Source organism: Diorhabda sublineata, chromosome 1 (genome assembly GCF_026230105.1).
Source record: "Diorhabda sublineata isolate icDioSubl1.1 chromosome 1, icDioSubl1.1, whole genome shotgun sequence".
NCBI classification, from domain to species: Eukaryota; Metazoa; Arthropoda; class Insecta; order Coleoptera; family Chrysomelidae; genus Diorhabda; species Diorhabda sublineata.
Genome location: NC_079474.1, coordinates 2,922,589 through 3,210,946, shown reverse-complemented (window position 1 = coordinate 3,210,946; position 288,358 = coordinate 2,922,589). Strand labels below are relative to the sequence as shown.

At 32.9% G+C, this 288,358-nt stretch overlaps 8 protein-coding genes across 12 annotated transcripts in view; 5 read left to right on the top strand and 3 right to left on the bottom strand.

Annotated features, from left to right (window-relative positions):
• LOC130452358 (uncharacterized) overlaps window positions 1-4,225 on the top strand; it is a 13,226-nt gene extending 9,001 nt beyond the window's left edge. Inside the window, exons 4-5 of one of the 2 annotated variants that reach the window (XM_056791567.1) lie at window positions 200-256; window positions 1,062-4,225. In XM_056791567.1, coding sequence (XP_056647545.1) covers window positions 200-256; window positions 1,062-2,017 — 1,013 coding nt within the window. In that variant the 3' untranslated portion in view covers window positions 2,018-4,225. The remainder of the gene's footprint in view (window positions 1-199; window positions 257-1,061) is intronic. The other variant, XM_056791568.1, reaches the window with a different exon arrangement.
• Window positions 4,226-5,571: 1,346 nt separating this feature from the next.
• On the bottom strand, window positions 5,572-10,039 carry LOC130452360 (protein PFC0760c-like). The gene is made up of 2 exons (XM_056791569.1): window positions 9,921-10,039; window positions 5,572-8,901 (listed from the first exon to the last, which is right to left on the bottom strand). Exon 2 carries the CDS (start codon window positions 6,498-6,500, stop codon window positions 5,601-5,603), a length of 900 nt encoding a protein of 299 aa, XP_056647547.1. The 5' UTR covers window positions 6,501-8,901; window positions 9,921-10,039; the 3' UTR covers window positions 5,572-5,600.
• A 21,423-nt stretch (window positions 10,040-31,462) lies between these two features.
• LOC130452357 (sphingomyelin phosphodiesterase 1-like) lies at window positions 31,463-43,609 on the top strand. Of its 3 annotated transcripts, none has more exons than XM_056791565.1 (10): window positions 31,463-31,840; window positions 31,937-32,205; window positions 32,268-32,417; window positions 32,475-32,705; window positions 38,724-38,893; window positions 39,735-39,929; window positions 40,243-40,413; window positions 40,472-40,652; window positions 40,909-41,099; window positions 43,385-43,609. In XM_056791565.1, exons 1-10 carry the CDS (start codon window positions 31,765-31,767, stop codon window positions 43,548-43,550), a joined length of 1,800 nt encoding a protein of 599 aa, XP_056647543.1. In that variant the 5' UTR covers window positions 31,463-31,764; the 3' UTR covers window positions 43,551-43,609. The 3 variants fall into 3 exon arrangements, with proteins under 3 accessions (XP_056647543.1, XP_056647542.1, XP_056647544.1); XM_056791564.1 differs by having other exon boundaries at window positions 31,626-31,840; window positions 31,922-32,205; XM_056791566.1 differs by having other exon boundaries at window positions 31,668-31,840; window positions 31,946-32,205.
• A 13,724-nt stretch (window positions 43,610-57,333) lies between these two features.
• LOC130452496 (sphingomyelin phosphodiesterase-like) lies at window positions 57,334-68,901 on the bottom strand. Its single transcript, XM_056791807.1, has 10 exons — window positions 68,670-68,901; window positions 66,672-66,934; window positions 62,571-62,711; window positions 60,669-60,893; window positions 60,445-60,617; window positions 60,180-60,374; window positions 58,795-58,959; window positions 58,566-58,737; window positions 57,548-57,738; window positions 57,334-57,493 (listed from the first exon to the last, which is right to left on the bottom strand). Exons 1-10 carry the CDS (start codon window positions 68,740-68,742, stop codon window positions 57,370-57,372), a joined length of 1,722 nt encoding a protein of 573 aa, XP_056647785.1. The 5' UTR covers window positions 68,743-68,901; the 3' UTR covers window positions 57,334-57,369.
• A 501-nt stretch (window positions 68,902-69,402) lies between these two features.
• On the top strand, window positions 69,403-72,184 carry LOC130444347 (galactosylgalactosylxylosylprotein 3-beta-glucuronosyltransferase I). The gene is made up of 6 exons (XM_056779437.1): window positions 69,403-69,848; window positions 70,019-70,178; window positions 70,720-70,906; window positions 70,965-71,111; window positions 71,162-71,249; window positions 71,303-72,184. The coding sequence occupies exons 1-6, from the start codon at window positions 69,749-69,751 to the stop codon at window positions 71,578-71,580; spliced, it is 960 nt and encodes a 319-aa protein (XP_056635415.1). The 5' UTR covers window positions 69,403-69,748; the 3' UTR covers window positions 71,581-72,184.
• Window positions 72,185-72,801: 617 nt separating this feature from the next.
• Window positions 72,802-82,326, bottom strand: LOC130444329 (tuftelin-interacting protein 11). Of its 2 annotated transcripts, XM_056779427.1 has the most exons (12): window positions 82,112-82,326; window positions 81,724-81,969; window positions 81,362-81,669; window positions 81,139-81,311; window positions 79,655-79,850; window positions 77,246-77,455; window positions 76,921-77,183; window positions 74,927-75,123; window positions 74,615-74,836; window positions 73,358-73,564; window positions 73,167-73,306; window positions 72,802-73,115 (listed from the first exon to the last, which is right to left on the bottom strand). In XM_056779427.1, exons 1-12 carry the CDS (start codon window positions 82,218-82,220, stop codon window positions 72,867-72,869), a joined length of 2,520 nt encoding a protein of 839 aa, XP_056635405.1. In that variant the 5' UTR covers window positions 82,221-82,326; the 3' UTR covers window positions 72,802-72,866. The 2 variants fall into 2 exon arrangements, with proteins under 2 accessions (XP_056635405.1, XP_056635397.1); XM_056779419.1 differs by having other exon boundaries at window positions 81,362-81,969; window positions 82,112-82,306.
• A 353-nt stretch (window positions 82,327-82,679) lies between these two features.
• On the top strand, window positions 82,680-83,547 carry LOC130442458 (eukaryotic translation initiation factor 3 subunit K). The gene is made up of 2 exons (XM_056776583.1): window positions 82,680-82,868; window positions 82,924-83,547. The coding sequence occupies exons 1-2, from the start codon at window positions 82,816-82,818 to the stop codon at window positions 83,519-83,521; spliced, it is 651 nt and encodes a 216-aa protein (XP_056632561.1). The 5' UTR covers window positions 82,680-82,815; the 3' UTR covers window positions 83,522-83,547.
• A 7,041-nt stretch (window positions 83,548-90,588) lies between these two features.
• Window positions 90,589-187,325, top strand: LOC130450695 (protein dachsous-like). The gene is made up of 3 exons (XM_056789251.1): window positions 90,589-90,701; window positions 95,872-97,623; window positions 187,308-187,325. Exons 2-3 carry the CDS (start codon window positions 95,893-95,895, stop codon window positions 187,314-187,316), a joined length of 1,740 nt encoding a protein of 579 aa, XP_056645229.1. The 5' UTR covers window positions 90,589-90,701; window positions 95,872-95,892; the 3' UTR covers window positions 187,317-187,325.
• The last annotated feature ends 101,033 nt before the right edge of the window (window positions 187,326-288,358 follow it).

The window sequence follows — 288,358 nt, the reverse complement described above, 5'->3', positions numbered from 1 at the left end:
CAAGTATCTGTTAACAACTCAAATAGCACTCGTATGATACCACGCTCATTTAAAATGTCAAACTTCTGACAGATTTGACGTATTCACATCAGTGTTGCCACATCTCAAAACTTAAGTAGCGGTCCTCGTATAACTTATCTCAAAATAGAAATTTTATGTAAATTTGTGTGCTTGTTAATATTTTTTGTTTATATTTTAGGTACAGGGGCGGTTGGACCTCCAAAAACAGTTGCTGGCGTTGGAAATACACCTTCAGGTAATACTTAACCTCAATCTTTTATTTCGTTATTGAATTATGTTGAAGATAATTTTTTTCTTCGAGTAACGAACCGACTATTTTCTATTCAGCATTATTTTAATATTTGCTTTATGAATTGAATGGTTGTTAACCAATATTATACAATTGATATCCGCGACAAATATTTTTCCAGAAACGTATCATCAATTAGTTTAATAAGCAATAAGGCCAATTAAACCAATTAACGTTATCAACGACGATGTCGTCTCTGGACGGAGACACTGAAACAATTAAATAAATTGGTCAATGACGTCGCCGTTTATTTTCGCGTGGGTTTCCTTCTGAAACGAACAAATATTTATTTGCCACGTATATAATCTTATCATAACGTCTGAGTGACATTCTCCTAAATCGCAATAGATTTTTAATCAACAAAAACATTAATTTCTTCATTTGAGTCCATTGATGTCTATCGTCGGTTAGTCGGGCCCAAGTTGTGTCTGTTGGTTTTTCATATCATGGTCCCATCTTAGGTTAGGAATTGAGGAAATCTGATTATTAACTATTAAAACTTGTAAACTCCTCCACCACTAAGTGATGTACATTTTTTTTCTTTTCATATTCTTTTAACCAATCGTTATTCCTTCAATCGTTCTAAGTGCTACGGCTATACTGGTTTGTCTACAGAAGCGGTAGGCTTCAGGCTGAACAGTTGACAGTCGCTTACTCTTGTTAAACGCGTGCCAGACTCGTTACTTGATATTCACACCTGGTATATCAATTTTCTTACTGATTTATTTAGTTTAACGATTTTTTTTTTCAGGCGGGCATTACGGAGAACGACCACCAGCCTACAATCCCCACTACAATCCAGCAGGTTACGGTTCACCTTCGACAGGTTACAACTTTCCACCTCCAGCTTACAGCCCGGCCGGACATCCCGCTTATAGTCCAGGAAGTTATCACGCTCCTCCAGCTTATAGTCCAGGAAGTTATCACGCCCCTCCAGCTTATACCCCGCACGCGTCACCGGGAGTTACCGTTATTAATAATAACTATCATCCACCAGCTTACGTACCTACTTATCATTATAGTACTACAGATACAGGTAGCGGGAATTTAGGATTCTTCCTCGGTTATTCCTTAGGTAGACTTACATCTCCGAGTTTCCATTATCATTCTAGCAGTTATTACGATCCAATACCGAGGTACGACCATTACACTGTTCATCATTATTACCACAACAGTAATGCGGTACCAAAAGAAGCTACCATACAACCAAACGCGGTAGTTACTTGCGTCGGGGATACAGGATCTTTCTGTCCATCTAATACCACCTCTTTATGTACCAATAACGGAGCCGTGATGTGCGTAGCTAGCGCTTCGACTACAGTACCATGTACCGATGTACAAAACACGAATTGCGTCAAAAGTATGGTACCTTGTTTGAATAATACGTCTCCAGAATGTGCTGGAACTTTGAAAAAAACAACTGACGTTACTATACCATGTATTTCCACTGCTAAAATATTCGCTAACGTCAGTTACGTTAATAATAGTGTTGTTATAGTCGATACTAATTCGACTAGTATCGATATTAATAGTACTACTACTGTTTCAACTGTAACTACTACTCCACAACCGACTACACCTCAAACTTTTTGCGTTACTATTTTAGCCCTACCTGCAGAAAGAAAAATTCCTGAAAATGAGAAAGTTATCGAAAAGGCTGATCAGATTTTCGGTAGTTTTGCTACGAAAGTGCTGGGTTTAGCGTGAAGTGCTAGATTTCTTGTAACAAAATTTCTTCAGCTCAACCCTTTCCAAGCTATCACGGTGTAGCGACTACAATGGAGGTTTTATTTTTTTTTTCCTAAAATTTAAGTGGAATAACAGTAAATAAGGGGTGGTAATTTAACCCCGCCATCACAGGAAGACTGAAAAATAAAGACTCAACTCAAGTCACCAAGTTTTTAGGGTGCAGGGGTGGGCTTAGGAAATTTTGTTATAAGAAAGACCAAATTTTGTCGCATGAATTTAGAAACATACTGTATTCACTCAATTATTGCTTATAAATAGTCAAACAATCGAAATAATAAGAATGTTGACTTATTTTCTCAACTTGTTTTTTTTTATGAACACGAAAATAATAATTGTATATAAAGAGAATAAATTTTTATTAAGAATAATTTTGCGTTTTATCAAAATTACTGAGTTGTCACGATGGAATTTAATAAAAATCGTATTTTTTGCAATTTTGAAAAGTATCGACTCACCCTGTAAGATTTTTCAGACATCAAATAACTTGATTTCTTCTTTGAAGTAAATTACAAGTAAAAATCATTCAACATTCAATGAAAAAATATTAATTACATTCACATATGATGAAATTCAATTAAAATCGTATTTTCAATAATTTTGAAAAGTATCGACTCACCCTGTAAGATTTTTCAGACATTAAATAACTTGATTTCTTGTTTCAAGTAAATTACAAATAAAAATCATTCAACATTCAAAGAAAAAATATTAATTACTTTCACATATGATGAAATTCAATAAAAATCGTATTTTCAGTAATTTTGGAAATTGTCGACTCACCCTGTAAGTTTTTACAGACATTAGGTAACTTGATTTCTTCTTTGAAGTAAATTACAAGTAAAAATCATTCAACATTCAATGAAAAAATATTAATTACATTCACATATGATGAAATTCAATTAAAATCGTATTTTGTATTTTCAGTAATTTTGAAAAGTATCGACTCACCCTGTAAGATTTTTCAGACATTAAATAACTTGATTTCTTGTTTCAAGTAAATTACAAATAAAAATCATTCAACATTCAAAGAAAAAATATTAATTACATTCACATATGATGAAATTCAATAAAAAACGTATTTTCAGTAATTTTGGAAATTGTCGACTCACCCTGTAAGTTTTTACAGACATTAGGTAACTTGATTTCTTCTTTGAAGTAAATTACAAGTAAAAATCATTCAACATTCAATGAAAAAATATTAATTACATTCACATATGATGAAATTCAATAAAAATCGTATTTTCAGTAATTTTGGAAATTGTCGACTCACCCTGTAAGTTTTTACAGACATTAGGTAACTTGATTTCTTCTTTGAAGTAAATTACAAGTAAAAATCATTCAACATTCAATGAAAAAATATTAATTACATTCACATATGATGAAATTCAATAAAAATCGTATTTTCAGTAATTTTGGAAATTGTCGACTCACCCTGTAAGTTTTTACAGACATTAGGTAACTTGATTTCTTCTTTGAAGTAAATTACAAGTAAAAATCATTCAACATTCAATGAAAAAATATTAATTACATTCACATATGATGAAATTCAATAAAAATCGTATTTTCAGTAATTTTGGAAATTGTCGACTCACCCTGTAAGTTTTTACAGACATTAGGTAACTTGATTTCTTCTTTGAAGTAAATTACAAGTAAAAATCATTCAACATTCAAAGAAAAAATATTAATTACATTCACATATGATGAAATTCAATAAAAATCGTATTTTCAGTAATTTTGGAAATTGTCGACTCACCCTGTAAGTTTTTACAGACATTAGGTAACTTGATTTCTTCTTTGAAGTAAATTACAAGTAAAAATCATTCAACATTCAAAGAAAAAATATTAATTACATTCACATATGATGAAATTCAATAAAAATCGTATTTTCAGTAATTTTGGAAATTGTCGACTCACCCTGTAAGTTTTTACAGACATTAGGTAACTTGATTTCTTCTTTGAAGTAAATTACAAGTAAAAATCATTCAACATTCAATGAAAAAATATTAATTACATTCACATATGATGAAATTCAATTAAAATCGTATTTTGTATTTTCAGTAATTTTGAAAAGTATCGACTCACCCTGTAAGATTTTTCAGACATTAAATAACTTGATTTCTTGTTTCAAGTAAATTACAAATAAAAATCATTCAACATTCAAAGAAAAAATATTAATTACATTCACATATGATGAAATTCAATAAAAAACGTATTTTCAGTAATTTTGGAAATTGTCGACTCACCCTGTAAGTTTTTACAGACATTAGGTAACTTGATTTCTTCTTTGAAGTAAATTACAAGTAAAAATCATTCAACATTCAATGAAAAAATATTAATTACATTCACATATGATGAAATTCAATAAAAATCGTATTTTCAGTAATTTTGGAAATTGTCGACTCACCCTGTAAGTTTTTACAGACATTAGGTAACTTGATTTCTTCTTTGAAGTAAATTACAAGTAAAAATCATTCAACATTCAAAGAAAAAATATTAATTACATTCACATATGATGAAATTCAATAAAAATCGTATTTTCAGTAATTTTGGAAATTGTCGACTCACCCTGTAAGTTTTTACAGACATTAGGTAACTTGATTTCTTCTTTGAAGTAAATTACAAGTAAAAATCATTCAACATTCAAAGAAAAAATATTAATTACATTCACATATGATGAAATTCAATAAAAATCGTATTTTCAGTAATTTTGGAAATTGTCGACTCACCCTGTAAGTTTTTACAGACATTAGGTAACTTGATTTCTTCTTTGAAGTAAATTACAAGTAAAAATCATTCAACATTCAATGAAAAAATATTAATTACATTCACATATGATGAAATTCAATTAAAATCGTATTTTGTATTTTCAGTAATTTTGAAAAGTATCGACTCACCCTGTAAGATTTTTCACCCTGTAAGTCTTTACATACATTAGATAACTTGATTGATTGAATTGATTGAACTATAAAATTGTTATAGTTACGTCACATCCTGATAAACGAACCTGTCAATATCAATAAATCGTGAGAGAGTTTTTATTAATACTGACTTACCCTGTAGGTTTTGAAAGACAATAATTAACCTAAATTCATTCTATTTGTAATGGAATTAAGAGATAGTCTGTTACAGTATAAAAAAATGAGACTAACAAGATATAAACTTTATTAATTCGATCTTTTATATCCCTTGGATGTTTTTCAAACAAATCTTCCAAAAAAATATCAATCATAAACCTGTCCATGAATATTTCGCAGTTATCTTATCCATATTTTTGGTCTACCGAAAATATTCAACATAGAACGTCTTCTATCCGAACTAATTAGAGTACCAAGTCGTCTAGATCTACCTTATAAAAACGATGACAGAACCTTTTAACCTTTTGGATAACCCTTGTATATAATGGAACTCTTTTTGCATACAAAAACTTGAATTGTGTCTTCTGTTATCTGATTAGAAGAAACTGATCTTCTGTTGTCTTTCCTTGGCGGTATTCTAAATCCAAATCTTCAATCGAAAAATAAACTTAGTCTTCGACTTCACTAATTTAAAGCTTGTAGTTAATAGGATCATCTACTTCAACATTGTTCTCATCAACTACTTCAACAGTTTTCTCATCGTTTACTTCAACATTGTTATCATCAACTACTTCAACAGTTTTCTCATCGTTTACTTCAACATTGTTATCATCAACTACTTCAACAGTTTTCTCATCGTCTACTTCAATATTGTTGTCATTAACTACTTCAATAGTTTTTTCATTATCTACTTCCACAGTTTTCTCATCGTCTACTTCCACAGTTTTCTCATCGTCTACTTCGACAGTTTTTTCATCATCTACTTCAACATTGTTATCATCAACTACTTCAACAGTTTTCTCATCGTCTACTTCAACAGTCTTCTCATCGTCTACTTCCCCAGTTTTCTCATCGTCTACTTCGACAGTTTTTTCATCATCTACTTCAACATTGTTATCATCAACTACTTCAACAGTTTTCTCATCGTCTACTTCAATATTGTTGTCATTAACTACTTCAATAGTTTTTTCATTATCTACTTCCACAGTTTTCTCATCGTCTACTTCCACAGTTTTCTCATCGTCTACTTCGACAGTTTTTTCATCATCTACTTCAACATTGTTATCATCAACTACTTCAACAGTTTTCTCATCGTCTACTTCAATATTGTTGTCATTAACTACTTCAATAGTTTTTTCATTATCTACTTCCACAGTTTTCTCATCGTCTACTTCCACAGTTTTCTCATCGTCTACTTCGACAGTTTTTTCATCATCTACTTCAACATTGTTATCATCAACTACTTCCACAGTTTTCTCATCGTCTGCTTCAACATTTTTTTCGTCATTTACTTCAACATTGTTTTCTTCTGTTATTTTGCAACAGCCACACTTCTTCTGTTGAAATGTGATAGTCTGGATCTGGCTCATCTACAACTCAGTATACACCTAGTGTAACAGCATCGCCACACAATGAGTCAGAATGTTACGTTTCAAATGGGTAGCGTCTAGTTTGTCTTTTAGAATCAATAGAAAGAACTTGAAAGTACTTATTTCTTTTGCTATAATAATGTTTAATGAAAAAAGTCTTTGTAGTAGATCTCTTATCTTATTTATATATATAATAACATTTTTTAAATTAATATTAACGAAAATACTATAAATACAAATGTATGAAATCATACAGTGTTCGTAGGAAAAATAACGTAGACAATTCGATAAGAAAATAAAAATTATCTCTAATTATATTGTTCAACTTTCTGTGATCTTAACGAGAAAAAACGTTTTTGCCAAAAGTTTCTGTGTTAATAAATATTATCACATTTAATTATTATGTAAGAAATGAAAATAAAGTTTTTATGGTACGTTTTTGTATGATTTTTACCCAAACCAACAAATCATTTGATTAAATTACCGTACATCAAATTTCGGTAAAATATTCGGAGCTGGAACCACTGGAAAATAACTGGATGGACCCGAAGATGGCCTACGTAATTGCCCGCCAAAATACCCTATTTAATCCCATTGGACTTTGTACCGTTGTTTGAAATATATCATATCCTCTCCATAACTTCTTCAATAAGTAGTGTGACACATTTTTTGCCAAAATTTATCAATATAATCACCTTCAATATAATAATTTATCTTTTGCGTCAAAATAGATTCAGTTTCAGTAATTGCTTCTTCATCTGAGCTGAATTTCTGAATTTGAGATCAGCGAATAGCCAGTAGTCACTGTGGACCAGATCTGAACTATACGGTGGATGAGAAAACAATTCGCTCAATTCAAACATCGTTGCCATCGATTTGTGAATAGGTACATTGTCTTGGTGAAATAACGGTTTGTCTTTCGGCATATTAGACCGTTTTTCCTTGATTTTTGCATTTGATTGATCCCACAAATCTACGTAATATTCGCTTTTGATTGTCTCCCAAAATACTGAAGCCATAACCTTCCCTATTGTGCCTTTGGACGTTTAGGACCTGGTTCACCGTTGCAGTCCACTCAGATGATAATCATTTTGATCCAGGACGCAAAAAATCTGATTTATTACGTGTAAACATAACACTGCTTTGAATCATCAACAAGTTATTGTTTTTGATCGATTTACTTAAACGCTGCATCCACTTTGAAGAAAGCTTTCTCATAGTCGAATGTTCATACATAATTGTAAACATACTGATATCTTTACGGCCTTAGCTATCTCACGCTATTTCAATTTACGATTAGATATAACGAACTTAACCTAACCTAACCTAAACATCAATTGGACAACCAGAACGTTCACCATCATCGGTGTCTGTACGACCACGTTTAAATTCAGTAAAAGAATAACAAAATGTTCTTTTCGATGGAGCAGAGTCCGGATAACACTTTTGAGCTTGTAGAATATTTTTTTTCTTCAAGAAGCTATGATAAATTAACACACTGTCACTTCTTTCTGACCAATTAAAATGTTCCGATATTTTTGACATAGTTGGTACTCCATTAACGTCATATGTCATATGGCAGCGCCATCTGTGTGTCGGTGATGTAATATTTGAGAAAATGATTGAGTAGGGGTTGTTCTGATTTTTAATATGAGGCAATTAAGTGGTAGTTGTCAGGATATTGTTCCGTTTAAAAACGATAGATTGGGTTTTAGAGATTAGGGACTAGATAATCCTCATTGACGCTTCTTGTATAGGAAAATATCTTGAGTCTAATCCGATTTATTACAACAAAATATAATTTATATTAATTTAACAGCGAATTCTCCTAATATATCATTAATATCGTTAAAAAGTTCTTCGCCTTCTGTCAATTTGGCAGGTAAAGCTAAAACTGTAACACAAAATATATCCGGCGGATAAATTTTGATCAAATCTTGAGCTATGACAGTACCGTTGACATAAACCAAATTAACGTACATTTTTAACATCGATATACAAGGAATATCTATCTCGAAATATTTTTTCGTTCCATTTCTACATTCCGGTAAATAAGGAAAACAAGGAAGCTGAGCTTGAGCGCAATGTTGGTATGGTCCTTCGTCGCATCCTAGTGTATCCCATAAGCTACTGATACATCTGATTGCTCCGTTTTTGGTACAAAGCGCCCAAGTACCATTGGGACAGAAAGATCCTGGATTCCCTTCGCATATGGTTATATCACGTGGCAAAACGTGTATTTCTTTCAATACTTTATCTCGGTTGTGATAATGATGATGGATTCGATAATGATAATTTCGTCTTGGAACCGGTAGGTGTTTTACGGAATTGCTCAGAAATAAACCAAGTGATCCTATTCCAGTATCTAACACTGATGTATCCGATGATATATCTTTTTGATCTAAAATATGAAAAGATACGTGAATAGCAATACGGATTTATAGGTAATTCATTATAAAAATGTATGTACGAGACTGGCCCAGACATGCGTAGTTCACGTCTTCATATGATACAATTGATCTGTTATTCAAAATTTGACATTGAAAGCTGTTGTACGTTTTGCACCATTTTACATTCTGAAACGACATATTTGCGTCCTTGGCTCCCTTCATAACGCACATCATTACGGCCATCTTTAAACTTTCCACACCATCACTCATGAAGTTTTCCCCATACACACGACTCATTCTCCCATGGATTTCTGCAACAATATTCCCTTCACACTTCGGAATTCACATTAGGTAGGAGCACCAATACTTGCGGACATGTTAACGTGTCTGGAGCACAACGCCGACTGACCCTTGAATGTCAACAATGGCGGATTGTGTAGCGCGAGAGCTTCGCAGCGCATCGGAGATTGAAAAACCAAAGGGCCTTCGTACAAAGCAGCATTGGTAGGTAAATTTGAGTTAATTAGTTTATTAAACAATCAATCAACATCTATACATCAACTAAAATCAGGTAAAAGATCACGAACAATTAAAAAAATCAAATGAATTGCGTGTCTGGACTCGAATTTCGAACATTTCCAAAAAGATATTGATGTAGATGTTAGGCTAGTTGCATCATGCTTGAATAACCAGTGCTATAGATCGATATTAACCAACTTTTCATGACCAGAATTAGATTATATGGACATCAAACACGTGGTTTCAACACGTGTACAACCAGATATTCTTCATGAACGATTTGAAGGTCCTTTCAAGTGCACTAGCCATAGAGGTTGTGGGATTTGACTCGCCTAGTTTTTTCTGGTGGGTCTATGCGAATAACTTACAAATTCCTGCGGTCTTCATCTATATCATCGATAAAATTTAGTCTGATCATAGAAAAATAACATTCTAAAGTTGTAATACTTCAAGTATTAAAACTATTAATGTTTAAATAAAGTTTATAAAAGGAAATATTCGACGTACTTACATAGTTTTTTGGATTTGTGGCAGCACGAACAGCTCGAAATTGTTAAAATTAAATATAGGAACAAAAATTTAATATTAACAGACATAATTTAATCGTATTGGTTTCAATTTATCTCTGTTAATATGACTTTCTTGAAAGGTTAATAAAATGATAAACGCAATTTTTTTTCGGCATGATTAAATTTAAATAAAATGCGATACAAGAAAATCGTTGCAAAAATTTAATTAACCAGTTGTAAATCGGTAGGATGATTATATTTTATTACATAGATATTAAAAGCTGTCAAATTCCAGAAAATATTTTATTCAATCAATAATAAAAATAAGATGAGAGCTCCGAAAGACCAAGGGATAGGAACGAAACTAAGAAGGCTTTCTGCAATGACCATGCAGGAATCAAAAACAAGTGTACTGACCAGTAAAGCTCAAAAAGTAGTAAGATAATGTGGGAGAAGAAATGGGAATAAAAATAAACGAGATTTATGAGTTATGGCAAAGAAAAATACAACAAAAGAAATATATAAGTAGACGATATGAAATAGAAGAAAAAAAATTTGAATCTGATGAAATTTATCTTGGAAATGAGAAGACGAAGATTTGCAAACAACTGCACAATTTATTTCATTCAGTACTTTGGAAAATTTAGAATCCATAGAATGGCTTTCGTAAAATACGTATAAAGCCAGTGAAGATATATCAGGGTATAATTTGCTGTCACTTTTGCGAAAATAATTCGATTCTTGAGTGGTATTCTAGATTCCATCTTACATTTTACTATTTAAACAATGAATTTAATGAGAGGTTCAAAGTTTCTACAAAAAATGAAACAGAAGTTCGAAACAAAATGTTTCAGTGCTTTTTGAAATATTCGTCCTTAAGGTTTAAACATTTTGAAAGTCTTCCACAGTTTCTTGAGGTGATGAAGATTGCTGTCCACCCATTAGGTGATAAATTTAGTAAGAAATTAATTTGATGATTTTCTTCTAGTATACGGAATCCCTCCGGATAGTCATACTTCATGGAAAATCGATTTTATTGCTGTATGCGATATCCTAAGAGAATCCTCCATCTATCTGAAAGTCACAAGCCGAAATTCTTTAACCCGTTGTGCACAACATCGATTTTTTCGTCATTAATCACTGACGGAGGCATGGCCGTGACGAAACTCTGCAAACCAAAAAGTTGGACGAACCGATTGAATGCGTTGTTATTGAGTCTTTCTTAAAATTTTTGCACAAATTTACTTGTTCAAAAAGTTCACTAATACCCAGTCAATTTCTTGATTGTCACTAGATTCGCAGTATCAAACGTCAATGTTCAGAGTAGTACCAGAACCTATTAACGCCATCTATTGTGCGATAGTAAAAACTTAAAAGGCATCATTCTATGTTTTATTAAAGCGTAAATAAAAAAAAAGTAAATAATATATTTTCATAAATGAAAAGTTGAAAAATGTAATAGAAATAATTACATTCAATATAAAAATACGAAAAATTTCCTTCTTCCAATATTCATCTAACAAAAGACCTTCATACAAAAAGCGTCGCTCGTCCTCGTATCATGAGATTAAGGGATATATCTACAAAAATATCCAGATAAATTTCCAACCAGTTTCAATCGAAAGACATTTAGTTCAATAAATAAAGATTTTCTCGTGTATTTTTTTTATATTTCCGATCATTTATTTTATCCTTTATTTGAAATGCAATGAGAATATATAAAGTACTTACCGACATCGGCTGGCCCTGTGTCATGATCCGTCCATTCCGAAAACTGAAAAATAAAAAAACACTTTTACAAATATGGATGAGTTTGAAACAAAAACGTCACAATTGTGAAACGGAACCGTCGTTGATGATACAGATTGATATAAATACGACAGCAGCTGATAAAGTTTCGAGATATGGCAACACTGATGATAAGTATGTCAAATATGACATAAAGTTTGACATTTATAGTAGTGAACGTACTCAGAACGTGGATTAAATCAACAGCGGTGTGCCGATTCACTCGCTTCGACTTTTGGTAATAAAGTACCATCTCAAACAACCGTTTTTGATTGGTTTTCCGGATTAAACCGTTGTCGCACTTCGCTACAGGATGGATTTCGTCAAGGCCGTTCAAAATCAGCTGTTGTGTCAGAAAACATCGATGGTAAACTCATTTTTTTATTTTACAAACAACTACCGCCATCTCTACGTCAAGTCAGGTACTTCTGAGACCTTCTTGGTATCACCCTCTAAAATCTAATCTCTATTGTCCTGGATGAGCTAATGATGCAAAATTAATAGCACAGTCCCTTATTAATGGTTAATAACATTGATATAATCAACGAAGATAATTCAAAATCATGCCGGGAGTGAGTAATCAACCGATGCCACTATCATTATTATTGTCGTTCAAAACAAAAGTTCGACGTTATGGAATTCCAGTAAATTGACGGTTTTAAATTATGAATATTAATCCGAGAATCCCCTCAACGAATAAATTACGAAGATTAATTAGAAGAAAATAATTAAACCCATTATTAGAGTGAATTTCGATAAGTGGTTTAATAAAAATTAATTTAAACGCTTTTAATATTCAAAATGATGATCTCTCAATCACGCATCTTTACACGTCGATGAAAAAGATTGAATTTAAATTGTTTGGATATTAGAATCCTTATTATTGTTCCTTATTATCCTTTATTATCCTATATAACCAACTCGAACGAAAACAAGCGACACGATTGTGTTGGACCCCCCTGTAACTTCGGTGTGGATAATATCAGAAACCTGAATTTGAAGTAACTGAATAAACATTTTATAATCATAATATATTCCAAATTTCATTCAATTTGAACTAGTAATTTGAAAATTATAACTAGTCAAAGTTTTTTCACTCATTCAATGACATACTGATCGATCATCGAAAGTTAGAGGCACTTCGAATGTATATAGAAGCTTAAAATTCATAATACAATTAGTGTTTGGAGTGTTAATCAAGAAAATACTAAAATATTTTAAAATTCTAGTTCATTTTTTTTGTTAAGTGCTAAGTACGCTGCAACCGCTGATCTGATATATTCTACAACAACCTACGTAAGGGAAAAGTCTTTTTATAAATCTATCGACTGCTGTAACTAGTTTAGATTTCATATAGTACGTGAACTTGAAGGCTAGTAGCATTTTTCAATGTTAAACTCCCTAACCTAACCTAACCTAACCAAACAACAGAATTTTTATGTTGATTATTGCCGTCAGAACAGTGGTTGAGTTTTGACAGCTGTCAACTATACACACGTGTCTTTTGGAGGTTAGGATTAACTGAAAATCATACGTCAACTCACGAACTTCTTACCGAAGACTAAAAAGCATTTACCATCAACGATAAAAAGTGATGAAAACAGAAAAAGGGTTTTGAGGAAACCTGTAGGTCTACGTTCAAGAAGTTATACCAGAAAAGTAAAAAAGAAGACGACTACATGTCTTTTTATAAATCTATCGACTGCTGTAACTAGTTTAGATTTCATATAGTACGTGAACTTGAAGGCTAGTAGCATTTTTCAATGTTAAACTCCCTAACCTAACCTAACCTAACCAAACAACAGAATTTTTATGTTGATTATTGCCGTCAGAACAGTGGTTGAGTTTTGACAGCTGTCAACTATACACACGTGTCTTTTGGAGGTTAGGATTAACTGAAAATCATACGTCAACTCACGAACTTCTTACCGAAGACTAAAAAGCATTTACCATCAACGATAAAAAGTGATGAAAACAGAAAAAGGGTTTTGAGGAAACCTGTAGGTCTACGTTCAAGAAGTTATACCAGAAAAGTAAAAAAGAAGACGACTACATGTCTTTTTATAAATCTATCGACTGCTGTAACTAGTTTAGATTTCATATAGTACGTGAACTTGAAGGCTAGTAGCATTTTTCAATGTTAAACTCCCTAACCTAACCTAACCTAACCAAACAACAGAATTTTTATGTTGATTATTGCCGTCAGAACAGTGGTTGAGTTTTGACAGCTGTCAACTATACACACGTGTCTTTTGGAGGTTAGGATTAACTGAAAATCATACGTCAACTCACGAACTTCTTACCGAAGACTAAAAAGCATTTACCATCAACGATAAAAAGTGATGAAAACAGAAAAAGGGTTTTGAGGAAACCTGTAGGTCTACGTTCAAGAAGTTGTACCAGAAAAGTAAAAAAGAAGACGACTACATGTCTTTTTATAAATCTATCGACTGCTGAAACTAGTTTAGATTTCATATAGTACATGAACTTGAAGGCTAGTACCATTTTTCAATGTTAAACTCCCTAACCTAACCTAACCTAATCAAACAACAGAATTTTTATGTTGATTATTGCCGTCAGAACAGTGGTTGAGTTTTGACAGCTGTCAACTTTACACACGTGTCTTTTGGAGGTTAGGATTAACTGAAAATCATACGTCAACTCACGATCTTCTTACCGAAGACTAAAAAGCATTTACCATCCACGAGAAAAAGTGATAAAAACATAAAAAGGGTTTTGAGGAAACCTGTAGGTCTACGTTCAAGAAGTTGTACCAGAAAAGTAAAAAAGAAGACGACTACATGTCTTTTTATAAATCTATCGGCTGCTGAAACTAGTTTAGATTTCATATAGTACGTGAACTTGAAGGCTAGTACCATTTTTCAATGTTAAACTCCCTAACCTAACCTAACCTAACCAAACAACAGAATTTTTATGTTGATTATTGCCGTCAGAACAGTGGTTGAGTTTTGACAGCTGTCAACTATACACACGTGTCTTTTGGAGGCTAGGATTAACTGAAAATCATACGTCAACTCTTTTAAGTAGCTGTCCAACAACCGTCGCGATTCAGAACTAGTTCAGAACTAATCTTATAATCATGGAGAACTAGATTTTATCGACAACGCAAGTCGCTTCTAAATCGCCTACTTTGGTCATTAAAAATCTGTTCACATCCGCTTAATTCACCAGATTCACAGCCATGGGAATTCTAGCTCTTATCGAAATAAAAAAAGTAAAAATAGGAACACGAGTGACGGAAGCAATTTCTATGAAAGTCTTCTAGAAATAGATTCAAACGTTTTTTTCGAATTTCGTCATATATTTTTTCAAATATTCTTCGTGTATCGGAATGTCTGTTTTCATTTTGTAGAAATTGATGTATACAAACTGTTAATGTCACTATAAACAAATTTTAAAATGTTAATAGAACTGATCAATAATTCCTAACCCTTACAAATCGTTCAACAACCTCATATCGATCCATTTTCGTTCTTAATACCTTAGACGCTCAAAGAAAACGAAGTTTCGATGATAAATTATGACACAGGAAAAAATATTATTAACGAGTTTCACACAAAAAAATCTACGATCCAAAGAAAACAGAAGTTTCTAGACTTAATTACAACATTGTTTTAATAGAAAATAAATGAAAATTTGGTAGATATATCACCTTTTTTAACACCTTTCAATCCAATCACGAAAAACTGGAATTTCACTGTTCGCAATTATTATAGAAAACTATGATGTAATAAAACAACTTTTGAAGCGTTTAATTAAAGCTAAGTACCACCCTGTAAATGTGAAAAATAGTATAAAGTAAAAAGCAACTCATTTCATTAAATTCTGTGTCACTGATCGGCTGTCAAATTGATTTGTATCTCGAAACGAATCCAAGCCGATTATCGAACTCTCTTTGACTTTTTACTCGCCAATCAAAATTATTAAACGAATTCTCGAAAAATCGGTATATGTCCAACAACTCTCATAAGTCTGGCAACGCTGTCGAAAAGGTTGTTCGCGTTTCGGTTAAGTGTGTGTCGTGATAAGACATTGTCATCGAGTAGACGCGTTTTCGGAATGAATAATCGTTTTTCAACAGTAAAGAAGACGTACCAGAAATTCTTATAAGCGGGCTCTGTTACCGACGCGCCGCGATCTGGACGAACGGTACCTGTAACAACTAACGAAAATATGGAAACAGTTGAGATGGCGTTATTTGAGCAATCGAATCGGTCTTTACGTCCGCGTCTCCTTCAAACACTCCAAAAATTTCGCAAGTGGTATCTTGGAAGCAATCAGGATAACCCAGTATTCCAAATTTGTGGTCTGATGAAGTTGAATGGTCTCGTCGATCCGTATATTAAGTGAGGGGCCAAAGTTCGAAGATATTTGTGGACAAATGGACTCACCATTGTAGCTTCGCCGCACTAGGCATTATGTTCATTTTGGAGAAAGGATAAATTCGTTGAGTGGCCCGCACGATTATGGGACCTGATACCCTGTGATTTCTTCTTGTGGGACCGCGTTTCTCCAAGAGGACTACGCACTTTTCCCGATCTCCAGACTGCAATTGAAGAAGAATTTCAAACTCTTTATATGCTTTGCCGGACCTGCAATGATGTTCTCGGATCCATACAGTATCAAGTCCGGATATTGCAACAATTTAGTTGGTTCTACCAAGGTCTCAAAGTTAATTTTGTGGGATAATTTTATAAACAAAGCGAATATTGGAAACCGTCTAATAATTATGAATAGGAAGACCTGGTTTGTCTGGGTTACATCCTCGCAGTTGTTTTGATTGCTCTAGCCTCTGATAGTACTCCAAAATTGGAATTTCCTCCACAAAGATAAACCAATAAATCAAATTCTGTATGTTGATAAGCGATTCATACATTCTGGGTTTCTGTATCAATTTTTTTTTTAGGAAAAATGCGTTTTTATATTATTATATGAAAAAATTATAATTTCCAAATATCATATACAGCGAAAATAATACCCATAATTTTCCCTTACCATAAATGAGTCCCTTTTCCATTCAATCGAAATCTTTACGAACGGGGTAAGTCATCGACCGGCACCGGGTCTTTGACACCATGACCTGGTGATTATTGCACCGTCACGGTTACCCATAAACCCAGAGTATCGATATGGGGGACGAACGAAGTCACGACTATACCAAATACGTCGCGTGTGAGGGAAAACTATTTAGGGTTGAAACGTAATGATTTCTGAATATTTTTACCGTGATAAATAATTCAAAAATCAATTTTTATTTTTTTCTAATGATATTTATTATTGCCCCTCGTGAATACACGATGCGGATTATGAAAAAAATTGAAATTTTGCTCGATTTATATCCTTAAAATTCCATGTGTGCATAAAAACGTAAATTCAAAACAAACCAAAACCGAATCACAGTATTCCTCAGGTTACAATTGAGGTTAATGACGCCCTACACAAATCGGTGTATTTTAGACATCAACGAAACACGCAAATCGTGGTTTTCCCACAGAAAGGGTTAAAACATAAATACATTGTAAAGGGTTGTTTATTTACAATACATAATTCTATAATAATATTTGATAGAAATTCCGTTTCGATTTCCGTTTTAGAAATTAAGCACTTCGATAACCTTACCAACTACACCGTCACGGCTCTATACAAGTTAAGAGGAGATGTAAGTATATGAGTAGCGAGTGTGGTATTAATTTAAAAAAAACACGCTTAGCCACATCAAACAATTTTCAAAATAAATTTAAGACAATGATAAATGAAAAATACTGCTGGATGTACTAGAAATATGGAAATAAATTATCTACAAAAAATGTATCGATACTTTTTTTTCTACGAGCCACCGTTTCTGAGATATAATGATTCGAATAGTTGTGAAAGTTCTAAGACATTATAACTTTTACAACTTTTTGAATCGTTATATCTCAGAAACGATGACTCCTATGAAAAAAATTAATGACTTTCTTTGTGGATAATTTTATGATCTACAATTTTTGTCCACAGTTTTTTTTTTGATAAAGCTACTGTTTTGCCGAAAATCGCGAAAAACTCAATATTTAACCTTTGGCCTTCAATAACATTTTTTCCACTGAAAGGAATGATGGGGAATATTATTTTGAATTATAGTTTAAACAAATTTACTGATTTTCAGCTTGATGGGATTTATGTAACTTCGAATAAATTTTCAAGGTCAAAGGTAAAATAGTGAGTTTTTCGTGATTTTCAGTAAAACGGTGAGTTTTATCATGGAAATACCTCAGACAAAAAGTGTAGATCATAAAATTATCTATAAAAAACGTATCGATACTTTTTTTCTACGAGCCACGGTTTCTGAGATATAATGATTCGAATAGTTGTGAAAGTTCTAAGACATTATAACTTTTACAACTTTTTGAATCGTTATATCTCAGAAACGACGACTCGTATGAAAAAAATTATTGACTTTCTTTGTGGATAATTTTATGATCTACAATTTTTGTCCACAGTTTTTTTTTTTGATAAAGCTACTGTTTTGCCGAAAATCGCGAAAAACTCAATATTTAACCTTTGGCCTTCAATAACATTTTTTCCACTGAAGGGAATGATGGGGAATATTATTTTGAATTATAGTTTAAACAAATTTACTGATTTTCAGCTTGATGGGATTTATGTAACTTCGAATAAATTTTCAAGGTCAAAGGTAAAATAGTGAGTTTTTCGTGATTTTCAGTAAAACGGTGAGTTTTATCATGGAAATACCTCAGACGAAAATTGTAGATCATAAAATTATCTATAAAAAACGTATTGATACTTTTTTTTCTACGAGCCACCGTTTCTGAGATATAATGATTCGAATAGTTGTGAAAGTTCTAAGACATTATAACTTTTACAACTTTTTGAATCGTTATATCTCGGAAACGACGACTCGTATGAAAAAAATTATTGACTCTCTTTGTGGATAATTTTATGATCTACAATTTTTGTCTACAGTTTTTTTTTGATAAAGCTACTGTTTTGCCGAAAATCGCGAAAAACTCAATATTTAACCTTTGGCCTTCAATAACATTTTTTCCACTGAATGGAATGATGGGGAATATTATTTTGAATTATATTTCAAACAAATTTACTGATTTTCAGCTTGAAGGGAATTTATGTAACTTCGAATGTCTAGATTTTAAATTTTCAAGGTCAAAGGTAAAATAGTGAGTTTTTCGTGATTTTCAGTAAAACGGTGAGTTTTATCATGAAAATACTTTAGACAAAAATTGTAGATCATAAAATTATCTATAAAAAACGTATCGATACTTTTTTTTCTACGAGCCAACGTTTCTGAGATATAATGATTCGATTAGTTGTGAAAGTTCTAAGACATTATAACTTTTACAACTTTTTGAATCGTTATATCTCAGAAACGACGACTCGTATGAAAAAAATTATTGACTTTCTTTGTGGATAATTTTATGATCTACAATTTTTGTCCACAGTTTTTTTTTTTGATAAAGCTACTGTTTTGCCGAAAATCGCGAAAAACTCAATATTTAACCTTTGGCCTTCAATAACATTTTTTCCACTGAAGGGAATGATGGGGAATATTATTTTGAATTATAGTTTAAACAAATTTACTGATTTTCAGCTTGATGGGATTTATGTAACTTCGAATAAATTTTCAAGGTCAAAGGTAAAATAGTGAGTTTTTCGTGATTTTCAGTAAAACGGTGAGTTTTATCATGGAAATACCTCAGACGAAAATTGTAGATCATAAAATTATCTATAAAAAACGTATTGATACTTTTTTTTCTACGAGCCACCGTTTCTGAGATATAATGATTCGAATAGTTGTGAAAGTTCTAAGACATTATAACTTTTACAACTTTTTGAATCGTTATATCTCAGAAACGACGACTCGTATGAAAAAAATTATTGACTTTCTTTGTGGATAATTTTATGATCTACAATTTTTGTCTACAGTTTTTTTTTGATAAAGCTACTGTTTTGCCGAAAATCGCGAAAAACTCAATATTTAACCTTTGGCCTTCAATAACATTTTTTCCACTGAATGGAATGATGGGGAATATTATTTTGAATTATATTTCAAACAAATTTACTGATTTTCAGCTTGAAGGGAATTTATGTAACTTCGAATGTCTAGATTTTAAATTTTCAAGGTCAAAGGTAAAATAGTGAGTTTTTCGTGATTTTCAGTAAAACGGTGAGTTTTATCATGAAAATACTTTAGACAAAAATTGTAGATCATAAAATTATCTATAAAAAACGTATCGATACTTTTTTTTCTACGAGCCAACGTTTCTGAGATATAATGATTCGATTAGTTGTGAAAGTTCTAAGACATTATAACTTTTACAACTTTTTGAATCGTTATATCTCAGAAACGACGACTCGTATGAAAAAAATTATTGACTTTCTTTGTGGATAATTTTATGATCTACAATTTTTGTCCACAGTTTTTTTTTTTGATAAAGCTACTGTTTTGCCGAAAATCGCGAAAAACTCAATATTTAACCTTTGGCCTTCAATAACATTTTTTCCACTGAAGGGAATGATGGGGAATATTATTTTGAATTATAGTTTAAACAAATTTACTGATTTTCAGCTTGATGGGATTTATGTAACTTCGAATAAATTTTCAAGGTCAAAGGTAAAATAGTGAGTTTTTCGTGATTTTCAGTAAAACGGTGAGTTTTATCATGGAAATACCTCAGACGAAAATTGTAGATCATAAAATTATCTATAAAAAACGTATTGATACTTTTTTTTCTACGAGCCACCGTTTCTGAGATATAATGATTCGAATAGTTGTGAAAGTTCTAAGACATTATAACTTTTACAACTTTTTGAATCGTTATATCTCAGAAACGACGACTCGTATGAAAAAAATTATTGACTTTCTTTGTGGATAATTTTATGATCTACAATTTTTGTCTACAGTTTTTTTTTGATAAAGCTACTGTTTTGCCGAAAATCGCGAAAAACTCAATATTTAACCTTTGGCCTTCAATAACATTTTTTCCACTGAATGGAATGATGGGGAATATTATTTTGAATTATATTTCAAACAAATTTACTGAATTTCAGCTTGAAGGGAATTTATGTAACTTCGAATGTCTAGATTTTAAATTTTCAAGGTCAAAGGTAAAATAGTGAGTTTTTCGTGATTTTCAGTAAAACGGTGAGTTTTATCATGAAAATACTTTAGACAAAAATTGTAGATCATAAAATTATCTATAAAAAACGTATCGATACTTTTTTTTCTACGAGCCAACGTTTCTGAGATATAATGATTCGATTAGTTGTGAAAGTTCTAAGACATTATAACTTTTACAACTTTTTGAATCGTTATATCTCAGAAACGATGACTCCTATGAAAAAAATTATTGACTTTCTTTGTAGATAATTTTATGATCTACAATTTTTGTCCACAGTTTTTTTTTTGATAAAGCTACTGTTTTGCCGAAAATCGCGAAAAACTCAATATTTAACCTTTGGCCTTCAATAACATTTTTTCCACTGAAGGGAATGATGGGGAATATTATTTTGAATTATAGTTTAAACAAATTTACTGATTTTCAGCTTGATGGGATTTATGTAACTTCGAATAAATTTTCAAGGTCAAAGGTAAAATAGTGAGTTTTTCGTGATTTTCAGTAAAACGGTGAGTTTTATCATAGAAATACCTCAGACAAAAATTGTAGATCATAAAATTATCTATAAAAAACGTATCGATACTTTTTTTTCTACGAGCCAACGTTTCTGAGATATAATGATTCGATTAGTTGTGAAAGTTCTAAGACATTATAACTTTTACAACTTTTTGAATCGTTATATCTCAGAAACGATGACTCCTATGAAAAAAATTATTGACTTTCTTTGTAGATAATTTTATGATCTACAATTTTTGTCCACAGTTTTTTTTTGATAAAGCTACTGTTTTGCCGAAAATCGCGAAAAACTCAATATTTAACCTTTGGCCTTCAATAACATTTTTTCCACTGAAGGGAATGATGGGGAATATTATTTTGAATTATATTTTAAACAAATTTACTGATTTTCAGCTTGAAGGGAATTTATGTAACTTCGAATGTCTAGATTTTAAATTTTCAAGGTCAAAGGTAAAATAGTGAGTTTTTCGTGATTTTCAGTAATACGGTGAGTTTTATCATGAAAATACTTCAGACAAAAATTGTAGATCATAAAATTATCTATAAAAAACGTATCGATACTTTTTTTTCTACGAGCCACCGTTTCTGAGATATAATGATTGGAATAGTTGTGAAAGTTCTAAGACATTATAACTTTTACAACTTTTTGAATCGTTATATCTCAGAAACGATGACTCCTATGAAAAAAATTATTGACTTTCTTTGTAGATAATTTTATGATCTACAATTTTTGTCCACAGTTTTTTTTTTGATAAAGCTACTGTTTTGCCGAAAATCGCGAAAAACTCAATATTTAACCTTTGGCCTTCAATAACATTTTTTCCACTGAAGGGAATGATGGGGAATATTATTTTGAATTATATTTTAAACAAATTTACTGATTTTCAGCTTGAAGGGAATTTATGTAACTTCGAATGTCTAGATTTTAAATTTTCAAGGTCAAAGGTAAAATAGTGAGTTTTTCGTGATTTTCAGTAATACGGTGAGTTTTATCATGAAAATACTTCAGACAAAAATTGTAGATCATAAAATTATCTATAAAAAACGTATCGATACTTTTTTTTCTACGAGCCACCGTTTCTGAGATATAATGATTCGAATAGTTGTGAAAGTTCTAAGACATTATAACTTTTACAACTTTTTGAATCGTTATATCTCAGAAACGATGACTCCTATGAAAAAAATTATTGACTTTCTTTGTAGATGATTTTATGATCTACAATTTTTGTCCACAGTTTTTTTTTTGATAAAGCTACTGTTTTGCCGAAAATCGCGAAAAACTCAATATTTAACCTTTGGCCTTCAATAACATTTTTTCCACTGAAAGGAATGATGGGGAATATTATTTTGAATTATAGTTTAAACAAATTTACTGATTTTCAGCTTGATGGGATTTATGTAACTTCGAATAAATTTTCAAGGTCAAAGGTAAAATAGTGAGTTTTTCGTGATTTTCAGTAAAACGGTGAGTTTTATCATGAAAATACTTTAGACAAAAATTGTAGATCATAAAATTATCTATAAAAAACGTATCGATACTTTTTTTTCTACGAGCCAACGTTTCTGAGATATAATGATTCGAATAGTTGTGAAAGTTCTAAGACATTATAACTTTTACAACTTTTTGAATCGTTATATCTCAGAAACGATGACTCCTATGAAAAAGTTATTGACTTTCTTTGTAGATAATTTTATGATCTACAATTTTTGTCCGCAGTTTTTTTTTTTTTTTTGATAAAGCTACTGTTTTGCCGAAAATCGCGAAAAACTCAATCTTTGACCTTTGGCCTTCAATAACATTTTTTCCACTGAAGGGAATGATGGGGAATATTATTTTGAATTATAGTTTAAACAAATTTACTGATTTTCAGCTTGATGGGAATTTATGTAACTTCGAATAAATTTTCAAGGTCAAAGGTAAAATAGTGAGTTTTTCGTGATTTTCAGTAAAACGGTGAGTTTTATCATGAAAATACTTCAGACAAAAATTGTAGATCATGACATTATCTATAAAAAACGTATCGATACTTTTTTTTCTACGAGCCACCGTTTCTGAGATATAATGATTCGAATAGTTGTGAAAGTTCTAAGACATTATAACTTTTACAACTTTTTGAATCGTTATATCTCAGAAACGACGACTCGTATGAAAAAAATTATTGACTTTCTTTGTGGATAATTTTATGATCTACAATTTTTGTCCACAGTTTTTTTTTTGATAAAGCTACTGTTTTGCCGAAAATCGCGAAAAACTCAATATTTAACCTTTGGCCTTCAATAACATTTTTTCCACTGAATGGAATGATGGGGAATATTGTTTTGAATTATATTTTAAACAAATTTACTGATTTTCAGCTTGAAGGGAATTTATGTAACTTCGAATGTCTAGATTTTAAATTTTCAAGGTCAAAGGTAAAATAGTGAGTTTTTCGTGATTTTCAGTAAAACGGTGAGTTTTATCATGAAAATACTTCAGACAAAAATTGTATATCATAAAATTATCTATAAAAAACGTATCGATACTTTTTTTTCTACGAGCCAACGTTTCTGAGATATAATGATTCGAATAGTTGTGAAAGTTCTAAGACATTATAACTTTTACAACTTTTCGAATCGTTATATCTCAGAAACGATGACTCCTATGAAAAAAATTATCGACTTTCTTTGTAGATAATTTTATAATCTACAATTTTTGTCCATAGTTTTTTTTTTGATAAAGCTACTGTTTTGCCGAAAATCGCGAAAAACTCAATATTTAACCTTTGGCCTTCAATAACATTTTTTCCACTGAAGGGAATGATGGGGAATATTATTTTGAATTATAGTTTAAACAAATTTACTGATTTTCAGCTTGATGGGATTTATGTAACTTCGAATAAATTTTCAAAGTCAAAGGTAAAATAGTGAGTTTTTCGTGATTTTCAGTAAAACGGTGAGTTTTATCATGAAAATACTTCAGACAAAAATTGTAGATCATAAAATTATCTATAAAAAACGTATCGATACTTTTTTTTCTACGAGCCAACGTTTCTGAGATATAATGATTCGAATAGTTGTGAAAGTTCTAAGACATTATAACTTTTACAACTTTTCGAATCGTTATATCTCAGAAACGATGACTCCTATGAAAAAAATTATCGACTTTCTTTGTAGATAATTTTATAATCTACAATTTTTGTCCACAGTTTTTTTTTTGATAAAGCTACTGTTTTGCCGAAAATCGCGAAAAACTCAATCTTTGACCTTTGGCCTTCAATAACATTTTTTCCACTGAAGGGAATGATGGGGAATATTATTTTGAATTATAGTTCAAACAAATTTACTGATTTTCAGCTTGATGGGAATTTATGTAACTTCGAATAAATTTTCAAGGTCAAAGGTAAAATAGTGAGTATTTCGTGATTTTCAGTAAAACGGTGAGTTTTATCATGGAAATACCTCAGACAAAAAGTGTAGACCATAAAATTATCTATAAAAAACGTATTGATACTTTTTTTTCTACGAGCCACCGTTTCTGAGATATAATGATTCAAAAAGTTGTGAAAGTTCCAAGACATTATAAGTTTTACAACTTTTTGAATCGTTATATCTCAGAAACGATGACTCGTAGGAAAAAAAATTCATACGTTTTTTGTAGATAATTTTATGATCTACAATTGTTGTCTAGGGTATTTTCATGAAAAAACTTACCGTTTTGTTGATTAATCGCGAAAAACTAATTTTTTTGACAAATAAATTTATTAAGAAAATAATAAATTCGCATTAACCGCGTATCCAAAAGGGCACAACCAACAAAAACAGTTATAAATTTAAAAAACTCAGACTGGGATTCATCTATGGAAATCTGGGATGGTTGTAGCCCTCAACTGGATTCCCAGATGTTAGAATTGAGGTTGAGTTTGTAGTCTGTTGATTGATGTAGAAACTCCCAAGAATTCGAATCAATTTCGAGGTTTTATTGAATTTCTCGAGTGGAGTGCGAGGTCGATAACAAATTAATTTCTTCACAAACTCGAAAATTAGAATAAACAAATCAGAAGTGACTACTGCGCCACAATACGTGAACAGAATATTCAAAATGTAACTAGTCGAATGGCAGGTTACAACTTTTTAAACATTTTTTCCTTGTTTTAAGTCGAAATAACCCTGTTACCACTTGCGAAGAGTCTTCAAAGTTAGATTTTAATAATTCGTGGAGCTGTTGAAATAACATTCAACGAAACAAAAGCCTCATATATGAGTTTTTTCCGACATTCATGGAGAGCCCGTCCATTATTTTTCAAATGATTTATTGTATTTTATGTTTGTTGGTAACGATATATGGCGTCATTTGTCTGCAGAAGATTCGAATATTAAATTGTTTTATAGGGTTGTAAAACGTGCTCCGAAAAAAATTCATTACATTTATGGAAAATCTCTTTATTCGCTATTTATATTTTTTTATTTTCTCGTTTTATAATATACGTACTTAATCTGAAATAAACAGGTAATTTAAGCAAAATTTTCGAATTATTAAACTGCGGAGTAGACATCATAGAAAAAAGAGCGTTAAATCTAAAATTAATAACATTGTTTACACGGTTTATAATCCAGTGATTGCTATTAAAATAATTTTATGGGAGAACCCCAGCCCCCGACTAGCTCTAGAAGTAGATGCCAATTAATTTCCACTAACAACTCCACCGAAATTAATTCAGAAACATTCTTTTGTAAATTTATTCACAGACAACTTCTGCGCGTTTCCGCTTTTGTTGTATACAGATTTCCGGTTTTTACAGCCCCTAAATTAAAATGATCTTCGAATTTCAATACAGATATTTCACCCAATTTCGAATTGGTCTTAAAAGAATGATTGAATACGGAAAAATGGACAACGAAATTGAATAAAACAGCTGATGAAATCAACAAAAGATAAAAACGGTGGGGACGATATTATCGAATTTGGTAAACCGACAAATGGTGATAAATATAGAAGAAAGAGGGCAGGAATTGAAACAAATTGTCCAATGAAAGTCTAAACTAACATTACAGAAATTTGCATGAATAATTAATCTAAAAAGAAAAGTTTACGATGAAGATACAAGCAACAAATCTAGCAAGGATATCAGAAACATTATTTGCTTGTCAACGTTGATAAACTGCGAAAAGTTCGCGCTTTGAACGCCCAACGTCCTTATATAAAGGTCTTGAATGAGAATGACGTTTAATTATCACATTATGTGGCCCCAAATGTGATCGATCGATCACATAAGGAAAGTAATTTAAAGGTGACGATCGCGATCAAATGTCTCTACCAAAAAATCTGTAGTACCCATTCTTATTTTGATATTACCTTTACTGTCTCACCGCCAGTCTTAATGAAAACCAACTCCATTGAAATGCCCGCCCAAACCGTTCAGGAAATCCCTCCAAAAATCACGTTTTCATCTTTCTCCAGACTTTATCTACCACTACTATTTAGGTATAAACACAATCATAGACTTGGTGGGTTGGAGTCAATTAGGGGCCAGTAGATGACCTTTTCGACTCAAAATTAGCGGTCCAAAGTCCTCTTCTGACTGTCCAACCACTCTTTATGTTTCTCTGACCTCTTGGTTGAACTTGGATGATGATAATGACTCTCGAATGCAGTTGGTGGAACCACGTTTCCGATTAAAGTTACCAGTCTCATGGTAAAGACAGTAAACAATAGATTGACCCATGAATGCCGTACGGAACCTGCAGTATGTGCATTGTCCTGCATTAGAATGAAGTTTTCACCTATGGAATCGGCGTAGTGAACGAAATTATCCCCTAGCATTTCTTCTACGTATCAGTTCGCCTTTAATAGCCCTAAACAAGTTTAAACACAAACCAAATCCATTGAAATGCCCGCTCAAACCAATCAGGAAATTCATCAAAAAGCAACAATTCTTGTCTTCTGTAGATTCGTTCTTATCTACCACGTAGGCACACACACATTCCTAGCTCGGTGGGTTGGGGTTAATTTGACGCCAGTAACTGACTCAAGGTTAGCGGTCTGAAGTCCTTTTCTGACTGTCCAGCCACTCAGAACCACACTTTATGTTTCTGAGACCTCTTGGCTAGACTTGGATACCAGTAAGTTACCAGTTTCATGGTAAAGACAGTAAACATTGGAAACAGTAGATGTTTAGCGTGCTGGCTAGTTCTCTGGCCTCTGGTTTTATTACTTGTTGTGTCCGTTTTCAAGGTAGGATTCTTGTTTGGTGTTCAACTTTTATAAGGGTCAGTTACCCCTAATTAGCACTATTGTAAATATGTATGAAAAGGGTGGTCAATGACTAGCGATTGCAGTCGATTTTTTTTGTCCGCGAGTGTATTCTTTATCTTGAGTTGTTATCAGAAGTGTGTTTCGAAAATTGATAGACTGTCTATGTGCATCAATGTTTCTAATTTGAATATTAGACGACTTATACTGAGTATTAAATTAATTAGATCATGATATAATGCTTTTAAATAAATGGGAAAATGAAGTAAATCACTGTTTTATTTCTTTTAATAAATAGGCCTATAAAATCAAATTCTCCGATGTAATAAACTCCACGAAAACGTAAATAAATTATGTAAGTTTTTAGGTTGAATAATCGAAAATACATTAAATATATTGGAGGCAAATTGAATTTATACAGAGTATAGTGAAAATTTAGTACAACTGTCTCACAATTGAATTTTATTAATATCAGAAACGGATATGAAAAAGATCTTCCTTAAATCGTCTATAAGGGTTCAGTTTTAAGAAGAAAAATTACTGAACACTCATCTTCCATCTCAACTTAAGAAGTAAAACAATACGGGGGGAGACTTAATATTTCAAAAATTCAAGTTGTGTTCAGAAAAATTGTGTATTTCAATTTCTTAGCCAAGTAGCTAATATTTTAGAGAAAGATTCGGATCCTGCAATGATAGGGAACTATAAAACCGCCCCCAATTACATCAGTTGATGTGAAAAGAGGTTTTTCCATTTATGAATCTTTATATTCACACAGGAGACAAAATTTTCCAAATTTGCTTTGTGTAATAAATAAATTTTTACATTTAGGTTTAGTTTGGTACCTATACAAAAAAAAATTGAACTCAACATATTTTCAACATGTTTGTGCATATTTTGACAAAATGATTTGCATATTTATTCGCATATTTTGGGGTTTCCAATTGCATATCTGGGATTCTTTATTCATACGACCCCTCGTTTCTTAGTTTAGGGCATTTAAATCAGGACTAAACTGCATAAAAACCGCCCCCAATTACATCAGTTGATCTGGAAAGAAGCTTTTCCATTTATGAATCTTTATATTCACACAGGAGACAAAATTTTCCAAATTTGCTTTATGTAATAAATAAATTTTTACATTTAGATTTAGTTTGGTACCTATACAAAAAAAAATTAAACTCAACATGTTTGTGCATATTTTGACAAAATGATTTGCATATTTATTCGCATATTTTGGGGTTTCCAATTGCATATCTGGGCTTCTTTATTCATACGACCCCTCGTTTCTTAGTTTAGGGCATTTAAATCAGGACTGAACTGCATAAAAACCGCCCCCAATTACATCAGTTGATCTGGAAAGAAGTTTTTCCATTTATGAATCTTTATATTCACACAGGAGACAAAATTTTCCAAATTTGCTTTGTGTAATAAATAACTATTTACATTTAGGTTTAGTTTGGTACCTATATAAAAAAAAATTAAACTCAACATGTTTGTGCATATTTTGACAAAATGATTTGCATATTTATTCGCATATTTTGGGGTTTCCAATTGCATATCTGGGCTTCTTTATTCATACGACCCCTCGTTTCTTAGTTTAGGGCATTTAAATCAGGACTGAACTGCATAAAAACCGCCCCCAATTACATCAGTTGATCTGGAAAGAAGTTTTTCCATTTATGAATCTTTATATTCACACAGGAGACAAAATTTTTCAAATTTGCTTTGTGTAATAAATAACTATTTACATTTAGGTTTAGTTTGGTACCTATATAAAAAAAAATTAAACTCAACATGTTTGTGCATATTTTGACAAAATGATTTGCATATTTATTCGCATATTTTGGGGTTTCCAATTGCATATCTGGGCTTCTTTATTCATACGACCCCTCGTTTCTTAGTTTAGGGCATTTAAATCAGGACTGAACTGCATAAAAACCGCCCCCAATTACATCAGTTGATGTGGAAAGAAGTTTTTCCATTTATGAATCTTTATATTCACACAGGAGACAAAATTTTCCAAATTTGCTTTGTGTAATAAATAAATTTTTACATTTAGGTTTAGTTTGGTACCTATATAAAAAAAAATTAAACTCAACATGTTTGTGCATATTTTGACAAAATGATTTGCATATTTATTCGCATATTTTGGGGTTTCCAATTGCATATCTGGGCTTCTTTATTCATACGACCCCTCGTTTCTTAGTTTAGGGCATTTAAATCAGGACTGAACTGCATAAAAACCGCCCCCAATTACATCAGTTGATCTGGAAAGAAGTTTTTCCATTTATGAATCTTTATATTCACACAGGAGACAAAATTTTCCAAATTTGCTTTATGTAATAAATAAATTTTTACATTTAGGTTTAGTTTGGTACCTATATAAAAAAAAATTAAACTCAACATGTTTGTGCATATTTTGACAAAATGATTTGCATATTTATTCGCATATTTTGGGGTTTCCAATTGCATATCTGGGCTTCTTTATTCATACGACCCCTCGTTTCTTAGTTTAGGGCATTTAAATCAGGACTGAACTGTATAAAAACCGCCCCCAATTACATCAGTTGATGTGGAAAGAAGTTCTTCCATTTATGAATCTTTATATTCACACAGGAGACAAAATTTTCCAAATTTGCTTTATGTAATAAATAACTATTTACATTTAGGTTTAGTTTGGTACCTATATAAAAAAAAATTAAACTCAACATGTTTGTGCATATTTTGACAAAATGATTTGCATATTTATGCGCATATTTTGGGGTTTCCAATTGCATATCTGGGCTTCTTTATTCATACGACCCCTCGTTTCTTAGTTTAGGGCATTTAAATCAGGACTGAACTGCATAAAAACCGCCCCCAATTACATCAGTTGATGTGGAAAGAAGTTTTTCCATTTATGAATCTTTATATTCACACAGGAGACAAAATTTTCCAAATTTGCTTTATGTAATAAATAAATTTTTACATTTAGATTTAGTTTGGTACCTATACAAAAAAAAATTAAACTCAACATGTTTGTGCATATTTTGACAAAATGATTTGCATATTTATGCGCATATTTTGGGGTTTCCAATTGCATATCTGGGCTTCTTTATTCATACGACCCCTCGTTTCTTAGTTTAGGGCATTTAAATCAGGACTGAACTGCATACTGTCGAACATAGTGTTACTTACAATGGAAAAAATTGAAATATAGAAAAATTTGGTTAATTAGCCTACAACTAATCAAATAAAAATAAAAAATAACTATAATAAATGTTCAAAGTGGGACTTTTACACACTTCTAGAATATTCGGAGGATATTTCTTCGAACTTGAGAAAGATTCTTCCCTGTCTTTCGGATAATAAGCATTTAAAAGATTCTCAAAAAAATGAATCCGTTGCATTCAATTCAGGGGAACGTGGTGGCCATGCAAATGTACCTCCTCAACCGATCCACCTATTAGAAAAAATGTTATTGGCATGATTTTTTACGTCATTTAGATAGTGAACCACGAATGTTTAAAGGAATATCACATAAAATGGATGGGAAATCATTTTGGGGAAATTCTAAGTATCGCTGACCATTTAGGTTATTATCAAAAACAAATTTGAACCTACTGAATCGATGTTGATCCCTTGTTTGAATTATACCGTCTCGTATGAAACCAGCTTTACTAGTAAACAGTTTTTTCCCAATAAATAGAACAATTCATTATATATCTAGAGATGTTTGATGATAATTTTCTTCGGAATGTTTCTTTATGGCGAACGATCTAAGTCTATGAACTGAAATTTCAAAATTAATCAATCATTGGGCACGAACCGCCCGTTGTCTTATTTATTCCGTCGTACACACTACAAAAACGTCGTAAGAGAAAAATTTTTTCTATGCCACAGTATTATTTTCACCACGCCGAATTTTTTCGCATCAAGTTCCGGAACGCTCTGTATAACCAATCAGGCTGGTTCGGTCGTGTTCAGAATTTCATTTTATAAACATATAATTAATTATTTATTCTAATTAACTTATTTTTACATACAATTACTTCGTGATCAGTTAAAATATTCAGTCGGCGAACTTACAGATAAAAACGAGATATGTAAATCAAAATCTATATTAATTTGGTTGTAACAATTTTTGTAGCAACTTTTTCGTTCCTTACCTTTAAAATGAGGACGATTTCTTCAATTTTAATCATAGTTTTAGTTATTACTAGTTCGGATTGTGTTATTATTAAAAATTCAGGTAAACATAAAAGTTTTACTTTACTTTAGACACTTCAAAACCACAAAACGTGGCACTTAGCGATTTTTAATTGATATTAAGGTACAATTATCAAAGTTTTGGAAGGTTTTGAAGAATACAGAAGAACCGGAACCCCTCCATCTTCTTTAATCGCAGCGGTTAAGCAGTACACACAAAATTTCTCATCTGGACAGTTTGGAAGCGACCCAGCATGTGCGACTTGTTCCATTATAGCCGATAACATGATAAAACAAAGAAGAAGTGGCATGAACGACACAGAAATCCAAAGAGAATTAATATTTTTCTGTAACCTTTATGAAGTATATGATGAAAAAGTTTGTGAGGGAATGGTTAATATAAGTTTAGTAAGTTGGGTATACGTAGATATTTTCCACACCCAAAACAACTCTCGTTTTCCATTTTTCAGTCCACTTTTTTATATATACTGGATAATACTCCGGATCTTGAGGGTAGCGATGTGTGTGGTATTACTCTTCAGTACCGAAATTGTGTTCAAAGTGAAAGATTCAACTGGAGCATCGAAATTCCTCCGGAACGAAACTTTATTAAATTATTAGTAAGTTTCACATATAAATCACTCGGTTTGGGTACTATCAAATCTTATATTTTTCAGTCGACATCAATATCTGAAAAACCTATTAGAATTCTTCATATATCTGATATTCATTACGATCCTAGATACACTAAAGGTAAAACTAATAATTGCAAAGAGCCAATTTGTTGCCAAGACGATCAAGCTGATGGTAAAACAGAAGAAGAAAGTTGCGGTTACTGGTCTGATTATTTAAAAGCGGATTTACCTTGGAGAACCGTCGTAGATGCTTTAGAACAAACTACGAATCATGTAAGTAGTTTACAGACATGTAAATGGGCCTTAAAGTCTCTTTGTCTACTGCTCTAGTCTAGCTCTACATAAGTTGATTTTGGTACAGTTATTCCATATCAAAATGTTGTTGTTGAGGTTATGTTTAAGTATGTAATATTAACTTCTAAAATGTTCGGTTGATGACTGTAGTTTAGTTTGCAGAGGATTGTTTGTAAAATTTGGCCAGCTTTAGAATGAATTGCATGCTTCAAAAGCTTTCAATTGACCATTTGGTACTCAAAAATTTCACTTATAAAAAGTATTAGCACGATGTTAGTTCCGGTAAGCACGCAGGCAATAGAAATGACTATTAGTATCCACTAAAGTATCTTCCTACTAAAATCCGACTAGCTAAGTTCTTCTGTTGGAATTTTGATTCAAGAACTTGCTTAAATACCACCACAGACATGTGAAAATAGGACTTATCTCTTGACAAAATGGTTCGCTCTTTTTATAAATAGTTACGTGAAAAACTGTTACTTTGAAAGAAATACATCTCAATTGCAAAAGCAGGTTACTCATTCAACCAAGTTAGAACCAGCTGACTATGAACTTTTTTAATGAATCTTCTCAGTTGTGAGAAAAAAACTGGTACAGCTTTTTCCTTGTTTTGTTTGAATTCAATGGTTTTAACGAGGTCTTAAAGGGTTTGGTTAAAGCCTAGTATATGATGGGCTATACTTCAAATTTCAAGACTTTTTTGTATTATTACCTAATAAGCAAAGGAATTTACGAGACATTCTCTATACTTCAGAAGACTTCCAATAGACCTTAAAATTGAATTACGACTCGTCATATGTCTTTTCTAGGCATTGGAAAATCTTTCTACCATTCAAATCTCTGGTTTGGTTCCTAAAATTTTATTGAACACGAGCTAGGTCACTTCAAAGTTGAATTATTAGTCTTCAAAAGGTTTTCCTAACTCTTAGCAAACCTCTTGTCAATCCAAATATCAAGATTAGATTATTAAATTTTCTACAACTTGAACTGTGCCTTCTTAAAGTTGAATTATCATAAGTCAAACGTTTTTTTCCGAGCCTTTTTCTTCTAAACTTTACTCAACAGGATTTATATATTTTAAAATTGAATTATGACCCTTCAAAAGTCTTTTTGAGGTGTTGGAAAACCTTTTTCCCATCCGGATCTTAGGCGTTGTTTCTTAATTTTATTTAACACGAGTTAGGTCAATTCAAAGTTGAATTATTAGTCTTCAAAAGTTTTTTCCAACGCTTTTTATCATCCATATTTCAGGTTTTAGTTCAAAATCTTACTCAACACGATTTATATATCTAAAAATTGAATTATGACTTTTCAAAAGTCTTTTCCATGTCTTGGAAAACCTTTTACTCATTCAAATCTCTGGATTTGTTTCTAAAATTCTATTGAACACGAGTTAGGCCACTTCAAAGTTGAATTATTAATCTTCAAAAGTTTTTTCCAAAACTTTTTATCATCCAGATTTCAGGTTTTGGTTGAAAACCTTACTCAACACGATTTATATATCTAAAAATTGAATTATGACTTTCCCAAAGTCTTTTCCAGGTCTTGGAAAACCTTTTTCCCATTCAAATCTCTGGTTTTGTTACTAAAATTCTATTGAACACGAGTTAGGCCACTTCAAAGTTGAATTATTAATCTTCAAAAGTTTTTTTCAAAACTTTTTATCATCCAAATTTCAGGTTTTGGTTGAAAACCTTACTCAACACGATTTATATATCTAAAAATTGAATTATGACTTTCCCAAAGTCTTTTCCAGGTCTTGGAAAACCTTTTTCCCATTCAAATCTCTGGATTTGTTTCTAAAATTCTATTGAACACGAGTTAGGCCACTTCAAAGTTGAATTATTAGTCTTCAAAAGTTTTTTCCAACGCTTTTTATCATCCAGATTTCAGGTTTTGGTTTACAAACTTACTCAACACGATTTATAAATCTAAAAATTGCATTATGACTTTCCCAAAGTCTTTTCCAGGTCTTGGAAAACCTTTTTCCCATTCAAATCTCTGGTTTTGTTACTAAAATTCTATTGAATACAAGTTAGGTCACTTCAAAGTTGAATTATTAGTCTTCAAAAGTTTTTTCCAACGCTTTTTATCATCCAGATTTCAGGTTTTGGTTTACAAACTTACTCAACACGATTTATATATCTAAAAATTGAATTATGACTTTCCCAAAGTCTTTTCCAGGTCTTGGAAAACCTTTTTCCCATTCAAATCTCTGGTTTTGTTACTAAAATTCTATTGAACACGAGTTAAGCCACTTCAAAGTTGAATTATTAATCTTCAAAAGTTTTTTCCAACGCTTTTTATCATCCAGATTTCAGGTTTTGGTTTACAAACTTACTCAACACGATTTATATATCTAAAAATTGCATTATGACTTTCCCAAAGTCTTTTCCAGGTCTTGGAAAACCTTTTTCCCATTCAAATCTCTGGTTTTGTTACTAAAATTCTATTGAATACAAGTTAGGCCACTTCAAAGTTGAATTATTAGTCTTCAAAAGTTTTTTCCAACGCTTTTTATCATCCAGATTTCAGGTTTTGGTTGAAAACCTTACTCAACACGATTTATATATCTAAAAATTGAATTATGACTTTCCCAAAGTCTTTTCCAGGTCTTGGAAAACCTTTTTCCCATTCAAATCTCTGGTTTTGTTACTAAAATTCTATTGAACACGAGTTAGGCCACTTCAAAGTTGAATTATTAATCTTCAAAAGTTTTTTCCAAAACTTTTTATCATCCAGATTTCAGGTTTTGGTTGAAAACCTTACTCAACACGATTTATATATCTAAAAATTGAATTATGACTTTCCCAAAGTCTTTTCCAGGTCTTGGAAAACCTTTTTCCCATTCAAATCTCTGGTTTTGTTACTAAAATTCTATTGAATACAAGTTAGGCCACTTCAAAGTTGAATTATTAATCTCCAAAAGTTTTTTCCAAAACTTTTTATCATCCAGATTTCAGGTTTTGGTTGAAAACCTTACTCAACACGATTTATATATCTAAAAATTGAATTATGACTTTCCCAAAGTCTTTTCCAGGTCTTGGAAAACCTTTTTCCCATTCAAATCTCTGGTTTTGTTACTAAAATTCTATTGAACACGAGTTAGGCCACTTCAAAGTTGAATTATTAATCTTCAAAAGTTTTTTCCAAAACTTTTTATCATCCAGATTTCAGGTTTTGGTTGAAAACCTTACTCAACACGATTTATATATCTAAAAATTGAATTATGACTTTCCCAAAGTCTTTTCCAGGTCTTGGAAAACCTTTTTCCCATTCAAATCTCTGGTTTTGTTACTAAAATTCTATTGAATACAAGTTAGGCCACTTCAAAGTTGAATTATTAATCTTCAAAAGTTTTTTCCAAAACTTTTTATCATCCAGATTTCAGGTTTTGGTTGAAAACCTTACTCAACACGATTTATATATCTAAAAATTGAATTATGACTTTCCCAAAGTCTTTTCCAGGTCTTGGAAAACCTTTTTCCCATTCAAATCTCTGGTTTTGTTACTAAAATTCTATTGAATACAAGTTAGGCCACTTCAAAGTTGAATTATTAGTCTTCAAAAGTTTTTTCCAACGCTTTTTATCATCCAGATTTCAGGTTTTGGTTGAAAACCTTACTCAACACGATTTATATATCTAAAAATTGAATTATGACTTTCCCAAAGTCTTTTCCAGGTCTTGGAAAACCTTTTTCCCATTCAAATCTCTGGTTTTGTTACTAAAATTCTATTGAACACGAGTTAGGCCACTTCAAAGTTGAATTATTAATCTTCAAAAGTTTTTTCCAAAACTTTTTATCATCCAGATTTCAGGTTTTGGTTGAAAACCTTACTCAACACGATTTATATATCTAAAAATTGAATTATGACTTTCCCAAAGTCTTTTCCAGGTCTTGGAAAACCTTTTTCCCATTCAAATCTCTGGTTTTGTTACTAAAATTCTATTGAACACGAGTTAGGCCACTTCAAAGTTGAATTATTAATCTTCAAAAGTTTTTTTCAAAACTTTTTATCATCCAGATTTCAGGTTTTGGTTGAAAACCTTACTCAACACGATTTATATATCTAAAAATTGAATTATGACTTTCCCAAAGTCTTTTCCAGGTCTTGGAAAACCTTTTTCCCATTCAAATCTCTGGTTTTGTTACTAAAATTCTATTGAATACAAGTTAGGCCACTTCAAAGTTGAATTATTAATCTTCAAAAGTTTTTTCCAAAACTTTTTATCATCCAGATTTCAGGTTTTGGTTGAAAACCTTACTCAACACGATTTATATATCTAAAAATTGAATTATGACTTTCCCAAAGTCTTTTCCAGGTCTTGGAAAACCTTTTTCCCATTCAAATCTCTGGTTTTGTTACTAAAATTCTATTGAACACGAGTTAGGCCACTTCAAAGTTGAATTATTAATCTTCAAAAGTTTTTTCCAAAACTTTTTATCATCCAGATTTCAGGTTTTGGTTGAAAACCTTACTCAACACGATTTATATATCTAAAAATTGAATTATGACTTTCCCAAAGTCTTTTCCAGGTCTTGGAAAACCTTTTTCCCATTCAAATCTCTGGTTTTGTTACTAAAATTCTATTGAATACAAGTTAGGCCACTTCAAAGTTGAATTATTAATCTTCAAAAGTTTTTTCCAAAACTTTTTATCATCCAGATTTCAGGTTTTGGTTGAAAACCTTACTCAACACGATTTATATATCTAAAAATTGAATTATGACTTTCCCAAAGTCTTTTCCAGGTCTTGGAAAACCTTTTTCCCATTCAAATCTCTGGTTTTGTTACTAAAATTCTATTGAATACAAGTTAGGCCACTTCAAAGTTGAATTATTAGTCTTCAAAAGTTTTTTCCAACGCTTTTTATCATCCAGATTTCAGGTTTTGGTTGAAAACCTTACTCAACACGATTTATATATCTAAAAATTGAATTATGACTTTCCCAAAGTCTTTTCCAGGTCTTGGAAAACCTTTTTCCCATTCAAATCTCTGGTTTTGTTACTAAAATTCTATTGAACACGAGTTAGGCCACTTCAAAGTTGAATTATTAATCTTCAAAAGTTTTTTCCAAAACTTTTTATCATCCAGATTTCAGGTTTTGGTTGAAAACCTTACTCAACACGATTTATATATCTAAAAATTGAATTATGACTTTCCCAAAGTCTTTTCCAGGTCTTGGAAAACCTTTTTCCCATTCAAATCTCTGGTTTTGTTACTAAAATTCTATTGAACACGAGTTAGGCCACTTCAAAGTTGAATTATTAATCTTCAAAAGTTTTTTTCAAAACTTTTTATCATCCAGATTTCAGGTTTTGGTTGAAAACCTTACTCAACACGATTTATATATCTAAAAATTGAATTATGACTTTCCCAAAGTCTTTTCCAGGTCTTGGAAAACCTTTTTCCCATTCAAATCTCTGGTTTTGTTACTAAAATTCTATTGAATACAAGTTAGGCCACTTCAAAGTTGAATTATTAATCTTCAAAAGTTTTTTCCAAAACTTTTTATCATCCAGATTTCAGGTTTTGGTTGAAAACCTTACTCAACACGATTTATATATCTAAAAATTGAATTATGACTTTCCCAAAGTCTTTTCCAGGTCTTGGAAAACCTTTTTCCCATTCAAATCTCTGGTTTTGTTACTAAAATTCTATTGAACACGAGTTAGGCCACTTCAAAGTTGAATTATTAATCTTCAAAAGTTTTTTTCAAAACTTTTTATCATCCAGATTTCAGGTTTTGGTTGAAAACCTTACTCAACACGATTTATATATCTAAAAATTGAATTATGACTTTTCAAAAGTTTTTTCCATGTCTTGGAAAACCTTTTACTCATTCAAATCTCTGGTTTTGTTTCTAAAATTTTATTGAATACAAGTTAGGCCACTTCAACGTTGAATTATAAATCTTCAGTAGGTTTTTCAAAAGTAAAAATATTTTAGATTATAAACACATAAACTTATTATATTTTAAATATTTTGTTTTTAGGAATACGATTACGTTTATTTCACTGGAGATATAGTGAGTCACAGGATATGGAATACCAGTGTTCAAGAAAATGGTAGAATCATTTCTAAAATTTTAGATGCTCTTTCCCAGTACTATAAAGTGCCGGTTTTTCTTTCCATAGGAAACCATGAAACTCATCCATCGAATTTGTAAATATGATTTCAGTTTAGTTTATCAGTTTTGTAAGGTACCTCAAACTGTACCTACTTTTCTTCGACTTGGAAATGTTAATCATATACGAGGGTTACTATTTAAGTTTAAAACCAACCAATTGTCGAAGCATTCCTTCCATTCCGATTGGGGTACCTCCAAAAGAATTGATTTGAACGCCTTAACCGCTTCTTCAGGTGTAGAAAAACGTTGATCTCGCAACTGATTTTGTATCTACGGGATTAAGAAGGAATCCTTGGGTTCCAAACAAGGACTGTACGGCGGTTGAACCATCAGTTCGATGTTTTGACTGTTCAAAAACGTTTTTGTTTGAACTGATGTATAAAAGCTTACTTGGTAGTGGTTAAGAACGATCGTCTTCTGCGATTGGTTCCCCTGATTTTTTCACACTTTTGTCAAACAAATTCTGGTGAACCATTCAGCATTGACAAATATTTTTGCCCGTCAAATATTTATGCAAAAATTGCTGCCACAACAGTCAAAAGTCGAAGTGAATTGTTGGATTAATCCACGTCGCAGCAAGTCATCGAAAAATGTTCGCGATTTTATTCCTTTTTCGACCAAAATACATATACTGAGTACGTCCAACATTAAAAATGTCAAAATTCACGATAGAACTGTCAGATTTGACATATTCACATCACTATTTCAATATCTCAAAACTTGAATAGCAACCCCCGTACAAAATGAATATTCTGAGTACGTTCACCATTAAAAATGTCAAAATTTACGATAGAACTGTCAGATTTGACATATTCACATCAGTATTGCTCAAAACTTGATTAGCATCCCCCGTATTGTAATTTCTTATGTTTCCAGATACTCTGAAATAACCTCTCCAGAGAATTTATCATCGAAATGGTTATTTGATCTAATATTTCAAAAGCTTTCAAAATGGCTACCGGTTGACGATATAAAAGACACTATATTAAAGGGAGGTTACTATACAGTTAGTCCTAAAAAAGGATTCAGGGTAATTGTATTAAACAGCAACGTTTGTAATATAAACAATTGGTAAGAATTATTTCCATTATCACCGAATACTGTTTCTGGTCATTATAACATCTCATTAAAATGGAAAGAGAGGTCTAGACAAAGGAGAACACCCAGACAAAAGCTTTTGAAGGAGATTCGTATAGAAATAGATGGCGTATCCATAACCCACAAAGATATAAATGCGATCGACCTCAACTCAAACCATTAATCTTCTATTTTGATAAATCTTTCGTTAATAGAAAAAAATATTGTATACAACTCGTGTGTAAAGGCCTTTTTTCTACTCGTTTCTCCTCGCCGCATCAACTTTTTACGTAAATAACTGTTTTAGGTGGTTGTTGTATGATCCCGTGGACCCTTACGGCCAATTAAAGTGGTTGACGGAAGTTCTCAAAGAATCTGAGCAAAACAACGAAAGGGTTCATATTTTGTACCACATGCCTTCAGGAGGGGGTGTATGTTATTCAGTATGGGCTAGAGAATTTCGAAGAATTGTTGCTAGGTTATTTACCGATAAAAAAAAATTCGTATGAAAATGATATGTGAAGAATTATTTGTAGGTTTGCTCATACTATTGCCGCTCAATTCAACGGTCATACACATAGAGACGAATTTTACGTGTTTTATAATATTTCGAATCCAGAACAACCGATTAATATGGCGTGGAATGGAGCTTCTGTAACTACATTTGATTTAGCAAATCCAAGTTTTAAAATTATATCTATCGACGAAAAAACATTTGTAAGTATTTTATTTGTCTTTTATTAACTATTTCCCACTATTTTTCGTTGGTTTTACTTCAGTTATTCCATTGTAACTGAATATCAAAATGTTGTTTTTGAGGTTATGTCAAGATTGTAGTATTTAATCGAGAAATGTTTGGTTTATGGCCTCATTCATACATACAAACCTTCTATTTAAAGATATCTATATTTCTCTACGATTTTTGACTCAATTCGATATAGTTTTTTCCGTTTTTGACGTTTATAGTTTGTAGAATGTTCTAGATTTCGAAGAATGGACCTACAATCTTACTTTGGCTAATCTAACGCCCGAAAAAAATCCTTCTTGGTATAAATTATACGCATTCAAAGAAGCCTTCGATGTTGAAAATTTAGAAGCAGACCAGATTCACAATCTAGTGATGAAAATGACGCAACGTCATGCACTACTCGATCTTTATCACAGGTAAACTCTTTTTTAATAATAAAAAATTGAATTCTTTCATTGTAGTACATAAAAAATACTCCACGTCTACAATTTTAAATATTAAATACATGTCTTGTTGAGAGAGTTTGAAATATTTTAGGTTATAAACACATAAACTTATTTGAGGTTATGTAAGAGAAGAATGTTGTTTGGGATTACTACAAACTGTACTTACTCAAGCCAATGTACTTAAATTGATCAGGATAATGTTTTCTGATTCTTGTAAAACACTTTTATAGAATTATGATTCAATTTAATTCCAATATTTCTTCAAGTTTTGCTTTGAGTATGTACAGTTTGTAGGATTTGTTGTAATTGCAAACAACATTGTGCTCTAACATAACCTCAAAAAAGTTTATGTGTTTATAACCTGAAATATTTTTACTTTTAAAGGTTAATAAGTCAACTTTGAATCGGTATAACTCTTAATCAACAAAATTTAAGAAACGAAAGCCAAGATTTGGGTGGAAAAGAGGTTTTCTATGCCTGGAAAAGACTTTTGAAGAATCAAAATTCAATTTTGAAATATATAGATCGTGTTGAGTAAGGTTTTGAAGCAAAACCTGAAATCTGGATAAGAAAAAGGATTGGATGAAACGTTTGACGATTGTTAATTCAACTTTGAGAAGCCACAACTCGAGTTCTAGAAAATTTGAGAACTTAAACTCGATATTTCGATAAGAAAAGAGTTTTTCTAAGAGTTATAAATAGCTTTTGATGACTAACAATTCAACTTTGAAGTGGCCTAACTCGTGTTTAAAAGAATGTAAGAAACAAAACCCGAGATTCGCATGGGAAAAAGGTTTTCCAAAACCTCGAAAAGACTTTTGAAGAGTTATAATGCAATTTTGATATATTTAAATCGTATTGAGTGAAGTTTTGAAGAAAGAGGCTTGGAAAAAAGGTTTAACTTATGATAATTCAACTTTAAGAAGGCACAGTTCAAATTATAGAAAATTTAGTAATCTAATCTTGACATTTAGATAAAAAAGAGGTTTTCTAAGAGTTAGAAAAACCTTATCAAGACTGATAATTCAACGTTGAAGTGGCCTAACTTGTATTCAATAAAATTTTAGAAACAAAACCCGAGATTTGAATGGGTAAAAGGTTTTCCAAGACCTGGAAAAGACTTTTGAAGAGTCATAATTCAATTTTGAAATATATAAATCGTGTTGAGTGAAGTTTTGAAGGAAAAGGCTTGGAAAAAACGTTTGACGAATGATAATTCAACTTTAAGAAGACACAATTCAAGTTGTAAAAAATTTAATAGTCAAATCTTGATATTTGGATGGAAAAGAGGTTTTCTAAGAGCTTTTGGAAAGTCATAATTCAATTTTTAGATATATAAATCGTGTTGAAAAAGTTTTTGAACCAAAACCTGAAATCTGGATGATAAAAAAGTTTGGAAAAAACTTTGGAAGATTAAATATTCAACTTTGAAGTGGCCTAACTAGTGTTGAAAAAAATTTGAGAAACAAAACCCGAGATTCGCATGGGAAAAAGGTTTTCCAAAACCTCGAAAAGACTTTTCAAGAGTTATTATTCAATTTCGAAATATATAAATCGTGTTGAGTGAAGTTTTGAAGGAAAAGGCTTGGAAAAAACGTTTAACTTACGATAATTCAACTTTAAGAAGTTAATCTTGACATTTAGATGAAAAAGAGGTTTTCCAAGAGTTAGAAAAACCTTTTGAAGACTGATAATTCAGCTTTGACGTGGCCTAACTTGTATTCAATAAAATTTTAGAAACAAAACCCGAGATTTGAATGGGTAAAAGGTTTTCCAAGACCTGGAAAAGACTTTTGAAAAGTCATAATTAAATTTTGAGATATATAAATCGTGTTGAGAAAGTTTTTGAACTAAAACCTGAAATATGGATGATTAAAAGGTTTGGAAAAAACTTTTGAAGAGTTAGAGAAACCTTTTGAAGTTGATAATTCAACTTTAAAGTGGCCTAACTTGTACTCAATAAAGTTTTAGAAACAAAACCTGAAATCTGGATGAGGAAAAGGCTTGAAAGAAACGTTTTACGATTGATAATTCAACTTTGAGAAAGCACAACTCGAGTTCTAGAATATTTAAGAACCGAAACTAGATATTTGAATGGAAAAAAGGTTTTCTAAAGAAATGACTTTTGAAGATTATTAACTCAACTTTGAGATGGCAAAACTCTAGTTCTAGATAAAGTATGAATCAAAACCCGATATCTGGATAAAAAGAAGTTTTTGTATTTAACTATTTTGATGAATTGGTTATTTTTTCAGATACAAATTCAGAGAAGGAGATACTGAGTTGGCGAAAGGATGTGACGATGACTGTAAAAAAGATTTGTTATGTTCAATGGTCAAAACTCAATACGGAGACGATTATATGTGTAACAAAGTCAAAAAATTATTTGACAGTATTCCTGACGCAAAACTAACTTCATAATTTCTATAATCTAAGTAAATTAACATGATATTTAAATAAAATAGTAAAATCGAAGAGAACTTAGTCTTTTATTATACATATTCTTTAAATCTACTAGTGCTGATCAAAAAATAAATATAACAGACATACCAGAGCGCAGAACTCACTCGTTTAAATCGTCTTGGTAGAAATCAGGTCCATAGGTTTCCATATCACTGTTTTAAGAGATATAAAATAAGAAATATTCAAAAAACTGGATTATTTATGGAGATTTTCCAATTAGATCGTCGCCATAATGTCTAGACCTGGTATCAGAAATCCAGGAGGACAAAAACACTCATTGAACCTCTAAACAAAATCGCCACTGGTATAACGTAAATTTATTCATCATCGATATTCCAGGGTGTCCAATATTTATTGTTTTCCCCTTTCTTGATGTGATATTGGGGATCCCAGTGAACCCAGGAAAATATACTGTACTTAGTCGTAGATCTCACAAAATTACGCACAGATTTTTACCTTTAGAATTTATCTACAAGTTTTCAGCTTATATTTTATTCATTATAAACTTCCACGATTTGATTCGGTATGTTAAATTGACACTAGATAATTTTTTTTTGTATTAACAGATTCATCGATTCTGTTATTCATTCTGGTACCAAAAATATCGATTTTACGTAAGTATTTCATCGAGTTTTAAAAGCTTTATTATAAAAAAGTCTAACGATTCATTTTTTTCATGATATTCTTTCCAGAATTTAAGGCGTCATTAATATTTAATAATACAAGGGTAGTTAGATAAATCTCACAATCTATTGAACAGAACTTCGACTGAAAAGAAATGATTCTAACCGAGCTTCAAAATTCCATTGTAAAAAAAATACAATTGATTCAAATTTTTTTTAAACTCGTCTTTGATATTTGAAGCGTTTTCAGTATTAAAAACGATCAAAAAATACGAGGGGAGTAAAATAAATGTCTGATATCACTTATTGAGAATTGAGGATGGTCCCAGAAGTATCTGGTCTGATCTAGAGATGGCGGTAGTTGCTTGAAAAATACCACTGTAGTAGAAAGTATGTTTGTAAGTTTGAAGACGCCACGTTGTTTAGTATTTGTTTAACAGCCATCATTCATTACTAGATTTAGTACCACGCGACTTATTGAACCTATAAAATGTGTTAAAAGGGATGATGCCTTTCCTGGCATTGCTAAAAATAAATTGTTATTCAAGTAAAAATCAAATTTTCTTCATATTTCGGTCGAAAATACGTTTTTTCTACACTAATAGTGAATCAGGAGGAAGCAGGCATCAAAAACATGCTTATCAATATTAAAACTTAAAAAAGTTTTTCGATCGAAGTATCGAAGATACACCACACGGTCCGAAATTTTAAATCCCGGTCCTGCCAGGATTTCCGAGACGAAGCTTATTTATTACATTAAGTAATTAAAATGCTAATTTCAATCCACATCCTGTAAGTACGATTATTTTTGCGCCGACTAAATAATAAACATCCGGCAGCAATTTCAAAGACATTCCCTAAGGAAAATAATCACCTGTCACATTTGAGGATATGTGATGTTGTTTGATAAAATCGTCTCTAGTTGACTCGGAATCCATTATTTTTGTTTTCTCAACTGTCCCCAATTCCTTTATCGTGTAATCGATTAGATTTGTTCTAAAAAAATCTTCATTTTTCTTTTGACATAAGGGAAATTAGCAAAATCTTAATAAAAAAATGGAAAAGCAGTTATATGGCCTGCTACTTCTTCTATTCTATCCAATAAAGGAAAATGGCAGAATATTACAAGCAGCCAGGGCCGCAATTTCTAATGTCAATATAGCTAACCTAACCTAACTTTCGAAATGAGGATAGTACGTACAAGAACAAGAAGAAAAAAAGAAGAAGAACAATCAAAGGAATGTATAATCATGCGTAGTCGTGCAAGATCATTTAAGTTCTCTTTTTAGACCTTACTTTTTGTATGTTCTAGTTCAGAACAAGATAGAATAACTAAAATGTCTTCAAATTTAACATATTTGTCGGTGGAACTTTCTTCTGCCTTATCACTTGCTATCGATGAGTCATGCGATGTAAAAGACAAACTGTTCTTTTTGTTAGATATATGTCTTCCCAAGGTCCAAAATACGAACTCTAGAGACAAACTAGAGGAGAAGATATAGCGAATGGCGTGCAAAAATGCCTTGAAAACAATGAGATTAATTTGAATGAATTTTAATAGCAATTGATGGAGCCAGATGTATGCAGTGCAAAATGAACCACGAAATTTTGAAGTTTCACTGCATAATACACCAAAAAGCGCTTCGTCGAGGTTATGAATTTGGTAATCAAATTTGTTAATGTCAAAAACACTCTACCATCGCCAGTTTAAATAAATGAAGACTCAGTATGCCGAATTTCTTCTTCATAATAAAGCGGAAAGGCTTTCCATTCAACCTCTTAAATTCGACGCATGGAATAGTCTTCCATATTGCTCCAGTTAGGTGAAGAAGCTAGCAGTTGGAGTGCTGACTACGAGGTCTGGTTGGCACGCACCTTTCCAAACGTTGTTTCCATTGATCGAAGCAGTGCTGGAAGTCTTCTTTGGTGAGTGCCTTTAGGAGCTCTGCCGTTTTTTTGCTTTACCACTTCCCTCGACTCAAATTGGATCCCTTTCAAAGCAGATCTTTTTCTAACCATTCAAGGAAATCTGACAAACTTTTGTCTTGTGTAATTCCTCGTGTAAAGTTTTTAAAACCGGTTCTTTATCGGCGTTTACAGCCTCAGCAATTTTCCGAATGGTCATTCGACGATTTGTTTGATTTTGGTCACTGCTATGTGAGTTGAAACAGTCAAGGGGCGACCTATTTCCCATCCCTTGATTGGAAAAAATTAGTTTTTTACAATTTTCAACAAAACGGTGAGTTTTATCATGAAAATACCTCAGACAAAAATTCTAGATCCTAAAATTATCTACAAAAAACGTATTCACACTTTTTTTCCCACGAGCCACCGTTTCTGAGATATAACGATTCAAAAAGTTGTGTATGTTATAATGTTCTAGAACTTTCCCAACTTTTTGAATTATTATCTCTCAGAAACAGTGACTTTTAGGAAAAAAAGTATTTATACATTTTTTGTAGATAATTTTATGTTCTACAATTCCTGTCTAAGGTATTTTTTTGATAAAACTTACCGTTTTACTGAAAATCGCGAAAAACTCATTTTTTTGAACTTTGACGTTGAATAAAATTTTTTCTATACACGGAAATGATGGGGAACATTTAAATTTTATTTTCAATTGTATTTTAAACAATTTTACTCATTTTTAGCTTGATGGGAATTTATGTAACTTTGAATGTCTACATTTTAAAGTTCCCCATCATTCCCTTCATTGGAAAAAATTTTATTCAAGGTCAAAGGTCAAAAAAATGAGTTATTCGTGATTATCAGCAAAACGGTGAGATTTATCATGAAAATACTCTAGGCAACAATTGTAGATCATAAAATTATCTACAAAAACGTATCTACACTTTTTTCCCCAAAAGCCACCGTTTCTGAGATATAATGATTCAAAAAGTTGTAAAAGTTATAATATTTTAGAACTTTTACCACTTTTTGAATCCTTATATCTCAGAAACAGTGGCTTGTGGGGAAAAAAGTATAGATACGTTTTTTGTAGATAATTTTATGTTTTACAATTCCGTGCTGAGGTATTTTTTTGATAAAACTTACCGTTTTACTGAAAATCGCGAAAAACTCATTTTTTTGAACTTTGACGTTGAATAAAATTTTTTCTATACACGGAAATGATGGGGAACATTTAAATTTTATTTTCAATTGTATTTTAAACAATTTTACTCATTTTTAGATTGATGGGGATTTATGTAACTTTGAATGTCTACATTTTAAAGTTCCCCATCATTCCCTTCATTGGAAAAAATTTTATTCAAGGTCAAAGGTCAAAAAAATGAGTTATTCGTGATTATCAGCAAAACGGTGAGATTTATCATGAAAATACTCTAGGCAACAATTGTAGATCATAAAATTATCTACAAAAACGTATCTACACTTTTTTCCCCAAAAGCCACCGTTTCTGAGATATAATGATTCAAAAAGTTGTAAAAGTTATAATATTTTAGAACTTTTACCACTTTTTGAATCCTTATATCTCAGAAACAGTGGCTTGTGGGGAAAAAAGTATAGATACGTTTTTTGTAGATAATTTTATGTTTTACAATTCCGTGCTGAGGTATTTTTTTGATAAAACTTACCGTTTTACTGAAAATCGCGAAAAACTCATTTTTTTGAACTTTGACGTTGAATAAAATTTTTTCTATACACGGAAATGATGGGGAACATTTAAATTTTATTTTCATTTGTATTTTAAACAATTTTACTCATTTTTAGATTGATGGGAATTTATGTAACTTTGAATGTCTACATTTTAAAGTTCCCCATCATTCCCTTCATTGGAAAAAATTTTATTCAAGGTCAAAGGTCAAAAAAATGAGTTATTCGTGATTATCAGCAAAACGGTGAGATTTATCATGAAAATACTCATGGCAACAATTGTAGAACATGAAATTATCTACAAAAAACGTATCTATACTTTTTTCCCCAAAAGCCACCGTTTCTGAGATATAATGATTCAAAAAGTTGTAAAAGTTATATTTTAGAACTTTTACAATTTTTTGAATCATTATATCTCAAAAACAGTGGATTGTAGGAAAAAAAGTATTGATACGTTTTTTGTAGATAATTTTATGTTCTACAATTCCGTGCTGAGGTATTTTTTTGATAAAACTTACCGTTTTACTGAAAATCGCGAAAAACTCATTTTTTTGAACTTTGACGTTGAATAAAATTTTTTCTATACACGGAAATGATGGGGAACATTTAAATTTTATTTTCAATTGTATTTTAAACAATTTTACTCATTTTTAGCTTGATGGGAATTTATGTAACTTTGAATGTCTACATTTTAAAGTTCCCCATCATTCCCTTCATTGGAAAAAATTTTATTCAAGGTCAAAGGTCAAAAAAATGAGTTATTCGTGATTATCAGCAAAACGGTGAGATTTATCATGAAAATACTCTAGGCAACAATTGTAGATCATAAAATTATCTACAAAAACGTATCTACACTTTTTTCCCCAAAAGCCACCGTTTCTGAGATATAATGATTCAAAAAGTTGTAAAAGTTATAATATTTTAGAACTTTTACCACTTTTTGAATCCTTATATCTCAGAAACAGTGGCTTGTGGGGAAAAAAGTATAGATACGTTTTTTGTAGATAATTTTATGTTTTACAATTCCGTGCTGAGGTATTTTTTTGATAAAACTTACCGTTTTACTGAAAATCGCGAAAAACTCATTTTTTTGAACTTTGACGTTGAATAAAATTTTTTCTATACACGGAAATGATGGGGAACATTTAAATTTTATTTTCAATTGTATTTTAAACAATTTTACTCATTTTTAGATTGATGGGGATTTATGTAACTTTGAATGTCTACATTTTAAAGTTCCCCATCATTCCCTTCATTGGAAAAAATTTTATTCAAGGTCAAAGGTCAAAAAAATGAGTTATTCGTGATTATCAGCAAAACGGTGAGATTTATCATGAAAATACTCTAGGCAACAATTGTAGATCATAAAATTATCTACAAAAACGTATCTACACTTTTTTCCCCAAAAGCCACCGTTTCTGAGATATAATGATTCAAAAAGTTGTAAAAGTTATAATATTTTAGAACTTTTACCACTTTTTGAATCCTTATATCTCAGAAACAGTGGCTTGTGGGGAAAAAAGTATAGATACGTTTTTTGTAGATAATTTTATGTTTTACAATTCCGTGCTGAGGTATTTTTTTGATAAAACTTACCGTTTTACTGAAAATCGCGAAAAACTCATTTTTTTGAACTTTGACGTTGAATAAAATTTTTTCTATACACGGAAATGATGGGGAACATTTAAATTTTATTTTCAATTGTATTTTAAACAATTTTACTCATTTTTAGATTGATGGGGATTTATGTAACTTTGAATGTCTACATTTTAAAGTTCCCCATCATTCCCTTCATTGGAAAAAATTTTATTCAAGGTCAAAGGTCAAAAAAATGAGTTATTCGTGATTATCAGCAAAACGGTGAGATTTATCATGAAAATACTCATGGCAACAATTGTAGAACATGAAATTATCTACAAAAAACGTATCTATACTTTTTTCCCCAAAAGCCACCGTTTCTGAGATATAATGATTCAAAAAGTTGTAAAAGTTATATTTTAGAACTTTTACAATTTTTTGAATCATTATATCTCAAAAACAGTGGATTGTAGGAAAAAAAGTATTGATACGTTTTTTGTAGATAATTTTATGTTCTACAATTCCGTGCTGAGGTATTTTTTTGATAAAACTTACCGTTTTACTGAAAATCGCGAAAAACTCATTTTTTTGAACTTGACGTTGAATAAAATTTTTTCCATACATAGAAATGATGGGAACATTCAAATTTTATATTGTGTTTTAAACAATTATATCGATTTTCAACTTTATGGGGATTTGGGGGTCTAATTTGACCGGACTAATAGCAGAGCCAGAAACCAACATTATTATGTTAAAGATAGGCTTATAATAAATTTTATTAAAGTCTTAGATGGACAATGAAATGCGTTTCTTAATTTGAGACAGAAATTTCCTCGTATAAGTGAAGCAAAACTTGATAATATGTCTTAAGCCGTATTGCGTCTACTACCATTTAGAATTATTTCCCTACAATCTGGATGTTGTTTCAGACGGGCACTGGGGGATATTTCAGCAACAAATTGCTCAGATAGGAAAGCGCGAAAATGAAAAACGTGCTCCAAAAATTACAATTGCAAACTAAAACTACAAATTAAAAAACTGATACTGCTATAAAAAAAATGATCTTACCTTTACTTTCTTGCCGCGCTTGGCGGCAATAGACCGCGACTTTCTCCGTATCCGATCCAGAGATAACAATTAAAAAAACTCACTATTTAAAACGAATCTGCAGTTCTCTTTAGTTCAAGTTAAACTTCGATAAACTCCCTTGGGGCATTAACTTTTCCACTACCAAAGTTCCGTCGATTTTCGTTACTCTCGTGTTGTTGGAAACGTCAATATTCGCCTGAAATATGGAAATGCCATGTTTTTACAATTCCATACTTCTACGTTTCATTCATATTCGTATTCTGGAGAACTTTGTTTATGCTAATGAAGTTATTCATGTTACCTTCGAAGTTTTTCGTAACCCGACTGAATTTATTATGATTTGTTTCACACAAAAACTGATAGTTTCCGAGATATAATAGTTTAACATTCTTAAAATATTCTAGAGAAATCTACGATTCAACAACAACAAGTACATCAACACAGGACTTACATCAAGATGAGGAACGGATTGAGAGATGTATCCCATCTTTGTGGATTGGTGACTGAACTGAAAATCTGTAAAGCTCAAGGTATTGACGAAATATCAAATGAGACAATCAAGAATGAAGGTAACACGTTACACAAAGAACTACGGACCATTTTCAATACAATACTTGACACCAAGAGTATACCACGCTCTTCATCATCCCTGCTGCTACCATTGAGGTAAACACAGGACTAAATCCTTTCTTTCACACACAGACACAACTACTTGACTTGTCTTCATATCCTTCAGCCGCCAGGTCTCTTCAAATTTTCGATATTTACACCATCATCAGCAAATAACGTCCCAAATTTGCAATACCAACAATCTGAATCGAACATGGGGTACCTGGCCAGACGGGAGGGAACAAGCCGATCATATGGGACAACCCCTTTCATAGGATCACAACCTTTCCCAAAAAATCTTAGTGATAAAGAAGTGGGAAAACGAGAAGAAATCAAAAATATAGAATAAGACTCAGGTCTGAAGCAATCGAAAAGATTTTTTCACTATTCCATGAGCTGGTCTCTGGAGAGTTAGTGGTATGGTTACTGCATACTGTACGATGAAGTACCACTCGGAGAAACTCTCGACAGCTCTTGTCGCTTCTATAAAGAACTGAAGGTCCATAGACAAAGACTTACGGGACTTATATTCGAGCTTTTAAAGCACCTTCTTGGTGAACAGTCCGGGATACACAATAGATCAACTAGAAACTAAAAAACATAGCGGTCGAGCTTCTAAAACGAAATACTTTTTTATTTTCCAACGAAATCCCCTTTCAAGTCTAAATACTTGGTCTAGTGATGCTTCAACCTTCAGACAAAAATTTTCCCAAGTCTATAATTCCGTAGAATGAATATCATTCAATTTTCTTGCATTATTAACTCAAATTTCGAACTAATTTGATACCAGACACTACCGCAGCTTCCTCTAGATTCGTCTGGTGACAGAAGCAGTGAAGCAGACTTTTTGACCTTCGTGAAAGCACACTACAGGTCAAAAGTTTTTGCCCGCAATGATCCCAAGCATTCCTCGAAGTTGTGCAATTTGGAAAGTAATGATTTGGCCGTCTTAGTCGCCCGACTTCAACCCAACTGATTTATTGTGGGACAAATTGGACAGAGAAATCAAAAATCAATGTTCTACTGTCACTTTACATCTTTGGAATATCCTGAAAAAGGAATTGTCCCTAATTGATTATCATTTGTCAGTTTATTCCGTACTAGAAATCGTGTCAAAAATACTTTGAAGTTTTTGTGAGACTTTTTTGTAATTTATCGTGAAAATACCATGAGGGTATACCCAATGTTGTTATTGCTACCAAAAAAATTTGCTCTAGGTATTTGTGAATGCCCCTCTAAGTATAGATCCACTAAATATTAGACAACGAAATGGCAAAGACAGAAATGGTAGCCAATCCATATCAGACACCTTCAACCGACTTTGATCGATCGTTCAAGGACATTTGTGGCAGATTGACTCAAAAAATAGAGCTAGAACTAATGTATACCCAGAGAATGAATCCAACTAATGCTGAACCCTGAAGGTAAACAGTCAGCTGCAGTTTCTGAAGACGATAACTTGGTAATCGAAACGCGCGTCAAATAGTGGGTGTTGGTGTAGTGTTAAGTGTAGTGTTAGTGTGAACAGTGTGTTCAGTATGAATACCACCAACGGTTCCAGAAATTCTAACTTTCTAAAGCCAACTAATACATAATACAGTGTGTTCTTACGCAAACTATAGGGTGGGCAAAAAAACATTTGACCGTTAATGTATAAACAGTAAATTTTAAAAATGAAATTGATTTGTATTTCTTTTAATATTTGAAAAAAGCCTTAATGGAATTTAAATCGTTGTGGTACGTACTATAATCGATAAATTTCGATGTTTATGTGTATTTTTATTAATTTGTACAGTAAACTTTATTATCGACATTCGAAAACTAGCGATGTTAAACACCGTATCTTATCTAGACAATATTCATAATCATTAGTGAGAATAAACACGATATTAGATTAGCGATACGGATAAACTGAAACATACATATATTAAAATGTTTTCTAGTATAACATTTAAATTATACAGGATGTCTTGCGTACTATTCGAGCCGGTGCACTTTCAATTAACATTTACTCGATATCCCGAAGCTTACGTTCTAAAAGTCAACTTGGTGTTCAACAAAAAGCATTTTTGAGTTGGGCGTAATTTAATCAAATAACTACAGAAAGATTATTTCAGTATACTACGAAGAATGTAACATTCTTCTTCTTTTTCTTCATCGTACGTTAGGACTTTTTCTAGATATTGTAAACTACGGTATCCAGAGAAGAATGTAACATAACCTATTTATTTTCCTAGTTTTTGCTGCCGTAACATTGATAAAACATACAGGGGGCTGCAACTTAAGTTTTGGGATAGACAAATGGTTTAATTCACGTCAAACGTCGTAGGAAATCCTCGGACGAAAATGTTTGCGATTTAATTCAATTTTTTAACCAAAATAAATGTTTCAAATATCAGAAAGATCAAGTATGACAAAACGTTTCTAATACGTTCACCGTTAAAAATGTCAAACTTTATTATGACACATCCACGTCAGTGTTGCCGTATCTTAAAACCTAAGTAGCAACCCTCGTATAAGATGCACGTGAAATATAGTATGTCCTAAAAAAACTTTTCGTTAACTAAAAGTAAATAACGACGAATAGACTCGAAAACTATGTAAAATTAGTCGTCAAAAAGATTTTAAAAAATCATGATTTGCTATTTCAAATCAATTATGTAATTTACGATCAAATGTACCGATAAAAACTACGTTAAACGCTTGCTGACGTGTTTTTAATCACTTCGGGTTTTCGATAGGTGTTTTGGATTCTCACAAAAAGTCAAAAAAGCCTTTAAAAGGCTACTAAATAGCTTCAAGCTTAGAAATAATAATCCTAAGAGTCCCGAAAAATGCTGGAAATACGCAAATGTGTTTAGAATACCAAACGAGCGAAATTAATCGATTATAATTTCACATTAGTAATTCGAAATGACTTATACGAGCGCCGTTTTTTTTTCAACCTCCGATCGATCCGTGCAGACGCTACGTGGGCACTATGGATTCCGTCATTGTTAACATTCAGGCGTCAGTCGGCGTTATACTATAGCTACGTAAACATGCCCGCCATTATTGATGCTTCCACCAAGTGTGAATTTCGAAGTGTGATTCGTTTTTTACAGGCTGAAGGCCGTAGTGCTGCAGAAATCCATCGGAGAATGAGTTGGGTGTGTATGAGGAAAAATTCATGAGTTATGGTATCGAAAGTTTAAAGATGGCCGTAATGTTGTGCATGATGAAGGGGGAAAGGAGGCAAATCTGTCGTTCCAGATGACCTGGTTCAACGAGTTGACAGAAAGGTTAAAGAAAACCACAGATTCACCATTACTGCTTTGTCTACGAAATTTCCAGAAATTTCAAGGTCTGTTTTGTAATCTTTGTCCGCAGATGAGATAAATGACTCAATATCCCCGTGATTATGTCGAAAAGTAAGCGTACCAATGTTTTGGTAATAAACTATCGGAGGTTGAAAAAAAAAACGCCCTCGTAAATGTGGCATAGACGTAAAAGATGGTAAAAAAAATCGAAAACTTCGTACTTGTTTGAAAGAAAATGATTACAAATTATAAATTAATGTAAAGTTGTAAACCAGTCGAGTAAATAAACACGCTATTGCAAGTAACTTACTTTATATCGAGTTATGTATGCAATTTTTTATACGAAAAATAATGAATTGTATTTATTTTCGTGAATTTTGAGGTAGAACTTAGTACTCAGTGAGTTTTTTTCATAACTATGAAAATATATTTGCGACAGATGTGAGGAAAAGTACGTTGACAGTTACAGACATCTAAAAAGCATAACTTAGTTTTGGAATTGGATTATATTGAATAGAACTTCCAAGGATATTTGTTTTCCTTATACTGTGATTCATCGCATTTTTTTATTGAATTAAACTTCTCATTTTCCCACTTTATGACGGAAGAAATTTTGAAAAACAATATAAATATCTTCCATTATCAATAATTCACACAGCTCTGCATTTTTTTAGAAAGTAGTGTTTTATAACGATGTAAATCAAGTTAAATCTTTGAGTTGGCAACATTGTTTTATTTAACAGCCCATTTAACAGCTGATGATTGCTTTTTGTTTAGTTTGCTTTGACATTTCATTACATATAGACCTGCACCAGAACAACTCTCGCAAATTATTTAAATTGTTTATGAAAATAAAGTTTCTATTCGTCCCTTTTTTATAACGTCCTTAATCAGTTTATCTTCAGACGATAGCTTGGTTATAGATAACCAAGTTGTCGTCTTCACAAACTGAAGATAAATAGCTTACCTTTGGTAAACAGTCTAATGCAGTCTCTGAAGACGATAACTTATGTATTGAAACCCACGTCAGACAGTGTAATTGTGAGTGTTGGGGTATTGTAAACAGTGTGTGCAGCTGCTGTACAAAGAAGATCCAAATCAACCATTTATACGTCGACAATTTGATATTTTTTGAAGGGATCTTGGTCTGTTTTTCAAGACACCATTTGGGCAGGAATTGAAGCCAAAAAACCATCATATGCGCAGGTATGGGTTAGAGCACAACTTTATATTCAATTTCCATGCAAAATTTGGTTCTTCATGGATAGGTAAATAAGCAAAATTGTTAAGTGGATAGTCCACAAGCTTTCCTCGAAAGACCATTACATCCACAGACTATTCATTGCGCTTTAAAGTACTAATTTTTCCGTTCTTTGGACATGTAGTTGGAACAGGACGGTGTCAAATGCTACAAGACGTCTATTGGAATAAATTTACTCGAAAAAAGTATTTAAAAAAGAATCAATTTATGTAATAGTTCGATTAATATGAGGGTTGCTACTTAAGTTTCAAGATATGGCAACACTGATGTGAATACGTCAAATCTGACATTGTCATCATAAAGTTTGACATTTATAATGGTGAACGTACTCAGGACGTTTCGACTGTGAATTTGACTTTTTGATTGGTTCGCATTGGATTTGACAATCGCTCAAACAAAAACCTGGTGTTTGATGATGAAGAAATTCGAGTGTATGGGCCTTTCCCTGGTAATGTGGAGCGCGGTATGGGTTCGCTTTGGTGGTGGTTTCGCTGGAGAATTGATAGTTTTGTCGAAAGGTAGGAGGGCTTTTGTCCACGAGGCCGGATACTCGCGTCCCTAGATAATGTGACACCTTGATGAAGATGAAACGCTTTCAAAATCAATCCAATTATAAATATTTGTCTCAAAACTTGAGTACCAGCAACAAATATCGTGTTATTTAACAACAATTGATTATTTTGTTTGAGGTTATGTTATGAAAATGTGAAAATTGTAGAATATTTCTTTGTTGTAAACTTATTAATTACTGATTCTTAGTTTGATGTACCGTTTCATTGTCTAGTTGGGACAATACTAGTTGTTAGTTTGAGCTTTGTTTCGCTTCTATATGTAGAAGTTTATAATTTACTGAAGCCTGCGGGTAGCACCATGAATTTTGACTAAATCTCTGTATCCAGACATTTCGATGTTATATTATCTAAACTCACAACTTTACCAGATTCCCGAGGACGATTCCTAGCAAATATATTAAAGCTGAAGATCTAAATATTGAAGTTATAAATAATTCTCCACATACGAATATTTCCGCTACTAGTATTGATGGAAAAACATTTACATGACATTCCATTATTCATTATTAATAATCAAAATATAAAAAACAACTTTACCAATCAAAAACCACTAAATCTTATCGAGAAAATCACAGCAAAAATTTTCCTGTCCTCGACACGTGATATATCCACGGCTCCGTTTTATAAATGACGAAACCCCACCGCACGAGTTGATGCGAGAAAGAAGGAGCGCCGGTTACTGACGCCTGGCGTCGAATTTGTACGTCCGACGTCGTGATTATCTCCAGACGCCGCGCCGAACGTGAAACTCTCCGCGAATATTGATAAAAAAATAATAGAAAAGAGAAATTGTAAGAAATTAAGTTTTGCTAAACAATTTTAGGTATTCAAACCGTTAATTTATACAATTAATTAACTCAATGCTTGTTTTTTGCACTTCAAAGTCATATTATCATTATTTTTTAATAATTTTGATTAATAGATGAAATGGGGTAAAATTTTGTATTCACTTCACGTCAAATGTCTTGTACGTCACGTCAAACGTCATACGTCACGTCAAATGTCTTGTCGTACATCACGTCAAACGTCATACGTCAACCATAACTTTGTTAGGTTATCTCACGATATTCAGGGAGGTTTTTAATAAATTAAAAATGATTTTAGATTAAATTTGTATTACAATTTCAAATATTTTTATAATTTTTTACAAATATTGGTGTCATTATGCACAGTGGTAACTATTTCGCATAACAAATTTTTTTGACATTCTTTATCACATTCCTTTTGAGCCTCACCTGGTCCGTCTTTGTAATAATACCTGGATAATATAAAAATGATGGAAAAAAGTTTTGAGAGCAACAAAAAATCTCACCTGTGGTACAAACTAGCTAAAGTTGAGTTTTTATTTAAACTATTGAAGACTAAAGCATCCAATTCGGTCGGAGTTAGAGCGTTTTGAGTACCAAAAGCTTCTCTAAATGAATACAGTTTTTTCCAATCGATACTTTTTTTTTCATTGGCAGTTTTCAAATCAAAAGTATATGTTTCGGTGTCCCAAACGTCCTTAAAATATTAAAACCAATAAATTTTGAAAAAATATCGAATATTCTTCCTATTTTATTTGTTTTTTTTTTGTTCCCAATTGTATTAGTTCTAATGAAATTGGACTATTTTTTCGCTATCGAAAAATCGGCATAATCCGACAGAATTTCAACAATTTCCGAACTCGTCACTACCAAATAATTCAAAAGTGTACCAGAAATTCTAAAAAACGGGCTCTGTTGCCGACGCGCCGACCGATAACTAACTAAAATATGTATGGCTGGCGTTAGTTGACTTGATTACTGTACTGGAACAACCAGAATCCTCATATTGTCATTGAAGAAGAATTAAACCTGCCTGGGATGTGTGTATGGGCAGGTATTTCAGTGAATCACAACGAAAACTTCATCTTAATGCAGAACAATGCGAGTCCATATTTGTACGGCAGGTATTTAGAGGATGTTTGTCGCTATGGATTAACCAGCGCGTGGCCCGGATTTCAATCCTATCGAGCATCCATGGGTTGAACTTAAGAGAAAAGTTCAGGCTAAAAATCCTGTACAAGGAAATCAAAACTGAAGAATGGGATAGCATCGAACAAGATCGAGTAAAGACCACTAAATATTGATGGGTTAATTCAAAATAAATCATTATTTTGTCGAAATAAAGTTTATTTTTTGTTTACAGTTTTCTTTCCTTTTCGTTTGATATTTTTTCTTCGCCAAAAAGGTAACACCGTTGAAGGTGTTTTAACTCAACTCTCTTTGGACAGATCAACTATTTTGAGAAGGAAATTAATCAAAATTTGACAATTATCGTTTGGAGGATACCGTGATTTGTATACTTACAAAACCAGTACTATCTACCAAATGTACTTTATAATTAGGAGCGCCGCTATCTGCTATTAAAGAACCCCCATTGAAACTGACTCCGATAGGTTTATTATCGCTGTTATAGTGAACGAAGAACTGATCCCTGTGCGTGTGTCCGTTGAATTGTGCCGCAACTGTATTCGAAAATCTTCAAACAAAAATTTCTCAAACTTATCGTCATTTTTGGATTTAATAAACTACCTACCTGTTAAGAATTTTTCTAAACGCCTTACCCCAACTACCAAGACAAGAAGAAGTTTGTATATGATACAAGATGTGTACGATTTCTTTGTCTTTTTCTGCTTGTTCCAGAACTTCTACCAACCATTTTAACTGACCGTAAGGATCGTTGTTATCATAAAGATTCCACCTGGGTATTGAAAATAGAAACTGGTATCAAAAATTTGTACTTAACGTGTTTTTCTTTTGGTCCGAATTAGCTGGATTCCAAACATGATATTTTTTGCGCTATTGCGTCTTCAGATCCATTACTACATCTGTTATTCTGTCCAGGTCAACTTCCAGAGTTTTCGGGAATAAGAAAATCTAATCAAATTCCTACTAGGGATTCAAGTATGTTCAAAAAAATCGCCTCTTTCTGTCCTATTCGATTCGCAACGATTCTTTGTACACCATTCAGAGCAACCACAGACGCTGATTGAGTAAAACAACAACTGGAATTTTTAGTATAACCCCTAGATTTGTAAACCGATAAGAAACGTCCAAAAAAAGCTACTAAAGGTAATACTGTTGATTTTTTTACGAAATCCACTGTATCTATGTACTCCTCCTAGTCAAACAGTGACTAGACAGATCGCCTAAAGCAGCAGTACGACTAGGCATCTTCAAGATTATTACGACAACGTACCAGTCCATTTCTCTTGAATTGCGCATGAGTTTTTAGCAAAAAAGGATTCAAAATGCGTTTATTTCACGAGGTTTTCATTTTGGGGAAAGATCCAACGAATAGGGTGCCTTTCGTATCAATCTGGAAGCGTCACATTCCAAAAACAATGACTGGATGCTTTGTCGGAATGCAGCACCCATTTCGTGATTTCTAGGTACACACTATCCTGGTACGAACTCTTTTCGGACCATCACTAAGGTATCAAAGATGGGTTATTCACAATAACCGCAAAAGAGAAAGCGGGGTAGCATGTTTGCTACTAAATTAGCTTTCCTGCAGTTGGTACATCGATGCCAGACATAGAATATTGTCAACGAGATGTGGCAAACTTCTCAAAGGTTTGGACATCAATAAAGATTACGCGCAGACAGTTCCCAGCATTTACTATCCTAAGAAATCTTGAGATATCTTGAGCCTGCTAGGCTGATTGATCAATCGTGGATCTACTGGCTTATGTCACTAAAATATGGACTGGAGCTATGGAGAATCAGCCATCGAGGCACGTCTTTACCGTTCATTACAATCCATAGAAGTTTAAGCTCAATATCTACAGGCAATTCCACACGGCAGACTCCAACTGGCGAGCTTTTTTTATCTTTAATTTGATCGTGTTTGCAGGGGATGGACAAGTTAAAAAACTAGCTAAAGAAGTAGTATTATTATTAGATTAGCTCCGTACTTACCAGTTTTCTATAGAGCAAACGTTGTTGTTCAAAACTACGACTCTAAAACCTTCTCTTACAAGAACGGTATAGAAACCTCCTCTTCTAATAGTTTCTTTAATCGAATCGGTATTCAACCACGCAGACCATTCATCCAGAATCAAATCGTACAACCACTGCGTGTTCAAATCATCACCGATAGATAATGGAGCGAATCTGTAAGAAACGTCCTCTTCGTATCAAAGATACAGATGAAGAATAAGAAAAATTTTCGTTTTATACTCACACGTTCACTGGATGGGCTTCGTGGTTCCCGAGAACGGGATACACGGGAATATCGTTAAAAGTAGATTTAAATAATTGCACGATTTTTTTAATAGTAGCGGTATTGGATTCTCTGCTCGTTTCCCAAACTCTATGAGACACTAAATCGCCAGTGAAATAAACGTAATCCAAGTCCTAGGATACGTAAAATAAATAATGATTTCAAAAATCTATCGTTTACTTCACCTTCTTAACCATTTCTTTGAAAACTTCTTCGACCAATTGTAGCGGGGCGTCGGAATTCGATGAAGCGCCCCAGTAACCACAAGCTTCTTCGCCCGATTTGGCGTCATTTTGATCAGATTGACAGCACAGAGGCTCTCCGCAATCTACAGCTTTACCTTCAGTGTAATTAGGATCGTAATGTATGTCTGTTATGTGTCCGATTCTGAAAGTTTTAGCACCGGTCGACTGAAAAAGAATTTCCTTGAATACCTCGAAGAAATCGTGCTTTTAGCGCACCATTCTTGACGATTCCTATGTAAAATGATCTCAATGATATCCCCTACTTATTTTTCTCGGCAACCTCACCAGCTTAGTCAATCGGAATTAGAGATTTTGTCAAAGTCAGACATCGTCCTTGGAAGACCTCCGACACCAGATGACTTCTTAGTTAGAAAGGAGGTAAGAGCAAGTGGCCTTGTTCATCATCCTAAAAGGTTTATACCCATTTTGGCACGAAGAAGAGGGTCAATTCCTATTGTCCAGGCCCTCCTGAAGACGACGACGACATGGCGCCCAACTAATGGGATATCAACCAACTTCCGAAGGAGAAGGCGAACACCACGCCCAGACCACTGCGCTTGCCTGAGGGTTCCAACCAAGAAGATTCTTCCGACAGGAGGGATGTCGTGCCATTGATCGGTTCGGTTAGGAAGCCAGAGAGGCGGAATAACATAAATACGTGACCGAATCGATCCTACGACAGTCTGGTGCACTTGGTCGAACAAGAACCTTCTGGAATTGAGCTCGTTAAAGTCAGACATCGTCCTTGGAAGACCTCCGATACCAGATGATTTCTTAGTTAGAAATTAGGTAAGAGCAAGTGGCCTTCTTCATCACCCCAAGAGGTTCGCATCCATTTTGGCACGAAGAAGAGGACGAGGCCCTCCTAAAGATGACCTGAAGTCACCTGAAGAAGACCTGGTGTTGTGCCTTAAGACCAATTCATTCATAACAGAGCTAAAGATGTTATATGGCCCAGGCAAATGGAGACTGTTTATAGATTCGTCAAAAACGAAATTAAAAGTCCTTTTGGCAAATGGGAATGACTTACCATCAATTCCAGTTGCATATTATGTTGACAAGAAGGAGACGTACTTTACACTGACTTAAAAGTAGTTACAGGCCTGCAGTCAGGATTCACAAAATATTGCTGCTTCCTGTAGTCCCGAAGGAAAATATTTAATTACCATTTTTGCACATCCAGCTTGGATTGATCAAGCAGTTTGTGAAAGCAATGCGCAAGACATGTGAGGCGTTTCAATGTTTGAAAGCGAAGCTAAAATCAAGAAAGGAATTTTTGTGGGTCCCCAAATTAGAGAACTAAGTTGGAATTTCCGGAACCGTTGGTGATATTTGTACTGAACACACTGTTTACACCAACATTCGCAATTATACTGTCTGGCAAGCAATTTACCTTCAGTATCTGAAGACGATAACTTGGTTATCGAAACGCGCTTCAGACGGTGTAATTGCGAGTGTTGGTGTAGTGGTGGTGTAAACAGTGTGTTCGGTATATTTTTTCTAAGATTCAACGTTTATGAAACGCCTAAATCAAAAAGGAAATCTGAACTGAAAATTTAGGAGCAGTCTCCGATGAATATCCATCAAGACACCTCTAAGATGGAAAAGTGGAATGCAAACATGCTGTCGCAGTACTGCTGGGTTTTGGGAAGAGACAGCTTTACCTCAGGGTATAAAAGGATTCCCCCGAAAATGGGGGGCGATGGAAAAGATTCAGGACGTCATTTTACATGAGAATCGCCAAGCTTCATTAATTTTTTTTGCAGCAGTGTTATTGGTAAAATTTCATTTTGGTGTGATATACGAGGGGAATACGTAAGATCGATATAATTGATACATTACTTCTACTTTTTCTACAGTTTCGCCTTCGGGTATATCCAAGTCCCAATCGAAATAATCTTGACCTTGTTCGCAGTCCAAAAGCATGGCGCATATATTCAGATTATTTATAGTAGCTTCTTCAACAATGTAACTCAAAACGTCCTGAAATGTTGAAAGTGAAAAAAAATATTGCTCTAAAATTGAGACAGAAATAAATGAGGGGAATGCTGCAAGAAGGTTTCTTAATAGTTTTGGTACAATGGAACATCGATTTTTTTCACTTTTTTTTCATTGTTCATTAAACTATTTATTGTTTTTCATATAGGAGAACAAAGAGGAGTGGAAGTCACCAAAACATTCAATGCAGATGCAGCAAGAATATTTCTTTTTGGTTTCGGTTCAGCTGAACGTTGATTTTTTCACTTATATCAGTCAGATTGTATCAGATTGTTAGTTTTTTTATTTAGGAGAAGAGGAAGAAGGCGAGGTCTACAAAAAATTCAACTATCAGCAGCCTAGAGCTAAAAAGGTGCAAAAAACTCTCTAAGAAGATCTCAATCTTGTTTTGGTGGAACTGAAAAGTGGTTTTCACACTTTTTTCTGTCATTTTCTATCTAATTTGGCGCTTTTTCATTTATAAGAAGAGGAAGAAGGAAAAATCATCAAAAAACTCAATCTAGAACTGTGAAAATAAGTAAGATGCAGCAAGAAGATTTCTTTTTAGTTTCGGTTCAGCTGAACGTTGATTTTTTCACTTATATCAGTCAGATTGTATCAGTTTGTTAGTTTTTTTTATTTAGGAGAAGAGGAAGAAGGCGAGGTCCACAAAAAATTCAACTATCAACAACCTAGAGCTAAAAAGGTGCAGAAAACTCTCTAAGAAGATCTCAATCTTGTTTTGGTGGAACTGAAAAGTGGTTTTCACACTTTTTTCTGTCATTTTCTATCTAATTTGGCGCTTTTTTATTTATAAGAAGAGGAAGAAGGAAAAATCATCAAAAAACTCAATCTAGAACTGTGAAAATAAGTAAGATGCAGCAAGAAGATTTCTTTTTAGTTTCGGTTCAGCTGAACGTTGATTTTTTCACTTATATCAGTCAGATTGTATCAGTTTGTTAGTTTTTTTTATTTAGGAGGAGAGGAAGAAGGCGAGGTCCACAAAAAATTCAACTATCAACAACCTAGAGCTAAAAAGGTGCAGAAAACTCTCTAAGAAGATCTCAATCTTGTTTTGGTGGAACTGAAAAGTGGTTTTCACACTTTTTTCTGTCATTTTCTATCTAATTTGGCGCTTTTTTATTTATAAGAAGAGGAAGAAGGAAAAATCATCAAAAAACTCAATCTAGAACTGTGAAAATAAGTAAGATGCAGCAAGAAGATTTCTTTTTAGTTTCGGTTCAGCTGAACGTTGATTTTTTCACTTATATCAGTCAGATTGTATCAGTTTGTTAGTTTTTTTTATTTAGGAGGAGAGGAAGAAGGCGAGGTCCACAAAAAATTCAACTATCAACAGCCTAGAGCTAAAAAGGTGCAGAAAACTCTCTAAGAAGATCTCAATCTTGTTTTGGTGGAACTGAAAAGTGGTTTTCACACTTTTTTCTGTCATTTTCTATCTAATTTGGCGCTTTTTCATTTATAAGAAGAGGAAGAAGGAAAAATCATCAAAAAACTCAATCTAGAACTGTGAAAATAAGTAAGATGCAGCAAGAAGATTTCTTTTTAGTTTCGGTTCAGCTGAACGTTGATTTTTTCACTTATATCAGTCAGATTGTATCAGTTTGTTAGTTTTTTTTATTTAGGAGGAGAGGAAGAAGGCGAGGTCCACAAAAAATTCAACTATCAACAACCTAGAGCTAAAAAGGTGCAGAAAACTCTCTAAGAAGATCTCAATCTTGTTTTGGTGGAACTGAAAAGTGGTTTTCACACTTTTTTCTGTCATTTTCTATCTAATTTGGCGCTTTTTCATTTATAAGAAGAGGAAGAAGGAAAAATCATCAAAAAACTCAATCTAGAACTGTGAATATAAGGAAGATGCAGCAGAAGATTTCTTTTTGGTTTCGGTTCAGCTGAACGTTGATTTATTCACTTATTTTTGTCACATATCATCAGATTTTCCATTGTTTCATTTAGGAGAAAAGGACGAAGGCGAGGTCCACAAAAAATTCAACTATCAACAGCCTAGAGCTAAAAAGGTGCAGAAAACTCTCTAAGAAGATCTCAATCTTGTTTTGGTGGAACTGAAAAGTGGTTTTCACACTTTTTTCTGTCATTTTCTATCTAATTTGGCGCTTTTTCATTTATAAGAAGAGGAAGAAGGAAAAATCATCAAAAAACTCAATCTAGAACTGTGAATATAAGGAAGATGCAGCAGAAGATTTCTTTTTGGTTTCGGTTCAGCTGAACGTTGATTTATTCACTTATTTCTGTCACATATCATCAGATTTTCCATTGTTTCATTTAGGAGAAAAGGACGAAGGCGAGGTCCACAAAAAATTCAACTATCAACAGCCTAGAGCTAAAAAGGTGCAGAAAACTCTCTAAGAAGATCTCAATCTTGTTTTGGTGGAACTGAAAAGTGGTTTTCACACTTTTTTCTGTCATTTTCTATCTAATTTGGCGCTTTTTCATTTATAAGAAGAGGAAGAAGGAAAAATCATCAAAAAACTCAATCTAGAACTGTGAATATAAGGAAGATGCAGCAGAAGATTTCTTTTTGGTTTCGGTTCAGCTGAACGTTGATTTATTCACTTATTTCTGTCACATATCATCAGATTTTCCGTTGTTTCATTTAGGAGAAGAGGACGAAGGCGAGGTCCACAAAAAATTCAACTATCAACAACCTAGAGCTAAAAAGGTGCAAAAAACTCTCTAAGAAGATCTCAATCTTGTTTTGGTGGAACTGAAAACTGGTTTTCTCACTTTTTTCTGTCATTTTTTATCTAAATTTGTGCTTTTTCATTTATAAGAAGAGGAAGAAGGGAAAGTCATCAAAAAACTCAATCTAGAACTGTGAATATAAGGAAGATGCAGCAAGAAGGTGACTTTTAGATTTTGGTTCAGCTGAACGTTGATTTTTTTTATTAACAGCCTAGAGCTAAAAAGGTGTAGAAGATTCTCCAAGAAGATCTCAATTTAATTTGGAGCTAAAAGTTAATTTCAACACTTTCGTTCCTCTTTTTCCATCAAACTTGTCTCTGTTCCATTTACAAAAGGAAAAAGAGGACATAAAAAACTCAATTTAGAGTTGGGAAAATGCAGTTTTGTTCTGGTTCATCTGAATACAGATCTTGACTTTTTTGTGTCACTTTCCATCAAACTTTCCATTTTTTTTATTTAGAATGGAAGGAGGAAGTTTGATCTAGAGCTATAAAAGTAAAGATCAACATAATAAGAATACCTCTTTCTTGTTTTGATTCAAATGAGCTTTAATTTGATTTATTCCTGTAACTTCTAGTAGAACTCTAATTTTTTTCATTTAAATGCAGTTTGAACTTCCGAAAAACTAATGTAGTAATTCTTGAGAAGCTAGAGGTCAATTTCGAAGTAGTTCTTCGTGCAGAATCGCTCAATAACCTCAAAATTTTGTGTAAATCTGGCCTACAATTTTAGGCCATAAATTCCTAACAATTAATATCATCTAGGTACTAGTCATATTACATATCAACGTAACTTACTTGATGATGATAAAAACAGTATCATCAAATATTATTAACCTCTTTTTCATCGAGATATCGTAACTTATAACTTAATATTCAGTTCAAGTTGGAACTTATGTAATTTTTCTGCAATTTCAGGATGTAATTTTGATCTTTATGGACTCAAAAGTAGCCAAAACGCTACATAACCTCAAAAGTTACGCCGCTATTCTAGGAGCAAGAAAGAATCAAAATCATACGTTTCCTAATTCAATTCAATATCATTATATAAAAATATTTCAAGTCTTTTCTGTTTTAAAAGTTAATTTTTCATCGATCTCTAAAAAATCATTAAAAAAACTAATTTTAAATCAGAAGAGACCTAAAATCAAGACCATTTAGATGCATAAAGATGTCAAAAGGTTCGAGAAATAAGAAATTAAAGGAATTTATTTAAAAATATATAAAAAAAATGACAAAAACTTACTACGTGCGGACCTATAACCCCTTCGCAAACTTTAGCGTCTTCAAAATTTAAAACTTCACAGAAATATTCGCCTTCAGAAGATAATTGAACGTTAGTCATGCCGAGAGATTTCTCTTCAAGTAAAAGACCTATCAAAACATCACACAAAACACAAATATTTTGATCAGCTTCTATACTTTTTCCTAGTAAAAGTGAGGCGTAAAGTCGATTGCCTTGGATCTTTTGCATCACACGTTCAGGCCATCGTAACGAAGAAACGATATCTATATTAAATATAAATAGACAAAGTTATTGAAAACAAATATCTAAACCTTCAAAAGATCGTTTCAGAAGAAATGTTTTTATAAAATATTAACAAAAGTGAATCAATAACAAACATATTTATGGTCAAAATAACAACATAACCTCAATCTACGAGTTGCGACAAAAAAGTTTAAGTTTTTTTTAATTGGACTGCTACAACAGAATACACTAAGAAAAGTTTTCTATTCCTACATTATAATTAATTGTATACATGTGTCCATTAAATATCTAAATTTTAATTACGAAAATTCCATTCGGTATTCCTCCTAAGAGAATCTCTTTGTTTGGTGAAAATTTTTGTTAGCCGATAATCAACCATCAATTCAATGATCTCTTCTTCTAACTCCGATTTATTTGATATCTTCCACTTTGCGAATATATTGAGCAGTCTAACGAATTGTCAAAATCAGCATTTAAAAATGGCCGCCGTGGGGTAAACAAATGCTTATTCCTAAAGTTTTTATGTGGTTTGTTAAATTTTAGACCTTATAATTTGCAGTTCTATTGCAAAATGGCTCATTAAAGAGCTGCTACTTGAAAAAGTACGAATTTTCCTCCCGAAAACATGGCTTTGTTATTTTATTTTTTTCGACTATGCAGTATTGTTCTTAGTTAAGGTAAACGGTAAATATAGTTTGAAAGCCATGTACATTGGAAACTAATGAGCAGGATTCTGAGTTATCATTTTGCAATATCAAAAAGTACTCAATCGTGTTCGATAAACTCAAATGCAACAGTGGAAAGCTTACTTGCTGACTAACTAAAAAACCTTTGAAAATTCCAGCCTCCGCTGTATTAATTTCAATAAAAGAGACCTAAAAAAAGTATCTATGGTTTCCTCTTAACATCATAAAACCAAAAAATAATACAAAACAACTTCCACTATCGAGAAAAAACCAAAAAACACGGATACATTCAAGAAAATCGATTGTTTACCCCACGGCAGCCATTTTGACGTGGATTAGCTGTTTTCTTATATCACCTAAATTTTATATTATTGTTTCTGAACTATCCTAATATTCTCATCCTAGCTTTTTGGAGGATATCATTTTTATTAGTTTTTATAAATTTTCCTTTAAAAATCTCGGTATGTTAGTTGCCGTTGTCACCTGTCACTTCACTTTTGATTCTAGTGCTATATTTATTTTTCTCAGTGTAGTTATTTCAGCTTCATTTCTCAGTGTATTCTGCTACACTTTACATCATATGTCGTTGGCGATTTTATAATTCATGTGTGTGGTTTTTCCTACTTACTTACTTAAACTTACTTTTAACTCAAGTTTTTAGTTTCATGTTGAATTAGAGGATTTCAAAGTATTTTTAAAATGAAGAACTACGCGTTTTAGTCTGGATACTTAGATTAGATAAATATTATGTGTCCCAATATCTGATCAATATTTTTATCTATACATTGTTTGTTAATAAGAGTTAAAAATCATAAAAAATGACATAGTAATCAATCAAGTATCATTATCGATGTTGTTTAGTTAATTTAAAACAATTTCTCAATTTGCATTAACATTTTCCAAAAGTTTTATGCCATAAAAGTACTATACATGAGTAAACAAATAGAAAAAAAAATAACTATTAATAGATTTTTCCAAATGTATCTTATAGAATGACCAAAATAAAACCAAGCAATAAATAAAGAAGAATTTAATTTCTTATACATATATTTGATTATAAAACACTCACCAGTTTTATTAGCATGTGAGTATACGATACATATTAATAGACACACCCCTGAAAAATACGTAAAACTTTTCATTGTCTATTACACGTTTTCACTCAATGACCACCAAAACCTTAGTGAAATCAAAAAATTTAATTCGAAAAGTATATCTATAAGTACTTATATTTAGATTAGATTATGTTTATATTCAAATAGGTTTAAATTATTCGATTCGGCGTGATTTTTTTTATATCTAAAACACTATTTTCATTGTGTTTTCCATAAACGTCATGATTTACATATAATTATTACTTGTATGTAATTTGCAATCAAGTTACATTTTCATTTAAATAAAGTTCCAATGTTTTCAAATTAAAACACTGTATTCATATATGTAAAATCAAAATAAAAGCATTTAAGTTGACCTAAAGGGTAGAGATATGTGTATATACAAGATGAATAAAAAAATAAAAATCATGATTATCAAATTATCAAATTTTGACTTATATTTCAAAACGAATACTGAAGTGCGCATGCTGGTACGTTGACAACTACCAGAAACTAAAAAAATTGAAAAAACTAAGCATCCAAAAGACTCAAATCGTTTTTGATTAAACAAGAAATTGAGCTAACAACTCAAAGCAACGCTGAAAAGTTTCTAATGACAAGTGACGTTTCCTAATTATCTTGATATGCTACAAAAATTTCAATCATTGCTGATTTGTATACTACTAGGTATACAATTCACATTACAACAATATAAAAATTGGTGAATACCCAATAAATAACTCGTAATTATAGGTTATAATTAAATTTTTGAAATTTGAAACTAATTTTGACTTTTTACTTTTATATATATTCCCAAATTTTAATTTAATTTAATGAGTTTTTACTTGTACATGCTAGTGAAATTTAGTATTCATAAAAGCAGAAGTACTTAACCTTGTTTAAAAATCTCGTAATTTCAAAAAATGAGTATTTAAATAAATATGTGTATTTAATTATTAAATAAACATATGTTTTGTTGCTTTGTTATCAAATAATATGTTATTATTACGGATACAAGACGTTGTAGATAGGTATATTTGTTAGAACAATAAAAATGGACCATTACGAAAACAGGAAATTCAAAAGATATTTAGGATATTTCTTAATTTTATCTTCTATACTCATATTCTGGAAAATAATGACAATAGAAAAAGGTAAGATAGTTGATTTTTATAGTTTTCAAATCTATTCAGTTTATAATTGGAATTGCATTGAATGTTACAAAAGTAATCATCTTCAGATGGGTAATTGTGAGTAGTAGGAATAAATAGTATGCTTTTCTAATTGTTAGGGAAAAAGTTACATTTGAAATTATTCATTGCAGACAATGGGTTATTAATAGGAGATCTTAAGGATAGATTGCGTATATACCAATATAAATTGCATCTTACACCCCAACAGATGATTTTATTGAATATGCTCGAGAATGATAAACATTTAGACGATATGCCTTTTATTTATGCCATAACTCCTACATATTATAGGTATTCACTATATTAACAATAATATTAGTTTATCTTTGTTTCTATTTGTTTATTTTTATTGTTAATACGAGGGTTGTCCATAAAATAGAGTTTCTAAGGAGCTACGAACGTTAGAAACGTCGTTAGACGGGATTAAACGAGGCTGGACTGTAGCTTGGCTCTTTTTCTTCCAGTTTCCGCCCTGTAGAGCTGTTTACAACTTTCATTCTTGTCTTGGTAGCTGTGAAATGTGGAACTTCCATTTAATTCTCACTGTAGGTGTGAATTATGCTCATTGATTTGTTTTTTGTGTGTAAAGAACGTTCCTCCAACTATGTGAAGTGTAGAAAAGTGGTCAACATGGTGCATAGAATTCAAAGACAGATATAGACAGAAAACCCCACACAACAGGCATTATTCAAGTTTAATATGGTGCTTTCCAAACATTCAATATAAACATGTTTTTCATTGTGAAAGTTCATTGGGTACCTTATTTTATGGACTAACCTCGTAAATATTTTCCTCCTGTATTTAATACATAGTGTATGAAATAATTTCACAGGTATGTTCAAAAAGCTGAACTCACTAAAATATCTCAAACTTTAATGCTTGTACCAAATATCCATTGGATAGTTGTTGAAGATTCCGAAGAAAAAACTGCTTTGGTGACTAATTTAATAGCAGAATCGGGGTTGAAAGTAACACATCTCACCGCTAAAACACCCCCGTTTGAAAAACTTAAAGCAAAGGTAGTTTAAGATCCTCAATAATTCGAAAATTTCTTATAATTTTTAAAAATTTTCCAAGGATCCAAGATGGAAACGACATAGAGGTGTAGAACAAAGGAATAAAGGACTCAGTTGGTTGAGATCCAATATGCAACTGGGGAAAGATAAAGGATACGTTTATTTCATGGATGACGATAACACTTATAGTATTAAACTTTTTTCAGAGGTAAGTGGATAATTTTTAGACATACACTCGTTTTATTGAATTTTATTTAGATAATGAAAATTAAAAAAGTGGGTGTTTGGCCAGTTGGACTTGTCGGAGGGTTTTCAGTTGAAACTCCTGTTTTAAATCGGGAAACTGGTAAGGATAAAGTGTATTAGTCCTGATGTGGTTCAATAAAAAAATTTCCATAGGGAAAGTGGAAAGTTATAAAAGCGGTTGGAAACCTCAGCGACCTTTCGCTATAGACATGGCTGGATTTGCTCTGAGTTTAGATCTAATACTAGCGAAACCGTATGCGAATTTTTCTTATAAAATGGATAAGGGCTTCCAGGAGAGTCAATTTTTGAGTTATTTTACAACTAAAGAAGAATTAGAACCTCTAGCGGATAATTGTACAAAAGTTTACGTGTGGCATACTCGTACAGAAAATCCAGTAGTTAGGGCTGAAGTTAAAGGTTATGAAGTATAACTTTTATCCATAAAAAATTTAATTTTAAGAAAATTTTCTGATTTTCAACAATTTTATTTTGTTTAAATCGAAGATTTTCTCACAAATTCGTATTTACAGGGTGATGTGAAATATTTGAGATTACAGATTTGATTATTAATTTTTTTTTCTATAATGCATATCTATATAATAAAAATATATTTTATACAAGGGGTATATAAAAAGTTTTAACTCATTTTATATAAAAATCATGAAAAATTCAATTTACAATAACAAAATCTGTTAAATATAAAATTTTATAGTTCGATTTTGTTATATTTGGTAAATTTAATATAGGGTGGGTCAAGATATATAATTTTTTCTACTAAATCGCCCTGTATTCTATATTATGATCCAATTTTTTAATAAAATTCATCATTCCTTGTACTTGTCAATTTTTTATGATCATATTTTTAAATTAGTACTTAATGAGTTTTTTTTAGAAAAAATTTTATAGCTTCTATAAATTTATTTCTTATTTACCTTTTCTGCAGCTGAGGTATGCTAATCTAACTTAAAATTGTGATAGTTTTGCTCATTGTATTTTTTTATATTTTTAAAAATAAATTATTTGTTTATATTTAAATTGTTTTATTATTTCTCAGGTCTGCCGTTGATTTATTGTAGCAAATATTGAGGATATCGATTCAAAACCATATCTAACGAACTGGTTCGTGAAAAATCGAGATCGATTTTGATAGAATCGATATTTTTTCGATTTAATATAAATAACGATTTCTATAAAAATCGTTGTATGGAAAGTTGTTCATAGACAAATCGAAATCTCGTAAAATCGATTATTACTACAAATGAAATCTGATTAAAGTTATCAAAAACTCAAAATTTTACAAAATCGATTTACTACCTCAAATGTAGTGGTTTAAATAATATATCGATTCAAATCGAAAACTGAAAACATCGATTTTATAAGAAACGAAACTATTTCGATTCACTCCACTAGTTTTTATTTTCAATATTAAAATCCAACAAATTGAGCTTATTATAGGTTATGTAAATAAACGTCAATGTATTTCTATTAAAAATGGGGAAAATCGAACGGCTTTTATCGAATAATAACAAATTGAAAACTCCGACATTATCGGGGGAAAATCGATTCTAGTAGTATCGATTATCATTCTGCAAAAATCGATTCTATATCACTTTTTTAATAAAAACAACGAGGACAAAGAGAAAAAATACTCATACTATAAAAAAATGTAATTTCACAATTATTTACAACAAAATGAAAAATAAATACCTAACAATATTTACGCGGAATCTAACAATTTATTTAACGAAGTTGGTACCCAAGCTGAAAAATTTTGTGAATAAAAAATAACGTTTCTATCGATATAACACTGCATCCCGTTGGAACCGATTTTATACACCTGTTTGGCTTCGTGGTACTTATTCGGAATTGGTACAAAGAGCATTCCCCTCTCCTCGCATTTCTTCATCACAAGATCCTTAAATCCTTGAGGAATCTTTGATGCCGTTTTAACAGCTTCCGCTATCGTCTACAAAATTAACAAAAAATAAAAAACATCACATAACCTCAAAATACTCACCTCTACTCTAGGTTGTGTTACCGGTGGTGCTTTAATACCGTTTTCTTCCATATTTTTCAAATATAAAATGGATTCCTTAGCACCCGGTTGGTCTACGTTCACAGCCCTGTTCATCATCTCCAAAGCGTTATGAAAATGTTCTAAAATAATCGAACAATAAAAAATTTATAATAACAAAAATGGAATCTAACCTTTTATTGTTGGTTGATTGATTAATTCGTCCGAAAGCATCCTCTTCCAACCAGAATACCATTCCGTAACTTGAGTATAGTTCGGATTATGATTTAACCACATAGCCAACGTTTGTAACCATCTCGGAAAGAAGAATTTATCCAATATCAATGTCATATTACCGACGGAAATCATATCGCTCCAATCCATCACCCAATTCCAAGGATCTGTAACAAACAACGTACTAGAATCTTTAGACAGGTTTCGAAACGTTTGGATCGCATCAGAACAACCGACGGCTTTTAATTGCTGTTTAAATCTAGCGAAACCATTGAAATTTCAATGTTTTGAGTTAGAAAATTGATCGGAGAAGTTAAACACACATCCCGGAAATAATTTAGAAAACAAAATGGAGAAGTAAAATTTGAGGCGTTGAGTCAGAAATGAGTGAGACGTCACGACAGACGACAGGAAAAAACTACAGTTGACTGATTATAAATTACAATTGAGATCAAAGATAACGGAAACGACAGTCGACTGATGATAGATGACAGAAAATAAACGACAGTTGACTAATGATAGTTTATGTCAAAGATGACGGAAACGACGTATAACACAGAACAAATGACATTTGACATCAATGAAGGTGGAAATTGCGGATGACGTCGCTTCCTTTGACATTCGCATCCAAAATGGCGGAACAACTCACTCCTTATGACGTACTTCTCGTCCAGAACGTACATAGCTTATCTACTGACGTCAATAATCGACTAGAAATTTCAAATTCTACTCCAATCGACAGATTTAGATCTATTAGAGTCTCTTTAGTATATAACAATGCTGTTGGCTTAATTTAACTGGTTTTATACGGGGTTATGTCAAACATTTATATTAGATTTTACGGAACAGCTGACGGAAAAGATAAATGACAGAGAACAAACGACAGATGATTGATAATAGATGACAGTTGACGTCAAAGATGGAGGTAGATGACGTCGCTTCCTTAGACATGACTTATTTCCTTTCCACAACATACATGGCTTATCAACTGACGCCATTAATTGTCTAAAAATTTGAAATGCTCTTGTGGTCGACATGTTTCGATCTATTGGGGTCTAGTCAGTACATGGCAACGCCTATAATCTCCGTTGGGTTCGTTTAACTGGTGCAGTCTTCATGTTAAACATTTTACATATTTCGGTGGGTGTTTCCATTCCGGTTACGGTAGAGAAAAAAAATTAAATCAAATGTCTTCTCGGATATAAAATTCGTCCTACCTAAGTGCTGTTGATGGGGATTAATGACTAAAGACTGCATACATATTTGCAATTTGGGTACGATGTGTTTTAGCAAAAAAGCCACGAAAGATCCTTGAGATAGAACTCTCTGCCAAGGTTGGAGCATCAATTTTGCCGATCTATCCGAAGGATGCCAATTCGTTAAAGCGTTGCCTAATTTTTCTTGGATCACTGGGTAGACGGAAGTTTGAAGTTTTTCATCTGTAAAAAAGATTAATTTCTCTATAAATTAATAAAACACTATTTCACTAGATAAAAATTGATATATTTGTGGGATTTATAAGGACTCACCTAATAATGGTATCCAAGGATGTATCCAGACGTGTATGGGAATAGTATCGGTGACAGGATTCCAATTATTGACTTCTTTAAGTATTCGAGGCATTATTAAATGAGTGAAAACGTTTTCCAAAATCCACTGAGGTAATAACGGTCTCCATATATCGATGAGGGTAATCAGAGAATCGCAATCTCTTGGATTCCAAGAACTACAATAAAAAAAATATACAATTAATGATTTATTCGAGGCTATCAACACATAAAATCCAGAAGACGATGAAACACCAATCATTCGGATATCCACAAAGAAATAAGTAAGCAGAATATCTCGATACTATTGGCGTCAAGAATTGGATGGAGGATACAAGAGATTGAAATTAATTGAGACATGTGGTATAACATATGATTAGAAAGATAGGAAATTTTATGGTCTATATTTTAGAAATGATGATTGGAATGATATTTCGAATGTCATTTATAACCTCAAATTAACACATAAATCGACAGATTCATAACCAAAATATTAAAATAACGATAAAGTCACGTTCAAAACCCGCTGCAATCAATTGCTTAGTTGTATAAGGACTCTAAGGAAAAAAATGGTTTTATCAACTAATAAAGACAGGCACCAAAGATTTGATGGAGAATGCAAGGGATGGAGACATCTTATCTGAATACATGAGAGATATGAAGATATTGTTATATGATCAGAAAGAAGGTGATAGGAACTATATTTTAGAACTAATGGTGGAAATGGTATTATAAATATTACTTATAGGAGCCAAAGTTGAAGGATTCTTAACAAAAATGAAATTAAATATCATTTGAGGACAGCTGCAACTAATTGTGGTGCTAAATAGACTTTTCGATTCACTTTTACCCACTGCCAATAAAAATTTCAAATCTTATCTTTTGATAAAGACAAAAATTGGTTAACAAATTCACCTGAAATGTTTCCTGGTGACTTTTTACTACGTCCTAACCTAAAAATTGCATATTTTTCTTAACCGTTGATTACAAGCAAAAATAAAATCACTAAGACTCTCTAACAATGAAACATCAAGTCAATGGTAGTGTGTAGAAGCTCCAACAAAGAAGAAACCATTTGATACCTTAAAGAACCACAATAGTAAAATATTTCAAAATTAGCTGGATGTAAAAATAGTCTTATCAGCAGGAATTGGTTAATAAATTAACCTGAAATGTTTCCTGGTGACTTTTTACTACATCCTAACCTAAAAATTGCAGATTTTCTTCTAACTGTTGATAATAAGCAAAAATAAAATTCAGAAGACTTTGTAAGAATGAAATACCAAGTCATTCGTAAGAAGCTGCAACAAGGAAGAAACCATTTGATTCCTTAAAGAAACAATACAGAAAAAGATCTCAAAAAGTTTTGCATCAAGGATTGAATTTATGATGGAAGAAATTAGAATAGATAGCAACATCTGGTGTCCTAAGAGCTCAAGTTGACAAATTCATAACTAAAATGAAATTAAATAACATTCGAAGACATCTGCAATCAACCATGGAACTGAATAAAGATTCACTTTTACCCACTGCCAATAAAAGTTTAATAATGGTCTTATCAGCTGATAAAGAGATAAAATGGTTACCAAATTGACCTGAAATGTTTTCCAAGTGACTTTTTACTACATCCTAACCTAAAAACCGCAGATTTTCATCTAACTTTTGATGACAAACACCTGATTTGTAAATAACCATTATTGGGAAAAGTTAAGACACAATGTATAAACAAAAAAGACTAAATTAAAAAACGAAATTGGAATTTAAGAAAAACATAACCTAAATTTTACTCGGATATCCTTTTAGAACTACTAGGATTCCCATTTTCTTTCATAGAATTAAAAAGATATATATATAAAATATAAAAAAAGGATAAATATATATGTTACCGCTAAGTTTTCGAAAATAAAAACACAAATTAAAATATTTCTCATCTCCGTCCCATACACATAAACAAAAAGGTACAAAGCTTAACTTACCTAACACAAGTTCTCATAACAGGCATCCAAGTATGCCAAATTAGATTATCATACGGCTGTATTCCCATTTTATTACCTTCTAGATTCCCACGTTGATGAAACCGCCTTTCCAGGATCTCCTTCCATTGTCCGTATACATCGGTGTACTGATGAGGATGAGCCAAAGGATTCCAATTAGCCAGAGCGGATGTTAACAAAGGACCTATCAATCCTGGAGCCAATTCGCCCAATTCGTACAACTCGTATTCTTCCCGATGATCTTCCTAAAAGGATCATCAATTAAAAAAGGATTAAAAAATTTGAAAAAAAAATTTAATTGAATCACCTGTAATTGTTTGAATATATCGGCGATTTGGCCTAAAGAATAAGTCTGTGAGGTATCCATTAATTTGTCAACTATATTTCGAACGTCTTTTAAATTATTCAACAGAACGTCCTCTTTCCTTAACGCTTCCTTCAGGGATTTTTCCTCTTGTTCCAAAGCTATGATCCTGTCTTCGTTGAATCTTGTATTTCTGTCTATTCTGATGATATCCTTTAAAAAAACAATTATTAAGTAAAAAATTATTCAACAATTATTTTTGTATCCTATTTGAACTACTGAAATCGATTTTGTAATCGTTTGTCGGTTTTGGGGGCTGTTTTGACTTCACAAGTAGATCACTACCCTAAAAGGTCTTATATGTGACATTTACAATGTAGCAGACCTGGTGTTTAGTATATTTGACTCTCCAACAAATAAAAAGGGTAGGAAACATTGATGCACCCCTTTTGTATCTTTCATAGTAGTTTTGGGGATTTTGTTTCATTCCACTAACTTCAGTTGACGCGAAGCATTTCTGGACACTTTTTGTACTCCCCTACTTTTTCTTTTAGCCTGATGAGAAAAAATCCATTTAAAGTTGTGCAAAAGTGATTTCTTGATAATTTTTCTTCACAAGCAGACCAACTCCCTAAAATGGTCTGTAGCAGATCTGGTGTTTGGTATATTTGACTCCCCAACAAATAAAAATATTTTGTGTCTTAGTCCAGGGGATTTTCTGTCACTCCACTACTAACTTTAGTTCATACAAAGCATTTTTAGACTCTTCTTGTACTCCCAGTAAATTTTCTTTGGTGCAAAGGTGGTTTCTTGACCATTTTTGAAAAATTTTATATATTCACTACTACCCTTCAGTAGTAGAAAAACAATTTTTAAATATTTTTTAGAGGAAATTCTTGAATCTGTAAGCTCTTACGGAAAAATCATTGGTAAGTCCTAGACTAATCATTCCAATACCCTCATTATCCTTAAGGTATCCTGTATCTTTAATACCTACTTCTTTATTTAAATATTTTGGAGTCGCATACTTGAAATTTGCAATTGAAAATAATTGCATTTTAAGTTAGAGGGTGTAATTAAAAAATGATTTTTGTTATAATAATAAACCTAATCTAATAACTTGTATTAAAATTATTATTAACCCTAATATTAGTTACATTATTTTTTTATAAATGTTCTCTAATATCTTTGATGTGAAGGGCTTGATAAAAATCTAATTTTTGGTATGTTATACTGAGTTTTAACATAAAACTGCTGTGAAAATTTCAATCTGTATATTTGAGTAGTTTGGTAGCTAGGAATTTTTGGAAATTAGGTAAAAATGAAGTAACGGAAATAAATATATAACTATATATATATTAACAAAGACAAATAAAAGAAAATATATCATGGAAAAAAGATAGAAAATGAAAGAAATAGCAACATGAAACATTAGAGAACTAGCAGGAAAGAAAAATGAACTAAGTGAGAATTTGAAAAAAAAATACTGAAAGAATAACTAAAGCATAATAATAATTATTATAGTGTATGGTCCAAATGAATATGCAAGTTTGAAAGAGAGAAAATATTTTTGGGACATATTGAGTGAGACAATAGAAGTTGCTGGAGATGAGTAAACCATTTTTAAGCCATTCTCTTCACTCCACTACTAATTTTGGTTGATGTGGAGTCTTTTTAGACATTTTTTGTGCTTCTCGCAAACTATGTCACTGTTTTTATTTGTTTTAGCTTCTTGAATAGTATTTCTTGTAAATCCATATCCGTATATGTATCATTTCCAACATTGTATACCTGGAGTTTAGTACAAAGCTTTCTACAGTTCTATTTTTGCTCTCTAGCATATAAAATGTGCAAAACATACATATGCACCCCTTATTTTGCACCTATCAACTTTTTTAAAGTAATCCTGATGATTGGGAGTTATTCTCATCACTTCACTACTAATTTTGGTTGATTTGAAGCCTTTTTAGACACTTTTTCTACTTCCCACAGACTATTTTACTGCTTTTTTTTTGCTTCTTGAGTAGTAATTCTTATAAATCCATTCCTCAAAATGGTGTTATATGTATCATTTTCAACATTGTATACTTGGGATTCCATACAGAGTATTCTACAGCTCTATTTTTGCTCTCTAATAAACAGAAATCGAAGGAAAATCCCTTATTACGCATTTATTAAATCTTCATAGTATTCCTAAGGATTTTGAATAATATTTTTCATTTCATTATTAGCTTCAGTTCCAATGTCATTTCTAAATGCATGAATATACTTCCGGAAGACCATTTCCTTTTAACATCCTACAAAATACCATAAAATCCAGCTAGGTGAGATTTGGACAACTTCCTATTTCATATTAAATTTAAACGGTAACCTGAAATAATACAAATTTCATTAACTTTAAAATCTACTTACTTGTTCACACATATCGACTAATAAATCTAAATTATGTTGAATTTCAGGCAAAGCAAAATTCGAACATTTTTTATGGATGACATCTTCAAAATGTTCAACTCCAGGAGGTGCTTTTAGTCCGCTTAGAGCATGATACCCACTAAGAACTCTCTGTTGAGGTCCTGTCATATCTATTACCTTAACCTTGCTGAGTTCACTAAAATAAAAAGGATATACATTAAAAAATAATTGTTAGGAAACAATTAGTTATAAATTTAATTTGCTGGTTTTTAATTATAGATTGAAAATAGAATTATTGCTTAATGGTAATATTTGGCATTTCAGATAGTTTTGTATCCGAACCCTTGCTTCTATCATTGAAAAAGTTAGAATAAGACAAAAATGACTACGGATTAGACACAGAATGATACAACAAAGAGAAATGGAAAAGTTTCTTGTACAAACATATTCCAAGAGAACAAATTGAACTTTAAATATATTTTACAACACAGTTTTTGACTAATAACTTTCTTGTCCTCTATTTTATGAACGAAATTGCCTATACAGTTCCAAATTTCAAATAATTTCAAGGGAAAATAATGTTTTTTTGAAAAAAAATAAGGGTGTAGAAATTTATAAAATAATAGTTATACCCATACTAACATAAAGTTTGCAAATGTTTGCAAATTGGGAACAAGACTAGATTATGACCATGAAAATACAATCAAATATTAGATATAAAACTTGCAGAACAATACATAGAAGAAAATCAACTGAGATGGTTCAGATATGTGAAAAAGATGAGTGAGGAAGTTACTGTAATGTATCTTGGAGCTAACCAATGATGGTTGACCATATTCTATGTATTAAAACATTCACACTATTTATTATGCAAGAAAATAATTATTTAAACTTGGTTTCAATAATCCGAATACCACACTATCAAGAATCGGTTTAAATACCAGTATCCTATTATACATAAAAGCTATAAATAATGATAACTATGGTCGTTTGATTCATATCAATATAAAACAGAAGTAATTTGATCAGTTAATGGAACTTCAAGTGTCTAAGGGACACTTGGAATCCCTTAACTATGACGTTGGTTCCCATTAGAACCAGTAAGTGTACAATAAATCTCAACGAATACAATAATCAATTTGAATTAGGTAGATAAATTAATCACATTAATATAAGACAAAAATTGTGTAATTCCAGAGATGATACATTAATAGTAGGTAAAACAAGAGACCCTTTGTATCATTTAACTAGATGATTAACAGATCCTAATTGGTGCAATATTGCCTAATTTTGAAAAGGAAATTATTGTCTTGAACAATTACTTCCATTCTGAAGGAGGGGGGCAGGTTACGAAGTCCAACAGATTGTTTTTTAATTAAAAATCTCCAAATCGTACACCCATAAGGGTGGATAAACTAAAGTATACAATATCTCCAAAAAAATTCACAATAATCACATTTAGACCTCAACTATATATTTTTTACCTTGCATTTCCCAAATTTCTATAAGCTCCTGGTCGTTTACCTTTTTCGATAACATCATCAACACTTCTGTAATAATATCTGCTCTTCTTGCTTAAAGATTCAGTTTTCTTCCACTTTGATTCGCCTTTCGTTTCATCAGTTTCGTTTTCTATTTCCATCTTCAATGTATTATCCTAAAATAGAACTATTATCCCATAATTTTTAAATTGAATAACAGTTTTACCTTCATTTTAGGAATGCTGGCGGATTTTTCAGGTCCGTAAGCCCCAATAGCTCCTCTTCCTTTTCTTAAATGAGCTTCAACTGGAGCTGAAATACCTTGTAGGTCTTTTCCGAGACCTTTCCCAGGTTGAAAACCCATTTGAAGTAACAGTTTAGCTCCGATTCCTTTTGTATGTTTTTCCCAATGACCTACACCTTTATTAATCAATGATTGATTTACAGTACTCTTTGTTCTCATTCCAGCTATATCAGCATTTATTTCAGTGACAGTCGATTGGATGGATTTTTTATTATTACTGATACCGAAACCTGAAAAAACAATAAAATTCGGAAAATAAATTTTAAAAAATAAAAATATACAACCTGCTCTCGTTGGAACTTCATCCTCTGATTCATCTGAACTATCGCGTAATTTGAAAGATTGTTTTGTTTCCACTTCCTCAGAATCCTCATCCATTTTAGTCGTTTTTTTCTCATCATCCTTTTTCTTACCAGCTTGATGAACTCCACCAGCTACAAATCCTATAGGTGCTGAATAATTTTTCGGTTGTTTTTTGTATTTAAAAGACTTCTTATCATCTTCTCCGTCACTGTCGTCTGCCCATATGCCTATTACACAATATAAATACGAATATCTAATATATTGACTTGATTAAAAATGTTAAAAATGATAACTCCACAATTGGGAACACAAAATTGAAAAACTTATATACAATATATGAAAGAAAAGTGTTTTAAATGATTTTGTTACCATAAATTTGGTGGTGTTTACTCTGTTTTTTTCTAGTTCTATTAATATTAAACTCATTTTCCAGATCATAGTCTGTGATCTCGAATTTTTCCATTTCGTCGTCAGACATTTTAATAAATTTTATCCCAATTTTATAATAAACAGAATTAGTTTAGTAAAGCATAATCATTTACGTTTTTGTACAACTGACCAATTGACAGTTGAGTGACAGGTGTGATACGTTTTACCAACTTTCGATTTCTTCTTTATTTTTATATTTATTATTAAAAATTATTTAATTCCCTTAAATAGATATTCTCAAAAAATTAACGCACAAAAAAAGTAATAAAAATTAAAAGTTCTAGTATGATCTAAATATTATGGGTTAGAATCCGCAATCAGTTAATAAGTGATCTACCTGAACCTGGGTTATAGTTTCCGAAGTATAATTAGATGAAATTATTCGATAAATTTAGATAAAATACATTAATTTATCAATAAATTTATGTTTAGGATAAATTTTTATGAATTCAAATCATTTTTACCTTTTATTAAGTAATATTAGTTATTAATGTTGGTATAACTGATTGACTGAGGGCTAATTATTAGTAAAATGTAATATAAAAAGAATAAGAGGAAAAGGTTAACTTGTCTTTCTTATTTTTGGCTTGTTGAGTATTTACAATCTTAATAATTTTGTAAATAGTACTAATTACGACGAAAAAATGGCAGAAGCTATGAAGCAAACTGTAGCTTTTATGTTAAAAGGCATAGAAAGGTAACAATTTTATGATTGTTCAAAAACACATGTATATAACCTAATTTGTTTGCAGATATAATCCAGATAATTTACCAACTTTGGAACGTTACGTAGAAGTTCAATCGCGAGAAAATTCGTACGATTTGGAAGCGAATTTAGCTGTACTCAAATTATATCAATTTAATCCTCTAAGCTTCAATATTGATATAACTTGCCAGATTTTGTTGAAAGCATTGACGAATTTGCCACATACAGATTTTATTCTTTGCAAATGTCTTCTCTATGATAAACAATTGTCTCAAGAACCAATCAATCAAATTGTATATCTAGCAGATATATTGGAACAGTGTGATTTCCAACGTTTTTGGACAAGAATCCATACATTACCTGATTTATTCCAAAATATCACTGGTTTTGTGGATTCTATTAGAAAATTTGTTTGCCACGTAGTTGGAATTACCTACCAAACGATTGAGAGAACTCATTTGGCACAGCTCCTTGGTGACGTTGATGACAGTACCCTCAAGTTATGGGTAAAGAAATATGGATGGAAAGAGATGTCTGGGAACTTGATTTTCATTGCTAACCAAGACGAAAATATTAAAACCAAAAATATAAATGAAAAAATTGATTTTGAGAATGTGGGAGCTATTATGGCGTCATGTCGTTAAAATATAATAAAAAATTTTGTAATGAACTTTGGTTTTTTATTTCAATATATTTAAACAAGTAATTATTGATTTGAAAAAATTACAAAAATTTTAATTTGTCATTAAAAACTGGAATTACATAACGAAATAATTACAAAACATTATGACAAAAAGTTAAGGACTCAAAATAATATTTTTTTCTTACAACCCCCAAACAATAACATTTTGGTAAAACATTGAAGGTCTCAAAAAAATATTTTTTCCTATAACCCCCATGTTATTTGATTACAAAATACTTTGAATAAATACGTGATTTCCATTGCTAAAAAACAAAATTCTTGCAGCTTTATTATACAAGACATATTAAAATTATCTATAGATAAAGACAGGCCTAATTTTAATAATCAAAATAAAAGATTTAAATTAAAATAGTTGCTACGTTCTTGTCTTTATTAAAATTAATACATTTTTATATATGTTTAAATCCTTATAAGATATAATAAAGGGGTCCATGGAGAGGCAGGACGCATACGCAATATTTCCAAAAGTTAACGTGAAAATTTGCTGTATTTCTTTCTTAGTGACTTAAATACCAGGAATATTATATCTGTGATTGATTGATTTTTATTGCATTTAGTTGGTACTAAAGTATGTCTTAGGTAGGCAACCAACTTCACTTCAATGTGATATATGTGTTGACTATAATAGGGTAATAATTAGATCAATCAAGTTAATATACCAAATATTGAAGCATCAACATTTTTTTTAACTGCTTGCAAGCTTAGATAGTCGCAAAACAGAATATGGCTTGTTATATTGTGGAAATTATAAATATTTCCTTATTCATGAATCGTTATTTGTATAGGAAATTAATGAGTTGTTTTATAGATCTTAGCGGATGGTTTATTTTCGAAAATTCAAATATTCTTATATGACTATTCGAATACGATTTGTCCTTAGTCATTATCATTGTTGTTTATCGTTTACAGTACGATAACAATTATTATAAAATAGATACTCCTTCAAAGCAGGCAACCAGCATAACATCGAAGTAATGTGTGTGGACTATACTTGTTCAATAAATATCTCTATAAATCAACTGTACCAATTAATCGACACTTATAGTAAATATATAGACTAAACGTTTCCGTGGTTAATGTTCGCATTCCTACTTCAAACTGTTTATAATAAATCATCAAACATCGATAAATCTAGTCTGTCTCTAAAGCAATACTACGTTTATTGAACTGTTTATTTCTCTGTATCTGAAGTTGCGTGATTTCAGTCTAAGTAAAAATTATAGTTGGTAATTACTAAAAATAACTGGAAAGTTACAAGTTGCATGAATGCGCCATGTTAATCCTCGTGTTCGTCTGGTTTTATCCTGTTTTTTTTTGCTTTATGCGCCTTGTAGTTTTATATATAAAATGGCGTTTTCCAAACGTGCGTGATACGAACTAAGTATAAATAAACGTTAAGTGCACGTCATATCCTCGTTGAGATTATACTAAGTTTATATCACCTCTTCCACTAAAGATATTTTGACTATTAGTTCAATAAATCAGTGGATTGATATATTTCTTTCTAAAAAAATCGAAAAAGTAGTCTACAATATTTTTTGTTGTACTTAAAAGCTTGTTACATAATCGATTCTATACTAAAAGTCAAAAAATTGATTGTATGAACTGCATTTATGGACTTTAGAGCTACTCATCCTTTGACATCCTTTTGAAATACTACCCTTTAGAAGAGGGAAAGTTAAGAGTTTAGTACAGAAGTTTCCAACCTTTTTTTTGATAGACCATTTTCAAAATTGACATATACTGCTGTTGGAAAGCCTCCCGTTGATCCCTGGGGATTCATCCCGTGGACATTTGGGTTCACCTAGACCACTGAGACATTTTTTTAGACAGACTTGCACGAACAGTGTCGTACTGATTAAAATTTGTGATAATGCCATATGTCTTTAATAAGAAATACTACGTCCAGTTCTTACTGAACACACTATTTACACTACCACTACACCAACACTCACAATTACACTATTTGACGTGCGTTTCGATAACCAAGTTATCGTCTTCAGAGACTGTAGGTTCACCAATATGAATATGACCAACGGTTAGGAAAATTACCAGTTCTAGCCACAAAATGGTGGGGTATTATGGAATAAGTGTGTACTGTTCGTGGACCCGAAGACCCAAACTTATCTTTGGCATCTTCGGATGCTTGCTTAGACATTACTTCCTGTGCCATCGGAAGTAACTGATCTGGTTTTTACAATTTTAGATATCTTAGGATTGAACTTTATTCCACTAGGATTAGATATTGCTGCAAAAATACTATTTTTTTTCTTCGTAAATCTTCCTTTTTACATGATTTTTAGATGCAGGTGTTTCCGACCTATAGTTCCATAGTCAATATGGAAGTGATTGAATTTTATTGGCCAAAATTAAGTGAGGGGTAAGGATTCTTCACTGCATATCAAGAAATTGTTCGAAATCTTCTGTTTGCTGCTGTTTACCATCTCTTGCAGTTGGAATTTCTGTGATTCTACGATGAAATCTTCGTCGCCCGTCTTTCTAAAACCCCTTATAGTTTCGGACTTTCAAATAGCATTTTACAAAAAGGTCATTAAAGTCAAAATGATTTGGACTGTTGTTTATTTTCAAAAACTAATTCCTTCGCTACAAAAAGTTCTTAATGAGCCCATTATTGTTTTATCTATTGTGACGTTTGAGGGTCGTAAGCAAATCATGGAGACAAAATACTGAATTACGTCTTCAGAGACTGTTTACCTTCTCCAATTCCAACTTAATGGTGACAAAATCTTTTTTTTTTGCCGAATCTTTCAGTAATTGGGCTAACGTGTTCAAGAAAGCAAGAGCCCCATTTGCTTTTTCCCTCTCATCGAACAGCCTTCGGCGATATTGAAAACTCTGTTTGGGTGGTGTTGAATCCCTTCATAAAATATCAAAAAAAAAACCCAAAGCTCGAGAAAAGGAAATTCCAGTGGGCCTTTCTTTCTCTTTGCAAGTTGGAAAGCTTTTCCTGTCAATCCACAAAAAGTCCGGTCCATTGCAAAGCATGTTGCATTCCGAAGATTTCTATCGGTCAGTCTCTTACCTTCATGTTAAAGTAAAATATTTGTACAGAAGATGGTGCCACCAGATTTTCACAATTTAGATCTAAAAGTCGTGAAACTTGTTTGGGATCGCTTAAGGTCTGATAGTCTTCTTCTTGACCTGAAATCTTCTGCAAACTTATTCGGTTTATGAAGTTGGAGGTACACTCTGACAACGATATTAATTCCTTCGGCCAAACTACAGAAAAGGATTACACAAACAGTTGGTATTAATTAGGGCACAATGAAAAGTGTCATCAAGCAAAGTTTACTGTAAAGAATGCAATAACATCTTTTAATATCGATCACAACGAATGTGAAACGTTAAAATAATCATGATTATAAATTATGTTGGACAAACTAAGAGATCTGTTGATGTTTGGCGTAAAGAGCACCTGATTGATTTGAGAACGTCACCAATTTTTCTTTGTACATATCAATGTAATGTGGAAATTTTATTTATATTGGTACGAATATTCTTTTTTGGTTATTGGGACTGGCCTAACGCAAGTGTGAATTCACATAGCGACAATAAGAAAGTCGACAAAAAAATATTTAATCTCAGCACCGACGACGCAGTTTAAAATATGCATAAATAATGTAAAAGAAGGCATGCTACATTTTAGTCTGCCATATTTATTGCAAAAGCGTTCATATAAGTCGAGGATTTATTGTAATCATATGTGAAGTCCTTGCACTGAGCCTGCATCAAAAATCTTCGTACGCGGATTTTAGCGATTTATATAGGCCAGGTGAAAAAAATCGATTATCAATAGGATTAAACATATTAGAATTATCCTTGATATGAAATTATTTGTGATTAAAAAACACGAAATCCATTATTTTTTTTTGTAAATATAATCGTAAATGGAAATATGTGACAAAACTAAGCACATTTTTTATTATTTATAAAATCCTGCTGGACGCAGCTAATTTTCCCGAACAGTTGTTTGGTGCTGAAGAATTTAATAACAGAACGAAACGTCATGGTTTAAGTGAACATTTTGTATCTACACATAGAACAGCAATGAATCCTTGCAGGAATTTGGATTGATAAACATCAAGAAACATTAATGCTGGCTCAACAACAAAACCCCAGTTGCCAATTACTGGAATTTACGAAAAGAATATTATTTTTTAGCAAAATTGGCCAATTTTTTTCAAATTTCCTGTGTTTTTAAGTCTCAACAATTCCTCTAGTGATGAATGGCGGGCTTAGAAACGAAAACCAGGGTGCTATATCGGAAATTTGCGATAAAGATTTGTATAGAAATATAGAGACATCAATACTAGCTCAGAAACGAAACCCAGTTTCCTTGCAGGAATTTGCGATACGTATATTTATTGATAAACGTTTAAAGACATGATCCCTGGCTTAAAAACGAAATCCAGGCTTGCCACTGCAGGAATTTGCGATATGAATACGTATCGACATACAGAGACATCAATAGTAGCTCAGAAACGAAACCCAGTTTCCTTGCAGGAATTTCCGATACGTATATTTACTGATAAACGTTTAAAAACATGATCCCTGGCTTGAAAACGAAATCCAGGCTTGCCACTGCAGGAATTTGCGATATGAATACGTATCGACATACAGAGACATGAATAGTAGCTCAGAAACGAAACCCAGTTCCCTTGCAGGAATTTCCGATACGTATATTTACTGATAAACGTTTAAAAACATGATCCCTGGCTTGAAAACGAAATCCAGGCTTGCCACTGCAGGAATTTGCGATATGAGTACGTATCAACATACAGAGACATCAATAGTAGCTCAGAAACGAAACCCAGTTTCCTTGCAGGAATTTCCGATACGTATATTTACTGATAAACGTTTAAAGACATGATCCCTGGCTTAAAAACGAAATCCAGGCTTGCCACTGCAGGAATTTGCGATATGAATTCGTATCGACATACAGAGACATCAATAGTAGCTCAGAAACGAAACCCAGTTTCCTTGCAGGAATTTCCGATACGTATATTTACTGATAAACGTTTAAAGACATGATCCCTGGCTTAAAAACGAAATCCAGGCTTGCCACTGCAGGAATTTGCGATATGAATTCGTATCGACATACAGAGACATCAATAGTAGCTCAGAAACGAAACCCAGTTTCCTTGCAGGAATTTCCGATACGTATATTTACTGATAAACGTTTAAAGACATGATCCCTGGCTCAAAAACGAAATCCAGGCTTGCCACTGCAGGAATTTGCGATATGAATACGTATCGACATACAGAGACATGAATAGTAGCTCAGAAACGAAACCCAGTTCCCTTGCAGGAATTTCCGATACGTATATTTACTGATAAACGTTTAAAAACATGATCCCTGGCTTGAAAACGAAATCCAGGCTTGCCACTGCAGGAATTTGCGATATGAGTACGTATCAACATACAGAGACATCAATAGTAGCTCAGAAACGAAACCCAATTTCCTTGCAGGAATTTCCGATACGTATATTTACTGATAAACGTTTAAAGACATGATCCCTGGCTTAAAAACGAAATCCAGGCTTGCCACTGCAGGAATTTGCGATATGAATTCGTATCGACATACAGAGACATCAATAGTAGCTCAGAAACGAAACCCAGTTTCCTTGCAGGAATTTCCGATACGTATATTTACTGATAAACGTTTAAAGACATGATCCCTGGCTTAAAAACGAAATCCAGGCTTGCCACTGCAGGAATTTGCGATATGAATTCGTATCGACATACAGAGACATCAATAGTAGCTCAGAAACGAAACCCAGTTTCCTTGCAGGAATTTCCGATACGTATATTTACTGATAAACGTTTAAAAACATGATCCCTGGCTTGAAAACGAAATCCAGGCTTGCCACTGCAGGAATTTGCGATATGAGTACGTATCAACATACAGAGACATCAATAGTAGCTCAGAAACGAAACCCAATTTCCTTGCAGGAATTTCCGATACGTATATTTACTGATAAACGTTTAAAGACATGATCCCTGGCTTAAAAACGAAATCCAGGCTTGCCACTGCAGAAATTTTCAATTTTTTTATGACAACCTTTTATTAATAATCAGAATATTTACATTCTTTCAGTTAATTTGCTCGCGATTGCTATTTAATTAGACATTTATTAAGTTTTGATGAGATTTATATCCAGCAATGTAGCCTCAGTTGCCTCATAATAGGTCTAGTGGCCAAGTTTTTCTGTGTTTTTTGATATTAACAATTTCTCTAGTAGTGAATGACGGGCTTAGAAACGAAAACCAGGGTGGCACTACAGAAATTTGCGATAGAGATTTTTATCGACATATAGAAACCCAGCTGCTTTACAGGATTTTGCGATAGGAATATTCATTTATAAACATCAACGGTGGTTCTAAAACCAAACCCAGGCTGCCACTACAGGAATTTGGGATAAGAATATATATCGACATACAGAGACATCAATGCCAGTTCAGAAACGAAACCCAGTTGCTTTGCAGGATTTTGGATTAAGGATATTTATTAATAAACATATTAAAAAACATCAACGCTGGGTCAAAAAGAAAACCCGTGTTGCCACTGCAAGAATTTGTTGCAATAATATTTGTCGACGTACGTTAGGGCTTGAAATCAAAACTCGAGTTGCCGCTGATGTAGTGGGAATAAATTTATAGCGACTCCTTATTATGAAAATATTATTGCGTATTTTTGTGTGCGCTCATCAACAAATGAGCCGCGAATAGACAAGACAATAGAGTGTTTCTGTTACCCAGACAATGAGCGACTAGAACAGTCCCTGTTTTAAACTTGCCGCCGTACCTGTATACTCTTTCGGTCCATCGAGACAGGTAGAGGGGCACGGAGAGGTGTCTTGGAATGCAGTGGGGGCCGTGGCACTCACCACCAGCTCAGTTCATCTCGAATATCGAGACCGAGAATAGCCCGCGAGGTTTTTTCGTCCGCGACAGTTCTACTTGTTTTTATTTTGCACCGAAAGTATCAAAAATAGTCTGGATTACATTTAATTCGTGATAAATTGTGTGTGTTGCTATTAAATTGTGCTCCTATGTTCTTTTTGGATTACTTTTAAGTGAGAAAATATAATTAATTACAGGTACATACATTCATTTATTTCAATTGATCCGAAAGGTAACCGAATTACAGTTTGAAAATAATTTTTTTAAACAATAATGTCTCAATTGATCGTTATTTTGAGCTACAAATGAGTATTTTAAATCATATATTTATAAACATAACCTTAAAAACTTTAGAAATTTTTCTCGGACGGTGTACAAGTACAAGTAATGCTTGAAAATTAATGGAAATGCACGTTTGAAGAATTTGGGAAACTATTATAAACAAACCTAAAGATCGACAACACATCTTCGGAAGTTGCGGAGCATGTTTTTACAGAAGATAGTAGCGCTTTTGTTCTGGTTATTATGGCAAGTGTGTATATGTGTCTTTTTTGGGGGGTGTTCTTCTTCTTAATACTCTCTTAATTTGGGGAAGGTAGCGGAACTATCTAAGTGAATTTTTGTTGACGAATGGTTGTTTTTCCAGTCCAGTTTCCACCATTTCAAATCCAAAATCATCTACCCCATTGATATTTTATTAAATACGATCATTTATATGGTAATAAATTGGCTGTTGTTGTTGACAAACTTTTTCTATAACCATCACATTTTCTTTTTATTTAATTTCAAGAATACTCTGAGAGTTGGACTGGTTTTGGGTTTATCTATTTGCTTACTTCATTTTCGATTCATCTTAATTCACTTGATGGAGTTCAGATGATGGAGTTGATGGGTATTTCCGTGTTCTTTGAACTTCTAATATTGTAACGATGTGTTCAGAACCACTCAAAGATTCTTCTTCTTAACTGAGACTTTATTTTTCTTTCCTGCAGTCCGTGTTGTCTCCTTCACGTCCTAAGTCTTTCTATGATTTCTATAATTAAAACTTCTCGTTAATTAGAGAATTTTATACGGGAGATCTATGAATAGAAGCGAAATAACGTCTCTTTAAAGACCACAACTTAGTTTTAGAAATTCCATCTTCTTCAGAATGAATTTCTTCAATTCTAATGATACGTTTATGTGGGTAAATGTTTTTTGAGGTTATGAAACGATTTGAAAGATAATAGAAGAATTAAATCAGTGACAAAATAATCAAAGATGTTATCGAGAGTGAATCGTTGTTAATGTTGATATAAACCCTCGTAAGTTTGTTTATCTTAATGCTGATTTAATATTATTACATTTTAAGTAAATTGATTTATTTACTTAAGATTTTTTATCAGTATTATATAGGTAAAAAATTCTCGAAAACCAGCATAATCTAATTATCACAGTTGACTTAAGCATAATACCCAAGAAGGCCAGGTAGATGTCGACCTTAGTCCTTTTATTATTTTGAAAAGGCGCTCTGTTTGTATAGCGAGAAAATTAGGCGCCAAAAATAACAATAGATGAAATGAAGCGTGAAAAAAATTATCTACTCCATTTTGTGAAACTTTCGAGATGTAATTGATGCCTGGTATCAAAATCTGTGAAATATTTTACCTGGTATTGTTTCGCAATACCAAAATTTTGAAGCAGCTCCTCCCTAATGGTCAATTTTATAATTTTAAGAAAGACGTCCTGTATAATATCTAAGAGACATTTTTCAAACCGTTAATTAATGAAACAGCTGCTTAATTAAGATGTAAAAAATAATAATAATATTTGAAAGATTCAATAAACTTATAGAGCTAGATACAGAGGAATCAAAGCTAGTACAAGAAGTTAGATTTTGTTTGATTCTATAATTTCATTAATATCATCGTCGGTATTACAACCAAATCGTGAAATTTTGAAATTTCAAATGTAAAATTTCTTACTTCCATGGTATTTAGTCATAGAGTTTTGTTGGTGTTGAAGTTAAGGTAAAGCAAAAGTCATTGAATTAACTCTAAAGAAAAAACTGTCATTAATAACCTATTCAATGACAGTATTAATTCATTTTTTAAATTTTTTGGGTAATATCATAGTCGTGCATTGTAGAATAATGAAAATAATCAAAACCTCATCAATGTTTATCACTTTAATTACAAAATCATCATCTTTTAATTACAAAAATATAGATCTTCCTGGTATCATAATGATCTAACCTTTTTTGGCAACAGCTATCCACTATACGCGTTGAAATTCATAGCTCGGACCATCTGGAATGTTTCCGAAATACATAATTCTACCAGAACAAGATTTTACTCCTTAATCGACTTTCATTTGCTCTGGTTATTGCTCTTCATCCAATCATTTCCATTTTTCAAGTAACAAAACTTCTATTGAAATGATCATCTTTCAGCAGAGCGTTTCGCTAGAATCTGTGTGATTGAACACCCACCATATAGTCCCCATTTGGCCCCGTTAGACTAGTTTTTGTTGGCAAATATGAAAGCCTGTTTCTTCTTCGATATCTTTTCTTATCCTGGCTCTAGATTATCACTCCAACTCTTTCATGGTCGACCTCTACTCCGTGTTCCAATTGGAGATTTATCTTTGCCAAATTTCTCAGTCTATTGTCGTACCTTTGTTTCTTGTCTTCTTTATTTCGTCATACTACTTTCTGAAGACATCCCGCGATCTTATTTGCTCCAACTACTTGTCTTCATACCTCGTCTTCTACGTCTCCATAACCGGTTATGTCAGGTCAAGTTTTTTTTTTAAATTTTCCTTTGAATTTGAAGATATTGAATAATCTTTGATCATCTTCACGTTAAAAAACATGATCGCTGGCTTGTAAACGAAATCTAGTCTTACCACTGCAGGAATTTGCGATATGAATACGTATCGACATACAGAGACTTCAAATAGTAGCTCAGAAACGAAACCAAGTTCCCTCACAGGAATTTGCGATACGTATATTTACTGATAAACGTTTAAAAACATGATCCCTGGCTTAAAAACGAAATCTACGCTTGCCACTGCAGGAATTTGCGATATGAATACGTATCGACATACAGAGACTTCAAATAGTAGCTCAGAAACGAAACCAAGTTCCCTCACAGGAATTTGCGATACGTATATTTACTGATAAACGTTTAAAAACATGATCCCTGGCTTAAAAACGAAATCTACGCTTGCCACTGCAGGAATTTGCGATATGAATATGTATCGACGTACAGAGACTTCAAATAGTAGCTCAGAAACGAAACCAAGTTCCCTCACAGGAATTTGCGATACGTATATTTACTGATAAACGTTTAAAAACATGATCCCTGGCTTAAAAACGAAATCTACGCTTGCCACTGCAGGAATTTGCGATATGAATACGTATCGACGTACAGAGACTTCAAATAGTAGCTCAGAAACGAAACCCAGTTCCCTCACAGGAATTTGCGATACGTATATTTACTGATAAACGTTTAAAAACATGATCCCTGGCTTAAAAACGAAATCTACGCTTGCCACTGCAGGAATTTGCGATATGAATACGTATCGACATACAGAGACTTCAAATAGTAGCTCAGAAACGAAACCCAGTTCCCTCACAGGAATTTGCGATACGTATATTTACTGATAAACGTTTAAAAACTTGATCCCTGGCTTAAAAACGAAATCTACGCTTGCCACTGCAGGAATTTGCGATATGAATACGTATCGACATACAGAGACATCAATAGTTGCTCAGAAACGAAACCCAGTTTCCTTGCGGGAATTTCCGATACGTATATTTACTGATAAACGTTTAAAAACATGATCCCTGGCTTAAAAACGAAATCTACGCTTGCCACTTCAGGAATTTGCGATATGAATACGTATCGACATACAGAGACTTCAAATAGTAGCTCAGAAACGAAACCCAGTTTCCTTGCAGGAATTTGCGATACGTATATTTACTGATAAACGTTTAAAAACATGATCCCTGGCTTAAAAACGAAATCTACGCTTGCCATTGCAGGAATTTGCGATATGAATACGTATCGACATACAGAGACTTCAATAGTTGCTCAGAAACGAAACCCAGTTTCCTTGCGGGAATTTCCGATACGTATATTTACTGATAAACGTTTAAAAACATGATCCCTGGCTTAAAAACGAAATCTACGCTTGCCACTGCAGGAATTTGCGATATGAATACGTATCGACGTACAGAGACTTCAAATAGTAGCTCAGAAACGAAACCCAGTTCTCTCACAGGAATTTGCGATACGTATATTTGTTGATAAACGTTTAAAAACATGATCCCTGGCTTAAAAACGAAATCTACGCTTGCCATTGCAGGAATTTGCGATATGAATACGTATCGACATACAGAGACTTCAAATAGTAGCTCAGAAACGAAACCCAGTTCCCTCACAGGAATTTGCGATACGTATATTTGCTGATAAACGTTTAAAAACATGATCCCTGGCTTAAAAACGAAATCTACGCTTGCCACTGCAGGAATTTGCGATATGAATACGTATCGACGTACAGAGACTTCAAATAGTAGCTCAGAAACGAAACCCAGTTCTCTCACAGGAATTTGCGATACGTATATTTGTTGATAAACGTTTAAAAACATGAAAGCTGGCTTAAAACCAAAATCCAAGTTGCCAGTGCAGAAATTTTCAGTTTTTTATGACAAACTTTTATTAATAATCAGAATATTTACATTCTTTTAGTCAATTTGCTCACGATTGCTATTTTATTAGACATTTATTAAGTGTTAATGAAATTTATATCCAGTTATATAGCCTCTGATGACTTATAATACATCTATTGGCCAATTTTGTGAGTCGTTCTGTGTTATTTGATCTCAACAATTCCTCTAGTAATGAATGGCGGGTTTAGAAACGAAAACCAGGGTGCTACTTCGGAAATTTGCGTTAAAGATTTGTATGGAAATATAGAGACATCAATACTAGCTCAGAAACGAAACCCAGTTCCAGGTTTGCACTGCAGGAATTTGCGATATGAATATGTATCGACATACAGAGATATCAATGCTAGTTCAGAAAGGAAACCTAGTTGCTTTGCAGGAATTTGCGATGAGGATATTTATTAATAAAAATATCAAAAAACATCAACGCTGGATCAGAAATAAAACCCGAGTAGCCGCTACGTCTTCATAACTGGTCATGTCAGTTCCAAGTTTTTTATTTTTCCTTTGAAGTTGAAGGTATTAAATAATCTTTGAAGATCATCTTCATTATCGACACATCTTCCTCAAAGTCGTATCTTCTTATTAAAAACATTTTCCACAAAACATTCCATCTACTTCTTATTACGTATATTAAATTTATTTTACTTTCGCAGAATGTGTGAACGTTGACGAAGATGATCCCGATAAAAGCGGTAGTGTGGTTGGCAAACCTGTTAATCCTAGCGGCAACAGGAGCCGAACACGTCCGCCAGCTCGAAATATCCGAAGGAGTACCAGTAGGAACAAGAATCGATTTCATAGGCGACGGTGCGTCACCCGACAGCGGTCCTCCTTATTTAATAGTACCCGTGACAAGCACCGTAGAAACAGATCTATCCATCGATCATAATACGGGAGAAATACGAACTAAAGTACCTTTGGATCGAGAAACGAGAGCTAGTTATTCCTTGGTAGCGATATCGATAGTGAGCGGTAACAACGTCGAAGTTATTGTTAAGGTTTTAGACGAAAACGATAATGCTCCTACGTTTCCAGTGGCTGTGATGGATATAGAATTTCCGGAAAATACTCCTAGAGATGTTAAAAGAACGTTACATCCAGCACGCGATCTAGATCTCGATATTTACAACACGCAAAAGTATAATATAGTTTCGGGAAATATAAATAACGCTTTTAGACTATCGTCTCATAGAGAACGCGATGGTGTTCTTTATTTAGATCTACAAATCAACGGCGTATTAGATAGAGAAACAACAGATTCTTATACTTTAATAATTGAAGCGTTAGATGGAGGTACGCCGCCTCTAAGAGGCGAGATGACAGTTAATATAACCATACAAGACGTCAACGATAATCCGCCGGTGTTTAATCAGAGCAGATACTTCGCTAGTATACAAGAAAACGCTACGATCGGTACTAGCGTGTTAAAAGTAACAGCTACCGATGCCGATGCCGATGAAAACGCACAAATTGAATATTTCATCAATAGAAGACAAAGCGATAAAGATAATATGTTTCGAATCGATTCTTCTACCGGTTTAATTCACGTTAATAAACCTCTGGATTTCGAATTGAAGGAATTGCACGAATTGGTAATAGTTGCTAAGGATCACGGTTTACAACCGCAAGAAACGACGGCTTTCGTTTCGATAAAAGTGACTGACGTTAACGATAACCAACCGACTATAAATGTTATATTTTTGAGCGACGACGCTACTCCGAAAATAAGCGAATCGGCTCAACCTGGCGAATTCGTAGCGAGGATAAGCGTCCACGATCCCGATTCGAAAACCGATTATTCCGACGTTAACGTTACACTTTCAGGAGGCGACGGTCACTTTGGTCTAACCACCAGAGACAATATAATATATTTGGTTATAGTATCTCTACCTTTAGATAGAGAATTGAAACCTAATTATACTTTGAATGTCGAAGCCACCGATAACGGTAATCCTCCTCTTCGAGCTACAAGAACCATCGATCTACAAGTAACGGATATAAATGATAACGCTCCAGAATTCGATCAGGATGTTTATAAGGCGAACGTTATGGAAGTTTCGGATCCGGGTACGTCGGTTTTACAAGTTATCGCCGTCGATAAAGATGAAGGTAATAATAGTGCTATTAGTTATTCTCTTCTCGATACTCCGGATACGCATTCGGGATGGTTCCGTATCGATGCTAGAAGTGGTTTAGTGACTACGCGCACTCATGTCGATTGTGAAACTGATCCAGTGCCTAAATTGATAGTAGTGGCTACGGATAACGGTTTTCCGCCGTTGTCTTCATCGGCGACAGTGTTAGTGACTATTCATGATGTTAATGACAACGAGCCTATCTTCGATCAAAGCTTTTATAACGTGTCCGTGGCGGAGAACGAACCCAAAGGGCGATGCATTTTAAAGGTATGTTTTTGTTTACACATTCTTTTATTCTAAATCTCTCGTATCTTTCATATCATGTTGATTATTAGATTTTTTACAGGACATTTGTACAGGGTCCTTCACGACGAGTTGAATCGATATGCATACGAGAAAGTACTAAGACTAGTATTCTGAAAATTTGCTTTCATGAGTTTTTCAAAATGCCCGTTTCAACAAAGATAATTTCAGTCTTCTGAAACTACCGGAAGTTGACCCAAACTTCGTTATTTTAAACGGAATTCTGTGGTTTTTATTAAATTTTTGGAATCTACGCAAAATTTCAATACAACTTTATAAACAGCAGAATATGTCTAAAGCTCACCATTTTTTAATTATTTCACTTTTTGGAAATTTTTGGACAAATGCAGCCCTCCAATAAAAAAAATATATTTTAAGTTAAGTTTAAGTGAGTTAGGTCTTATATTTTTAGGACTTGGACAAAAAACACTTACAGGTTTCGAAATCTGTGAAAACCTTAACAAAAATTTATATAGGGTGTTCAGAAAAAGGTACTGCTATTTAAAAATTTCGAAAACTAAATTTTTTCAAATGGCAGCTCCCATTTTTCTCTTTACCATCGGATTCTACGCTTTAACTTAAGAATACTGCGTTATTAAATTCAAAATAACAGTGTAACTGGAAGTTTCAGAAAATGGAAATTTAGTTTTGAAAGTTTTTAGATAGCAAAATTCGGCACCTTTTTCTTCTACACCCTATATAAATTTTTGTTAAGGTTTTCACAGATTTCGAAAGCTGTAAGTGTTATTTGTCCAAATCCTAAAAATATTACACCTGACACACTTAAACTTAGAAATATAAGTTTTTTAGTGGATGGCTGCATGTGTCCAAAAATTTCGAAAATGTGAAATAATTAAAAAACAGTGAACTTTAGGCATACTATGCCTTATATAAAGTTATATTGAAATTTCGCTTAGATTCCAAAAATTTGATAAAAACTATAGCAATCCGTTGAAAATGACAGTTTAACCGGAGGTTTCAGAAAACTGAAATTTAGTTTTGGCAGTTTTTAGATAGCAAAATTCGGCACCTTTTTCTTCTACACCCTATATAAATTTTTGTTAAGGTTTTCACAGATTTCGAAAGCTGTAAGTGTTATTTGTCCAAATCCTAAAAATATTACACCTGACACACTTAAACTTAGAAATATAAGTTTTTTAGTGGACGGCTGCATGTGTCCAAAAATTTCGAAAATGTGAAATAATAAAAAAATGATGAACTTTAGGCATACTATGCCTTATATAAAGTTATATTGAAATTTCGCTTAGATTCCAAAAATTTGATAAAAACTATAGCAATCCGTTGAAAATAACAGTTTAACCGGAAGTTTCATAAAACTGAAATTTAGTTTTGGAAGTTTTTAGATAGCAAAATTCGGCACCATTTTTTGAGCACCTTATATAAATTTTTGACAAGGTTTTCACAGATTTCGAAAGCTGTAAGTGTTATTTGAAATTATTTTAGCTGAAACGAGCATTTCGGAAAACCCATGCAAGCAAATTTTCAGAACATTAGTCGCAGTACTTTCCCGTATGCATATCAATCTAGCTCGTCGTGAAGGACCCTGTATAGTAGGGCTGCCTAATTAGTATAACTTTCTCAATAAAACAATAATCCTTTGGTCACGAGAATTCCAATTTACCTCCTTTTACGAAACTTCTTATTATCCTAAAACCATGAAATTAACTTAATTCTCTACGATATACCTGGTACACGATTTAGGAAAAACCAACACACTGCCACTCACCCAGATGATACTTTTTGAATCGAAGTACTCGCACGCTTACATATAAGCGGAGCTACGCTGCTTTCATAGATTTCGCACGCGCGAATTAGTTTAGTTTATCGGCTTGTTTATAATTCTGTGTATATTGTTTTGTTTGGTATTTATGTATGTATAGAAAGTCTAAGTAGTTATCGAACTTTGATGCAATGTTTCCGAACGAACTAAATACACAAATTTTCACACACTATTATAGAACATTCGTTAGAAAAAAATCGAGGCAATTTCGACATCCTGTACGAAATCTAAAATTTCTCCTATGTATCGGTTAGCCATTAATCTCCTTATCACCGACAGTTTCAATAAAAACCAAACATGGTTTTTGCATCCGTTGAAATCCCCGCCTAAACCATCCAGGAACCACCTCCAAAATTCACGGTGCAACACTGCCGAATCTTCTTTAGGTCTCCTTGAGACTCGTCCTCGTCCAATTAATTTGTTTTCTGGCAAATCGTAGAGGGGCTGGGCTGCTCGGTGAGCTGGGATTGAGCTTAGCTGCCTTAAGTCTTCTTCTGACTGTCCACTCACTGCTCGGTGGGTTGGGGTTCAGATTAGCTGCCTTAAGTCTTCTTCTGACTGTCCACTCACTGCTCGGTGGGCTGGGGTTGAGGCTAGCTGCCTTAAGTCTTCTTCTGACTGTCCACTTACTGCTCGGTGGGCTGGGGTTGAGGTTAGCTGCCTTAAGTCTTCTTCTGACTGTCCACTCACTGCTCGGTGGGCTGGGGTTGAGGTTAGCTGCCTTAAGTCTTCTTCTGACTGTTTATTTTCACGTAGAATTCTTCTTTTTTTGTTAAATATTGTACACCGTTGGTCAAAATGCTTAATAACAGTGTTGTACACTCTTTAGTTTCTGAATTTTCCACAGAGACCATTATAAGTAACTTCTGTCTTATCTGTATTGGACACAACAAGCCAGAGATCCACATGTCTGTCTTTTGTTCACTTTTTCAAATTGCTTGAGTGTTCATTCTGCTGATAGAAGTTTAGTATATGAATTAACTCGCTTCATCATTAGCTATTCTTTCACCAACTCTTTTTCTAGGTTGAGAAGTTCTTTTTTTCTATTTACTTCAGCGTAGATTATCAAATATGACGCATCAAAAAATTGGTGGCGAAATGTTTTGATATTAATTACATTTTGAATGCTTCAATGAATCTAAAACGCCTCGATTACATTTGAATATAATAAAAATTGGACAAACTTCTATGTTCTTCATTTCTAACCTCAACATTGTTAATTTCGTGTGGATTTTTAGTACTCCTTGTATATCATATGTTTAGTTTTGCGTAATCTTCACCCCGGGGACGTATGAATACCAAAAATCATCGGCTTGGTGAAATGTCAAATTTACTTTCCAAATTATACATCGTCGGTTGTGATGAGATGAAAAACTGTCTTAAATATATTTGTTCAATCCTAATTGAACATGCTGAATTTTTTAATTGTTTTTAAATTGAATTTCTTCAAGAGAATCAAGGTCCTGTCGCTCCTAGCATATTTGTAACGTTACAAGTTTCATATTTGGTACCAGTGGGTGTCTTTTTTACTGCAGCCAGATAATTTACCTTTATACGTTGTAGACAGTGTTTTGTTTTACTTTTACGATCATATTAGTTCAATTTTTTATTCCTTAGATCTTTTTACATGTTTTTAACACTCTTTTGTTGAAAAAAATCGACCTCTCGACCTATTAGTTCATCTTATCTACGATATTCGTCGTTATCGTCTTTTATTTTTTTAATTTTATTTTATTATAGATTTATCGTTACAAGTAATTGACTACCACTCGTATAGTGAAAGCAATTACGTTATAAACCTGTTTTGAATTTAGTATTGTCGAGTTCAGCAATAACGAAACGTTTCACTCTTATTATCATGCCTCGCCTCGAAAAAATTCTATTGAAATTTTCGATAAACGAAATAATTTGTAGCTTCCTTATTAGATTTTGAAAAATTCATCAATGAGATATCAAAGTCTCTTAAGAATAACTCCATAACTGTTTACTTCGCTTCCATAAGCGTTATTTTTAGTGGGATCACGTCTAAATCAAATCATATTTAGAGAGTGTGAAGATGAATTTGTTTCTGCCAGCATTAAATACGGAATTTTATTCATTTTTATCTGGGTATGTTCTTGAAACTTGAAGAATCTCAACTGTACATAAACACCGACAACAATCGATCGTAGTTGCTGAATATTACAACGACGACATCATAAATAACAAGTTGAAATGATTATGAAAGTGATTGAATATGATAACTGTACATATTTGTGTTGGTTATTTTTTTATTTTATTCCTTTATCCACATTAGTTGAAAGATATGCTGGAGATGAAATAGTCCTTGGAATGGTTATAGCTTGAGGTACATATGAATCCAAGAATACGAAGGAACCAGATGGAGAAGAAGTTTGTTGTTTGGTCATATTAATAGAAATCTATCTTTTGAAGGTTCTTTCAAAAACTTCTGCTGTTTTGTCTACCAATCTACCATAGAAATCTTATATAAAATGAAGATGCCGGCCACGAAGAAACATTTTGCGGTTCGAGAACAAAAAGAAGTCGCAACGGACTGAATCGGGTGCATAAGGCAGGTGATCTGTCACGGTGATTGAGCTTCGGGTCAAAAACTCACACTCACAACAAGTGACGTGTGAGAGAGCGCATAATGAAGGATCCACCTGCCTCCTTACGCCAAATCCGATCTAAATCGAACCACACGAGCTCTAAGATTTCAATGTCAAAATTTCCGTTCAATCTCTGGCCGGAATGGACAAATTTCTTGTGAATAATGCTACTAGATCAAAGAAAACAATCAACATATTGGAACTTGAGCTCCAAATTCGCGAAACCAGGAATCATCTCCAGTTTGCTTTTAGGACAACAGGCGCTTCGGGTGTGAGTATCCTTTCACTTGTCACGGTTGGTTCCTTCAGAGAATTGTCTCCACAAACTTGACACAAACACTCAAAGGCCACTTTTGCCTAGTTTTGCAAAAAACTTGATGTTGATGCGGTGTTTCTCAATTAGAAAGAGCTTCATGGCGACGGCAGGTGTTAAAAGGTAACTTTCAACAAGCTCGTACTTACACGAAGAGCGCTCTGACTCGAACTGAGTGCTGCTACAGCAACAGTGCCTGAAACCTATAAAATAAAGTTGTAATTCAACTTTTATACGTATTTTCCGGATAAACCTCGTATACAAACAATTGGGTGGTTTTATTTTCAGATACTCGAAATTTATACTATATATTGTTATTGTTTGTAGGAAGTCTTCGGTTTGTCCTTATTAAATACATAATTAATGTTTGTTAAATTCTGATTTCGAAACTTGTTTTAGTCATACCACCTGCTATTTACTTTTTAATGCAAATCATGTTTGGTGGCCTACATTTCGTGTTGTTTCGCTAGCGATACTGATGCAGTTGAAAATAGTTTCTATAATTTTAACATTGTTGTTACAACTTTTAATCGTTTATTTATTTTTTACGCTCCGGTGCTATTTAACGCTTTCAGAAGTGTTGGATATACAGATTTTCATGTAATGCTTTTAATTGTGCTCTGAAGCACGTAATTCATACAAATTTGTATCACTTTAACGCACTATTGACTGTATAATGTTATGGTAAAATACTCTTCCTAACTAAAATATGCTAAATTTGTAGTTTGGTTTTTGATATTTAGTTGCTGAAGCCGCGATTTTGTTGCTTAAGTCGTTAGCGAAAAATATCCAGTCAACTAGAGAACCAGCAGTAATTTTTTTGACACATGCTAGTTTGAACTCCACTTGTTAGACAGAAAATAGGGAGAAGATTTAGTTGCTACATTGAACAATGCTCAAATGAGCTTGAAGAATAAGCAACAAAATCGATTTTTAAATGTGGTCCTTTTGAAATAATTTTTAAACGGCTCTACTGATCGATTTCAAAAATTTATTAGCTGTTAACCTCAAAAAACCACGTCGATCGCCGCCAGTCTCGTCGAAATTAGTTGATTTGTTTTGTGAGTTATCGTTGAGGAAAAAAAAAACGAAAATAAGAATTTTTTCAACATTCCTCAAAGAGAATTGAAAATTTTTAAAAATCAGGAAGTTTTGTTTTTACCCCGTTTTTCGAAAATCGAGTTTCCCTCAGATCTCGACGTTTTGAGGTCCTAATAAGCTTTCCTGAATATTTTTGCGATGATTTTCATCATATTTTTGCGATGAAACTCAAATTTTGAGTACAATTCAGACCAGCAAATTTTAAGGAATCTAAAAAATTTTTTTCCATGTGGTTTAACGGCTGATAGATATATCGAGGCATGACAATGCAAGGTCAAATCAAATTCCATTGCAAAAGTTGGTTAGGACTGTCCAGCATACATTGCTGATCTAAATCCGATAGAACATTAATGGGATGAGCTAAAAAGAAGAATTCGAGCTAGACTTTCTACCATAAACAAAAGAATAGTGTCTTATCATTGAGATGTTATTAGGGCAAGAGGAGGTCATACCCATTATTAAGAAATTAAGTTTTGAATTGTCGATTCCTTGTGCCATCAAAGCTTTTCTGTATTGTAATTTCGTTTTCTAGCTACGTTTTCCAAATATTGCAACATTTTCTTCATGCATAATGATGATAGTCTCCCAGTATCACCATTACTTCCTTGGTAAAGGTTATTTTTCTTCTAAACTCCATAGTCGGGCTGCTCGGTGGGCTGGGGTTAAGGTTAGCTGCTTTAAGTCTTCTTCTGACTGTCCACTAACTGCTCGGTGCGCTGTGGTTGAGCTTAGTTGCCTTAAGTCTTCTTCTGACTGTCCACTCACTGCTCGGTGGGCTGGGGTTGATGTTAGCTGCCTCAAGTCTTCTTCTGACTGTCCACTAACTGCTCGGTGCGCTGTGGTTGAGCTTAGTTGCCTTAAGTCTTCTTCTGACTGTCCACTCACTGCTCGGTGGGCTGGGGTTGATGTTAGCTGCCTCAAGTCTTCTTCTGACTGTCCACTAACTGCTCGGTGCGCTGTGGTTGAGCTTAGTTGCCTTAAGTCTTCTTCTGACTGTCCACTCACTGCTCGGTGGGCTGGGGTTGATGTTAGCTGCCTCAAGTCTTCTTCTGACTGTCCAATCACTGCTAGGTGAGCTGGGGTTGAGGTTAGATGCTTTAAGTCTTCTTCTGACTGTCCATTCACTGTTCGGTGGGCTGGGGTTGATGTTAGCTGCTTTAAGTCTTCTTCTGACTGTCCACTCACTGCTCGGTGATCTGGGGTTAAGGTTAGCTGCTTTAAGTCTTCTTCTGACTGTCCACTAACTGCTCGGTGGGCTGGGGTTGATGTTAGCTGCCTTAAGTCTTCTTCTGACTGTCCACTCACTGCTCGGTGATCTGGGGTTAAGGTTAGCTGCTTTAAGTCTTCTTCTGACTGTCCACTCACTGTTCGGTGGGCTGGGGTTGATGTTAGCTGCCTCAAGTCTTCTTCTGACTGTCCACTCACTGCTCGGTGGGCTGGGGTTGATGTTAGCTGCATTAAGTCTTCTTCTGACTGTCCAATAACTGCTAGGTGGTCTGGGGTTAAGGTTAGCTGCTTTAAGTCTTCTTCTGACTGTCCATTCACTGCTCGGTGGGCTGGGGTTGAGATTAGCCGCCGTAAGTCTTCTTCTGACTGTCCACTCACTGCTCATGAGTGGAATAATGAATCGGTCATATCTCTCGGATGTGCGCTTTTGAATTTAATGAAAGTTACCAATCTTTTGGTAACTTTGAAAACAGCGAACTGACCAATGTTCATTGCAGGTTATTAACTCTCATATTGAAACTGGTTTCCACGGTTGTGTTTATCAGCATAATCAATTATCATTTCTTCAAAAACTTCATCAATTTTTTTAGAATATTCACCATCTAAAAACTTCACTTTCACATTTAAACATTTAACTAAGGCATTGCTGCTTTTTTACGAGGTTAAATAATAAACTAAAATCGGTTGCCGTTTTTAATATACCGTTATACGAGATATGTTTGTCGGAATGTATCTTTCGATCTTTTGATAGCGAGAACACCGTTGTTGTATGTATCTCTTTCAGTTGTCTGTACAGATAACGCAAACATGAGAATGCAATGATACTTTTTTTAATTTCTTTGTAAACAAATTTATTGCGATAAATGTTATTGTAAATATTTACGAATAGAAAGTTCCGATTCAAATTTAGAATAAGAAATATACGTATTTAAATATGCTAGAATGAATTATGAATCATTTTCAAAATGAATTAAAGTGGTTACAGAAGAAGTTAAATTCTAATCAATTGGTAATTGTTCAAAGTAAAAACCTTCGGTTGTCTGGAAGTATCCGATCTGATAGTTTGGATATTATAAACTATAGATTTCAAATAGCCCTAAAGACATACACTAAAAACTTCTGGATAAATCAACTGAGGGATAGTCCACCAGCCCATGTCACAGTCTTCTTTTCCTTATAGTATCGTGGAAGATTCCAGCAGGTCTTCACGTCTTGTTAACAGTTAGTTCCGGTCGATATGCATGCATATTGCGATCACAAATTCGCGTGTTTTGCTTCCTGGAATTTCAAAAATTATTTCTTCATCAAATACTTTCCTCGTATGAACATCAGTTCAGCCTTAGTTGCTGCTTAGTTCAGATCGTAACATTGAAGATTTAGTCGCATGTGCGATGGTCGGAATGTCTCTGTGTAGTTGGCTGCCTCGGATAAACCCTTTGCAACAAAAAAGATCCTCGAGGTATAACTCGGAGCTTTGCCGATGTTTGGACTTTAAGAATGAATCAAATAATAGATACTGATGATGACAAAAATGAAATTTATATCGCGATTATACTTAGTAAGTAAAAATTGAATACGATTTGTGTTTCAGCTTCCCTTCAGCTATCTTTTTATGAATTAATCGAGTCCTAGGAGTTTTTTTGGGAGATTTCCTTTTTGATTTTGTGTTCCAAACAAATAAACTAACAAAGTTAGTTAAGTAAAGTATGAAAATGATATATATCTTTTCAATCTATTTTTATTTTTTATTTTCGGTTTATTTATAGCCCGAAAGCATATCAAAACACATACAGTTTCACCATTCCAAATAGTAAGTAGCCTCCATTGTTCTGTACGGAAATTTATGCGTTTCAAGGATATCTTTCAACAGGTATATGGCCCCCTGGTGGGAGCCAGGATTTTGACCCATGAAGGTGGCATATGACGGTTATATTTTCGTTTATGTAACAACATATGTACGATGATATGAAAAAGAAATAAATTACGTATAACTTGTGTAATAAATGAGAAACAGATAATTATTTATAATTTTTTCATGTATTTTGAGCTGCAGGAGTTCACATTCTGGGCCTCTTTGGCAGAAACTTTGTGAGTAAGTAGCATTACCTAATTTGGGGAAGATATTATAGAAAAACGAGGATTTAATTCGACATTTAAGGTACAAAATGATTCATTTGGATGTGCCTGGTTTACCAGTACAAAATTTCAGACTATAGTTTGGTTTCGAAGGTTCCCAGGATCCAGATGGTCTCAACAGATTTGCTGTTTGAGTTTAAGCGACTTCCGATCCGTCTCGCATATCACAAAGGCCAATATTTGGAAGTTTGTGATCTGAATATGGAAAATCCACGTTTTTCTCATGATTAATTATATGTGGTTTGTGTACGGGTCGGAAAATCAACCGAAATATATGTTTTTGCGTCCGATAAGAATAAAAACAAAAATGTTTTCCATCAAAGGTGTTTTAGTGCAACCTATGTACCAAAATACCTGTTGAAATATTGAAAAATTTAGTTTGTTATCCTACAACTCATTAATTTTTAATGTCACAGTATACAAACACATAATATTCATAATTATTTCACAAGAAATAATATAAAACTGAATAACTGGCAATCTTGCAGTCGCAAAATAAAAAGAAACACTCTTAAGTTGTCGAACTAAGTATACCATAGTAACTCAACTGTTGGTACGGTCAATTTAGACATTCGAAGCTACATAAATTCCCACCAAACTGAAAATCGTTTGAAATATAAATAAGAATTAAAATTAGAAAGTTTCCCATCATTTTCTTCTAAGGAAAAAATTTTATTCAAGGGAAAAGGTGAATGAAAAGGATTTTACGGGATTTTCAGCAAAACGGTAAGTTTTATCATGAAAATACCTCAAACAAAAATTGTAAAACATGAAATTGTCTATAAAAAACGTATCAATACTTTTTTCCTCGCGAGCCACTATATGTGAGATATAATGATTCATGTTTAATTTGAAACTATTGCAATTAACGAAAACTGGCATAGATTGAAAATTTTATCGTCCGAGTGGTAACTTTCAAATTGTTCTTCTTCTTATCGCCTTAAAAAAAGTCTGACTTTTTTGCAACCACTTTTAGCACTTGCAAAAAATGGTACTCAGCAGTTTTACCGACGCAAGTGGATGTAAAGTTTGAACGGGTTCTAATATATTGTTGACCAACTTCCAAGCTCAGTCTGTAGGGTCTAAATGATAACCAAACCGCATTTTAACTTGGTAATGTACCCGAAAAATATGCGGATGAATAACAACTGAGGTTGGACGAAGACAAACCAATTAAACTCGTTTTTTACTTCTTTATTTTTAACAAAACATGCGTATCGATAGTTATTTGAGCAGATAGGAACTCCGTATTGTTGAGTCGAATTATTGTTTTTAAAAACTGTTATTTCACCCTTCCTGTAAAATAGAGATGTCGTGGCGTATAAATTAAGGGAGTCAGTTTCATTTTACTTGATATTCTTATAGTTATAACTTATTTACATTTTACATAACGAACAATAACTTAGTAGAAGTGTCAGTGTAAAGTTTGACGTCAAAAAAGTAAACCAGAGTTGGAGTATCGAGCCATCATCCAGTACCTGTATTTAAAAGGGTTTAAGAGGTAAGCAGATTCACGAAGATATGCTTAATAACCTTGGTGATCAATGTCCTTCGTATGCGACCGTGAAAAATTGGACTGCAAGCTTCAAAAGAGGTAAATTTTCCATTGAAGAGGATGACCGCTCGATGCAGTTCATGGCATGATTTTATCAGACCGTCGAATTGGACTAAAACGGATCTGATCTGAAGCACTGAATATAAGAACGCGTTCATCATATAGTTCACGTCAATTTGGACAAACTGCTGCAAACTGAATCCCAAAAGTTTGAATGTTGACCAAAAGCGTGCAAGGGTAGAAACGTCGCGTTCGATTTGAAATCGATGTAGACTTTTTAAGCCGAATTGTTACTATGGATGAGACTTGGGTACATTTCTACGATCCAGAAACAAAGCAACAATCGATGGAATGGCGACACTCTGGTTCTCCGAGACCTAAGAAGTTTCGTGTCCAAAAATCTTCTGGAAAAGTTCTTGCTTCAGTTTTTCTGGTATTTCCATGGAGTAATCATGATTGATTTTTTCAAAATGGGTAGGAAAATAACTGGAGATCACTATTCGACATTACTACGAGTAAAATTAAAGAGAAAAGACGCGGAAAGCTACCCAAAGGTGTTTTGTTTTTGCAGGACAACGCCCTTGTACACCAATTCGTGATTTAGAGTTTGAATGACTAGAATACCCCCTTATTCACCAGATTTGGCTCCGTCCGATTATGATCTTTTTCCTCAACTAAAAAAAAGTTTAAAAGGTCGTACATTTTTTTCCAACGAGGAGGTAATAAAAGCTGTGGAGGTCTGGTTTGCACAGCAAGAAGAAACATTTTTTTAAAGGTCTAGAGACGTTGCAGGTTCACTGTAATAAATGTACCCAATTAAGAGGAGTAATAAAATATTTTGACATAGAAATTTTGTTTGGTTCTATAGTAGGCTAAGAATTTTTCAATTTATCGTCGTATTACATCTCTAGAGATGTATAATTGACGATTTCAACTTTTACAACTTATATATCAAAAACGGTAGCTCGTAGGAAAAAAGTTATTGATACGTTTTTTGTAGATAATTTTATGATCTACAATTTTTGTCTCGAGTATGTTTTTGATTAAACTTATCGTTTTGCTAAAAATAGCGTAAAATTCATTTTTTTCTTTTCGATCTTTGACTCTTTGAATAAATTTTTTTCTATACACGGAAATGATGAGGAAGTTTCACATTATTTTGTTTTTAATTATATTTCAAACAATTTTATTGATTTTCAGCTTGGTAATATATTATTATCACTCGTATTTTTTGGTCTAATTTGACCAGACTAGGTATATATAGTAAAAAAAACCAAACAGACTAGTATAGAAAATACAGACGATGAAAAGTAGTAGAACATGATCGTCAGTCCATTGGGTCTATTAATGTCCTTATTACGTGTGTCAACTCGATGAGTGAAGCACTTGAAATATGTCACATATCTGGTCTGTTCGTGGTAATCCGCCGTGTGATACGGACTATACAATTAACAGTCATTTTCTACAACTGCGCAACTCTTACTTTTCATTCTGTAACCGTTTTGTTAATTGTTAGCGATGTGATGATGAAGTTACTCGCACTTGTTTTTATCTTATCGGTTTTTAGAATTGTCGTGGACTCCAATTTCCGAGAATGGCGCATGCGATCATATATTTATAATATCTCTACCACGGGGCATTATAACTCGATATTACAATTTTTAATTACGTTTTTGAAACTGAATTGCTTGAATTTGATCATTTAGTACGATTTATTTCAATATCTAGTCCTATTTTTGACGATATATCATTTTTGATATAGAACCTTTTGCAATTTTACGATTTTTTATGAAACTACCATCAATTGGCGGCTCGTGGTAACGATAACTTCCCTCCCCTCGACACACACCTTTCCATAAGTTTTTTCCATTGATCGAGACAGTGCTGGAAGTCTTCTTTGGTGAGTGTCTTTAGGAGCTCTGTTTTACCGCTTCCATCGACTCAAATCGGATCATTTTCAAACCAGATCTTTCCTAACCTTTCAAAGAAATCAGAGCAGACCCGTTGACGCCAGAACTTTTGGTCAGGAATCAGATTTTTTGGTACCTACATCGCACAGACATTTGTCATGTGTAATTCCTCGTGTAAAATTTTTCTAACCGTTTCCTTATCGGAGTTTACAGCATCAGTAATCATCCGGATGCCCATTCGACTATCTGCTCGTACAATTTGGTTGATTATGGTCGCTATTTCCGGAGTTGAAACAGTCACAGGGTAATCTGGGAGTTCTCTCGGCCCTCACTTACACCACTCAAAAACACGAGATAGAGAATTTCAAACCGCTACTGCAAAAATACTATAATAATGACGGAAACTTGTTGTGGGACGTGCATAGACAAGATATCTAGATATCCAACGCATCTAGGGCGCCCTCTACGCGCGCCGTCTCGTTTATTTAATAGACAGACCTCGTATACTTAATAAATAAGCAAAATTTAATCCAATCGGGTTCTTAGTTGAACCCGAAGCTGTTTGGATCTACCACATAATCCGGGAAGAAAATCTCATGGCAGTAAGATTCTCGTCGATTCCCTGCTTTCTTCACTTATCTCTTTTTTATTTTCATGATATGGTTGACGAATCTTGTCCATTCACATGTACCTGTTAAGAATTCTACCATCTAATGATTCTATAATCTGTATAAAACGCATTTTGTTTTCCCCGAGCTGTTATAAGTACTTTACCTTACCGTTTTCTCTTATTATTAACGTTTACTAAAGAAAGAAGGTGTTTCAGCGAGTGTTCTTAAGCCAAAACAAACTCTGCAGTTTTATTAGAACCTGAGATATAGATCTTTGAATGTAGAAATTTTACCTAAAACCTACAAAAATCCATAACTCCATATTGAATATCCGCGCCTAGCTCCTCTCCAACTCAACCGATTTAAGTGTTCAAAAACTCAAAAGAAAGAAGGTGTTTCAGCGAGTGTTCTTAAGCCAAAACAAACTCTGCAGTTTTATTAGAACCTGAGATATAGATCTTTGAATGTAGAAAATTTACCTAAAACCTACAAAAATCCATAACTCCATATTGAATATCCGCGCCTAGCTCCTCTCCAACTCAACCGATTTAAGTGTTCAAAAACTCAAAAGAAAGAAGGTGTTTCAGCGAGTATTCTTAAATCAAAACGAAGTCTCTATCTTGAATAGAACCTGAGATATTGAGGATAGAACGTGTGTATGTGAAAAACTCCCATAAGTAATGTAGAACGGTTGGGTAGAACGCCTGAACGGACTCGGAATGGAAATCATCAATTTTTTTAATATATAAGATTAGAACATCTCCGTCGTTGGTTAAGACAGTTTTGTATACCTTCGCCATCCGATCTTTTATAGGTCTCGGGTCTGGCTTGAATCCATTCTTCTAGATTCAAGAATCTTATGAATTCACGGACTTTAATATTGTTTTCAAGGTGGCTATTTCGCTAAATGTCCATTTGTACATTGATGCTTGTCATCTATCTTGATTTCTAGATGCTTCAAACTGATAATTGGAACTATTACTGCGTCATTCATTATTATAACCCAATCTAAGTTGATTAGATTAAATTAATATTTTTAGAATCGTATCGTATATGTAAACTTCTTCTTCTTTCCTTCGAGTTACTTAACCTTATTGTTTAAATGGGAAGGATATTCACAGAGTAGATACTACGCTTGCTCATAGATTCTGCAGTTATAGTCCTCAACCAAGGTGGTACTTGATGCGACAGCGACCTTCCAGAATACTAGTTAATATGGTGGAGCTTTTCGATTGTCTTAAGCCCGAAATGCTTCTGAACTGATACAAAATATGGTCTCTTTTTGGATGATTGCTTTCGTATTGCCTAGTTACTACATTTGGGTTACTTTGTTTTTGTTTTAAGGTTTTTCGTACTTCTACACAACCTTTGATGTACACTAAATACCCTTCTGTACACACACATTTTTAGAAGACGCCATCTGAAAGTTATTCGTTCTGTATTCATTTACATACCGAAAGTCGCGTTTTGAGTGTTCCATGTAGTGAAAGTGACAGTTCCGTACTGCAAAACACTTTCGGGGCGCTCTAGAGTGACTCTAGCCACTTGACAGTTGACAGTTTTACTTCGATGATTTTGCATGACATCCGAAGTTTTGTCCAAATTAATGAATAACAATGAATGATGATGAAAAAGTAAAAAATTAATATTGACATTGCGAATGTCATTAAGTACATTATATTGTTCAATAAATGAAATGTTTATAATTCTCTCTATCATTTACTTTCTTTCCTCAGTGTAATTGAAAAAGTTTTGGATCTTATGCATCGCAATTTTCGGACTCGTCCAACAAAGTAGCACTTTCAGTCCTTGGAATACAAATAACTATTGTTGACAGCGTAATAAATAGTGAGTTTATTCCCTAGTGGTATAGAAAGCTTACATTTTGGTTCAAAAATGCCCAAATCAGCTTCTTGCTTTAGCTTCGAATCATCTATATACCAGAAAGATGCATTTAGAGCTTTCTCTAGAGCCCATAATTGATGAATTTTTATTGAGAATATGTTGTGTGTTTAAAGATGGATTTTCTTGAAAAAAAAAATAGTTTTCTGATGTTGTAGACCTTCAGTAAACTATATTTTAGTTGTTTGACGTAAAAGTGGATCTCTGCTTCAAGACAATTTTGTATTCCAATTGCTAGACATAGTGTCTAACTTCTTATTCATACACTTAATATAATATAATATAAAAGTTGATATTATACATGAGAATTCCAATAAAAACCGAAATTAATTATGAACTGTTTATCAATTTGAATAAATAATAAATTGCAACTAAATTTTTAACTTTCTCTTCAACGCCTACTCGTTAATATTTGATTGGAATAAGCTCTACACCGGCGGCGGTTAGCAATGCTTTTATTAGACTATAAAATACTCTTATCTCTGTCTTACATATTTTTAGTGGGTTTGGCTAAACAGATGACAAATCGTTAAAATAAATCATTGTATTAATTTGAATAAAAAATAAGGATTTCATTCGATTTAGGTTACGAGCATATGTCACTATTTATAAGATAGTACCCAAGATATGTCAAAAAATATCGTGACAGGTGGTAAACTGCACACCATCTTGATACTCCATCTTGATACTCCATCCTCATACTCCATCTTGATACTCCATCTTGATACTCCATTTTGATACTCCATCAACAATTGGTGCCCATAGCTCGTCATGAGTTCGTATCTCACTATTCCATAGTCTCTGACAATTCGAGATAACATGGATAGAAGAAGACTTGGCAGAAGTTGCTGGTTAGCTCTAGCTCTATCTCAAACCCATTAGATTATTTCATCAACTGTTTTTTTGCTATTTATCTACTTTTTTTTCGTTTCCTCTTATCCAGTTTTGTACTTTTGAGTTTCTAAATTGAATTGAATACATTGCAATGCGATTGCATATATTTTGGATCCGGAGTTTTTGGTTCTGGTCTTTTATAGATCTATTCCACATCTCTCTGCTGTTTTGGAACTTTATTTTTATCATTTGATGTCGTTTCTGCTCATTCCAAATATCGTGTCTTCATCTACATTTAAAATTTTTTCTTAAAGCTAAACTTTTTCGTTGTTTGGACTGATTAAACTAGACAAAGTATCTATAGAGAATCATGTCACCAAAGGCGATTCAAAGTGTGTTTCTATGGAGGAATCATGGGAGAAATATTGTTTAGATAACCGAAGTAATAAATTGAGTTCGAATGAGCTGTTCCATTACATCAATTTTCACGATTTAGAACAACCAATTCACCTAATATGAATCAAGTAGATAATTTTCTGTAAATATGAATTCGATCATTTTTTTTATATGATCGTATCTTACGAGGAGAGACAAATATGAGTATGTTCACAATTAAAAATGTCAAACTTTATCACGGCGATGACAGATTTGACGTAATCACATCAGTGTTGCCATATCTCAAAACTTAAGTGGCCAGCAACGTATTTCATGCTTGGTTTAAATTATTTCTCATCATAGTGATATTAACAATGGAATAAGGATCAATGTTTCTCTCGCGTGCTAGCAAACATCACAATTATTTTTTATTTGAATGAAAAATTATAATTACGTCAACGTCACGAGAACAGTTGTCATAGAACTTGAGAAAAAGAAGCAGAAAAACAATTGTGACGTGTTTCCGCTTCGAGGCAAAGACGAAGTGGGTGATTATAATGACATTAGCACATCAATTGTTTTATATAGATTCCTTTTTTTTTTGAAATTTTTTCGTCGCTTTTATGGTACAACGTATCGCAAAATGCCCAATTAAAAACGAATTTAGATCTGGTTAGTTCACTAGCCCATTAAAAAAAAGGAGATTCCTGATTCGAGGATATGAAGAGAGAATAAGACAAAATGTAAATTTGTAATGACAGTATCCATTAAACTCAAATAATTTTCGGTCATTTTGGTTATAAAAAAGGCGTGTAAGTAAAAAATTAAATACTCATCAAATTACGCATTTTTTAAAATTCCTAATTCTCGTTTTCGTTTTTAATAAGCTGTACAATGACATTAACTTACAGAAAAATCAATTTGTGCAAAAACTCATTTTGTAATTTAATTCATAATGACCATTTTTAATAATACAACACACTAAATATGAAGGCCTTGTGCCGAGCGAGAATTTTTTTTATTTATGACCACACCGGTAAAACTTATTGTGTTTGTTATTTCAATGGAATCTGACAGACACATTTCGGAGTTTGCGCATTGTGGTAGAGGGGCGTTTGCCTGTCAAGCTGACACAAGGTTGTCAAAGTTATATAAAAAAAAAAACTATAAGCAAATTGGTATTTCGTTTTTGTTACTTTTATATTTTAATAAAGAGACTCGTGTTGTATTGAACAAAGGATTTCTATTTACAATTTGTGTATTGCCGAAACATTTTTACAAGTGATGACCAAGATTACCATGGATTTGTTTTACTAACCTCAAAAACATAAGTCTAATTCTTCTTTTTCTGTTGACCACTGAATTATAGTTAATAAGAGAAGCTTTACACTTAGTAAAAAAGTGAAACTAATAACAACTCGTTGTTTAATGAGTGTATAATTTTATTATTTTAGATTTCATATACATACAATCAATCTTTCAAACATCTTCGGATTATTTTAGTGTGAGTGATTTTTTTAACAAGCATATATTAATATTTGAACAAATTTGAAGTATCTTATTTTCGTTATTGTGAACTCTATTGAAGGGCCGATTTTTTTCCCCATACAATTAACCTTCAAAAAAATTTCTCGAAAATCTCAGATCCGTACATCAATTATTTTAGTCTGGGTGATTTTCTAACAAATATAGATATAGATATTTCAATACTAAACTAACAAATATAGATATAGATATTTCAATACTAAAAAATTTGAAGCCTCGTATTTTCATTACTGTGAACTTTACCAAAAGCCTGATTTTTTTTAACATACAATTAACTTTCAAAAACGTCTCTCTAAAATCTCAGATCCGTACATCAATTATTTTAGTCTGGGTGCTTTTCTAACAAATATAGATTTTTCAGTAATATTTGAACAAATTTGAAGCCTCGTATTTTCATTACTGTGAACTTTACCAAAAGCCTGATTTTTTTCAACATACAATTAACTTTCAAAAACGTCTCTCTAAAATCTCAGATCCGTACATCAATTATTTTAGTCTGGGTGCTTTTCTAACAAATATAGATTTTTCAGTAATATTTGAACAAATTTGAAGCCTCGTATTTTCATTACTGTGAACTTTACCAAAAGCCTGATTTTTTTTAACATACAATTAACTTTCAAAAACGTCTCTCTAAAATCTCAGATCCGTACATCAATTATTTTAGTCTGGGTGCTTTTCTAACAAATATAGATTTTTCAGTAATATTTGAACAAATTTGAGGCCTCGTATTTTCATTACTGTGAACTTTACCAAAAGCCTGATTTTTTTCAACATACAATTAACTTTCAAAAACGTCTCTCTAAAATCTCAGATCCGTACATCAATTATTTTAGTCTGGGTGCTTTTCTAACAAATATAGATTTTTCAGTAATATTTGAACAAATTTGAAGCCTCGTATTTTCATTACTGTGAACTTTACCAAAAGCCTGATTTTTTTCAACATACAATTAACTTTCAAAAACGTCTCTCTAAAATCTCAGATCCGTACATCAATTATTTTAGTCTGGGTGATTTTCTAACAAATATAGATATAGATATTTCAATACTAAACTAACAAATATAGATATAGATATTTCAATACTAAAAAATTTGAAGCCTCGTATTTTCATTACTGTGAACTTTACCAAAAGCCTGATTTTTTTCAACATACAATTAACTTTCAAAAACGTCTCTCTAAAATCTCAGATCCGTACATCAATTATTTTAGTCTGGGTGCTTTTCTAACAAATATAGATTTTTCAGTAATATTTGAACAAATTTGAAGCCTCGTATTTTCATTACTGTGAACTTTACCAAAAGCCTGATTTTTTTCAACATACAATTAACTTTCAAAAACGTCTCTCTAAAATCTCAGATCCGTACATCAATTATTTTAGTCTGGGTGCTTTTCTAACAAATATAGATTTTTCAGTAATATTTGAACAAATTTGAGGCCTCGTATTTTCATTACTGTGAACTTTACCAAAAGCCTGATTTTTTTCAACATACAATTAACTTTCAAAAACGTCTCTCTAAAATCTCAGATCCGTACATCAATTATTTTAGTCTGGGTGCTTTTCTAACAAATATAGATTTTTCAGTAATATTTGAACAAATTTGAAGCCTCGTATTTTCATTACTGTGAACTTTACCAAAAGCCTGATTTTTTTCAACATACAATTAACTTTCAAAAACGTCTCTCTAAAATCTCAGATCCGTACATCAATTATTTTAGTCTGGGTGCTTTTCTAACAAATATAGATTTTTCAGTAATATTTGAACAAATTTGAGGCCTCGTATTTTCATTACTGTGAACTTTACCAAAAGCCTGATTTTTTTCAACATACAATTAACTTTCAAAAACGTCTCTCTAAAATCTCAGATCCGTACATCAATTATTTTAGTCTGGGTGCTTTTCTAACAAATATAGATTTTTCAGTAATATTTGAACAAATTTGAGGCCTCGTATTTTCATTACTGTGAACTTTACCAAAAGCCCGATTGTTTTCAACGTACCATTAACCTTCAAAAACGTTTCTCTAAAATCTTAGCTCAGTACATCAATTATTTTAGCCCGGGTGATTTTTTAAACTAGAAGATATTTTTCATTAAAATTTAAACAAGTTTAAAGTCTTGTGTTCCCAATATTGTAGATCCTATCAACGTTATAATATTACATAAAATATAATTAACCTTCAAAAACGTTCCTCTAAAATCTTAGCTCCATACATCAATTATTTTAGCCCGGGTGATTTTTTAAACTAGAAGATATTTTTCTTTAAAATTTAAACAAATTTAAGGCCTCGTATTTTGAACATTGTAGATCCTATCAACGTTATAATATTAAATAAAATATAATTAGCCTTTAAAAACGTTTCTCTGAAATCTTAGCTCAGTATATCAATTATTTTAGCCCGGGTGATTTCTTAAACTAGAAGATATTTTTCATTAAAATTTAAACAAGTTTAAAGTCTTGAGTTCCCAATATTGTAGATCCTATCAACGTTATAATATTACATAAAATATAATTAGCCTTTAAAAACGTTTCTCCGAAATCTTAGCTCAGTACATCAATTATTTTAGCCTGGGTGATTTTCTAACAAATATAGATTTTTCAGTAATATTTGAACAAATCTAAAGCCTCGTATTTCCAACATTGCAAACTCTATCAACGTTCTAATTTTTTATAACATACAATTAATCTTTAAGAACACTGTTCTAAAATTTTAGCTCAATATACCAATTTTTTAAGCGTTAGTGATTACATTTTGAACTTGGAGCTTCCAGGGTTCCCTTAGCCACTTTATCCGCCGGATTTATCTTTCCTAAAATAAAAAAAACTTCGATTTTGACCTTGACTAACTTCTTTGTCACACATGGTAACAATGGAGTTTTTTGAGACTTTATTTATATTCCTGTCCACGAGGAAAATTTAGGTCTACGATTCTTATCATTATTATTTATTATTATGACTCCTTTGACCTTAGAATACTATTCAATCTCTAAACAGACTATAATAATCTGTAGTTTATAGTCTCATCTTGTGATTAATTATTAAAACTAACGAATTTTCACAATAAAGTGTTAAAAATGACAACAATTTAAAATAAAAACGCTTATATAATTAAGTGTTAACAAGTTTCAATAAAATCGAACTGGTTTATTATGCATATTGCGAAATTACAAATAAACGGAACACAAAACGCGGAGTCAATGATTCGAATTAACCATATGACTAGTCGTGTTGAGAATCTTCCTAATACCTTCCCATCACGCAATCTTATAATTTATAGAGAATGTTAGAAGCGCTTGTCTACGATACGTCAAAAATTTCATTTTAAAATTATTACCGAGTCGAATAGTCGAGATATTGAACTTTGAACAGTCACAAAGACACCGTGCAATCAATCTAGTTATTGCTCAAGTTAAAAACTATATTTTAAGACTCCACTGGATCCTCAGCTCTAACAATATCCTTTTGTACTCGAGGTATTAAACTTTCAACAGCGAGAAAAACATTCTTTCGTATCCTCGATTCTCGAAATCTTCTTCTGTAATCGAGATATCAAATCGAGAAAAACAATCTGCAATGAATCTGAATATATTGAAGGACAAGCTTTGGATCAGAACTCAAAATGTTTGGTACTAACGTTTTTCATGTTAAAAATCATATTTACGAACTCCTTTGGGAGCTTAGCTCTTTTAAGATTCTTTTGGTCGCGCCCTCTATGATTTCTCCCATCTAATTAATAATTATTTTTACCAAAATGTTTAGAGAGTTTCGAGGACTATTTATACTATACTTATAAACAATTTTTTGGAGTCTACGTATAATTTTCTAAGTGTATTAGTTTGTAGTTATCCGATTTGAATAAATTGGCGAATGATTGTCATTTTTCTTTGTTTAATGTTTACTTATTTCAATATTATATCCGTAAAAAGTTAGGTTAGGTTAGGTTAGATCTTTGATTGATGGTTTGACATTTAACATCTATAACCTATTTGAACTACAATTTGAATGGTTTTCTAATCACCATTCTCCAGTTTCGTTGTTAATTTCAAAACTTTCCTTATTAATAAAGGTCCAATGGTATTAAATCAGAAGTTTTCTATGGCTACAATCGATGTAATATGTAAGATTTGACACTCATATTATGTTAAAATGTTTGTTTATTTGTGGATGGACAATCTAACCTCACTTTCTTGTTTTTGTTGTTCAGCTTCTGAAACAAAATGTAGTCGAAAAATTTGTACAGTAAAAAAACTTTCAAGATTTTTCTTCGTTTCAATTCTCACGTAGCATCTATAAAAAAGGGTCCAAAAAGGGAATATTATACTGCGAGGTCTTTTCGGCAGTACCTGTAATAACAAACGTATTTTATTATATTTGCCAAATTTATTGTGTTTCATAAAATTTGGGACTACTGTGTCCATCAACAAATTTACCTTTTGATCTTTTTTCTTAAACGGCGGCTTTTTAAGAAATAGAATATACTCGTGAAGAAAAAATGCAAATTGTGTGTACAGGTATTATGACTAAGGGCTAAGTAAGTGGCAATTTGAATGCCATCTTCTATAAAACTTCTTTTAGCACATTTTAGAATGTTTGAAAAGAAATATAACTCAATAAATTCCAACAAATACAACAATTGAATATGTTTTTTTGAGTATCCTACTTCAGTTTTGAGATATGGCAACATTGATATGAATTGACGAGCCCAGTCAAAACATCGAATTGAAGAATCGTCCACCGTACAGTCCTTGTTTGACACCCAAAGATTTCTTATTTACTAGACCTGAAGAAGCGGTTGATGCTTTCGAATAACATGTTTTTGAGGTACCTCAATCGGAAATAAAATTGGTTAAAACTTAAAAAAGTGCGTTGGTCTTAATGGAGAATATTTTGTAAAATGTTAAAGCCATATCCAATTATTATTGATATTATAATATTATATAGATTTTTCAGTAATATTTAAAAAAATTTGAAGCCTCGTATTTTCATTACTGTGAACTTTACCAAAAGCCTGATTTTTTTCAACATACAATTAACCTTCAAAAACGTTCCTCTGAAGTCTTAGCTCCATACATCAATTATTTTAGCCCGGGTGCTTTTCTAACAAATATAGATTTTTCAGTAATATTTGAAAAAATTTGAAGCCTCGTATTTTCTTTACTGTGAACTTTACCAAAAGCCTGATTTTTTTCAACATACAATTAACCTTCAAAAACGTTCCTCTAAAATCTTAGCTCCATACATCAATTATTTTAGCCCGGGTGCTTTTCTAACAAATATAGATTTTTCAGTAATATTTGAAAAAATTTGAAGCCTCGTATTTTCTTTACTGTGAACTTTACCAAAAGCCTGATTTTTTTCAACATACAATTAACCTTCAAAAACGTTCCTCTAAAATCTTAGCTCCATACATCAATTATTTTAGCCCGGGTGCTTTTCTAACAAATATAGATTTTTCAGTAATATTTGAAAAAATTTGAAGCCTCGTATTTTCATTACTGTGAACTTTACCAAAAGCCTGATTTTTTTCAACATACAATTAACCTTCAAAAACGTTCCTCTGAAGTCTTAGCTCCATACAACAATTATTTTAGCCCGGGTGCTTTTCTAACAAATATAGATTTTTCAGTAATATTTGAAAAATTTGAAGCCTCGTATTTTCTTTACTGTGAACTTTACCAAAAGCCTGATTTTTTTCAACATACAATTAACTTTCAAAAACGTTCCTCTAAAATATTAGCTCAGTAGATCAATTATTTTAGCCCGGGTGATTTCTTAACCTAGAAAATATTTTTCATTAAGGTTTAAACAAGATTAAAGCCTTGGGTTTTTCAAAATTGTAGACCCTATCAACGTTCTAATTTTTTTGTAACATACAATTAATCTTTAAGAACGTTTCTCTGAAATCTTAGCTCGGTACATCAATCATTTTAGTCCGGGTGATTTCTCAAACTAGAAGCTATTTTTCATTAAGATTTAAGCAAGATTAAAGCCTCGGGTTTTTCAAAATTGTAGACCCTATCAAAGATTTCTTATTTACTAGACCTGAAGAAGCGATTGATGCTTTCGAATAACATGTTTTTGAGGTACCTCAATCGGAAATAAAATTGGTTAAAACTTAAAAAAAGTGCGTTGGTCTTAATGGAGAATATTTTGAAAAATGCTAAAGCCATATCCAATTATAAATATTTGTATCGATGTATCTCAAAACAAACCTTGTTCAAAGGAGCTTTCTCTACAATTTTTGTTTATTTTTTGCTTCATTCAGTAAGTTTGTCAACTGAAAAAAAATATGGTAATGAATTATGTTACGTGAAATTAATTATGCGTGTATCTGGTTGATCGCGAAACTTCCAAGTCCTATAATTTAATATATTAACACGCTTTCTCTTTAACTAATATAAAAAAAATTAAATTTGCTACTGCTACATGATGATTTTATTTTATTTTTTTTTATTTTCGGATCCATGTGGTTTCTCGCTTTCTCTTCACCTAGACCTCGATTCCGAAACCACGAAAACTTGTAAATAAAAAAATTAATTAATTCACGATTGTTGAAAACCAAAAAATCAATCGGCGGCGTACGATTCAAAAACCGACTGACGGACAAAAAACGGGCCTTACCTTTATTGGTGACTTTCTCTTTTATAGAAAAAGAGTTCTTCAAAGCAAGTTGAGCGTTGAGAGATTTTCAGTGAAACAAATCTTCCAGTGGCGGTTCTATTTCCAAGAAATAATTTATTTTAATCTTACGAGGATGATACCAAAAGTACCTGGTTCAAAAAAGAAAATACTAAATTTCGGTAAAAAATATATTTATTTGCCATTTAGTTTCATACATACAAGCTCAAAATCGACATCAACTCTTCATTGCCAATCTGGGAACAGTTTAAACTCTTCAGGAAGACAAGCTAGACTTTAACAGAAGATTAATCACTAAGTGTGTATTGGAGATACGTAATTGTGAATTTATGATGATAATAGACGTCCTAATGGTAAGAAACAACTTGTTGCTTGTCCACCAGAACTCAATCCAAAGGAAAATATGTGAGGTCAGCTGAAAGAAAGATCAGAAAGCGTCGAGATGATTCCGGAAACGTAACAGGATTCATCCAGATATCATCAGTTGAAAAATTGTACTTTTCTTGTTTTATATACCATTTTCAACATTTATATTAAAGCAGGTAGCAAAGAAAAATATCAAATATCTTTTCCAACAAAGATTTTGAACACAAAATCAGATGGTCTAAAGAAAATATACAGGATTAGTTTGATCCTCTTGATAATGAACGAAATAGTAACCGAATCGTTCACTATATATAACCCAAGCGTTGTAAATGGTTTACAGCTTCTTCAGGTGTAGAAAAAAAGTTGGAGTCGCAATTTATTTTTGATCATTGGGCGTCAGACAAGGACTGTACGGTGGATGGATCATCAATTCGATGTTTTGGCCGTTCAAAAACTTTTAAACATTGAAAATGTCAAACAAAAAGCAGCTTCTTCTAACATCGGGCACAACGACGAAATTTCGTAATGGAATTTGCTGTTAGATGGGTCAGAGATCAATTAAAAGAGTGGAAAGATCATGTGGATATTGATCGTACAGCAACACTAGTCAAAAAGAGTTTACCAACTGAAGAAAGATCTCCGGGTAGACTACTGACCCTGTATAATATGACAATCCGTAAAAAATACCGGGTGTTGTCTCGAAACAACTAAATTTCCCACTATTAATAAAGGTATGTGCTGGTGAATATATTAATAACGATTTATTAGCATTAACAAGGCATAAAAATTAATGGATTGAATAAAAACGTATTAAGTCCACAACGACCTTGATTTTAATGTGTCACCCACATCGATTTCAAACTATAGGCTTGTCTTTGAATTTATTTTACACATATAAATATTTCCATTTAATTACAACTATTAAGAGCTCTGTAAAAATAAAAAAAAAAACGGTTTGCTTGTGTAATTGTACTGTTGAAAGAGAGAGAAACAGCATCGGTTTACCGATCTCTATGTCCCTCTACTGAATATTGTCGTTTCCACCATAGGAAACTTCGTTGTTCCAATAAATTAGAGGTAGTGACATACTTATGTTCTTTCTCTTTTTATCATTTATAGTTAGGGTTGAACTTGATAAGTTTTCATATATCTCGCTCTCTTTCTATCTATAATAACTGTATTATCTAAAAACATCAGTCGTATACTTAATATTTTAATATTTTCTCATCAATTTGTTTTCTTTCTGTATGTCGTATTAGCTTCCGAATCAACCTTTTCAGAATTTAATTTACTATTTGCAATTTACATTTTTTGCAGTCCAAGAATGTAATTTTTCCAAATACAAATATCGTTGTCCTCTTCATTATTAAAATAATAACCCAAAAATAATTACTATTTGATTCTGATAAATTTAGACGCTTCACTAAATTGTATGAAACGAAATGAATGAATCAAAAAAAAGTCCTTGGTTTTCCGATACATTTCATAATACCAACTCGTGGCCTATAGATTTCAAAGATTGCAACAGCAGGACAACGAAAAAAAAAATGCAAGGACGACTGCAATCTTCGCGTTGTACTGATTTTCGAAATATATCAGGCTTAGTTTGATTAAATATTCAAATTTGAACTCGTAGTTTCGTAGTTTATCTACATAATTTTTTGGGATTTCGTTGGCTGAAATTGTTTTTAGTTTCTCACAGGTGTCAATAGGTATTTACTTAATTGTACAATAATGAAATACAGGACCGTCTTATACAACAACAATTTATTGAATATTTAATACGTACATTCCTATTTTGGGTATTTTAAAACAAAAAGCGTTCAATCTGTGCTCGAATGGTTACTATGGATGAGACTTGGGTACATTTCTACGATCCAGAAACAAAGCAACAATCGATGGAATGGCGACACTCTGGTTCTTCAAGACCTAAGAAGTTTCGTGTCCAAAAATCTTCTGGAAAAGTTTTTGCTTCAGTTTTTTCTGTGATTTCTATGGAGTAATCATGATTCATTTTATGGATAAGGGTAGGAAAATAACTATTCGACATTACTACGGGAAAAATTGAAAAGAAAAGACGCGGAAAACTATTCAAAGGTGTTTTGATTTTGCAGGACTACGCCCCTGCACACAAATCTCATGTTACTATGTAAAAAATTCGCGATTTAGGGTTTGATTTACTAGAACACTTCCCTTACTTACCAGATTTGGCTCCGTTCGACTATCATCTCTTTCCTCGACTGAAAAAAAGGTCGTAAATTTTCTTCCAACTAGGAGGTAATAAAATCTGTGGAGGTCTGGTTTGCAGAGCAAGGAAAAACATTTTTTTTGAAAGGTTTTTGACATTGAAATTTTGTTTGGTTCAATAGTAGGCTAAGAATTTTTCAATATGTCCTCGTATACAAGAAGTGATCCTCTATAGGAAAGAAAAATAATCTACAAGCGAATGAATATGAATCCAGCTTCCTGGAGAAGCTTCCTTCTAAGAGATGAGGTGTCACATCATTGTCCTTAGAAGGACAGATAATTTTGTGTAATCATCATCTTCATATGGATTCAATTGCTTAACTTAAATCCTGATTCTCAGAAGGATTATATAAACCAAGCTTCCTTCTAGGAAACTAGAGCTTACAAAGAAATATCGATGACTCCAGGTATTAAATAGATAATATTGTGAAGAAAAAAAAAATCTTGATAATAGCAAAGCAGAAGGAAAATTATAAAACAAAAAAACACAAATTACTAAACATTAGAAATTCCAACCAAAAAGAAATAACTAATAAAAAGAAAGCAACCATGGAAGGAATGGCCAGATGATGATGGTGCAATTTTACACTTAAAGTACCTAAAAAGAAGAACAGGAAAGGAAGAGAATATAATAAAAATGATTGAAGAAAAATATGGAAATGATGAGATCAAAAAAAATTTACGTAATAAGTAGCCTGCCATAGGTCTTCCTCCTCCAGCTCTCTCCAGCTTCCTCGTGGTCTTCCTCTTCTCTTGAGGTACCAACTTCAGATCCTGTTTAGGTATCCTGTTGTCTGACATTTCTCTGTCCTTCTTTGATTGCTATGTCGAGTGTTCCATCGTGTATTACAGTATTTATATTCCTTGCAGTGTTTTATTTCTGTCTCGTTCTCCAGGTCCACCAGGTCGATGTCTTGATCTGATGCCTGCCTGCTCCAAGTGGTTGTAAACCCATCAGATAATTCTTTGTTTTCTTTAACTCTTCGTGTTCGTTGGACTGCTTTTAGAATTCTTGTCCTTTTCAATCAGTTGTAAAGTTGTTCAATGTGAATCTGGCGGCTCTAAAACCGGCCTCGAGGTGCTCTTTCGATTTTGGTTTGCAGTATTTTGTAGAACAATCTGCTAATTGTACTGATCATTGCAATGCCTCCATAGTTTTCGTATTGGTGTCTGCTGATCTGGAATGTCGACAATGTGGGGATTCGTTTTCTTAGTACTTCCACACTGTTTATACAATTCTGGAACAGTTTTTTCATATATTCGTAAATTGTCTCTTTTCCTACTTTAATTTGTAGAGCAGGAACATCGTTTGGTTCAGGGGATTTTCCCTTTTCTCTGGGACCTAAATACTTCTTCGATTTCTTTTTTTGAACGACCCTTACTGGAGACGAAACTACATTTATTTGTTATTCTAATTTACTTTGAATTCTGGTCTGTTTTCAGTTAATAGTTTCCGAGTTTTCGGAGTTCAAAGCAATTTTCGAGTCAACTCGTATGAAAGTTTTGACTGGATGCCAATTTAAATACGGTTGGACGCTTATGTCGAAACCAATCGATTACTTACGATATTAACAAATAAAATCTAATGCCGTAAATAACAATATTTCGCATATTACATTTTCATCATCATCAAAATTCTTCTTCCTAAAGCGTTTTTAAAATTTGACCTACAATTTCTAAGTCATTATGCTGGCAGCGTTATTTGTTCGCAGTGGGTTCCGAATACCGAAGAACCCCGCGGTGAATATTCCAATGGACATACGTTTTACAAAATTAATATGAACGTACTGACTGTCGACACCTTTGAAACGATATTGTTTTTTTGTGTGGTTTTTTTATTCGATTTGATGAAAGAAAAGTTTTTATTTAATGTATTAAAGTGTATCAGTATCAATGAATACACAACGTTATGAAAAAAAATTGCTACGTATACGATTATAGTCCGTTCGCTCAGTTGATGATTACAGTCCGTTCATTAGACGATTATAGTCCGTTCATTGGACAATTATAGTCTGTTCATTAGACGATTATAGTCCGTTCGCTCGGTTGATGATTACAGTCCGTTCATTAGATGATTATAGTCTGTTCATTGGACGATTATAGTCCGTTCGTTCATTAGACGATAGCAATTACGTACTGACTGTCGACTAATTTGAAACTTCATTGTTTTTGTTCGATTTGATGAAAGAAAAAGTTTTTATTTAATGTTTTAAAGTGTATCAATATCAATGAATACGAAAATATAAAACAACATTGTGAAAAAAAATGCTACGTATATGATTTTAGTCCGTTCGTTCATTAGATAATTATAGTCCGTTCATTAGACGATTGTAGTGCGTTTATTAGACGATTATAGTCCGTTCGTTCATTAGATGATTATAGTCCGTTCATTCATTAGACGATAGCAATTACGTGAATTAGAATGATAAATCCGATAGTACATCACTATTAACAACACTGGTACGACTTTTTCGGCAAAGCATACTAGTTTGGACGTGCAAACTATCTGAGAGAATGTATATGTGCTTTTGACTTGAGATATCTATCCAAACACTCCTCAGCACATTTGACTGATGTTCCTAGACGTACGAAAAGGTAGCATTGTGGTCCAGAAATGACCAGACCAGCTTCGAACCGGGGGTATGATAATAACTATCAAAGGATAATGAGAAAGATCTAATAATGAATGAAACAAATGATAGCCAAAGTGAAAAATAAGAATCAGGTGGAATAAAACCAGGAGTAATGAAAAAACTAAGGAAAAGAGAACCCATGTAGAGTCTCTTTATAACAACCTTTCTATCTGTGTCTTCGTTCTACTTATTATTTGGTAATGATAACAAATTTTACTATCAAAACATGATATTATTGAAGAAGGAACAATGAACTAGGTCGATATGTGATATAAAGGTCGATCCCGAAGAAACATACTTTCGCGGTCAGCCTTCAGAACAAACTCGAGAGTAGTGTGCACGCCACCCCACGCCACGCCATTACACGTGAGACGATTCGAAATTCTCAGATGTAACCGACGCGTGTTAAGACGTGTGAATGCATTGGGTGAATATCGTTTTTTCTAAAAATTACTAGACGAATTTTTAGTGAGCTCCACAACGTATTTTTATGTTTAAAATTATGAAATAAAATTCAGTGTCGTATTCAATGTACTACTACTGTGGCGTGGAGTAGCGTGGCGTGGCGTGTTTCTAGTGGATATACATGGATCCCCTTTTTCTTTTTTTCTTATATCTTTTTGTTTTTATTAAAATAAAATAAATGATAGGGAGAATTATAAACATTTCATTTATTGAACAATATAATGTACTTAATGATATTTACAATGTCAATATTAATTTTTTTCTTTTTCATCATTCATTGTTATTCATTAATTTGGACAAAACTTCGGATGTCATGCAAAATCATCGAAGTAAAACTGTCAACTGTCAACATTAAAGTGGGTAGAGTCACTCCAGAGTCACTCCAGAGCGTTCCGAAAGTGTTTTGCAGTACGGAACTGTCACTTTCACTACATGGAACACTCAAAACGCAACTTTCGGTATGTAAATGAATACAGAACGAATAACTTTTAAATGGCGTCGATTAAAAGTATTTTTCGTTGTTTTGTAGATAAAAGAAAACAACCGGACTATTTCATTGTCGTTTATGTTGTTCAGTTGAATTTTTCTTTGGTGGTCGTATTGTATATATATAAAAACTTTCTCACTCACCACTCTCGAGAAGACTGGTTTCATTGGGTAATTCAGTTAATTTTCTAGTCATAAGCTTAGTTTCAAATTTTAATTAATTATACTGACGAGGTCAATTAAATTAATGGTTTTTGTAATACATTGCTCGAAGTTGATTATTATCCACGGTTGATGTTGCTGCTTTCAGCTACGAGATTATAGAAGATATATATTTATAATAAATTTTAGTTACAACTAAATTAAGATTGATTTAAATATATTCACTAACGATAATTGTACTTTTTCTGTCTTTCTATTATTTGTTCCGCAAACAACAACAACATACAACAGAAATTTCAACGCCAAAAACACTTATTTTTATAAAAATCTGTTATAAGTCGACGTGGATCTTTTTTAATCGAGAAATACCAAAGATAAAAACAAAAACTAATTTTCTAAATTTTCTAAATTCAAAGTGAACTGGTGGAAATGTAACTTTAAACCAACAGAAATTAGATCTTAGATTTTTCGTTTCCTTAACTAAATCGTGAGAAAAATAGCTGAAGAAGCAACAATATGGAAGAAACTTCGGTTTAGAAAAGAAAAATGGTTAAAATTTTTATTGACTCACCACGAGAATGAGTTAAAGAGCTGTTGATTGAGCGGTTACTATTCCTGTTATAGTCCGTTCGTTCAGAAGATGATTATAGTCCGTTCATTAGACGATTATAGTCTGTTCGTTAATTAGACGATAGCAATTTCGTACTGACTGTCGATTAATTTGAAACTATATTGTTTTTTGTTCGATTCGATGAAAGAAAAAGTTTTTATTTAATGTTTTAAAGTGTATCAATATCAATGAATACGAAAATATAAAACAACGTTGTGAAAAAAATTGCTACGTATACGATTATAGTCCGTTCGTTCAGTAGATGATTATAGTCCGTTCATTAGACGATTATAGTCTGTTCGTTAATTAGACGATAGCAATTTCGTACTGACTGTCGATTAATTTGAAACTATATTGTTTTTTGTTCGATTCGATGAAAGAAAAAGTTTTTATTTAATGTTTTAAAGTGTATCAATATCAATGAATACGAAAATATAAAACAACGTTGTGAAAAAAAATTGCTACGTATACGATTATAGTCCATTCGTTCAGTAGATGATTATAGTCCGTTCATTAGACGATTATAGTCCGTTCGTTAATTAGACGATAGCAATTACGTACTGACTGTCGACTAATTTTAATCTATATTGTTTTTTGTTCGATCTGATGAAAGAAAATTTTTTATATAATATATTAAAGTGTATCAGTATCAATGAATACGGAAATATAAAACAACATTGTGAAAAAAAATTCCTACGTATACGATTATAGTCCGTTCGTTCAGTAGATGATTATAGTCCGTTCATTAAATAAAAGTGAGGTTAAAAAATAACAGAATGTGGAAAAATAGCTGAAGAAGCAACAAAATGGAAGAAACTTCGGTTTAGAAAAGAAAAATGGTTAAAATGTTTATTGACTCACCACGAGAATGAGTTAAAGAGCTGTTGATTGAGCGGTTACTATTCCTGTTGAAATTGAAGTTTTGCATCTAAATTATCTTATGTTATTGTTAATCTTGTACAGAGTAGCATCAAAAATTTTGTTAGATTTCGATGTAAATTGAAGTTTCTTATAATAAGAATTTTAATTTTTGATATGTAGTCCAGGCCACCAAAGTATCACAACTCCACTACGTTTTCAATTTTGAAGCTATACTCTAATTAACAGAAATTTTTCACAGTGAAACATTAAAGCTTATAATGTGCCTGTTCACTTGTAGATAAATCATCTAGAAACGCTGATCTCTCCTTTGTAATTCTAGTACCTCGAAAAAACCTTGTATCTCAAGTTTTGTAGCATAATTCAAGATCAAAATCAGTCCAAAGACTGTATTTTCACCATATAGACTCTAATCAATTGATACGAACTGTGGATCTCAATCACACACTACGATGTCTACAGGATCTGTAGACGAATCAGTGTAGCAGTGGCCTTTTGTCTGGTCCTCGTGTTTAAACGTTTTAAAGATGGCCCTGCCACGTCACAAATGGATGAAAATTTCGTAATCTTACAATTTTAATCATGCCTTTGCCTTGCTGTACATAATCCCGTTTGTTTGTTCGAGAGCAGATTTAACAGTTGACTGAATAATAAATTCACTCATATTTTCGTTTTGGTCTGTTGAGAAAAAATATTTCGGGCTGCCAGGTCTCCTGGTGGGATAGGAATGAGATCTTCAAAATTTTTTAATACTTCCAAGGCGATTTTTACACGTACTGCCCTTTGGAAATCGTTAGCGACTGAAGATCAAGTCATGACGAAGCGTCTTCTTCTAAAATATGAACACAGAAGTTGTTCAGCACCAAATGGGGCATATCAAAATATTATGAGTGTCCCTCGTAATATAAATGAAATAAATAATGATTTTAATCAACATTTGCTTTGAAATTGTATAGACATAACGAGCTGTTTCATATTTCAGTTAATGGTGTTTATTTCTTGTTCTATAGAGAACATTGGAAAGGAAAGTTTTTGTGGCAATTGATAGATGCTGTTTAGACTTTGGTGAAAGTGAGTGCAACTAAAAAATATGTACAAAAGTAATTAAATGATCAAAACATAAATCGTTTTCGACCTTTGGCCCGCAAATTGAAAGTTTTAATTATATGATGAAGAGAAAGGCATGTAAAAAATATTGGATATAGATAAATAGTTAGTCATCAAGTTCTATCATACATGTAACAATAATTGACGATGAATCTAGCAAAAGCTGATGAAGAAAAACTTAACACCGTCGAAAGAAATATAATTTAAAAAATGTATGGTACAAAAAAATTAGTTAACGGAGAAGTTATAGAAGAAGAAATTTATAAAATCGATGGCGAGGACACATGAAACGAATGGAAAATAGAAGTGAGGTTAAAAAATAACAGAATGTAGAAAAATATGGAAAAAACTTCGGTTTAGAAAAGAAAAATGGTTAAAATGTTTATTGACTCACCGCAGGAATGACTCAAAGAGCTTTTGATTGAGCGGTTACTATTCCTGTTATAGTCCGTTCGTTCTGTAGATGATTATAGTCCGTTCATTAGACGATTATAGTCCGTTCGTTAATTAGACTATAGCAATTACGTACTGACTATCGACTAATTTGAAACTATATTGTTTTTTGTTCGATTTGATGGAAGAAAAAGTTTTTATTTAATGTATTAAAGTGTATCAATATCAATGAATACGAAAACATAAAACACCGTTGTGAAAAAAATTTGCTACGTATACGGTTATAGTCCGTTCGTTCAGTAGATGATTATAGTCCGTTCATTAGACGATTATAGTTCGTTTATTAGACGATTATAGTCCGTTCGTTAACTAGACGATTGCAATTACGTACTGACTGTCGACTAATTTGAAACTATATTGTTTTTTGTTCGATTTGATGGAAGAAAAAGTTTTTATTTAATGTATTAAAGTGTATCAATATCAATGAATACGAAAACATAAAACACCGTTATGAAAAAAATTTGCTACGTATACGGTTATAGTCCGTTCGTTCAGTAGATGATTATAGTCCGTTCACTAGACGATTATAGTCCGTTTATTAGACGATAATAGTCCGTTCGTTCACTAGATGATTATAGTCCGTTCATTAGACGATTATAGTTCGTTTATTAGACGATTATAGTCCGTTCGTTAACTAGACGATTGCAATTACGTACTGACTGTCGACTAATTTGAAACTATATTGTTTTTTGTTCGATTTGATGGAAGAAAAAGTTTTTATTTAATGTATTAAAGTGTATCAATATCAATGAATACGAAAACATAAAACACCGTTATGAAAAAAATTTGCTACGTATACGGTTATAGTCCGTTCGTTCAGTAGATGATTATAATCCGTTCACTAGACGATTATAGTCCGTTTATTAGACGATTATAGTTCGTTTATTAGACGATTATAGTCCGTTCACTAGACGATTATAGTCCGTTTATTAGACGATTATAGTCCGTTCGTTCACTAGACGATTGCAATTACGTACTGACTGTCGACTAATTTGAAACTATATTGTTTTTTGTTCGATTTGATGATGGAAATTTTTTTATTTGATGTATTAAAGTGTATCAGTATCAATGAATACGAAAATATAAAACAAAATTGTGAAAAAAATTGCTACGTATACGATTATAGTCCGTTCGTTCAGTAGATGATTATAGTCCGTTCGTTAACTAGACGATTGCAATTACGTACTGACTGTCGACTAATTTGAAACTATATTGTTTTTTGTTCGATTTGATGATGGAAATTTTTTTATTTAATGTATTAAAGTGTATCAGTATCAATGAATACGAGAATATAAAACAAAATTGTGAAAAAAATTGCTACGTATACGATTATAGTCCGTTCGTTCAGTAGATAATTATAGTCCGTTCATTAAATAAAAGTGAGGTTAAAAAATAACAGAATGTGGAAAAATAGCTGAAGAAGCAACAACATGGAAGAAATTTCGGTTTAGAAAAGAAAAATGGTTAAAATGTTTATTGACTCACCACAAGAAATGAGTCAAAGAGCTGTTGATTGAGCGGTTACTATTCCTGTTGAAATTGAAGTTTTGCATCTAAATTATCTTATGTTATTGTTAATGTTAATGTACAGAGTAGCATCAAGAATTTAGTTCGATTTCGATGTAAATTGAAGTTTCTTATAATAAGAATTTTAATTTTTGATATGTAGTCCAGGCCACCAAAGTTTTCACCTCCGATTTCCATGAACGTGCATCGATTTTAATGAAATTTTAACAGCATGTAGGAAATACTTCAAAATGTAAAATCTACCCAACGAAAACGTTTAAAATAACCGCGGAAACTGATAGAAGTAAAAAATGTTCGAAGCATTTTTTTTGAAAAATCGATAATTTTTTAGTTATGCGCGATTGAAAACTACTACTACTACGCTTTTAATCGATTTTTCATGAAAAACTCAAATACTTTTGATTTTATGAGAAAAAGAGTATAGAGCAAAAATAAAGCTTATAAAAAAACATAGAAAATGGTTTTCTCAAATTTACTTTAGGCATGATACAAACCGAGTTATGATTTATTGAAGGTTGAATATTTTTATCGAACGAAAATTTTTTTCAATTCAACGTCGAGTAACGGAAAAACGGTCAACTTTTCGAGGTAATTGTTTATAACTTTTTTCAAAATACTTTCAAAAAGCTTCAAATCGAGAGTTGGTGGAACTCTCTGGGATAAAAACTAAGAAATTTATAGCCGAAATAAGATCGATTTATATTCTTTTTTATAGAAAAACCTCAATTTTATCCTTAGCAATAGTACCCGAATTAAAATAAAAATTTAATCCAGTGATGATTTAATTTATTCACGTACTTATAATTATTTTTGAACGATTTAGAATGCATAATTTCGAAAAAAAATAGGTTTAAAGTCGAAAAATCATTTTCGACATTTTTAAAAATTGCTAATTTTCTTCAAAATTCCTAAAAAACTATAAGATATACATAAAAATTGATAATAAACAAAAAATTAGTGTTTTTTTTAACAAACATTTTGCTTTTTCCAAATTTTTTGTAACTTTTAAAACAACTGAGATTTGATCTTACAAATCATACCCTAACGTATAACTGATATCGTTTTCGAACTTTTTGAACCTTGCCCTTTAAGAAATAGAGGGCTAAAAAAATTTAAAACATTTATAAACTCATAGTATATAAAATTCTCTCTAAATCTACATTTTGAGCGACTAATTTGCTTGAAAATTAACTGAGATATGCCCAAAAAACTAAATACACCTTTTTTTTTTCATTTTGGAGCAGGTAGATTTTGGAGTATAAGTGAAAGTATACATTGGAAATGTAAAAAATTTTTTCATTTTTTTGTCTTAAGGGATGATTTATAGGGGTTGACAATTTTTAATACATAATATTCAAGTTAAAAGAGATAAAAAATGTCAATTTTAAATAAATGAACCAAAAAATTTTATAAGTACTTCTGTAAATATTTTTTCCGAAATAGGGGATGATTTATGGGGGTTGAAAATTATGAATAAAATATATTCAATTCAAAACAGATAAAAATATGTCCAATTAAAATAATATAAGTTATCAAAAAGAATAAATACGTCTATAAACATATTTTTATTAATTTTTTTCGAAATAAGGGATGATTTATAAGGGTTGAATATTTGGGCAAAATATTTAAACAAAAAAAGTCAATTTAATATAAGTGAGCTACCACAAAGTAATTAAATAATATATTTTTAATTTCATATTAACCGGGGGTGCTTTATAAGGGATGAAATACATCAAGCAGTGTTGAAAAATTATAAATACTATTTTAAAGCTTTAACCAACCTTCATTCAAATCTTAAAAGTATTTTAAATGTTTAAACTTACAATTTAATTGATTTTTTGCAATAAGAGGTAGTTTTCACCCTTAAGAGTAATAAGTACATATCGGCATAGGGTAGATTTTGAAGATAAGGTCTTATTCACAAATTTTCATGCAGATGCGGGTTGATTATAATATTGAACCATAAATTTGTTTATATTTTTCATTTTTCTCCAAAACCACGTCATATTTATTTTTGGAAAGGGCATTTTCTAGGCTAGTTTTTAACTAAATTCCATCAACCCTGTAACGAGAGGGGTGTACACAACCACTAAAATAGATTATATTATCAACTCGCACGCAGATATGAAATTATTTACGAAAAATTTGAACTTATTAAAATTTTAACAATTCTGCAATTAATTAAGAAGAAAGTCCAAATATGATAAAATCTTTGACGTTCACCAACTTGATTGACATTTCTTTAGAGACTAATACAACCGTTATGTTACGAGAATCGGTATCGTTTATTAAATCAAGAAAGCAAGTACTGATTTTACATATAAACATTTGAATAAATTAGTTAATTGTGAAAAGTGTACTTTCTCTCGTTAGTATTCTCAAGTTTAGATTTTTCTAATTAAAATTGCTAGAATAGTCTTTTATCCAGTGTTCAGAAATCTATTTTTACCTTTACGAGGGTGTAAATGGGGTATTATATCATCCGAAGGTAAATCAATATTAAATTTTAGTTTCCTTTTTTGATAATGTAGATTATTGCGTACTGCTCTTCCTCTAAAATCGAATTATGAATAATATACGAATAACAACGATGCAAATAAGAAATTTGTATCTATCATAATGTATATCCTAACCGAAAATAATATCAACTGTTAGTTGGTAAACATTTATAAGGAAACTGATGGTGAAGAAAAGGAGTTTTTAGATTTGATAGTATTGAAAATAGCATTTCAACATGAATCACCAAATGACAGAAATTCTAAATAAGATGCTGCCAAATAATGTCACCAGCTGCTTCTAATCTAATCATACTAAAACTGAAAAACTGAATTAACTTGTATTGGTTAAACGTCTATCATATTCTCCAGTTTTGGTATCAAGTGACTTTTATCTAACCTTAAAATTTGACTTGAAACATAGTAAAACAGTTCCCGTTAATTCAATAAGAAATATTTCCGAATAAATCTCATAAAATTTCCCATTGAGCTTTATCACGTGTTTATAATTTACCCAAAATTCATTTGAAGGGTTGAATACTGTAAAGTTGCATTACTACAACCCTTCTTATATGAGTAGAACAGGGATAGATAACAAATTAAGTCAAGCAGCAAAGGTAAAGGTGTAGACCATCATTTATTGATATGGAGAAAGTTTTTGACCAAGTTGTGAAGGCAAAAATATGGAAAAAGTATAATAGATATTAACTATTATGAGTCCGAATCGAATTTTTTTACCTTTCCACTTTTTTCAGAGTATCGATGGGTGGACCCGATGCCTCACCCCCATCCTAGAAGAGTAGGATTATATATTGGAGTTTCTTATCGTAGATAAATTGCCATCTCTACAGCTAACGATCTGTATCTACCCTACTACTGCTTTTATACTACCCCTTAAAAACAGGGCTGCCATTTACGCCGGATCCGACGTATCGGAGCTTCTCTTCTTCGTCTTCCCCGCCGGTGTAGCTTTCATCCGTAACCCTAATCAAGAGGCCTCAACAAGGAGCCAGCAGAACCTTGGTTTTACTCCCCGATCGCTCCTCCTACGTTACCTCTTGAGTGGTAAGGTCCCAGGCTTGGAACTGGCATAATTCGACTTCAGAGAGAGATTTCAAGCAACTGCTGTGGTACATGTGATGAAGATAGTGCTGAACTTGGGGCTGAAGAAAGCGTTGATGCATCAACCATAGAATAGTAGGAGACGAGGAAGACCCTCAATGACCTAGAAGGAAGGAATTGAAGGATATATAAAAGACAGAGCTATCCAGGAAAACGAGTGGATAGATAAAAACGTGTGCAAAGACAGCTCTAAGACCTCCACTGTCATTCAAGGAATTATTTAAACAAAAATAGTTGAGTAGGTGGGGTTATTTACAAATAATGGACGATTCAGGACCAGTAAAGGAAATATGGGGCATTAAATGGGTAAAAATGAAGACCTAAAGTGACGTTTTGAATAATTACTTTCCCTTCTTGCTAGGGGCTGTTTTGTACCTTTATATATTTACAATTAATTTTTAATATCTTCAGGGGTTATCCCTGAATGTAAATCCAAGTGAGCCTCATGGGGGGGGGGGGCTTCACTTCAGCCGCCATCTTGAAAAACACGTTTTATCAAAAATCTCGAGAACCGCATATCGTACGACAAAAATTGTATAAATCATTATTGTAGATAATAATATTTGCCATCTTTTTTATTGGAAACTTTTTTTTGTATAATGTATAGGGTTTTAGTTATAGCGCCCCAAACTTTTTTCAATATGGTTTTTGCTAAATATACGCTAAATCGTAAGAATTGTTAATATTAATAATATTATTATTATTAATTAACGTTATGCTTGTATTATGCTATTTTATATTGTAGAGTATCATTTTATATTAAATATTATAACATATTGTAATATTAAAAATCATTTTCTCTGTCTAAAATTGTCGAGATCACTAAAAGAAAAAGAACTTTACGAATGTTACTTCAAAAAAACTATAAATGATACGGGAAAAAGTTTCTATGAAATTTATAGAAAATTCAATTAACACTATTTTTAATTTATCATAGACCATTAACCAAATATTTAGAAAAAACCATATTGAAAAAAGTTTGGAGCGCTATAATTAAAAACCTATGCGTTATACAAAAAAAAGTTTCAAATAAAAAAGATGGCAAATATTATTATCTACAATAATGATTTTCACAATTTTTGTCGTACGATGCGCGGTTCGCGAGATATTTAATAAAACGTGTTTTTCAAAAAGTCCCCCTCCTTGGATTTAGATTCAGGGGACATATTCATAAAAAATACCTGCTTCCCTACGTTTTTCCGGTACCTACTTTTTTAGTTGGGGCTCTTGGACTATTATACAATACGTATAATGTAAATTTAATCATAAAACATGAAGAACGAACCCTCTATGGTATTACCATAGACAAAATATAAATACATAGTTAGAAATTGTTTATTTATCTTGACTCATTTTCAAATAAACAAAATATAATAAATATCCATGCAAATAATTGCATTATCATTTCCATATACTCCATTTTGGTAGACGGCAGTCCAATATCAGCGTTCGATTGCCTAGCCCCAAGTGTTAATAAATTTATCGCGATTAAGAAAAAGAAGAATACAGTGTCTTCCGCATATATACTATAGGCATTGATTATAGAAAAGGAAGTTGAAAATATGATCAAGAAGATGGTTGGTAACTGAGGTAGCTGCCGGTTTGTTAGTACGGGCGATGTACGTCAAATTTTAGTGAGGTTATGTTAACAAACTTTGAAACAGTAGATTTTAAACAAAAATCGGAATTGTCAAAAAAAATAACCTCTCAAGTTTCTTTCCACGTGATATATTGAAGACATTGTGTCTTAAAAATAACTATATTAGTTCAAACTTCTTTAATTTCTTAAACTTTTTGACATATCAATGTTCTCGATTTTAAGTCTCTTCTGTTTTAAAATTAGTTTTTTTTAATAATATTTAAAAGATTGATAAAAAATTGACGTTTCGACTTAACTTCAGTCTTCATCAAAATAACAAGTGAAAGAGACTTAAAATCAAGAACATTTAGAAGCATTAATATAGTTCAAACTTTGAATAATTTCAATATAAGTAGAGTTACTTCTTATAAATCCGAATCGGAATCAGAAGAAGAACTCCTGCATGCAATATTCACAATGATTGGTTCGATTTGCTTCAAAGTGCATCGTGCTCTATCTTGTTGGATTTGACTCGTCTTAAGGAATCGGTTGTTGTTTAGTTTCGATTTCATATACATAGATCTATGATTCGTCGCCTAATATCTAAGTCTTTTGAGCGCCGCGTTTGATGTTTTTTCAGCATTTCTTTGCACTAATCGACACGAACGAACAACCACATGTTCACGCCATTTTGTTAATATATGCGAGTGGAACTAATGCCAAAGTTTGCCTCAAGTTAACGCAAAATATCGATGGTTTTTAAGTTTGAATTCCTTGAACCGTTCACTACACTAACACTCACAATTACACTGTTTGACATAACTTGGTTATCGAAACGCGCCTCAGACATTGTAATTGTGAGTGTTGGTGTAGTGGTGGTGTAAACAGTGTATCGATGGTTTTTGGATTATTATTATTTGTTTTAGCTTTAGTGAGTTATTTTTTAAATTGTTTTTTAGTTTTTAGAAGCTTTTGTCTACAAATTGTAACAATTTTTTGACAATAAAGCATTTCTCTCTCTCATAACAGTCGAAACGAGTTGATCGGCGTACTGCTGTTGGTTTAATCCACGTCGATCGAAAGTTATATGTCAAATGTCAGATGTCAATCCTTATATGGGCAATGTCAGATTTGTCATATTAATAGCAGTATTGCCATTATAGCAATTATGGTATCGAGTTAAATGTTTTTATATTTGTTTTCGTCGTCCCCTGACTATAAGGACCACAAACGGAGTCGTTCGGACAGTATCTCCGCATTGTTCGCAGCCCTGTTTTCTCGTATCGGATCTCGAAGAGATCGTCGAAAGGGAATACGTAGCGATAACCTCGCTTAATGGTTTCATTATTATACTGGTTCCGATAGCGATATAAATCATCCGAAGCGATCTCGTTATAACATATATCAAAATTAATGCTGCAATCAGTAATTAAACAGCTAGGATATTGATATTTTTTTCGAGAAAAGAGTCAAATGGAAGGCAATGAAGGGTCGCACTAGAATTAAAATACGAAAGAAGAGAGAAAAAAAAAAGAGAGAGAGAGAGTAGAACCGCTGTGCCATCATAAACTAATTTCCACTGATCGAATTCCTTATCAAGATCAAATTAACTCGGTGGAATTCGGTCTTGCTAGTGGAATATCGCGCAAACATCTTCGAGATCTAGTTACGCAGAGTCGGTTTGAGGTAATACACGATACAATATCGATTGAGGATGTTGCATAATTTTATTTAAGATACATTCTAATTGGAAATTGGGATAATGAGTTAGTTAATCAGCACGACATCGAAATTTTTATTAAAAAATAAACGTAATATAAGAAACTAATCAATTAAGCGGCTCTAAACGTAAATATATTATTACTTACCTAAATTTATCTAAATTATAGGTTTGACTTTTAAATTCGTTGTAAAATGATAGAAAAAACACGTGGGTGAGATGGCGAGGTAACATTATGGATGAGAGTGTTTTACCGCTCAATTTTTTACTAAAACCTGCTTCTTATATAATGCAATCTTCGTTGCTACATTGCTTTCTTCTCCGCAGGCACTACACCAGGAGTTTTCTTTCTCAACTGACACTCCTTCATCTTCTAAGAAATCTGGCTATTAAATAACTTCCCTCCCCACGCCAAACACCTTTCAATACATTTTTTCCATTTATCGAAGCAGAGCTGGAAGTCTTTTTTGGCGAGAGCCTTTAGGAGCCCTGCTTTACCGCTCCCATCGACTCAAATTGGGTTGTTTTCAAAGCAGAACTTTTTCTAACCTTTCTTACCTTTCAAGATCAAATTTTTCGGCACAAACTTTTGACATCTGTTTGTTTATCTGCGTTTACAGCCTCGGTAATCATCCGGATGCTCATTCGACGATCTGCACTTACTATTTGGTTGATTTTGGTCACTGTTTCCAGAGTTGAAACAGTCACTTGGGCGTTGGTCATCTTCAGTGCTTTCTCGGCTCTCACTAAAGCGCTAACATCACTCAAAAACACGCGTACGAGATAGAGAATTGTCCCAATTGATCTCTTGCGACAATTTATAGCACTCAATCGGAGTTTTTTTCAATTTAACGAGAAATATAAGAATTACCTGAAGAAGATTGTACCGAATATCATGATTATGATTTAGATTTGTTTTTAATGCTGATTTTATTAATTCCGATTGCTGTATTCTTGTTATTTTTTAAGTCTGTTGAACTCTAACTGCACAATATTTGCTTCAGAGCCCAATACAACCCCTAAATTGCGAGACTGAATAGAACATGTGAAGTATCGTCTTCATCAATAGTACGTGGATCATTTTCTGAAGATATTTTATGCTTACCTTGTATTCTTCGACATAGCCACTACCTCATGAGTTTTCTCTTTTCCTTTTCCTTCTTGGAATACTAAATCTTCGTTAGTTCCGTAAACATTGATTTTATTTTGCTTTACTTGACCGCTTCATTTTTTTTTGTTTCCTTGGTCTGCTTCATTCTAGTAGCTAATTCTCGATTCTAGCTGCGCAACATCTGATTTAGATAAAATGTCACGACACGAGGTGACTTAAAGAAGTGAATTCATTCCAAAAGATATAAAAATAGTTACTCGAAACTGACGATTATTGTTTAAGGTAACTAGCAGTTTAATTATTACGGAAGAGTGTGCTTTCCGGCAAATTGCTTTCCGAACTGTTTGTTGAACGACCGAGTGACTTTTCATTTCCTAATTCTATTGGAATTACATGGAATAATCCCATTTCTTTGAAGCCAGATTCTGCAATCTGATAAAAACTCTTCATCGATTCAAAAACTCTGTCTAAACACTCATCTATGTACTGAATTTGTATCTAATTTTGGAATGGTGTGCCAAATATTCAACTTCTCAAAAGAAAGGATGTTCTAGGCGTCTGAAGACAAAATCGGAGTTCGTAAGCCAGAAGGTCTTACAAATACTTCTCTAAGTGGGATTATGTTGGACAGCTTGGATAAGATTCTCAGGAATATAGCTGACGAAACGTAAATCTGCAAGTTTCGTTCCATTCTAGACATTACGGAAATGCCTTTCTCTTAGGAGTACATTCTAAATTAAACCCAGTATTATTTGTAGATGTTTGCGGATATTCTTGGAGATTGATTTTTCTTCGGTCAAGATTTTTGCGGTCCACCAATTACCTGGTCTTCTAGCTGCTCGACTTGCCCAGTTCCATTTCGAACTCATAATATTTTGGATTTTGTTTAAGGTAGCTTTTGCTGAGGCTAGAGCTTTATCATAGGTACCAGCATCTTTCTCTTTAAGCTGATTAAGCTCACCAAAAGCGGCCAATAATATTGGATCTACTACACATTATAGTTTCAACTCAATAATATGAACCAGTTGTATCCTGTTAGAAACTTCTTCACTATTTGATGTAAAATTGAAATAACGAAAATATTTTCGTAAATAAATCCGGAAACGATAAATTTATAAAGTGAATAGTTGTGATAAGAAGCCACCCTATATGTTAAACGGCATCTGACATAAGAAAACCTTGGTTGGTGGTCACCCAGTGTATCTCTACGCATACAATCAAACAGATAATATAAATTGAATGGAGTTTATTTCCCAACAAAATCGCAAATCTTTATCTTAATCGTTTTGCATACGAGCAACGCGACTTGAGCAGATATTTGACAGACAAGCTCTACAGTTTTAGATGTAAATAAGCAGTAACTGATGGTACCTACAAGTCCTCTCGGTACTTGTTGGAATTATGTGGCAGTCAGCTACGACTTCACTGTAATTAAAATACAGATTGTCTCAATATAAAATTATTTCTATTCGTGTTTTTATTCTTTCTACGTCCGGTATAATATTCAAGTTTTTATTCGTTCATTTGCGTTTAGAAAGAATGTTATTTCTGATACGGTCAAAAATTTCTCGATGTTCGTTCAAGAAAATCCGTTTTGTGTCTAAATAAATTAGTGTAATAGTAATAGTGAAGAAAGTTTAAACTGCACACCAGAAGATGTTGAATCTGTAACTGCGGCGACTATGAATCTTCTCCCTGAGAAATCCAGGGAACAGTATCTAATTATTTTATGGAGTGGCGTGCTAAAAAAGGCATAAACAGCTTCACAGAAATAGTTGTACTAGCTAATTTTGAAACTAAATTCAAAATGTGGAAGTCTTCAGCACTTTGGTCGATTATTCAAAACTGAAAGGCGCCCTAATGGTAAATAACGAGGTAAATATTCGAAAATCGTCGCATATTTGAAAAATAAATCAAAAAATTTTTAAATATTATTTGTAACGTCTTCCAATCAATCTGCAGAGGGAGGAATTGTATAAAAACCAACGACCCACCAATATCAAAACAGATCATTTCTTTTTGCAGTATAGAAATGGAAAATGCAAAACCAAAATCGTAGGTATCAATACATTTTCAAAAATTCCCTCGCTTTTCGCAACATATTTAAATTTACCTAATCCAAAAAACTACATTTCGAAGCTTTCCGGCGTCTCTATTAGTGGATTCCGGTGGTGATATAATTCAACTAAAGAAGCGGGTGGAAATCCAACACAATTGTGGCGGGTTACGTTAGTTCGACTTTGAACAGCATTGTTCACAACAACATTGTTGTAAAAACTCTGCTGACAGTTGTTTTTTATATTTGGGGTGAGTTTGTTATTAAAAAACACCAAAGAAACATTACAGACTTTGTAAAAGAGGTTTATCTAGCACACTTTGAAACTAAACTTGTAGATCAGGATAAATCTTGGGCGCTGTAGAAAATTTGTTATGTATGTGTTGAAGACTTTAGAAAAAGGTCAAAAAAGAGAAAAAAACACTTCAAATTTGTTGGAGGGAACCAAAAAATCATTCCGATAACTGGTACTTTTGCAGTTTTGATATTACTGGTCATAACTCTGAAAACAACAAGGTAACAAGCTACCCCAACCTTCTACTGTAACAAAAAAATATACAGTTGGAGTGTAGAGCCTAAATTGTTTACTCAGGTCGAGCTTAACGAAAGAAAAACTCGTTGGCGACTGGAACTAGCGCTCATGTGTATAGGAAGAGAGAACAAAGTATTTTGAGCAAGACGGTGATTTGGTGTAATGCTCAGACATTCCTGGTCTAATGAGTGAGTCCAAAAAATAGTTTGAAGGCTGTTTTACTACACAATGGTAACGTGTTTGCTTCTATACCTGTCGGTCATTCTGTTCATATGAAAGAAAGCTACGAAAATAGGTTATTCTGCACATGGTTGGATGTTATGTGGTGATTTGGAAGTAACGTGCATGCTCCTTGGTCAGCAAGGTGGTTTTACCAAGTTCCATGTGTGAATGGGACAGTAGACTAGGAATCAACATTGGTGTAAAAAGAACTGGCCTGCTAGAGATTCTTTAAAGCCTGGCAAAAACTCAAAAACTCAAAAACTCAAAAACCTTGTAGACCCAAAAAACGTGTACCTGCCACCACTACATATTAAATTAGACCTAATGAAACAGTTTGTAAGGCAAAATATCTCTGTCCGAAATTGACAATGACCACAAATGAAAAAGAAGCATGGGTAACCTTTAAGCAAGTTGTCACCAAGCTCTTGGGGAATGGAAAAAACCCAGAATATTGTTGCCAACATGCTAAAAAAGTTTGAAGAGTTGGGATGTTTGATGAGCTTGAAAGTTGACTTATTGGACAGCCACCTCGATTACTTTCCGGACAATTTAGGAAATTTTAGTGAGGAGCACGGTGAGAGTTTTCACCAGGATGTTGAAGTGATGGAATAACGTTACCAGCGCCGCTGGAACACCAACATGATGGGGGATTACTGTTGGTCACTTCACCGGGAAGTTCAGCAAGCGAATCATCGCAGAAGAAGTTACACAACAAGTTTTAAAGAAAAAAAGATATTAGATTATAATAAAATACATATTGCTCGGAAACTATGGGTGATACAAAAAAACTAATGCCAGATTTGGATTCAGCACATAAAAATCTATAAAGACAAAAAAAGTTATAAAACAAAAGTTTTTTGTTGGCATGTTCAATTGGTGAGCCTAAAGAATTGTTAGGTGGAGGCTGAGAGAAGATGGTATTAGAAGAAGAGGACATCCGCGACACGCTGGTCTGACGATATGGTTTCCAGCTGGACGACAGAGACCGTGTACGTAGAGGCATGTATGACCAGCAGTGGATACGACTGGTTGTTTGATTGTTTAATGTCATGATTCTATTAGCAAACCATTGATTCTTCGATAATTAGCAATAAATTGTTTAATATTTCTACTTTAAGACGTACTAAGTTTGTTACGCAGTATTTTGTATTGGAATCGTGATTATTCTATTAAGAATCAAAAGGTAATTTTCAGCTTCCTGGTGAGACGTAACAAAAAAAAAACGGTTACAACAGTTTTAGTCCGTGCTGCGGTCGTAATAGCAGAAAATATATACTTTTCTCATTATACAGTCATTTTTGACATGATTATCCGCGTTGTTCTTCCAGATACAACTATAAACTTGGATGGATATTATTATCCGTAGCTAGTAGATACCTATTATTTCTACTCTGATGGTAGAAAATTATATATTGAATGAAATAAAAGTGGATTTTTTCGACTTTATTCCATTAACCTGTCATTAAAAATAGAATACGGACAATGAAATTGTAAAAAGATAAATGAGTGTCTCAAATACGTTGAATTCCTACCAAAACTATACAAATAACAATCTAAAAGTGAAGAAATTAGTATTGTTTATAATATTTTTATATAATTTCAAATATTGGGTGTGTCTTAATAGTAATTGGATAAATTACATTTTTAGACGACGCCATCTAAAAGTTATTCGTTCTGTATTCATTTACACACCGACAGTTGCGTTTTGAGTGTTCCATGTAGTACAAATGACAGTTCCGTACTGCAAAACACTTCCGGGACGCTCTGGAGTGACTCTAGCCACTTCAATGTTGACAGTTGACAGTTTCATTTCGATGATTTTGCATGACATTAAATTTTTAATTTTCTGAAATTATTTGTTTTATCCGAAGTTTAGTATAAATTAGTAAATAACAATGAATGGTGATGAAAAAGAAAACATCAGCGATGAACAGTTACTCGAATCCGCGCCGTTGGCGTCACTAGAAAAAGGCGAGAAACCCAACGGGCTAAAATCTGGGAAAGCTCTACTTTATGGTCTACATTCTCAATGTTTATAAATTCTCTATTGTTTACTTTGTTTCCCCGGTGTAATTTTTTCAATGGAAGGAAAACCGTTTAGCATCCTGCTGCATGTTCTTATTATGCAGTACTTCGACTAAAGCCCCTAAAAGGTTCTGTGCAACCTTTTTGGTAGTACTAGTAGTTAATTTCAAAAAGTAATACACTTTTGAATCTCGTTTTTTATTTTTCTTTTCCACAAATCACCATATCGTGCAGTAATTTTCTTTTGTATCCAACATTTGTATCAATAGAATATTGGGGTTTGAGTTGGGCATTCCCAAGAATGTTTGTTCTATTATGACATTTTTATATTCCAGTGAGAAGCTGGGTGAGCTCATAATTCATCTCTTCGCCAATTTGTTCAATGTTGACTATCAATCGCGTTATCCAGACTCTGTCTTGGTCCCTCCCTTCCATCATTGAATCTTCTCTAACCTGTTTGATGTCTTTGTGTGTCTCATGTGTGTCAGCACCAATGAAAAACGAAACATAACCTAATGACTATTTGCTTTTGAACTCCCAAGAACGTCAGTCTTTCTTCTGGACATAGAATCTCGCTTTTTCCTTTAGTAAGTGAGAGTTTCATAGTTAGATCTGATTTTTTGACGTTCGCATCAACTAAAACTAGTGATAAGTATCTTGAAAGTAGTTTACGAGGAAAAAAGTTTGGGAGCGTCTGGTTTAACCCATCTTCTTGTGAGGATGTTATTTATGGAAGATACAGTATTTAGAAAACTGTAAATCATACATTTCTGCGATAAATGTCACGATTAAACTTGATTTGTTTAAAGTTGTTGTTTAACATTTTTCTAACGACACCAAGCGTTCTATTTCTTCTTTTTTTTATATCTTCAACTATTTATTATTATTGTTAGACCAAGGTATTTGAATTTCTTCACCATTTCGAACACACATCTTCTCTTTGCTTCATTTCAGATCTATTTTTTCGTCTTCAGTCAATCTTCTTATATTTATTTCATCACATTTTTATTCTTTGTAACTATAACTATGAGGATGGTTCCAGAAGTACCTAACCTGACCACTGTATTCGATAGTACACAATCTATACAGCATATGTTTCAAGTTTGAAGATGCCACGTTGTTTAGTATTTGTTTGACAGCCATTAATAGTGGGCGTTATCAGTGAATTTGTAAACATCATCGTTATATGATATAATATTTTTATTTGAAAGGCATTAGTCCAACCAATAGAAAAGCTGGACTAGATTCTACTTTAGGTGAGACTGTTCTTTCGCAACAGTCTACACAAACAAAGTTTAGACGAGACCGTACGACCTACGAAGACCAACAACGCAGTGGTTGACCAAATGTGGTGATGTCTCCGGAAATGTGTTTATGTTTGATTCACCACTTTCCCTTTTAATCTGTGAACTTTACTGAGCCTTCAGTGAAGAATGAGATTGTTTAATCGTTTCTAATACATCTTTTATCCTATTTTTCTCTTGTAGAATAAAAAAGGACGCTGACACTACGGATAAAGGACTTTTCAATTAAGTTACTTGATTGTACAAATATTATTTTCATTTCTAACACATACTTTTATTTGAAAGGCGTTAGCTCAACCAATATAGAACCTAAAGTAGATTCTAATCTGGGTGAGACTGCTCCTAGCAAAGTTTAGACGAGACCGTACGACCTGCGAAGACCAGCAACGCAGTGGTTGACTAAATGTGGTGATGTCTCCGGAATGTTTAAGAAAATCCACAAAATGGTACCGTATAATCGTCGACTGAAAGTGCATGAGCTAGCAGACGTAGTAGACGTTTCAAACGTGCGGTACATCGCATATTAACTGAAAATTTGGACATGAGAAAACTGTGCTCAAGATGGGTGCTGCGTTTGCTCAAAATTGAGCAAAAACTTCACACCCGATACAACAGAAGAATTAAAACAAAGAAATTGAAAAGAGAAACCGGCTCCAAAGAAGGCAAAGACCGTTCCATCTGCGATCGTCGGTTTTTTGAGATGCGCGTAAGATAATTTTGACTTAGAAGAGTTGTTTCCTCAAGACAATCCATCAGCTCATACATCCGTTATTGCAATGGCCAAAATTAAAAAATTAAAGTTTCTACTTCTACTTCGTGCACCCTATTCGCCAGATTTAACCCCCTCGGATAATTTTCTGTTCCCAGACTTGAAAAAATCGCTCGGCGGTCAAAGATTTTTCAACAAAAAGAGGCGATGGCGGAGTCAATGTCTATTTTGAGGAGCATAGCAGCTTATTGTATTATAGTACTTTCCATTCCATTCCAAAGCTTTTTCATTTTAATTGGCGATTGGAAATTGTGTCAAATGCCTGCTGGAAGTCCACGAATAAAATTTCTATATTTATATTACTATCGCTTGACTTAGCACATATGTATTGCAGTAATATTTGAACACGTAGGCAAAAAACTACTTTAATAACTACTTATCTTTTCTTACACCGTATAAATGTTTAAATAATCAAATAATATCCCGGATTATTATTATGACAGCAGATTTGTACCTAATTAAAATGTTTTAATCTGTCATTGATAAAAGGAAGCAGATAAATCGAAATAAAATCGAAAAACGATCAAATAATCGATATCAAATTTGAATCGATCGTATTTTTCTGTATATATATTATATAAATATACATGTTTCAATATGTATATTCTATAGAAATACCGCTATATCGACAAAAAGGCACTGTAATTGCCATTATTTCCATCTACTTTTTAAGTACATACTTTAATGTGTAAGAGTCGACACGTGAAATTCCTTTTGGTTCACTATAAGCTCGGTTCGTGAATGCTCTGTTAGCTATCGATGTTGCCAAGTTTATTAGTTTTATTTGAAACGTCGTGAAAATATACAGAATTTTTTTTTGTATCCTTTGAGAACTTACAAGTCCTCTAAGATCACAATATGGTTGCTAATATATGATGTGTTGTACAGTAATGTAAAAAATTAGTATTTCGATTTGTATTTTAAATTATTGGGAATATTAGAAATGTCGGAGAAATAGTGTGGGCAATAATTTACATTTGAAAAAGGTATTTGTAAAGTGGGTCACGATTGCTTAATGGCGATTAAAAGCTTTCAAAAATCAAAATGTAACAATGATATTACGAGTATGGTCCAAGAAGTACTTGACCCGACAAAGTAAACACAAATATTTTGGAAAAAATATATTTATTTTTCAACGTAACACTTTTCCAAGCAATTTTCAAGAAGCTCCATACCTTTTTTGTAATGAGAATCGTCAAGCTCCTCATCAACTGACATAACCTCTTCATTGTTGAAAAATCTTTGACCGCCGAGCGATTTTTTCAAGTCTGGGAACAGAAAATGATCCGAGGGGGTTAAATCTGGCAAATAGGGTGCATGAAGTAGAAGTAGAAACTTTAATTCTTTAATTTTGGCCATTGCAATAACGGATGTATGAGCTGATGGATTGTCTTGATGAAACAACTCTTCTAAGTCAAAATTATCTTACGCGCATCTCAAAAAAACCGACGATCGCAGATGGAACGGTCTTTGCCTTCTTTGGAGCCGGTTTCTCTTTTCAATTTCTTTGTTTTAATTCTTCTGTTGTGTCGGGTGTGAAGTTTTTGCCCAATTTTGAACAAACGCAGCACCCATCTTGAGCACAGTTTTCTCATGTCCAAAATTTCAGTTAATATGCGATGTACCGCACGTTTGAAACGTCTACTACGTCTGCTAGCTCATGCACTTTCAGTCGACGATTATCCGGTACCATTTTGTGGATTTTCTTAAACATTCCGGAGACATCACCACATTTAGTCAAACACAGCGTTGCTGGTTTTCGCAGGTCGTACGGTCTCGTCTAAACTTTGCTAGGAGCAGTCTCACCCAGATTAGAATCTACTTTAGGTTCTATATTGGTTGAGCTAACGCCTTTCAAATAAAATTATTTGTTAGAAATGAAAATAATCTTTGTACAATGAAGTAACTTTATTGAAAAGTCCTTTATCCGTAGTCTCAGCGTCCTTTTTTATCCTACAAGAGAAAAATAGGATATAAGATGTATTAGAAAGAATTAAACAATCTCATTCTTCACTGAAGGCTCGGTAAAGTTCACAGATTAAAAGGTAAAGTGGTGAATCAAACATAAACACATTTTCTTAAACATTTCTGGAGACATCACCACATTTGGTCAACCACTGCGTTGTTGGTCTTCGAAGGTCGTACGGTCTCGTCTAAACTTTGCTACCCAATATTTTACTGTTGATAACGAAGGAGCAGTCTCACCCAGATTAGAAACTAGTTCAGCTTCTATATTGGTTTGGCTAACGCCTTTCAAATGAAAGTAAATGTTGGAAAAGAAAATATTCTTTGTACAATGAAGTAACTCAATTGAAAAGTCATTTATCAGTAGTCTCAGCGTTCTTTTTCATCCTAAAAGGGAAAGTGAATCAAACATAAACACATTTTCTTAAACATTTCTGAAGACATCACCACATTTGGTCAACCACTGCGTTGTTGGTCTTCGCAGGTCGTACGGTCTCGTCTAAACTTTGCTAGGAGCAGTCTCACCCAGATTAGAATCTACTTTAGGTTCTATATTGATTGGGCTAACGCCTTTCAAATAAAAGTATGTGTAAGTCATTTATCAGTAGTCTCGGCGTCCTTTTTTATCCTACAAGAGAAAAATAGGATAAAAGATGTATTAGAAAGGATTAAACAATCTCATTCTTCAGTGAAGGCCTTGGTAAAGTTGACAGATTAAAAGGGAAAGTGGTGAATCGAACAGAAACGCAAAAAACTATACAAACAGCAAGACAAACAATGTTCTCAAAATTAAAGGAGGTGATTAGCTGGATTCGTGATACTTAATAAAGCCTCCACTAAAAAAAATTATTTTTGGTTGGATGTGCTTGAAAATAAAGTATAAAGGAAAAAAATCTACTAACCTAACCTATCTCCAGATATTTGTCCAGTAAAATGTGTATTTATTGATAGACTTGGCAACGTGTGTATTAAAAAAGGACTCGAAGTATGGCCGCGAGGTAGCCCATTCCTCTTACCTTGCATCCTTATTCTTCTTACTACTGTAATTTCTTCATCTTCGTCTTCAGTTAGATCGACGTCTCTCTTTCTCGAGCAGGTAGCTCTTGCTTTTACCTGACCGCGTGCCTCCTAGAGTTGGACGCAATAGTTATTTATCCTCGTCAAGGTGTTTTTCTATGGATTGTTTCTTTTGAAAAGGATAAATTACTTAAAAAATTATTGCAATTATTGCTTCTCGTATTCATTTAAGTGAAAGTTGGACTAGTCGTTCAAAAATCGATTCCGGTTGCATTCGAATTATCAATCAAACAGAATCAACACTTTCTGATTGTTTTTTTTTTTGGGATTAAATGATCGAAATAACAATTTTTGAAAATCGAAAATTACTTTATAACCTTCTCGTTTCTTTTTAGAATCATCGAAAGTAATCAATTTTTCTTTAGTCATTTCGTCAGATTTTCGGTAGCGGTATGGTCTAATCTTTATAAGGACATTATTAATTGACTACCATCTCTACTCTCCCACCTTTTCTTGCTCGCATAGCTTGCACGTCTAATACGTTAAAAATAGTGATGTCAGTCAATACAATGATTTACAGAGAGTTGACAATATTGAGGTCAAGCAGGAGCTTATCGTCGATTCTTATAAGGACTAATTATCCTGACTTTTTTTTTATCATTATCTTAACGGTGTCAGCATTATTGACAGAATTTAGTGTGTCGGTTTGGTTTATGTGAACGTCTCATTTAATCTCGTCTGCTGTCTTAATTATTCAAATTAATTTTCATAATTTTTATGCGTTTATTAGTTTTGTTATCTTCTAAAAGCTTCTTAAAATATTCCTTTGGAGGGAGGCATGGAGTTTTCTTCAAAATAAGCTTGAAAAACTAGTCGAAATAATTTCTAAATTGATTTGTTTGTATTTTTAAAAAATTTGTAAAAGAAAATATAACTTAAAAATGTATTATTTGTTTCAGGTAAGAATTGCAACTATTTTAAAAATATAATAGTAAGTATTAAGATCCATATCCATAACTGATATGCCTGACTGAGACAAAAATTAATACCTACTAAGATAAAGCGTAGGCATTCAACTTCACTTTTAAATTCTTCTGAGATTTTTGCTGCATATCTTGAGTTCTAACTGAAGTAATTTGTTCGTTTCGGTCTGAGAACACTCAGTAAATTGTTCCTTTTTATTTGAGACATAATATGAGTGAATTGGTTAAGTCAAAGGACATTTAAGCGCGGAGATTAACTTCACTTCCAAATATTTCTGAGATTTTTCTCCAATCAATGCTGCATATCTCGATTTCCAATTGAGATGGGTCGTTCGCTTTGGTCTAGAAGCACTCAGTAAATGTAGATCTCTCATTTGGGATATAATATCAGTGAATTGGTTGAGTCTGAGGAGAACCAAACGCGGATAATTAACCTCACTTTTAAATTATTCTGAGATTTTTGCTGCATATCTTCAGTTCTCATTCAAGTAATTTGTTAGTTTTAATCTAAAAACACTCAGTAAATTGTTCCTTTCTATTTGAGATTGGTTAAATCTGAGAAAAGTTAAGTGCGGACATTCGACTTCACTTTTAAATTATTCTGAGATTTTAGCTGCATATCTTGAGTTCTAACTGAAGTAATTTGTTCGTTTCGGTCTAAAAACACTCAGTAAATTGTTCCTTTTTATTTGAGATTGGTTAAGTCTGAGCAAAGTTAAGTGCGGACATTCGACTTCACTTTTAAATTATTCTGAGATTTTAGCTGCATATCCTGAGTTCTAACTGAAGTAATTTCGGTCTACAAACACTCAGTAAATTGATCCCTTTTATTTGAGATATAATATGAGTGTATTGGTTGAGTCCGAGGAAACTAACTGAAGTAATTTCGGTCTACAAACACTCAGTAAATTGATCCCTTTTATTTGAGATATAATATGAGTGTATTGGTTGGGTCTGAGGAAACTAACTGAAGTAATTTCGGTCTACAAACACTCAGTAAATTGATCCCTTTTATTTGAGATATAATATGAGTGTATTGGTTGGGTCTGAGGAAACTAACTGAAGTAATTTCGGTCTACAAACACTCAGTAAATTGATCCCTTTTATTTGAGATATAATATGAGTGTATTGGTTGAGTCTGAGGAAACTAACTGAAGTAATTTCGGTCTACAAACACTCAGTAAATTGATCCCTTTTATTTGAGATATAATATGAGTGTATTGGTTGAGTCCGAGGAAACTAACTGAAGTAATTTCGGTCTACAAACACTCAGTAAATTGATCCCTTTTATTTGAGATATAATATGAGTGTATTGGTTGAGTCCGAGGAAACTAACTGAAGTAATTTCGGTCTACAAACACTCAGTAAATTGATCCCTTTTATTTGAGATATAATATGAGTGTATTGGTTGAGTCTGAGGAAACTAACTGAAGTAATTTCGGTCTACAAACACTCAGTAAATTGATCCCTTTTATTTGAGATATAATATGAGTGTATTGGTTGAGTCCGAGGAAACTAACTGAAGTAATTTCGGTCTACAAACACTCAGTAAATTGATCCCTTTTATTTGAGATATAATATGAGTGTATTGGTTGAGTCCGAGGAAACTAACTGAAGTAATTTCGGTCTACAAACACTCAGTAAATTGATCCCTTTTATTTGAGATATAATATGAGTGTATTGGTTGAGTCTGAGGAAACTAACTGAAGTAATTTCGGTCTACAAACACTCAGTAAATTGATCCCTTTTATTTGAGATATAATATGAGTGTATTGGTTGAGTCTGAGGAAACTAACTGAAGTAATTTCGGTCTACAAACACTCAGTAAATTGTTCCTTTTTATTTGAGATTGGTTAAGTCTGAGCAAAGTTAAGTGCGGACATTCGACTTCACTTTTAAATTATTCTGAGATTTTAGCTGCATATCCTGAGTTCTAACTGAAGTAATTTCGGTCTACAAACACTCAGTAAATTGATCCCTTTTATTTGAGATATAATATGAGTGTATTGGTTGAGTCCGAGGAAACTAACTGAAGTAATTTCGGTCTACAAACACTCAGTAAATTGATCCCTTTTATTTGAGATATAATATGAGTGTATTGGTTGAGTCCGAGGAAACTAACTGAAGTAATTTCGGTCTACAAACACTCAGTAAATTGATTCCTTTTATTTGAGATATAATATGAGTGTATTGGTTGAGTCCGAGGAAACTAACTGAAGTAATTTCGGTCTACAAACACTCAGTAAATTGATCCCTTTTATTTGAGATATAATATGAGTGTATTGGTTGGGTCTGAGGAAACTAACTGAAGTAATTTCGGTCTACAAACACTCAGTAAATTGATCCCTTTTATTTGAGATATAATATGAGTGTATTGGTTGGGTCTGAGGAAACTAACTGAAGTAATTTCGGTCTACAAACACTCAGTAAATTGATCCCTTTTATTTGAGATATAATATGAGTGTATTGGTTGAGTCTGAGGAAACTAACTGAAGTAATTTCGGTCTACAAACACTCAGTAAATTGATCCCTTTTATTTGAGATATAATATGAGTGTATTGGTTGAGTCCGAGGAAACTAACTGAAATAATTTCGGTCTACAAACACTCAGTAAATTGATCCCTTTTATTTGAGATATAATATGAGTGTATTGGTTGAGTCCGAGGAAACTAACTGAAGTAATTTCGGTCTACAAACACTCAGTAAATTGATCCCTTTTATTTGAGATATAATATGAGTGTATTGGTTGAGTCTGAGGAAACTAACTGAAGTAATTTCGGTCTACAAACACTCAGTAAATTGATCCCTTTTATTTGAGATATAATATGAGTGTATTGGTTGAGTCCGAGGAAACTAACTGAAATAATTTCGGTCTACAAACACTCAGTAAATTGATCCCTTTTATTTGAGATATAATATGAGTGTATTGGTTGAGTCCGAGGAAACTAACTGAAGTAATTTCGGTCTACAAATACTCAGTAAATTGATCCCTTTTATTTGAGATATAATATGAGTGTATTGGTTGAGTCTGAGGAAACTAACTGAAGTAATTTCGGTCTACAAACACTCAGTAAATTGATCCCTTTTATTTGAGATATAATATGAGTGTATTGGTTGAGTCCGAGGAAACTAACTGAAGTAATTTCGGTCTACAAACACTCAGTAAATTGTTCCTTTTTATTTGAGATTGGTTAAGTCTGAGCAAAATTAAGTGCGGACATTCGACTTCACTTTTAAATTATTCTGAGATTTTAGCTGCATATCCTGAGTTCTAACTGAAGTAATTTCGGTCTACAAACACTCAGTAAATTGATCCCTTTTATTTGAGATATAATATGAGTGTATTGGTTGAGTCCGAGGAAACTAACTGAAGTAATTTCGGTCTACAAACACTCAGTAAATTGATCCCTTTTATTTGAGATATAATATGAGTGTATTGGTTGAGTCCGAGGAAACTAACTGAAGTAATTTCGGTCTACAAACACTCAGTAAATTGATTCCTTTTATTTGAGATATAATATGAGTGTATTGGTTGAGTCCGAGGAAACTAACTGAAGTAATTTCGGTCTACAAACACTCAGTAAATTGATCCCTTTTATTTGAGATATAATATGAGTGTATTGGTTGGGTCTGAGGAAACTAACTGAAGTAATTTCGGTCTACAAACACTCAGTAAATTGATCCCTTTTATTTGAGATATAATATGAGTGTATTGGTTGGGTCTGAGGAAACTAACTGAAGTAATTTCGGTCTACAAACACTCAGTAAATTGATCCCTTTTATTTGAGATATAATATGAGTGTATTGGTTGAGTCCGAGGAAACTAACTGAAGTAATTTCGGTCTACAAACACTCAGTAAATTGATCCCTTTTATTTGAGATATAATATGAGTGTATTGGTTGGGTCTGAGGAAACTAACTGAAGTAATTTCGGTCTACAAACACTCAGTAAATTGATCCCTTTTATTTGAGATATAATATGAGTGTATTGGTTGGGTCTGAGGAAACTAACTGAAGTAATTTCGGTCTACAAACACTCAGTAAATTGATCCCTTTTATTTGAGATATAATATGAGTGTATTGGTTGAGTCCGAGGAAACTAACTGAAGTAATTTCGGTCTACAAACACTCAGTAAATTGATCCCTTTTATTTGAGATATAATATGAGTGTATTGGTTGGGTCTGAGGAAACTAACTGAAGTAATTTCGGTCTACAAACACTCAGTAAATTGATCCCTTTTATTTGAGATATAATATGAGTGTATTGGTTGGGTCTGAGGAAACTAACTGAAGTAATTTCGGTCTACAAACACTCAGTAAATTGATCCCTTTTATTTGAGATATAATATGAGTGTATTGGTTGAGTCTGAGGAAACTAACTGAAGTAATTTCGGTCTACAAACACTCAGTAAATTGATCCCTTTTATTTGAGATATAATATGAGTGTATTGGTTGAGTCCGAGGAAACTAACTGAAGTAATTTCGGTCTACAAACACTCAGTAAATTGATCCCTTTTATTTGAGATATAATATGAGTGTATTGGTTGAGTCCGAGGAAACTAACTGAAGTAATTTCGGTCTACAAACACTCAGTAAATTGATCCCTTTTATTTGAGATATAATATGAGTGTATTGGTTGAGTCTGAGGAAACTAACTGAAGTAATTTCGGTCTACAAACACTCAGTAAATTGATCCCTTTTATTTGAGATATAATATGAGTGTATTGGTTGAGTCCGAGGAAACTAACTGAAGTAATTTCGGTCTACAAACACTCAGTAAATTGATCCCTTTTATTTGAGATATAATATGAGTGTATTGGTTGAGTCCGAGGAAACTAACTGAAGTAATTTCGGTCTACAAACACTCAGTAAATTGATCCCTTTTATTTGAGATATAATATGAGTGTATTGGTTGAGTCTGAGGAAACTAACTGAAGTAATTTCGGTCTACAAACACTCAGTAAATTGATCCCTTTTATTTGAGATATAATATGAGTGTATTGGTTGAGTCCGAGGAAACTAACTGAAGTAATTTCGGTCTACAAACACTCAGTAAATTGATCCCTTTTATTTGAGATATAATATGAGTGTATTGGTTGAGTCCGAGGAAACTAACTGAAGTAATTTCGGTCTACAAACACTCAGTAAATTGATCCCTTTTATTTGAGATATAATATGAGTGTATTGGTTGAGTCCGAGGAAACTAACTGAAGTAATTTCGGTCTACAAACACTCAGTAAATTGATCCCTTTTATTTGAGATATAATATGAGTGTATTGGTTGAGTCTGAGGAAACTAACTGAAGTAATTTCGGTCTACAAACACTCAGTAAATTGATCCCTTTTATTTGAGATATAATATGAGTGTATTGGTTGGGTCTGAGGAAACTAACTGAAGTAATTTCGGTCTACAAACACTCAGTAAATTGATCCCTTTTATTTGAGATATAATATGAGTGTATTGGTTGGGTCTGAGGAAACTAACTGAAGTAATTTCGGTCTACAAACACTCAGTAAATTGATCCCTTTTATTTGAGATATAATATGAGTGTATTGGTTGGGTCTGAGGAAACTAACTGAAGTAATTTCGGTCTACAAACACTCAGTAAATTGATCCCTTTTATTTGAGATATAATATTTTACCCCAAAATTGTACATTACGTTAAAAAAAATGATGGATTCGAATGTTTTCGGTTTCTTTTACATTTGCTGAGAAAGTTTATCAAAATAATGTATATTTTTTCAATATTAAATCAAAATAAAGTAAAAAATAAATATTTTTAATGAAAGAAATGTATTTGGACCATACAAAAGGTATAAACCAAAAAGTAATTTTATATTTCGTCTTTTGACTCTAGAAAATCGAAAAATCATCCGATTTCGACGAATTTTTTTTTAAATCTTCGTTTTTACGGCGGAGTCACGAAATAATTTATGGAAATAATAAAAATGGAAACTTATATTGGTTTTCGGGGCATTAAATGTTCATGAAAATGCGTTCATTCACGTATAATTCTTAATAACTTTTTTCCAAATAATCAAATGAAGTTGTTATATTTTTTTTCCATAACTTACACAAAAAGACGAACAAATTGAAAAAATGTATCCAAAAATGTCAATTTATTATGTTTTTACAATTAAAAATAATACAATTTATCTTAAAATTGACTTTTTCTCACATATAATCGTTTGTACTTTTTTTTCAAATAATCATTAAAGTTTTATGAACAAAAACATTCTTAAAATCATTTATTGTAATCCAGTGTACAATATTAAAAAAATTAACTTTGAAATATTAAAAATTTTCACCATTAAAAACATGGTATCTTACTAAGGTTGATTGTTTAAGATAAAAAATTAACAAACAAATATTTTTCAATTTTTTTCTCAAAATGTTCGTTTTTTTGTAGATTAACAAAAAAATTTTTAAAAATATCACCGAAATCGGATGATTTTTCGATTTTCTAGAGCCAAAAAACGAGGGGACCGCGAAAGTATAACCAATTGTATTTTTGACATCAATTTTGAGGTTATAGGAAAAAAGTGTAAATATAAAAGTTGTAGATCTTCATATTATCTACAATTTTGTTATCTAACTTTTTTCTGTAGTTTTTCTAGAAATCAAGATAAACCGTTTTAAACTTTTAAAAAACCACCCCGACCTCAAATTTCCCGTAAATTATTTTTTAGTTCGATTCTCTTCCTTGTCCAATGATTCTTATCCAACTATTATCATTTAATTTAAGCAATTATTTCATATTCTGTTGGTTTAAATGATAATAAACTGTTTATATCCTGAATTAGTGGGATTTAAAGACAAACGTAAATTGAAATTATGGTCTGTTTTATAAAAATGACGTTCCTATAAATAAATTCTCTAAACCTTCAGAAATCTTAATTAAATAATCTAACTGTATATATAAAAACCGGCCATTAATACCGATGGAACCGTAGTAATAAAAAAATCTTGCGTCATCCACATTTTACTAAACTTTGTTGTGATATATGTATATCATAAAGTAATAAAATGTTAACGAAATTAATTTTAATATGTTTTTCGAATAAAGATATTTCGAGATTAGTTAATATACCCAGTGGTCGAAGAAACTCTAGACAAGTCTAATGATCTAAATGTTAAATTGGACTTTTCAATTTCATTTTAAAGTATAAAGAAATTTAATACCTAATGAGTTTATCTTTGCATTCACTTCCTTATTTGTTTTCGCCCTGTATCTCCACGCTTCTATATTCGAAACTCTCGATTTTGAGATCTTTCCTTATACTTTTTGATTTGTTTCCAGTTACAAATACATGATTTTGACTTAAAGCTGCTTAGCGAATCCTCTTAATAATTTTCGTGGACTTTCAGTACCACTCAACCTAACATAACCTCAATAAATACCGCAGTCTGTTTTCTACATTAACTGTATTTTTGTTAAAAGTTTTTTCAACCTTTTCACTTTGCATTTTATAATTTTATTCTTATTACATTAATATTTATCACTTTAAATGAAGACCTTGTATATTTTCGACGCTTTAAATAGATAAAAGTATTAGATAGATGTGAGGTTATGTCCTAGATCTATCTATCTAACACAATAAATAATAATGAACTTTGATTATGAGGTTATGTTATGACTACGTTTGTATTTATAGCGGACATTCGGTATATTTCCCGGCATCTAATTAAAATATCTGCTGTTATAAATCGTATAAACGCGAGATAAACTCATGGGTTTGTTCGGTAAATAATTACGGCACTTTTGCGGAATTCCAATATTTCTTATCAGCTACTGAAACAGATGCTTTCTTGTGGTTTGCCATTTTACTCAATCGCACTCATTTAACCATAATGTATAAAAGATCGAGTGTCGGCCATTTTAAGCGAGATTAGTACAGAACCCAACATAGATATTCAACTTGTTGCCGGTGACTGTCTTTCTCTTCCTGCTTAGATAGTGAAAACTTTCTGGCGGCTAGATGTAAAACACTTTGTATCAGTGGCCACTCGCCACATTATCAATAGTGAAAAATATGGAGATTTTCGTATCGATTATGAACACTGTAGAGATTTTTGTATAATAATTAATTTGGAAACAGTATGAAGAGCTTCGTGCAAGGTTTAGATCTTTATACATTCATTATGAATGGTTTTTCGACAATTTGGAACCTGATCTTTAATTGTAAGAGTTTCGTAAATGTCTATACATCTATTATAAAAGGTTTTCGAACACTTTTTATTTATTATAGATGGTTTTTTAACAATCTGGGTCAATCTTGTCAATTGTGAGCCTTATATATCCATTATAAATGGTTTTCGAACATTATGGACCTTTTTTATTTATTATAGATGGTTTTTGAACTTCGTAACGCTGTAGAGCCTTATAAATCTATTATAAATAATTTTCGAATATTATGGAATCATTTTTATTAATTTTAAATGGTTTTTGAACAATATCGAACCATCTTTACACTTGTCAGAGCTTCCTAAATGGTTTAGAGCTTTATATTTCCATTATAAATGGTTTGCTAAGATTATGAAACCATTTTTAATTATTTCAAATATCTACTTAACCATATAGAACCTACTTTTCACCTGTGAGAACTTCCTTAACGGTTTAGAGCTTTATTTTTCTATTATAAATGGTTTGCTAGCATAATGAAACCATTTTTATAAATTTTAAATGGTTTTTGAATAATATAGAACCTACTTTTCACTTGTGAGAACTTCCTAAATGATTTCGAGCCTTATATTTCCATTATAAATGGTTTGCTAACATTTGAAACCATATTAATCAATTTCAAAGGGCTTTTGAATAATATAGAACCTACTTTCCACTTGTGAAACTTCCTAAATTGTTTAGAGGTTTATATTTTCATTATAAATGGTATTCTAACATTTCAGAGCCATTTTTATCCAATTTTAAATGGTTTTTGAACAATATAGAATCTACTTTCTACTTGTAAGAGCTTCCCATTTGGTCTAGAATTTTATATTTCCATTATAAATGATTTGCTAAAATTTGAAACCATTTTAAATAATTTCAAACGGCTTTTGAATAATATAGAACCTACTTTCCACTTGTGAAACTTCCTAAATTGTTTAGAGGTTTATATTTTCATTATAAATGGTTTTCTACCATATCAGAGCTATTTTTATTCAATTTTAAATGGTTTTTGAAGAATATAGAACCTACTTTTCACTTGTGAGAACTTCCTAAATGGTTTCGAGCCTTATATTTCCATTATAAATGGTTTGCTAACATTATGAAGCCATTTTTAATAATTTCAAATGGCTTTTGAATAATATAGAACCTACTTTCCACTTGTGAAACTTCCTAAATTGTTTAGAGGTTTATATTTTCATTATAAATGGTTTTCTACCATATCAGAGCCATTTTTATTCAATTTTAAATGGTTTTTGGAAAATATAGAACCTACTTTTCACCTGTGAGAACTTCCTAAATGGTTTCGAGCCTTATATTTCCATTATAAATGGTTTGCTAACATTATGAAGCCATATTAATCAATTTCAAAGGGCTTTTGAATAATATAGAACCTACTTTTCACTTGTGAGAACTTCCTTAATGGTTTAGAGCTTTATTTTTCTATTATAAATGGTTTGCTAGCATAATGAAACCATTTTTATCAATTTTAAATGGTTTTTGAAGAATATAGAACCTAATTTTCACTTGTGAGAACTTCCTAAATGGTTTCGAGCTTTATATTTCCCTCATAAATGGTTTGCTAACATTATGAAACCATTTTAAATAATTTCAAACGGCTTTTGAATAATATAGACCCTACTTTCCACTTGTGAAACTTCCTAAATTGTTTAGAGGTTTATATTTTCGTTATAAATGGTTTTCTAACATATCAGAGCCATTTTTATTCAATTTTAAATGGTTTTTGAACAATATAGAATCTACTTTCTACTTGTAAGATCTTCCTAAATGGTCTAGGGTTTTATATTTCCATTATAAATGGTTTGCTAACATTTGAAACCATATTAATTACTTTCAAATGGCTTTTGAACAATATAGAACCTACTTTTCACCTGTGACAGCTTCCTAAATGGTCTAAAGCTTTATATATCCATTATAAATGGTTATATAACATTACGGAGCCTTTTGTGAATGGTGTTTGAGCAATTTATAGCCTCATTTTCAATTGAGTACTTCGTGTATTGATGTAGAACTTTATATATAAATTATACGTAGTCTGGAGCCTTTTATATTAATTATAAATGCTTTGAAGAAACCATAGACCACTTTGAATCAATTACGAATGTTTTTTTAACTGCGTAGCCTTTTATTTAACATAATAAATGCTTCTGAACAAATTGTTCGCTTAGGAATGCTTTGGAAATGGTATACATCATTTGTAAATGGATTTTTTTAACAATTTGGATCCTTTTTTTCGATTATGAATGGTATAGAATCGTATATTTGAATTATGGGTTGTTTTTGAATAATATCGAGTCTCTTATATCAATTATTAATGCTTTTGAATAGTTTGAAGTTGCTAAATAAGTCAATGTGGAGAATTTTGTTTATTAATGGACAATCTGGAGCATAATGGAGTTTCTTTTCCACCACGAATGTTTATAAATAGTTTATGAACAATACAAAGCATTTTCTGTTACTGTGGAATGGTTTTTGGACAGTATGGATCCTTTTCTACGAATCATACAAAATTTAGCAACATCGTAGAGCGTTTTTTGAACTTTTATAAGAATCGTTGATTATTTTGAACTGTTTGTAGGCGTTTTATCAATAATTGATGCTTCTTGAACGATGTAAAGCTTGATGTGTCACTTATGACTTATTTTTTGTCAGCTTAAAGCCTTTTTTATCCTACGAGAAAGGTTTTTGAATAGAATGAATTAATTTTCGAACAATATATATTAAATTTTTTATATGAATTATTTATGCGCCGCTACTGGTAAGTGCTAACGCTAATTCTTCGGAGACGAATGTTTCAAGTTTTATATCCACGAGATTTTTTTTCTCGAACATGAGACACGATATACTGCACGTTTACATAATGTATGATGTAAATTTTTGAATTTTATTGTTCCATTGCAATAAGATGCAAATGAAAATGACTTTATGCAATAAACAGTCGAGTGAGAATCTGATGATGATTCTGCAAAAGGGGACAGAAAAAGTTTATGTGAAATTGACGCCTGAGGTTGATTAGAAGTTTATTACTTTATTTAGTTGCGGTAAATACTTTAAATTCGTTCTATATAGAGCTAATTTCATACATAACGTTAATGTATCGTTTCGTAGAAAGTTGTGACGATTTTAACAAACCGTGGTCTGTTTTGAGGCATTCTACGTTAATTTTTGTGCTTCTACAACTATCTTACTCATCGAATCCCATTATAGTAGCTTTATAAAAGATTGGTTCAACGTTGGTAACGGGAAAAGTATTTTAAAGTTGTCGTATGCTTACAGGAATGTTGTAATTTTGATAATAAGATGGTTTTTAGGAACAATCCTTAATAAAGAAGCATAATTTGTTTATAAAAAATAAGTTTTTATCGATATTTTTCAATAATTAATCGTTTATTTATAAAAATACGAGTTCAAAACGTCTCACGACGTTGCCGATGCCTCTATTTCCAGTTTTCTTTGGGATCCATTACATTTTTTTTGGCCATTTTTTCTCCCTCATCCTCTGCACGTGACTGTACCAAATAAACTGCTCTTTCAGGTTCATTTTTTCTTTTATTGTGTCTTTTTGACTTTCTTAGAGCGTCCTTTTTTTCTTTTGTAAGTAGTGGGACCTGGGGCTAAAATCGACTAGGGGCCCACATCAAAATCAAATCAATCTAGCCCCCCCTAGATACTCCCTGAATCCGACGCTGTATACCAACGTACATTTTTCCATTAGTGGATCGGTTATTGCTCTAAACCAACTCTAATCAACTTCTTCATAATTAGTGTATTCAAAAATGTTCACTTTGTCTTAAGAATGTTTAAAAAAAAATTATTCCTCCAAATAATAGGTAGATTTTTACTTGAAGGGTGCTTTGCAAAGAATTAAAGTATATTTGATATACTAAAACACGTGTTTTTACTACACTTTGTACATTTATTCTTTTCTTATTACCAATTTTTAGATTCTAGCGCGATAATTCCTTCATACTCCCGTATATTATAAAGTTGTATTTAAAATGACAAATACAGACAGTTTCACATTATACCTTTTGTATCAGTTTTACATCATATCTATAATTGCTTACATTCATATATGGAAAATACCATAACGACATAACAAACGAATATAGAAATCTACATGTACATAGAGTTAGTCTATGATATTTCATGGGAAACAAATATAGATGCTGCGCTATCTTATAACAGATCTATTTCAAATTTGTTTCGTTGAAGAACTTTATTAACAAACTAAATTCAAGTAAATCTCCATAATAAACGTTGTTTTCATCGAAATATATTGAATTTTGTATCCTTTATGATCTATAACTCTATAGTTTAACGTTCAAATAGGACAGCTGTCAAAATTTAAGTTCAGTCATTCCAATAGAATGTTTTCAAGTTAACAACTAACAATTTTGGTTTACTAAATTACGTGGTGGACCCCAAAAGAAATTTTTTTAGCAAAAATCCATCAATTACACTATGAATGTTTCCTTCATCTGCCCTGCTCTTAAATTCAGCCTCAAGTGACTTTTTCTTGTTACTAAACTTGATGTAATGACTAAGCGAAAATAAATTTAATCCCAAGAAAGAAATCATCTCACAAATACCTTTTTTTCAATAAAAAAACCTGTGTTGTATTAGAAATAATAACTAACTTATCAACTTACCCTCGTAGTTTAATTTATAACGATAATATTCAATAAAATAAGAGTTCATGACGTAAAGTATAAATTAGAGTAAAGTTACAATTTACGAGACATTTATGAATATCCTCGTAATTTTTATTTTCTGTACCCAAGAAACTGAGGCTATCAAATGGAATTTTTAATCATTTCAAAGTCAAGATGCAGTTAATTACGTCGGCCATTAAACGCAGTCAGTTCTTAAGCGCCTTTCACAGAATTAAAATAAATTGAATATATACAATAACTACCTATTGTTTTAAAACATTACCAAAGAAAATTATTGTCTATTTACAAATAATAATAAGCACCTAACTTTATATATATATATATATGAAAATAGAAAGTTTTTTTTGTAGAATTGTGACGATAATTTATGTTTTCAATTGAATTTCTAATAACTCTTAGTAGAACCTAAGTCGTGGAAACACAACAAGACAAAAGTCTGCTAAAATAAACCCCACTTTTTATTTCACACTTATTACTTACGACAGAAGTCGTAATCTCGACACTCGGTACTAAACCATCGAGTTTCTTGAGGAACTCTATCAAAAGAAATCGATAAATATAAAAAATTATCAACATTAAATATAAAATAACATTTAATTCGTAATGACATAAAACTTATCAATATAAACAAAAATATAGACAACACTTACTACACTTGTCAAATGAAGTTTAATAGTATAGGCAACACTTATTACGCATTTGAATTAATGAATGTAAATTAATTTTCAAGGTTAATAATATAGGCAACACGTAATACTGATCCTCAATATATAATCGAAATTAGAGTCAATATTTAATGCTGATTTCAATGCAAAAAGATTAGATATAGCCAAAATAATTGTACACAAGAATATATTTATCAGAACATTCGTATATTTCTACAAATAACAACATCTCGGAATAATAATTGACACATTTCCATTTAACTCATCGATAGTTGATTGTAAACTATAAATTGATGGGATAAATACTTTTTTATTGTCTCTTTTTCAATAAAAATCTTTTCTTTACTTTGTTTGTTTGCTGTACAATCTGATATTCCCTGATTGAGAAAACTTCCTCAAGAAATAGTATCCTAAAAAGTGTATATATATATATATATATATATATATATATATATATATATATATATATATATATATATATATATATAGTGTGGCGCATAAAGTATTGTAAGCCATATTGTGGAGTGAAAACGCATAGATGCGTGCAACATTGTCGGTTTGTTGATGAATACATTGACTTTTGGAGTTTGTATTCACTATTTTTACAATATTTTCTTTATCTATTGTTCTTTAGGTCTTGAAAGATCCCCATAAAAAGGTTAGGTTTACAAAAACCCATAGAGAATAAACTAGCGTCATCAGAAAAACTTCACAAACATTTTTTCGAGAGTTATAGTCAAGTTTTGACGATCTCCAACTCGAATATTTGGAAATGTAGGTATTCAAGGAGAATTTTCAATATTTTCATGCGTTCCAGCGGTATTCATTATGTGTATTATTAAATAAAAATAGAGTTTAAATTACAAATAATTACATATTGAAATATTTCGAATAACGGATCTTTCGTTGAAATTCATTTGTAAGAAACTTAATAAAACCGTTAGTAGAACAATCTTTCCGAAATATTAGAGGTTATGTAGTGGTAATATTGTTTTTATTACGTAATAGAGTTATCACGATTGCTCGAAATGATTATATACGAGCTTACCATTTAATCTATATTAATGTCGACACGAAAATAACAGTTTCATCTCTATTAGAAGTACTTAAAGGCGCATACTTTCAATAGTACTTCAAAAATAATGATTTATCATATGTCCAAATCGTTGTACAAACAGTAATTAAACGAGGGTGTAGAAAAACGTTGACCTCTCAATTTCTTTTTGATCTGCAGAAAGAAGAAGAAATCTTTGGGTTCCAAATAAGGACTGTACGATGGATGATCCTTCAATTCGATGTTTTGACTGTTCAAAAACGTTTTTGTTTGAAATGATGTGTGAGAGTTCTCATCGGCGTGGTGGAGAATGATTCATCTTCATCGATTGGTTTCTTTGATTTTTTCCAATACTTTTGACAAAGAAATGCTGGTGTACCATTTAGAATTGAGCGTTCTACGTTGTTATAATGGAATGGAATTCGGAAAACCAGTAAAACACGCTGGTTCTAGATGGTGCTTCGACACCAATTACCACCGATTGCCAAGACCATGGAAAAAGTCATTAAGTAGTAAATAATCTGCTACGATCAATAAGGCTTCTAAAAATATAGATCTCTTGGACTATATCACCTAGTAATCCTTCGGGATTTTCTTCGTCCTTACTTACCGACTGATCTGGTAGTCAGATTCCTCGATGTCGCTTCAGAAGGATTTGAAATCATCGCTGGTGTTTCTTTCCCAGGGATCCATCATCAATTCGACTAGTTGGTGTTGAGATTAGGAACAATGTCTCGGCTTGGAACTTTCTTTAAGACTGTTCGACAAGGCGCATATTAGATAGTTCACCTCCAGTCTCTGAAGACGATAACTTGGTTATCGAAACGCGCGTCAGACAGTGTAGTTATGAGAGTTGACCAGCGACATCGATTGTTCTTTCAGATTTGAAGAAGACGGGAATTTGGTACAAAAAATTGTCCTATAGGTATTAAGAAACGTGTATAGGGGTGCAGAAAATACGCAAAAAGTAAAAATATGAAAAAAAGTTATGAAAGAAAATAATGAAAAGAAAGAAACAATTGCTTATCATTTTTATTGGAGGAAATTGTGTATCGCTTGAATCTATTAACACTGTCTGATGATTGTTTCGATACTTAAGTTAACGTCTTCAGAGACTGAAGGTTAAACTGAGTTTTAGCGAATGGACAATGTCAAAAACGTTAACAATTAGCTTTGTTAGCGGGTTTGATTCCGAATTATACAGACTGTTTGCTTTAAATTCCTAAACTAACTTTGAAATGCTTAACAATATTATGTATTATGTAATGTTGGTTTAAATCAACCTTGTCCTTGCGTCAGTTCAACTTAGTTTATTATTATAATAATTATATTTGGAATTTTTGGAAAAAACAAAACAAAACGCGTTGACGGTTGAATTTTGTCTTCTGTATATTCTGCTTTTATGTGTTCTTGTCCTTTTAAATTTGACATTAAATATCACGCGACAGTTAAATTTCAACTTACAAGTTGGTAATACAATTATTAGTAAACAAAGTTAAGGTGGCAGGTGGAATCTGAGGTTTAGAGTTGTTTCGGTTTCTGAAAGTAACTTTGCACACAGGGTCAGGTACGACTGGTGTTCATTATCGACCATAATCGTGATAGAAACCGATTATTAAAGCCAATTCCACTGTTCGGCTGGTACTCGGCTTCAAATCACATTTTAATATAAGCACTTAAAATAATTTTGTGTAATAGCAGCGCCTTAACGGTATTTTCATGCATGTTCTTTCGAGATTTTTTTTTAAATCCTAAAAATGATGTTTTGTAATTTTTGCTAAAGCTTTTAATGATTGCGTCAAATTAAATTGGCACTAAGATAATTATATCGATTGAATAAGCAATTTTTAAACTTTAAACTTTCAGCTTTTAGACATATTTCTATGCCAACAACTAAATTTGTTCCTGAATAGAATCATTCGCAAAAATATAAATATATAAATATAAATAAACTTAAAACAAACAAAAGGAATCCTTTTTTTATTAAAACAAATAAAAAAATGCTCGGTATGAATTATTATTGTCGATTAATTACACAAGACGTTTTCCTCAAATACTGATTATTTGTAAGGTTTCAATTTGATATTCCCAAACACACACAGTTATGATACAATCTGTTAATCAATTTAAAGCTTTCTGATAATCTATTTTTTTGTTGTTGTGCGTGAATAAACATAAATGACGAAACAAGAAAGCTCAAACTTCCAACGACGGGCCTGCGATTTATTTCTGGTCAACGCAAAAGCAAGACGTATCAGAAATTGTAAACGCTTAAAATCGAATGGTAAATCAATTTGAATCATTAATCTGCCTTAGTTAAACCTAAAAGTGTTAACAGAAATATTTTATCAGGTCAATCATTTGCTTCAAACGACAATTATCTTGTTTCGGATTGATTCAAATTATCAAGTAGAAACTTCTGATAGTTTTTACTATATTTGTGGATAGTTTATATTTTCAAACAAAAGAAGACACATTTTAGATTCGCGATTAAGTGCAAATTTGCAAATCATGATAAAAATCGGGCGCCATCAAGAGAAAACGTTTACCTTCCATTTGGTTCATTAAATGCTTTAGAAAGAATGTAGAAATGATTGTTAATTGTGTGTTACCAAGACATTGGGATCTGATAAAAAAAAATAAGGCAAGTTGCGTCTGTTATTAAGCCCATATTACATTCGATCTACAACATCCAGTGTGACCCGGTCATTAGAGCGCGAATATTATAGATAACAATGAATCCTCAGTTTGAAAGCCTTTTATCTGTTAAGTGAAAAATCTGCTTGTCATTAAATATTCATTTTATGTACTAGCATCTTAGTTTTATCCCTGAAACGGGAATGTGTTCACCAAGATGGCCGATTCATAGACTTGAATTTCCGTTTGACGTTCCTGTTGACGTTTGCTGTTTATATTTGACATTTGACGTCGCCGTCTGCCGTTGGTGACTTTCAACGAATTTTATCTTTTCCCTTCGGTCGTTCGCTGCAACTTTCTTAGCTAATCACATCCGTTTGCGTTTGTCCTAATAAAAAAAACTCGGATTATAAACAAAAACTCATGAAAACAAAAAGCAGTACATACGTCAAAGCAAAATTTTTAGGTTAACGACAGCAACGTCAATCGGCAAACGTCACCCGCGAACGGCATTTTGTCTATTATAAGAGAAATTAATTAGAAAAGCAAAAATTAGTCATTATCAAACTAGTGGAATCGTTATTTTGTAGGGGTAAACAAATTAAAAAAAGGGGTTAGTACGATTTTAATTAACAGTTGTTGTACTTATTACCCAATCGAGTAGCGACCGTTAAATGCGGAGGTTCTTCGTTTCATTAAATAAATTACAAGTTGTTTATATTTTTTTTATTGGCTATCGACATCTCATTCTGATCGGATAGGCGTTTCTAGTTAGGTTACATTAGCAATTCAAAGTTTCGAAACGAAACCCATACACACACAGAGTTTAGCAAGTTTAGAATAGCTGATAGATTTTTAAGATAAACGTATATGCAAATGCGGTATGTAGCTCGGTTTTACTTCAATTCTGAGGTTAACAAAGATTTTTTTTTTAATGAACTAACTACCGTAAGGATAATTTAAAGTTGTACTATGTGGGAAGATACAGGGCGCAGTTACTGTCTAATTCTCAACATGATTTAGATAATACAATGTATTTGAAACTAAACGCCAATCCATAGGATCTTTTCGCAAATAAAACTACCACTTCTAACATGCGAAAACCACCTCAAATCCTTTTTCAAAAGAAGTCATTCGTTCAACAGTAATTTGAAGAAGATTACACTCAAAGATCCGGCTGAGTGGAGTTGTTCTGGATCTCTGGGCATGGAGCAATAATAAATTTACTTGGAACTATAAGCCTGGACCTTATTTGTACCAAAAGAAATAAGTCACGCTGGAAAATAAAGAAAAAACTGAGTTGAAATAGCTTATTCATAGCAAATCCAAGCAAATTTCCATTCAGTATCGGTTCTAGTATTTGGACGGGCATTGTCATGCTTTAGGATGAAGTTTCTTCTATGGTAAACACATTTTCCATCAGTCCAATTGATGTGTTCGTTGACAAATCGTAAACGGATCAGGTCTTCTGAGGGTCCAGCTATTCACAGCCACTCCTAGCGTGTCTCAGACGTTTTATTGGACTCGCACCCCGACGAGGTCTCGATTTCTCAGCGATGTGTCTTCAATAAAAGTTACCATTCCATTGGTGGTCTCAGCAGACTGACTTATGGCCAAGTCTCGTCGAAACTGGTCTTGTCGCAATAAGATGACCTTACAACCTTGAAAATCAATAATAGTGTATGTACCTCAAAAATTTTGATTAACTGGGTGATGCAATATGATGGAATTTTCGAAAAAACGACATCGATGTAATTTTTTTTATCATTAAACCACATCTCAATCGATTTTACTTAGAAAAAAAAACCTGGGAGCTTATAATTATAGTTCTAACCATATTTTCTGTATGTGTATTTCATTATGATACAGATTATATACACCATAATAATATCACGTTATTGATCTGTAGAAATACTATGCTTAATAATTAAAAACCTGACATTAAGAACCGTTATTTTTTTTTGACGGTCGAAAGCCGTTCCCGTACATATATAAAATCTACTTACAAGTTAATCTTTTCGAATTTTTAATAGCGTCTTGTTTGCATAATCTCAACAAGTGTTATATATTCTAAAAAAGAAGAAGCCTGTAATAAGAATTTTGTTTAATGCTTTATATGCCGTATTAGTAGTGACGCCACATCGCCATTTTTAAATTTCCAAAACAAAATAAATATTTTGAGGTTATGTATAAGTCACATTTTATCAGTTTTACATGGAATAATGTCAATGTCATTCTTTACGTCATAGAAACGCGTCCTATTGCGACAAAAGCGACATCTGATTGTTTCATTAAATCATACTCGTACTTTTTTTCCATTCAGTTATTTTTGCTTGTATTGTTCAACACATTTTCAACCGTTTTCGTTCACTGTTAACGTGTTTATTTATATTAAAAGCATGATTTAACGAAAATTGTACCACATCGAGCGCTGTGATCGATTCAGTTCACTCAGTTCACCAGCCAAATGGCAAACGACTGGGAATTAAGGATGGATATCGGTAGACAAAATATGGATGTTTACCATCGATGTTTTTTCATTTAGTGAACAATAAAAAACAATTCAGATCACTAAAGTAGTTTCAAAATTTGCATTTTCAACGCAAAAAGCTTCTTCTGGAATGAAATATGCTGTATGGAACTCGACCTCAAATAACTTTTTCCAATATCAATTGCAAATTATAAAAACCTTTGTCGACAATTTTGTTTGATCTACCATAGGCGTAGTAAAATATAAAACGTACATAGACGAGTAAAATGTACCTGTAATGGAGTTTGGTTTAAACAAGCTACCAGACGTGAACTGAGCCCTTTTTGTACCACATTCGTTTTATTTTTCTGGAAAAAAGAAATTTCAAAGCAAAAACCATAAAGGAAAATAAATTTATTACAAATAAAACAAAAGAAAAAATTCCAATTCCAAAGTAGTCGGAATCGTCTGAACTAAAGTCATAATTTGATTGATTTATGAAGGGTTATGAAGAAGATGATACCACATAATCATCTTCTTTTTTGATAACATGTTCATACAGTTTTTCCACAGCTCTTGGAAGGTCTGCTGCTAGAACTAGTTTACTCACTTCTGGAGACTGATTCATGATAATCAGCTGCACAGTTTTTAATTTTTTTAATAGTTTTTAATAACTTTACAACATTTAAACAACAATTTTCAATATTGTCAACCCAACCGAAATATAATTGGGTTATTCTAGTTAATTCAGCAATTCTTATTATGATTGCGTTATCATATTCTAATATATTTAAAATAACTTGCTATTATTAAATTTATATCTGTCTTTATTTTCACGCCTTCCGACAGCTTCAGCCAATAGAAATGCATTTATGTTAACGATTCGATTGGTAAACAGTGGAGATGATGAGTCCACGTGGACTAACGGTTTGTTAGATGTTTACCGAATTTTATACGGGGAGTAAACATTATATTTTAACTATCTCACGTTGCTATTACATCACAGTTGCTAAAGCAAAAGGAACAGGACACAATGAGATTATTTTGACGGGAAATTCGAAGTCATAATGACAAGAAGTTGAGGTTATGTCCAACAATGTAAAATGTCCACCGGAAATATGAATGACAGTTGCCAATAGATACCATTTTCCTAAAACTAATAGTCATGTGTGAAGTTGTAACGCATGCGCCAAATAAACAAAATAAATATATAGTTGTAAACTTCATTCTAGTGTAATTTAATTATTATATCATCGCTGATATACTGACATCTACACGAAAGAATCTGTATAATATATCAATCGATCTTCGTAAGAGATAATTCATTATAATCCGAAAAACCTGTTTCGGCAATCATTTACAAAAATACTCATTAGTCGACAGTTCTTTATACATAAATGATAACTGTAATATAAAGTCGATCTGCTAAATACTAAGTTTAACGTTCGTATAGAAATATTCAGAATTTATTCGAGCTATTGTAATATATCGATTCTCGATTAATAGAATTCGGTTTATTGAGTAGAAATTTCCCACAACATTTCATGTTAATCGATTCTATTACTGTCAAAAATTGTTATGAATGTCTTAGTATTAAAATTTGCTATTATTATTGGAAATATTTAATTAAATAAAGTTTTTTTTTAAGTTTCGATGTCAGTTATAGTATCTAGTGTTTCTTTTTTAATTTCTAATTTATGATAGTCGAAAAATATATTATAATAATTGAAATAGATTAAAAAATCGGTTTCGGAACTTCTGGAATACCTCCAGAAAAATGTCTTCCTCGGAAACTATTTGAAAATTATGTCCATAGCGGATGATATCCACCCTTTCGTGCTTTGAAGATTCTTCTTTTGTACTTTGAGTTTTCTCGGTGCATTCTTCCATCTGTTATCGCTTCTCACTATCCTGTTCTACTCCTTCATATCCTCCGCCACTTCTTTCCAGTTTCACAGCTGCATTAATGGTTCCTAACGTGCTGACCTCCGTTTCAAGATCTCTTAAAGCTTTTGGATTTTTATCACCTTATTTAACCTCGTTATTGATCTCGTGGTTTATTAACCTTTTTAGGTATCTTCCTTTAGATCTTTCTCGAAAATCCTGTTCATCTTTTCCCGACAGGAACGTCGTTTCGGCTCCATATGTAATGACCCACCGCGATTACGGATTTGTCCAGTCCGGTTCTGGGTGTTTGACATATTTGATTACGTCATTAACATCTTTGAATGCGACTTAGTTTGACCATATAAACGATAATTATCGAGTCAAAAGGCATAGGAGACGAAACATTTTCAATACGACATAAAAGTAATAGTCGCGATTAGAATATAGATCAGATATATGTTAGTCGTTGTGTCGAAGATAGTCATACTATGAAGAAAAAAAATACTTTTATTATATGGTACCGACTAAAAATATTCGAAGTAGCTTGAGCTTCATCATTTCCAAGAAGTTATACAATGATACAATAAACATTTTATTATCCACATCACTAAGAATTTCACTGATTCAATTGTGGGGTTATTCAGTACAAAAGGCTGCAACGGGTTGCTCCAAGAGAAACTAATATCATCGTTGATAAACCGAGCCTTGAAGCACTCTATCGCAATCGAGAAGAATTATCCTTAAAGTATAATTAAAATTGTGATTCTTGAATCATTTTTTTATTACAAAGTCTAACCAAATAATAAAATTATTTGTATTGACACTTTTACATGTCAGTTGTCAAATTGATCAATACCATAGAACTATATTTGCTCCAAATACTTTTAGTACTTAGTGTGACCATAAAACTATAGTTTATATTCGTGATTATAGAACTGTTGTATAAAATACAAACTACATCTGAAATAGATGTTCTTGAATCCTTTTTTTATTACCAAGTCTAACCAAATAATAAAATTATTTGTATTGACACTTTTACATGTCAGTTGTCAAATTGATCAATACCATAGAACTATATTTGCTCCAAATACTTTTAGTACTTAGTGTGACAATAAAACTATAGTTTATATTCGTGATTATAGAACTGTTGAATAAAATACAAACTACATCTAAAATAGAGATTCTTGAATCCTTTTTTTATTACCAAGTCTAACCAAATAATAAAATTATTTGTATTGACATTTTTACATGTCAGTTGTCAAATTGATCAATACCATAGAACTATATTTGCTCCAAATACTTTTAGTACTTAGTGTGACAATAAAACTATAGTTTATATTCGTGATTACAGAACTGTTGAATAAAATACAAACTACATCTGAAATAGAGATTCTTGAATCCTTTTTTTATTACCAAGTCTAACCAAATAATAAAATTATTTGTATTGACACTTTTACATGTCAGTTGTCAAATTGATCAATACCATAGAACTATATTTGCTCCAAATACTTTTAGTACTTAGTGTGACCATAAAACTATACTTCATATTCGTGCTTATAGAACTGTTGGATAAAATATAAACAAATACATTTCTGAAATAGAGTTATATTGTTTAATGTGGAAAAGACATTCAATTGTGGTGTTATTTAGTACAAAAGGCTGTAACGTATGTTTATGTAATGAAACTTAATTTTTAAAAAGTTGAGACACGTAAGATTATGCTTTAAGGGTGGTTAGGTCAATAGATATCGCAATCGACAGAAATTACCCTTAAAGTATAATTAAAATTGTGATTCTTGAATAATTTTCTTATTACAAAGTCTAACCAAATAATTAAATTATTTGTATTGACACTTTTACATGTCAGTTGTCAAATTGATCAATACCATAGAACTATATTTGCTCCAAATACTTTTAGTACTTAGTGTGACCATAAAACTATACTTTATATTCGTGCTTATAGAACTGTTGGATAAAATATAAACAAATACATTTCTGAAATAGAGTTATATTGTTTAATGTGGAAAAAACATTCAATTGTGGTGTTATTTAGTACAAAAGGCTGTAACGTATGTTTATGTAATAAAACTTAATTTTTAAAAAGTTGAGACACGTAAGATTATGCTTTAAGGGTGGTTAGGTCAATAGATATCGCAATCGACAGAAATTACCCTTAAAGTATAATTAAAATTGTGATTCTTGAATAATTTTCTTATTACAAAGTCTTACCAAATAATTAAATTATTTGTATTGACACTTTTACATGTCAGTTGTCAAATTGATCAATACCATAGAACTATATTCGTTCCAAATATTTTTAGTACTTAGTGTGACCATAAAACTATACTTTATATTCGTGATTATGAAACTGTTGGATAAAATATAAACAAATACATTTCTGAAATAGAGTTATATTGTTTAATGTGGTAAAAACATTCAATTGTGGTGTTATTTAGTACAAAAGGCTGTAACGTATGTTTATGTAATGAAACTTAATTTGAGTCTAGTTCTTGTTTATTTTTTATAATGAAGTTTGAAGTATTTTTGTTACTGTTACTTCACGTTCTAAAAGTACGGTTGCTCCGTATATTTTTAAAAGTTAAAATCGACACGTTCCCAAGGTATTCGATATACAAGAAAGTACTTTAATAAAACGTAAACCACCGTCAGAGGTATCAAGATACATGTTCGGTGTTCTAGGGTCAGACAATAAATACTACATAGTATTTAGTATCTGAAATACAATCGATAGGTATGCGGCCAGTCGGCAAAGATTTTTTACATCGAATTTCACACTTCACCAACGGTATACATTGCAAGAACGAAATGTATCTCCCACTAATGACCTTTGAACTATAAGTTATGAGCTAATTTGTTAATATATCTATAGGAAATGTTTCACAAGACTACTTTTAGATAATACTCCCTAATAAATTGATATTAAGTGCTGTTTGTATGATACACTGGTCTGAGGACACATAAGAGATCTAAAATATGTGGTTGATAGTTAAAACGAGTTAGAAACTTTTATATCCAATGCTCGGCATCATATCATATCATCATATCCAAAAGGTTGCGTGGCTTGTATCCAGTTTCCTCATTCTCATTCGGAACGTATCCTTGATAAACTATTCGGTTTACCGATACAAAAAATGCAGTAACGTAAGATCTAGAATTATGGTTATACTCAATTTTCCAAACATCTCCAACAACTCTACATCTCTTTGTAAAGGTTCAAAGTCTTTAGGAAAACGATCTGATCAGATTGTCTTCCACCTTCCAATAGTTATTGATCTCGAATATTTGATTCCTCGACCTTTTACATTTTTCCTATCCATATTACGATTTTGGAGGCATCTGTATACTATGTCATTGTATGATTTCCGATTTATTGATGTGAGAAATTACCCATTTTCGGTGAGTCATCTATTCTTGAAGATACCTTCCATTTTTCTCGGATTGCACTTTTTCCTGAGGCGACCACGTCATGTGCTCTTCCATTTAACACTACCAAATACAGATACACATTTCTCTGAAGAATTTCATCAACAAAATACCCCTTGACTGACCGATACCTAACCAAGGAAATTCCAAGAGATCTTTTCAATAGTAGGATACGATTAAATTCGATATACCTGATACACTTTTTAGAAAAAACCAATATAACTGTATCCTTCTATTTTCTCATTGTTCCATATTCATAATAACCCAAGGGAGACGTTTGGAAGCGCGATCAGAATTCGAACACCAAGATCTCAGCGAAGCTACGCCGTTTCCTTCCAGAAATTTTTTGTTCCTCATGATAACATTGGGTAAATCTCTTCTCCAACGACTGTGGTTTGGATACAGTTCCACAGACTTGTACTGTTTCTGTTATTAGTCCTCTGGATAATATCGTAAAGATAACCTTAAAATTTTCCTCTTGCAATTAGGATTCTGTAGTTTGTATGCTTTGAAAATAAGTGTGTTGTTGATTTACGTATTTTTGAATTGTGTGGAGTGGCAACAACGTTTATTCTTTGGTTTTTATCTTTTCCCAAAAATAATAAGCGTCATAGCAACAGCTCCAACTGCCTGCTATAAGTAGAATAATTATCAGAAAAATTCGTTGCACCAATTCACTTTGATACTACTTGTAATTTCAACTTTGAGTTGAAAGGTTTCAAAAAAAATATTGTTGGAATAGCAACTAGTTTCGGCATACCATCTGACAATTAGACCCATGTTTTAAAACACAATGGCATGTTTTTGGAAAATATAATGGGAGACACTACGAGCCGGGCTTGTTAGCTGAAATGGAAAACGACGTTACATGCGCTTGGTACGAAATATTTTTTTTTAGAGCCATAACTGGATTTATCGTTGCATGTAGATATCGAAGGCCTTTTTTAGTAATGTCTACCGTTCAAATTAATACGCTGTGAATTATTTTCCATGCTGTAACTATATACGGGATATGTCGTATGTAAATATTAGAAAAATCGAAGTCTTTCGTGGGCTATAATGTACTTTAAATAGAAAAATATCCCCTAAAAGTTTCATTTGCTCGCCCCATTGAAGGCTTTTTAGCAAAAATTACGCGAAATCGAAAAAATTACCTTTAAAGTATAATTTGATTCTTAAAGTGTCAATCCAATTATTGGTATTGACACTTTTACATGTCAGTTGTCAAATCATCAATATCATAGAACTATATTTGTTCCAAATATTTTTAGTACTTAGTGTGAACAGAAAAGCGACACTTTATATTCGTGATTATAAAACTGTTGGATAAAATATAAACAAATACATTTCTGAAATAGAGATTCTTGTATCCTTTTTTTTATTATCAAGTCTAACCAAATAATAAAATTATTTGTATTGACAATTCTAGATGTCAGTTGTCAAATCATCAATACCATAGAACTATATTTGTTGAAAATATTTTTAGCACTTAGTGTGACCATGAAACTATACTTTATATTCGTGATTATAAAACTGTTGGATAAAATATTTACAAATACATTTCTGAAATAGAGTTATATTGTTTGATGTGGAATTGTTTCACTTTACCCTAATATAACTAACAATGTTTCCACCCCAAGGCGTTATCTTTATAAAAATTACCTGCATAATGTAAAAAAATGATTCCCGTATTATTTATAAATAATTGTATTAATTCTGTGGTCTTTACAACGAACATAGATCACAGAACTACACTTCTAATATAGTTTTGTGAATTAAATGTCAACTGTCATACAATAAAAAAGTTTCTCGTTTATATAGGTGAACACATTCATTAAAGTCCGCCATTTTGTAATCGATTTAAAATTTTGGTGCTTGGTTTCCATTATTTCACGCTCAAAACCAAAATATGTTCACGATATGAACGCGAAGAAAAAGAACTAAATTGACAATCTGTTTTTTTTTTGGAAAATTTTGTAATTGTTTTCGACCCTACTCGTATATTTCCGGAACATGTGTAAACAAAACGAGTATTAACAATTACAAATAGCATAGTGAATTCGTTTGGATTGCTACAGAGATAACATTTAAATTAATTAAATTGTATTTTCGATATACAACTTCGAATATTTCGTTTTTAAGCGGCTTACAACGAGATATTTATGCCCGCCAGTAAATTGTTCTCTTATTTCAAATCAGTGGTGTACCGGAAACCGTCTCCATTGGAAAAAAATGACACTAGAATGAAATATTTTAGATTCATTCTAAATGTTTGTTAAGCAGTTAAATTTCTTCTGGATTAAAGATTATTCCATACTACAAGATCTAGACTAAGGAATTCTCAAAAAATCTGGAAAAAATTTTTGATTTCTAGTACTTACAGTTCATCAGAATCAGATATATTATAGTTTCTTCAGAAAAAGATATTTTTTTCACTTTTTGACTAATTAAGCGACTCAACCATGAGACAGATTGCAATTTCTTCAGAAAATGGAAAATCCAAAGTTTTCCAGCTTCATTGACATGTCAAACAACTCAAAGCAGTTGAGGTCTTACTTGAGGAAAAAAATCATCGGATCCTTTCAACTTTTTTCAAAAATCTTCGATTTTTAGGTGCAAAGATCTTTGTCTTTGAAGACATGATTGACTCAACCTCAATTGGAAGTCATCGGGAGTCTCAAAGCAGTTGAGGTTTAACTTGAGGGAAGAAAATAAGCGAATCCTTTCAGCTTTTCGAAATAATCTTTTTAGAAGCAAGGATCTTTGTTTCTGAATTGAATTCGCCGTAAGTTATCAAGAATCAGATAAATTGTGGTTTCTTCAGAAAAAAAGATTCACGACTCAGTCGTCAGGAATGATAGAGATCGCCATTTGCCACCAAAAAGACAAGTTTTTCCGGATTATCAACGAATCAAACAACTCGTAGTATCCAAGCTTGTGCTGAATGAAATACGATTAAAAAATCCGCGGGGAATAAAGTACTGTTCAAATCCAACTAACTTAAAATGGAGAAAGTGTCACCTTAACCTTACCATGACAACTAGAGCCACCTGTTGATTCAAAAATCAAGCTCCAGACTTGTAATGCTACAACTAGATATGTTGAGTTGTCTAATTGTTGTTTCAACATCTAGTTATCATGAACTTATATAATTTTGAAAACCGAAATTTCGCCAAATTTGTAGTTACCTGGTTGCAGTAGTCACCCCACGATATACAGAAGGTGTTGCGCCCCTGTTTCGGCCCGTCTTGCAGTCTAAACGAGTTCACCAAACTCTTTCGAATTCCTGAACAGATGAAACTGGCAAATAAATAAGGTTTTGCTCAAAAAATCCAAAAATTTTATTTTATTTGGTATATTGATGGAACCAGTTAAGAAGAATTTAAAATCCTATTTGGGATTTGGGACTATATTAATCATACTTGGTATATGGGTGGTGGAGGATTTCTTTGACTTTTTATTAATTTTTATAATCGGCTGCTGTCACCGATCTGCAAAAAAATACAAGATATCGTTAAAGTTAAATAAGATGAGGCCATATGATAACTTATCTGAGGGTTTTTTTTTCTGTATTAAGATTAATACATTTCTCTATGCGTTTCTCCATGTGTTTGAGTCCATATTCGAAGCACTTTTTCCATTTCAACTTGGAGTTGAGACTAAATCAACCAGCTGTATGATGGATTGTCTATCAATTGGTCCTTTTGGATGGGAAAAATTTATAATATGCTGTTTCATGATAATAAATGATTCTTCGACGTTTACCATTAAAATTCATTGTACCAATAAACGCAAATCTTCTTCAAATTGTAAGTTATACGTGGGTGATTCAAATATAAACAGAAATTTTTGAATAAACGCGCGAACAATTTAGTATCGTTAAAGTTGTTGCAATGTATGTTAGACTATTACCAAAATCTTGTACGTAAGTAATACATTCTGAAAAAAGAGGATAGAAAACGAAAACGGTGTAGAAAAACAACAAAAATAGAATACAAAGAATTGACAGCATTACATAAAAAGTGCCTAGGAATTTACAGCATTACATAAAAAGTGTCTAGGAATTGACAGCATTACATAAAAAGTGTCTAGGAATTGACAGCAGTATATAAAAAGTGTCTAGGAATTGACAGCAGTATATAAAAAGTGTCTAGGAATTGACAGCATTACATAAAAAGTGTCTAGGAATTGACAGCAGTATATAAAAAGTGTCTAGGAATTGACAGCAGTATATAAAAAGTGCCTAGGAATTGACAGCATTACATAAAAAGTGTCTAGGAATTGACAGCAGTATATAAAAAGTGCCTAGGAATTGACAGCATTACATAAAAAGTGCCTAGGAATTGACAGCAGTATATAAAAAGTGTCTAGGAATTGACAGCATTACATAAAAAGTGTCTAGGAATTGACAGCAGTATATAAAAAGTGTCTAGGAATGACAGCATTACATAAAAAGTGTCTAGGAATTGACAGCATTACATAAAAAGTGTCTAGGAATTGACAGCATTACATAAAAAGTGTCTAGAAATTGACAGCAGTATATAAAAAGTGTCTAGGAATTTACAGCATTACATAAAAAGTGTCTAGGAATTGACAGCAGTATATAAAAAGTGTCTAGGAATTGACAGCATTACATAAAAAGTGTCTAGGAATTGACAGCATTACATAAAAAGTGTCTAGAAATTGACAGCAGTATATAAAAAGTGTCTAGGAATTGACAGCATTACATAAAAAGTGTCTAGGAATTGACAGCATTACATAAAAAGTGTCTAGGAATTGACGGCGGTATATAAAAAGTGTCTAGGAATTGACAGCATTACATAAAAAGTGTCTAGGAATTGACAGCAGTATATAAAAAGTGTCTAGGAATGACAGCATTACATAAAAAGTGTCTAGGAATTGACAGCATTACATAAAAAGTGTCTAGGAATTGACAGCATTACATTAAAAAGTGTCTAGGAATTGACAGCAGTATATAAAAAGTGCCTAGGAATTTACAGCGGTATATAAAAGGTGTCTAGGAATTAAGAGCGGTATATAAAAAGTGTCTACGAATTAACAGCGGTATATAAAAAGTGTCTAAGAATTAAGAGCGGTATATAAAAAGTGTCAACGAATTAACAGCGGTATATAAAAAGTATATAAAAAGTGTCTAGGAATTTACAGCGGTATATAAAAACGCTTTTTAGGTACTTATAGTCCTGAGCAAGAATTATGTACCATTGCTTGTTGCGCAACGCGTCGTAATCCGTTTTTTGGAGAAAAATAATGTAAAATCCGCGTTAATTTTGAATTTGTCCAACTGCTTTTAAACCTTTTGAAATGGCTGCTTGAGTGACGCCCAAAGATTCTGCGAACTCTTCTTGTATTTGACAACAATCTTCAGTTCTTCATCTTCAAACTTTTTTGTCTGCCCAGGACGTTCATCGTCTTCCAAGCCAAAATCACCACTTTTAAATCGTGCGAACTACTTTTGGCACGTCCGCTTAGGTAGAGCATGTTCACCATAAACTTCCACCAAAATACGATGAGACTTTCGGCAGCATTTTTCTTCATATTCAGATCTTCTTTTTTATTTAATATTTTTGTTTCCATGGCGTACGAAATCACTTGTTTTATTAATGTTTTATATATTTTTATTTTGTTCTCTTTACGAATATTCGTACTTTGGAGTAACGTCTTAGTTTTTTTTTGGTTTATTCCTAGACCGAATTTTTCTGTTTCTGTTCTAATTTTGTTGATTGCTTTTATTAGTTCTTCTCTTGTATTAGTTCTAGATAGCAAAATATTTATTAAAGCTTTCTTTAAAAGTATAAACATCGAATGTTTTCCAATTTTGTTTTAGTATTGATAACTTTTGTAAAGGAAAAATATTCATTAGCATGTATCGGAACAGGTACCCATTATAGACACCCACTATCTTCCTTAATCCATCGGAATGTCTGTTTTAAGTGATTGTTTTCGTTTATAATGAAAATAAAAAAGTCGATAGTATGTCTTATGCCCAAATTCCCACAATAAGTACCGAGCACATTGTTCGGATTCGACGAAAACTTTAGATGGGCTTTACAATTGACAGACTCGTATTTTTAAGTCTTTAAAGGAATCTGATAAAACTTAGCCCTTAAATTCGCGAGTCGATGTATTTACCAAACTTCTTCCTTTCGCCAGGACCGGTTTTACTTCATTAAACAGTTAATTATAAGAAAAACTCGTTACTACTTTTCTATTTTAACCCACTTTATTTCTTTCCTTGTCTCATCTTTCATTTTAATAATTTCAATCAAAGGATCTTTATTCATTTCCTGCCATTTTGAAAATGAAAAACGTTTCTTCATAGGGTCTTAGTAACTGGCAAATATCTAATACATCTGTCAGATTTACGTAAACTTTTGACAGGTGACATATCAGAAACATGGCGGAAACTAGTAATACGAGGGTAGCTTGATAAATATTTAAACTACATATAAAAGGAAAGTTTTTGGAATTTTTGAATATAACCTTATATGAATAAATTTTCTGCCCGATAAGAATGAATTTTTTATATTCCCTTACTCCAAAAGTCAAGGGCTATGTGATAAACAAAAGCTAGACAAAATATTGGCCAAAAGTTTACTCAAAAATGAACAGTTGTATCTATATGAGCGTTAAAACAAATTCATCTGTCAGTTTACGTAAACTTTTGACAGGTGACATATCAGATACGTGGCGGAAACTAGTAATACGAGGGTAGCTTAATAAATATTTAAACTACAAATTGAATACAATTGAAAATAACCCTATTTGAATAAATTGTCCGCCGGATGACAGTGAATTATTGGCCTTTATGAGTGGAAAATATAGCGAGTGAAGGAATTGAATTAAGCTAAGGAGCAGGAGGATCTTTTGGACGTAGTATCTCTTATGTCTTCACAAAAACATATAACTTAAATTTTAGTGTGTTAGAATGAGTTTAGATCGAAATAATTTCCAAATACAAACTTTTCTTTTGCTATTTTATATAGTGTAAAGCTCTAAAAACACATATTAAGGGTGTGGTGTGGTCAATTCTTCTAGTGTCTAGTTGCGTCCCTTCAGGATATACTTTTGTTTCAAATTTCACCAAAAACGTTCAATTGTCTTCACTTGAGATACATTAGAAGCATTCCTAGACTTCTTAATCAACGTAATATTTTTGAGGACACTTTTTCTTCATGAACTGCATCAATCTAGATGTAACACACTTTTTTTTTATATATTTTGACAGTTACAGAATTTCCAGGAAAAATGTTTGTTGAAGAACGGCCGCGAGAACATATCGGCAACACGACTAACGCATTTTTACACCTTTACATGACATAACCTCAGATTTATAAAATGGTTATTTTTCCGTCTCACCTCGTATAAGTATTACGTTAATAAAAATAAAATGAGCTCGGCACGAGAAGTCTTTGCTAACATACGCAACAATTAAGAGCAAAAACGAAATGGAAAACGCACTCTTCCAAGAAACACTAAACGAATTCGTTGTAAAACTAAAAGTCACCTGTATCGTAACTTAGATACCTAGTTTGTTAGTGTGACTCTCGTTCCGTGAAGGTGTTGGAATTGTCGACCGCCGCCATTTCTATTTTATGGTGATAATTAGAAAGAATGTCGCCAATGCCGAGTTGACTTAGGACTACAGCCTTCAACTTTATACACCGAATAGCATCTTGCGGACGTCTCTCGTATTTTCTCAACCACTATAGTCCGGTATTTATTTGCTCAAATAAAACTTCACAACATTTAAGTGTCGAACTTATTTACGGATCTGATTGCGAGGAAACGTATAGTGATGAATAGTTGATTTGTTTCGTCAGTAAAATTCTTCACTTTCTCTTTTTGTTGTTGCCTTTTTTTACGTACGACATCAGCCAAAACATTCGAAATCCTATTATGAGTATTAAAACTAATTCATCTGTCAGATTTACGTAAACTTTTGACAGATGACATATCAGATACATGGCGGAAACTAGTGAAGGAGGATTTTAGAGCAATGGCTATTCGTTTTTGAATATAGCCCCATTTGACTAAATTTTCCTCCTGATGACAGCGAATTTTTTATTTTCTCTTCCTCCAAAAGTCAAGGGCTATCTGATAAACAAAAGCTAAACAAAATATTGTTCAAACTTTCACTCAAAAATGCACAGTTTTATATATATGAGCGTTAAAACTGATTCATCTGTCAAATTATCGTAAACTTTTGACAGATGACATATCAGATACGTGGCGGAAACTAGTAATACGAGGGTAGCTTAATAAATATTCAAACTACAAAGGAAAAAGGAGGATTTTAGAGCAATGGCTATTCGTTTTTGAATATAGCCCCTTTTGACTAAATTTTCCTCCTGATGACAGCGAATTTTTTATTTTCTCTTCCTCCAAAAGTCAAGGGCTATCTGATAAACAAAAGCTAAACAAAATATTGTTCAAACTTTCACTCAAAAATGCACAGTTGTATATATATGAGCGTTAAAACTAATTCATCTGTCAAATTATCGTAAACTTTTGACAGATGACATATCAGATACGTGGCGGAAACTAGTAATACGAGGGTAGCTTAATAAATATTCAAACCACAAAGGAAAAAGGACGATTTTAGAAAAATGGAGATTCATTTTTAAATATAGCCCCATTTGAAATATCATAAGAGGCGGAAACTAATAATACGAGTGTTGCTCGATAAGTACCACACAGTAATATAACGTCATTCGATTCAGTTTTTTGTAATATGGAAGTAAATAGTAATCCAGATAATATGATGGATAGTACAGCGTTTAGTAACGCCAATTTGACTTAGTAGAGGATGAAATCGTGACCAATTGGGTTGTTACAATGAAGGAGCACTCATTTTTCCTCCAAATGGGGCCGTAATTTGGCATAATATGTGAATTAAACCTCGGGAATCCCAGAAAACAGCGATCATCATCATTATGACCGGTAGCCTTCTACAGTTTTGACTATTTCTAAGCTTTAGGCATAGAATCAGAGCTTAGAGGAACAAAAATGTATGAAGAGGAAAGCCGGGGAAGTGATTAACCACGATAAAAGAATCAAACAGCTACAAATAGTGGCCCAATTCGTTTAATTGTAGTTACATTAAAATTATATTTAAATTTAAATTGCCATGATTCCGCTATTCCATAGAACAATAAATAAAAATATCGTAATGATAAACCCGGTCCTGTTAGAACGCATATGTTCATGATGAAATTTAATTTGACAGAGTCCAAGATACACCATGTTATTAATTCTGTTTTATCTTAATTGAGACGATGTTTTACACCGAAAGCCCAACTATGTATGCTTAATAGCTCCATTCCTTTAAATTTGGTATAGATATATAATTATTTTGAAATGGTTCATAAAACTCTGCATTCCCGACCGGTAAAAGAGATTTAAGTGCCTTTTCTTCTCTATATAAGTCAACAGAGACGTAGATAAGGGGAGTCGAGGTCCTTTTTGATATCCGCAAACTACATATCGAGATATTTTTGGAAATACCCTAGTGTAAACTATTTATTCGAGAAAGATGTGAAAAGAAAGTGAAAGACGCTTTCTCCAGAAACAAGCAAAACTTCACTGGAGCTCCGAGAACCTTGGGTATCAGACTTTATAACCAATCGAAGGCAGTACATTCAAAAAGAAAATAATATATCTTTAAAAAACAGCGAATCATCAACCAGCAGATTTATGATGAACTTTACAATGGTGACCACCAAAGTTCAGACCAACATCCCATAGGAATATCCCAAATAAGATTCTGTAGAGGAAATAATTATCCTGATTAAGCAACAGCAACAGGTTTTCAAAGGTTCGTTTAGGAGATATTTTGGTATATCTACAAAAGCTTTTTGATGTCACTAAGTGATTTTTGTTGATTGCTATTGCTCGTACAACGAAACTACGATTAAGATCCGGATGAACTATCGATGATAACCAAGTAAAGAAACGTTGTACATGATTGCAAATTACTTTGCTGCAATGTCGTCATTATGTTAAGTACTTTACGTACTGTCTTCGTATTTGATTTACTTCTCTAGATTTTTTACTCCAAAATAAAATAAAAATTGTTTAAATACCTGGAAATAGAGAAATTTTGATCAAAAGATAAAAAAAAACGTTCGTAGTTTCCACATTTTGGCATTTTTTTCTAATTATTCCCTATCATACGACATCAAAATTTTGTTTTACTAATTTTTTATTTTCTTTTTATTGCAGGTGAGATAAATCGAAGGATAATTAATTCCCAGTAATTCTGTAAGTAAAATTTAATCGGGTTACACACATATGTATCTCGCACGGTGCGCATGCGCTAAATCAAGACGCACGCTACCTGTAGCTCCAAAACACTTTTCTTCTCTTAGGACCATAACACATGCATTTGCCTTTTTTTACCTACGACATCAGCAAAAACATTCGAAATCGTATTATGAGTATTAAGACTAATACATCTGTCAGATTTACGCCAAACTTTTGACAGGTGACATATCACAAACATGGCAGATAATATCATCGAAATTTTATATATAGTCCGGTATTTATTTGCTCAAATAAAACTTCACAACATTTAAGTGTCGAACTTATTTACGGATCTGATTGCGTGAAAACGTATAGTGATGAATAGTTGATTTGTTTCGTCAGTAAAATTCTTTTTCTATTACTTGTAAAGACGAGGACAGGGTGATAAACGAAAATCAGTAAAAATATTGGTCAAATATATCAAACTTTTCTCCTCTTATGGTCATAACACATGCAGGTGTCTTTTTTTACGTACGACATCAGCCAAAACACTCGAAATCGTATCATGAGTATTGAAACTAATACATCTGTCAGATTTACGTCAAACTTTTGACAGGTGACATATTAGAAACATGGCAGATGCACCGTGCGAGATGTATGTGTGTAATATTGCCTTAATATCATCGACATTTTATATATTTTTAACTACTAATGATAATTTAGCGGTTCTACAAGATCTACGGATTACCCGCCTCATTAAAAACTTTCTTTACTGCACATTATATTGAATACATTGTTGCTATGTGCATCATGGAATTTATATTAAGTGCGAGCTGAAAAGACAAAGAAATAGTCAGTGGCATCACGCACAGATGGACAATTTTGGTACAATTTTTTGCAAAATTTTGTCCATATTATTTCCTCTATAACAGAAATTTTAAATTGGATTAAAACAGAAAGCAATGTTTCCGAATGTACTATGAAAGGTATTTAGATATGACTATCAAAGATGTGGAAAATATATATGCAATAACAATGCACTGGATTACCATTTTCGCCACGATGAAAAAAAGAAGTGCCCTGACTCATGGAATTAGTTATTTAGTCCGTTTTGTGTGAGGAAATTCACGAATTACAAATTGCAAACTGCAAATAGACAATAGACAAAGTTTCTCCTGGAGTCTCATCATCATCATCATCATCATCATCATCAACAAGCGTTTCAATCCATTGGATTATGGCTATCGCTTTAACGCTTTAAAATCCTTTTTTGGGGTGGATTACTCCTTGTTTTCTATTTTTGTTTTCTTTATAGTTTATCATTTATCTTCGTTTATTTTGTTATTCTTTTCGGTTCCGACATTTTGCCCTCCAGTTCTCTTACGTCCTCGGCCTGCCTCTTCTCCTTGACCAAAATGGGGTTCAATGCGGTATCCTTTTGATAATTTCAATTGATTTTCCCAGCTCATTTGAGTCTTTGTGCTTCAATGCATCTCAATATATTTTCGTTTTTCTTCGATCTCTTTTCTCCATCTTGTGTTATGTTACGTGATTACTAGTCTTATTTTGTACATTGTTATTTTGTTTTTGGTTTTTAATAGGTTTCTTCCATAATATTTACAGTTTTTTTGTATCCTTTCCATTATCAGTATTCAGTTGGTTGGAGTCGAATCATACCATGGAAAAAATAAGAAACCGAAGAAGAAATATAATTTATTCAGATCAAACATGGGTCAATTGAGGACCTAAACGCAATAGATTTTGGAAAATTAAAACTGTTACAAGTCGAAGGCAAGTTTTTGAAATAATTTCTGTTGTAAATCCACCAACACGAAAAGGACGCAGACTGATACACATCAGTAGATGAAACTGTTTTTTGTTACTGGTTGTTTATTGATTTTTGAAACTACTTATGTCTTTAATAATGCAAATTATTACTCTAGATTTTCATAAAAAATGCTTTAAACCAAGTTGCTAGATCACATATTATTACAAACTAAACCCGATTCAACCGGTATGGACACAAATAAAGTTGTTTTTGGACTTTACATCATACAGTTAAATAAAAATATAAAATTTAAAAGCTGAACAATATTACTGATGACATGATCAAACCACTTATTTCGATTATTATCGATTATCTTTTGATTACGATTCTGATTTTGATTTGGCTTACGAATGGTTCATTATTTTAATACTCTTTCAATACCAAACATAGACTATAACCAAAACGGGACAAATTGTATATAACCTTGAACATTCTCGCCGAATTAACCCTAGTTTTTCGCGCCCTAAGGGATTAAAATCAACTTTATTTAAAAATATGCGTTGTGGTTGAATAAGCTATGTTTTAAAAACAAGATGTGCGTTTTGGAACCATTTTATTTCAGTTAATTTGAATTATTGAATTGAAATAATGCCAGACGATATTTAAATAGCCATAACCTCACATTTTTTTGTTCAATGTTATTCACCTGAGGCAATTGTATTAACATTGTTTCTACTTTGAGAAACGGAATGTTGGTGAGTTCAGCTATTAGTCTTTGGAAAAGAATTTAATACGTCAGGCTTTTGAAAAAAGAAAAATCGTTACTACCCATTGTTTCGGATTTACATACTTCATTAGATTCGTATTTTAGGAATCTCGCAAAGGTTAATTGTTGTTTCGAATGAATTGCTTGATTTGCCGCCAAAGACAACCAGCAACGGTATTTGTACCATGTCGTAAAATTCATAAAGTTCGTCATGTTTACTTTTCGAAATTAATTTAACGAATTACTGGATATTTTTTTGTAGTACCTCGTACGGAAACTATCATTGAATCCTATTACTAAAAAAAAACACGTTCATTATTTCGGGCGTCTCTATCCCGGTATACCGAAACTGAAACTGAAAAAGGTCCAACTATCTCTGCCAATAAACCGTAAATGTGTGGTTAATTTCAGAGAACCTTCGGAAATGACTCCATCATTATACATAATTAGGCATACTTTTGTTGAATTGATTTGAAATATAATATCATCGAAATTGTGATTATGCCTGCATATGAGAATTTCCATTAAGTTTTTTTGAGTACCGATAATGACGGGCTAAGGAAAAAATACTAAGTAAGTGCTCATAAATTTTTTACACCTTCTCCAACTTGTTAAAATAATACTAAAATGAATGAAGAAGTCTTTGCGTCATCGATATTAACTATTATAATTCATTTTCATCTTTGTCCCATGCTTTCACGTCGTAAGGAAGAATCAGCATTGTTGATTATAGCAAATTAGCTTCTTTCAACCCAATTATGAATAACAATATTTGAGAATGTACCTTTCTAGTACCTTAATTCAATCTTTTATATCTTTCCCGAGAGTATTGTTACCATATTTGAGGTTAGAATGGATGAACTAACGCGTAAAGTCTGTCAATCAAGTGGATCTAGGATGCTAGGTTTCAATAATATTGAGCTAGAGCTACAAAATGAATCGAAGCATTTCTAACGTTTCTCGCCCCTTTTAACAATGAGGAAATTAATTTCTTTAAGAATAGTGTTACTGGAAATGAAATTTCGGTCTTGAACTTTAATACAGAAACCAAAGAAAAGTAAAAGCCGTGGTTGGACAAAGGAAACAATAATAACCTAGAGAATGACATGTCATTTGAACCTTGATGGCTTCCAAATCTCCCAAATGTCGTCCTCGTAGCACCATTTTGCTTTTCGGGAACAAGAAAAAGTCACGAGAGGCCAAATCGTTTGAATAAGGCGGATGGTGATTGAGCTTCAGACCAAAAAGTCACGTACAACGAGGGACGTGTTAGAGCGGCCGCTTTTCACGTCTTTCAACAATGAGGGAATTAATTTTTTGAAGAATAGTGTTACTGGAAATGAAATTTTCGTCCTGAACGTTAATATCGAAACCAAAGAAAAGTTAAAGCCATGGTTGTACACAAGAAACAATAATAACCTAGAAAATTTCTTTAGTTGACGTGTCGTTTATGCCTTGATGGCTTCCAAATCTCTCAAATGCCGTCCTTGTAGCACCATTTTGCTTTTCGGGAACAAGAAAAAGTCACGAGAGGCTAAATCGTTTGAATAAGGCGGATGGTGATTGAGCTTCAGATCAAAAAGTCACGTACAACGAGGGACGTGTTAGAGCGGCCGTTTTTCACGTCTTTCAACGATGAAGGAATTAATTTTTTGAAGAATAGTGTTACTGGAATTGAAATTTTCGTCCTGAACGTTAATATCGAAACCAAAGAAAAGTTAAAGCCATGGTTGTACACAAGAAACAATAATAACCTAGAGAATTTCTCAGTTGACATGTCATTTGAACCTTGGTGGCTTCTAAATCTCCCAAATGTCGTCCTCGCAGCACCATTTTGCTTTTCGGGAACAAGAAAAAGTCACGAGAGGCTAAATCGTTTGAATAAGGCGGATGGTGATTGAGCTTCAGACCAAAAAGTCACGTACAACGAGGGACGTGTTAGAGCGGCCGTTTTTCACGCGTTTTAACAATGAAGGAATTAATTTTTTGAAGAACAGTGTTACTGGAGATGAAATTTTGGACCTGGATGATAATATCGAAACCAAAGAAAAGTAAAAGTCATGGTTGCATACAAGAAACAATAATAACCTAGAAAATTTACTGTGAATTGATTATTCTGTGGCAAAACGTTAATAAAATCAACTTGTTACCCCAAAACGTTTCAGTCTTCCAGAATTTGAAAAAGCAGCACTCGTGAATGTGTGAACCTGAATCCAACGAACAGTTATATAAATAGAATAACGTGATATACGAGGTTTGCCAGAAAATAACTTTATTTTTACAATTATTCAGAATGTACTTCTACCAAAGCCGTTTCCACTATTCATAACTTTACTGAAAGTCTTCAGTTGACGTGTCGTTTATGTCTTGATGGCTTCCAAATCTCTCATATGCCGTTAGACCAAAAACTAACGACACGAACTCTAAGACGTAAGAATTTCGCAAATTTCGCTTCACTCTCTTTTTGCTCTCACTTGCCCCACATCGAATTCGTAAAACCAAAAGTCGTCCTCTGACCCTGCTTCCTCTACTTCCAGCCAATCCTCGCAGCACTACACCACCTTTGGTTTTTGTTCTTAAGTCAAAAGCTTCGGTACACAATTTCTTCATTTCAAGCTTTTGTTAGAGAATTTCGGTTGTTTTAGGTATCATTCTGACTATCAATCTACGGTTTTTAAGAATACAAACTTCAAAATTTTTAACCACTTGTTCACGGTTGGTTCCTTCAGATAATTGTCTCCGTAAACTTGTTTTGAAAACTCAAAAATTCTTTGCAAGAATCTTGATATTGATGCGCTGCTGATGGCAGGTAAAAAATGGTAACTTTCGACTTCCTACTTACACGAACAGCGCTCTGACTCGAACTGAGCGTTGATGGGATTGGCTACAGCTGCTGTGCAGCCTAAGAACTCCTGAAAGCTGTAAAATAAAATTAAACTCCAAAACGTGACATTAAATATAAAATCCATGCTTTCGGAGCTAATTGTGGAAATTAAAAATTTTATTCTAGATGCATAAAACTAATCGAGAATTGTATATTTAAACCCTTATGGTTGAACTAGTATCAACAATATCTATTATAAGATTCTTTCTAAAGTATGTGTATATAAGATTTTCAAATTTCGTTTTAAATGTTGCGTTATCTGTATATCATCTAAATTTTCAACTAACTTTGTAAAACTTAGTTTTTTCAAGTACCTGTACTTAATTAATTGGACGACACTACTAATCAAACGACATCTCCGTTGCTAGTACTAACACGTGCTATGCAATAGCCAACGTCACGAAAATAATGTTATTCCTAGACCTCACAAACAAATACTTCCTTCCCCAGGTTCTCGTGAACTAGTTTCATGTAATTGACATATCAATAGCGTCCGTACAGCACTAAATACTATGCCTGATCCTAAGATATAGATATATATATATATATATAGTACCCAGTTCGGTTTTTTTGGTTCATGACATTACAACTACGTTATAAAATGTAACGGGTACTAACGTGCTTTCAGTGGTACTTCCTTGAGAGAATTTTAACATATTTGTGTTTTAGATTCTATAAAAATTCATCCATTTATTGTTAATTAGTATTATTAGTAGCGTAGTAAGTGGAAAGTACTTAAAATATTATACGTGGAATTCTTGTCATTGTAATAATTTGAAAAAATTCCTTCCTGATCCTTCCAATACGATCTTTGAGGTAAAAAAGAATGAACCGTCGGTTCTAGTGGAAATACAATAGTTAAAGGGTTACTACACCCCCTCTCGAAAACGCTGTTGTTCACCAGGGGTTACAAACACCTGCACGAGGTGCACAAGCTTAAAAAACACTTTCACTACTTTTCGTTTACCTCTTCTTTGTCTTTTGCTATCAACTGTTTTGTTTTTTGGTATCAGAGATGTAGTGGTTTCATCTACAGTTCTGAATAGAGTCATTTTGCTTAAACTGCGTCATAAAGGCCTGCTAAATATCCAGCAGCTTAGTACTTCGTCGTTGGTGATTCTGTCAGTCCAGGGTATCTTCGGAATGCGTCTATAGAGCCATATCTCAAAAGTTTTTCGATACTTTGAGCTTTCAAGGTTCAAGTTTCCACTCCGTACAGTGGCATCATTAAACTAGAGTCTGAAAAAAGTATCGGTGGCGTATCTAGATGTGACACTCGACATTTTCCTTTGAATAACTTAAAAGGTTAATGATCCTTTATTTTGCATATAATAAAAGTATCCTAAATTCTCAAAACAAAAGACATTTTTCCAATCCCCTTCTCGTCCATTGTCTTGTCTCCGAATTTTGCATTAATTAGTCCATCCCAACGTTTACGAATTTACATGTAACAGTGAGTGTATGCCATAAATTTGGATTCATCGTCAGAGGATGTCGTCCGGGTAAACGAGAAACGGGACATCAGTTCAAGAGAGAAGAATAGTCTCTTTAACAAAAGAAAAAAGATAAGTTTTGTGATTCACGAGAGCAAGATAGGCATTGCCAAATTCAAAAGTATTATAGAAATAAAACAAAACGAGTATCGGTTATTCCACAGTGGCGCGCTTAGAAACTCGAAACTAAATTTTCAAAAATTTTCAATTAATATTGAAAATACTTCGTTTATTTTCTTTTTTTACACCCTGTATTATTCTTTGTTGTCTCATTATTACTAAAAAACAACTTAGAATCCTTACTGCTAATTTTCTATTGACTACCAGTGCTTTTTATTCTAGTTATTTTTCATTTCTTCATTGTCGATCGTGTTCTAGTTATTTTTATGTCATCTGTCATAGTTTTCTGTCAGTTACCTAACCTGAATGTTGTAGAGAAACTTTGAATCTTCTTATTCATGATGCTTCTAATCTCGTCATGATCTAACTGTCGATGGAAACGGAAATCTTGAAGATATATGACCTCGTGTGGTATCAATCATTCCTCCCATGAAAATTGGGAGAAATAAGATCGAAAAACTTCGTGGTAGCGAGCTCCTGCCATATCCAACATTTAGTCCAGACCTTGCACCGTTAAATTACTATTTATTGTATCATAACTGTTATTATTAATCCAAATTATTATTTTATATCATTTAATATAACCTTGTCCATTCCGCGTTGCATTCCAATCAAATTTTTCACTGTTCTTTTTTCCCAAATTATGTTTACAGAAAAATACTTCTTTTATCTTCTTTTTTTCCACCCTGTATTATTCTTTGCTGTCTCATTATTACTAAAAAACAACTTAGAATCCTTACTGCTAATTTTCTATTGACTACCAGTGCTTTTTATTCTAGTTATTTTTCATTTCTTCATTGCCGATCGTGTTCTAGTTATTTTTATGTCATCTGTCATAGTTTTCTGTCAGTTACCTAACCTGAATGTTGTAGAGAAACTTTGAATCTTCTTATTCATGATGCTTCTAATCTCGTCATGATCTAACTGTCGATGGAAACGGAAATTTTGAAGATATATGACCTCGTGTGGTATCAATCATTCCTCCCATGAAAATTGGGAGAAATAAGATCGAAAAACTTCGTGGTAGCGAGCTCCTGCCATATCCAACATTTAGTCCAGACCTTGCACCGTTAAATTACTATTTATTGTATCATAACTGTTATTATTAATCCAAATTATTATTTTATATCATTTAATATAACCTTGTCCATTCCGCGTTGCATTCCAATCAAATTTTTCACTGTTCTTTTTTCCCAAATTATGTTTACAGAAAAATACTTCTTTTATCTTCTTTTTTTCCACCCTGTATTATTCTTTGTTGTCTCATTATTACTAAAAAACAACTTAGAATCCTTACTGCTAATTTTCTATTGACTACCAGTGCTTTTTATTCTAGTTATTTTTCATTTCTTCATTGTCGATCGTGTTCTAGTTATTTTTATGTCATCTGTCATAGTTTTCTGTCAGTTACCTAACCTGAATGTTGTAGAGAAACTTTGAATCTTCTTATTCATGATGCTTCTAATCTCGTCATGATCTAACTGTCGATGGAAACGGAAATCTTGAAGATATATGACCTCGTGCGGTATCAATCATTCCTCCCATGAAAATTGGGAGATCGAAATAGATCGAATAAGATCGAAAAACTTTGTGGTAGTAAGCTCCTACCATATCCAGCATTTACTCCAGACCTTGCACCGTTAGATTACTATTTATTGTATCATAATTATTATTATTAATCCAAATTCTTATTTTATACTATCTAATTATAAAATTGTGTTGATTGTTCCATTAAATTGTAAATTTTTTTAATGACAACAACTCTTATTTTCTTTCTTTAATCAGATCGATGTCGAAATTCATGTGTAGAAAAAAAATTTGAATCCAAAACATCTAGTCCAAAAGCATACTGTCTATTTTCGAAAAATGAACATTGGAAACAAACCCCCTATGTTTGTATATTTTGTAATTCTCTTCGCCGGCACTGACTCAACGGTGCATTTTCATGTCGGGGTGATGAAGGGGGAGCCATTGCTACATTTACTTGTCTCTTTAACAAATTTACTGCAACCGATAGAAATCTGCAGGTCGCCGAAAACCGTGGACAAAGATGAATTTGAATTCTTCGTAGTTGAAGTTATTTTTTCCATTTAACGATTTATAAATGTAAATTTCTGGAAATGAATCGGTTTATTTATATTTAAAAACACCTGACGACATCTATTAAATGTTCGAAGTGATAAGACACCGCATAAAGTACGTCATGAAGTTGGTTGAAGTTGGAAATGATCAAATGACGATTTAAGATCTGGGCAATCACAACCATTCAATTATTACAAACCCCTGCGAAGAAAATAATTCAAAAAACCTTTCAATTGTCAACTTACATAATAGAATAACTAAAAACACACTGTCTTATAATGAAGAAGCTTGTGAAGGACTTTTATCGCCAAATTCGCATCGTAAGGAATTTTATTTGATCACCAAATGCGTTTACTTGGCGGTTTTCTCTTAATATCTTCACCACGATTTTATCTGCGTCTGCATCTAATTCCTCTCTGCCTTCTCTTCCCCATCGTGAAATTTCCACGGATAGATAATACCCAATGGTGCATTTCTATCCAAGATTGCACTTTCTCTTTGATCTTGCTTCCAATACTTTTTCTATCGCGCCAGCTCTTGCTTCCTGTGCTATTCCCGCGCCTATCTTGCTGCTCCTTTTGGCACCTGAGCTAGCTAATTTGAGCACATGGTAATTTTGTAAATACTTGATGATTCTATGGTGTCAAAATCGTGGTAGACACCAGGTAAAAAGGAGCGTTGACATCCTTGAACTGTGGATAAGACTCCAACGAGCTTTTAAACGAAATATCCATTTCTTTAAATAAACTTTCGGTTTCTTTAGTTTTCAAATCCGATCACCCTGTAGGATTTCGAACGAGCGTTTCTCTGTAAATTGTGGATGTGAAGAAATTAACAGCGATACTTCTGTAATAAGATATTGTGAGGTTTCCTTCGTAGCGAAGAGATGTTAGAAAGATGGTCGCGAAAGAAACACGTTTAGTCACTACTTAAGGCAATTCATCCTGTTTGAAAAATTGCTGGTTTACATCAGATTAGACGTTTGCAATGTGGTCAAATTTATTATTCGAATTAATATCACTAGTAATAATACTGTAATTACATTGGTAAACATTTTTATTTGTTTTGGTGTATCTTCGTTAGAAAAATTATTATTTCGTTTCAGACATATTCAGTTTTTTTTTTTTCGGATATATCTATGAAAAATTTATTTCCCAAACTCGGAGAGGTACAAATTGAAGAAGGATTATTTATTGGGCCACAAGTACGGAAACTAATCAAGGATACAAACTGAGTAATCTGGAAAAAGTCGCCTGGAAATGTTTTGTGAATGTTGTCCAAAAAAAACCATGAGGTGGAAAATTATAGACTTTGTCTTTAGAAATAGATATCCTGCACTTTCATCTGGATTTCTTCGACGAAAATTTGAATACTGTGAGTGACGACCATGACGAAAGATTTCATAAAGACATTTCGTTAATAGAAAAGCGCTATAAAAGGAAAAAAGTCCAGGAATGTTGTCAGATTACTGTTGGGATCTACCAGAAGTCAAGCGTTCACGAAAATCATTTAAGGATTAAGTGTTAGTGATGGTTGTATTTATAAAAATATAAGTATTGGAATTAGAAAGAAACCTGATGTGTCAATTTTCAATTTCCATTTATATATTATTGTTTGGAGGCTACAGTATATTCAAAAATTTGGTACAATTTTTTGGTGTGACACAAAAAATTTTGTAGACCAATGTTATTAAACAGGGGGTTTGTATATTCGATCAAAAACGCTCTATCACATAAAGATCTCAATAATTCACTCATTTTGATAGAGGAATACGAACCGTTACGGGGCCTAGTTGCTGAGATATAGTGTTTTCAAAATTTAAAAACAAAAATTTGTCATAAATCAAGATCGCTTTTAAATTTTTTTTTTAAATTTCGTGACCAATATGCTCCTTAATAAAGTAATATTTCGACATAAACAAACTTTGAAAATATTTAATCAGTAGCGCGCTGTCAGGATTAGTTGTCAGTTTTATCCCCCTATTTTTTACGCCACTGAAGCAAATTCTTTTTTTAGTTTTGTTTTAAATTACTTGACTATTTTTGGTTGAAAAAACAAATAACCCCTTTTATGGAGCTAAAATGAACGGTGTTGTAGAAAATTTGCCTCTAAACAAAAGTCTGCAGGTAATTAAATACTACTCAATATTTCTAAATTATAATCTAGTAGACACGTGTCATATTTTTGATAATTCGCGACACTTTGTGTATTTGACACGATTTTCCAAAATATGTGGTGTATACCGACGAGGGTAGATTTACTAGTGAAGTAATTTTCAAATCTAGAAATAGTTACGTTTGGGATGAAGAAAATTTTCACTTTGTTCGAGAAAAGGGATTTCAGCATAAATATTCGGTTAATATGTGGGTGGACATGGTTGGAAATTACTTAATCGGGCATTAAATTTTACCAAATAAATCAAATGGATCAATTTATACGCGCTTTTTGAAAGAAATGTTGGATAATGTACCGTTAAATATTAAACAAAACATGTAGTTTCAACACGATGAAACATCTGTTCATTTTGCTACAACGGCTAGAAATTACTCAGACGCTTTAGAAAAATATGGATTGGTCGGGATGGACCAAATTGTTAGCCTCCGAGATCACCTGATTTAAATCCTATCGATTTTTAGGGCTATATGAAGTCTTTAGTGTACGAAACAATAATCAAATCTGAACAAGATCTAATAGCTAGAATTCAAGTCAGAAATCATTCGATCCCATCAAGATTTATTCTCAAAGACACGTTTTTCAATGACAAAACTGTGTATTGAAGTAAGTGGTCAACAGTTTGAACAATTACTGTAACTTTGCCAATTTTGTTATTGTTTTAATACGTTTTTGTTTGAAATTGAGATTACGAATAATTTTTATTTGTTTTGAACTAATATAATTCTAACTAATTCTACAAAACCGTTCAATCTAGCTCCATAAAAGGTTATTAGTTTTTTAACAAAAAATAATCAGGCAATTTCAAACAAAATTAAAAAAAGAATTTGCTCCAGTGGCGTACGAAAGGGGGATAAAAGTGACAACTAACTCTGACAGCGCGCTACTGGCTACTGATTAAATTTTTTCACAGTTTGTTTATGTCAAAATATTACTTTATTAAGGAACATATTGGTCACGAAATTTGAAAAAAAAATTTAAAGGCGTTCTTGATTTATAGTAAATTTTGATTTCAAATTTTGAAAACACTATATTTCAGCAACTAGGCCCCGTAATGGTTCGTATTCCTATATCAAAATGAGTGAATTATTGAGATATTTATGTGGTTCGAATATAGAAACACCCTGTGTAAAAATATCAATTATCTAGAGTGAAAACGTATCTCAAAAAAAAGCTGAAATAACCTCTCCACGTCAACAAATGGATAAGCTCGTAACTCACAATATTAAAGAGATAAAAATTAATATTAATCGTGCTGCGCTCTATCGACGAAACCTCGAATTTTTCTTAGTGTAATAAACATGTGTATCTTTTGTTAAATGGGCCTAAGTGCAGTTAATTTGTGATAACATAATTGTACTTCCTATTCTATAGATCAAGAAAGTTTGTGATAGCGTTTACCAAGAAAAATCATGTATAATAGTCGTGAAATATTCGTTGTTCGAGGTTTCCACTTTAAAAGATCCAAAACTGACAATTTTCTTTTAAAAAAGATAAAAACGAAAAACCAAAAACTTGAATTTTTCACATAAATTTTGAAGTTTTGTGAAAAAATTGTAAATACGAAAGTTGTAGATGTTTTTATTACTATTAAAAACTCACCACCTCTAACTTCCCGTAATTTATTTCATTATTATTGGAGTTTACTCCTTAAGAATCGATTTGCATATATAAGGGGCCCGGTATGAGAAAAATGTGAGGAGTAAAATCTATCGATGAATGACCTCGTTACGTTTTTGGTGCGCAACTTTCTAATTTGTCAGTGTCGACATACTTATATTGCTGTTTTTATTATAAATATCAATAATTAATATTGTTATTGTGAAGTTTTAATTTTTATCATTGTGTTTCTCTAAAGTGAACTGAAAGTATTTTCAAATAACTATGGCAGAAATAGGTGTAGATGATATTGCCGGAACATCTAACAAACACGTGGTTGCAAGGTACGTTATAATTCATGTATTATATGTATGAGCATGTGCAATTTGTATTTATTAAATATTTTAATAATTATCGATGTAGTTCATATAAATATATATTTGAAAACAGCACATAAAATTAGATAATCAACCCAATATGAATTATCGAGATTATTGACTATTGTAAAAAGTTTAATGTAAAATATTTCGTCGATTAGTTTAATAAATGTATATGAAATGAATAAATTGAATAAATATATGTATATTATTTTCATTAATTAACAAATTTACCCTTTTATACAGTATCAATCTTTTTTAAGTTGCGTCTGGTTAGACTATCGAACTTAAGGAGTAAACTCCAGTCGTGCGTCGGAGCTGACACACACAATTTTTTTATATTCCCCACCGTTTCCCACCGGTTTGATCCTACTATTATTTTTGTTTTTTCACTTTTCACCATTTCTAAAGGCTTCAACCTTTCCCTATAAGCTTCACCAAAATATTTAAACCTTCTTATTTGCGTGATGATTCGTGTCATCGGGTACGGATTCTATTAAACCTTTTTAAAGCAGTATAATAATACAGAGAATCGAATCAATATAAAACTAGTTTCTATAAACCCTCTACCTTTCACTCATTATCACCATTATCTCGAAATATGTCATATACATTATAAGATCGATGACAGCTATTATCTAACCGCGTCCCCGAACGGAGCTCGCCGACTTTATAGCGGCAGGTAACAGGGTCGAGGACCCCCTGCTGAAAAACATGCCACCTCAAGAAGGTAGATCGGCGGGGGTCCTCCCGCAATACACGCACACCCCAAACTATTTTCACAATACGATGATACGTTTATATGGAAATATTGTTAGTAAACGTCCGTTTTTCTACAGGGTGTTTTTATATTCGAACCACAACGCTCTACCACATAAAGATCTCAATAATTCACTCATTTTGATATAGGAATACGAACCATTACGGGCCTAGTTGCTGAAATATAGTGTTTTCAAAATTTGAAATCAAAATTTACTATAAATCAAGAACGCCTTTAAATTTTTTTTTCAAATTTCGTGACCAATATGTTCCTTAATAAAGTAATATTTTGACATAAATAAACTGTGAAAAAATTTAATCAGTAGCCAGTAGCGCGCTGTCAGAGTTAGTTGTCACTTTTATCCCCCTTTCGTACGCCACTGGAGCAAATTCTTTTTTTAATTTTGTTTGAAATTGCCTGATTATTTTTAGTTAAAAAACTAATAACCTTTTATGGAGCTAGATTGAACGGTTTTGTAGAATTAGTTAGAATTATATTAGTTCAAAACAAATAAAAATTATTCGTAATCTCAATTTCAAACACAAACGTATTAAAACAATAACAAAATTGGCAAAGTTACAGTAATTGTTCAAACTGTTGACCACTTATTTCAATACACAGTTTTGTCATTGAAAAACGTGTCTTTGAGAATAAATCTTGATGGGATCGAATGATTTCTGACTTGAATTCTAGCTATTAGATCTTGTTCAGATTTGATTATTGTTTCGTACACTAAAGACTTCATATAGCCCTAAAAATCGATAGGATTTAAGTCAGGTGATCTCGGAGGCTAACAATTGGGTCCATCCCGACCAATCCATTTTTTTCTAAAGCGTCTGAGTAATTTCTAGCCGTTGTAGCAAAATGAACAGATGTTTCATCGTGTTGAAACTACATGTTTTGTTTAATATTTAACGGTACATTATCCAACATTTCTTTCAAAAAGCGCGTATAAATTGATCCATTTGATTTATTTGGTAAAATTAAGTAATTTCCAACCATGTCCACCCACATATTAACCGAATATTTATGCTGAAATCCCTTTTCTCGAACAAAGTGAAAATTTCCTTCATCCCAAACGTAACTATTTCCAGATTTGAAAATTACTTCACTAGTAAATCTACCCTCGTCGGTATACACCACATATTTTGGAAAATCGTGTCAAATACACAAAGTGTCGCGAATTATCAAAAATATGACACGTGTCTACTAGATTATAATTTAGAAATATTGAGTAGTATTTAATTACCTGCAGACTTTTGTTTAGAGGCAAATTTTCTACAACACCGTTCATTTTAGCTCCATAAAAGGGGTTATTTGTTTTTTCAACCAAAATTAGTCAAGTAATTTAAAACAAAACTAAAAAAAGAATTTGCTTCAGTGGCGTAAAAAATAGGGGGATAAAACTGACAACTAATCCTGACAGCGCGCTACTGATTAAATGTTTTCAAAGTTTGTTTACGTCGAAATATTACTTTATTAAGGAGCATATTGGTCACGAAATTTAAAAAAAAAATTTAAAAGCGATCTTGATTTATGACAAATTTTTGATTTTAAATTTTGAAAACACTATATCTCAGCAACTAGGCCCCGTAACGGTTCGTATTCCTATATCAAAATGAGTGAATTATTGAGATCTTTATGTGGTAGAGCGTTGTAAGTCGAATATAGAAACACCCTGTAGAAATAAATGTTTTACAACAGAATACATTATTCAACAAAATAGCTTTAGAAATTTTGGAAAAAACTTATTAAGTAAGAGGAAATATATTTTTTATAATTCTAATTTGACGCGGATGTAACGGCGTACATAATTTTTTTCTAACATTAAATGTTATTTTGAAAATTTGAACAAATTCTAGTATCTTACTAACACTTGAAAGAATCGAGCCCCGTTGGAAAAAAAGTTTTATCGTCATTTTTCAAAAAGTTATTCAATTGTTAACTAATTTAATCTAGAGTACACCCTCTATAAATGATTCCTGCTTGGTATTTCTTCTTCCAATTTTGTTAATTTTTCTCTAGTTTTGTACAAATCTTCTCGTTTAATTTTAGATTGTTACTTTTTATTTATTTTGTAAAATGAGCAAAATTAAAGTTGGAAAACTTGCTGTGAAGTTTTAAGTTGTAGACTGACCGACTATTTTTCATTTTTTTTTTCTTATGTAAGTAACACGATGTTCTTCAATATGCAGATCAATTAGAAAAGTTTTTTTCAATAAATAATTACAGTTTATGTTAATTTTCTTCAGAATGTCCCTTTACGACAAACGGTTTCCTTTATTTCCTAATTTTTCGAGTCACGGCATTTCACCCCCGAATTTTTTGTTTCGAAACACCCTGCATAATAATGAAGAAAATAATTTATTTAACTACCCCCGATAAAAGGAGCTATTAAATAATGATGCTAATGAAAAATGAACAATGCTGTAAATTTTCACCGTATCGCAATATACCAGATCTAATTTAAGTTACCACACAAGAAAAGATTATCTCTAAATCATTACAATTGCAAAAAAAAATCTAAATTACCATCTATTGGCGTGATACTTCGAAAATACAACCGTTTGTTTCTATTTAAAAAGAAAATAATTTAATTGTTAAGTCATTAACTTTTAACAGCAAACCCATTCCCTTTTATGCTCCCATAAACTGTAATGTAATGCTTCGAAAACCAATTTCCACTATGCTATTTTAACATGGATTTTTGTGGTTCGTACGTCTCCGCGACGTTCTCTTATATCGGCGAATTTCACAGCAATCTGGATAAATAGCTAGAGACAACTAACAACGCTGCGTCACTCGTATCTTATTAATGTCAATTATATTTCTTGGTACGAGATCACCTCCTGACATTCACTTGAAATTAGTCATGTTAAATTTATTAAGTTTCCATGTTATGGTTGAGTTTTAAAATTGTTTCAAAATAGATACAGAGTGGAATCTACCTTGTTCGCAATAATATACGTTATATACAAACTGACACATGACACATGACACATGACACATGACACATGACACATGACACATGACACATGACACATGACACATGACACATTTATTAATTATCGATAATATAGTTACGCATTTTTACCGACTCTCCAGAAGCTTTTTGATGCCGGTATCGAAAAATTCCATTCGAAACTTGGACAGACGTTTACGCGCAACCTTTACCTCGTCATCGATGTTGAATTTTTGACTCCGAGGGCTTTTTTTAGCGTTCCAACTATGTTGTAGTCGCAGAATGATAAATCCGGGCTGCCTCGAATTGCGTCAGCAACTTCCAACCGCAAAAATCTTTGCTCCAAATTCAACAGTTTGGAAATCCATAGACTGTACACTACAAATCTTCTAAAATGAGATGTTGTCTTGTGTGATCGCTTCCGACGATAATGCGGCTCATTCTCGATGATTTCGCGGCTATTTTTGAAACATTTTGGTCCGTTTAAGATGTTCCCGTTAATAGATAATAATCCGAGGAGCTAAATCTGGCGAATACGGTGCATGAGGTAGCAATTCAAACTTTAATTTTGATCTAGCAATAACGGATGTATGAGCTGGTGCATTGCCTTGATAAAACAACCCAAATACGACCTTTTTTGCTTGATTTCTTCGCTGTTGATAGTCAATGAGAATTATCCCACGCGCATCCCAAAAAAACCAACTCCATGACCTTGCCTCCAGCTGAGACGGTCTTTGGATCCGATTCTCCCTTTTTAGTCCATAGTTTTGATTGTTGTTTTGTTTCTTGTGCGAAATGATGGCCCCATGTTCATCCAGGGTTATGAAACGGGGCAAAATTTTCTGATCCCACTATACCAAATCCCATATATATATCACACTGTGTTTTTTGTTTTTGTTTTTTGTTCTGAAGAGTAAAGTATAAGATCAAAATTTAGGTGCACATCTACCTGTGATAATGTTTAAATTCTTCGTTTAAACCCTTTCCATTGCAAGTGGATTATACGCTAACAAGCAATTGATAACTAAACACGCAGCCATCTTCAAGAGTGAAATATCGATTTATTCGTTCCGAGGAATCGATTATTCGATTTATCGATTCCATATCGTTACGTCTAGATCATAATAAGTGAACAAATAGGTTATGTTATTTTATTCTATCATATTATTCCATATATTAGTATTCCAATTAATTAACTATGGGGAAAATATAATAGAATAGCGTCATAGGAATAATCTCGCAAAATAAATCAAGTTTTACAAAAAAAATTTCAAATATATTCTGTACATTCTGTTTTTCGCCAAAATTAAAATAACGATCAATGCTAATGACTTACTTTACGTATCTTTGGAATTAGTAAATGAAAATTGTTGACAAAAAAGAAAGAATTTCATTGTCAGACATACTCAAGTTTCGCATCAACCAAGTTACGTCTTCCACCGGTTATGACCTTAAAATAGTTGGGTAGACTCAATCAACAGAGACGTACTACAAAGTTAATAATACTTTGTTTAAAAACCACACTGTATTTAATATATGATATTGGTTGTTGAAATCAAATCTACGGATTGATGATATCAAAAATAATTTTCAAATTCTTTCATATTTTTATACAAATATGACAAATGTCAAATTAACATAACCTTAAAAAAACAGGAATTGGTCTTTTCCTATAGTCAACCAGCTGTCAGATATTTTGACAGATTCGGCATCGGTTCATAATTTCATTTGAGTCAAATAGAAGAGGATATTATTAATAAAATTAAAATTAGATCAAAATAATTAATTATTATTAGTAAATTGAGTTAATTTTAAATAATATGTAACTCTTCATATCTAAATAACTAAAATTAGTAATATTTAAATGACATTTATTAAAAATTGACGTTCCAAATCATCGTCAAAGCCAATTATATTAATATTTACGTAAAAAATCCTATTTTTCTTTATATTTTAAATAAAATGTGGTTTCAAGAATTTTTTTTATATAACTAAAAATAGTTTTAGATCAAAAAAATTGCTCTTAAAAAATTGACTTGATTTTCCTAGTCAGATTTGAACCTGCGACCAATTTACCGCAAGAGGATGATCTAACCACGCAATCGTCAACTCCAACTCAAGGTTTACCCTTTTGAGACAAAAGTTTAGGTCCAACAAATCATTCTTGTATTGGTGTAAGCACTGTCAATTTCTTCCGGATCTCCTCATCAAAAATTAATGCATATAAACAAAATATTATTGAATCAGGAAACAGAAGTGACCCGTCTCATTTTTTTTGAAGATATTCAGGAAGCAAGTTCGGCAAGAATGTTCAAAGTTGCTTCGAATTCGCTGATTGGACATTTGATAATCTTATGTAACAAATGTATACGAGGAAAACCGAAAATATCAAAAATAATATCAGTGTTCAAAAGTGGCGATTTCAATTTCGTCAACAACTATAGGCACATAGTTTTTTTAACTGTGATCTCTGAAATATTTCAAGGTTTCAAAAACACAAATCCACCGTTCAGGCAACCTTGGACGTTATTAAAGGCATAGTTGAAGGTCTTGATGAAGCTAAACCCGTTTGCCATTACTTGTGACCAAATGACTGAGTGTTGCTTAAGATGGAACGCCAAGTATTCCGAGATAAAAAGTTGGAGCTGTCAGCATCGAGAATCTTGATTTTATTCAAAAATTTTGACATTAAATAAATCAAAAACTAAACGATGAAATTGGGGAAAGCATATGTTCGAAAATTTCATCACAGCTTGCTTAATGCAGACGATTTACTTTGCTTTGAATCACAGTCATCTGGCTCACAGTCCAAAGTTCACAGTTCTACCACTACCAGACTTTTTGTACGTGATGTTCACAGTTCTACCACCACCAGACTTTTTGTACGTGATGTTCACAGTTGTACCACCACAAGACTTTTTGTACGTGATGTTCACAGTTGTACCACCACCAGACTTTTTGTACGTGATGTTCACAGTTGTACCACCACCAGACTTTTCGTTCGTGATGTTTACAGTTGTACCACCACCAGACTTTTTGTACGTGATGTTCACAGTTCTACCACCACCAGACTTTTTGTACGTGATGTTCACAGTTGTACCACCACAAGACTTTTTGTACGTGATGTTCACAGTTGTACCACCACCAGACTTTTCGTTCGTGATGTTTACAGTTGTACCACCACCAGACTTTTCGTTCGTGATGTTTACAGTTGTACCACCACCAGACTTTTCGTTCGTGATGTTTACAGTTGTACCACCACCAGACTTTTTGTACGTGATGTTCACAGTTCTACCACCACCAGACTTTTTGTACGTGATGTTCACAGTTCTACCACTACCAGACTTTTTGTACGTGATGTTCACAGTTCTACCACCACCAGACTTTTTGTACGTGATGTTCACAGTTGTACCACCACAAGACTTTTTGTACGTGATGTTCACAGTTCTACTACCACCAAACACTTAGGCTACGTCAAACTCTTCTTCTTTATTATCTCATGTTTTTTATCACCGTTTAGTAATTTACTACAGGATAAATCGTATCATTTTTGTGAAAAATATTTTAGCAACTAATCAATAATCCTTCAATAAATCTTTGCATTATTTGTAAGTGAGTAAACTGGTTCGAAATTTCTTCAATAAATGAAGATTGAATGCTTCCAATATCGAAAGTTTCAGGAATATGAAACGACATTTGTGATGAAAGTAGATAAGAAGAAAAATATAGGTTAGAATATGCTCGAAATCATAGATAAATGAATTTTTATCATGTGAGATGTGAAATAATTTATAAAATGGGTACGTCCATCCAATTTGATAATATTTTGTGCCGACCCTGTTGAAGGTAGACCTCTGAGAAAACGATGCGGCGGAGTATCGGCGATTCCCTAACTAGACTCCGCCGTAGTATAATCATAACAAACCCAAGCATTAATTACACTGTTGAAGAACGGTGAAGTCGTCGGTTGTAGAGCTAAATGACCCTGCAAGGTAATTAAGAAACTCATTAACAGTGGGATTATACAGTGCGTTCGAGATTTAACGGCCAGTCGTCGGTTAAAGTAATAGCGATATTACACATATATGTAATATCTCAGTAGCTCTGAGTGGTTGGATGTTTGACTCGTGACTTCAAGGTCACCAAGTTCAAATACCACCGCGGGAGAAAATTTATTGCTAATTTAATTAATCAGAAATTGATTTTGAGATCAAGTGCGAATACCCGTTGAGGTGCAACACGTTACGATACGCAGGTACTGTTTCAATGTGTGGGGGATTAATTCTATTAGTTTACTGGCGATTTCCACAGAAATAAATATGTGTAAGGTGTATTAAACTTCTTTTATGTTATCTTCATATGCATTTCTGCATTTTTCATCGTCGACCTTTTTTTGTCTCTTCGTTTATCGCCCCTCATCTGCCAATGTTTTTCTTTATCTTTCTGTATCTTCCTTTATTTTTTTGTCTGTCTTAGTTATATCCATCATAAGTTTTCAGTTGTCCTTAGTTCTTTTTCTTTATCATTCTTTCTTTTCCTTTATCCATCTTTGTTTTCATATGTCATTCTTTGACTAATTGTGTCTTCCTTCATCTTTCTTTGATTTCGTGTATCTTCCTTCAACTTTCTTTATCAATATTCACGTTTTCTTATTTTTTATATATATTTAGTCTCCTTTTGACTAATTGTGTCCTCCTTTGTTTTTCCTTTATCTTTCTGTGTCTTGTGTGACGTCCTTTATCTTTTGTCTTCTTTTATCTTTCACTGTTTACTTTGGTCTTTATTTTCCTTTCATTATTTTCTTTGTCTTTCCTTATCTCCCTTTACTTTTTTAATCCTCTGTTTTCTTTCTTACCGTTTCTTTGTCTTTCTTCTTCTTTCCTCACTTTTCTATGCTTTCCTTGTCTTCTTTCAACTAATTGTGTTTATTTTGTCATTTTATTTCTCTCTAAGCCTTTTTATTTCTTCTCTTAACTTTCTCTCGCATTTATTTTCTTTTCGTGGTCCTTTTTCTCTTCTCTCACCTTTATACGCTTTTCTTTAATATTACTACTCTGTTTTCTTTTGTCGCTTATTTGTTTTTTCTTATTGTGTATCTTTCTTTGCATATTTTCATCTATATCGGTCATTCTTTGTCATGCTTTGTCTTTTTGTGTTTTTCTTTGCCTTTTCTGATCTTCTTATGCTGTCATTTGTCATTTTTCTCCTTTCTCTATCTTTATTCGTCTTTCTCTGCCTTTATAGGTGTTTCCTGTGTCTCTCCTTTTGTTGAAGTTATTTGTCGTGTTTTGTTGACTTTAATTCTTTTTATCTTGATCTTTTTCAATATTATCCTACCCATTAAAGGAATATCAAATAAAAAATTTCGAACATAACCTCGTACATTCAAGACATATTTCAATTTCGTTTAGTACGAGAAGGCGAACCTCTTATCATAATTAATTATTATGATAACATATCAAAGTATCTGATCTAGTTGTTTTACATCCAAATTGTTTAAACATATATATATATATATATATATATATATATATATATATATATATATATATATATATATATACTCAAGGTGAAACAAGTTGCACTTCAATCACCATGGGAATGTAATCAGCGAAGGAATTAATGTTATTTGGACCATTAATTTTTATTTGAGTGGAAAAAGGCGTTTATTCACACTTCATAATGTCGAAATATATAAATTGGAAACAAACCGTATCTTTTGTTGTCTTTTTTGTTCTCTTTTGTTGTCTTTTGTTGTCTTTTGTTGTCTTTTGTTGTCTTTTGTGTTGTCTTTTGCTGTCTTTTGTTGTCTTTTGTTGTCATTTGTGTTGTCTTTTGTTGTCTTTTGTTGTCTTTTGTTGTCTTTTGTTGTCTTTTGTGTTGTCTTTTGTTGTCTTTTGTTGTCTTTTGTTGTCTTTTGTTGTCTTTTGTTGTCTTTTGTTGTCTTTTGTTGTCTTTTGTTGTCTTTTGTTGTCTTTTGTTGTCTTTTGTTGTCTTTTGTGTTGTCTTTTGTTGTCTTTTGTTGTCTTTTGTTGTCTTTTGTTGTCTTTTGTGTTGTCTTTTGTTGTCTTTTGTTGTCTTTTGTTGTCTTTTGTTGTCTTTTGTTGTCTTTTGTTGTCTTTTGTGTTGTCTTTTGTTGTCTTTTGTTGTCTTTTGTTGTCTTTTGTTGTCTTTTGTTGTCTTTTGTTGTCTTTTGTTGTCTTTTGTTGTCTTTTGTTGTCTTTTGTTGTCTTTTGTTGTCTTTTGTTGTCTTTTGTTGTCTTTTGTTGTCTTTTGTTGTCTTTTGTTGTCTTTTGTTGTCTTTTGTTGTCTTTTGTTGTCTTTTGTGTTGTCTTTTGTTGTCTTTTGTGTTGTCTTTTGTTGTCTTTTGTGTTGTCTTTTGTTGTCTTTTGTTGTCTTTTGTTGTCTTTTGTTGTCTTTTGTTGTCTTTTGTTGTCTTTTGTTGTCTTTTGTTGTCTTTTGTTGTCTTTTGTTGTCTTTTGTTGTCTTTTGTTGTCTTTTGTTGTCTTTTGTTGTCTTTTGTTGTCTTTTGTTGTCTTTTGTTGTCTTTTGTTGTCTTTTGTTGTCTTTTGTTGTCTTTTGTTGTCTTTTGTTGTCTTTTGTTGTCTTTTGTTGTCTTTTGTAGTCTTTTGTTGTCTTTTGTTGTCTTTTGTTGTCTTTTGTTGTCTTTTGTTGTCTTTTGTTGTCTTTTGTGTTGTCTTTTGTTGTCTTTTGTTGTCTTTTTTGTTCTCTTTTGTTGTCTTTTGTTGTCTTTTGTGTTGTCTTTTGTTGTCTTTTGTTGTCTTTTTTGTTCTCTTTTGTTGTCTTTTGTTGTCTTTTGTGTTGTCTTTTGTTGTCTTTTGTGTTGTCTTTTTTGTTCTCTTTTGTTGTCTTTTGTTGTCTTTTGTTGTCTTTTGTTGTCTTTTGTTGTCTTTTGTTGTCTTTTGTTGTCTTTTGTTGTCTTTTGTTGTCTTTTGTGTTGTCTTGTGTTGTCTTTTGTGTTGTCTTTTGTTGTCTTTTGTTGTCTTTTGTTGTCTTTTGTTGTCTTTTGTTGTCTTTTGTGTTGTCTTTTGTTGTCTTTTGTTGACTTTTGTTGTCTTTTGTTGTCTTTTGTTGTCTTTTGTGTTGTCTTTTGTTGTCTTTTGTTGTCTTTTGTTGTCTTTTGTTGTCTTTTGTTGTCTTTTGTGTTGTCTTTTGTTGTCTTTTGTTGTCTTTTGTTGTCTTTTGTTGTCTTTTGTTGTCTTTTGTTGTCTTTTGTTGTCTTTTGTTGTCTTTTGTTGTCTTTTGTTGTCTTTTGTTGTCTTTTGTTGTCTTTTGTTGTCTTTTGTTGTCTTTTGTTGTCTTTTGTTGTCTTTTGTTGTCTTTTGTTGTCTTTTGTGTTGTCTTTTGTTGTCTTTTGTTGTCTTTTGTTGTCTTTTGTTGTCTTTTGTTGTCTTTTGTTGTCTTTTGTTGTCTTTTGTTGTCTTTTGTTGTCTTTTGTTGTCTTTTGTTGTCTTTTGTTGTCTTTTGTTGTCTTTTGTGTTGTCTTGTGTTGTCTTTTGTGTTGTCTTTTGTTGTCTTTTGTTGTCTTTTGTTGTCTTTTGTTGTCTTTTGTTGTCTTTTGTTGTCTTTTGTTGTCTTTTGTTGTCTTTTGTTGTCTTTTGTTGTCTTTTGTTGTCTTTTGTTGTCTTTTGTGTTGTCTTTTGTTGTCTTTTGTTGTCTTTTGTTGTCTTTTGTTGTCTTTTGTGTTGTCTTTTGTTGTCTTTTGTTGTCTTTTGTTGTCTTTTGTTGTCTTTTGTTGTCTTTTGTTGTCTTTTGTTGTCTTTTGTTGTCTTTTGTTGTCTTTTGTTGTCTTTTGTTGTCTTTTGTTGTCTTTTGTTGTCTTTTGTTGTCTTTTGTTGTCTTTTGTTGTCTTTTGTTGTCTTTTGTTGTCTTTTGTTGTCTTTTGTTGTCTTTTGTTGTCTTTTGTTGTCTTTTGTTGTCTTTTGTTGTCTTTTGTGTTGTCTTTTGTTGTCTTTTGTGTTGTCTTTTGTTGTCTTTTGTTGTCTTTTGTGTTGTCTTTTGTTGTCTTTTGTTGTCTTTTGTTGTCTTTTGTTGTCTTTTGTTGTCTTTTGTTGTCTTTTGTTGTCTTTTGTTGTCTTTTGTTGTCTTTTGTTGTCTTTTGTTGTCTTTTGTTGTCTTTTGTTGTCTTTTGTTGTCTTTTGTTGTCTTTTGTTGTCTTTTGTTGTCTTTTGTTGTCTTTTGTTGTCTTTTGTTGTCTTTTGTAGTCTTTTGTTGTCTTTTGTTGTCTTTTGTTGTCTTTTGTTGTCTTTTGTTGTCTTTTGTTGTCTTTTGTGTTGTCTTTTGTTGTCTTTTGTTGTCTTTTTTGTTCTCTTTTGTTGTCTTTTGTTGTCTTTTGTTGTCTTTTGTGTTGTCTTTTGTTGTCTTTTGTTGTCTTTTTTGTTCTCTTTTGTTGTCTTTTGTTGTCTTTTGTGTTGTCTTTTGTTGTCTTTTGTGTTGTCTTTTTTGTTCTCTTTTGTTGTCTTTTGTTGTCTTTTGTTGTCTTTTGTTGTCTTTTGTTGTCTTTTGTGTTGTCTTTTGTTGTCTTTTGTTGTCTTTTGTTGTCTTTTGTTGTCTTTTGTGTTGTCTTTTGTTGTCTTTTGTTGACTTTTGTTGTCTTTTGTTGTCTTTTGTTGTCTTTTGTGTTGTCTTTTGTTGTCTTTTGTTGTCTTTTTTGTTCTCTTTTGTTGTCTTTTGTTGTCTTTTGTTGTCTTTTGTTGTCTTTTGTGTTGTCTTTTGTTGTCTTTTGTTGTCTTTTGTGTTGTCTTTTGTTGTCTTTTGTTGTCTTTTGTTGTCTTATGTGTTGTCTTTTGTTGTCTTTTGTGTTGTCTTTTGTTGTCTTTTGTTGTCTTTTGTTGTCTTTTTTGTTCTCTTTTGTTGTCTTTTGTTGTCTTTTGTATTGTCTTTTGTTGTCTTTTGTTGTCTTTTGTTGTCTTTTGTTGTCTTTTGTTGTCTTTTGTTGTCTTTTGTTGTCTTTTGTTGTCTTTTGTTGTCTTTTGTTGTCTTTTGTTGTCTTTTGTTGTCTTTTGTTGTCTTTTGTTGTCTTTTGTTGCCTTTTGTTGCCTTTTGTTGTCTTTTGTTGTCTTTTGTTGTCTTTTGTGTTGTCTTTTGTTGTCTTTTGTTGTCTTTTGTGTTGTCTTTTGTTGTCTTTTGTTGTCTTTTGTTGTCTTATGTGTTGTCTTTTGTTGTCTTTTGTGTTGTCTTTTGTTGTCTTTTGTTGTCTTTTGTTGTCTTTTTTGTTCTCTTTTGTTGTCTTTTGTTGTCTTTTGTATTGTCTTTTGTTGTCTTTTGTTGTCTTTTGTTGTCTTTTGTTGTCTTTTGTTGTCTTTTGTTGTCTTTTGTTGTCTTTTGTTGTCTTTTGTTGTCTTTTGTTGTCTTTTGTTGTCTTTTGTTGTCTTTTGTTGTCTTTTGTTGCCTTTTGTTGCCTTTTGTTGTCTTTTGTTGTCTTTTGTTGTCTTTTGTGTTGTCTTTTGTTGTCTTTTGTTGTCTTTTGTGTTGTCTTTTGTTGTCTTTTGTTGTCTTTTGTTGTCTTATGTGTTGTCTTTTGTTGTCTTTTGTGTTGTCTTTTGTTGTCTTTTGTTGTCTTTTGTTGTCTTTTTTGTTCTCTTTTGTTGTCTTTTGTTGTCTTTTGTATTGTCTTTTGTTGTCTTTTGTTGTCTTTTGTTGTCTTTTGTTGTCTTTTGTTGTCTTTTGTTGTCTTTTGTTGTCTTTTGTTGTCTTTTGTTGTCTTTTGTTGTCTTTTGTTGTCTTTTGTTGTCTTTTGTTGTCTTTTGTTGTCTTTTGTTGTCTTTTGTTGTCTTTTGTTGTCTTTTGTTGTCTTTTGTTGTCTTTTGTTGTCTTTTGTTGCCTTTTGTTGCCTTTTGTTGTCTTTTGTTGTCTTTTGTTGTCTTTTGTTGTCTTTTGTTGTCTTTTGTTGTCTTTTGTTGTCTTTTGTTGTCTTTTGTTGTCTTTTGTTGTCTTTTGTTGTCTTATGTGTTGTCTTTTGTTGTCTTGTGTTGTCTTTTGTTGTCTTTTGTTGTCTTTTGTGTTGTCTTTTGTTGTCTTTTGTTGTATTTTGTTGTCTTTTGTTGTCTTTTGTTGTCTTTTGTTGTCTTTTGTTGTCTTTTGTTGTCTTTTGTTGTATTTTGTTGTCTTTTGTGTTGTCTTTTGTTGTCTTTTGTTGTCTTTTGTTGTCTTTTGTTGTCTTTTGTTGTCTTTTGTTGTCTTTTGTTGTCTTTTGTTGTCTTTTGTTGTCTTTTGTTGTCTTTTGTTGTCTTTTGTTGTCTTTTGTTGTCTTTTGTTGTCTTTTGTTGTCTTTTTAAGTGTTTTTTTAAGTGTCTTTTTAAGTGTCTTTTTAAGTGTCTTTTTAAGTGTCTTTTTAAGTGTCTTTTTAAGTGTCTTTTTAAGTGTCTTTTTAAGTGTCTTTTTAAGTGTCTTTTTAAGTGTCTTTTTAAGTGTCTTTTTTAGTGTCTTTTTTAGTGTCTTTTTTAGTGTATTTTTTAGTGTCTTTTTGTCTTTTGTTTCCTTTTTCTGACTACCGTTGCCTCTTGTTGTCTTTTGTGGCCTTTTGTTGGCTCGGGTCAAAATCTCTGTTCCTTGGCCAATTTGAACAATTTTCAAATATAAAAAGTTATGGTGCAAACAACGATAAAATCATTGTCAATATATTAATAAACTGTAACTCGATAGTGTAGTTTCGTGCTTTTATATTCGACAATATCGTCATCAAATTGTTCATCTGATTGGAAACGAGTCAATTCATTCATCACATGGATAATAATTGTCGGTTGAATTCATTTTGTATGCGTTCGAAAACAAATGTCATTGTTAACGTCAACGTTAACCTTATCTTGATGTACAGAACTTAAAATAAATAAAAGTAAAATTACAAATAAATATTAGGAAATAGTAAAAATGCTACTACTACTATAAATCGAATTTATAATCGAGTTTTTTTTCTATTTAATTAAATATAGGAATGTGTTCGATAACGGCCATCAAATCCCGAATCTAATATAGTAGGAATTCGCCTGAATTGATCTCCGAGAAAAGAAATCGACTGAGAATAAGTAAGAAGATAAAAGAGATAAAAACAGACGTATTCGTCAGCCGTCTCGCAATGACATGGTTCTACTCTGTCATTATTTCAGGCAGAGCCAACTCAAATTATATAGCAGTGTACAATTTTTGTCATAATTATTCCGAAAATTCAAACCTGTTAGACCGAATAACGAGGTTGACTTTCGGAGAAATCTCTGTGATGCTTTGGCGAATCTATTCATAACGAAAATTCAATTATATTTACAAGTTTTCTGTTGGAAAAAATCAGTTTGAAAAGCCTGAGGACTCATATACAGAGTTATTATGATACATATTGAAAATTTATAATGCTTCAATCATTTTTTTAGAATACTAGAGCCATATATAGACAGCAGTATCAAGTGGTTTTCAAACCTAATCTACAGGGTTTTCATGATTTGGTTGAAAGTTTTTTCAGATTTACTAGTATTGAACAAAAATAAATTTACCGGGAAATGGAAAAAACTTGCTGAGAATGCTGTAAAAACAGATCATTTGTAATAATACCAAGAGGTGCTACTAAAAGAAGAGGGAAAATTGTCTTTTGTTGTCTTTCATCATATTTTGACGTTTTTGGCTTTGGTTATCTTGTTTTTTCTTATGGTTCTCTCTTATTATCGTCTCATGTCTTCTATCGTCTATTGTCTTGGTTGTTTTTACTTTCTTCTGATGTCCTTTATTGTATCTCTATGTCTTTTATTGCCTCTAACAGTCTTCTATTCTCTGATCTTCTATTATCTTTTGTTGTCTTGTTTTTCCGTGTTTTTTGTCTTTTTTCGCTTTTTGTCGCCCTTCGTTGTCTTCTATTGTCATTTGATGTCTATTGTTATCTCTTTTTGTCTTGTTTTTTTTTGGTAAATTTTGTTATCTATAGTTTTCTTCTCTTGTCTATTATTGTTTTTTGCTGACTTCTGTTCTCTTTTATCGTTTCTATTGTTTTTGTTTCCTTTTTATGTGTTTTATTATCTTCTGTTTTCTTATATTTCTCACTTACTGTCATGTTTTGTGGTCTTTCGTTGTTTTTTATTGTCTTTTGTTGTCTTTTGTGTTGTCTTTTGTTGTCTTTCGTTGTTTTTTATTGTCTTTCGTTGTCTTTCGTTGTCTTTCAATGTCATTCGTTGTTTTTTATTGTCTTTCGTTGTCTTCCGTTGTCTTTCGTTGTCTTTCGTTGTCTTTCAATGTCTTTCGTTGTCTTTCGTTTCCTTTCGTTGTCTTTCATTGTCTTTTGTTATCTTTCGTTGTTTTTTGTTGTCTTTCGTTGTCTTTCAATGTCTTTCGTTGTCTTTCGTTGTTTTTTATTGTCTTTCGTCGTCTTTTGTTGTCTTTTGTTGTCTTTCATTGTCTTTCGTTGTCTTTCGTTGTCTTTCGTTGTCTTTCGTTGTCTTTCGTTGTCTTTCGTTGTCTTTCGTTGTCTTCCGTTGTCTTTCGTTGTCTTTCGTTGTCTTTCAATGTCTTTCGTTGTCTTTCGTTGTCTTTCGTTGTCTTTCGTTGTCTTTCGTTGTCTTTCGTTGTCTTTCGTTGTCTTTCGTTGTCTTTAGTTGTCTTTTGTTGTCTTTCGTTGTTTTTCGTTGTCTTTCGTTGTCTTCCGTTGTCTTTCGTTGTCTTTCGTTGTCTTTCGTTGTCTTTCGTTGTCTTTCGTTGTCTTTCGTTGTCTTTCGTTGTCTGTCGTTGTCTTTCAATGTCATTCGTTGTTTTTTATTGTCTTTCGTTGTCTTCCGTTGTCTTTCGTTGTCTTTCGTTGTCTTTCGTTGTCTTTCGTTGTCTTTCGTTGTCTTTCGTTGTCTTTCGTTGTCTTTTGTTGTCTTTCGTTGTCTTTCGTTGTCTTCCGTTGTCTTTCGTTGTCTTCCGTTGTCTTTCGTTGTCTTTCGTTGTCTTTCGTTGTCTTTCGTTGTCTTTCGTTGTCTTTTGTTGTCTTTCGTTGTCTTTTGTTGTCTTTTGTTGTCTTTCGTTGTTTTTTATTGTCTTTCGTTGTCTTTCGTTGTCTTTCAATGTCATTCGTTGTTTTTTATTGTCTTTCGTTGTCTTCCGTTGTCTTTCGTTGTCTTTCGTTGTCTTTCGTTGTCTTTCAATGTCTTTCGTTGTCTTTCGTTTCCTTTCGTTGTCTTTCATTGTCTTTTGTTATCTTTCGTTGTTTTTTGTTGTCTTTCGTTGTCTTTCAATGTCTTTCGTTGTTTTTTATTGTCTTTCGTCGTCTTTTGTTGTCTTTTGTTGTCTTTCATTGTCTTTCGTTGTCTTTCGTTGTCTTTCGTTGTCTTTCGTTGTCTTTCGTTGTCTTTCGTTGTCTTCCGTTGTCTTTCGTTGTCTTTCGTTGTCTTTCGTTGTCTTTTGTTGTCTTTTGTTGTCTTTCGTTATCTTTCGTTGTCTTTCGTTGTCTTTCGTTGTCTTCCGTTGTCTTTCGTTGTCTTTAGTTGTCTTTTGTTGTCTTTCGTTGTCTTTCGTTGTCTTCCGTTGTCTTTCGTTGTCTTTCGTTGTCTTTCGTTGTCTTTCGTTGTCTTTCGTTGTCTTTCGTTGTCTTTCGTTGTCTTTCGTTGTCTTTCGTTGTCTTTCGTTGTCTTTCGTTGTCTTTCGTTGTCTTTCGTTGTCTTTCGTTGTCTTTCGTTGTCTTTCGTTGTCTTTCGTTGTCTTTCGTTGTCTTTAGTTGTCTTTTATTGTCTTTCGTTGACTTTCGTTGTCTTCCGTTGTCTTTCGTTGTCTTTCGTTGTCTTTCGTTTTCTTTCGTTGTCTTTCGTTGTCTTTCGTTGTCTTTCGTTGTCTTTCGTTGTCTTTCGTTGTCTTTCGTTGTCTTTCGTTGTCTTTCGTTGTCTTTCGTTGTCTTTTGTTGTCTTTCGTTGTCTTTCGTTATCTTCCGTTGTCTTTCGTTGTCTTTCGTTGTCTTTCAATGTCTTTCGTTGTCTTTCGTTGTCTTTTGTTGTCTTTCGTTGTCTTTCGTTGTCTTTCAATGTCTTTCGTTGTCTTTCGTTGTCTTTCAATGTCTTTCTTTGTCTTCCGTTGTCTTTCGTTGTCTTTCGTTGTCTTTTATTGTCTTTTATTATTATATTAGTATAAATTAGTTAACAGTATTTATAAGAATATTTTTTTCAAAGTATATAACAAAATTTGTAATAAATAAGAAAAATCCGATTAGATTTCTTTACAGGTTATATATAATATAGTAAATTATATAAATCTATTAGGTTGCGATAGACAAAAAAATATTTCGACCGTTCTGCTTCTCTCCTATCATTATATCAAGTCTGGTCTGACGAAATAGCCTTCGAAAAACAAAAATAATAATTCTGGCTCACAAAGACATATTTAGTTCGAAAATAATTGCAAACACCCTCGAATTATCTAGATAATTATGTTTTGCGAGACTCTAGAAGATTCTAAGATTGTAGCACGCGATTGATATGGAATTTCTTCAGTTATAGATTTTCTTCATAGAAATATTATACGCAGTAGCCAATTCCACGTAGGAATTTTCGTTTGAACACTATTATTTGGGTTTATTAAATGGAATTTACATAATATGTAGGTACTTTCTAATGATACAGGTTTATTTTTTATTTCTAAAATATATATAGAGAGAAATAAGCCAAATAATTTTTTTTTCTATAATAAAAGGGTGGTAAAATACAGGATGTCCTGTCGAAATCAGAAAATGTCTAAAATATAGAGTCAATTAAGCAATAAAATCATTGTTGATCAGGTGTTTTTGTTATGGGTAAGTTTCAAGCAACTACCGCCATCGCTAGTTCAGACTAGGTACTACTGGAACCACCAATATCTATTATATTGATTGCTGTAGATTAAAATTTTTCTTCAGTTGTCCCGGCAACCCCTTTGTTACAAACAAAAAAAATCCTTCGCGCTACCCGATCACAGTGTATCGATGGTAGCCCATTAAAATTTTGAAAAAAAAATACTTTATGGGATATATATTGACTTAATGGTTCCCGTAAACGTTGTTATGTTGTTATCTGTTTTAATGTAAAAGAAGAGGTGTGAAGAAACTCGTTTTTTTTGTTGAGTGTCATTAAATTTTAAACGAGCGCTATTTTTCAATGCTAATAATTAATTTATTTATGTACGAAAGTATTTATCTAGACATGGCCGGTTCTTGGAGAACGATATACATTTGAAACTTATAATTCCTAATTGACTCGTTCGATGGGTGTAATTTCGAGAATTAATGTCAACTGTCATCGCACCGGTCACTAATTCGATTTAAAGTCCTACCGGACGTTTCGGATGAGCTTCTTCAACAAAAATTATAAGCAAGATTAAAATATTAACAATAACATTCACGCTATTTCAATTGGAACAAGCATTAATACCATTTTGACTTAAATTTTGAAACAACAACAGTTAAAAACGAGAAGGATTATCCTAAAGTAAATTTAAAATTATTTGGTGGATACTTTACATATTCCTGCCACGATTTAAAACATTGAAACCGCTCATTACAAAATTCTCCGTTAGAATAAGCAAGACCAGGACCTCTTAATTTTATTTAGACGTTTTAAAAGGGGTTTCACAGTAGGTGTACTCAAAGGCATATTGATCTGAGCTACCATCTCTGGGTCTGTGAGTCTTCGATCAATAGTTGTGGCGTATGTGGGCCTGACTCGGATCATTTCACATAGTCTCTATCTGGTTTGTATGAGAGGTTCAAACAAGCAAAACATTATTTATAAAAATTACTTTATTGATCATAGAAACTCGTCCTGAAGGATTCTTTGTATGAGCATCCATTTATTTACAGTGGGATCAACCTAAAGCTATCCCAGTGTGGACATTATCAGCCTAAGTTGAGATCCTAAAAAGTTTCTTGTATAGGAAATCCTGAGGAAAAATTAATGTATTTTTAATACGGATTATTCTGGTGTGGACCTAACGCGGACCTCGTTAGGATTGGCCCTGGTTTTAACCCGATAAGATCCTTATAAATGTTTCAAGGAAATCAGGAAAAAATTCTTTATACTCGAGTTTTGGTCAACAGTTGCAATTAATGAAGATGTTTAAACCAATAGCTACTTGATATCACTGATTTTAAAACTGAATTTGGGAGAACGAAACCGATTCGTATACGGATTTCACAAACAGATGTCTTGGTGCAAAAAGTATAAATCACAGCACGTTCTTGTGTCTAACAAGGACTAAACTACAATCATAAACACCGAAAAAATTATTCACAGTCGAAGAAAAATAAACAAATCAGTCGTACTAACCTACAAAATATAAACATTCGCTTGTATACTGTAAAGAAATAAGACAGATTATCATTTTTGACGTCGTTTCGACCTTAGTTTGACAATATGAAAGAGGAATTTGTTGAAGTGGGCGAGTAAAAACTTTTTACCGGTAGTGTACATGGTAAGAAAAGTGTTGAAGTAACTGAAGTTAATGTTTTCTTCTTTTTTACTTTTGTGGAGCAGTTTATTTTTCCAATTGGGTCAAAATAAATAAAAAGAATAAAAAATATTTAATCTCATATCTAGTAAGGATGTAAATGTCATCAATAGAAGGATTAACAAGATCATAATTTCATGGGGATAATACTAAATCGTTGGACTTGTTTACAAATGGAAACCCGTACTCGCAGTTAACATTTTACACTTATAATTAATAGGTCTCGCTCCTTTACGTGCCTATTTGAATAACAAAGACACAACAAATGCCAAACAGCTTTTCTAGTAATCGTTTTGAATAGTCATACATAATGTTGCTATTTTCATAATTTTTTTCCTTTTATATTATAAATCTGAAGAGTTTGTTTGTTTGGCTGAACGCGGTTATTTCAGAAACTAATGGTTCTTCTTCTTTTTTAAATTTAACCCTAATAGATTGTTTACCTACATCGTAATTTTTCTTTTTTACGGTTTTGAGTGTATGGTCGTCAATTATAACATCTTCCATTCCATTAAATAACCATATTTATATTATTTTAAGAGAGTTGACTCACTGAAACAAAGAATTATTAAATGTTATATTTGGTCTGGGCTGTTGCACGGAGCTGGAAGTCTAGACACTAAAATCTGTCAGAATCAACTAACCACAAAACAGTTAAATGACAAGAACTGTCATGTCCTCATAGGAATTGCGAATTGACAGGGCAGAATTTGTTAATGGGCTTCTATATACTACTACGTTTTGTGGATATTTCTTGAAAGTTGGATTCTTATCCCTCTATCAAGATGGTCATTGTATGATTTTTAAAATCACTTCTCTTATTACAACATCATGTACATAGTAATGGTTTAGAAGAATCCAACGATCCTTCTATTTAGGTCTGACACCAGAAGGGGCTATATCTGGAGCATAAGGAAGTGCAGAAGCAATTAGAAGGCCAATTCAGATAATTTTTGCCATCGTTTTCATTGGTTTGTAGCACTGGATTATATTAATGAAACAGCACATTATTTTTCTTCAAATGATTTTCGACGATTACGTTTTCCAAACGCTTCAACAACTCTACAAGTCCACTTTTGCGTTTTTGTATACTTTGGAGTCGGTTCTTCACTTGTAGCCCACTGGACTGACTATTGATTGGACTCTGGTTTCAAATGAATGAGATAATGTTACGTATTGATTAAAAAATTCGGGTTCATTACCATTAAACTCTTTTTTTTTTGGTCGATTCCAGTTTTCGCATAACCAAATATTAATTGACCATAAGTTCACCACGTTTCTATATTTCCAAGACTTTAACGTTTGTGATACCAATATGGCCGCTGGGAGGCAAACGAAACCTTTGGTGGCCATTATTTAGTTTCTGTTTCTCGGGCTTTTTAATAGTTTTTGTTTTGTTTCAATTTTTACGTTTCATAATTGTTTATTTTGTCGCTTTGAAGATAATTTTTTTAATTTTAATGAAACTATTGAATAATTCCAACTAAAAACCTGATATAAATAACTCAATCATACAACACTGACAGAACAATATTCTTTGTTTACCTCCCAGCAGCCATATTGGTTTTCATTTTGACAGCATGTTGGAATGTCGTATAGCGTGACAGCTGTCAAATTTATACACGTATATCTATCATACCAACTTAAAATCATATGGATTTAATACTAGTTTTAATAATTTTCATATTTACTATTATTAATTTCTAGTTTCTTTCTGGTACGGTTTTGTGTATGTTGAGTTGTTATAACTAAAAACGTTTCCGAAACTTTCGATATAATATACCTTCGTTTTAAATTCATTAGAAATCACGTGATAGGTAGATATCGCTCAAGGATTGATTGAGGTGTCAAATACGTATCAGTATGGTTAATTACTTTTTTCTGTAACATTTCAAGTAAAACCTCATTTAGGAACAGATCGAAAGCGAACAGGACCGTATTATTAATCATTTCAATTGTCGAAATATTCATTTCGATACATTAAATTACGTACCGCCGAATAGTTGTGTACATGTAGATGAATAATTTTGATTAGTACAAAAAAACTATCAATTACATTGGAAAGGTTTCTAAACAACATTTTTGGGCACTCTTATACGGATCATTCTGTATATTTCCATGATCTATTGATAGAATCTGTTGTTTATTGATTAAAAATATTATTTTTTTGTTATTGTTAGTCTATTATCTGATTTTAATAGCCTGGGAAATTTCACACATACCATTAGATCGTTTACTTGAAGTTTAAATACGATTTAACTGAAGTTAATAGTCTATTTTCCCGTTATAAATCCATTACTTGTGTATAAAATGAGATATTCAATATTAATTTTAATTATATAAACCTCATTATCTATTTATAATATTCATAAAAACTTCCCGCTATCATTTCCTGATCCGATGCATTCCTTCAAAATTTGTTCCACGAAATGACTAAAGATTAGAAATCTCGACTTGGTATTGGTACCAAAGGCATTTAATCTATTCTACTCTGGATGAGACCAGACCTTCGTTATCATTAGTAACATATCGGGTAGCGAAGTTTCGACGAGAAGGGACGACCTGCGAGGAAATGAAGTGACGATTCCAGAAATGTTGAAGACAATTCACTAAGCGGTACTGGATGATAGTCGATTGAAAGTGTGCTGTGCGCAAGATGGGTGCCTTGTTTGCTCACAATGGAACAAAAACAGCGTCGCGAATATGTTTCCATCGAATGTTTCATAGAAACAAAGCGGAATTTTTCACACAAGAAACAAAAGAACAATCAAAACAATGGACAAAAAAGGGAGAACCGGTTCCAAAGAAGACAAAGACCGTTCCATCTGCAGGCAAGGTGTTTTTTGGGATAATTTCCATCGACTATCTTGAAAAAGGAACAAATATCAACGACGAGTTTTGTTGCAACGTTTGAGCAAAGAAATCGAGTAAAAACAGCCGCATTTGGCTAAGAAAAAAGTGTTGTTTCATCAAGACAATGCACCAGTTCACACATCCGTTATTGCAACGGGCAAAATTATGAATAAAAGTTGGAATTGTATAATTAAGATGCAGCAATTAATAAGGAGATACATCTTGGTTCGTATCAGAATATTAAGTGGTGAGAAATATCCAACATAACCTACAAGAAGCCACAATAATGTATGGATTCGACCTGGGTGGAAATAGAAGAGATTGCATATTAATTTGATGGTCGCTATTTTTTGTATGTGTTGATATGAATGTATAGATGTTATGAAAATGAGTGGATTAATCATATAAACGGTTTTTTTTTCTGTTATGGAAGGAGTTATTTTACCAGCGAACGAAGTCTTATAGATCGTCGCTTGAAATACAGCCAGAAGGTATACCATGGCGTAATTGCTTTGGTAAGTTGATAGTTCTTAGTACTACTGTTATAATCGACGATTCAAATCTAGCTTAACCAATAGTGTTACTGAACAAGTTTCCTTAATATGGTATCAGTTTCCAAAGAGAATGAATACTTTAACGGTTGTTGGTAGACAAGCTTCGGTATTACCACCATGGACGTCGTTGAATCTGTAAAATTTTTAGAGCAAGATGTCGATAATTCCTTGGGAGCTAGATATTGCCGCCTTATCTAAGCAATTTCCTCCTGCTTGGCGTAGAACTTATCCATCTCCTCAACAGTCTATAATGCCTTATTGAAATTGAACGAATCTTCAAACTACAAAAGAGAGCTGTTAGATATTAACTCGAACTAAACAGCAGGTCTCACTGCAGGAATATCTTCAAAAGATTAAAAATTCTGAATCTTCCTTCCTTATTTACCTTTGGATCCGTATGCCTAATTCGTAAGCACGTTTCTCCGGTTTCGGGAAGGATATTGCACGGCTATCCGCTTAGGAACGCGGAGCACGTTCAGAATTAGTTAAGGGCTCAATATTTTACAATGTAAAAAAATGCACAATCACTTGCCAATTAAAATCAAATCATCTTTTCCCGCATATTTCTCTCCATTAGTGAATAGAGCATCCAACAAGAAATTAACCCTAGAACATTGATTGTAGCATATATCAAAACATTATTCTTATAGTTTAGTTTACGAAGAACTTTGAATAACATATTTCTCACAAAATTAATTGTCGATATAGAATATTATTAACAAATATGAAGTAGCTGTTTCCTTTGGACTCTTTTTTCTACTAGACAGCATGTTGCCGTATTTAAATTTCTAAACATATGTTAAATGTTAGATAAATCATTGGTAAAGAATTTTAATAACTATCGGTGTGTTGTATGAAATAAAACGCATTAATTGTTATATTTTATACAAAGTATGATATATTCGAGTAGAATAATGCTTGAATAGAAACCGGGTTTGAATAAATCGTTGACATAAATTTACGTCGATAAACTGCACCTTTACAACGCATATTTTACTCAATTAAAACAACCTTATTTGATTTTATTTTATAAATACCGAGGGTGTCTTATAATTAAATCAATTTAAACTCTCTCTCTCTCTCTCTCTTTTGTTTACATCTCCTTGTCTTAACACATGAATATATTTACCCAAACTACCCCAACGTGAAAATTAAAATCAAATTCTTACGATACGCGGAAAAAACGTATTATAGACTTAAATTCAATTGGCAAATGATTGTCCATTTTTTCCCATTGTACAGTATTGAGCTTTTAGGTAGCTCTGAGCTTGGAATAGGAAGATAGTGATCGTGCTAATTACCAGCACCCGCTGCAAATACAAGTCGATTCGAGCGGAAAGTGCAAGCTCAATCAACAACTGCCTTTTGAAGAGATGACTGAGATGCAGTAGGTGTTTACTCTAGATTGCGGTTGCACGTAGAGCCTCTTGCCTTCATACCCTATCCAAAGTACAGTTCTCCAACTGAGAAAGTGAGTATCATCAACACTGTGACCAAAAGGATCCTTCCTTGCTGTGATACTGAGGAACCCACTCCTGCTGTTGCTGCCAGAGATCTTCGTCTTCTATTTAAAACACTCCCAGGTGTAATACTCGGTAGTTCTGTAGTGTTTCACGCAAGTCTAGCGTTGCTTTTTATATTATTCTGTAGCTGGTACCACAGAAGGATTCGGATCCCAGGACTTGTCTACTACTTCGGTGTATCCTGGAATCCATTTTACCTGCCTACCTCGTTCAATGTTTTTAGGCGATCCCAAACCAGTTTGGATTTTATGATATTGGAGCTTAAAGCTCTAATAGTTACCTGGGTATCGGATAGGATGATGATCTCCCAAACAAACAGTTCCTCTGCGCATCTCGAGACTACTCTCTCCTTTAGTGGATTGAGTGGTGAAAGTGTTAAGATGGTTAGGTTTTTTGAAAGTTGAATATCCATCTTGTGCACCAATCTGAGATTTAGTTAACGAACTTCGAGTAATCGTATGTCTGACGCATTTAGTGTGGTATCGTTCGCATATAATTGGACCGTTTCTAAGTGATGAAAAGATGCTGGTATAACGTCAAAGAATGCTTCATTGTCAAATCAGTGTGTATAGAATTGAATACTCTTCAAATTCTTACAATATGCGGAAAAAAGATTTGAATTCAATTGGCAAATGATTGTGCATTTTTTGCCATTGTACAGCATTGAGCATTTAGCTAACTCTGGACATGGAATGGGAAGATATTGATCGCGCTTCGCGTTCCCAAGTGGATAGTCGATCTAAAATAGGTTATGGTTTAAGCAAACAGATTCAAATATGGATAAGGAATATTTCGGATCTTCTAACTAAGTCCTGACACTGAGCTCTACTGTTTAGTCTGTGTAAATATCCATTATGTAGTTTGAAGATTCGCGCATATTGAGTCGCACTACACGTACTCCAGAAGGAAAAGGGCATATCGAAGATGCGATTCAAAAAGTGCATAGTAAACTGTTATGGAGGTTAATTAGTCAAGTTTCTTGGAAACTTGGCGCAAAATAGGCAGAACTTTTAGATGGGACGGCTCCAATTTGTCTACAAGAGGCACTAACACGTATCTATATCTAAAATAATTTTTGAAACAATTCGATTTCAATATCTTGTATAACATTGTCAGTAGCATTGATAAGTATCGATCTTTAATCGTATCACCCCGTAAATACAAAATTATCTATGGTTTTAATAGACCATCGGTGGATTTTGTTTTGTCATCGTTAATTCTTTTATCAAAAGCGATATACCGTCGGTTATAAATTGAAAAAAAAAATATCATTTTATGGAATTATTTCCTCAGAAGTATTCAGTCATTGTCTATAACGAAGAGAAAAGGTGTTTCTCGACTGGACGAATCCTGTAATTTGGTTTGAAAAACCGCAATGACCCTCGCCCAACATATAAAACAAAATATACAGAGAAACGGAGAGAGAAATGTTTGGGAAGGACCACATCCAGTGACGGTACTCAGGAACAAACTGAAAACTTAGCACATTGTAAAAGATATAATAAAACTTCATCTTACCATAAATTAATAGTATGTTAGTTACCGATCGGTAATGTAGATTATAAATCACGTTGATGTTGCCATTAACGCAAATAGAACTTTACGATTACGACAATAAACAAAAAGATATAAACAAACTTTAAATACAAATATTGATAGTTACCAATCAACGCTATAAACATTTTAATTATAATCACTAATTTCGTTATTTAATTAAACTAACTGTAAATTTTAAACAACCTTCTTCTTCTTGTGGCGCAATTCGCTACAGTATATTGAGCATAGAGAAAATATTAAAGATAGAGTGAAATTGTACTACTGAACGAGAGAGAAAGAGCATCGATTTACCACTCACTATCTGCCTCTATTTACCAATAAATTCAAAAAGTGTTAAATCTCCTCCTAATCCATTGATACCAAACGAAACATCGACGTCATTTTGATCCGATTAGAATAGAGTAGAGAGAAATAGAGAGTGGTATGCCGATGTTGTTTCTCTTTCTACCAACCGTTCGGGCGTATTTAAACAAGATTCACGATTGAAAATTATCTACAGACAAAAAAATTTTCGATGGGGATTATTCTGTTGATGATGTAGTAGTGGACTGAAAGTTTTGTCGAAGAAATGCCAAAAGCACTGAGATTAATTAAAATAAAGTGGACGGAATTCGTATTTTTGCTAATTATTGTGATTGTAATTGACTGTCATCTCCATTCTATAGTTTTTTTCAGTAAAGTAAGAAGTATTCAAAGTTTAGTCAAACTATTTGCCATAAAAAGGCATTTAACTCTATAAACCTCGATGAATTGTTTAAAGCTGTTGCAAAGTGTCGTATAGGCCACCATTTAGAGATCAGCATGCAACATTAACAAATTTGCTGAATCGAAAAGGGCGTTTGACACAATCAAACTATCTTAGAATATATGTTTGAAAAGATCTTAAAGGCGAATCGAGACAAATGAAAAAATCTCCAGCTTCCGAAGAAGTAGTATTAAATATAAACATTACCAAGACTTGATTTATGACAAATTTAGTCACCAGTGGTAATTATGGAGATCAGAATGAGCAGATACCATCTAACCTACGCACTTAACGGAAAGGTAGGACTGACTTTGGCAAGCTGAGATAGACATATCTTTAAACGAAGTACTCTGACCAGTATTGACTTACGATTTGGGAACACTAACATTAACACAAAAAAGCTGTAGATAAAATAAAAAAAATACAACTAGCCATGGGGAGGTCCGTGTTAGAATTGACATTACGACTGCGTGGACGAACAAAAGTTGGAACTGAGCTGGCCATGTCGAAAAATTGGTAAATGGACGAAGAGAACACAAGAATGGAATCCTAGGGATGAAGAAGACAGAAACAGGATTCAATATGTCGACGACCTAGTACAAAATTGTACAGTTTAACCCATCGGGTCCTGGCGTTACATATAAGTAACGTTTGCAGCATTTGGTTTGAAATTAAATAAGTTCTATACCTCAACAATTTTGTGATTAAATGGTGTCATCTTGAACTATTATGTTGAAAACTTGTTTCTACAAACGCTGGGCTATTGGACAGTATTTTTTTGTTTCTTGGTGTTCTCTAACGTAGAAAGAGACTCTACCGACGAGGATCATGGTCTAAAGAAGAATCTGAAGCTGAAATAGAGCTTTAGAATGAACGCATTTGTTCTTATGATACTGAAGAACTAATTGAGGCAAATCTTCTTAGGGTCCACATTACAAAGACTTTTTCCTAATGTTAATCGTCCAATCATCATCCAATTAGAAATTATTTTCCCGACAGGTGGATTGGAAGATCGATTGGCCGGCTAGATCCCCCGATTTGACTACTCTCGATTACTTCTTATGGGGTTGTTTAGTATATTTTATTAGACCAGACAATATTGCTGATTTAAAAGTTAGAATAACGGAATAAATTAACAAAATAACCTCTGAGGTTGTACAAATTCGTCCAATGTGATCAACAGTTTAAGATAAAGAAAAATGAAGTAACTTGAAAAATAATAGAGACTAGAATTAATTTCCAGGTACGCCACTGGAATGCAGTGTTTTGTAGTAATTTAACGACCCCCTTATACACAAAGCTCGGCAGGTAGGAAAGCCGGAGATCTCATAAAGAATTAATGGGAAATAAAACTAGTAGGATACCTTGCGCTGGTTCTATTCAGGTAATGTGCAAGTTCGAATACTTAAATGAAAAACCGACATAAATCATTTTTAAAAATACGAAATTAATAACATAACTACAGACTGCAAATAAACGATTATCGGTAAGTGAATAGGATGCTTGAAAGGCGAATAAAGTATATATTCATTCATATATTCGAGATAATCAAATCAACTGTTGTGTAAACACAGAGAAAAATTAATTATCGCGAAATGGATCAAAAACAAACAATGTAGAAAGTTTATCCACAATTTATAAGGTCCATATGGTAAGGATACTCTAAAAAAAAGGTGGAATCGAAATTTTATAGTTTTTTGACAAAAACTATAGTCTTACTAATCCAAAAGATAATTTTGAATATTATTATAAAATAATCCGAGTATTTCCTATAATTTTCATAAACATACATGAGTTACTACAAGTTTTCGAGCTTCCATTGGTTTCTTATAACAATAATCTGTACAGAACTATGGGAAAATGGTTTGGACAGGCCAAAAGCCCCTATGTCCGTATCTGCAGTCTTGAAGGTATCACCTCCTGATGGGTTAATGCTATATACAAGGATATATTGAAAAAAATCTTAGTCTACTATAGAACCAAACATAATTTCAATGTCGAAATATTTGATTACTCCTTTTAATTGGACAATTTATTACAGTGAACCTGCAACGTCTCTAGACCTTGTTTCTTCTTGCTCTGCAAACCAGACCACCGCAGCTTTTATTACCTCCTCGTTGGAAGAAAATTTACGACCTCTTAAAATTTTTTTCAGTTGAGGAAAGAGATGATAGTCGGACGGAGCTAAATCTGGTGAATAAGGGAGATTCAAACCCTAAATCACGAATTTTTTGCATGGCAAACATGAGATTTGTGTGCAGGAGCGTTGTCCTGCAAAAACAAAACACCTTTCGATAGTTTTAGTTTTAATTTTTTCCCGTAGAGTGATCAGTGATGTCGAATAGTAATCTCCAGTTATTTTCCCACCCTTATCGAAACAATGAATTCCCAAAAGACTGAAAGAAGAAGTTTTCCAATAGATTTTTTGACACAAATCTTCTTAAGTCTTGGAGAACCAGAGTGTCGCCATTCCATCGATTGTTGCTTTGTTTCTGGATCGTAGAATTGTATCCAAGTCTCATCCATGGAAAATTTACTTTTTTTGAATCTTGCAGTCCAATTTTTCACGGTCGCATACGAAGGACATTGACCACCAAAGGTATTATATATATCTTCGTAAATCTGCTTACCTCTTAACCCTTTTAAATACAGGTACTTGATGATGGCTCGATACTCTAACTCTGGTTTACTTTTTTGACGTCAAATTTTACACTTACACTTCTACTAAGTTATTGTTGGTTGCTATAGTAACGCAATATTTTGTTTATGCATGGAACTGGCCTAGGCTAACTAGATATCAATACTTCTTCGTATTTCACACCCAGGCGTAGTTCAGAGTGACTAATTCAAAGTGAGATAGACAGAAAAGACAAAACTAACTAGATCATGAGATTTTGAAGACAGTCGTCTTATTTAATGCCGGTAGGTTTTCATAAATATACAAAAGAAGTTGGAAACTTGGTTTTGTCCTAATTCCAAGATTGTTTTCTCGATAAATTTCACCGAAAATACGATTTTAGGTTTATAATTGTGTATTCTCAACAGTTTTTTTAGTTTTGATGGAAAATTTGGGATTCAGGGGAAACTTCATTGATATTTAATTGTTTTAAATCATATTCAAGTAAACATTTACGTGAAATACTTTGAAGAAAAGTGCATGCATTATTGGTATGAAGCATCGGTTTTGGCAGGGAAAAGCATTCTAGAAAATCCATTTTATTAGAAAGAAGCGATATTATAGTAAGGAGATGAAATTATCCAAGAACTACAAAAGTAATGAGAAACCAAAAAAGAAATATATTTTGTTTGGATGAAACATGGATCAACGAACGAAATAAATCACATAAATTCTGAAAATATGAAACTTTTTTAGGTCAAAACCAAGCTTTTTTAAATAGTTTATTTACTGGTTCAATTCCACCATCAGGAAAATGACGCAGACTGATAATAATACAAATCTGTAGTTGAAACGACATACCAGTGACTAGCAAGACATGGATGATACTGTTTTATAATAATAATGGATTAAAACCCCTTAGATTTTCTTGTTGGGGTGGATCAATCCCCATGGGTTATCTTCCATCTCTTTTAACCATTTTTATCCGCGCTTTTTTCTACCACCGAGATCCCACTACATCATATTGAATGTTATAGTTTTCTCCTTCTCTCCCTAACCACTTAATTCACTAGGTTTCGATTTTTCCTACAACATCTTCACCACTAAGTTCGTCAGCTACTTCTAGGATCATTATTAACCCATATTCAACTTCACTAACTTTTATTGGTTCCGTTATTGATCTGATTATATTCCTTTCCGTTTTACCAAATTTATCCACATCATTTCTTGTTGAAATACATTAATAATTGATCTTCCCTAGTTTTCTCAGTAGTTTTCCACTTCCATATATTCATAATCGCCAATTTTGAAATTGCTTTCCATTATTTCTGTTTTGTTTTCATTGATTTTTTTAATCCATCCATTTTTCCTCTGTAGTTTTGTCTTCGTTATACATCTTCTTTTGGTTACAAATACTAAATCATCAGCTTAAGCGATTTTTTTGTCCACCACTTGACCTCGATTACCCTTTATGAATTTGGCAAACCTCGTATGAATCCGCATTGATATGAATCTACTAGTTCTTGAGTGTTACTAGCTAGTAGTTTGGAGATGGTGGTCCCCCTATAATTTTTAGTATTTCCCATTCTTTTGGCATCCTTTCTTCTTCTATTATGTCTTCTGATAAAGTTCCTTGATGATTCTCTTCCTGTTAATCGTCTTCTTCTGTGCTTGGTTCAGTTATCAAGTAATAGTAATGAATTATAAAAGTTATTACTCCATTACACCAGAAAAATTACCCACAACCTAGTATTTAATAAAAAGATCTACAGAAATGGCTAAATTCGAAGTTTCATAAACCATAATTTCAATTTTAAGACATAGAGTTTCTGAAATAGAAGTTTTTCGATGTTGCTAACTTTCTTCGTCCTGTAGAAACTTAGCTTGAATCCTGTAGGATCAATAAAAATTGATTAGTACAAAGATACACCTTTAAATATTTATTTACATCGGATGCTTCTTTCACTTGGAATCTAAAACGCCGCTTTTAAAATTATTGTTCTAAACAAATATTCGAATCAACAAAAAAAAAGTATTTCAACCAATATTTTATATTTTAACACAGGAAGCGGTTTTCTTTAAATTTCAGTAAAACTTACTAATTTTATATCCAAAGCTTTTTATGATTTGTTTGTATAAATGAAAAAGCACCCAGCAGATTTATTACTAGGTAACGAAACCAGCCACGTTGCCAAATCATAAATATCTTATTAACCCGAGAAAAATGATATTCGTTACATCTTGCAGGACCGGCGCTAGGACAATACGTTTTAATAAACAAATAATATGAATTTGCCTTGTATTAGAATAGAAAGTTTTTACCGATGAATTTGACGTAGGGTACGACGTGTTGTTCTAAAATTTCTTGTATGTATCTGTTCGCCGTTTCAATAAAAATCGACTCAGTTTTTGCTCCTATTGAAATGCTTGCCCAAAGCCAAAAGCCAGGAACTGAAATATTTTCCTAGATCTTGAGAAAACAGAAAGGAACCCCATTGTTAATCAGTCCAATTAACATGTTGGGGTTAATTTAGAATTTAATTTAGAACCAGTTTACTGGTCTTTTTGGTTCGAGGTTAGCTGCTTCAAGTCTTTTTCTGACTGTCCAGCTACTCACAGCCCATCCTCTTGTTTTTCTTAGATCCTTTATGAAGTTACCAGAAACTGAAATCTTTTCCTAGATCTTGAGTAAACAGACCGGAACCCCATTGTTAATCAGTACAATTAACACGTTGGGGTTAATTTAGAATTTAATTTAGAACCAGTTTACTGGTATTTTTGGTTCAAGGTTAGCAGCTTCAAGTCTTTTTCTGACTGTCCAGCTACTCACAGCCCATCCTCTTGTTTTTCTTAGATCCTTTATGAAGTTACCAGAAACTGAAATCTTTTCCTAGATCTTGAGTAAACAGAAAGGAACCCCATTGTTAATCAGTACAATTAACATGTTGGGGTTAATTTAGAACCAGTTTACTGGTATTTTTGGTTCGAGGTTAGCTGCTTCAAGTCTTTTTCTGACTGTCCAGCTACTCACAGCCCATCCTCTTGTTTTTATTAGATCCTTTATGAAGTTACCAGAAACTGAAATCTTTTCCTAGATCTTGAGTAAACAGACCGGAACCCCATTGTTAATCAGTACAATTAACACGTTGGGGTTAATTTAGAACCAGTTTACTGGTATTTTTGGTTCGAGGTTAGCTGCTTCAAGTCTTTTTCTGACTGTCCAGCTACTCACAGCCCATCATCTTGTTTTTCTTAGATCCTTTATGAAGTTACCAGAAACTGAAATCTTTTCCTAGATCTTGAGTGAACAGAAAGGAACCCCATTGTTAATCAGTACAATTAACATGTTGGGGTTAATTTAGAACCAGTTTACTGGTATTTTTGGTTCGAGGTTAGCTGCTTCAAGTCTTTTTCTGACTGTCCAGCTACTCACAGCCCATCCTCTTGTTTTTCTTAGATCCTTTATGAAGTTACCAGAAACTGAAATCTTTTCCTAGATCTTGAGTAAACAGAAAGGAACCCCATTGTTAATCAGTACAATTAACATGTTGGGGTTAATTTAGAACCAGTTTACTGGTATTTTTGGTTCGAGGTTAGCTGCTTCAAGTCTTTTTCTGACTGTCCAGCTACTCACAGCCCATCATCTTGTTTTTCTTAGATCCTTTATGAAGTTACCAGAAACTGAAATCTTTTCCTAGATCTTGAGTGAACAGAAAGGAACCCCATTGTTAATCAGTACAATTAACATGTTGGGGTTAATTTAGAACCAGTTTACTGGTATTTTTGGTTCGAGGTTAGCTGCTTCAAGTCTTTTTCTGACTGTCCAGCTACTCACAGCCCATCCTCTTGTTTTTCTTAGATCCTTTATGAAGTTACCAGAAACTGAAATCTTTTCCTAGATCTTGAGTAAACAGAAAGGAACCCCATTGTTAATCAGTACAATTAACATGTTGGGGTTAATTTAGAACCAGTTTACTGGTATTTTTGGTTCGAGGTTAGCTGCTTCAAGTCTTTTTCTGACTGTCCAGCTACTCACAGCCCATCATCTTGTTTTTCTTAGATCCTTTATGAAGTTACCAGAAACTGAAATCTTTTCCTAGATCTTGAGTAAACAGAAAGGAACCCCATTGTTAATCAGTACAATTAACATGTTGGGGTTAATTTAGAATTTAATTTAGAACCAGTTTACTGGTCTTTTTGGTTCAAGGTTAGCTGCTTCAAGTCTTTTTCTGACTAGCCCATCCAGTACCATAAACTGTAGTGAGATCTTGTAGCCAACAGTAGGAATACACCTTTTTAAAGCTACAACTAGCACTTGCAGCATTCATTGTTGTGGAATCAACAGTTGGGAACATAAATATATGTGTGACTCAATCAATATTGTTTCTGGTAGTCCCCTTGGTATCTTAACCACGTCAGACCTTGTTGGTAAATTCTGAACTAATTTCTGGATGATAGTTGCCTGGTTAATCGAGTTTTTGAAAGTTAAATGTTTAAATATATGATTAATATCAAGCAAATTGTGATATTTATGCAAATGAATGATAGTTTTTTTAATTAAATACAGCTATAGCTAAACTTTGAGGAAAACTAGGATACAATGTGTTCTAACGTGTGAAGAAACGATTATATAACTTTTAAGAATTTCCAGTAGACTTGTTAAATAAACCAGGCGCCTTTACAAATAGTTTCTGTTTGAATATAGTGAGAGAAAAAAAAGAAACAAAGCAGGTAATAAAACGAAGAATGTATTATTTGTTCCAAGCTATTAAAAAAAAAAGATGCTGCTGGTAATTTCGTTCATTCAAACAAAGAGCTACAAACAAAGAATAGATGGATTTGGATTCTTAGTTTTTTTTTTCATACTGTAAAGTATTTCGTTCAATTATCATCAATTGTTGTTTTAAAAAATGATTTATCAATTGAACTTGGAACCAATTTGATGTGTCACAATGTTTCGAGCCGGATACGAGCCGGCGACGGCTCGAAGGACCAGAAAACGTTAATGTAGTAGTTTCCTGAACTATTTTGTAAACTCATTCGCTCGTATTGAATCGAAATTTATAGATGTATGAGTAAATAGAGCTATAATAATTGCTCTTACGAAACATTAAATGCAAATTAAATTGTAAAACATGCGAGCGAAGTGAATAAATAACTGTTTGTGAGAAAATGCCGCGGTGTACTGATCCAATTCTCCTAAACTGGTAAATGAACGTTGTAATAAACTGCAAATATTTTTATTACTTTTGGTGAATGGATTAAGTGGAATTTTCTTCATGGTATTTGTAGCTTTAGATATTTGATTACATTATATAGATCAATTTTTGTATAAGAAGCGTTTTATCCGCCCATTTGTAGCAGTGGCACGAAGCTTGTAGCTTCCAAAAATATATTTTTATGACAAATGCACTATATAAGTGATATTAATAAACCTAAATACCTAAATACATTAATTAACCTCTATTATCTTATTCTAATCAATCAAAATTGACACTTGTGACAGTGACATTTGTGACATTCATGACAGATCTATCATAGACGTCATAACCCGCAGATGAATAAAGTAAATCATATTAAAACTAACTGTTATCAACTGTTGCTATTTAGGTTATGTAATAAATATTTGATTTACCATCACTTCCAGGCAATAGTGTGAATTCAAAACGAAGTTTTTCCATCCTTACGTTCTTTCTTTACTGAAGTAAACAAAAAATGTCATTTTATAAGATGATTTTTAAATTAATTGAAATAAACAGATATGTTGCTCTAAAAAACAAATATTTTATTTTTATGACGAATGCACTACATAAGTGATATTAATAAACTGATTTATATTACAAAGAAACAACATTTAATGGTTATTTCTTCAACTTTGTCTCAAATAAGCCATATTTCTTTGCCTACATTAATTAATCTCTATTATCTTATTCTAATCAATCAAAATTGACACTTGTGACAGTGACGTTTGTGACATTCATGACAGATCTATCATAGACATCATAACCTACAGATGAAGTGAATCATATTAAAACTAACTGTTATCAACTGTTGCTATTGAGGTTATGTAATAAATATTTGATTTTCCATCACTTCAAGGCAATAGTGTGAATTCTAAACGAAGTTTTTCCATCCTTATGTTCTTTCTTCACTGAAGTAAACGAAAAATGTCGTTTTATAAGATGATTTTCAAATTAATTGAAAGATACAGATATGTTGCTCTAAAAAAAAACAAATATTCTATTTTTATGACGAATGCACTACATAAGTGATATTAATAAACTGATTTATATTACAAAGAAACAACATTTAATGGTTATTTCTTCAACTTTGTCTTAAATAAGCCATATTTCTTTGCCTACATTAATTAATCTCTATTATCTTATTCTAATCAATCAAAATTGACACTTGTGACAGTGACATTTGTGACAGTGACACTTGTGACAGTGACATTTGTGACAGTGAAATTTGTGACAGTGACATTTGTGACATCCATGACAGATATATCATAACCCACAGACTAATAAAGTAAACCATATTGAAACTGAAGAAATACCATACCAAATATAATAATGCGTTTTGATGTCTTCTCTTCGAGTATACAGCAAAGATTAAGTACAAGGTTGAGGTTTGCCAAGGGTGAGACAAGCCTTTACCCTTGTGGCAGTTAAATGTGGCAGGCAGCTCTTACCAAGCGCTTAGCTGTTGATTAGAAGTATTTGAACAACAAACGGTTGAAACTCGTGCAAAAAGTAATTGAAAGAATCGAAAAGTAAGAATGTACTGAAAGTTATGGTTTGGTCTCCACAGTTCCCCAAATCAACTCGATTAAATTTTAGCGGGACAATTTGGACAGTAAAGTCTCTTACATCCTCTTCACATTTTTGGGCAATACTCAAAACGAATGGAACTAAATAGACGACGATTATTTGTTGATATTGAAATAGAATTCCAAAATTGCACACCAAAATCATTAATGTTCCTAGTCAGCAGCTAGGCGCGGTTCTTGGTGGCTTAATCTTTCTTCTTTTACATTAATTGTCACAAGAGTCAAACCTTGTCTCAACCTCGTCCAGCATCGAGCTGATTTGCTGTATGATCAATCTTAATTCCAGCTGTACGTAATCGTGTATCCACGTGCAATAGTGATTATGACGCTTCCACGATAGTTCTACAAAACTTCGGATCATTTCAAAAATACCTTCCACCAAATAGAACATTCTTAGTGCTATATACTTGTAGATAAGGATTATCAATAAAATAAGAGTTGAATTAAGTACTTTTAAAAATTATAAAACGTGAATAGACAAGTAAAATTTACCTGTAATGGCGTTTGGTTTAAACAGGGTACCAGACATGAAATGTTGGTACCCCATTGGTTTCTTTTTATCTGGAAAACGAAATTTCAAAGCAAAAACCATGAATTCTTGGCAAATAAAACAAATTTAAAAAAACAGTTCAATTCCAAAGTATCTTTATAAATAATCATGGTAGTTAGAATGGTCTCAACTAGAATCATCATTTGATTGACATGTTTAATACAGTTTTTTTAAAGCTCTTGGCGATATGCTGCTAAAACATTCTTTTTATCTAATTTATTTAAAGAAATCGAAAATCACCAAACCCCGCCAATGCTTATCGTAAACTTTCTGGCAGGAATATTTCGAAAAAACTGTGTACATACAGCTTCGGCCAATAGAAATGCTTTTCATTGGTGAACAGTGGAGATAATGAGTCCACGTGGACTGACGGTTTGTTAGATGTTTACCGAATTTTATATGGGGAGTAAACATTATGGAATATTGATTGTTTTACGCATAACTATCTGATATGCGATTGATATTGGAAGAACTATAACCAAAGCACCCTCGTACATTCTTACATATGTAAACTCAAAATTAAATAGTTAATAATGGAATTTTCATTAGTTTCGAGGTTTTGCGAAAAGATAGTGATCTCGGTGACGGTATAAACGAGAAGCTCGTAAATATTATACTTGTTACTTCAAAACCAACATAACCTGCAAAATAATATAATCGAAATTATACCGTTCCACCTACACGCATTCAAATTTTCCCCGGGGGCTTCGCAAAGCACGTCAAGAATAGTCTTCACCGAGTTTTTTCTTTTTTTCGTTATTACGAAACGGCAAAATGCACAGTATCTTATCGTACTATATTATCAATGCCGTATCGAGTATCTGTTAATTGTAGAGTCCAACTACAGTAAATTAAAAATAATTGAATAGTTTTCGATGACGTGTGTTTGGGATTATGTTTCTTAATCTGTATTTTTCAATATTGATTTATGCCGTCGGTTTTGCCAACGAATTACTGTTGGTATGTTTTATTTTTCAAAAATTTAAGACTTATTTCTAACGAAAACACTGATGATGATGATAATAATAATGATAAATGTATATAAATCAACTTTTCACTTTAAGTAAACTTTCCTATTGCTTTTTAACATCTTTATCCTTAATAACAATTTGGATTGAACTGAGCATTGTATTTACAAGTTCTGCACAATCTTCTATGTCGTAAATCTCTTGAAACATCATTTCTGCCATGGTATTTCTATGGTTAACTTGCTCGAAACATAACAATTCTAATACTGTTTCAAACTTACGACATGCAGCTTCATTTTGTCACAATATATAATCCCCAGTGATAATCAAAAGTTCTTACATCGTATCCACTAGATATCTTTGGCCAACATAGTTTCGTTTTGTTCAATTGGTCTATTTTCTTTAGTATTAAGATCAGTACAAGTTTTTCTTTACAGTGGATAAAGAGGAAATTACAAACGTGTCAAAAAATTAGACATTCACATTCACTGGGATAGTCGTCAAGAATTTCTTTAAATTATGAAATAATTGATATTGAAACTGAAGCTTATCGTGATTTAATCTTCTGTCTAATATTCTCATTCCCGTTTCCTAATAAGCTTGCAGACTCAGAATTGTTGTTTTGTTTTTGACATACATGGTATGATAAAAATAATTTAAATTGATTTAAAAATTGAAATGAATCAGTTAACTAAAATGATCCGATTCAAACTGTTACAAATTTTTCTTCGGAAGTTACTGTAGGCTACTGGGAGGTTTACGAATGGATTTCTGTAGAAAGAGACCTTAAAAACCGATGTTATGGCTATTACTTCACCATGGGAACTCACCTGTTTACTCACAACCAGATTTAGTTGAATTCAATCTCTGAGTTTGATAGGGAGTTTAATAGCTCTAGGAATTCTTCACTTACTGGTGTACCGATGAAAATATTACCTTTAAATTCACCCTCTAGAAGTTTAGGGAACAAAATATTCAAAAATTTCTGTATTTCGATCTGTTCAAGACTCGAATGCTTCTTGTGGTGAATTTCCACTATCCCACAAGCATAAATAGCATGAATAGTAGATAAACTACCATCTTGAAATCTCCCATCATTGATCAAGCATATTTTAAAGTTTGAAGAATAATTTCATGATGCTATCTTTCATTAAGGCCGCTGGATATGAGGTAAGACAACGTGCAAGATCAAAATATTGCATAAATGAATATTGTACGCTGCTTAACATTATGCAAGTCTCTTCCCATGGCCTCATGGTTGCAAATAATCAAAATTCCATGAGAAAAAGTAAACAATTTCTTAACCTCATCTTTTATTTTATATTTTGTGGTCAGTTTATAAGCTGTAGTCTTGGTTTTGGAATTTGATGGGCAGAAAAGAGCACCTAGGTGATGGTGGGCCAAGACCCAGCCAGATATATAATGAAAATGGAACCGAACCGATAATCAGCTGAACTTCATCGCGAAATATTGCATCTTGCATTGCATTGCACGTTGTCTTGAGTAATGTCAAGCGGTTTTTAATAACATTAAAGTCTTTCTTGAGTAAATACTGTTCGTGGTAAAACTCTAGCTCCTCCAGTACATAAATAAACTTCATTTACAATGAATTGAGCTTCTGGTTACTTGTAGCTGTATAAATTTTTTATTTAATAACAAACTTTGCGACTTATGACATCACGAGCTTTGAATGTTACTAAAATCGATGTAATTATATTCGAAACGTTCCCATAGTAGTAAAAGTCGACTCGATTGGCTCCTCATACATTGTTAATTAGCTTTTTCCATTTGCACTATGTAGCTCACTAATCTAGGTAATGTCTTGTCTTGCTCATAGGCGGAACCGAGGAGGCGTAACAAAATGGCCGACGTATTTACATATAAATGAAGAAAAAGTGCAGCATTCCTCATTTAGTATACTACTACCAACTTAATTATGATATTTATTACAGTAGGTATTTATAATTTTCTTTGGTTAATCGGATGAATATGTTTTTGTTCGTTAAAACGAACAACTAGATGTTTCTTGAAAACATTATTAAAAAAGAAGAATGATCTCGCAAGTTCACAACTTAAGTCTTATTAAACGCCGCTTGACATAATGCAACACAAAGTGCAAGAAATTGCATGCAAGTCTATGTAAACAGTAAAAGTTAACAAATTTCTAACCTCAAATATTTTTTACCTAGTTTAACAATGAAAATAACAAAGCTAAGCTTTACTAAAACCGATAATATCAAGATCTTGCATCAAACAACTTCATCTGCACGTTGTATTGCGGCATTTAAGAAAAATTTGAAGGTTATTGCCTTTTTTTCTTGGGATCTTCGAAAAAATACGAGAAGTGAAGTTGTTTCTCGATTATTCACCACGCTCCTCGGTCGGATTAAGCGGAGCTTTGTGGAAGTTTGTGGACGGCTACTGGGCTGCAATATAAGCGAACTCAAAGCGAATAAAAATGAAAAGTGGTGGACGAAAAGTGAAGAGATTTGATTTTAGTGTGGTGTTATTGGGTGATCGTGTTAAGGATAGAAACGTGAATGAAGGGGGAAAAGGAAAATGGTGATAAATTATGAACTATTTCAAATCAAAGCCTTCTAGAAACTAAATCCTGGCTACGCCCGTGTCTTAACACCTAGTTGAGGTTAATCTGTGAAATTTATCAAGCTCGAACCCAATAAGATCCAGATTTATATTATTGGTAGTGCATATACAAACTTCTAGTTGTGAATTCTCGTTCTGTGCCTACAATATTATACTTTACAAGACATTGGCGTTCGTACATGAACCCAGTGTATTCACTGGGAGTCCCACACAAGTTTCTAGTTGAGAATTCTTCTCGTTCCGAGCCTAAAAACTACAAAATTGCAGATTTACACTTTACATTAATTAAAACAACAAGAACGTACATTGAATTATAGATTTGAATTAAATACATAAAATTTTACGGATAAAAACAGAATCCATAGACAAACGATACCCGAGTCCGTTGGTTAGGTTAGGGAAAGCTAAAAAACGTGTGCATTGCTTCGTTGCAAAGTTCAAATTGATGCCCATCTTGATCAATGATCAAGCAAGACCAGTTAAGCATGTCAAGTTGTCCGCGAAGAGTTTCAATTGCAGTTCGGAGGTCGAGAAGAGTGTGTGTGGTCATCTTGCAAAAAAGCGGCGTTTGAGAAAGTCCCAAGGGATGAAATCACCGAGTGTCAAGTCACATGACACTAGGTACTCCCGCAGACATAACGCGTAGTGCGACGAAGCTCCATTCTGCACGAAATGACGGATGTTTGCGAGTGTTGAATTCACGTAAATGTTCGAACATTTCCAGATAACTTTAGCCCACGCACACATCCCAGGCAGCTTGAATTCTTCTTCAATAAAGATGTGTGGTTTCTGGTCGTTCAAGTACAGTGCAGTTATGCCGAATGCAGCTTGAAGGTTGCTTCATCTGACCATAAAATGGAAAGATGGAATTACATCCGAGGTATCACTCGTTAAATTCCAATCTGCGATCGAAATAATCCTCGTGGAGTAGACGCGGACGATAAAATCGATAATCGTGAAGAGCGAATAGATATTTTGAGTTCTCCCGATAGCCGTATTGAAGATTGGTTCGGCTGCTAGCGCTACTGTTTCTATATTATCGTTGTTACAGATACCGGTTAATCAGAACGCGGCGCGTCGACAACAGAGCCCGTTCTTAAAATTATCTGGTACGTCTCCTACACATTTTCAACTTTTCTGATTTACGCCCACCTTTGTATTATAGAAATTCAAGGTCAAACTCTTGTTTACATTTTGTAGTATCCTCTGTATATTATTATTAAGAACTCTCTCTGTCTCTACATATTCTCGTTCTAATTTTTCCACTAGATAATTCTATTTTCATTTTATTTTCTAACATATACTTATATTTATATATTACATATATCCATTTTGATTGAATGGTTTTCGGTTACGCAAAATATTTTCATCGTTAAAAAAATTCTCATTAAGGAGGCGTGAAATGTAAGAAAATAAAAATGAAGAAAGGCATGCCTCGCTTTCGTCCATTCTTCAAATAAGTGACTAATTGACTCGGAATCGGTGGTATGTTAATCTAAGAAAAGGACAATAAAAGTTGGAATGCTAAAAACGTGATCAGGTAATTAGGAGATAGATCCAATTCGACGAATCATAGTTAAATGAAAATATAGTAATTTTTAGGTATAAAGATTACACTAAATAATATGGTACGTTTCACTGGGCATTATTTGTATTATTACGTTTCAAATAAAACAGCTTCATTTCCATAACTTGTTGTATAAAATTTTTTGTTAAAAGGAATTTCAGTAACCTCACATACCAATCAGAAATAATTATCAACGTCTCCCTTATAATTAACATGAAAGTTAAATAATCTAACAATGTTTAGACACTTTTGGAAAACAAAAAAAACAAGTTTTGCAAATCGGGAAACATTAAATTTAAAGAAGAAATTCAAGATTCATCATCGACCTTATTTTTCGAATTTAGTCCTGATTGAGTATGATAAAAGTTGGATAGAATCCGTCTCCTCTAAATAGCCAACTCGAGTTCCCGTTGCAGCGCCATCTCTGGGTTCATTAGCAGTAATAAACGTCCATGTACAGTTTCCATTCTGTTTTTGGCGCCATATTTCAAATTCAAATGTTTACGAATCAAAAATGTATCATAAATATTTTTACAACAGCTCTTAGGTAAATTCAACGTTACCAACTGGATAAAACTTAGCTTAGATTTGGAAAATGATATAATTTCACTCTATCTACCTAGTAAATGCACTCAAGTTATTCAAACATTAGAAAGAAGCCTCTATAAACCTTTTCGATAGTAGATAATGTGTCTCGACAAGAGGTGGGCGTAAAAAACGACAACAACCATCGAAAAAATTGTACAAATGGTACATAGATACTACCCCGGAGACTTTTTTCCGTTTCCTAATCTTGAAATTCCACTTACAGGAGAGGAATTTCCATCAGACGCAATCACATAACTTTTCCTTGTTTTCAGATTATTTCTAAAGAAAAAACAGTGAAGAAACAGTTTGTGCCAATATGATTAAGCAATTTTTTAATTAGAAAATACTTTGGGTGTTAAGTTTAGTCACCATATCGATTTTTTAAAACAAAAGTTCGAAGCAATTCAATAAAAGCAAAGTTTCCTATTTTCTTGAAAAAAGTAATCCAAAAAATGATATTTCGACGTCACTTGTCGTTGAAGCTTTAAGAATAATTACAATTGGCTTTTTATTGACTCGGACGCTCAATAACTGTGACCCGGACGCTCAATAACTGTGAACCGGACGCTCAATAACTGTGACCCGGACGCTCAATAACTGTGACCCGGACGCTCAATAACTGTGACCCGGACGCTCAATAACTGCGACCCGGACTCTCAATAACTATGACCCGGACTCTCAATAACTATGACCCGGACTCTCAATAACTGTGACCCGGACTCTCAATAACTATGACCTGGACGCTCATTAATTGTGACCCGGACTCACAATAACTGTGACCCGGACGCTCATTAACTGTAACCCGGACTCTCAATAACTCTGACCCGGACTCTCAATAACTGTGACCTGGACGCTCATTAATTGTGACCCGGACTCACAATAACTGACCCGGATGCTCAATAATTGTGACCCGGACGCTCATTAATTGTGACCCGGACTCATAATAACTGACCCGGATGCTCAATAACTGTGACCCGGACGCTCAATAACTGTGACCCGGACGCTCAGTAACTGCCCGTTTCCTATGAAGGAAAGTTTATTGGTAATACTACAGATGATGGTCTGCTACATGTGCCACATCTTTGACATAGAGCAAATACTAATAACCAGTAATTAACCTAATTTCGCTCGTGTCGAATCATATTATTTTCCTGTACTTAGATATCCTCCCGAAGAATGTAACATTGTGTCACATGCCGGTGGATTTCGTCCACCTGTTTAGGAAGCTGTATCCAGACCTTCTGATCATTAGACATTTGATGAAAACATCGAGGACGGGAATTGGGAAGACCAATTGGAGTACTCATTGCACTAATTTTTCCTAGCTCGTAAGTTTTTTCATTTCGTTGGACACCAAAAGATCTAAATGTCCATACAATCTTGCTGTTTTTCTTTGGCACCTTCTCCAACCGCTCAAACTTTATTGGCGATACCCACTGCTCCAAGTGTCTCGAGAACTTGTCGGTTAGATAAAAATTTTAATTGGGAGTCTCCTCCTTTCACGGCTCTGTACCAAACATGCTGCAATCGTCTCTTTGTGATTGTACCATAATCGCAGTTTTCACCACCATATTTTCAAGTTCAATCTTGTGTATAGTGAGTTGGGGCTGGTTGTTGATGAATTTTTTACCTCGTGGAGGTACAGTACACTTTTCGAAAATGTTTCTTCTAGTCCAAAAGTAGCAGCAGGTTGAATTTTTAACTCTAGTAAACTGCAGTGACGCACGCAATTTTTTTTTTTAGTTTTTGATTATAATTTAACGTTTTTCTCGTTTTTTTTTTAAGAAAGAAAGTTTAAAAGGAGGAAACTATTTGAAATCGGAAAAATATTAATAAGAATAAATGAAAATTTCGAAATCGAAGAATATTTTGAAATAAATATATCGATACGTATAATGGTCCTTCGAGCCGGAATTTCGGGGAATATTTATATTGATATGATTAGAAAAACGAAATTTCAAATTTGAAATATCCAAAATATCCTTACTTTGGACGTATTTATCCGACGTCGACTTGATTATATAATCGGAATTGTGCTATTTGCTATACCAATTGAGCAGAAGGTGGCCGACGCAATCTTTTTAAGTACATACTGTATATTTAGTACAGTCTAATTTGAAAATCCAGTTTGTCATAAAAATTTCACCAGGTAATTCATAAAAGAAGTAACGACCTTCTGGTGAAAAGAGATTACCTATATATGAATCAGTGGCGGAGAGGACGTCTCTACTAGCGTCGTTATGGGGTTGCCTGCTGAATATCATAAAATTGATATTTGTTATATCGGTTTTTGGACCAAAAGTATCTTCTTCTATTATCTGTTTAATCTCCCTGACGAAGGCCATCACATTGGTAAAACTGTTAGCTAAAAAGGTCCAGTTTCGACTCTTGCTTTCTTCCAGCTCCACAGCTTCCAATATGTTTGGTTTCAAGTATGAAACAATATTTATTATTACACAAAATATGTTCAAGATATGATTTCTTTCGATCTTCAAGAGTTGCCTCCTGGTTTGTTCGTTGTTTACACGAAATACGAAGCATTCTTCTGTGAAGCCTCATTCCGAATAACTCCAGTTAACCGTCTTTTAGAGTCCACGTCTCTACTCCGTACCAACTGTATCTAGTATTCAACCATACGTTATTTCAGCATCTCTATTCGACACTTCATCTCGCAGTCCAGATTTGGTTAATTCTTCCAAGGTGTTTTAACATACAAACCCTTTCAATTTGATGTTTATCAAGTTCTAGTTTAGTTTCGTTATGGGGTTGCCTGCTGAATATCATAAAATTGATAATTGCTACATCGATTTTTGGACCAAAAGTATCTTCTTCTTTTATCTGTCGAAGGCTATCACCTTGGTAAAACTGTAAGCTGAAAAGGTCCAGCTTCGACTCTTGCTTTCTTCCAGCTCCACAGCTTACAATATGTTTGGTTTTAAGTATGAGACAATATTTATTATTACTCAAAATATGATTTCTTTCGATCTTCAAGAGTTGCCTCCTGGTTTGTTCATTGTTTACATGAAATACGAAGCATTCTTCTGTGAAGCCTTATTCTGAATACCTCCAGTTGGTTAATCGTCTTTTGGAGTCCACGAATCTATTCAATTTGATGTACATCAAGTTCTAGTTTAGTTGTGGGATTGCCTGCTGACTATCATTGATATTCGTTGTATCAATTCTCGAACCAAAAGTTTCAGCAGCCTTATCGAATGTAGATGATAATATTTTCTCGTGGGATATTTTTCTAATTCCGTCTAAAATCAATGTTCTATGATGACGGGTACACATTCGCACGCATCGGTCAACGGAGATATACAAAAAGAAGATTCGGATTTCGCTCAATCGTATTTATTCAATTTATATCAAGAAAAATTCTTTAACCAAATGAGTTTTATGTTATTTCAACATTTGTTTAAGACTATTTGAATATTTCTGATCCTTTCTGAATGTTAATCTGGTACGTATAGTATATACCCAACCAGCATGTTATTACTTTGTAATTTTCTTTTGAGCCTAAACCTGGTCTACGTTATATTACGAAAATATGCTCTGGCTTCCATTTTTAATTCAGTAATAAAATAACACAGAATGTGCAATTAATTTTAAAATGATTTTCACGATATTATTAAAGATAAGTGGTCGAGTTCGCCATCAGGTAGTTTAGTACACATACAGAGTCGGAGGAAGGATTCAAGAATGCGAATTGTCTTCCAAACAACTCACATTATTTTTTTTTATAAACACTGGCATTTTTTTTCTAATATTCATTTAACTAGATATCAATCTAACATCGGTTTTGATGAGAAAAGATATTTTTTAAAATCGATTTGCTTTAAGAAGTTTATTCCATCAGATTTAAGGTACATAGAGGCAACAAAATGTAGTGACTTCGGGTCTATAAGCCTTTAAAAACATTTTTGAGAGTAATTTACAACAAAGTTTATACAAAAAAAGAGTTGAAAACATTCATAATTGTTTCCGAAATGAATTACAACTCAAGTACTGGTTCAAATATACGGATTTGATATAGAGATGGCGGTAGTTGATTGAAAAATATCCTTAATTCATTTTTTTTTTAACTAAATATTTTCGCTTTGTCTTTTTTCTACTATAAATACGATAAAATTATTTTGATCACCATATTTTACGAGCATAATATTTTATTACAGTTTAGATTCTAGATGAGAAACTATAAAATATTCAGTATCATAAAATGAGCACTTTTTCGAATACCCTCGTAATACAAGTAATGCTAGTTAGATCGGCTTTTTTGCTAATTTAGTTATAACCTTTTTCTTTCTATTTCGCGCAGATTCCTTCGATGTTGTTAGGTTGTTGACTTTCTAGTAGGAAGGTCATTGGCTACGGATACTTTTTGGTAAATTAAATTCCAACCGATATTTGATTATCATCTTAGCGTGAAAATTGTGGCTATACCGAAAATAAAAAAGCGCAAATGACTATATGAAAATGAAGTCTACACTTTGATCTAATTACAAGACAAAATCCACCACGAATTTTGCATTAATTTACTATATCTTTTATTCCATCTTTTTCTATGTTCGATACATTTTTGTTGAATTGGAATTTAAATAATCTACTACCACATGAGAAAATGATGACTTTAACATTATTAACATCTTTGGAAAACAGATATTACATCAAAAAAATATATTTATAAATTCTACTGTAATCTGGAGGAGTCAAAACAAAAATTGAGAACAATATTTGCAAAAATATGAAATAATAATCCATAAACTCTTTGTTTAAAAGAGAAATGTTTTATCTATCTGCTTGTACGTTCCTAATGAGGCTGCCCTCTCGTTTTCTAACTCTCTGGAATCAAATCGGATCCCATTCAAAGCAGGTCTTTCTCTAACCTTCCCAATCTTTCTTTTGGTCAGAAGTCAGATTTATTGACACCAACTTCGCACTAACTTTTGTCATGTGTAAAATTTTTGTAACTGTTTCTTCATCGACGTCAGTCTCGGCAATCATCCGGATGTTCATTCGAGGATCTGCACGTACAATTTGGTTGATTTTGGTCACTGTTTCCGGAGTTGAAACAATCTCTGGATGACCTGGGTGCTGGTCATCTTCAGTGCCTTTATTAATGCGCTTACTTCACTCAAAAACACGCGCACGAGATAGGGAATTGTCCCCATAGACCTCTTGCAACAATTTATGGCATTCAGTCGGAGTTTTTTCTATTTCCATCTCTTCCTGTATCATATCCAGTCAATTATTATCATCATCCCAGCTTCTGGTGCAGCTCTTAATATCAGGAATGGAAAAAAGCTAGTTTCTTGGTAAAAATGTACATTAATCATTTAGAAACACAATTCTAAATAAATATTAATAAAACCAAGTTCTAGATTATTAAAAAATCTAAAAGAGTGATCGATTTTAAGTCAAGAAAAGCTAAACGTTTCAGCTCTATTATGCATAAAGTCAGACCTGATCAACAAGATTTCATACGACGTTTCCGCGACTTCAAAGGCTCACAAAAATGTATTGTATGGATAAAAAATGTGATTTGAATAATTGGAAACTATGGTATCTAATTTCGAAGAGCTGGAGAGGCGGCAAAAGATAAATAGCGTACAGACGGCGAATCCGTAATTGCGCCCCATATAGCATCTAAATACTCACGAATAGACCCTCAATTTTTCTTGGTGATGCTTTACAGTATTTCTATAGAAAGTGTATTAATATCTAAGCGTTTCTTACTGGTAACTAGAGCACTAGAAACTTAGATCCGACTCATGAAACGTACATCAAGTATATACCGCAACTAAAACCATCTACTGTGGAAATTCGATCACGAAACTCGTGTTTTATCCCAACACTGGTTTTTTTGGTCCTAAACTACATATTTGAATGATAAGGAATGATGTAAAGGGTACTATGCAGATCAAACAGCTCTACGCAGTTGCTCCAAGACATGAATTTAGTCTTAGTTTTGAAAGGAGGAGTAATAAAGATTATTTCTTGTACATCACCCGTATTAGTTGTAATTAAGTTCAATTATCTATGTATATCCGGTAAATATGTATTAGCTGTTATGGCTCACCCTGTATGGACTTATAATGACGGTCGTTAATTGCAGGCAGAACGACGGTCTCATGTGAAAATCCCAATACTATGCTGGCATGAGTTCAACAACTAGAACCATCGAAGTGGGCGTTACCGTTCGACATTTATTATTTTTTTTTTGTACATTTTGCAATTTATTTGAAATTACTAAAATTATCTATAAATAAAATCGGGCAATTAAGAGGCGTATAGAAAATATTCAACAGGAAACTGGTCTGCTTTTCTTGAGTAAATATCCCATGAAAAAAGTTTTATATATAAATTTTGATTAAATCCTTCGGTTTTTTATTCAAGTTTCAATTGAAAATTGATCGCATCGCGTGGATCTTTTTCTTTTTTTTTTTTTTTTTCTATAACGTTTAAGGCGTATTTAAAATTTATAATGAATTGTTACCCACTTCTTTCATTAATTGATGTGTCATCGTTTCATTCATTTTGCTCTACGACCTTGTAAATGGCGAATATGATGGACACACATCCATTTATGAAGAAATTTTCCATGCAAAGTCAAAATCCGTCGAACTTTGGAAGAAGATAACGAAGCAAAACTGTTGCAGTTTTGCTTGTCTTTACAAATTGGGTTCCGTCAACCCAAAACTGCCAAGAAGGGAAAATATTACGACCTAGGAATCAGCATACAAACTGAGCTTACTTCCTCTAAACATTCGACGGATTTATGTCTTACAACTGCCCTGCTCGTTCTACATCAAGACTCTTATTAGACGAGGCAAACAAGTTGCACAACCAGTTGGACAACCAGTTGCCAGTCTGGTAATCAAACAGAGCAACCACAACATCACCAACTTTGAATCAAAAATGAGAATAATTCGATGATCAGTATAGACGAGAACGTTTAGTAAATATGACAGTCGAGATATTTTTTCTTCTTCTGTCCCTAGTCATAAAAAAAGAAGACGAAAAAGCGATTAGCTGCCTTCGTGCAATAAGCTCCGACGCCAGGCGACGAGGTAAGCGACTGGGTGTAACTTCGTCTCTGTCTCGAGAACCAAATTGTTAAACATGATAATTTTGATAAGGACTATGATAAAAAATTATAAATTTAGTATATTCCATCGATATTTCGGAATTATACTAAATTTGAATCTAAAATTTATTAAAATCGAATCCTAAAATTCTATTGGATGTTCTCCTGATGAGTCTGATACAGATAATCGCATGAATTTGTTAAATTAGTATCAGAAATCATTATAATAGAAAAGAACGAACTCTGTAGCTATATTAGATCTTTGAATGTAGAAAAATTGCCTAAAACCTACAAAAATCCATAACTCCGCATTGAATGTCCGCGCCTAACTCCTCTCCAACTCAACCGATTTAAGTGATCAAAAACTCAAAAGAAAGAAGGTGTTTCAGCAAGTGTTATTAAACTAAAACGAACTCTGTAGCTATATTAGAACCTGAGATATAGATCTATGAATGTAGAAAAATTGCAAAAACCTACGAAAATCCATAACTCCACATTGAATGTCCACTCCTAGCTCCTCTCCAACTCAACAGATTTAAGTGTTCAAAAACTCAAAAGAAAGAAGGTGTTTCAGCGAGTGTTCTTAAACCAAAACGAACTCTGTAGCTATATTGGAACCTGAGATATAGATCTTTGAATGTAGGAAAAATGCCAAAAACCTACAAAAATCCATAACTCCACATTGAATGTCCACTCCTAGCTCCTCTCCAACTCAACCGATTTAAGTGTTCAAAAACTCAAAAGAAAGAAGGTGTTTCAGCGAGTGTTTTTAAACCAAAACGAACTCTGTAGCTATATTAGAACCTGAGATATAGATCTTTGAATGTAGGAAAAATGCCAAAAACCTACAAAAATCCATAATAACTCCACATTGAATGTCCGCGCCTAGCTCCTCTCCAACCCAACCGATTTAAGTGTTCAAAAACTCAAAAGAAAGAAGGTGTTTCAGCGAGTGTTTTTAAATCAAAACGAACTCTGTAGCTATATTAGAACCTGAGATATAGATCTTTGAATGTAGGAAAAATGCCAAAAACCTACGAAAATCCGTAACTCCACATTGAATGTCCACCCCTAGCTCCTCTCCAACTCAACCGATTTAAGTGTTCAAAAACTCAAAAGAAAGAAGGTGTTTCAGCGAGTGTTATTAAACTAAAACGAACTCTGTAGCTATATTAGAACCTGAGATATAGATCTATGAATGTAGAAAAATTGCAAAAACCTACGAAAATCCATAACTCCACATTGAATGTCCACTCCTAGCTCCTCTCCAACTCAACCGATTTAAGTGTTCAAAAACTCAAAAGAAAGAAGGTGTTTCAGCGAGTGTTCTTAAACCAAAACGAACTCTGTAGCTATATTGGAACCTGAGATATAGATCTTTGAATGTAGGAAAAATGCCAAAAACCTACAAAAATCCATAACTCCACATTGAATGTCCACTCCTAGCTCCTCTCCAACTCAACCGATTTAAGTGTTCAAAAACTCAAAAGAAAGAAGGTGTTTCAGCGAGTGTTTTTAAACCAAAACGAACTCTGTAGCTATATTAGAACCTGAGATATAGATCTTTGAATGTAGGAAAAATGCCAAAAACCTACAAAAATCCATAATAACTCCACATTGAATGTCCGCGCCTAGCTCCTCTCCAACCCAACCGATTTAAGTGTTCAAAAACTCAAAAGAAAGAAGGTGTTTCAGCGAGTGTTTTTAAATCAAAACGAACTCTGTAGCTATATTAGAACCTGAGATATAGATCTTTGAATGTAGGAAAAATGCCAAAAACCTACGAAAATCCGTAACTCCACATTGAATGTCCACCCCTAGCTCCTCTCCAACTCAACCGATTTAAGTGTTCAAAAACTCAAAAGAAAGAAGGTGTTTCAGCGAGTGTTATTAAACTAAAACGAACTCTGTAGCTATATTAGAACCTGAGATATAGATCTATGAATGTAGAAAAATTGCAAAAACCTACGAAAATCCATAACTCCACATTGAATGTCCACTCCTAGCTCCTCTCCAACTCAACCGATTTAAGTGTTCAAAAACTCAAAAGAAAGAAGGTGTTTCAGCGAGTGTTTTTAAACCAAAACGAACTCTGTAGCTATATTAAAACCTGAGATATAGATCTTTGAATGTAGAAAAATTGCCAAAAACCTACAAAAATCCATAACTCCACATTGAATATCTGCGCCTAGCTTCTCTCCAACTCAACCGATTTAAGTGTTGAAAAACTCAAAAGAAAGAAGGTGTTTCAGCGAGTGTTCTTAAATCAAAACGAAGTCTCTATCTTGAATAAAACCTGAGATATTGAGAATAGAACGTGTGTATGTAAAAAACTCCCATAAGTAATGTACAGGAGGAAATCGCATTTGAGTATAACTTGAGAATGGTGGAAATTAGATGAAATCCGATGGTTGATGGCTGACCTGTGCATCAATACCTTTCATTGAAAAAAAAAAAATTAAGCAAATCGGTTGGGTAGAACGCCTGAACGGACTCGGAATGGAAATCATCAATTTTTTTAATATATAAGATTGTATCGGGATAGATCTTTATTGAATATGCAAAATTTGAAATAAATACGACTTTTTAAAATGAAAGAAAATTGATTTTTCATACTCAAAATGTAAAATATAAGAAATAACTTAGAACAAAAAATGTCTAGTTTTCTACACGAATCTGCTTAACAAAAACCTGTGAAACATTGTTAAATTCATGGAATATTCCAAAAATTTCAATACAAAATGTTCAAACATCATTTTGGAATTGTTTTCAAAACCAATTTCCTATCGAATCATCATTAATTCATCGTTCTTCCCGTCTTAAACTCGATTTTACTCAAAATGCATGTTGTAACGTTATAGGAAAATAATCACCACCGAATTCCATCATTTTTATGGTTATATCTCCGAATTAAGATAGGGAACTATAAGTGTAAAAGCGGTCACATAAAATTAGATAAAAATATGGTCGAGTGAGAATACGGAGCAGTTCATTTAACAGATCACTTCACACTCGCCAAGCGTGAAATAACCCGAAGAATCATCATATCGCAATGCTTAGCCCCAAACGCACGGCTAATTGTACTTTATGACGTCACGGGGCGCGTGTTTTTTTTTTAATGATATATTTTGAATTTGATTCCGAAACGTTGTTTTTTCGGCCCCTACGAGAGTTATTGCTAATGAAGAATCAACTTCGTTGGTGGGAACGAGTCCGATCGAAATGTTTTCTCAAACTCCACCGAGTTATTATTTTAAATTCTCGATTAAAACATTTCGCATCTTTAATAATTTTTGGCAGGAGTAATGCCGATAATATCGATAAATCAAGACCGAGATGTAATTATGGAACGTTGTGTGTATTTATTCCCAAACGGATAAATTACACCGCATGCCATACCCAAATACGAGGGCTATCTACAAAATCAGCCGCAGAATCTGGCAACGCTGTTAGACAGACGAATCTGGCGTGTAGCTTGGCTTTCTTTCTTCCAGTACCGAATCTGGAGAGCTTCAATTCGATTCTGACGTCTCTGTTTCTTTTTTTATTGGTAAAAAACATTCCTTCGACCAGTATCATAACTGATTTTATGGATAGATTTGGATGGAATAAACCGCAAGCAAAAATGTATTGATTTGAACGGCGATTGTGTCGTAAAGTTTCACGGAAAAGTCTTTTTTCCATGGGAAAACGTCTATTTTCCACTGTTCCTACCAATATTTCTGCAGTACGAGAAGTACCTTGCCTAGCCGAGAGCTAGGAGACGCCACCTAACCTAACCTAACCAATATAAAAGCTGAACTAGTTTCTACCAACAGCTTCTTCGTAAAATTTTGGGTAGCAGAGTTTAAACGAGGACGTTTTAGCAATGTGTCGAAGATATTTTGTCTTTTCGTTTCTACAACTAACACTTACGTTTACTTCTTCATTCCTAATTCTGATCTGATCTATAAGGCTCAATTTCGTTCATCACCTACCAGAAACAAATAAGAAACAAAAATTATGAAGCCCTCATGCACTCTTGTGAGTTTTTTCTTCAACAACTACATCATAGTTCAAAACTTCAACCAATCAGTCTTTGTTTAGTTTTTTTCTTATCCCCAACACATACAAGACCTATGTTAAAGGATTGTATCTTTTTGTTCAAGAAATTTTGGTATTTTAGAAGGTTTTTCCTCATCCAAATTTGTTAAGAAAAACATTATTGATGTTTTAACTAAGTTCACAGTTTCCAAAATTGAGTTTGTCCCTGTTGCTTTCTATATAACTCACACATTTCTTTGAAATGCAGTTATTGTTGTGCAGCTGGCAACAGCGTCGCGGTCTTGTCGATATTGCACATATCATAAAAGTGCCCCCACAATGAAGATCCTTTCCAAAGCGTTGCACTCTCGCAGGTTATATAAATTATAGGATCATGTTTACGTCCCCGTCAATATGAAAAACAATAATTCTTTGCTTTCAGGCTATGCCATTTTCATATCTCATTTTTCCATTATGTTTTTTTTTCAATAACTGATACAAAAGAAACTTCAATTCATGCCAAACAGTTTTTGAGTGTCTCAATAAGATTTTAACGTATACTAATAAAAAAATGTAATTGGATTAACAACTTATAATCAGGTAGATTAGAACCAACCATTTCTAGCATTTCTTCACCCTGATGCTTGGTATGAATGCCGTCATTTAATCTGCAGCTTTATTAGATTATGTAGAACTACGTTAAAAACAAGTTTTTTCCTCAATAAAGTAGATTTTCCGTTTTCTATCAAACCTCCCTCGTAGCAATAGATGCAGCGTAAATAAATAAAGTATAAATACGCGTATTTTGTCTCACACCCTGTATATTATATAAGAAATAAATCGTTCGTTATTGTTTTCTATACAATTTTTCTTATAAAACAATAAAATTTTATTTATATTCAATGTTACATTGAATAACATTTTCATGACAACAAATCTGAGGTTTATTCGATTCGATATCATTTCTGAGAATCAGGTTATATTAAATGTCAGTTAATTTTAGCTACCGGTAGGTCAAACGATCATTCTTCTTTTTCTTACTTCAATCAAGTATTTATCTATGGCAGTAAATTCATTCAAAATAAATTTATGAATCATTCGATATACATAATCGATTTTTATTTGGCTTGTTATTTCTATGATTTATTATGTTCCAGGGAAGATGGAATGGATGAAAAAACATAAAATTTAGAAACGTTATAACCTCAAAATAGAGTTTAAGTTTATGTTATATCGAAAGAAGTGAATTTAATCGATTATTATCGTTGGAGAGGATACTCGATGTCATAAAAAAAAGAAGAATTGATATTTTTAATTAAATTTGTGTAGCTTATCATTAACACTGCTCAACGAAAAAATATAGTAACTATTCATTATGAATATATTAATTAAAGTATTAAATAAGTTTTTATTTTTATAATTATGGTATATGTTATGTTCTAAACAATTAATAGTAATAAAATTTAATATACATCTAATGGGTTTTCCAATAAGTGGTGTTATTTTGAACAGTCCGCTATTTCGGTAAGTGTCACTTTTGAAGCTGTCATTTTTTGACATTTGACAAGTAGAAACTACGCCATTAATGAAAATGGAACGATACGCGCTTCAACAACGCATTGAAATTATTAAAATTCACTATAAAAATGGTGAAAGTTTGGTAAAGACGGTTCGTAAAACTAAAACATTTTTGGGTCGACGTGAAGCACCTTCTCGGAACGCAATACAGAAATTGGTGGAAAAATTTGAGCTGTTGGGACAAGTTAGTGATGTGAAGAATAAAACCCGTGCACGTCGCTCAACTACAACTGGAATATTGCTGCTGTAGCCCAAAGTGTTGAAGGTTTGTCCATTCCTCGTCGTTCTTTGGAATTAGCCACAAATGTCATTGCACCGTATTTTGCTTGGGTCTTAAAGCCTATAAAGTTCAGTTAACACAAGAACTCAAGCCGGCCGATCATCAACAACGTCGTGTCTTTGCTGATTGGGTCCTTGAAATGCACGAAAATGATCCGGAATTTTATCCACCTTGGTGGTTACGTCAATAAACAAATTTGTCGAATCTGGGGCTCGGAAAACCCAAGAGTTATTGTTGAAAATCCTCTCCACCCTCAACGCGTGACTGTTTGATGCGGTTTATGGTCTGGTGGTGTCATTGGACCTTCGACAATGAGGCTGGAGCAACAGTTACGGTGAATGGATTGCGATATCGAGAGATGATTAATGATTTTTTATGGCCGGAATTGGATGGTATTGATTTGGACAACGTTTACTTTCAACAAGACGGCGCTACGTGCCACACAAGCAACGAAACCATCGATCTTTTACGGGAAAAATTTCCGGACCGTGTTATCTCTCGAAGAGGTCATCACAATTGGCCACCGTGAAAGATAAGGTCTACGCCAACAGTCCAGCATCGATTCAAGACCTCAAAGATGGAATTCGTGAGGTTATCGAGGACAATTTATCTGCTTCACTCGTTTTGTTGATTCTGATTTTTCGTAATCGACTTTTTCGACTTCTTCATGATTTATTTCTCATTTGTATTTTCTCTTTCTTTCTCTTCTACCATGATGTTTGTTTGGGTTGCTTCTTCTATGAATTCGTCACGTGTTTATATAACAAAAAATATCACAGAAAGGATACAAAATTTTGAAACAACATTAGAAAGGAAGTTTTTGAATTAATTGAACATGATTTTCTTTTGGTATTTTCCAAAATAGATCTGCGTATAGTTCGTTGTTTTTCGTATACTTTTTTTTCTTCAATTTCTTCAATCACAACTTCGAGATAGTTTCATAAAACTTCTCATTTAATCACAATCTTTCAATCTACTCAACTAATGGTGTAAGTTAGTGGCAGAAAGAAGAAATAAATTGTAATGTTCATTATGGTCGTCGTGTTTTACTTGTTCCAGTGTTCAGTCAAAACGACTTATTGGTAGGAGAATATAAGAGATTGCATGATATTTGTTAGCGTATCTGAGTTTCGACATCGCGAATGTATCAACTTGTCTTTCGTTAAAGAAACCAACATATGCATGTAAGTGCGGTGTTCTTGATGCTAAATTCCTTCGGGCGTACATTAATATCATAAGCTACGTTAGAGATTCAATGTATTCCAAATCATTTATTTAATATTTATTATACGAATTGACAATGTCTACTACCCCTATCGAACACTATAAAGTATATAATTCCATATTACAGCCTCGATATTTCGGAAAATAATTTGTATTATTTCAATTCTGTTAAATATTCCCCAGGACCTATTACTCCTTTTCTAAATATTCTGCTGAGTGATTGCTGGCATAAAAAACAGGGTATGCCGAGGTCAATTAGTCAGTAAGTTTATTTATTACCAAACTCTTCGGGACCAGAGTATTTGTTTTGAATTATAAGTATTCTGTCGAATCGAAGAAACAAATCCCTGGTATTGTCCTAATAAATGAAAAATCTATTAACTCTTTTAGTAGAATTTCTTGTTTAATAATTACTGGACATCTTCGTGAGAGAGAAGTTGATGAACATCATAAATCACATTTCTCACAAGCTCCAGCCATCACCGGTTCGACGAATAACTCGGAGATAATCAAAAATGGGGCCCGGATACGCTTTCGACTTATCTATTCTGAACATCAGAGCTGCCTCCAACTCAGGTAGGCGTCATAAAAGTTGTATCCATTTCACTTACGTTAAACGGTTAAATTATAATTGGTTATTCGCCAGATGAAACTAATAACTTATTCTTATAAACGTTCTCGACCAACTTGAATTATTTTTATAATAAAATTATCGGGAAAAAATTATATTAATAAACTTAACTGTTCCATTAAGTTTCCACCGTCATTTATTATTAATAAAAGTTTATTCGTGACTGTAAAATTAGAAAAACTTGTTAGAAAAAAAGACCAAGAAGAAGATGGTTCCAGAAGTACCTGGTCTGATCTAGAGATGACGGTAGTTGTTTCAAGTTTGAAGAGACCACGTTGTTTACTTTTAGTTGAAAGGCATTAGCACAACCAATAAAAAAAAAGTGTACTAGATTCTAGTCCTGGTGAAACAGCTCCTTCGATATCAACAGTAAAATATTGGGAAACTGATCTTGAACGTCCTGCAAAGACTAGCAGCGAAGTATTCGACCAAATGAGGTAACCAGAAAATAACCAGCGTCGAATGTTTCAAAACCAGAACAATCAAAACATTGGACTAGAAAGGGAAAGACGTCTCCAAAGATTGTTCCATCTGCAATCAACGTCTGTTAAATGGAATGCGCTTTCCACGTAGCTGAGTTTCACAAGGGCCGTTCTTGGTAACTCCGTTCCTGTTATTATGGGATTAATACTATTTTTAATCACTTTTAATCACACCTCTGTATATGTACTAAGTTCTATTTTTTCTTGGCCTTCTTAATGAATATCCCCATCATCGTCAATATCGATTTCATCATTATTATCTTCGTCAGTAGTTTGCAGACTAAAGGCCCGTTTACACGAGTTTAGTGAGCAAGTATTTAGTTAATTTTAAGCCGTGTGAACAGACAGTTTAGTGTTTAGTACCTGTACTGCACCCGGCTTTAAATTAACTAAACACTTAACTAAATACCTGCTCACTTAACTCTAAACATAATCCCGAAATGCAAATATTTGCTTTTAAAGAATTCTGTTATTTCGGCTCGATCGTTTAGTCGATTTCAAATCAGTATATTGGTCGTAAAAAGAAAGTAACCTACCAGTGTTGCAGCAGGTCCAAACAGATAAGCTCAGCGTGTGCTAATTATCCGTATACTTAGGCTTTCGTCTACTTATTTCAACTTTACAAACAGGGTCGGACTTCCACGTTATTTACAAACTATAATGATAAATGGGGAACGCGCTAATAATTCAATTATATTGATATTGGTATGTAGCTACTTAGTATACGAGGGTTTTCGTTTGAGGAGTGTATAAAAGCGACTAATTTTACTCCTACTACGTCAATCAGCTCGGGAATTGTTCATTGTAATGCGCTTTTGGTTTAAAGGTTAAGTTAGAAAACTTTTTCACATTTAAAAATATTGTTTCTTCACGACTGTTGCATAATAAATCAATTAAGTACTGCTGTCAGGTGCTTACTTGATTTAACTATATTATATTACACAAAAAAATCGGTTTTTATAATTTAATCCTGTATATATCAAAAATATTAGAAAAGTAAATTTTCTTACGCCATTATGTAACATTACCAGTGGGCTGTCAGCGACATTAATTTATTTGACGTTTGATGTTTCTTAACGTGACATGGAACTTAGAACTGTCAACTTCATTGTGTGTTTAGATTTAGCAGTGTTTTAATTTTGACGTTTGATGTTTCTTAACGTGACATGGAACTTAGAACTGTCAACTTCATTGTGTGTTTAGATTTAGCAGTGTTTTAATTTTGACGTTTGATGTTTCTTAACGTGACATGGAACTTAGAACTGTCAACTTCATTGTGTGTTTAGATTTAGCAGTGTTTTAATTTTGACGTTTGATGTTTCTTAACGTGACATGGAACTTAGAACTGTCAACTTCATTGTGTGTTTAGATTTAGCAGTGTTTTAATTTTGACGTTTGATGTTTCTTAACGTGACATGGAACTTAGAACTGTCAACTTCATTGTGTGTTTAGATTTAGCAGTGTTTTAATTTTGACGTTTGATGTTTCTTAACGTGACATGGAACTTAGAACTGTCAACTTCATTGTGTGTTTAGATTTAGCAGTGTTTTAATTTTGACGTTTGATGTTTCTTAACGTGACATGGAACTTAGAACTATCAACTTCATTGTGTGTTTAGATTTAGCAGTGTTTTAATTTTGACGTTTGATGTTTCTTAACGTGACATGGAACTTAGAACTGTCAACTTCATTGTGTGTTTAGATTTAGCAGTGTTTTAATTTTGACGTTTGATGTTTCTTAACGTGACATGGAACTTAGAACTGTCAACTTCATTGTGTGTTTAGATTTAGCAGTGTTTTAATTTTGACGTTTGATGTTTCTTAACGTGACATGGAACTTAGAACTGTCAACTTCATTGTGTGTTTAGATTTAGCAGTGTTTTAATTTTGACGTTTGATGTTTCTTAACGTGACATGGAACTTAGAACTGTCAACTTCATTGTGTGTTTAGATTTAGCAGTGTTTTAATTTTGACGTTTGATGTTTCTTAACGTGACATGGAACTTAGAACTGTCAACTTCATTGTGTGCTCAGATTTAGCAGTGTTTCAATATTATGTTTCAATTTGGTATTGACAGATACAAACAGTTATGATACAGTATGTTGATTAATATAAAGCTTTCTGATAAACTATTTTTTGTGTTTTTTTGTCCATGCGCGAAATAGGGAGACTACAAGTTGATTCCGTAAAGTTCCAACGACCGGACTTGCGATTTATTTCTGGTCAACGCAAAGGCCAGTCGTACCGGAAATTGTAAACGTTTAAAATCGAATGGTAAATCAGTTGGAATCATCGGTATTAAGGACATTCTCTCCTTTGTATTTTCCCTTTATGATTTTTGCTTCAACGACGTTAATCATCACCTTTTTTACAGCCAGTCTTGTTCTTTAAACTGCAAATTGTGAGGTGGCAATCCAGACGATTCTAATGAATTACATTACAAAAATGCACAAGCTTGAAATGTCATTATTACAAAAGATCAACGTCACTCACAAAGGTAGAAGGATGCCCTCTTTGTCTGAGGTATCGATTGACAGTATTAGTTGTCAAATGTCAGATATTATGGTTGCGTTCAGAAATATAATGTGTAAACTACTTTATCTCAGTTTTGCCGCCCTATAAATCAAGGGGAAAACATCGTTTAATAATGAAACAAGACCATACAAAAACTAACACCATTTATCAAATAATTACATTTTTAGTGATGCACAAATATCCACAGAAAAATGCGTAATGCTATTTCTGTATATGGAAATGCTTCCTTTGAATCTCTTTTATAATAAATAGGTTAAGTTGCCTTAGACTCATGACCAAGTGGGTATAATTCTTGTAGTTTTATGGCGTTAGCTCTCACTTCCGGTTTAGATATTGTATCAAATTTGCCTACAAAATCATAAGCATATTTACGTCTGCTAAACTCGCTCAACAATTGGTCGCATATTTGGTCCTTGTGTAGTTTATTCCTCTTAATTATTCTCCTGGATTCTTCTAAGCATTTTCTTTCTCCAGCTTCTTCAAAAGTATCAAACATCTGGTAAGTTTAGAGACTATATTAAAGTATTTTGACACAGATCCTCAAAATTCCGATAATATGACTGTTTTTAGACAATTTAGTTGAGCCAAAAGTTTCATTTCTAACCGAAACCTTCTGTGGGACAACTTTTTATACCTTCTAGAACCGATATTAACTTATCCTGGGCTGTCCATAGACTCGTGGGTCCCCATGGCGCTATGGCTGCTTCATCTCGTGAATTGGCTATTCTACAAAGGACTATACACATAGAAATATAAATCGTCAACTATAGTAAATATCTTCATTTGTATTAAACATCTGACACGAATATTTTATCTGTTTTGTAACTAAATCCGATAAAGAAACTCGGTACTTTCTTAATGACGTTTATAAATTTCAAAAACCTTGATCTCATTAAACGTCGCTGAAAGGATTCTATTCGAAGTGAAAACAAAGCGGTTGGTAAATGCAAATTCGAAGTTCTTAGTTCTTTCTAATCAGGTTCTGACGATGAGGCGAGTCACTCGCACGGTTCTGGTGTTCACAGAATTAAAGATAACCATTTGATGTGTGCAAGAAGACCTTGTTAATTTAGTGTAAACGTAAACAGGGGCGCAGTTACCTGTTTCAAACGATTTCCAATGGGTTATTTTACGAGAAAAACCATTTATCGTAGATATAGGTTATAGAAATTAGGTAGCGGCGTTAACTTCATTAAATTTAGTTGAAAAAATTGATAAAATCAGCACCATAACAGCTAGTGGATGATGAAGTTGCTAGATATTGGGAAAACTTTTTCCGCAATGGCATTTCTTTAACGGAATGATCAGACTAACCATCTACCATGGTGTTTATCTCCGTAATATTTAATTCTGATTCTGCTAGAGGATCTACGAAGACAGTGGCCTATATATTGCGCTAGTTTTGGTAATTCGGCAACAAATTTATACCAACTAGATTTAGCAATGCATTTTTCAATCATCTATTTCAGAAAAAGACGACGATGTTGATGATGATGACGATGAATTGACAATGAACGACTGATTTTTCTGTTTTGTGTTTGGAAGTTGTTTGTTATTTCGATATTTTTTACTAAATTAATCCTCGCGCTGACGGGCTCCACATAATCTGAATATAGTTGCAACCTCAACCATCAACGTTCTGGTCGTTAAATTGAGATGGTTACTCCAGAAAACATCAAAAAAGTCCACGAATTGGTTATACATAATCGTAAATTGGAGTTGCGTGAGATAGCTAAGGCTTTGAAGATATCAGAAGTCGGTGGGTTTACTGAGAAAGCGTGGGTGCCGCGTGTACTCACAGTCGATCAAAAACAAAAACACTGGCCATGTTTACACGTAGTAAATCAGATTTTTTGCGTTGACATAAGACAATGGATCAATCACTTCATTTTGGAATCAAAACGATCATCATCTGAGTGGGCTGCAGCCGGTGAACCACGTCCCAAACGTACTAAGCCACAACAATCAGCTTGGGCGGTTATGGCTTCAGTATTTTGAATTGTTAAATCGCTTAAATGCAAAAAGCATTGGAAAACGACTTCATATGTTGAAGAAAAAATCCTTGTTTCGCCGATTTCACAAATCGATGGCAACGATGGTTGAATGGAACGAAGTACATTTCGAATTACTTCCTAAACCACCGTATAGTTCAGATCTGGCCCCCAGTGACTACTGATCTCAAAAAAATAAGAAATTCGGCTCAAATAAAGAATCAATTACTAAAACTGATGCCTAGTTTGAGGTTTTTTTTAGTAGGTGGGTGATGTATCGAGGTTTTAGTTTGGGATTACTCAGAAACTATAAGACAGTTCGATAGCGTCTTTTTTCACCTCAGTGTTGATTGATTAAAGTATATAGATAACTTATAAAGAAGTATAAAGATATATAATTGCGCAGTACACTAATGTACGCCACTTGTCCCCCAGATTTTTTCCCAGTTTTATATTTTTTTGGTTTTGTTTTGGCTCGTCGATGATCCCACGACTTTGTCGATAACATCGCGCCTGGTTCAATGTTTAATTCAAAACGGCGTATACGTATACGAAACAATGAGTATACGCCTTGTCTTTTTTTTTCGAAAATGCACTCTCCGCATTTTTTCCTTTAATTAGACCTATCTACTAATTGACTTAATTGAGGAACTATCGATTAATATTGAGAATAAATAGACGATAATGAGATCAGAACAATCGCTAATTACGGCTTAAAGTTATTAATTATTGTTTATTTAAGCCGGTACTACACGATGCGTCGACATAAGTAGGCTTTTTGATTGGGCGACATTTGTTCACTAAAAGTTAATTTTTATTTTGACCAAGTGTAAAATCTTGAAAAGTTTTTCCTTGGTAGATCAGCAATGGATGAAAGAACGCAACAGATTACATGTTGACACTGTTGCCAAAATGTTGGTTGTAAAATGTAATTTAAAACATTTTGAAAGAAACTGACCCATTGAAGCAGATTCCGTCAAACCAAAATATGAATAATTATTTTTATTGTGTAATTCAAAGAGAAAAAGTTTTTTTCCAGTTAAAAAAGTTTTATTTGTGCCTTTTATTAGTACTTGAAAAGAATCTGAATGTGTTGATAAATCTTTGAATATCCAGAATTTTATTTTTGATTGATGACCGATGATTTCTTCAATTCCTATCAATTGTAAAGTTTCAAATATGACAAATTTAAGAGACTTTCAAACTGGGCAACTTTTATAACATTATTTTCATATTTTAAAATGTTTTACTTCATTCTATTGTACAAGAAAGTAATAATTAAATTCAAGTATACGATATAGTAAGTGTTTATCGTCGTCTGGTATCAAGAAGGCGTGTCTTGAAACTTATTGTCATTGGAAATTCTTGAATAATACGACATTATCTGCGCAATGTGCTAAAAATTCTAACTAGAACCGACTACTGGTACTTAAGCACCAGCGGTGGTATTTAAGCACCAGTGGCATGGACGAATGACATTGTTTAGGATGCCAGTCCGTCAAACAATGTCTTCAAAGTTATAATAATAAAGATTTTTGTATAAGAAAATACTGAGATGTACATTCGTATTTGTAACTTCCTTTCTTTCCCTTATTTTAGAGTCTCAAAGTCTTAGCGTTATAATGAGAGGTCTATGTTGTGATTGATTTAATTTTAGCGAAGAAAAAATATCAAATGAAAAGGAAATTTATTTACAATTAATCAATAATTGGTTTACTCTCTTTTAGCACTAACCACAGCTTCCAATCGCTTTTAAATGGATCGAATGGGTTCATTTACTCGATGCTATCCTATTCCTATATTAGCAACGTTTTGAGGATCAATTCTAGCCCAAACTTTTCTCTTAATTCAATAAAAACCAATTTTGTTTTTGCATCCTTGGATATTCCAACCCGAAACAATTAATCAATCATTGGTTTCCTCTCTTTTTTGGCACTAACTACAGCTTCCAATCGCTTTTGAATGGATCGAATGGGTTCATTCACTCGATGCTATCCCATTCCTCAGTGAGCACCGTATTGAGCATCAATTCTAGCCCAAACTTTTCTCTTAATTCAATAAAAACCAATTTTGTTTTTGCATCCTTGGATATTCCAACCCGAAACAATTAATCAATCATTGGTTTACTCTCTTTTAGCACTAACCACAGCTTCCAATCGCTTTTGAATGGATCGAATGGGTTCATTCACTCGATGCTATCCCATTCCTCAGTGAGCACCGTATTGAGCATCAATTCTAGCCCAAACTTTTCTCTTAATTCAATAAAAACCAATTTTGTTTTTGCATCCTTGGATATTCCAACCCGAAACAATTAATCAATAATTGGTTTACTCTCTTTTAGCACTAACCACAGCTTCCAATCGCTTTTGAATGGATCGAATGGGTTCATTCACTCGATGCTATCCCATTCCTCAGTGAGCACCGTATTGAGCATCAATTCTAGCCCAAACTTTTCTCTTAATTCAATAAAAACCAATTTTGTTTTTGCATCCTTGGATATTCCAACCCGAAACAATTAATCAATCATTGGTTTCCTCTCTTTTTTGGCACTAACTACAGCTTCCAATCGCTTTTGAATGGATCGAATGGGTTCATTCACTCGATGCTATCCCATTCCTCAGTGAGCACCGTATTGAGCATCAATTCTAGCCCAAACTTTTCTCTTAATTCAATAAAAACCAATTTTGTTTTTGCATCCTTGGATATTCCAACCCGAAACAATTAATCAATCATTGGTTTCCTCTCTTTTTTGGCACTAACTACAGCTTCCAATCGCTTTTAAATGGATCGAATGGGTTCATTCACTCGATGCTATCCCATTCCTCAGTGAGCACCGTATTGAGCATCAATTCTAGCCCAAACTTTTCTCTTAATTCAATAAAAACCAATTTTACTTTGCATCCTTGGATATTCCAACCCGAAACAATTAATCAATCATTGGTTTCCTCTCTTTTTTGGCACTAACTACAGCTTCCAATCGCTTTTGAATGGATCGAATGGGTTCATTCACTCGATGCTATCCCATTCCTCAGTGAGCACCGTATTGAGCATCAATTCTAGCCCAAACTTTTCTCTTAATTCAATAAAAACCAATTTTGTTTTTGCATCCTTGGATATTCCAACCCGAAACAATTAATCAATCATTGGTTTCCTCTCTTTTTTGGCACTAACTACAGCTTCCAATCGCTTTTGAATGGATCGAATGGGTTCATTCACTCGATGCTATCCCATTCTTCAGTGAGCACCGTATTGAGCATCAATTCTAGCCCAAACTTTTCTCTTAATTCAATAAAAACCAATTTTGTTTTTGCATCCTTGGATATTCCAACCCGAAACAATTAATCAATCATTGGTTTCCTCTCTTTTTTGGCACTAACTACAGCTTCCAATCGCTTTTAAATGGATCGAATGGGTTCATTCACTCGATGCTATCCCATTCCTCAGTGAGCACCGTATTGAGCATCAATTCTAGCCCAAACTTTTCTCTTAATTCAATAAAAACCAATTTTACTTTGCATCCTTGGATATTCCAACCCGAAACAATTAATCAATAATTGGTTTACTCTCTTTTAGCACTAACCACAGCTTCCAATCGCTTTTGAATGGATCGAATGGGTTCATTCACTCGATGCTATCCCATTCCTCAGTGAGCACCGTATTGAGCATCAATTCTAGCCCAAACTTTTCTCTTAATTCAATAAAAACCAATTTTGTTTTTGCATCCTTGGATATTCCAACCCGAAACAATTAATCAATAATTGGTTTACTCTCTTTTAGCACTAACCACAGCTTCCAATCGCTTTTAAATGGATCGAATGGGTTCATTTACTCGATGCTATCCTATTCCTATATTAGCAACGTTTTGAGGATCAATTCTAGCCCAAACTTTTCTCTTAATTCAATAAAAACCAATTTTGTTTTTGCATCCTTGGATATTCCAACCCGAAACAATTAATCAATCATTGGTTTCCTCTCTTTTTTGGCACTAACTACAGCTTCCAATCGCTTTTGAATGGATCGAATGGGTTCATTCACTCGATGCTATCCCATTCCTCAGTGAGCACCGTATTGAGCATCAATTCTAGCCCAAACTTTTCTCTTAATTCAATAAAAACCAATTTTACTTTGCATCCTTGGATATTCCAACCCGAAACAATTAATCAATCATTGGTTTCCTCTCTTTTTTGGCACTAACTACAGCTTCCAATCGCTTTTGAATGGATCGAATGGGTTCATTCACTCGATGCTATTCCATTCCTCAGTGAGCACCGTATTGAGCATCAATTCTAGCCCAAACTTTTCTCTTAATTCAATAAAAACCAATTTTACTTTGCATCCTTGGATATTCCAACCCGAAACAATTAATCAATCATTGGTTTCCTCTCTTTTTTGGCACTAACTACAGCTTCCAATCGCTTTTGAATGGATCGAATGGGTTCATTCACTCGATGCTATCCCATTCCTCAGTGAGCACCGTATTGAGCATCAATTCTAGCCCAAACTTTTCTCTTAATTCAATAAAAACCAATTTTGTTTTTGCATCCTTGGATATTCCAACCCGAAACAATTAATCAATAATTGGTTTACTCTCTTTTAGCACTAACCACAGCTTCCAATCGCTTTTAAATGGATCGAATGGGTTCATTCACTCGATGCTATCCCATTCCTCAGTGAGCACCGTATTGAGCATCAATTCTAGCCCAAACTTTTCTCTTAATTCAATAAAAACCAATTTTGTTTTTGCATCCTTGGATATCCCAACCCGAAACAATTAATCAATCATTGGTTTCCTCTCTTTTTTGGCACTAACTACAGCTTCCAATCGCTTTTGAATGGATCGAATGGGTTCATTCACTCGATGCTATCCCATTCCTCAGTGAGCACCGTATTGAGCATCAATTCTAGCCCAAACTTTTCTCTTAATTCAATAAAAACCAATTTTGTTTTTGCATCCTTGGATATCCCAACCCGAAACAATTAATCAATCATTGGTTTCCTCTCTTTTTTGGCACTAACTACAGCTTCCAATCGCTTTTGAATGGATCGAATGGGTTCATTCACTCGATGCTATCCCATTCCTCAGTGAGCACCGTATTGAGCATCAATTCTAGCCCAAACTTTTCTCTTAATTCAATAAAAACCAATTTTGTTTTTGCATCCTTGGATATCCCAACCCGAAACAATTAATCAATCATTGGTTTCCTCTCTTTTTTGGCACTAACTACAGCTTCCAATCGCTTTTGAATGGATCGAATGGGTTCATTCACTCGATGCTATCCCATTCCTCAGTGAGCACCGTATTGAGCATCAATTCTAGCCCAAACTTTTCTCTTAATTCAATAAAAACCAATTTTGTTTTTGCATCCTTGGATATCCCAACCCGAAACAATTAATCAATCATTGGTTTCCTCTCTTTTTTGGCACTAACTACAGCTTCCAATCGCTTTTGAATGGATCGAATGGGTTCATTCACTCGATGCTATCCCATTCCTCAGTGAGCACCGTATTGAGCATCAATTCTAGCCCAAACTTTTCTCTTAATTCAATAAAAACCAATTTTGTTTTTGCATCCTTGGATATCCCAACCCGAAACAATTAATCAATCATTGGTTTCCTCTCTTTTTTGGCACTAACTACAGCTTCCAATCGCTTTTGAATGGATCGAATGGGTTCATTCACTCGATGCTATCCCATTCCTCAGTGAGCACCGTATTGAGCATCAATTCTAGCCCAAACTTTTCTCTTAATTCAATAAAAACCAATTTTGTTTTTGCATCCTTGGATATCCCAACCCGAAACAATTAATCAATCATTGGTTTCCTCTCTTTTTTGGCACTAACTACAGCTTCCAATCGCTTTTGAATGGATCGAATGGGTTCATTCACTCGATGCTATCCCATTCCTCAGTGAGCACCGTATTGAGCATCAATTCTAGCCCAAACTTTTCTCTTAATTCAATAAAAACCAATTTTGTTTTTGCATCCTTGGATATCCCAACCCGAAACAATTAATCAATCATTGGTTTCCTCTCTTTTTTGGCACTAACTACAGCTTCCAATCGCTTTTGAATGGATCGAATGGGTTCATTCACTCGATGCTATCCCATTCCTCAGTGAGCACCGTATTGAGCATCAATTCTAGCCCAAACTTTTCTCTTAATTCAATAAAAACCAATTTTACTTTGCATCCTTGGATATTCCAACCCGAAACAATTAATCAATCATTGGTTTCCTCTCTTTTTTGGCACTAACTACAGCTTCCAATCGCTTTTGAATGGATCGAATGGGTTCATTCACTCGATGCTATTCCATTCCTCAGTGAGCACCGTATTGAGCATCAATTCTAGCCCAAACTTTTCTCTTAATTCAATAAAAACCAATTTTACTTTGCATCCTTGGATATTCCAACCCGAAACAATTAATCAATCATTGGTTTCCTCTCTTTTTTGGCACTAACTACAGCTTCCAATCGCTTTTGAATGGATCGAATGGGTTCATTCACTCGATGCTATCCCATTCCTCAGTGAGCACCGTATTGAGCATCAATTCTAGCCCAAACTTTTCTCTTAATTCAATAAAAACCAATTTTACTTTGCATCCTTGGATATTCCAACCCGAAACAATTAATCAATCATTGGTTTCCTCTCTTTTTTGGCACTAACTACAGCTTCCAATCGCTTTTGAATGGATCGAATGGGTTCATTCACTCGATGCTATCCCATTCCTCAGTGAGCACCGTATTGAGCATCAATTCTAGCCCAAACTTTTCTCTTAATTCAATAAAAACCAATTTTACTTTGCATCCTTGGATATTCCAACCCGAAACAATTAATCAATCATTGGTTTCCTCTCTTTTTTGGCACTAACTACAGCTTCCAATCGCTTTTGAATGGATCGAATGGGTTCATTCACTCGATGCTATTCCATTCCTCAGTGAGCACCGTATTGAGCATCAATTCTAGCCCAAACTTTTCTCTTAATTCAATAAAAACCAATTTTACTTTGCATCCTTGGATATTCCAACCCGAAACAATTAATCAATCATTGGTTTCCTCTCTTTTTTGGCACTAACTACAGCTTCCAATCGCTTTTGAATGGATCGAATGGGTTCATTCACTCGATGCTATTCCATTCCTCAGTGAGCACCGTATTGAGCATCAATTCTAGCCCAAACTTTTCTCTTAATTCAATAAAAACCAATTTTACTTTGCATCCTTGGATATTCCAACCCGAAACAATTAATCAATCATTGGTTTCCTCTCTTTTTTGGCACTAACTACAGCTTCCAATCGCTTTTGAATGGATCGAATGGGTTCATTCACTCGATGCTATCCCATTCCTCAGTGAGCACCGTATTGAGCATCAATTCTAGCCCAAACTTTTCTCTTAATTCAATAAAAACCAATTTTGTTTTTGCATCCTTGGATATTCCAACCCGAAACAATTAATCAATAATTGGTTTACTCTCTTTTAGCACTAACCACAGCTTCCAATCGCTTTTAAATGGATCGAATGGGTTCATTCACTCGATGCTATCCCATTCCTCAGTGAGCACCGTATTGAGCATCAATTCTAGCCCAAACTTTTCTCTTAATTCAATAAAAACCAATTTTGTTTTTGCATCCTTGGATATCCCAACCCGAAACAATTAATCAATCATTGGTTTCCTCTCTTTTTTGGCACTAACTACAGCTTCCAATCGCTTTTGAATGGATCGAATGGGTTCATTCACTCGATGCTATCCCATTCCTCAGTGAGCACCGTATTGAGCATCAATTCTAGCCCAAACTTTTCTCTTAATTCAATAAAAACCAATTTTGTTTTTGCATCCTTGGATATCCCAACCCGAAACAATTAATCAATCATTGGTTTCCTCTCTTTTTTGGCACTAACTACAGCTTCCAATCGCTTTTGAATGGATCGAATGGGTTCATTCACTCGATGCTATCCCATTCCTCAGTGAGCACCGTATTGAGCATCAATTCTAGCCCAAACTTTTCTCTTAATTCAATAAAAACCAATTTTACTTTGCATCCTAGGATATGCCCACCCAAACCTCATCCAAATGCCACGTTTTTTGAGGATTATGAGCAATTATTTTTTCATGTCTTCTGTAGACTCATCCTCTTGTATCGCTACCAGCAAGTTCCAATTTGCTTTGATTTGAAAACAAAATGAAGATTCATTGTTCGTCAGTCCAATTAACGTGTTCTTCGGGACTAATTTGGGACCAGTAGCTGGTTTTTTTGGCTCAAGATCAGCTGCTTTAAGTCTTCTTCTGACTGTCTAGTCACTAGTCGTGGTTTTCTGAGCTCTTGAACACCAGTGAGGGCTCAATGTCTCAAAGATGTGCTGTCAGGTTACCAATCTCTTGATATTAACGGTACTTTCTGGAAACGGCAGACTCTGGTCTCTTCGCTTGAGTAGCCTTATCATTTATGCCCATTTATTTATATAAGGTTGACAAATGATATAGTTTTGCTGGTCCTTCCATTTGGTATCTACCTCTGGTGTGCGTACGATATTTCGAAATTTAATTATGTCTCGAAATTTGACTTTAAAGTTATCTTGTTCCATACCCCGCCACTGATAGTTCACTTTAGATCAATCTGTTCAGTCGCCATCCAATTTAACTCTTATTTACTTTCGTTTGTTTGTTTTTTTTTTTGTTTCTTCTGTTTGCATTGAAGTGATCAAACTCGCGGCCGCATCTACGTAAAAGTCATCTGATGGTAATATATCATAACAATATAGAAATATGATGGTAAAGATAACCGTTTAATATGACATAATCATTTTGTTGTTTACCTATTCAAATTATACTCTATATTCTGATGCAAAATTTAGTACAGTCATTTTAAATATTATTACAGAATAATTTAAATATTTCCCAAAATTTTGATAAATGCATCTGAGCTAATACAAATTTATGACTTTCGACGTTGATTAAACCACCAGCGGTGTGCCGATCAACTCTCTTCGACATTTGGTGATGAAATACCATCTCTAGCTACCAGTTCTCGCCGGTTTTCCGAATTCAAACATGATAGGTCGTCCAAAATCGGCTATTGTGCCAAGTAATATTGCCAGATGATATTGCCAGATCGTCAATTAGCGTACCGTGAGATTGAGGCATCCTTGGGCATTAATTCCATTCGCATACATGCTATATTGCATGAAAGTTTGACTGTCATGAAGATTTGTTCGTGCTGGATACCGCATAATTGAGCAATCGCTCGTGTCAGTTGATTGAGCGAAGGAGGTACCTCAATCGGTATGGACAATTGTTTCGAACTTTAGGAATTCATTGAAACGGTTTATATACAAATTAAGCCCTTGATTAAAAATATCTATCGACAAAGGTGGTTAAATTGAACTAAATATTGTGACTGTTGCAACAAAATTCGCGTATCTTGACACACATTCACGCGCGGTTATAAAATAAACAATTTCTCGCCGAATAGAGACATTATTTTTAACGATCCTTCAAATACATCAGCTTGAAATTGTTATTCCGTGCTCAATTATATTCGCTTCTAGAAAAAAAAACTCTCGACAAGCTCATAAATCATTGCAAAATGAACACACGCATAAAATTTTACTAAAATATGTTTTCTTTTGCAGGTACGTGATTTCTATGAGACTTCCACCCCAGTCAAAACATAAATAAAGTGAGTAATAATATTTTTTTTTATAAACAAACGGCAACTATAATTGAAAAGCCGGTTATATCGTCTTTATTCTGGTTCAAACCGATTAATTACGCAACCTACATTGAGATATATTATATAAGTTTTTCTCTAGACTAATTACTTTTTCTGTATCCCACTCCGTTTAATATCAAATCTCTTCCACACCTTTGCCATGGGTTTTCTAATTCTTTTTCTAAAAAATTCGCATCCAAAGACCAACAAGCATTTAACCGGTGGTAGCCAAAATCATAGAAAGTTTTATATTAAGCCAAATAAGCGAGTTTGTCCAGCTGGTAATCACTCAAGTCATAGGAAATTTTTGAGTACGTTAACAAGTTTAATGAAATTCGTTAATGACTTGAGGTCCGGAGAAAACTTAGAAGAGGTTATCTGCTTGTCGCTTCGTGATTTTAGCAAAGCTTTCGATACCTTTGATCATACGTAATAAACTTTTAGCTAAAATAAATTATTTTGGCTTTTCTAAACCACCTACCAATAATTTGGATCGTATTTTCGAAACAGAAGTCATCGGGATATAATTAAAAATAATCAGGTACTTCATTACTTTCTTCATGTGTAGCAGATATTGAAAACATTACCAATGTTATCGAAGATAATTGGAAAACTAATAAAAAATCGTTTATTGCCTTTTTATTTCTAACATAAAAATCTTGAAATCTCAACAATTTGGTTTCCTACCTTATAAATTCCAATTCTTTTCCTGGTATTCATTAATGACGTCACATACTTACGAATTAATGATGAATTTATTAGCGGAAGACACCAGTATAATCTGGATGGGTCCAGATATACAAGCGGCAAATTCCTGGTCTGTTGCTAACACTGAAAAAAATTCTTTATATCCTACAAAGGGAATTAACAACCTCTAAAACTCAACAATGACTAAATACGATCCCCAAAGTTTCTTCGAATCCCGTGGTTTGCCTTACTGACGGTCTAGAAGTTTCGAATTTATCTTCAAAAAAGAACTATTCGCTACATTCATGATTTGAGTAGTACAGCGCATTATTTGGACAGTTTTTGAAGAAACATTTCTAAATTAGTGATGCAACCACTCACCATATTCGCCAGATCTGACCCCGAGAGACTATTGCCTGGAAAATAAAATGTTTGTTAGTTTGTTCAATAAGAAACTTTTTAAATATTCCTCGTATGTATTTTTTTTGAGAAATCGACGTGATTATACAATTTTTTAGAAAGTTTTCCCCGCATACAACGCGTATAACTTTCGGGGGGATTAGATCATTGATATGAAGAGCAACAACTTAAGCGTTCGCATCAGCTGGTTTTTTTTTTGTTATTTCTTATTTTATTTTTCTATTCGTTACTGATTGATTTATTGCTGAAAGTTGTATTGAAACTAAACACAATTGAACCTTGATACGTAATTGAAGACTTTATAAAATATATTGCTAAAACAATAGAAATGTAATCCGATGTTAATGGAATAGAAATTGATAGTATTAAACTGAATATTTTTACTAGAGCTCAATTTATTACGAAATGGATTGTTTCATCTACCAATTATGAAGAATTTTTAACACAAAATCAGTTATTAAAGTGAATAAATATATACAACTACGAGAATGGTCACAGAAAGAAATCAAAAAAAGTCTAGGAACTGAAAATAATTCGAGGGGGCTAAATCAAGGAAAAACAGTGTATGAGGGTGCAATTCAAACTTTTTTTCACCACCACGTTGTTTAGCAGTGAACGTTTTCAATGAATTTGTAACTAAAACTTTCATTTGAAAGGTCTTAACCAATATATAAGCTGAATTGGATTCTACTTTGGATAAGACTGCATCATCGTTATCAATAGTAAAATATTGGTTGACCAAATGTGGTGACGACTCCGGAAAAGTTGAAGAAAACCCAGAAATTGGTACTGGATGATCGTCGACTGGAACCACAATGGAACAAAACCAGCTCCAAAGAAAGCAAAGATCGTTCCATATGTAGGCAAGGTCATGGCGTCGGTGTTTTTAGGAAGCGCGTGGGATAATTGTCATTGACTATCTTGAAAAACAAAAAATTATCAAAGGCAAGTGTTATGTGAAATTTTTGCAACGTTTGAGGAAAGAAATCAATCAAAAAAGTGTTGTTTCATCAAGACAATGGCCAATATCAATGAATTGCTACATCATACACAGTATTAGCTAGATTTAGCCCCCTCGGATTATTTTTTATAGCTCGGTGGTCAAAGATTTTCCAATAATAAAGAAGATGTCGGCAATTAATTGATATTATGACGACTTTCATTATATAACGAACTTATTGAACATCGCTGGAAAAAGTTTATGGAGCTGAAAGGACATTCCGTTGAAAATCAATCAAAATTTTCGTGTTTTCTTTGTTGGACTAAGTACTTCTCGTATCGTAAAATTACAAAATGTATTCTATTGTATGAGGGTGCAATTCAAACTTTTTTTCACCACCACGTTGTTTAGCAGTGAACGTTTTCAATGAATTTGTAACTAAAACTTTCATTTGAAAGGTCTTAACCAATATATAAGCTGAATTGGATTCTACTTTGGATAAGACTGCATCTTCGGTATCAATGGTAAAATATTGGTTGACCAAATGTGGTGACGACTCCGGAAAAGTTGAAGAAAACCCAGAAATTGGTACTGGATGATCGTCGACTGGAACCACAATGGAACATAACCAGCTCCAAAGAAAGCAAAGATCGTTCCATATGTAGGCAAGGTCATGGCGTCGGTGTTTTTAGGAAGCGCGTGGGATAATTGTCATTGACCATCTTGAAAAACAAAAAATTATCAAAGGCAAGTGTTATGTGAAATTTTTGCAACGTTTGAGGAAAGAAATCAATCAAAAAAGTGTTGTTTCATCAAGACAATGGCCAATATCAATGAATTGCTACATCATACACAGTATTAGCTAGATTTAGCCCCCTCGGATTATTTTTTATAGCTCGGTGGTCAAAGATTTTCCAATAATAAAGAAGATGTCGGCAATTAATTGATATTATGACGACTTTCATTATATAACGAACTTATTGAACATCGCTGGAAAAAGTTTATGGAGCTGAAAGGACATTCCATTGAAAATCAATCAAAATTTTCGGGTTTTCTTTGTTGGACTAAGTACTTCTCGTATTGTAAAATTACAAAATGTATTCTATTGTTAACAAGGTAAAAATGATGGTTGATTTTTTTAATTTCTTTCATCCTTTTGACAACATAACCTATAATTATCCACATAGTCATAGCTGCGGAGCACCACGGGTCCACTAGTATAATATTTTATGAAGATAAGTTCAGAACAGACTTACCTTCGTAATTGTTTATAATAATTTAGTGTAAAGTTGTGTATTTTTATTAATTTATATTGAAATTCAACCTTCTCGATCAACTGAAAGTGTTTCGGTTCAAATCTTCATATTTCACATCCGGAATTTTCTTTTCTCGCATTTATTTTTGGACTAACTTTCATAATATATTGATTTAATCGTAAATAAGAAAAAAAAAAGCGAAATTCGCCTATTTTATAGTACGATCTTATTCACATTGATGTGTCAAAAAAGTGGAGAAATACGATTCAGTTTATTTCTTTTTTATTTATTATTACATGTAATGCATATCTAGCGGTTATTCCTACTACCGTTGAATGTATAACCAAACAGTTTATTATGATTATACTAATTTAGATTACATCAAGGAAGTCGATCGAAATAAAAAAAAAAAACTATTCACAGAAGAATGAGAAAAGAAAATAAGATGTCGATTGTTCTGCGAAGCAATATCGAAAGATGATTATTTTCTTGGTAAGACGTTTACGGTTTTTAAATTTGGTCAATAACTATTTATACAAGGGAGGTAGTAAAATTTTACACATTCAGTACCGCTCTGAGGATTTCCTTCAAGATTTCTGACCTCATTTCGTCGAACACTGCGCTGCTGATCTTCGCATTTCGTACAGTCTCGTTTAAACTGTGCCATCCGATATTTCATTGTCTCACTCAGAGTAAAATCCAGTTCAGGTTTTGTATTGGTTGAACTAAGACCTTTCAAATGAAAACATCATTTATAAATTCACTGAAAACGTTAATTAAACTGTAATTTTTCAAACAACTACCGCCATCTCTATGTCAGGCCAGGTATTATCAGTGATAACTTTGCCTTGGCAGTCGACGTGTTAAATGCTGGATCGTCTCACACAAACTTTTATTTCCAACACGATTTTTTCACTTCTCTCGATCTGTTTGTTTTCTATTATTAATAAAGTCGATTGTTTTGAAGCGTTTAATTAATTGTTTAATTAAATTAGCACTTGGATATCAGTTGAAATAGTCTAATTGATCATACAATCAAATGAGACTATAATTTTCTTACTATTCGATAGTGGATTCACGATTCGGAATTTCAGAAGCACCGGAAACGCGGTCTATAAGAATAAGGCACGATACCCGGTAGTGGAAGATGACACGCCTCACGAACCAACGTCTCCTCAACTTACGATTCTCCGTCATCGTAACTATAACTTTTAGAAGCATCGTTTTGTCTTTTATAGCGCATATTTAAAACGACACTCGACGTGGTATCATTTTCTCACACTTAAATCAATATTAAATTGACTATGGAATATCTATTAAAGAAAAAATTGTAGTAATCAATCTTTTAAGTTCCACGGAAACGATTGCCGTTCGGAAATTGTGAGACACAAAGGAAAAATACCTGAAAAATCGGCACCGCCTCGTTAAGGTGTGCGGCGCACCTATTTCTGCACTCGAAGAACGAATTTAATCGAAGGCCGGTTGCAATTGCGTCATATCAATAGAATTGGATGTTTACTAGATATATTATTACACTTGCCAGTCAGCTTGTCTCTCGTTTCTTGTTGTGGCTAATATTACAAAGCACGTTCCTTTTGTTTATCTATCATTCATTCGTTGTCAATTTTTTTTTAAAATGAGATGCAAATAACTCAATTTTTTTGCAAGGAAAGAGTACAAAAGAGAATTGCCACGATATGTACGTAATTCATAGAGTAATTCATAAATTTTTTTCTAGGTTTTTCTGTTAACAAGATCTTGATCATTGGTTCCAATTGCTCAAAAGGTTCCTCTTGAACTGTAGAGAAAAGCGCCTTAGGTTCTTTTTGAACAGTGCAAAACGACTCCTTAGGCTTCTCTTGGTCAATGCAGAACGACGCCTCTTGATCTTTGCGAAACAAAGTCTTTTCTTGATCACTTGAACCAATTGCTCTAAATCTAAAAGTTCTTCTTGGACAGTGCAAAACAACACTTTAGGTTCCTATTGAACAGTACAGAACAACGCCTTAGGTTACAGTGCAGAAAGACTCCTTAGGCTTCTCTTGATCACTGCAGAAGAAAGTCTTTTCTGAAAAGAATCTCTCGATCACTTGATCCAATTGCTCAAAAAGTTTTTCTTGAACAGTGCAGAACGACGCCTCAAGTTCCTTTTGAACAGTAGAGAACAGTACAAAACGGTACAGAACGGTACAGAACAGTACAGGACAGTACAGAACAGTACAGAACGGTACAGAACAGTACAGAACAGTACAGAACAGTACAGGACAGTACAGAACGGTACAGAACAGTACAGAACGGTACAGAACAGTACAGAACGGTACAGAACGGTACAGAACAGTACAGAACGGTACAGAACGGTACAGAACGGTACAGAACGTTACAGAACAGTACAGAACAGTACAGAACAGTACAGAACGGTACAGAACAGTACAGAACGGTACAGAACAGTACAGAACGGTACAGAACAGTACAGAACGGTACAGAACGGTACAGAACGGTACAGAACGGTACAGAACGGTACAGAACGTTACAGAACAGTACAGAACGTTACAGAACAGTACAGAACAGTACAGAACAGTACAGAACGGTACAGAACGGTACAGAACGGTACAGAACGGTACAGAACGGTACAGAACGGTACAGAACGGTACAGAACGGTACAGAACGGTACAGAACGGTACAGAACGGTACAGAACAGTACAGAACGGTACAGAACGGTACAGAACGGTACAGAACGGTACAGAACGGTACAGAACGGTACAGAACAGTATAGAAGAATACAGAACAGTACAGAACAGTACAGAACTGCAATTACTCAAAATAGGGATATGCATTATCTAGATTCCGGTATAATGTCACATATACTGCACCAAATACACAGAAGAGTCATTTGGAGTAGTAAACCCGGGTCAGCACTACTTGTTGTGGTTGATTTGGGGAGTGCGAATGCTTTTACATTTTAGATCATCAAATAAAACTCATTGCTCAAATCCAGTAGACAAGTAATACGTTGCATGTTATGGAATAGTTTTATCTCTTTGTACAAGATTGAACACTTGCCTTGTTTGTTTTTCTAATATATTTTAATGATCAACCAAGGTTGGTTAGGAAGTTTCTCTAACTGTCTCACATCAAAACGATTCAAAGATATCTAAATTACTTTGACATTTACGAACGTGTCATACATTTTGACAAAGATCAAAAACACTGATCATTGTTTTCGAAAAACACTTATAGTTTATTTGTTTTATGATAAGATGGGTCAAAAATTTATTGCGTTATCTATCGTGAAATGACTTAAATAATTTACACTCTGGCAAAGTGAAATTTCAATTTTAATTTGTCCTTCGAAGTTGTAGCACTAGTAAAGATGTAAATGTTTATTCTATGGTGTTTTACAACGATCAGGTGAATGTGAAAGTTGACACTTTGTACTATGTATGAACGTTGCTGAACGAGTTAATTTGCATGTAATTGCACGTCTAAATTTATGTTATTTCTATAATATTTCATAGAGATACCTTCCGAAGGAGTGTTATTGTATGTACAGTGTAAAAATTAACCAATATTCGCAAAAAGAAAAACAAATATTAACTTTGCCAAAAAAGCATTCTAAAACTTCCTCGATTTAAAAAATTATTCGTAAACCCTTGAATTTTGTCAACCCAAAACCTTCCCACCAATGTATGATTCTTAATCGCATAGTATGCGATTTATGTCCTACGTAACGATGGGGTGAACAATTTGTTTACCTGTTTATAACGAATTTTAGACCTACGTAACCTCAATATAAGAAACCTCAGTTCAACGAATAAATACTTAACTCGAGCAGAAATCACAAAAAAAAACAACCGAAACGACCAGAATTTTTTGTGAGTACCCTATAACCAACCTGGTAAGGTATACATCAGGATAACTCAACAAGGACTTGATGAGAATGTGACGCAGATCACTAATGAGGTCCTGATCAGGTTTAACTTATATGGTTCTTTTAAGGATTACCTTATTTGGTCCTGCTCGGAAGTGCCCTAAGAGATCCTTATCAGGATTACATTATAAGGTTTCTATCAGGATTACTTCACATGGTACTCATCAGGATAGCCTTGGACTGCTCTAATCATGATTACCTAGCATATTCCTGATTAGATTTTCTTTCTGGTTTGTATGGGTTAGTGTTGAATTTTTTGTGAGGATCCAAGGACTTTATCAAGTTATTCCGAAACTGTATATCAGGATAACCCGACAAGTGCTTGATGAGAATGTAACACAGATCACTAATGAGTTCCTGATCAGGTTTAACTTAAATGGTTCTTATCAGGATTACCTTATTTGGTCCTGCTCGGTAGTGCCTTATGAGATCCTTATCAGGATTACTTCATATGGTACTCATCAGGATAGCCTTGAACAGCTGTAATCATGATAACCTAGCATATTCCTGATAAGATTTTCTTTCTGGTTTGTATTACCTTATTTGGTATTGCTCAGAAGTGCCTTATGAGATCCTTATCAGGATTACTTCATATGGTACTCATCAGGATAGCCTTGAACAGCTGTAATCATGATAACCTAGCATATTCCTGATAAGATTTTCTTTCTGGTTTGTATTACCTTATTTGGTATTGCTCAGAAGTGCCTTATGAGATCCTTATCAGGATTACTTCATATGGTACTCATCAGGATAGCCTTGAACAGCTGTAATCATGATAACCTAGCATATTCCTGATAAGATTTTCTTTCTGGTTTGTATTACCTTATTTGGTATTGCTCAGAAGTGCCTTATGAGATCCTTATCAGGATTACTTCATATGGTACTCATCAGGATAGCCTTGGACTGCTCTAATCATGATTACCTAGCATATTCCTGATAAGATTTTCTTTCTGGTTTGTATTACCTCATTTGGTATCGCTCAGAAGTGCCTTATGAGATCCTTATCAGGATTACTTCATATGGTACTCATCAGGATAGCCTTGGACTGCTCTAATCATGATTACCTAGCATATTCCTGATAAAATTTTCTTTCTGGTTTGTATTACCTCATTTGGTATTGCTCAGAAGTGCCTTATGAGATCCTTATCAGGATTACTTCATATGGTACTCATAAGGATAGCCTTGAACAGCTGTAATCATGATAACCTAGCATATTCCTGATAAAATTTTCTTTCTGGTTTGTATTACCTCATTTGGTATTGCTCAGAAGTGCCTTATGAGATCCTTATCAGGATTACTTCATATGGTACTCATCAGGATAGCCTTGGACTGCTCTAATCATGATTACCTAGCATATTCCTGATAAGATTTTCTTTCTGGTTTGTATTACCTTATTTGGTATTGCTCAGAAGTGCCTTATGAGATCCTTATCAGGATTACTTCATATGGTACTCATCAGGATAGCCTTGAACAGCTGTAATCATGATAACCTAGCATATTCCTGATAAGATTTTCTTTCTGGTTTGTATTACCTTATTTGGTATTGCTCAGAAGTGCCTTATGAGATCCTTATCAGGATTACTTCATATGGTACTTATAAGGATAGCCTTGAACAGCTGTAATCATGATAACCTAGCATATTCCTGATAAGATTTTCTTTCTGGTTTGTATTACCTCATTTGGTATTGCTCAGAAGTGCCTTATGAGATCCTTATCAGGATTACTTCATATGGTACTCATCAGGATAGCCTTGAACAGCTGTAATCATGATAACCTAGCATATTCCTGATAAGATTTTCTTTCTGGTTTGTATTACCTTATTTGGTATTGCTCAGAAGTGCCTTATGAGATCCTTATCAGGATTACTTCATATGGTACTCATCAGGATAGCCTTGAACAGCTGTAATCATGATAACCTAGCATATTCCTGATAAGATTTTCTTTCTGGTTTGTATTACCTTATTTGGTATTGCTCAGAAGTGCCTTATGAGATCCTTATCAGGATTACTTCATATGGTACTCATCAGGATAGCCTTGAACAGCTGTAATCATGATAACCTAGCATATTCCTGATAAGATTTTCTTTCTGGTTTGTATTACCTTATTTGGTATTGCTCAGAAGTGCCTTATGAGATCCTTATCAGGATTACTTCATATGGTACTCATCAGGATAGCCTTGGACTGCTCTAATCATGATTACCTAGCATATTCCTGATAAGATTTTCTTTCTGGTTTGTATTACCTCATTTGGTATCGCTCAGAAGTGCCTTATGAGATCCTTATCAGGATTACTTCATATGGTACTCATCAGGATAGCCTTGGACTGCTCTAATCATGATTACCTAGCATATTCCTGATAAAATTTTCTTTCTGGTTTGTATTACCTCATTTGGTATTGCTCAGAAGTGCCTTATGAGATCCTTATCAGGATTACTTCATATGGTACTCATAAGGATAGCCTTGAACAGCTGTAATCATGATAACCTAGCATATTCCTGATAAAATTTTCTTTCTGGTTTGTATTACCTCATTTGGTATTGCTCAGAAGTGCCTTATGAGATCCTTATCAGGATTACTTCATATGGTACTCATCAGGATAGCCTTGGACTGCTCTAATCATGATTACCTAGCATATTCCTGATAAGATTTTCTTTCTGGTTTGTATTACCTTATTTGGTATTGCTCAGAAGTGCCTTATGAGATCCTTATCAGGATTACTTCATATGGTACTCATCAGGATAGCCTTGAACAGCTGTAATCATGATAACCTAGCATATTCCTGATAAGATTTTCTTTCTGGTTTGTATTACCTTATTTGGTATTGCTCAGAAGTGCCTTATGAGATCCTTATCAGGATTACTTCATATGGTACTTATAAGGATAGCCTTGAACAGCTGTAATCATGATAACCTAGCATATTCCTGATAAGATTTTCTTTCTGGTTTGTATTACCTCATTTGGTATTGCTCAGAAGTGCCTTATGAGATCCTTATCAGGATTGTCTCGTAAGATCCTTATCAGGATTACATTATAAGGTTTCTATCAGGATTACTTCATATGGATAGCCTTGGACTGCTCTAATCATGATTACCTAGCATATTCCTGATAAGATTTTCTTTCTGGTTTGTATTGAATTTTTTGTGAGGACTCTTTATCCGAAACTTGGTAAGGTGTATGTTAATGTTTCAAGAAACATTGAATAAAATCAAAAACTTTCATAATATCTTCAGATAAACCCGAAAAATCCTAATCCTAATGTGATCCTAGTGTGGACCTTGTAAGGATAACCTGATAGAAAATAATTGATGACAGAATCCTGATGCATTTCTAGCATGGATCTCGTCAGGTTTGGCCTAATAAGGTTAACCTTGTTTCGTCCTGATGTGGTCATGAAATGAGGAAGAAATTGTAGTCGAGGAACCGAATGAAACCGAACAATCCAATCGGGGTTTGTTCGCAATGATATAATGGAGATCTAACCACGATTTTGTGCAATTCTAAATTGACTTTTTGTAGCGAAAAGCCTAGTTTTTATTATACTTAATTTTTTTCTTATCACGAATGTAATTATCATACAAAACAGGATGTAAGGAAATTAAGGATAATGATTTTTTTTTCTAACCATATCCGTGGAACACATATTTGTCACAGTGAAAGATCGAAAATTTGAATTCAACAAAGTTTTATTCAGTATCTAATGATATATTTTTTTTAACATTTGAATGGCGGTTACTATTTATATAAAATTGTTATTAACGAGCTACGTACCGTTATTTTTAGGTATGTAATAATATTCATTATACTTTTAACACCCGTTACGTAATATATTTATCAGACAGGCAGTCTTTAATCGTGTATATATATTGAATTCTGTTAAAACCAACACGAATTTTGTTAAATATTATTGTTTATGGCAGTGTATTTACTATATTTATCAAAAAATATTTACCTACAATTAATAATGAACACGTGGGCAAAAAGTTTTTTATGATTTGATCGTTGAGAGAGCTGCTTGGAAGGAATATTCCTTTTTTTGGAATTATCATTTTCCTCTATTTCTTCTCTATATTGGTACTAGTCCGTCTCTGTTGTTTTTGCCTGTTATATTAAAATTTAACGCTTATCTGGTTATACTTGTTCATAGTTTTCCTAGTATATGACCTATCGATCTCCATTTTCTCTTATTTTCAAATAAATTCATTGCCTTATACCCAAAAATTGATGTTTGTATCGAACTCATAGGCATCTGATACATTTTTGGATTGTTGTTCTGGAATTTTCATTACATTCTTTTGTACTGCTTTAACAGTAAAATTTCTGGACTATTCTAAGTCCTCAAGTTTTCAAAATATGTTGATACAGTTGATTTTTGACTTCTGTTTTACTCATCATCCAATCTACTACAATATTACCATTAATATTACTCTATACATACATGTATTTAATATGTTTTAAACTTTAGAAAAATCTGTATTAAAGTTATTATTGATGAAAATTTGTATATCAAAATATTTCATCAAACTAAAATCTAAAACACAAACAAATGAAGGATTATTATATATCAAATATTCTGTTCAACATAGGACAAACAACTCAGTATTTAGAAAATAGACTACAAGTTCAATACGATAAAAACTGCATTATCGAATCAAAAATCAAAAAAACATAAATGAAAATGAAAAAAAAGTTATGAAAATTCAAAAATTCTTGAAATAATTTGACTAATAGCTACTACATATTTTTGAGATATGAAAACTAAAAAAATAATTAATTTTTTATGTAAATCAGATTTTTATTTTGATATTCATGATGTAGATGATCTATTGATTAATATAAATACGAAAATTTGTCATTGTCACGTGATATTTTGATGAAAACCGCAACAGGTCTAAACGTCAACGTTTTATCGATCTAGAAAAAACTAATTTTAGAGCAGAAACCACCTAAAATCAAGACTATTTAGAAACAAAAATATTTTATTGTCATAGTATCTATATTTATTGATTATCACCTTCAATATATACCCCTTCTCTATCCCTACATCGCTCAACCGAATTTGAATTTTTCGACAAAGTACAAGAAGTCTCTTTTCTGTCAGTTCCTTCAAGATGTGCATCGTTTTTTATTCCAAAGCTTCAGCAGGCTCAAATCTTGTTCATTATAAAGCAGACTTCACCTTAGGAAGGAAATAAAAGTCGCACGATGCAAGATCCGGTGAATAAGGTGGGTGGTCTAACACTGGGATAATGTGCGGAATGAGGTACCAGTTCATCGATATTTTCTATATTTTTAACATGAAACGTGATTCATCTTTTCGGCGTACACTTTTTTTAAATAAACTATAAGTTTAAGATGCCATTTTTTAAGTTTCATGTGAACTTTCACAACATTCCGTTGCTCTATTTTGACGACGATTCAACAAAAATACAAACGAAGACCACGGCTACACTGATTCGTCTACAGACACGGTAGATATCGCGTTTTAAAGAGTAGGTATTGTTGTAAACGATGATTACTTTGAAAAAAAAAACTTTTTTCGTAACTCAAAATATACAGAGTCACTATAACTGGCCTAAATAATCAGTAACAAGTAAACAGCTTCTTTTTTTTTATATAGGATATTCAGTAGTCGGAATGAATATAATAATAACTTGTAAATAGGTTGAAGTAAGGTTGTAGTATAAGTAGTTAATAATTGAGTAGGAGTTTTGCATTTATACGTGTCGTTTCATAATTATATTTATCATTTAACCTCTAAAATAATTTCTCATCCAAGTTTGTATATTTTATATTACTGTCGGTGAAGAAACTAAAAAAGTATCTTGTCGAAAATATGGTTCCATGACCGTTTAATGAATTTTTTTCCGTTTTTATTATTTTTTTTTTGTTCTTATAATACTGATAAAATGAGAAAATTTGTATTCAGGAAGGTCTCTTCGTTGGTTTATTGTTTCCGAGATAGGCAACCCACGTATAAAGCCGCTCCGAATGTCGATATAATCTGACAGATAAGCACCCTCCTCAAATCCTCAAGTACTCGTTTAATGGTTACGGCAGAGGTCATAGGCCAGTACATCAAAAATGTATATATTAGTCCAGGGAAATTACTTACATTTCATAATTTATGTTTTGATTCGTAGTTTCTTCACATACAAATATTTACAGAGAATTTTTTCATAGTTTTTCGTCTATATATATATTGGGAAGTGCGCCAACTCGTGATCGCGCTTGTCATGAAGATTAAACAACTCGTAACGGAGGATTATGAAGCTCGGGATTTTAATTAGGTACGTTATTCGGTAAAAGGCAAAACATCAACGGAATATAACGTTCATTATGAACGCCATTTATGGTGGACAACTGGGAAAACTAATTTGAACAGTTTAGAAATTCTAGGTCCTAATTTTTCGATTTTCCAGCTTTACAAAATGGATTTGGTATTAAATTCCTGGTAATACTCTTAATGAATCCATCGAGAGTTGTATTATGTACTCGAACTACCTTTTCGTTTACCTGAAATATCCCCGTCCCGAGTTGGCGCATCCTCAACTGTCTTACTTCACCGGAAAAGTAATTTTTTGTCAGCAAATATTATCGAAAATACGATTTGTACCCAAGGACTATAAAAGGAATGAGAAAACAAAGAAAAAATATTTCGTTCGAATGAAACATGAATCAAAAAGGGACATAAGCCAAATAAAGTCAAAGACAAGCTTTTTAGAAGGATGTATCTACTGGTTTAAACCCACCAAAAGGATAATATCCAGTTTCAGTAAACCAACCCACTTTTTTGTGTTGGTTTGGAAATCTAATGCGACAGCAGTTCTTTTTGAAGACCGATTTGTTCATCATCTTATTTTTTATATCGGAAATTATTGAAAATTTCGATCATCGAACTAGAGTAGCATTTATACCAACAGCTTGCTCCAACTGATTGATCAGAAAGTCATTAAAAGACATCTAAATGAAGCTTTGTTCCAAAATAGTGAGATTTTATGTCAAATAAATCGAAATTTCCGCCCGAAGAATCAATCTCAGACCCTTAACAAATCGATTTGATATTACCGAACAATTAAATTTAGGTGTGGGTGGTGATGGCGTCCACGGGATTGCTGGAATCACATAATATGTAATAAGTAAGCATAATCAAGATATTGAAAAGATCATTAGACCCAATTGAAGAGGAAAATTAAGTAGAAATGTTACAAATTCTGGTGAAAACAGATTTGAATAGCCAGCATGTTTCTAATACAAAATGGACCTTGAAAAATGTTAAAAAACACGTTCATATTTTTTGTTTTACCAAAATTACCTGTACTAATATTTATATATCTTACGAAGTAACTGAATGAGTGGGAGACAGTCGAGTACATGGCGAAATTTTGATTAATGTACATGTTATTATGTTTATTGCCCGAAGTACTAAAATTATTAACCATATTTAAAGTTGGACTAACTTGAGAGACTTTAGAAAAATTGTAATCAACTCAATTGTTAAATAAAAACGTTTACAGAGAATCGGTGGGGTCCATAACCTTCTCACCTCTCCCAGATATCTTTACCAAATCATAGATGTCGCCTTAAACTTTCTCACGCAGCAGAATCACTACAGCCATTGACATACATCATTTAACATCATCCAGTGTTGAAAAACACAGTTAAAAACTATTTCATAGTTTCAGGCTGAACATAATTATATTTGTTAATACAAACGACGAACTAATCATCTTTATTCAGAGTCTAAATCTATTTGTAGTAATCATATAAGTTGTCTCTTAAACTTGTCCAGGATCCTACAATGGCTGTGAAGACGTTTGACTCGAAATTTTTAATTTCTGGGCATTCGTTCCTTCCCAACGACTCAGAGTTTGGCATTATAGAATC

Excerpts from the sequence above, each read along its gene's own strand:
- LOC130444347 (XM_056779437.1), top strand. The coding sequence starts at position 69,749 with ATGGACCATTACGAAAACAGGAAATTCAAAAGATATTTAGGATATTTC. Across the intron at positions 70,907-70,964 it reads TTGAAAAACTTAAAGCAAAG|GATCCAAGATGGAAACGACA; the intron begins GTAGTTTAAGAT and ends AAATTTTCCAAG. Across the intron at positions 71,112-71,161 it reads GTATTAAACTTTTTTCAGAG|ATAATGAAAATTAAAAAAGT; the intron begins GTAAGTGGATAA and ends AATTTTATTTAG.
- LOC130452357 (XM_056791564.1), top strand. The coding sequence starts at position 31,765 with ATGAGGACGATTTCTTCAATTTTAATCATAGTTTTAGTTATTACTAGT. Across the intron at positions 31,841-31,921 it reads TGTTATTATTAAAAATTCAG|GTACAATTATCAAAGTTTTG; the intron begins GTAAACATAAAA and ends ATTGATATTAAG. Across the intron at positions 32,206-32,267 it reads GAATGGTTAATATAAGTTTA|TCCACTTTTTTATATATACT; the intron begins GTAAGTTGGGTA and ends TCCATTTTTCAG.
- LOC130450695 (XM_056789251.1), top strand. The coding sequence starts at position 95,893 with ATGATCCCGATAAAAGCGGTAGTGTGGTTGGCAAACCTGTTAATCCTA.
- LOC130442458 (XM_056776583.1), top strand. The coding sequence starts at position 82,816 with ATGGCAGAAGCTATGAAGCAAACTGTAGCTTTTATGTTAAAAGGCATA. Across the intron at positions 82,869-82,923 it reads ATGTTAAAAGGCATAGAAAG|ATATAATCCAGATAATTTAC; the intron begins GTAACAATTTTA and ends ATTTGTTTGCAG.
- LOC130452360 (XM_056791569.1), bottom strand. The coding sequence starts at position 6,500 with ATGAGCCAGATCCAGACTATCACATTTCAACAGAAGAAGTGTGGCTGT.
- LOC130444329 (XM_056779419.1), bottom strand. The coding sequence starts at position 82,220 with ATGTCTGACGACGAAATGGAAAAATTCGAGATCACAGACTATGATCTG. Across the intron at positions 81,970-82,111 it reads TAAACACCACCAAATTTATG|GCATATGGGCAGACGACAGT; the intron begins GTAACAAAATCA and ends ATTGTGTAATAG. Across the intron at positions 73,565-74,614 it reads TCCCCATCAACAGCACTTAG|ATCCTTGGAATTGGGTGATG; the intron begins GTAGGACGAATT and ends TGTTTGTTACAG.
- LOC130452496 (XM_056791807.1), bottom strand. The coding sequence starts at position 68,742 with ATGAAAAGTTTTACGTATTTTTCAGGGGTGTGTCTATTAATATGTATC. Across the intron at positions 62,712-66,671 it reads GGGTTATAGGTCCGCACGTA|GACGTTTTGAGTTACATTGT; the intron begins GTAAGTTTTTGT and ends TCAACATTTCAG. Across the intron at positions 57,494-57,547 it reads TTAGCTAGTTTGTACCACAG|GTATTATTACAAAGACGGAC; the intron begins GTGAGATTTTTT and ends TATATTATCCAG.